The sequence below is a fragment of the Nomascus leucogenys genome, chromosome 7b (assembly GCF_006542625.1).
Source record: "Nomascus leucogenys isolate Asia chromosome 7b, Asia_NLE_v1, whole genome shotgun sequence".
NCBI lineage: Eukaryota > Metazoa > Chordata > Mammalia > Primates > Hylobatidae > Nomascus > Nomascus leucogenys.
In genome coordinates, this window is record NC_044387.1 from 94,940,769 (window position 1) to 95,229,126 (window position 288,358).

The following is a 288,358-nucleotide window of genomic DNA, read 5'->3' on the forward strand; positions in this document are numbered from 1 at the left end:
CTGTCCCCCCAGAAAAAAAAAGGAGAGACAGAAAATTTTATTTGTGGGTAATAACCCAGGAAATACAAGTAAAACTGTTTGAAACAAGTGGATAATTCACTAATGTAGTGGGTTACTAAACATGTCAAAATCATGAGCTTATCTTTTTCTTTTAAATAAATTTTATTGCATGTATTTGAGGTTTACAACATAATGTTAAGGAGTACAAATAGCAAGACGGTTATTACAGTGAAGCAGATGAGCAAATTAACATATCTGTCATCTCACATAGTTCTTATTTTTGTGATAAGAGCAGATAAAATCAACTTGTTTAACAAAAATTCCTAATACTATAGTTTTACTAACTTTAGAACTCATGATAAACATGAGATCTCTGAACTTGATCATCCTGTGTGTCTGCTATTTTGTATCCTTCAACCTAGATCTCCCTATTTCTTCTCCCTCCCTCCCTTCTGCCTGTGGTAACAACTGTTTCATTTTCTATTTCTGTATCTGAGCTCTTAAAAATAATCCACATATAAGTGAGATCATAAAATATTTTTCTTTCTGTGACTGGCTTATTTTACTTAGCATAATGTCCTCCGGGTTCATCTATGTTGTGGCAAATGACAAAATTCCTTCTTTTTAATGGCTGAGTAGTATTCCATTGTCTTATCCATTTGTCCATCAATGGACATTTAGTTTTTTTCCATATCTTGGCTATTGTGAATGATACTGCAATGAACACGGGAATGTAGACATTTTTATGAGGTGCTTATTTCATCTCCTTTGGGTATATGCCCAGAAGAGGTGGTGCTGGGTGGTATGGTGGTTGTATTTTTAATTTCTTTAGGAACATCCATTCTGTTTTCCATAATGGCCCTACCAACATACATTCCCACCAGTTGTGCATTTGGGTTCCCTTTTCTCAGCATCCTCACCAACATTTGTTATTGCTTCTCTTTTTGATAATAGCCATCTTATGAGTGTGAAGTGATATCTCATAATAGTTTTAATTTGCATTTCCCTTTGATTGGTATGAGCACCTTTTCATAGACCTGTTGGACATTTTTGTATCTTTGGAGAAATGTCTGTTCAGGTACTTTGTCCTTTTTTTTTTTTAAGCAGAATCTTGTTCTGCCACCCAGGCTGGAGTGCAGTGGCATGATCTCAGCTCACTGCAACCTCTGCCTCCCGGGTTCAAGAGATTCTCCTGCCTCAGCCTCCTGAGTAGCTGGGACTACAGTTACGTGCCACCATGCCCAGCTAATTTTTGTATTTTTAATACAGACGGGGTTTCACGGTATTAGCCAGGATGGTCTTGATATCCTGACCGGGTGATCTGCCTGCCTCGGCCTCCCAAAGTACTACGATTACAGGCATGAGCCATAGCACCTGGCCTTCTTTGCCCATTTTTAAATCGGGTTTTTTGTTTTTCTACTATTGAGTTGTAAGAGTTCTTTATAAATTTTGGATGCTAGGCCCTTGTCAGATATGTGGTTTATAAAAACTTTCCCAGTCCAGGCCGGGCGCGGTGGCTCACATCTGTAATCCCAGCACTTTGGGAGGCTGAGGCGGGAGGATCACCTGAGGTCAGGAGTTCGAGACCAGCCTCAACATGGAGAAACCCCATCTCTACTAAAAGTACAAAATTAGCTGGGCATGGTGGTGCATGCCTGTAATTCCAGCTACTCAGGAGGCTGAGGCAGAAGAATTGCTTGAACCTGTGAGGCGGAGGTTGTGGTGAGATGAGATCGCGCCATTGCACTCCGGCCTGGGCAACAAGAGCAAAACTCCATCTCAAAAAAAATAAAAAATAAAAAATAAATATAAATAAATTAAAAAATCTTTCCCAGTCCGTATGTTGTCTTTCAGATTCTCTTTAAATTATTTCTTATGAGGAAACAAAAATAGTCAATTTATAGTAATCAGGGCAAAGGTATCTTTTAAAAATACATGAACATTATTAGCTACTTTAAAACAAGTTGCAACTTTAGACTTTGGCTTTTTCATAATGTAATGCCAGGTTCTCATGAAATGATGATATGATAGGACTGTTCAAACTAGGATACTGGCTTCATTCTTTCCTTTTTAAATTAACTCAGGCAGTGTATCCAAACCTAAATGCTGTGGGCCCTTGTTTTGGGGGCTTTCTTAGTTTTCTCTGCCAATTATGGTTTGTTTTTTTTACTATGCAACATTGTTCATCAGGAACAAGTTTAAAGCATTTAGTATCCAACAAGTGCTAACCAAACAAAAGTGAATAATGGAATTCCAGGCTTTGTCCCAGCTCCTCCCATTCTCTCCTCATGGATGACAGATGCTTAAGTAATAAGAATCAATTTTGTGAGTAACTTTTGAGCTCCATCTGATTACTGTTAATAGTCACAACTTGAAAGCATGAGAATATATTTGAAGGCAAAAACTTTTGCTACAGCAAGTTTGGTGGTCTATGCTAACATTCCTTTAACTATTTCCACCAGCTTTACCATAATCATATGATAGAATGCGTGCTAGCACAAGAGCTTGCTGCATCTAAAACATGCTTGAGACTAGGCCAAATACATAATCCAAGCATTTCTATTCTATAGAAGATTTCTTTTCCTTTAAGTTTTAGTTATTTTTGGTGTTTTATAGTCACCATAGAAATTGTAGTATACACAAATTATATACTATAATACTAATTGCCAGTGTCCACCTATTTCTTTAAGGGGAAGAAACTCCCCAAACATAAAAGCATGCAGTTTCGTGAGTTTTGACAAATGCATACACTTATGAAACCATGATCCCATCAAGAATAGGATGTGATTATCTCTAGAAAATGCCCTCATACTCTCTTCTCCGATAATTACCACCCCTTCTCCCAGCCGTTAGAGACAGCCAATGTTATGATTTTTTCCCAAACCACAGATTTGCTTATTATAGAACTGTTTATAGTAATGGAGTTACAGAGTATGTACTCTTTTGTGCCTGGCTTTTACTACAGGTAATGTCTGAGTGATTCTTCTATGTCCTTGAATGTAATGGTATGTTCTTTTTTCTTTTCTTTTTTTCCTGAGAAGTTTTCCATTGAATGAATACACCAAAATTTGTTTATGCCTTGTCGTGTTGATGGACATTTGGGTTGCCTATAGTTTTCAGCTATTATAAATAAAGCTGCTATGGACATTTCTGTACAAGGTATTGTGGACATATGTTCTCTTGGCTAAATTAGTAGGGATGCAATTGCTCGACCATATTGTAAGTATATATTTAATCTTATAAGAAACTGCCAAACCTTTCCCCAAGTTTGTTGTACCATTTTACATTCCTACTAGCAACATATGAGTTTTCCAGTTGCTCCCCAAGCTAACATACTGTCAGGTATTTAATTTTAGCAATTCTCATCCATGTATTGTAGTATTTCATTGTGGCTTTGATTTCTGTTTCCCTGATAATTAATGAGGCTGAATAATTTTAAAAAGTGCCTTTTAGCCATTCATATAGCCTTTTGAAATAATTTTCAAATCATTTTAAAATTCAAATTTTAAAAAGTGCATGTTCATTTCAATAGTCTTTTGATGAGCAGAAGTTTTAAATTTTGATGAAGTCTATTAATTCTTTTCTTTTATGGTTATTGCATTCTATGTCATTCTTGAGAAATCTTTGTCTAACCTCAGGTCAGGGAGATATTATCCTATGATTTCTTCCAAAATATTTCTAGTTTTAGGCTTTGTGTTTGGTTTTATGATACACCTTGAATTAATTTTTGTGCATGGTATGAAGAAGGAGTTGAAGTTCATTTTTTTTCTCTCCTGGTGTATACCCAATTGTTTAAACACTATTTGTTGGTAAGAATGTGCTTGGATTTCAGGATAGCTAAAGACAATGGTAGCTGCTTAGGTTCCTGTCTCCCAACTTTTCCCCCCAAAATAACACAGAAAAACAAGAAGGTAAGAAAAGCAAAAACAAAATAAACCTACCCCAAAACAATGACCTCAGCATTATGTAAAGACAGAGAATGCTCATATCTCAAAATAACTTGAAATTTTAAGAATAAAATTACAAATGTCCAGTAAGCAATCTCTTGCTCTCCTATCCTACTGCAAGTCTTTGTGGCAAGAAAAAGCAGGTCATGAAAAACTGTGGAAGAGAGAAGAGAGAAAATGATGGCCATAAGATTAACCTTACTAACTGCCAAAAGTAAGTCTGTGGGAGAAAAAACCAGAGCATGGTCTGCAGGGAAGGGACTTAACAGCATGTATGATGTGAAGTGACAGTTTTTGAAACCTATAGCCTCTGTAGGAGAAAAAATCAAAACAGAAAGAAGTGACCCTTAGAAATTAGATGGTCAAAAAGAATGTAGCAAAGGGAGAAATTTTTGAGTAGTACATATATCACAAAAGACAAACAAAATACGAGGAAACACACAATCCCTTTTCCTCTGCAGAAATAACCCACTAAGGAATCTGGACTTTGTTATACTGAATGAAGGTAGTGCCACCGAAGCAGGAATCATGTAAAGTTCCTCAGTACTACAAACATATGAAACTGCCCCAGTAGTCCCATAGACTGTTCTTTTGGATAAACATAGAAATTAACCTTTCTGATCTTAAAGCTTGAAGCTTACATTTGTTTTCTTTGAAGAAAGGACCTTCTGGCCTCTTAAAAAAAAGCATCAAAAAACCGAATCTCACCAGATCACCACATCCTCACAATGAGATGACAGGCCCCTCCCTCATTCATGATGATTGCTTCCTAGTGCCTCCCTAGTTCTTGAACATTGTTATATTTCTTTCTTGCTATATAAACTCCTAGTTTTAGTCAGTCAGGGAGATGGATCTGAGACTGAGCTCCCATCTCCTGTAGCACCCAGTTAAAGCCTTCTTCCTTGGCAATATCTGTCATCTCAGTGATTCGCTTTCTGTGCAGTGAGCAGCAGGACCTAGATCAAACCCTGTGTGTTTTGGTAAAAAATGAAATAAACAATACAGAGTTATGAAAAAATTACAAGATGAACTCTGATATGCCTCAACTAGGGAAAATCCTTCCCTCAAAAACAGAATTCATGAGCCAGGAGAGATGATAATCTCTCAGAGTGATAATTTGTTGTAAGTTTGTGGACTTAAAGGAATTTACTATTTAGCACATTTTAAATTTTAATTTTTTTAATTTTTTTTTTTTTTTTTTTAGAAATAATGTCTCACTGTGTCACTCAGGCTGGAGTGCCATGGCACCATCATTGCTCAATGCAGTCTCAAACTCTTGCGCTCAAGCAGTTCTCCCACTTTGACCTCCTGAGTAGCTGGGACCACAGGCATGCACCATCATGACTGGCTAGTTATTTATTTATGTATTTGTTTTGTAGAGATGGGGGTCTTACTATGTTGCCCAGGCTGGTTGAACTCCTGGGCTCAAGCAATCCCCCCTGCTTCAGCTTCCCAAAGTTCTGGAATAAAGGCATGAGCCACCACATCTGGCCTATTTAGCATGTCTTAATATTGTCCTTAGTATTTAATCTTTTAAGGATTCTTTGCATATCTTAACCTCTAATATTCCATTCACTATTGTCTCGAGTTAATACAATACCTGTTCCATTCTATTTTCTAGGAAGATAATGAGGTTTGACCATTCTGGACTTCAAAGAAAGGGGAAAAGAATATATGTATTGTGACTTGGTACAAAATGCCAAATATTTTCTAACAGTAATGTCAATTTTCCCATGAAAATCTGGTCAAAAGATTGAATGAGTGGCCAGAAAAGACTCTGATGCTGGAATTAGAATTCCAGGACTATAAAGAGGAAGTCTCACATAGGTTGGGATATCACAATTTTACATAAAATAAACTGGGCAGATTTTCACCTCAGAGAACTTTGAAAATTATGCTAATGCTAAAATTTGAAAGCTATTTATACATTAAGGGGAACATACAAATCTAGGCTGTAAATGATTAACTACTGTAGACATGTATTGGAAATACAACATTGTTAGTTCCAAAGGGAAACCAAAGAAGTTTTTATATGGTGTGGGAGTACATGAATATTTACTGAGAATTTGTCAGCATTATATAATACTGACTAAATGATAGCCTCCTTCCTGTATTTGGAGGACACAGATGTTCAAATCACTAAGCAATGTGCTCTTTAAGGTGGATGGGCTACTTAACTTGACTGTCAGTTTGCCTAAGTAACCATTACGTAAGAACACTTATCTTCCTGTGCTGATTCAACATGTGTTAAACAACTGAGACTAAAAACCTACTAGGATGTGAGCACTTGAAGGCTGGGTTTCTCTTATTTACTATTACATCAGTGCCAGGACAGTGTCTGGAAACTAGTAGACACAAAAAATTAGTTCATGAAACGAAGGCTTATATACAGCTGCTATACTTTTCATCTTGTATTCCAATACTTGGCAAATACTAGCACTTGAGTTAATGTTTATTGAATTAAATTCCTAACTTGCATTCCTTGAAATAGTAGGCTAGGAACTATAAAATAAAAATAGACATGTACCAGCCGGGCGCAGTGGCTCATGCCTGTAATCCCAGCACTTTGGGAGGCTGAAGAGGGCGGATCATGAGGTCAAGAGAACGAGACCATCCTGGCCAACATGGTGAAACCCCGTGTCTATTAAAAATACAAAAATTAGCAAGGCGTGGTGGTGTGCACCTGTAGTCCCAGCTACTCCGGAGGCTGAGGCAGGAGAATTGCTTGAATCCAGGAGGCGGAGGTTGCAGTGAGCCGAGATCACACCACTGCACTCCAGCCTGCCAATAGAGCGAGACTCCATCTCAAAAAAAAAAAAAAAAAAAAAAAAAAAGACATGTACCATAAAATGTTAGAAGTCGCTGATAGAAAACTATGTGGTTTTGTGGGAATCCAAAGATATGACTTTAAATATTCATCTGAACTCATTTATTCTACTGGTGGTTTTCAGTAACTTTTGAATTTTATTTTTGATATTAAAGGCATACTTACTGGTGTTTCTGAAACTATTTTGGTATTTCCCAGCCCACAACTGTATACCTAGTAAAATTAATATTTTAAAATCTGATCTGCTCATATTATTTTAATGTAAAAAGGATTGTTGATTTTGAGCAATCTTTTCCACTCTTGTGGCTTTATAGGCCAGATGGTGTATAAAGCTTGTTATTCTATAAGCTTATTGTTGTTCAAATATATATCTTTAATTTACACTTCTCTCAAGCTCCAGACTCTTAAGTCCTACAGAAAAATCGACATATTAACTTTTTCTTCAGAAAACATATCATATGTGCCCTGTGTGGAATCGGCTATAACTTTCTCTTCAGGGCCTAGTGTCTCAGTGCTCATTCGGAGCTTCAACAGCCGGTTTCCCAAAGCTAGTACTTTTCAGTGACTTTTCAGTGTTTCCATCTTACTCTCCACTGGGCCTACAGTAAAATATATGAATAAAAAGTAATATGGTACTGAGAAAGTGAGACGGCCCAGGGGTTAGTGCAGGCTTTACCAGTCACTGCCACTGTAGCCTAGTGCATGCCCACAGTCTCACTGCTCCCCTCTTTAATTATGCTAAAAGTCAGATGTGCCAGTGGATAATTGCTAGGATTCTGTGAAAGGAAAATAAATCTTGGGGCCCCCAAATCACTAAGCTAAAGGGGAAAGTCAAGCTGGGAACTGCTTAGGGCAAACCTGCCTCCCATTCTATTCAAGTTATCCCTCTGCTCACTGAGATAAACGCATATCTGATTTCTTCGTTTGTAAAGGCTAATCAGGAACTCAAAAGAATGCCACCATTTGTCTCTCACCTACCTATGACATGGAAGCCCCTTCTCTGCTTGAGTTGTCCCACCTTTCCAGATGGAACCAATGTACATCTTACATATGTTGATTGATGTCTCATGTCTCCCTAAAATGTATAAAACCAAGCTGTGCCCTGACCACTTTGGACACAAGTCATCAGGACCTCCTGAGTCTGTGTCATGGGCATGCATCCTCAACCTTGGCAAAATAAACTTTCTAAATTAACTGAGACCTGTCTCAGATATTTGCAGTTCACATTTTGGTAACCATGAAGGGATTCTGAGTGAAGGTGCCCCTGACCTTTGACAAATCTATTGGTGCTTGGTACCAGCTTGAGCTATTTTTATGTGTCAAACCAATAGGACAATTTGCTGACTGGAGGCCCCTCCCTCCAGAGCATCCCTGATCTTCCAATATTTGGTCAAGATCTAAAGTTTATTGCTGTACAACTCTTTTTTTTTTTTGGAGTTTTACTTGTTTCCAACACAAGGAAGGCAAGTTTTTCCTGCTTCCATGACAATGGAAGGCAGGTAACTCCTGTATGGAGTTTGAACTTGCTTCCAAGAGGGAAGACAAATTTGAGATTTTCCTGCTTCTAGGATGGTAGAGAGCAGTCTTAAGTCTGAGACCTATCCCTAGGTGAGTAACTGAATTGGGGTTTGTCTTGGCTAAAGTTAAGATTTTAGCCAAGACAAACCAGCTGATCTTAATTTCATCTTACCATTAACACACTCCGTAATCTTGTAAGTTGCGCCATTGTTTGTTTTGCTTAATTTTTGTTGTTGTTGTTTGTTTCTGTTTTTGTTGTTATTTCCATATTTTCTCCATTGGGTTTGATCAACTCTGACTTGATCAAATACAAAGAAAAGTTCCAAATTTTGAGGAACAAGGCCTCTGAAGTGGCTAAATTCCCACAAGAAAACAATGACAACAAAAAGGTAGTGTGGTGGAGGGGAGAAAAACACACAGCAAAAGGAAAACAGAAAGGAGAGATTTTGATTTTGATTACTTGAGGGGCTTTATTTACATAACAATACCACCTTTTTGCTAGCCAGGCCAAACTGAAAGAGCAATGGCTGTTGCCCCACCCTGCAGTTCCATAGCTAAGAGTTCTGCCTTCTGTTTTTCCACCATGACAGCCTGGGTTTGGTCCCTAAATCAACCCCTTTCTGGTTTGATACTTGGCACTTCTGAAACAGCAGCAATTTGTCCTAGATGAAATATGGTAAATAGATTTAAAAAATTTTTCTGAAGGAGCTCAGTGGTTAAAAGTCAGCTTAATTAAAAACTAACATCCAAAATGTGTGTGTGTATGTCTGCATGTGTGTGTTTTTGTATTTAAAAGGCCTTCACCTTTTTTATTTTTTTGTGTTTTTGTTTTTTTTTTTTTTCTCTTAGGACCTTGTCTTTTTCATCTCAGTTGACTGAAGTATGTTTTCTTCATCTACTTCTGCTGTCTCTCCTTTCTCTTGCACCCTCTGCTGCATGAGGGACCTAAAATAGTTTATAATAGCCTGGGGTTCCTTAAGGAAAATGGAGAAGATGCCAGACTCTCTTTTGGGGAAAAACCACTGTTTTTACTTACGAAACTCCAAGAGTGTTTTCCAAACAGACAAGTTCATCTCAGCTCTTAAACTGTTTGCTTTTGTATTACGTTACCTGATTTTTTGACTAAAATATTTATTGCAATAGAGGTTACCCTTGGGTTTTTAAGGAAGTAAAGTTTAGATACTTGTGTTACTCGATTTTTTGACTAAAATAGTTATTGCAGCATAGGCTACTCTTAGGTCTTTAAGAAAGTGAAGTTTAAACAAATGTCTTTGTTTAAAAAAAAATTTTTTTAAGTACACTGTAAAAGCATCACGAGGTCTAGCTTCATAATAATTCTCCCTTTTTAGAGACCCAGGATTCAGTGTGGACTCTGCCCAGAGTTCAGAGATCCAGTTAGAAGATAGATAGTCCCTATCTAAATAAAATTGTTCTCCTCATGCAATCCTGTGATAGATTTCTACAATTTTATGTTTGATTTGGCATCTATCTTTAATCTCCCATCTAGCATCACCAGACCTTTTTTCTCTGTACCTTGAGCTGTAAATTTTGCTAATCTGATTTTTCATCTAAGAGTTGTTTCCTTCAATATACAAATTTAGGGCTGTTTACCTGACAACTGCCAGGGTAATGAATCAGTTTATCAAGAGTTTGCAATTCTAAGATAGGGAAACAAAAAAGGAGGTCATAGGAATTTATAAGATGTACTTTTATCATTATGCCTAATGCATCTATGTATTTGTGTGTTCTCTACACAATATTTCACCACTAAAATGTATAAAAGAGCTCTTATTAATTGGCTTCAAGAAAAATAAAAGTCCTTAAATCAAATACTTCATCAGAGAAAAAGGAAAGACTAGTCAAATGAGTTTTCAATTTTATGTGACTTAAGTAAAATCTTTAATAAATAAGGTAGCTTAAAATTATTGGTAAAGTAATATTAGAAATGTCTTAAAAATTATTGATCAAGCAGTTTCATACTTATCCCTGCCAAATACTATAAGGTGTCAAAATTTTGCATAGGGGTTACAAAACTATAAACACAGCCCAAAATGGAATGATCTTCCTTGTGTAATTTTTAATAGACAAGACATTGATATTGATTTAATGAAAATAGCTACATATTGAATTATTTAATAAAATTACCACAACTTGTAATCTTGTGGCTTTAGGCAGTCCAGACCACAGGCAATAAAGAGGTTTGTTTGGAACAGGACTGTTACCATCTTTTTTCAAAGCTAAACTATAAACTAAGTTCCTTCCAAAGTTAGTTCAGCCTATGTCCAAGAATGAACAAGGACAGCTTGGAGGTTAGCAGCAAGATGGAGTCAGTTAGGTCATATCTTTTTTATTGTCTCAGTTATAATTTTGCAATGGGGAGTTTCATAACTTTAAATGATGCCTATCACAGTTTTCATAAGTAATCTTGGTAAACGATTAAAATAAAATAATTAGGTAAATGTAATGGGATAAACACTTGTAAACAAACTTGTCATAATTTAGAATCAAAATTTATATTAAATTAAATAATATATATTTCATTATTTGGGTATTTTCCAATAAGAATATATTGTAGGAAAACATCCTTTCTAAAAAACAAACAAACAAACAAACAAAAAAAACAAAAAAATTTATATGATCAAGTTGTCTATAATTAAAGGGATTTATAATGGTCTTTCTAGAGATTAAATTTGATGATAAAAACACTTATACACAAAAGAATTGATTAGAACACTAAAATTTTCTTAAAGGATTGATTTACTCTTAAATGAATTATAAGAGATTTTAATTTGTTTTAAACCCAAAGTTCAACTTGTATTGTTTCTTGATGTTTTTGGTTTTCTCTTTTAGAAAGTGCGAAATAGTAATGCTCTTCTTCAACTCATTTTCAGATCATACAAGTTTTTATTCCTTCAAGTTCTATTTGTTGTGGCCTGATGCTAACAACGTTTTCTTTCTTTCTTTTTCTTTTTCTTTTTTTTTTTTGAGACTGAGTCTTGCTCTGTAGCCCAGGCTGGATGGAGTGCAGTGGTGAGATCTAGATTCACTGAAATCTCCAACTCCCAGATTCTAGCAATTCTACTCCTTAGCCTCCTAAGTAGCAGGGATTACAGGCATTTTGCACCACGCCCAGCTAATTTTTGTATTTTTAGTAGAGAGAGGGTTTTGTCATATTGGCATGCCTGGTTTCAAACTCTTACCTTTGATGATCCACCCGCCTCCATTTCCTAAAGTGCTGGGATTACAGGCGTCAGCCACTATGCATGGCCTAACAATGTTTTGTTAAAGGCCTAAAGGAAATGTTTTCTTTCAACGTAATATTCTGTGCACTGCAGAAGGTCTTTTCCTCTGTCTTTTGATAACTGGCCTAATAGATTTTACGTTTAATCAAAGTAATTCCTATGCCATTATTATTAAGTTTTAGTTTGCCTAAAAAAAAAGACTAAATTTTTTTTAAATTACGGTTATTATATCTATGTATCTTTCTGTATGTGCCTTTAAGGTTCTTGTGACATTGAGCTACGGGAATTTGACTCCTGGGTCTCAAAAGGACACCAAGTACTGCCAAATCTCAAACTCTGACAGCAATTAAAGCCTCATCTGCAGGCCCTGTAGAAGATGCCAATCAAAATAAACTGTGTTCCTGAGACACAGGGGCAGAAATTAAAGCTATTCAACTCCTCAAGGCCAAGGGATTATCATGGCAGAGGTGGGCAGGTGAGAATGTAAAGGCCAATTTTGAGAGATAAAGTAAATTCATTTTCTCTATAAGTTAACTGTTAACATCAAATGCACACTGATGCAAGACCAGCATATAGGCCCCTGTGTCAGAGTAACAAGGTTTTCTTGAAGCATGAATTTACTCCTTAATAAAAGTTATAAAGGCTATAAAAGGGAAGTTGTATCTTATGGGTCAAGAAGAAAATTTTATAGATTGTTTATAAAATATTGGAAAACAAATATAATTGAATTCATGCTGTTTTTATTGGGGCTTATTGGCTGAAAAATTAAGTCTCCTCTCTCAGAGAATGAAGGTTTTTGTCATTTTTTGAAATCCTTCAATTACCATTTTGGTTAAGTGAATGACTTATTTTACATTGACTTGTGATCCTATTCTGTGATATCAAGTGTTTTAAACCTTTGATATTTGACAGACTTTCCAAAATCAAATTATAAATTATGTATTTTTCTGACCTAATTAATCCTTTAAGATATTAGTTTCCCTAAATTCCAAAAATGATGTATTTGTCTTATTTGGTATAAAAATTATACAGGAAGCATTGTAAAATGTGAAATGGTGTTTGGTTTTCTTTGGGCTATATTTGTATAAATATGTTATTGGTATATGTCCCAAAATTATGAGAAGCTCCTTTAATTCTGATATGACTTAGTGTACATTATCAGTAATAATTATAATTGTTATATTAAATTACTGTACACCACAGAGGAAACAAATGTCCTAGTCAATTGTGTCTTTGACTATGTTTTCTCTAAAACATTTTGTCATCCATAGATGTATTAGTCAAGGTTCTCTAGTGGGACAGAACTAATGGAATATATATATGTATGTTAGTTAAGTATTAACTCACATCATCACAAGGTCCTACAATAGGGCATCTGCAGGCTAAGGAGCAAGGAGATATTCCTAGGATCAATACTTCGTATCCTTCAATTCAATGAAGTGGACATTCAGTATTAACCATCACAAGGGACAATTGCTTTTTTTTTTTTTTTTTGAGATGGAATTTTGCTCTTGTCACCCAGGCTGGAGTGCAATGGCACAATCTTGGCTCACTGCAACCTCCACTTCCTGAGCTCAAGTGATTCTTTTGCCTCAGCCTCCCAAGTAGCTGGGATTATAGGCACTTGCCATCATGCTCGGCTAATTTTTGTATTTATTGTAGAGATGGGGTTTCACCATGTTGGCCAGGCTGGTCTCAAACTCCTGAACTCAAGTGCTCTACCCACCTTGGCCTCCCAAAGGGCTAGGATTACAGGTGTGAGCCACTACACCCGGCCTTTGGTCCTCATTAGAAGCTGGTTTTATAATCACCTATAAAGCCCTAACAGGTTCTCTTGAATGCAGGTTTCTGATAACTACGGAGATTGTGACGTCAGAATAGAGGAAAAACTTTCAGGACTCACAGAGAGCTGAAATGTTCATGAATATCATGCAGAACAGGAATTATCTGCATGAACTGAACTAACAGAAGACTGAACCAATCTTTTTGACTTTTTTCTTAAAATGTTCTTGATCCTTTGTTTTGTTTTTCAGAGCCAAGGAAATTTTTTTGAGCTATTGATGGCTTTTAACAAGTTACTATACTCCTATGAACAAAATTTGGAGCATATTTGTTTCTCTCTACCTGATTTCTCCAGAATTTGGAAACTACTTGTGAGTATTCTTAATTTATGGCAATATAGTTATTTGCATAAGTGCAAGAAGAATCTGTTTTCAATTATAACAGGACACAATTATAGAAACTGGTTATTTTACCAAGGCTTTGACTGGAATGGTGTGCTTTCCTTTAAGGAATCAAACTGGACTTAAAGAGCAAATAAAAGTCCCTTGGGAAAACTGGCCTCATACCTTGTCTACACAGTTTCTGTACAGGGTTCCTGACTTGTGGTAAGTAAAGAATGCCACTTTCTGACAGGCTCAGGAGCCCCAAGTTATCTTGGGGCCTCAGGACCTGGGATGGGAGGGGCTGTAGTGAAAACCTCTGACATGCCTTGGAGACATTTTCTGCTTTGTCTTGGGGATTAGCATTCGGCTCTTCATTACTTAAGCGAATTTCTGCAGCTGGCTTGAATTTCTCGTCAGAAAATGGGATTTTCTTTTCTATCGAATTTTCAGGCCGCAAATTTTTTGAACTTTTATGCTCTGCTTCCCTTTTAAAACTGAATGCCTTTAACAGCATCCAAGTCATCTCTTGAATGCTTTGCTCCTTAGAAATTTCTTCCGCCAGATACCCTAAATCACCTCTTTCAAGTTCAAAGTTCCACAAATCTGAAGGGCAGGGGTAAAATGCTGCCAGTACCTTTGCTAAAACATAACAAGAGTCACTTTTGTTCCAGTTCCCAACATTTCCTCATTTCCATCTGAGACCACCTCAGCCTGGTCTTTAATGTCCCCATATCATTATCAGCATTTCTCTAGGAAATTATCAACATGTCTCTGTGAAATTCCAAACTTTCCCACATTTTCCTGTCTTCTTATGAGCCCTCCAAACTGTTCCAACCCCTGCCTATTACCCAGTTTCAAAGTCATTTCCACATTTTTGGGTATCTTTTCAGTAGTGCCCCACTTTACTGGTACCAGTCCATTACTGTACATTACCTGTCTATTACCAGTCTGTTTTCACACTGCTGATAAAGACATACCCAAGACTGGGCATTTTACAAAAGAAAGAGGTTTAATGGACTCACAGTTCCACATGGCTAGTGAGGCCTTACTATCATGACAGAAGGTGAAAGGCACATCTCACATGGTGGCAGACAGCAGAAGAGAATGAGAGCCAAGAGAAAGGAGTTTCCCCTCATAAAACCATCAGATCTTGTGAGACTTACTTAATACCATGAGAACAGTATGGGGAAACTGCTCCCATGATTCAAATATCTCCCACTTGGTCCCTTCCACAACACAAGGGAATTATGGGAGCTACAATTCAAGATGAGATTTGGGAGAGACACAGCCAACCCATATCACCATTCATAAGGGATCCACTCAAACACCTCCCACCAAACCCCACCTCCCACACTGAGGATCACATCACATCATGAGACTTGGAGTGGAAAAAAACGTCTAAACCACATTATCAGGTTTAACAAAGAGAAGCAATTCTGGAAAAGTAACTAAATTGTGTGGGGAGGCTAATGGAAGCTAAGAATTATTTTAACAAAGTCTGTTCGTACAGAATTCTCTTGGCCATGATTCCCTGTCAAATATTTTTTTTCTCCTGGTACAGAGAGGAGATAAAACTCACATGGGAGTTTTTATCTCCTGTTTTTAGGAAGAAAAGAGAAGATTTGAATGTCCTTTTGCTTCTGCTGTTTATCAAGTGCCTTTATATGAAAATAATCCTTATATCAAAGAGGTATATTGGGGTAGGGGAAGCATATTCTTCCACCCTTCATTGGTTTATAAATATCCGTGGCTTACTGAAATCTTAACAGTTTGACCGTATCTGTCCTTGTTATATTATTGGGCTCTTAAAGCATTTAGAACATCCTTCTTTTGACAAAGCTTTTTATTTAAGTCTGTAATCTTATTGTAGTCTCGAAAATCTCCTGTATCTGAAGCCTGAATATTCATTGTATTTACATTCACATTCTTTACTAGGAATCCTAAGCCACCTTGAGGCAAAGGAATGACTTCCATGGAATACAGATGAAGTTGGTAAAAGGAAATACAAAGGAGAAAAAGTACATTTGTACTGTTTTATGACTATTACTGTGATACACTGGTAATCCTATGATGATGGAAGGAACAAATAAATGTCTCAGGATCTTGATCTTCCGATAATGGAGAGGGAAGTTAACAGGGAAATACAGGTAGAATTTTAGCAGGGTAAACTTCAAAACCAGTAAAGGCTTGGGTGTTGCTACCATAAAAAAGAACAAGAAAGCCAACCACAAAATTAAACACTAAATTTAGCAAAGAAAGAAAGAAAATGCAATATTACTACTGAAGTATTTGAGAGCACTCACTACTTCCCTATTTTACCCGCATGTATAACCCATGCTGTTACTCATTTATTTCTCTGTATGTCATCTGAGAAGTGACTTATGGAGAAAGAATAGATAAAATAGTATTCTTTAATTAAATATGGTAGGATGCAAGGTATACATGACTAATTTGGGATATTTCTTGTGTGTGTGTGTGTGTGTGTGTGTGTGTGTGTGTTCGATAGCGTCTCGCACTGTCACCCAGGCTGGAGTGCAGTGGCACGATCTCGGCTCACTGCAACCTGCCCCTCCCAGGTTCAAGTGATTCTCCTGCCTCAGCCTCCTAAGCAGCTGGCATTACAGGTGCCTGCCACCAAGCCCAGCTAATTTTTTTTTGTATTTTTAGTAGAGACGGGGTTTCACTATGTTGGCCAGGCTGGCCTCAAACTCCTGACCTTGTGATCTGCCTGCCTCTTTGTGTGTGTGTGTGTGTGTGTGTTTCTTTTTTGTTTTTGAGACAGATTTTCACTCTTCTCACCTTTTTATATAAAGAAAATGCATCTAGAACATTTAGATCAGTTCTTAACCATGTTAAACAAATCATATAGAATTAACACAAACCATGTTATCTAAATCTTGGTTTTGAGCCTAAAAGCCTGTGCCTTAATTTATAATCAAAGGTCAAAAAGTCAGATCTATAAAGAGAAGGTACAATGATGAACGCCAGGTGATTGCTTTGAAAACTTTCTTGCAAACATAGCTTACTTGGGGATTTTTGTTAATATATCTAATTCTGTAAGCCTGGGTGAGGCCTTGGATTCTGTATGACTCAGGAGCCCTTGGGACACTCTAGTGCTCTTAGTGGTAGAGCACCCTTTGAGCAGGATACTAAAGAAGAGCTATTCGACTTGAATGGCCTGGCTGGGTTTCAAAATTTTCTGGGGTGTTCTTGGATTTCTATTTTTCTAATTCATTAATGTCGCATCGTGAAAAGTTTTCTGAATATTCTGATTGGAATCACGTTCAACTTCTAGGTAAATTTGGGAGGAAATAGAAATATTTACAACAGTGAATCTTCCTACTTATTAATTGTGCCTTTCTCAAGATATATTCACTTTGTTTTATGTCCATCTGTTAGATTCCGTAATTTTCTATATAGCAGTTTTGTACATCTTTTTGCATGTTTTGTTCCTAGGAACTCCGTGTTTATTGCTGGTGTCACAAATAGAATCTTTTATATTATTATATTCTCTAATAGCTTATTGATGTTGTGCAAAAGCATCATTGACTATATTGATCTCTCTGCAGAGCTCCTGCTAAACTCTAACAGGTTTTCTATACATATTTTTGAATTTGTTTATGTAGACAAATGTTTACATATAACAGTTATGTCTCTTCTTTTCTTACCCTGCTATGCTTAATTTCTTTTACTTTTTTCTTTTATTGGCAAGGAAATTTCAGTACAATGTTGATTTTTTAATAGTGGTAATGACCATTGTTTGTTGCCTTCTCTTAATGGATTATGCAGTTGTTTCTAGAACATATAATATTATTTCCCACCTTGAGAAATTTTCTGATGCCCATTTCTCTGCCAGGAATGTTATTTTGTCCATAGTCCTCATATAACTGTTTCCTTCACAGTATTCATACCAAAGCTTACATGCCAACTGTGAAAAATTTTTGATTCTTTCAGTATAGTGATACAAGAACCAAACACAAACTAACTAAAGAAATTTAAGGGAAATTTATTAGCCTCAAACTAAAATGTGTAGAAGTAGATTCTCGCTGTCATCACAATTGTATTTGATATTGATGGCTCCATTTCTTTCTAAATTCTTGAACAAATCCCCTCTAAGCTGCAAATTTGATAATAGCCCACTTCTTACAAGCTAAGCAACACTATTAAGATGGGAACTTCTTCCTACTTAAAGTTAAGCTTCCTCCCTGATTGGCCTTGCTTGGCTGTGTGCTCATCCTCAAACTAATCACCGTTTAGGAGAAAGGACTCATAATTCTCTCTCTGTGGTAGGCAGAGTAGGCCCCTTGACCAAGTCTTACCAAAATTTTCTGAGCACTGAGAACAAATAGTTCATGGATCCGTGAGATGCAGCTGGATAGAGCAAAGCATACGAAATCCACTAAATTTGCTTAAAGACATCTTTCCTGATATGCCCATTTTTTTATTCTGTATCTAAGCTCTTAGAAACTATTATGTCATGAATCCTGATTTGTAATTTATTAATTTATGCTTCCTGTACTAGAATATAAACTCCATGACAGAAGGGACACTGCTTTCCTTGTTTACTGTTGCATCTCCAGGATAGAGAGTGATGTATACTGTATGGGAGGAATTAAATAAATAAACTTAACTGAAAATATCAGGAATCCATAATTGGGAAAAATAACATTCTAGTTTGTACTAAGAAATGGTGATATTGAATATGAGAACCTTAACTTCCTTCTGAAATGAGTTGACAAGAAAAAGTTGAAAATTGTCTTCTTGCTTCTCTTTTTTAAGAAGTCAGTTGCCAATTAGATCCACTTGCAGCCTGGAAGATCTATGACTCACCGTGCACTTGAATGACTGAAGTCTTTAGGCTGATTTTTACACATAACGTCAAAGTTCTCTTTTTCTGGTCATTGCTACACCTTGCCTTTTATAAGTATTAATTATCAATACATTTTCATACATGTTGTTTATTTGGTTTAAATTCTATCTCTGCCATTTGGGAGGCCGAGGTGGGCCTGTCACTTGAGGTCAGGAGTTCGAGACAAGCCTTGCCAACATGGCGAAACTGTGACTATACTAAAAATACAAAAAATGGCTAGGCATGGTGGTACACACCTGTAATCCCAGCTACACAGCAGACTGAGGCAGGAGAAGCATTTGAACCCGGGAGGTGGAGGTTGCAGTGAGCTGAGATTGTGCCACTACACTCTAGCCTGGGTAACAGAGCAAGACTCTGTCTCAATAAATAAATAAATAAATAAATAAATAAACAAACAAACAAACAAATTCTATCTCTGCCACTTACCTGCTATGTTATCTCAGGCATTTTTTTCCCTCATTTCCAGTGGGGTTGACTATTTCAGGCATTTTACTCAACTTCTCTAAAAGCTTTCATTTTCTTGTCTGTAAAGTTGGAGCCTTAACCTCTACTCACATTGTATCATGAAGATTAAATGAAATAATGTATTTTGAAAAACCAGTACAATACTTTTCAATAGTAACAATTAAAAATCTTTATTATGATTTTATTTGTTTCTAGCTTTTTGGTATAGAATATCTGTTTTGGGCAGAATGTGTGCCAACCACAATAAAGCTGGCTGGATTTCCTTACCTGCCCTTCAAATAAAGTTACCTCTGACACGTGCAAAGTAAATATAGTACCTTCCTCTGCCTTTAAGTTAGCAGTATTTTACAGTTCCCTAAAGATCATATGGTAGAAGCCACAGTGACTAAGGAGAAAAGGGAAAAACAGGTTAGGACCATTTTCTCAAAAGATGATAGTGCCAATGGCAGGCACCCAGGCTTCTTGAACTCACCTATGTTCACATTGTTAGTAAAGCAGCAGAAGGAAGGCATGCTAGGAGTTGAACTTCATGTTTTCCACTAACTATCCTAAAGTCAATCTTTCTAATTGTGTGGAGTCCTAATTGAGAAAAAGAATCAGGCTGGCTCCTTTCCAAGAGAAAGCAAAAAAAAGGAAGCAGATAAGCTGTAAGTCTGCCTTTTTTTCATGGTCCAGGGCACATAGCTCCCCTGTGCAAATAACTCACAATCTGCCTGCACCCAGTTATCACCAGATCCTCGGCTGATAAAAATTGCATGTTAGCTCACTGCAACCTTGGCATTATCAATACTGCACAAAACCCTCATTAGCACAGAGCACAAGCACCCTATTCCCCAGCCAGCCTTTATCTCCTTGCAGTCAGCAACTCTCTTGCTAGCCTGCCTGTTGCTCCCTTGCAATATATTTTCTTATCTTCTCTAATAAATCTGCCCTCCTTTACCTACTACTGTTTTGGTAACTTCTTATCATCTGCACCATTGGCCCAGATAGTCACCACTCACCTGCGACAAACTGGCTTGTAAAATAATTTCTAGGGTTATTATATACCAATATATTAGATAGGTTTATCATTAAAGACAGTAGCTTACCTTTGTAGTAGTATAAAATATGCCAAGCAAAAAAAAAAAAGGTAGAAATAAATGCAGGTGTCTGAGTAGCAGGCATGGTCTGAGCTATCTAGATCTATGTGACTGAAACTTTCCTTTCTGCAGATCCACTCCTTCACCTGAACCAGATGCTCTCTTACATTCTTGCTCCCAGTATCATGGCCTTGATTTGTCCTTCTAGAACTTTCCATGTGAAAATATTCGAAGTACAGTGTGAGGGGAGCTCAAATATTAGGGTAATGCAGGACCCCACTTTTGCAGAGAGAACTTCATGAGATGTCAAAGCCCAGTAAGGTGAAAGGTAGCTGGAACTAAAGGGCTAGAGGGAGGCAAATATTGCTGAAAGCCTGCATTTAGAGACAGAGAATTGCAGGACAAAGGAGACAATTCATACAGGAGAGCTCTGGCTGGCATCTGGCTGGTGCCCTCTGCGACGAAGCTTCCAGAGGAAAGATCAGGCAGCAATCTTTGCTGTTCTGCAGCCTTCGCTGGTGATACCCAGGTAAACAGTGTTGGGAGTGGACCTCCAGCAAACTCCGGCAGACTGGCAGCAGAGGGGCCTGACTGTCAGAATGAAAACAAACAAACAGAAAGGAATAGCACGTCCACTCAAAGACCCCATCTGAAGGTCACCAACATCAAAGACCAAAGATAGATAAATCCACAAAGATGGGGAGAAGCCAGCACAAAAAGGGTGAAAATTCCAAAAAACAGAATGCCTCTTCTCCTCCAAAGGATTATGACTCCTTGCCAGGAAGGGAACAAAACTGGATGAAAAATGAGTTTGATGAATTGACAGAACTCAGCTTCAGAAGGTGGGTAATAACAAACTCCTCCGAGCTAGAGGAACAGGTTCTAACCCAATGCAAGGAAGCTAAGAACCTTGAAAAAAGGTTAGACAAATTGCTAGCTAGAATAATCAGTGTAGAGAAGAACATAAATGACCTGATGGAGCTGAAAAACACAGCATGAGAACTTCATGAAGCATGCATAAGTTTCAATAGCCGAATCGATCAAGTGGAAGAAAGGATATCAGTGAATGAAGATCAATTTAATGAAATAAAGAGAGAAGACAAGATTAGAGAAAAAAGACTAAAAAGGAATGGACAAAGCCTCCAAGAAACATGGGACTATGTGAAAAGACCAAATCAACGTTTGATTGGTGTACCTGAAAGTGACGAGGAGAATGCAATCAAGTTGGAAAACACTCCTCAGGATATTATCCAGGAGAACTTCCCCAACCTACCAAGACAGGCCAACATTCAACTTCAGGAAATACAGGAGCACCACAAAGATACTCCTCGAGAAGAGCAACCCCAAAACACATAATCATCAGATTCACCAAGGTTGAAATGAGGGAAAAAATGTTAAGGGCAGCCAAAGAGACAGGTCGGGTTACCCCCAAAGGGAAACCCATCAGACTAACAGCAGATCTCTCGGCAGAAATCCTACAAGCCAGAAGAGAGTGGGGACCAATACTCAACATTCCTAAAGAAAAGAATTTCAACCCAGAATTTCATATCCAGCCAAACTAAGCTTCTCCTTCATATGCGAAAGAGAAATAAAATCCTTTACAGACAAACAAATGCTGAGAGATTTTTGTCACCACCAGGCCTGCTTTACAAGAGCTCCTGAAGGAAGCCCTAAACATGGAAAGGAACAACTAGTACCAGCCACTCAAAAAACATACCAAATTGTAAAGGACATCAACTCTATGAAGAAACTGCATCAACTAACAAGCAAAACAACTAACAGGCTAGCATCATAATGACAGGATCAGATTCACACATAACAATATGAACCTTAAATGTAAACTGGCTAAATGCCCCAATTAAAAGACACAGACTGGCAAATTGGAATAAAGAGTCAAGACCATCGGTGTACTATATTCAGGAGACCCATCTCATGTGCAAAAACACACATAGGCTCAAAATAAAGAGATGGAGGAATATTTACAAGCAAATGGAAAGTAAAAAAAAGCAGGAGTTGCAATCCTAATCTCTGATGAAACAGACTTTAAACCAACAAAGATCAAAAGAGACAAAGAAGGACATTACATAATGGTAAAGGGATCAATGCAGCAAGAAGAGTTAGCTATCCCAAATATATATGCACCCAATACAGGAGCACCCAGATTCATAAATTAAGTTCATAGAGACCTACAAAGAGACTTAGACTCCCATACAATAATAGTGGGCGACTTTAACATCGTACTGTCAATATTAGACAGTTCAAGACAGAAAATTAACAAGGATATGCAGGACTTGAACTCAGCTCTGGACCAAGCGGACCTAATAGACATCTACAGAACGCTCCACCCCAAATTAACAGATTATACATTCTTCTCAGCACCACATCGCATTTATTCTAAAATTGACTATGTAATTGGAAATGAAACACTCCTCAGCAAATGCAAAAGAACGGAAATCATAACAGTCTCTCAGACCACAGTGCAATCAAAGTAGAACTCAGGATTAAGAAACTCACTCAAAACTGCACAACTACATGGAAACTGAACAACCTGCTCCTGAATGACTACTGGGTAAATAACCAAATGAAGGCAGAAATAAAGATGTTCTTTGAAACCTATCAGAACGAAGACACAATGTACCAGAATCTCTGGGACACATTTAAAACAGTGTGTAGAGGGAAATTTATAGCACTAAAAGCCCACAGGAGAAAGCAGGAAAGATCTAAAATGGACACCCTAACATCAAAATTAAAAGAACTACAGAAGCAACAGCAAACAAATTCAAAATCTAGCAGAAGACAAGAAATAAGGTCAGAGCAGAACTGAAGGAGATAGAGACATGAAAAACCCTTCAAAAAATCAATGAATCCAGGAGCTGGTTTTCTTAAAAGATCAACAAAATAGACTGCTAGCAAGACTAATAAAGAAGAAAAGAGAGAAGAATCAAATAGATGCAATAATAAATGATACAGGTGATATCACCACTGATCTCACAGAAATACAAACTTCCATTGGCGAATACTATAAACACCTCCATGCAAATAAACTAGAAAATCTAGAAGAAATGAATAAATTCCTGGACACATACACCCTCCCAAGTCTAAGCCAGGAAGAAGTGGAATCCCTGAATAAGCCAACAACAAGTTTTGAGATTGAGGCAGTAATTAATAGCCTACCAGCCAAAAAAAGTCCAGGACCAGACGGATTCACAGCTGAATTCTACCAGAGGTACAAAGAGGAGCTGGTACCCTTCCTTCTGAAACTATTCCAAAAAATAGAACAAGAAGGAATCCTCCCTAACTAATTTTATGAGGCTAACATCATCCTGATACCAAAACCTGGCAGAGATACAGCAAAAAGAGAAAACTTCAGGCCAATATCCCTGACGAACATCGATGAGAAAATTCTCAATAAAATACTGGCAAACTGAATCCCGCAGCACATCAAAAAGCTTATCCACCATGATAAAAAAAATTAAATTTTTAAAATTTAGAGATGGGGCTTGCTTTGTCACCTAGGCTGGAGTACAGTGGCACTTGGAACAGTGCTAGGAACACACAAGGTACTCGATGAGTATTTTTTAATCAATGATTAAATCATAATCTTCTATGTTAGACACCAAGCATGTGTATGTATTTTTACATGTGTAAGGAATACTAAAAGGAGTGGAGTTTATTGTTTGTTTATTTTTGTTGTTATTTTTATCACGTATGTATGTTAAAACTGAAATGGCCTATTGTTCACTGATGTGTTATGACTTCTATGAAAGAAAAGGTGCCCTACTTCAAAAAACAAGACAAAAAATATTCCCAAAAGTAGCATAAGGTGTTATAATACCAAACATGCACATTTAATTTTAAGTATTGGAAACACGAATATTTTGTAAGTTTTTTTAAGGTATATACCAGTTATTGTTTACACGAGACTTATTCAGATTGGTACGAAATGTTCCTAATTCAAATTTCAACCAGGATCACACTTAATTTTATAATCATGTGTCGGAATGCTTAAAGTAATGAGCTTCTGAAGGCTTACAGCCTTACACCCCATTGGCCATGTCTTAATGACAACACAGTGAGACTTAATGTTTCTTTTCATGAAACATCCATCTGAGAGCAATAATTGTGTTGAAAGCTTTAAATTAATTTATGCCATTCATTTTTTTTTCTGAAATTTTAGTCCCTTTGTGCCAAGCATGTCATCTTTAGTTGATTGTAGCATGTTGTTTTCATGTAAGCTTTTATTTTCTCATTCAATGTCCTATGCACTTAGAATTTTCCATCATTTCCTTGTTCTGTCCCTTCTGATTCTGGACATTATTTCTAAGCAGATACATGAAACGTATCACTCACAGAATTCTTGGTATTAACCGTATCATGGGTTACATAGCAAGAAAGGTCAAGGAGATTAGGAACAAATTAAAGTTTAAAAAACTTAGATTATAAACTTCATAAATACATGAAACCATAAATTAACCTGTAACTAAGTAATAAGGAGGCTTAATTAATAGGATTTTTATTAGATTTGCTTTCTTGGATTTAATATTCGATAGGAAAAGTAAATTAAGCATTTATATTTACTACTTGTTTACTCCTGTATATCCATAATCACACAATAAAAATTGTGCTTATATTGTCTTTTGTCATTTAAATTCTCATTTTTCAAAACATACAATTTTGCCAAGTTCTCAAAAATGTCCAATAGTAGGAATTTATATTCCAATGGCTGAGATTATTTTCATAATTTTCTCTGTATCTTTATAATAAACCTTTATCACCCGAATTAATCAAAGTGTGGCTTTGTTTCTTACAGTCCAAATCTAGCTAATAAAAATGCAATCTGGTTTTATTTCATTTTAACAGACACCATTTTATTTTTTTACAAAAATAGGTTCTTACATAATATTCAATTTTTAAAAATCAAGTAAAAATGCCCATTCTCCAAGCATATAGGTTGATAGAATTTTAACTATGTCATGTTTATAGAGTACTTGCTTACTAAATTACATAATAATTTTAATACATGACAATTATATGCTACTGCCTTAGAATGGCCATACCAAGTAACACTGGATATATTTACATCATGGACAATGTCTAGTACATTCCCTGGATCCAATAAATATGTTTTAAAATAGTTGAATATGCTATAATATTTTGACCAATTATACAGTTATGACTCAATCAAAAAGCATCTGAGGAGTATAATGACTGGGTTATTTTCATATGACAGAAGGAAAAACACATGAGATACACAGTATCTCAGATTGTCCTCTTATCAGCTAAATGGCCCTGTATAATAAGAAAAACAGGAGAGAACATAATTCTCAAAAATATGAGGAGAGCTGGCTGCAGTTGCACGTGCCTATAATCTCAGCTACTCTGAAAGCTGAGGTGGGAGAATCACTTCAGCCCAGGAATTTGAGGCTGCAGTGCACTGTGACCAGGCCTGTGAGCTTGGGAATGGCCACTGTGCTCCAGCCTGGGCAACAAAGTGAGATTCTGTCTCCAAAAGAAAAAAAAAAAAAAAAAAGAAACTGAGATTCAAATATCATTGAGGTTTGTTTCTTTTGAACACTTTATATCTATATTCAATTTTTTAAAAATTTATTTTCTGAGATGAGTGTCGAGTTACATCAAGTTTTGAGTCGCCATTTTTAGAGTCGTTAACAGAACTGATTGACCATTTTAGCCCAAACAGTTGAACCATGGTTGCTTGTAGATGGTGTTTCTACCTATTTATTCTGGCCCAGAAGAGTGCTCTGCACCATGTGGTCCCAACAATTCTTCTAATCATTGTATGTCTAAATGCTGTGACAAGAATGAACAAGAGCTGTTATGTTCATGCAATAGAATATTAGCCTACCATAAAAAAGAAATAAAATACTGATATACGCTGCAACAAGGATGAACTTTAAAAACATTATGCTAAGTGAAACAAGCCATACACAAAAGGCCATGTATTACATGAGTTCATTCAAATGAAATGTTCAGAAATAGATAGATCAGTGGTTACCAATGGGTAAGGGGAGGATGGGAGGGAATGGTGAATGACTGGAAATGCATATGAGATTTCTTTTTAGGGTGATGAAATATTTTGGACTTAGTGGTGATGTTTATGTAGCTCTGTGAATATACAAAGACCCAATGAATTGTACATTAAAAAAATGTGGCATCTGCATTATACCTCAATAAAAGTGTTATAAAAGTTATTTAGAGCTATGTTTTCATTTCTTGACTATTAAGCATTGATTGATTCAATATGTGTCTCTTTTGTGACACATATTGCGTTTTTTTTGTGACAATCATAGTATTAAAGTGGTTTGAATTAGAAACTCTTTAATCAGGCTATAATTGAAATAGTACTCTAGGAATAATACTGGTGACAGTTTTGAGTTAAGATAATCTGTTTCAATAAATGTTATTGAAGATATGATGTATGGCAAATAATTTATTTATGTGAATGAGCAAAATAAAATAGCGCTATATTTAAGTAAACATAAGAAGATTTTTTTTTACTATTATTATACTTTAAGTTCTGGGATACATGTGCAGAACGTGCAGGTTTGTTACATAGGTATACAAGTGCCATGGTGGTTTGCTGCATCCATCAACCTGTCATCTACATTAGGTATTTCTCCTAATGCTATCCCTCCCTCAGTCCCCTACCCCCCAACGGGCCCTGGTGTATGATGTTCCCCTCCATGTGTCCATGTGTTCTCATTGTTAAACTCTCACCTATGAGTGAGAACATGCGGTGTTTGGTTTTCTGTTCCTGTGTTAGTTTGCTGAGAATGATGGTTTCCATCTTCATCCATGTGCCTGTAATGAACCTTAACTCATCCTTTCTATGGCTGCATAGTATTCCATGGTGTATATGTGCCACATTTTCTTTATCCAGTCTATCACTGATGGGCATTTAGGTTGGTTCCAAGTCTTTGCTATTGTTAACAGTGCTGCAATAAACATACGTGTGCATGCATCTTTATAGTAGAATGATTTATAATCCTTTGGGTATATAACCAGTAATGGGACTGCTGGATCAAATGGTATTTCTGGTTCTAGATTCTTGAGGAATTGCCACACTTTCTTCCACAATGGTTGAACTAATTTACACTCCCACCAACAGTGTAAAAGCATTCCTATTTCTCCACATCCTCTCCAGCATCCGTTGTTTCCTAACTTTTTAATGATCACCATTCTAACTGGCATGAGATGGTATCTCACTGTGGTTTTGATTTGCATGTCTCTAATGACCACTGATGAGCTTTTTTTCATATGTTTGTTGGCTGCATAAATGTCTTCCTTTGAGAAATGTCTATTCATATCCATTGCCCACCTTTTGATGGGGTTGTTTATTTCTTGGAAATTTGTTTAAGTTCCTTGTAGATTCTGGATATTAGCCCTTTGTCAGATGGATAGTTTGCCAAAATTTTCTCAACATGTAAAGAGTTTTAATAGGCCAATATTTGCTATGGTGGAACTTAATTTGTGTTTCCTGTCTTCAGGAATACCAACTTTACACTCTGCAACTGGGTCTATTGAAGAATACTCATAATTACAAGAACAGATTAGCCCAGAGACACAGGCAACCCCTGACATTTGCTGCTAGTTCCATAAGTTTTAAACCAATTCCATTTTATTTTGGTGACACAACTGATAAATAAATTCCCCCTAAATGGACATTTCATCCCTCTTACAGTTACCCTCGTGGTTGAACTATTTATAAACTATACCTTTACATGCAAGTGGTTGCATCTTACTATTAATAATTATGTTGTTTATTATTTAGTGTACTTTAGGGTTTTCCCCCTTTCCCAAATGAAACCATTTTTTAATCAATTTGTCTTAGATAGAAGTAAACTTTTTCCTATTTTATACAGTTCCTTTCTAGGTAGCTTCCAAATGAATGCCATTCTTACAGTCTTCTTAAAGTTCTCTTACAAACAGATTGCATGCTATCTTTATACTATTTCTGTATGAGATTTCTTTTATCTTGGCCACAGCTAATGAAACCAGGAGTGGTTATCTAAACGAAACTAAGTCAACTTATAAAGTCACTAAAAGACTGAGAGGTAGCCTAGATGCAAAACTCTGACCAATAGAGGGAGGCTATATTGGAATGTGGCCAAAGCAATTAAATTCTTGTTTTTGGAGGGTCTGCATAGGGGATCTATTGAGGAGGTTAGCATTTGGTGGTGAGAGAAGAAGCTGAAAGAGACTGTAGAGAAACTACAAGTCAGGTAAGACTTTCTCGTACTCCTCTCAGTAGTTGCAGAGTAGGAAATAGTGTATGCTTGCTTTCAGGGTCTTATCAGGTAGTTAATTATTGCTAGTGTTTTATTGTATATTTTAAACGACTTTCCAGTATCTAGAAATACTGGCTTTCCCATGCTTCAATCACTATTATTTACACAAATACTTATCAAATGCCTATAGGCCAAGTGCATATTCCAAATCAGGATACATTAATGAACAGTAGTGCACTCACCTTCCTGGAGTTTATATCCCAATGGCCAAGATTATTTTCATCATTTTCTCGTATCTCAATAATTAACTTGTATTACCTGAATTAATCCAAGTGAGCATTTGTTCCTTGTAGTCTGAGTTTAACAAATAAAAATGTGATTTGTTTATTTCATTTTAACGGGCATTCTTGTATGTGTGTCTTTTACAAATATTGATTCATTGAATTTTCATGACAATTTTTAAAAGCATCTACATTTTAATAAGGGGAAATAAAGGCAAAAAGAGGTTTAAAAACTGCCTAAAGGAGATGCTGCTAGTAGTACTACCTATTACTAGTAGATGGTGCAACCAGCTTTTTAATTTAGGTAGTTTGGCTCCAACAATCTCTTAATCACTTTTCTATGCTACCTTTTAAAACAATTTTGGTAGAATTCCCTTTGTGTTCTCAGTAATTACATTTATATGGATATGATTTTATAATCCAGTACTCATCTTTTGTCTCCTAATTTCATTTTTCTTGAGGATAGGTGTCCTATTCAGTCTTTAATATATATCATCACAACTACCTACAACTGGAGGACTACAAATATTATAAGACGATGAGGTGATAATATTATTGGTTACCTTGTCACCAGTTACATCAACAGGTACTAATTGTTTTTTGAAACCTTTCTAGAATCATCAATCACTGTAGAAGCACATATTATCATATACAGTGACATCATGGTGAATCACAGTGATTCTCAAAGGGATATGTGCATATTAACATATCTTTTATATGCCATAAGTTCTGAATCATAGGGGTGAATTGACATAACACAGTTAGCCTCCAGATACTACAGTAATTCTTCTGAAAGATGACTTACATTGTTGTATAATATCATTGAGAAAGTTTTCAACGTCATTCTCACCTTTGCTATGTGTAAATCTCCACTGGTTTGGATACACTTTTTTTTCATTTTCTTTAGGTTGTTTTACTATATAAAATTGTGTGAAAAGGTTGAAAATATGTAGATACTTGAAACCCATATGCAACATTTGGTTGACCTCATTCTGCCTCCTCAATGTATAAAAGTGTGATAAACACCAAATACAAAGTATATTCACACTCATTACTGACAAACATATTTTGAATATGATTTATCTTCCCATCTTTGTTTCAATGATTGAATATTGATGTAATTTGCCAAGATGCCAGAATCTACTGCAGACGTTTTTGATATTTACCCACTAGCCCCACTGGGACAATGATTGTTAAAATTCAAAGTTGCACATATTCTATTGTAATTCATTAGTGTAAAAGGATTAAAATGTTCAAAATGTTGCAGGTGGCTTTCAAAGTTATCCCCTGAAGTGTGAACTCGTTACCAAGGAAACATATTGCAAATGTTAGTAAATCTCTCACTGACTTGCTTTTTACACGTCTCCATATTGGCGTGTATGCTGAGCCCATTTAGCACAGTGCTGCTGGCAGCTTCCATTCCTGTTATGTTTATAAATACACCCGAGCCTCACAAAAAAACTAAGCAGAATTGCTTGGAGAAAATTATTCTGGTTTTCCTTTGAGTGAGAGAGCAAAAAATCAGAGGATCACATTGATTCGAAATGGTTTCGCCCGCTTAAAAAATCTGGCGTGATAGAGTTGGAGGGAATTTGGGGGAACACCAAACTTAAAACAAACTCAGCAATTGTCATGATAATAATATTTAGACTAAATCATAATAAATCATCTGGATAATTGCAAATTTGAGTGGTGATAATTTTGGGAACATGTGATTAACATATTAGAGAGTAGAGTTAAAATTTGCCTTATAATAATGACACTTTCTGGGACAAATAAAAGACCATTTTGTATTTTTAAATAATCTTTTTAACCACATGAAATGTTTACTATAAAAAAATTGTGGTTATATTGTCATTCAGATTCTTTTTTAATCTCAACTTCCCAACTTCAAGGCACGCGTAAGTCCACAAATTCTGAATGTGAGAGATGTGTGGTGCACTGCAATACATTATTGAATCTGTTTTGAAAGGTAATATAGCTCCCTGTAATGGAAGGACATAGGCACAAGACAAAGTAATAAGCCATAAATAGAACTGATACTTATATCCAGTCAGAATACTTATATTTAATTTTCTTAAGAAAATGATTAAATAAGCTAGGCTATAGTCACCCTGACAATCCATTTTATGTCTCAATTTCCACTATAACCAACATTTGATAACTGGCTATATTTCATTGATTCATTTATTAGACGACCACATACTACTGACTACTTACTAGATAAGTGCTTGAGGTTTCAAAAATAAATAATAAATGGTCCTTACTCTAAGGATTGCAGTGTTAGTGGTGGCATGTATACAGGGCAATTACAGTCATGTGGTATTAGAGATATGAATTAGAACATGTGTAAGTCTTCTGTTGATCTTGATCCTCATTACTAAACTTTAACTCACCCCATTAATGGAAAGACTGTAAAAACTATCCGTCTTGTTGTATAAGGAACAGCTTACTCATGGTTTCAAGCATGGAGTCACATTCACTATGATTGGGTAAAGGTCTGGGTGACTAAACCAGGCTAATACTAGGCAAGAGGCTATGACTTCCAGCATTTCTAAGAAAGGAAAATCCATACCATTTTGGCCTCAAGCACTCTTTTTTCACTTCCATTTTTTGTTTTTGTTTTTTGCTTATTCCTCACTAGAGATGACTATAGAAAATTAACATGACTTCTAGGTAACTGGGCTATTATGCAGCCATCCCCAGTGTTTAGAATGCTTTTCAATGCACCGACTGTGTAATTTAATGTGGTATTGTTCTTCCCCTCACATGTGTCCCTCTGGCTCTACTGAACATACTGAGCAGGGACCTTGAACCTAATTAATCTCCTACATTTTTAAAACCTGTGATGACCTAGGGCAAGCATAAATTTGGAAGAAGCAAAGATGATATATTTATCTTGAAACATTTCAATTGAACTTCTGACTTGTTGACTTTATTGTAATAGTTTATTTTTGTTTATTTATTTTTTTGAGACAGAGTCTCACTTCATCTCCCAGGCCGGAGTGTGGTGGTGCAATCTTGGCTCACTGCAACCTCTGCCTCCTGGGTTCAAGGGTTCAAGTGATTCTTGTGCCTCAGGCTCCCAAGTAGCTGGGACTACAGGACTGCGCCACCCCGCCCAGCTAATCTTTGTATTTTTTGTAGAGACAAGGTTTCACCATGTTGGCCAGACTGGTCTTGAGCTTCTGACCTCACGTGGTCCGCCCGCTTCTGCCTCTCAAAGTGCTGGGATTACAGGTGTGAGTCATTGTGCCTGGTCTATTGTAATAGTTTCTAACTTGTCAGAAAGAGTCACACAAAAATTATTTTATTCATTGAAAACCCTTCTGATTATTTCAACCATGACTATCATTTGATTTATGTGTTTGTTTTTCAGGTTTTGAAAATGACTGCTAAAGAGTTTATAAGCTGCAACATTTTAAGTAAATTTTATTATTAATGAATACACAGAAATTGAAAGTAAACTCATGGTTTGAAACTTTATACCAAACCTCACGTAAGCAATAAAAATATCATAAATTTATTAAACAACAAACATATACTTAGGAAAAAACAAAGGGGAATAATGAAGAGCAAAGACGCACCCAAATTCACTTTTTAAAATTGTTATGTATTTATTTATGTATTATATTTATTTAATTAGAGACGGGTTTTGTCATGTTGCCCAAGGTGCTCTTGAACTCCAGGGATGACTCCATCCGCCTGCCTCAGCCTTACTAAGTGTTAAGATTACAGTCGTGTATCGCTTCTCGGCCTTTTGGCTAAGATCAAGTGTAGATTACAGGTGTGAGCCACTGTGCTGGCCAAATTAATTTTTAAAGGCTAGCCTAGTTCAAATAATTTCATGTTCCCTTTCTTTTTCCAAAATATGCTTTTCTAAGTCTTCTACAATTCTAGAAGACTTAGCATGGTTTTTAGGGATGCCAATTCCTATGTTTTTAGATTATTCCGAAATTGGAAGGTCATAATATTTATATTTTGTCTTCCTAAATTATAATTTTACCATGTGCGTAAGATGTTGATTTACAGTATATTTTATTTTTCTTCAGAAAGACATAAAGGAGAGATGAATCAAGGAATTTTATCCAAATGCTTTTCAAAATTAGTTTCAAGCATGAGATAAAAGTTTTTAATGTCTAATTGAAATATTTATATTTTTATTATAAGTAGAAATTATTAAGAATGAAATTTAGCCATATGTTGAAAGCCAGAAAGTAATAGTCAAAGAACACATCTAAATTAACAACTATTTGCTTTATGGTTTAAACATTGCAATTAAGACACTATTGTTACTTTGAAGGTATAGATTTTAAGTCACACATTGAAATAAGGCAAATAACATGACATATAATTGGAACTAAAATGTGGCCATCTTGACAATATATTTTGATATTCCATAGATTATTTCTCATATATATGTGATATCATGGTGCTAAATCTTTATACTATTAATGGCTGATTAACTCAATTAAATAAACCAGTTGTTTTAGTATTTTAAGGTAGTGGTTTCTTATATGCTATAATAATGGAGAACTAAGCGAGAATTCTCTTTGTCTCTTCTTTTTGCATGTAAGCTTGTGTCTACATTTAGCATATCCAACCTTTTGACATTCAGTCAACTGTGTGGAAGAGTACACTGACTTCAGATGAAGCACAGAGAAGTGGAACAGGAATTTCATGTTAGGGATCTAAATGCTGATGAGACCCTTGCACATGCTTTCTTGACTTCAAAATTAATATATATACTCATCAGTACCCTGTCTTTCTATTTCTTAAATTAGCTCAAGAGAGCAGTATGTTTCCCAGTGATGGTTAAACATTTCCACCAAGAATCCTTAGTGAAATTGGAAAGTAATTGGAAGACAAAACAGGTATCTATGGCATATTCTCTTCTGTAACACTGAATTTTTTTCTGTTTCTGTTTCAGATTTTATATTCATTCTACTTTTACATTTTTAGTATGTGTTTCTTTTAAACTTTATAGTAAAATTGTCTCCACAGGAAGATATTAGCATTTATCTCACAGTTTCTAAACCCTCTTACTACAATTTGAAGATCAAGAACAGAGACCGATGGAGAGTGTAGTTCTGGCTTCAACAGTGACTAAGATCAGTAGCACTGAGCAAAATTGCCTTATATCCTTAGGCTCCATTTCATTGCTTGTAAATAAAGGTTTTGAGAAGGTTCTGCCACAAAACTGTTTAATGAAGCTGTTAAAGTGTAAGGTTTATATTGACTTGTTGTATTAAAAAAATTTAAAACACCCTTTTATGCCAAAATCTTGCCCCCAATCATTAATGAAATTAGCTTCATGGTTTTTTTTGAATGACATCTACAATTCCCAAACCAATGAGAGGGAGCCCTCTTGTGGTTTGGGCATAGAGTGGCTTACGTTCTATCTGCATTTATAAGATACAAGAATGTATAATCTTTGAAAAGTGTAACAACCTTAGATACCTTCTGAATATGATCTAAAATTTATAGGAAATTTAAAAATTATAATTTTGGATATGTATAGTTGTTCTTTAAACAATTCAGGGGAGTTTTTGAAACTAAAAGTATGCAGCACATAGTATGTTGCTGTCTGTAATTATATTGTTATTTAGTAAAAATCTTTCAGTATATACTTGGTTAGTAGTTATAATGATCAGTAAAGATATCAAAGTGGTTCAGGTCACCTCACTTAGGAAGTAGAGGACAAAATAATGACATTAAAATAGATAACTGCGTATTAAATAGCTTTTACACTCTTTAATTGTATTTCTGAGTGATAAACATAAAACATTTTGATCACTTAGGGATTTACCATGCTTATAACAGCAGGTGAACTTGCTATATTTTGTTGCTTTAGAATACAATATATAACACATATTAAAAGGTAAAAAAATAAGTAAAAAATTTATGAAGCTAAGGTTAATTTATTATTAAAGACATTTCAAAACTTAAACTTAGTGTAGCCTAAGTGTACAGCCTTTAAAAACTCTACAGTAGTGTGGCTGGGCATGGTGGCTCATGCCTGTAATCCTAGCACATTAAAAGGCCAAGGCAGATGGATCACCTGAGGTCAGGAGTTCAAGACCAGCCTGGCCAATGTGGTGAAATCCCGTCTCTACTAAAAAATACAAAAATTAGCTGGGCATGGTCATGGGCACCTGTAATCTCAGCTACTCAGGAGGCTGAGGCATGGAGAATTGCTTGAACCCGGGAGGCAGAGGTTGCAGTGATCTGAGATCACGCCACTGTACTCTAGCCTGGGGTATAAAGTGAAACTCCATCTCAAAAAAAAAAAAAAGGTCAACTGTAGTGTAATAATATCCTAGGACTTCATACTCACTCACCACTTACTCAGGGCAACTTCCAGTCTGCAGGCTCCTTTCAAGTTAAATGCCCTATATAGGTGTACTGCATTTTACCTTTTATTCCATATTTTTATTGTACCTTTTCTATGCTTATATATGTTTAGAAACACAAATACTTACCATCGTATTACAGTTGTCTGCAGTATTCAGTATAGTAACATGTTGTACAGGTTTGTAGCCTAGAAGCAACAGACTATCCCATGTAGTCTAGCCTAGATGTAGTGGTCTATCCCATGTAGGTATGTAGAAATACGCCCTATGGTGTTTGCACAATGACAAATCATCTAATGACACATTTCTTAGAACATATTCCTGTCGTTAAGCAACTCATGACTTATACTAGCACGTTAATATTACTTTTTAAAGTTTCTTTTTAGAAATGAAATTATATATCCATTAGGTGAATAAGTCATATGAACATAATTTCCCTAGTTGTATCTTTGATGACTTGAAATACCATCTTTTTTCATTTAACCCAGTATTTTCATTAATGTTCACAGATAATATAAAAAAGATATTTCAAATATAACCAATTCACAACAGTAAATTGATTCTAATATATTTGATTTAAAGAAAATTGCAAATAACATACCGTGTCCATTTGTTTCTCGTATTCTTTTCCATTCAAGAAGGAAAAAACACAAATTAATCACCTAAGTTGGAAAGGTATTTCAATCTGCTATATGCAATGCATCAATACAAGTTCCATCACTTTAGAAACGACTGAGTCTTGCTTAGAGATTATTGATTACCTAGGAGAAGTACTAACCTAAAGTGAAAATAAAACTCTTGTCTATGACACACGGTTCCTGCAGATTATTTCCTGTTTTGCTTTGCTCCTGAAAGTGGAGGAAGCTTTTCTGTTTGTTACCCGTTGAAGTTTTCATGGCCTAATAATGTGGAGACTCAAAAAATTTGCTGATGATAAAGAGGAGAACAAAGGAAACACCCAGCTTCTATTCTGGTATTTATCAACTACAATGTGATAGAGTAAAGTTGTGTTTCTTAGAAAGGATCTAATAATTTATTATCAATCTTCTTTAACTTTCTGGCAATTAAAAATAAATTTTTGCTTTTGGATTTTCTCTTATCTGTCAAATAATTTGGCAGTTTGAATAAATTTATTGTTTTCGATTTATATTTCATTCCCATTTTCTGATTAGCCACTTAGGAAATTCAATATTATACCTGTAAGCTTGATTTTCCACAGAATAAGTATTTCAAACAAGGTCAATCTGTAGGAATTTGCTTTTTTGGGGAGAGAGAAGTTATTTAAGTAAGACTCTATAAACATAATTATTTCTGTAACAGATCATTTAGAAGAGTTATTTTTTTTCCCCCAGAAAGAAAAGGAAACTGACATCAAAATAGTGATTTTGTAATGGCTTAAGGACAGAGACTAGTTTGGAAGATCAAGAGCCATTAGGTTACAGAACTGCTAGTGAAGTCACATGAGTTTTAACTAGTATTCATTCACTGTTTGAAGAACAAGTGTTCAGACAATTCATTCCTCATGTCACAGAATGGACTATAGATGATGATAGGGTTCTCTCCTGGACCACACTCTGGTCACACTCCTCTGAGATCCCTTTTTGATTAGGCCCCAACTTGGGTTCTGTTCTTGGCCTAGTTAGTTCAATTAGGCAAGTATTCTGCTGGTTCAGTTTAACGAAAATCTCTTATCTTTGATATCTAATCAAATTTCTTATCCCCCCACATTCAGTATCTTATCACCCTGCCTGCATTCAGCAAGAATTTTGCTAAGTCAGTTTAGCCAGAATCCCTGTGAGGTTTCCTCTCTAGTAATTTTCCACCCACTGACCATCACTTACCCAAAATCCCCACTTATCCTGGTATTCAGAATGCAGCCCAGTTCTATACTGAGGTCTCTCTGTCCCCAGTGCAATAGTTCCTGAATAAAATTTGCCTTCACTGCTTTAACTTATGTCCAGCTCTGATTTTCTTTCACAGTGCCAGCTTCTGTTCACAACCCAGCTTCCAGTTAACAGTTTGCCCAAGTGAATTTTTAAATACTGTCAGAGCAGTACAATGTTGGATAAAGGGCATCCATAGAGATAACCTGATAAGACAACACATGGGGTCAAACATACAAATATAAAGAAACATAAAAACAAACTAAATATTTATAGTATACTGCAGTAAATATGGTCTCATTCAATTTAGGATTCCAATGAATGTGTAATTAAAAATGCAAATTATACAAAATTACAAAGAAGGAATATATTTAGAAAATCAGTTTATCAAGGCAGAAAGCAACTATCAGCAAGAGTATACTAAAATAAACTATGTAGAGAAAAATAACCAATGTAGTGATATGGAAAATGATGAATATCATGAGAGTAATGAAAATATTTTAAACCATAGTAGTACAAACTGACTTAATAAATCATAGTTTACCAATTAGCTTCTTTCCATTCTTAGTGTGGTCACATTACATTTATTCCTATACATTTTGTTTAGGGATCTATTACCTATAGACATCACTAGCATTTGTGCTTACAGATGACCTGGCCTGATTCTATGGCAGTATTTCAGTACAGAGTTTTTGCTGATATCATGATATGAACCATCTAAGCAATTAGTGAAGGCCAGCTTATTGAAGAAAATCATCATGCTGATTTAGCAAGGAATTTTCAATCTAAGATTTTTTCCTGAACTTTGTGCCAGTCAATATATAAAAGTGTCAAAGACTGTTACATATAAATTATAGGTACTTTAAAAATGATAGACTAATTATCACATACCAAATTGTAATATTTTCTTAAATTTCTTGGCCGGGTGTGGTGGCTCATGCCTCTAATTCCAGTATTTTGGGAGGCTGAGGCAGGCGGATCATGAGGTCAGGAGATCGAGACCATCCTGGCTAACACGGTGAAACCCCATTTCTACCAAAAATACAAAAAATTAGCCGGGCGTGGCGGCGGGTGCCTGTAGTCCCAGCTACTCGGGAGGCTGAGGCAGGAGAATCGCTTGAACCCGGGAGGCGGAGGTTGCAGTGAGCTGAGATCGCGCCACTACACTCCGGCCTGGGCGACAGAGCGAGCCTCCGTCTCAAAAAAAAAAAAAAAATTTCTTATTTGTTTACTAATATTTTATCACTAAACTCCAGTCTAACTCTGTGGAGGAAAAAAGAAAGACGAAATTATAGACTTAAAAAAACATCAGTATTGCATTTTGAAATAGTCTGTACGGGTAAGTCAAGTGAAAGTGGTTTATTCAATAAACAGATTTTAAGAAGTCTTTCAAACAAACAAACAAAAACTACAAATACACTAATGCCAAGTCATTTTTCTAGTTAGTAATACTTCTTCTCTCATTCTATCCTTAGTAGAAAATTTCCATTCACCATCCTTCTCACTGTGCTTTTCCTGTAATGAAATGCATATATTAAGACTTCTCTGAATGATATATCACTGACTTTGTAATCCTCGATGTAATAGTTTCCATGAGAACAGGAATGTAGCATGACTTTTGTCAGGAAGACAACATGATTCTTTGGTAAAATCTGGTCTTTAAAAAAATTAGACAAAAGAGGTATCCATATTCTTGAAAAGTGTTCATTTTTATTGTTTCGGATCAAATTATCTATAGTTACATGATAAATACTTTATACTGTTCACAGGTTAATGACTCTGATAGAGAGTCTGTTAGTTGCAAAATTGAACTAAATATAATGAAAAACAAGTTGATGAAATCGTGCATAAATTTTTAAATATATTTTCAGTATAATTTCCTGGAAAAATATGACAGCATCTGGACAAGGAAGACAGACTTAGACATAAGACTCAAGAAGACAGAAAAATAATTTACACCATAAAAACCATAAAATAGCAATACTTCTTTTAGTAGTCCTTCAAACAACTTGACTCACTAATAATGAAGTCACTGTATATCACATAAAGATGGTACATGGAAAATATATGGCACATTTTCTTTTTGTTTTGTTTTTCATAGCATATCATATTATATCTGTAGAATGTCAGGGTACTTCACTCTAATCCTCCCCCATATTATCATTTATCATACATTAAAATACAAATTTAAGTAATGACCATTGAATAATTCATAGAGAAAAAAGTGAAGAAGTGCAAAATTATTCAAGCATATTCAAGTACAATTTTACATCTGAATCCTTTCCTGGCATTTAAGTCACAGCTCTCTACTATTAACCAGCCAGGCTGGATACTGTGTATGTGAGCGGGGTTGCCCAAAGGCACCATTGCTAAAACCACCCCAGAGAAAAAGAAGCTATTAAAATAAAACAACTTAATCCATTGTAGTTTTATTATAGCTTTACTCTAAAAATGCATCATATGGTTAATATGGTTTGCTGCTAGTTTTTTTAAATTCATATTACTTTGTAGAGTTTTATATAATATCTTCATACCTGAAATAAATTTAAAAATATTTAATTTAAATTTATTGCTAAGTTATAGGAAGACATTAACAGTTAATGAAAATAATATACATAGAAATTTTCATCAATTTCTATTTATCTATGTAGATAATTAATTTTATATTTCATTATTTTATAAGCCTGAAAATATCTCATCATTGTTTAACACTTACAATGCTCTCATGAATTGTTTAAATAAGAATAAAGCTAGTGATAAGGGGTTGATTGAACTTAAACACAGACAGCAGAAATGTGAAAATACCTGCTGGTTGTCTTATGGGAGGGGAATAAATTTACTTGGTATTTTAGGAAGTAAAAGTCATTTCTTGATGAAGATTAACATTTTTATCATCTAGAGTTATGTCACAATGGAACAGAAGACTGCCCTCAGAGTAATGAGCTACCTGTTGCTATCTGGGTGCTCGAACAATGTGGATAATGTAATGGTGAAGATTCTGACACTGGGAGGAAAGCTGAATTGAAACACATCAAAGGTTTATTTTAAATTCTTTTTTTGTTTGTCTGTTTGTTTTTGAGACAGAGTCTCACTCTGTCACCCTGTTTGGAGTGCAGTGGTGCGATCTTGGCTCACTGCAACCTCCGTCTCCTGGGCTCAAGCGATTCTTCCACCTCAGCCTCCCTTGAGTAGCTGGGATTACAGGCACCCGCCATCATGCCTGGCTAATTTTTGTATTTTTAGTGGAGACGGGGTTTTATCATGTTGGCCAGGCTGGTGTCTTAACTCCTGACCTCAAGTGATTTGACCACCTCGGCCTCCCAAAGTGCCGGGATTACAGGCGTGAGCCACCGGGCCGGGCCTACTTTTAATTCTAAGAATATAAATGAGAGACAACTAAAATTAGTTGCTTGAAGAAAGAAAAAATGATAAAACTTAAAAAGTGTTAAATTGATCCTTATGAAGAGAATAAGCTTGTGTAAGTTCACATCAATTCTCTCACTTCTGGAATTTTTTCAGCCATCCAGAATTTCAGATCTTATTACAAAGATACTAAATTTAGCTCTTGGGACAGTGCCAGGCACACATAAGGTACTCGATGAATATTTGTTTAATCAATGATTAAATCATAATCTTCTATGTTGGACACAAGCATATGTATGTATTTTTAAAATGTGTAAGGAATTCGAATACATAGCCAGGGTTCAAAATCACTTTTTAAAAATAATACTCCATCACCTTAAATGTCTCTTTGTTTATGTGTTAACCACTAAAAGTATTAAGAAAACCACCTCTTCAGACACTACAAAGTCATCCAATGTTACTAGCTGTCTTTTGAAAAAGCTTTTTGACAATTATTTAGCTGTTCTTCAAAAATGGTTCAAATAGTGTTTTAGAATTCGATTGTTAAGGGTTAAAGACTTGATCCAGTTAGCTTTGTTTATGTGTTTTTGAGGCAAAAGATTGTTGCATAATTAAGAGCTGGCCAGATTGAATGACTGCATGGTTCATATTTTCCACCAGCAATCACGTAATATTGCAAAACATATCACAGGATTATGAACCTTTGTCTAGAAAAATTGACTGTCTTTGTATTTTTAATCTGAAGGAATTCATCTCATTACCAATATGTGTGTGTGTGTGTGTGTGTGAGAGAGAGAGAGAGACAGAGGGAAAGGGAAGAGATGAAGGCATTATTAAGATGTAAAATGTAGACCAAAAAAACAGGTAAGTGGGTCCTAGCTACTAACTTGGGATTATATCTCTTGGCCTCATATCTAGAAGAAGCTTCCCCAGGATATTTTTCCCTGCCCTAGTTCCGTTTAAATTGTAGGGAGTTATATTTTACACATGGCCTATAAGTATCTTTGTTATGGAAGAATATGCATCACTTTACTTTTTAAGTAATTGGAGTACCAAGTGTCTCCCTATGGAAGTTCACTTTTTAATATCACTATGTTTGTAAAGAGGAGTGGGGGCTGAGATAAAAGTTTAATTTTAAAGTTAATTAAATTAATGCAATTTACAGTGTACACTGCTTATTTATTCATGTAAGGTTTATATAACAATGAAAAAAATGCAGTGGCTATATTTACCACTGTAGTACACAAATAAGAAAATAAAAACCAGTGTATCTGCTGAGGAAGATGTCTCTTACACAGGCACAAGATGCAGTGGGTATTATGGGTATTTTTATTTACAAGAGGGAATCTGTGTGAACATATACACTATGTCTTCTAATATATTGTATTAACACCAGATTGTCTTATATTTGGAATGGCTTGCTTTTCTTTGCTAGTTCAATATTAACAAGATGAAAAATACGGGTCGTATATGCTGATAAATTTTGGGAGTTTATGCTATTATCTATGTTGCAAAGAGTGTGGAATTACTTTTGGAGTAGAAGATATCATGACCTCAAAGACTGTTAATGATGTCTGTCTAAGGATCATTAGATACATTTTTGTTCTCAGAGTTTTGTTCTCAGAGTGCTCTAAATTTTTAGGGGACACCTGTGAATCACGGTGTTGTCAGTTTCCTTCTTTTCCATTTACAAAATACTGGAAGTATTTTCCATTTCAATTTTGGCAAGTCTTTTGTATTCTCTCATGTCCATTACCTGGAATGTGTACTTTATAGATGAAAGAAAAATTTAGCTGCCAGTATAATATTCAGTCCTCCCAAGTAACCAGCAGGTTTAAGTATGTTGTGTTGAGAAAAATAGAAAAGCATATTTTAAAAAGTGGAATAAAAAGTGCTCAGAAAAAGGGATGTATAGTATGGAAGATACAACTAAATCTTTTTTCAAATATTATAACTACTTAAGTTGCGCTGAGTACTAAAGTACTGAACAGCTTGCTCTCTTCTGTTAGTTAAACATTTAGATTATTTCTTCATTTTTTTTTCTAAAATTTCCCTTACCTTCCACGAGATCCTGGATATTCATTAACTAATACATGAATTCATGTCTTAGGGATATATAAATATACAAGTACTTATAATTCCAAATTAAAATAAAAGTTATTAGAATATATCAACAGAATAAGAATTCATTCTAGAATAAGATGAGCAGCCCGGATGATGAGAGTTGGATGGGCTCTCCAGTGCCATGGAGAAACTTTTGGAAGGATTAGAGAAGTTTTAAACACCCTCAGCTTTCTTGCAAATACAGTGACTCTTGAATCTACTTAAAATTGTAAAGTAAGTTCTAGAGCCTTATTATGGTTTAACTCCAATTCTAATGGTTAGGAAAGAAAAAAAAGTTGGGCACATATATGCTAATGTATAAGATAGCCTAGAAATTCATATGCTGTGGAATCAAATATTTCAATGATTGAGATATAAATAATTCTTTTTAAGAAAATGATATAAACTGCATACAAAAAAATCCCATATTTTCTAATGTGGCCATTTTAAAATACTTCAGAATATGCGCATTGGAATTCCAATTTGTGTATATAGTAGTTAATGTATATGCACACATTTTTAATTTCTTGCCATTAATAATTTTGTGGTTGGTTTAATTTAAAATATTCTGGTTGGACACAGGGCTTATTGAAGCAAATATTATCTCAGGATGCTAATTGCTATGTAATTTTTCAGTTTTAAAAGGTCTATAAGAGTTCGTAGGAGGAGACGCATTCCTTTAAACATATTGGATTCAGTCACATGTGCCTTGTCACTGTTGCCTTGTGAGTGAAAGCTGTTAAAGTATTTTCTTAGTGCAGTAAGACAGTGACAAATATAATAGGAAAGGAAAACTATGCCTAAGGAAAGTGTAATACTTTTGAGATAGATTTCTCACGTACCAACGTCCTTGTTGACAATATGGTCTCATGTTTGGTATTTTCACTTTCTAAGTTTCAGATTTAACAAAGACACATTTTTAATATTCTCAAATATGGGAACAAGTGATGTCTGTGAATTTCTTTTGGAAGTAAGCATGTTTGCATTCATTATATTTCTGTTTGCTCCTGGCAGAATTCACTTAAGCAATGTTGGGAAACTTTTGAAATAAGATGTGGAAAGTATAGAAAAACGTATTCAGGTATTTCAGAGACACATCGAGATGATATAGTCTATAATTACCTCAAACTCTCCTGCTAATTCTCAAGGAATACAAATGACATATCTTGCTCTAATCTTTAGCACAAGAATATGTTTCCATGGTTTTCTTAAATACACACCAAATGAAGAAGCATATGTTTAATTTTCAGGTGCACAGTCCTCACCGTGGGTACATACACAGTAACAAATTCTTTTAGTTGTGGCATTTGCACATAATGCCAAACATGATATTATTTCCTTATAGTGTTCTTTTAAGTTACTTATAAAGGAGGGGAACTTGGTCTTTTACTAGCAAAAACTGCTTAACATTTACTATTTTTTAAAATGTTATTTTAAAAAATTACAGTTGTATAAGCTGATGTACAATAACATTGTAAAGGTTTTAGTTTTAAATGGTAGTTTTTGCTTTTAATTTGAGAGTGGTTGAAGGGTAGAAAATAGCATCTTGTTAAAGAACTGGCTTTTCTATTGTACGTCTGAGTTCATTGTTTTCTTAATGTTTAAAGTTTTCTCTGTGAATAGTTTGGTGGACTGAGTTTGTGCATCTGACCAATAATTAAAATACCTAAAAAGCATTCCAAAGCTTTTCCAAATACATTTATGGTAAAAATAGTTAAAAAAAATAGCAAAACTGAAAAAGAGTCAGAGTCTGGTTCTGTTTACCAAGAACTCTATCATGCATTTGCACCCAATTACACTGCAAAAAACAAGTTACTAATGCTCTGTTGTTGTTGAAGTAATCCCATAGGGTCATTGAAAAATTTTATGTAAACATTTCATTTAAAATTACTCACATCTTGTGAATGGCTTAGATTTTGAAATCATTAATTCAGAAATAGAAAAACAGTCCTCCCTTTATAGAAATGACTTACTTATATCATTTAAAAGTAAAACTTTCCCTCCTTATATTTGGAGATAGGAGTTGAGACCCATATAACATTGATGGGAAAATTGTTTTTATTAAAAAATCTTTCATGAATCCATTTTGTTTTCATTGTATTCATTTTTATCAAAATGTAAATACTTTAATCCCATTGAATTTTAAAGTCACATTCTCAACTAAAATATAAAAGTCTTACTGAATTTTGTTCAGTTATATCAAATTATTAAACACAATCACATAGAGTTAAGCAGCTATTAAAAGTCTAACAAAAACAAGGGCGCCGGCTTGAATTGTTCAATGTTTGGCAATAACTAAAAATACATAGCTATAACACTTATTTAAAAACAAAGTTGTTTTCCATATTTCCATCTTTGTTCCTAGAGATATAAAGTTTAAGAAAAGTAGATTGTGACTGTAACACGATCTCTTATTTGTTTTAAATTTGCACAGAGGAAAACTTAATATTCTAAACAATTAAATTTAGTATTCCAAACCATTAAAGTCTTTTAATGCTCTTATTTAAAAATTTTCAAAACTACGTATGTTGGTTAAATAGTATTTATATGTACAATCCTCCATTAATATGAGTGAATTTCCCACTGTAACTAATTATTTTCCCATTTTGTAACTATACTATAAGAAAATAGTTTTAAATCTCAAACTATTGGTTTTTATTATCTTTATAATTTTCCCCTTTTCCTTTCATAAAATTTACTGTGCAAAATTTGCTTTTGTATGATTTAATAGCATTGAATTACAAATCAAGGAATTTCAAAGTAGTTTTCATGTCTAGTATTATGAGATAATATATAACATATAAACACATTGGCAGTAAAGCTTCCACTTGCATGGTTTACTGTGAAAAAACAAATCACCTGGAATTAATATGAAATAGAATCCCCTAATAAATATTTTATATTCATTAAAAGAATCTTATCTTTCTCATGACTTTGCATAGCTAACCAAAATACAAACCTTTTCCATATGCCATCTTAATACAATGGTCATCATTTGTGTACCACACGCACACATATACACATACACACCAATGGCAGAGACACTTTCTTCTGAATTGACCATTTGCACTTGCACGCCCCCAGAGACTTAATCTTGCTGCTGATGAATATCCTCATGCCTAAGAATTTTATAGATAACCCAGTAGAAAATATTAAAAATCAAAAAAGCTAATGGGAAGCAGGCTCGGGAGATGGTGTCAATCTTCTTGGCCCGGTCGATAAAGACCTTCCTCATTTCATCAGGGCTTTTTGGCATTACCTGGGCAGGGTGGTTGGGGCCCTTTGGAGTCATGCCATCCTTTGCTTGTAGACATGGTCCCATTCCATAGGCTGTGAAGCTGAATCGGCTTTCCCTTACCTCATCATCCTGTCAAAGAAAAATGTGACAAGGCCCTTTAATAATAGAATAGAGCATGTATAACACGCATCTCAGAATCATAAACAATTTTATCATGGTTAATATTTACATTAATATAAGGAAAAGATAACCGAAGCGTATAAAGATGAATTGGTTTTTATTCCCTATTGAAGTTTTATTTATTCATCCTGCTGCATTGTAAAGATGTGCCCATTAATAAACGTGAAATCCCAAAGGGTATGTTTTAATGGGAAAACTAAATTCTGATATTTTCTACATATTGCTTGAATATCTAAATTTAAAAAAAAACAAGATAAAATCTATTGTGTTACATGTTCATAAACTAGATTTTTTTTGCATTATTTGTTTAAATGGATACATGTGTGATGTCGAAGGGGAACATACCAGGATCATTGACTGAATTTTTCTTTCTCATGGAGACAAACCTTTTAAAGCTTTTTCTTTCAATTCGAAGTCAATTCCTCAGAAAATACAGTCTAGTTCAATAATACTGCTTGGTTTATGTTATTCTCCCTTTATGCTACGTTTCTGTTTTACGCTAACCTTTTTGGAATACTTAGAAGATGGTCATGTATTCTAGTTTATATGCGACTACCTTTCAGGCACATTGGTTGGGTTGAAATTATGAATTATATCTGGCAGAAGTTTATTTCATGTTAAGAACATAAACTTTTCATAAATTTATTACTATGTTCTTCTAAAAAGTATCATTTCTTTTAAATGTGGCAAACTGAAGAGAATTTTCCATGTTTGTAAATGAAGGGACTTAAAGAAAAATTTAAATAAAAAATTATTTAATAATATATGATAAATGAAATATACTTGAGAGAAATATAGTATTTAATAACATAATGCAAATTATTAACAATTTACTTTAATACATTTATTTAGAATGTAATGGTAACTGGCTACCAATGAGTAAGGGTTTATTTGACTACTAAATTGAAGGTCTAAAAGATGAGGAGACATTTAATAAAGTTGTTATATCTCTCCTATGATAATGCTTTTTCATAATAATATAAAAGATCAAATAATTGGCTTGAACTCTTGAAAATTATGGGCCAGGCACAGTGGCTTATGCCTGTAACCCCAGCACTTTGGAAGGCTGAGGCAGGTGAATCACAAGGTCAGGAGATTGAGACCATCTTGGACAATATGCTGAAACACTGTCTCTACTAAAAATACAAAAATTAGCTGGGTGTGGTGGCACATGCCTGTAGTCCCAGCTACTCGGGAGGCTGAGGCAGGAGAATCGCTTGATCCCTGGAGGTGGAGATTGTAGCGTGCTGAGATCGCACCACTGCACTCCAGCCTGAGCGATAGAGTGAGACTCCGTCTCCAGAAAAAAAAAAGAAAATTATGTTGGTTCTTTGAAAGTAGCTCCTCAATGAATAATATATTATAAAATATGAAAGTGAAAAAATAGAAGTTATTATGTATTCTAAAAATGAGAAGATGACCAAAGTTGATGCAGTAGGGTATAAGATAGTTATTTTGGGAATCATGAAAGTAATGTGATTCCACCTGCAAAACAAAAGTATATGATTATTGGAAAATATTCCAACTGTAAGATGTATAAGCCATTGAGTTTTGAGGACGCAAGTTTGAAAGAAAAACTGACAGTCCAAACTACCTGAGACTACTGTTGTAAGCTTGCAAAAATTGAAAATCGATTTTCCACTATTCTTTAATAAGCATGTTCATTTAGCCTACCATTTCTTTGGCGTCCATGAAAATTTTAAGGCAAATTTATTATTTGCCTTAAAGTTTCCCATATCCTACAAATTAGAATTAAATTGTTCTTATGTAAGTGCTAAAATAGCATCCTTATAACTTAGAAAATCATGCTGGTGTTTGCATTTCTAAAGGAAAATGTAGGTTACCCAGGTAATTTGCACTATTTTGTGTAAAAATCACCTGAATATTGAAGTATAAAATAGGCTTTTAAACTATAGCAACCTATGTGTTAAAAAACATCTATCTCAAAGTAAGACAAAATATAACTTCTCAGTGAGCATTTCCAGTGAGGTGTTGACATGTTAATTGAAGCAGTTGAGAAATCCATTATCAAAATGCTCAGATATCAGGATTCTAGCTGATGTGCTTAGTAAAGCAGAATTCACTGACTACCTTTCTAATGATCTGTTCTGAATAACTTATTTTAAAATCTTTAGAGACCTTAGCTGCTCATCTCAAAACAAAAATAATCTATTTAAAATTAACATATTAGTGAGCGACCGAATTTTTCTCAATTGTATCTTTCCACATAGCTGAGTGTGAGTAAAGAGTTAACACCCAGCCTGGGCTGTTACAGTAGTGCTGAGAACGACCCCTGACCCCTGATTCCTAAAGCATCATTTCCTTGAAAACAATAGAGGTAAGCTACAGGGGGAATTGGACTCGGCCTTATTTACTGGGAGGGGCTGCACCTGCACTGGGGGAGCTGTGCATTGGCCTGAAGGCCTTTGGCCCATGTGACTAGATGGTATACGAGTGTGGTTTGGAACAAAGGCTGTGATTCCCTGTGTAAAGGCGACCATATACACCCTGACTTTTGTCCATGGCAGCTGTACCTATGTATCCTGTATGATGAGGGGCAAAAGAAGCTGTGCTCTTGAGAACCTGCTGAGCCTCCTGTGCGAGGCAGATGCTGGAGGCCTGATGGGTTTCCTGCCTCACATCCTCCTAGGAGGCTGAGTGAACATAAGGTTAGATTAAACCCTGTGGGTGTTCTGAGAGTCTGTATGACAACTGGAACCTCAAATATCAGCAGTGGTGGACAGAAGCTGCCCAGGCTTTCAGATCCTTTGAGACTCAATATGGCCAAATGTTCCAGGAGGGAGTTCTGAGGAGAATCTGATGCTGATCCAACCCGGTTTTGAGGTAGCCAAAGTGCTACAGAAAATAACATGCTGAATCTTACTGTTGGAACATGGATCGCACAGGTTTATCCCCCGCTGAATTAGCAGATGGATGGTCGGTGAGATAAAACTGAGGGGAAAGTGGCTCAAGAGACAGTTAATTCCTTGTTTCCTATTAATTAATAATTTCAGGGGCTGGGGGCGGAGGCTCACGCCCATAATCGCAGAACTTTGGGAGGCCGAGGCAGGTGGATTGCTTGAGTGCAGGAGTTGGGGACCAGCCTGGCCAACATGGTGAAACCCCATCTCTACCAAAATTATGAAAAATTAGCCAGGTGTGGTGGTGGGTGCCTGTGGGCCCAGCTACTCTGGAGGCTGAGGTGGGAGGATTGCCTGAACCGGGAAGCAGAGGCTGCAGTAAGCTAAGATTGTGCCACTGCACTCCAACCTGGGCGACAGAGTGAGAGATCCCATCTCAAGAAAACAACAACAACAAAAAAAAAACGGGTGGAACAAACTACTCGAGGGAAAGACACACAGCCAGTAAAGCAAGCAGCTTCATGACCTGAGCTCAAGGTGAAAACAAAAGCCCAGTTGGTACTTAGAATGACACTGCACTTAATTTTAATCTTCCCTTCTGCAACTGCAGGCAAGTGACCCTGCAATCTAGTGACTACAGTGCAGCCCTGTTCCATAAAAACATAATGTGAGCCACAAATAAAAGCCATGTGTATGATTTTAATTTTTACATTAACTACATTTAACAAGTTAAAGGAAACAGGTCAAAATAACTTCAGTTTGAAAAAAATTAACTCAGTATGTTCACAATATCTTTTCAACACTTATTGAAGTAAAAATTGAGATAGTTTTCATTCTTTATTTCATACAAAGTCCTTGAAACCTGGCGTGTGTTTTACATTCACAGCACGTCTCAATTCAGACTCTAAAGTTCTAGTGCTCAATAACCACGAGGCTAGTAGCCTCCAAATTGGACAAAGCATAAAGAAGCTGGGTCACTTTGCTAAGAAGTGGTAGCGGTTCTCTAGGGAATCCGTGCTTTCCTACATCTTTAGTGTAATTGACTAAGGAGCTAATAACATATTTTTGGATGCCGTAGTGTGAAAAGTAATGTTTGGTGTGAATGCTAATCCCCAATCTGCTGCAGTGTTACCATTCAGGAATTACTGGTAGGTGTAATGTCAATGACTCTTTTGGAGTAGGTGAAACCTGGGGTGGTATAAATCTATGTTGAGGGCTGGGTGTGGCAGCTCACGCCTGTAATCCCAGCACTTTGGGAGGGCAAGGCAGGCAGATCACCTGAGGTCAGTAATTCGAGACCAGCCTTGCCAAGATGGCGAAACCCTGTCTCTACTAAAAATACAAAAAAAATTAGCCAGGCATGGTGGTACATGCCTGTAATCCCAGCTACTCGAGAGGCTGAGACAGGAGAATCACTTGAACCCAGGACATAGAGGTTGCAGTGAGCCAAGATCACACCATTGCACTCCAGCCTGGGTGACAAGAGTGAAAACCCCATCTCAGAATCAATCAATCAATCAATCAATCTCTGCTGAGAAGGACTGACTGATGCTCTCACTGCTGTGAAATGTAACACCTCTACAGAAGAGTAGATATGTTAAATATAGCAGCAAATCTGGGGTGGCCATATGACAATCAGAAAGAAGCCTATCCAAACCATATTCCCCGACCAAAACTTGGGTAAGCACTGGGTTAGGAGAGTCCTTAGGCTTGTGGCCCTTATTCTGGGAAGGCAGGAGGGTATTTAGATTCATGGGTACATTAACTCTTGCAGCTGCTATACTGGGTTTTACCGATGAGAAGAAAATCTAGGCTGTTCAGAAGACAGATCATGACCAGAGGTACATCTATAAGCTCTCTTTAGGTGGCTGTTGAGACACAAAAAGAACACAGCAAAAATTGACAGGATTTCTGTGAACTATTTCCCGGCACATTATCGCCTGCTGGGAGGACGGAAATCTGTTCCAATTTTGGCAGCAGACTCCCCTAAGGAACCCTGTTAGATCTGTTCCTTTCAGCTCAGAAGTTAAATCCCACGGTGCCAATGGGGATGGAAACAAAAGGCACTGACATAGGTTGCTAAATTTACTCCATCAGTTAAGGCAGCTGAAACAAAACAGACTGACTCGAAGGCCAGGAACTCCTTGCCCAGTTCTTAATGGGGCTCTATGGCTGTGCTATGGTTAAAGATGAATTGTCATGGGGGTAGTGAACACAGCTGCTCGCAATTATCTGATGCCAGAGCAAAATATGTGGTAATATGCTGGGGAACAGGAAAGCAATATAAAGAGTCAAAGAGAAGCTGCTTGAGCAGGGAAGGAGGCAAAGGATCAGCTATAGTAGTAGGTATCATGGTCACACTAAAAACTGTAGGTAGGAGAAAACAGAGTAAGATATACTCAGTAGGTGGCACTGCCTTTAACCAAATGTAGGATTGGAAAGGATGTGATACATAGATGAAGGATCTTGGCATCTCTGGCTTGAGCCTAGTCCTGGCAAGTCATTCCTTAGCCCAGTTTTAATTGGATGTAATAAGATGGGAGCCCTTAGAATTGCCTAAATCTTCCTTTGTATGAAGATTACAGGAACTCTCAGCTCTGATTAAGGGAATGGCGCAGGGGTGGTAGTTTTCATTAATTCCCTCCAGAATAGCCTGTCTGGCCTATGATAAAGCTAGATGGATCCTACAGGCTGACTGCTGACTATTTGGGTTCAGTAAAGAAGTTTCTCAACAGCCTCCACCATGCTGGCTGGATGTGGTGAAAACTATTCAAGAGTTTTGGATGCAAAACTCTATCCAAGAGTTCAGGACAGCGATGGCTGGTTGGATTTGATAGACTTGACTGATGCTTTGTTTTTAGTCTCACTGGTAAAAAAAAAAAAATTCAAACACAGCATGTCTTCATGTGAGGTGGACACAATTATAATCTTACTGTCCATCCCTAAGGGAGCCTAAATTCTCCAGTATGTTGTCACAACCGGATAAGAAACAATTTGGTCCAGATCATTGTTAAAAGTAAGTTGTTTAATAAATGATAGTTTCCCTGACCAAGCAGAAAGTCAGGGAGAGTTTGGAAACTAGTGGCACCTGTGACTAGGTACGGGTGGCTAATTAATCCAGATAAGGTGTAAGGTCCAGCCCCATGAGTCCACTTACAAGGCATTACCTTGTCTGAGGACATTAGCTACAAGTCACAAACATTAAGGGACAAACTGCTATTTCTTTTGCGTTCTACTATTCAAAAAAATAAGAAAGAAAAAGCTTGTGGCACTGTTAAAATTTTGGCAGGTACATTTTGGATTTCTGTTAGCCCCACTGTGTAAAGTAACCAGACTGAATTTCAAAGGGAAACTAAAGCAGACTGTGAGAGATCTAAAGCACGCAGTAGCCAAGCTGGTCCCTCTGAGGTCTTAAAATTCACTGATTGTGCAAGTATCTGCTGCTAAAACACACATAGACTGGAGTTTCTGGAAAAAGCTCAATAGTGGCACTCTAAGGTGGCTGCTAGGATTCTAGACTAGAAAATCCTCTGACACTGTCAGCAGGTATAATCTACATGAATGACAGCTTCTGGCATTCTCTTGAGTTCTGGTTAGAAATAGTCCCCAAGACCAAAGGAATCTGAAGGGCATCAGTCTATATTTGGGCCTGAGATACCTACCCCATCATGGGTGATGTCAAAAAGGCATTCCAGTCTAAGTGCCCTGACAAAATTAAAATAGTATATTCAAGACCAACTCAAGGGGAGTGACTCTGCTGAAGCATATCATGTCTATGTAAAAAAACCCTATGTGACAATGGGCCAACGATGGACCCTGCAGTTGAGCACCCAGAATGGTCTGAACCTCTTGACTCTCTTCCAACAGAGGCAAAACAGGCCATCTAGTTCACCAATGGAAAGTCCCATATGTGGTGAGAGCTTGTCCTGAGTATGAACAAGAGAAAACCTGTATGAAAATTGCTTTTGGCTTGAATCTTCCATAGACAAGTGCTAACACATAGCTGTAGATCAAATACCTAGGGTTCTTGCCCTTGGCTTCTGGAGGATTCAGTGGCTTTTGCCTGAAATTGACAGATATTCCGTCTTGGGTTTTGTTTACATTGTAACAAAAGCCATGGCTGAATATACTATCAAGGGCTTGGAACAAGGTATTTTTATATCAGCTTGGGCTTCTCAAATAGATCTCACTGAACAAAGCAACACATTTTAGCCCAAAATGCACAACATGGCCCAAGGGCACAGCATAGGAAGAGTACCTCATATCCCATCTGCCCAGAGAGCAAAGGCTTAAACAGATATTGGAATGGCCAATTAAAACATTTAATTACTAGAGATGAGATGACAAGGACATGGAAAGTCTGCATAGCCTTAATTTAGCTACTTAACTCTATGATTCTTGGTTTCTTATTCCAGGAAAATATTTATTATACTACCTATCAGTTCTTTTAGGGTGAGAGAAAATATATAAAACACCAGACAAAGCACTCAAATTGCTGCTATTATATTATTCATATTTTGAGTGTAATATTGCATTATTCTACAAATTGCACGAAGCACAATAGGAAAGAATACTAACAACAACTTGAATCATTTTACTATTAGATGTTTTAAACTCAGAGTAACCAAACTAGCACTAAAATACTATGTAAAATAGGCCTACCCAGTCACCTGTTCTCCAGGTGGCCTTGCATTTGTGCACTATTACACTAAAAGGTTAACCAACAGCATAAAAGTAAAAAGATCATTCACCCCTCAAGTCCTCACTGTCTTATTGTTACAATACATGGGTTTTGCCATGTGACTGCTAGAATTCCTTGCAAATCTAATTTATGGAACCAAAGAGTCTTTGTGTTTTAAATGTGTTCCATGAAAGATTGCAGATCATTTTGAATGTGCCCATGAGATGAGGCATGTGGAGTCATATCAGAGCCCTTTCAGAAACAGGATCTCAGCTCTGTGGGAAGGAAAGGAACAGACTTCTGTATAGGGTCCTGTCTGCTCTCACAGTAAGACAGGGGATGAGAGAGACCATGAGCCCCTGGTCCTTAAAAACATCAAGGGAATTTTTTTAATGACCTAAACAATAATTTTAAGCATGGATGAAGCTTTTCTTTTTTTTTTTTGAGAAGGAGTCTCACTCTTTCACCCAGGCGGGAGTGCAGTGGCACGATCTTGGCTCACTGCAGTCTCCGCGTGGGTTCACGCCATTCTCCAGCCTCAGCCTCCCGCGTAGCTGGGACTACAGGCGCCCACCACCTCGCCCGGCTAATTTTTTGTATTTTTAATAGAGACGGGGTTTCACCGTGTTAGCCAGGATGGTCTCGATCTCCTGACCTCCTGATCCGCCCGCCTTGGCCTCCCAAAGTGCTGGGATTACAGGCGTCAGCCACCGCGCCCGGCCTGGATGAAGTTTTCTATCAGCTTATTATTATTATTATTAGATTACTAAATTAGAAGAAGTACTGAAATATTTTATTACTAATTTCTCTGCTTTGCATTACCCAGTCATAAATTATCCTGTGTTTATGTATGCTTACATGTGCAGTGATATTCCTTATTGTAATTAGCACTCAAATTTTTTTGAGATAATTTAATTTTCTGGAAATAGCTTTAGCTTACATTCTTATGGATTACATGTCAAAAAAGCAAGGAATAAAAATATATCTAGAACTTTTGACTCAGAGACATTATGTGTCAGCCAATATTTAGTGGTCATAAAATTAAGGCCCTTGACAACATAAAATATAGCAAGTGGGCAAAATCACTGATTAAAAAGTTAAAGAAGTAGTTTAGTTTACCCACAAGTAAACCTTCTTACTATATTTCAAACAAGTTAGAAGGTAGGCAGTGAAGAATGGAGACAACCATTTAGCTACTGCACAATTCTTTTTACAGAAATATCTTTTTTCTATAAATTTAAAACTGACAAAAAAAAATTTCAGTCATTATGCTTCTATATCATACTGTGAGACTTTGTAGGTCTCTTTTCACTTTATTTCAATTATTATGCCAAGCACTGATTCATATAAAATGCAAGTTATAACTAGAAATATTAGAGACAGACAGAAAATAGAAGGGTACATACAGTCTTTGAATAAAATTGCTTCATCTCTGTCACCCAACATGATACTGTATATTAACACATGTGTGAGGCAAGGACTAATTTTGTATCTTCTTCTTAATCCTCAAAATTGACCAGAAAAAAGAAAACTTATGTGGATGTGAGAGTGATGAGGGCATGAGTATTGCCGTTGAGTGTGAACAAAACATTAAGCATCTAGAACAGCATGAAGTATTGATGATGTGAATTGCTGTAAGATATAACAGCATTAAACACATTATTTGCATCTTAATGTTTCTCCCTTAGTAGGTACCTTTGGGGCAATCTTTATACAATTAAAGTATTAAATAGATTATTCCAAATGTCTTTTTGTTAAATACTTTTTTGTAACTTTATTACCAAATAGGAATGTAAAAAAGGAAGGAAAATTAAATTGTTATTAATTCCTATTTATATGGTTTTTAAATGTGCAGATTATTTTAAATTGCTAATAAACAATGACTTATTTTTTTGGGAAAAATCATTGTCCTTTGAGAATATTAAAAACAGATGAAAAATGTGAATGAATTAAAATTGTTTTTCTAAAATATCAGTCTAAGATAAAATATTCAGTTTCATATATCTACACACATTTTTATATCATTTATAAATGGAAGGTCTAAAATAATGCAATTATAGATGAGGTTTAAAAAACACTTTGTTGTTGTAAGTCAATTGTTAATATAAAATTATTTGAAATTTCACTCCAGGAGAATCCTGCATTTATTATAGATGACATCTGAATTAGCTATTAATTAGCCAAGTATACACTTGGCATATTGAACTTAGATTCGGAAACAGTTTGGAGATTGATAAATGGTAAAATGTAAATTTTAAAAGATGAATGTTTTAGATGAAATATTATAGAAGACAGATAAGAAATCAGTGGAATGATTTATTTAAAAATCTATATATCTATATCTAGCATAAGATGTTAGATTCACTTACTGCCAACTTATAATTATGGAGTGACATAGGATATTACAATAGACATCATATGTTAAAAAGCAGCATTTCTATTTTAATTAACATCGAGATGGAAGTCACCCAAATGCATGTAAATTTGAACAGAGATTACATTATTTTATTAAATATTATTTTCCTGAACAGATTTTCAGAGAATATAGCTATAAGAAATAGCTGTGTTTAACATAAACTAAATATCTAAATATTTGTTTACAGGGAATAATTAAAGTCTTACAATTTTTGTCTTATTTGAGAGGATGCAATTTCAACTCCTGATAGAAGAGTGATTCAAACAGAATTTTGTTTGAATCTAAGTTATTGGGAAATAACTTTTCTTTGGGTATGCATGAAAGACATTTGTAGGAAACATTTTATCTATTTAAAGAACATCTTAGCTCTAGAATAGCATAAGCTGACCTGGAATGGAAAGATTATTGAATAATAAGTGTATATGGATGCCATATGGCTTTCAACAGTGAATCCTTCTCACTTTCATCAAAATAGTATATATGTACATTTGTGTTTATCCTTAGACTGTAGACTTGACAAATGCACAGGGCAGAAAATCAATTATTTATTATCCTTAGAAGCTATCTTGAATTATTTTTAAAGTAAGACAGCATATAAAAACATAAGCAAATAAAATAAAGTTTGTGTACAGATGGTCAAAATGCAGTCAATGATATCTTTATTTTTTCAAAAGATAACCTAGCAAAACATAAACTTGGTCAGGATTTCTTAAATCTAGAACTAAAGATACATTCCTATTTCATTTGCATATATAAAAATAATAAATAATCATCAGTAGGGAAACAGGCACTAGAATACTGTGTGCATATGTTTTCTTGCAGCAAACCATTGCACTATTACATTGCATTGTGGAGGAAGCTACATGAAATGCATTAAAGCAATCCCATTTCATCCGTATCTCTCAACAAATAACATGTTCAGAAATACCTTGGCGTGTCTTTTTAAGCCTCCAGGACTAAAGTAATGATATCATACATGGGAATAGCGACTCTAACCAAAATACTTCCATATCATGCATACAGACACACACACGCACACACACACAGCACTGGAGATAGCATCCATGACATGGTGCAGTGCGTAATCAGCACACAGCAGGCTGGGACAGTGTGGGGTGGGGAAATTTGGATACAAGAGCAAACTTGTGTTCTTTCACAATGGACGCAGGATTCTCTGGTACCTTCATAGAGGAAAAAGTAAGTTTAAAAAAGCTGTATACAATGACTAAGCCAATGCTGAGCCTAGTTAAAACTTTCCTAGGAATAATAATTGCATTAATGTAAGGTCCCCTGTTGTGACAAACTTTCTACAGTGAGACTATTTTATTTACTTTGCCTGTTCTGCCAAATTCATGAGTACTGAAGAAAATTCATGTAAACCAGTACTCATGACAATAAAGGGCACAGTACCAACATTGAGACTCATTTTGATTCTGTTTATTTCAAAATTTAGATTACTCAGAGTGTTTCTAAGCAAAATACATAGTTTTAAATGACAAATTTGATCAGCCCAGAGCATTGTTAGTTTAGGGAAATAGTTTTCAAAAAGTCAAAGAAACCAACCACCCCCAAATTTGCCCAATGCCTGAAATATTTTAAAAACGAATGGGATGTATAAACTTTCTTATGAATATATTGGTGTTATATTATTGTTTCTTCTATAAAAATAAGAATTTATTGACTTTCCATAAGATAAGCCTGTTTTTTCATTGGAGTTTTCATAAAGTAATATTTAATTAAATAGATACCTTTCACTCTATAGTTTCTATAAACATTAACTGTTTAGCTACTGGAGATATAATTATGTTGCTCTCCCAAAGAAAGATCAGAGAGTCTGCTATATAGTCTAATACCTACTTGTATCTATAAATATATATTGCAAACACTATATCTAATTATGTAATTTCCATGCAATGAAAAATTTTCAGTTAAGATAATCAAGTAAAAGCAAGTGGATCATGTGAAATTATCTTTCAGGGATGAAAAACAAAGGGAGAAGTGGGATGCTGGGAAATAAGATGTAAATTTTAGTAGCAAAGGACAATTGCTGAGTGATTACATATTATAAGAGAACTTAGCAAGTGCTTTAAAATAATACCAGGTCTAGACAATCTGTTATGAGGTTGAGATTACTGCAAGAATTATTTAACATTATGTCTCTTGCAGAGATGCTTACCTGCAGTGTACAATAGAATCATATGGGGAGCTACTTTTAAATATAGTTTACCCCAGAAATTAAGTTTAGTAGACAGAACTATTTGTGTGTGACTTCTCAGGCTAAATTCTTGGCTTCAATAGATTTCTATTTAATTATTGCATACTATATTATGAACCCCCAAGTTATACCACGTATGGACCCAAACTGTCTATTTTAGATTGCTTTCCTAATATTTAGTCATTATACTTGGACATGTGTCTTTGTGACCTCTTTTTATTTGATAATTTCAAAGGATGCTGCTGTCAAAACTAAATTGTTCACTTTCTATAAGTAATCTCAACATATTTTAACGTTTAGAATGGATTCTAAAGATACACAGAAGGCACAAAGCATTTTGTTGCCTTATTTTGAGGTCTCTTGTGCAGCTGCTTTTAGAATTTGTTTGTATAAATAAATTTTCCATTTATTTTCAACTAATTTTGTACAAGTATCTGAGTGTTTCTTCTATGGTGATTATTACAAGATATATGTGATATTTCTCTCTAACATATATTTTTAGATCATTTTGACCAATCAAATAGCTCTGTTAATACAATGAAGGGTAATATTTAAATATCCTTTTATTGATGAGAGAAGACAAGAATAAAGTTTTTAGAAAAAGAAAATACCCTTCTTAGCTGAAGGGGGATGATATTTGCTCAGCTTTCAATACAAAAGGGGCTGTGTTTCCCCACCAAACACTGCCTTGGTAGTGCAGAATATGCTATCTGCTTTTTACTGATGACCACATTCCTCTATTTAGAGTTAAGAAAGTCAATTACCATATCTGAGAAACGGTAAAACTTCTCCAGTGCAAAAGCTTCTGTCTGTGGGAAGGTAAAGTGGACCAAGAGGAATTGAGAAACCAGAGAATCAATTCATATATGATTAAATATAATTACACAATTGGTTGTAATTATATATACCATTTGAACAGACATACGTAGCAATTAATAGATTTTCACATATGCAAAGTATCTACCCCAACATATAAACTGAACTTAAAAAAAACTTTTTTCTTCATTAAATCATAATTATGTTTAATTACATTTGCTCCCTGAATATATCAAGTAATTATCAGAAAATAATAAGATATGATTGTTTTTGCATTTCTGCATTTTCCCAGAGTACCAATTGCTGGAGAAAATGAATGTTTCCCTCTTTCTATGAGCTAAAGAGGAAGGAGCATCAAATATTTTAATTTCACTTTTATATAAGGTAAAACTGAGTGAAGAGGCACTTTGGTAAAAATAATTTTTTGTTTTTGTTTTTTTTTTTTTTTTGAGACGGAGTTTCACTCTTGTTGCCCAGGCTGGAGTGCAATGGCACGATCTCGGCTCACCGCAACCTCCACCTCCCAGGTTCAAGCGATTCTCCTGCCTCAGCCTCCCTAGTAGCTGGGATTATAGGCATGTGCCACCACGCCCGGCTAATTTTGTATTTTTAGTAGAGATGGTGTTTCTCCATGTTGGTCAGGCTGGTCTCGAACTCCTGACCTCAGGTGATCCGCCCGCCTCGGCCTCCCAAAGTGCTGGGATTACAGGCATGAGCCACTGCGCCCGGCCTGGTAAAAATAATTTTTTAAAAGAAGGAACAGAATTGAGCATCTAAACTTGTCATCTAATACTTTTTCTACTGGATATTATGATTACTGGATGCGTGGTGGATGTAGGATACGTCTGAGCTTTCACAGTTTACCCATTTGGCCACCGGATGCACAGTACTTCTCTTTTCTAGAATTTACAGGATATGCTTGATACATTCTAAATTGTATAAGGAGAAGGAAAAAGGTAAAGAAATGGAAAATCAAAATGACAAAAAGCAAATCATAATGATAGGGAACATGCGTATTGCTTTACTTCTAATTAATGATACTAGAAGGGAAAGTGGTCTTTATCAGTTACTAATAACAAAGAAAGACCAGAGCGTCATCCCTGTGATACAACATTTGTACTGTCATTGTTGTTCAACCGGTGCCAGTTGTCATGAAAGAAAAGATGAGAAAGTAGGAGGTGGAGAGGGAGAGAGAAGAGGAAGAAAAAGACATAAAGGCAGAATGAGGAGAAATGAGAAAATGTAACAGACCAGTAGACCAGGGTGAGGTGAGGGAAGAAGATAAAGTTAATCTCCCCATCACAACATGTTTCAGTGTACAAAAGATATGCTTCTGTTTTCATAAAAATTTAATTAAATGCAAGTCTTAGCCTGTTTTTTGTTCATGTATTACTGAATCTCCCGATGCTGAATGCTGATGCTCTTTCCATGCTGCTGTTAATTGTGTGTTTATTGGAGCAGTGATGCTTTTGGGAGGGCCAATCAGAAATGATAAGTAAAGTTACTGCTTTAGAATATGTTTAATACTAAGTAGACTCAAGCACTGAGAGGTCAAAGCTTAGTGCTTTTTAAAGAAGTTTAATAAACACATAAATTGAAGTATAATTTATAAACCATAAAGAATCCTTAAAAATCGAAACCTTTAAATACTTAAAAATGCATACTATGTGAACTAGACTATTATCATTAAGGTTTATCTTTTGACTTAAATATGCCAGGATATTGGATCCTTGCCACAATTACACAAAACTTCGACATTATTGTCCATTGCTTTAAAAGACCATTTGCTTTTAAAATGTCTGTTGGCACATTTACATTAGAAGTAAATGCGTGGATCTGCGGTTGATAGAGGCTCTCTCTTATAGAAAAAGAAAGGGGATTGGTCAAAACCACGTGCATGTCAAGGAAGATGCCATTACAGTTCTGCACAGAGGAAAAACTTCATTTAGGGCATCGAAATCCAATTAGGGGTTTACTTCTGCAACTTTCTATGGTCTCTTCATGATGTTCTAAGTTTCCTCCTGGTTTCATCACTTATCAGATAGTAGCCAGGCAACAAAAGCACTTTATTGTGTTTCCCACAGGGTTTCAAAAGAAATGTCTTTAGCTCATGAAAATATGCATCAAGAAGAGACCACAGAGATTTGCATGTATTTATCACCATGGTATTAGTAAATAAGTAATATTTGATGGAAATAATGAAATGAATTAGCTCTGACAAAGGAACTTTAATAATTACATTTGACGACTTACATCAAGTGAAAACATTAGAAATACTCTAACATTGCAAGTAAGAAATGATATAATTCATTAATTAAAATAAAAAAGTGTCATTCCAGGAAGCACATTAAAAAGAACTGGATATAGGTCTCATGTCATCAGATATGCTGTTTAAAGTAGAGCTAGGTGTCATCGTTTTCTCCCTAAAGCTATTTTTGACACTTTTAGTTTGGATTGGAAAAAAATGAAAGGAATATTATATCATTTCATCCCCAGTCCCAATTGCCTCTCTTTTCATCTCTATTAAATACAACAAATTCACTTTCCAGTGAAAACTGGATTCTGCCAAACCCAATACATGTAATCACTTACCTTATTCTTTCTCTTTCGTCGAAATCTCAGAAGTTCTTTGTGTTGTCTTGATACAAAATTTACAGCTGCATACTCCAGAAGTGCTGAAAACACAAAAAGGAGGCATACTGCCATCCAAATATCAATAGCTTTGACATATGAAACCTAGCCAAGAGAGAAAGAGAGAGCAAGCAAATTCACTTATATTGTTACTTCCTTTGAGAACAAAACTGAGTTTTTCTGATTCTAAATTATGTCATTTATATATGTTTTAAAAAATAAAGAAAATGACAGTTTTTTCTTGAATTTTTCAGATAGTCATTTTTGTACATTTTATGTAATAATTATGAGTATTTTGTTCATTTTTTTCAAATTTAGGCAATAGCCCAAATACGATGAAAGGAAACATAAGATGAAATATCATTTTACCTTCAGAATAGTACAGTGCTTGAAAAGTATGAACATTGAAATACAGATAATGCTGTTGGCTTTTTAGTTCCATATTTTCATCAATTTTAAAAAACCTTTAAAATTGTATTTATTAATTCTGTTATTTTTCTTTCATTGCATTTATAAATAATATATGGTTATTTGCTATCTATTTTGAAATATGTTTAACTTTTATAAAGACATGTTATAAGAATAGTACAAAGGGGCCAGGCTCGGTGGCTCACCCCTGTAATTTTAGAATTTTGGTATGCCAAGGCAGGTGGATCACCTGAGGTCAAGAGTTCGAGACCAGCCTAGCCAACACTGTGAAACTCCATCTGTTTTAAAAATACAAAAATTAGCCGGGTGTGGTGGCGGGCGCCTATAATCCCAGCTACTCGGGAGGCTGAGGCAGGAGAATTGCTTGAACCCAGGGAGCAGAGGTTGCAGTGAGCCGAGATCCCGCCACTTCACTCCAACCGAAGTGAAAGAGTAGAATTCCGTCTCAAAAAAAAAAAAAAAAAATAGTAATAAGGACTATCAGCTTCTCCAGTTGTTAATATTTAACTACATTTATTGTTGTGTGTGTATGTGAGTGTATATATATATATTATGTGTGTATATATATATATATAAACTCAAATAGTTTGAGGGAATATATATATATATATGTGCGTGTATGTATGTATATACATATATATACACGCACATATATATATATTCCCTCAAACTATTTGAGTGTAATTTGTAGACATAACACCATACACTTAACAAAATCAGAAATTTAACATTTACAACATTGATAAAATCCTACCACCTAATCCTTAAATCCCTCCCATTTCACCAGTTGTCTCAAGAATGCCCTTTTTAATTTAAAAAACAGACTTTTTTTGTTATTTGTTTTCCAGCCCAGGATTTAATGCAGGATCATGTGCTGCATTTTGTTGTCATATCTCTTTAGTTTTCAGTGTGGGACATTATCTGTCTCTCCTTGTTTTTTTGTGGCATTGTTACTTTTGATGAGTACAGGCCAGTTATTTTCTAAAGTTTGCCTGATGTTTCCTCATTTACATTCAGATGATGGATTTTTAGTAGGAATTCCTTACCAGTGATTCCCTGTCCTCCACAGTGCATCATATCAGGAGGCACACAATGATGATCAATTGATGAAAGTAATGTCTGCTAGGTTGGTCTATTATAAAATTGCTAATCTTCCCATGCATGGAATATTTTGAAGCTATATAAGTATTCTGTTACTCTTTAAATTTTCACACACTAGATTTAACATTCGTTGATGATTTTTGCCTGAAGCAATTATTACAACGATGGTTACTCAGTGGTGATTTTCTAATTTCCTTATTCATCTACATTTATCAATTAGCATTCTACTGTAAGAAAAATTCCTGTCTTCTACATTTATCTGTTTATTCATTTGTTTATTTATATGTGTATAAACTTATGGATAACTATTTTCTTCCAAGTGATGTAATACGTTAACATCATTATTTATTTTGATGCTCACATTATCCTGGATTGGGCCATTAGAAGCCCCTAGATGTTAGCACATATATCCGTTTGAAAAGTCGCCCTCATTATTTGAGCATTTCCTCACTTGCTGGCACAAGATACCCCAGATTCATCTTGTACTTTTCCTGTTCTTGTCTTTGAGTCAGCCCTTTCTCTCAAGAACTCTTCTGTAGTGAAGATTGGTTTTTAGAAACCAAGATCTGGGCACTGGGTGTACTCACATCTCCCTAAGTGGTATCGTTTCTAGGCTCTCATAGTGGACAGAGCTAGCAATCACACACACACACACATATATTCACACACACACACATAAAATGTAGCACCTGTGTAAATTTCTCTATCATCTCTATCTATCCATCTATCCATCAAACATGAGCTTACATTATATCTCTAAATCTAACTCAACACCACAGGGTTCCCTTTAGCCTATACCCTTTCTATATATGCAAAATTTTTCTCTAAAAGTGGAAAACTTGACTCCCATTACCCTCAACATGTACTTGATCATTCACCATATTTGTGACTAACATCTCAATTCTGCCAACCATCTTTTCAGCCTCAGCACCTTAATATAATGGTAGAACCGGATACTGTGATCATTCACCTCATTTTTGGTTCTTATGAAGGTGCTTTTTGTGTGCAGATAGTTGTTGCATTTGGCCTTCCTGTTGGGAGGATTATGGCTGGAGGCTTCTATTTGGCCACCATTGGCCCCATTTGGTTCCTTGCTCCTGGTCCCATCCCCCAGTGGTCCCACTGGCCTTGGTCCTAACTAACTATTTATCCTGTTCCATAGGATCTGGCAATCTGGTAGCATCCTTGACTTTGGTTCCACCAGCCCCAGCCAGCCTCCTTGATTCTGACACCTGCTCAGCTATAGCCCTACAGGTCTTGCTGTGTCTTGTCACCTCAGAGGTAGAGAAGGGAAGAGAAGGATAAGAAAAAGAGTGGAAAAAACTGACAACTTTTAAAAATGAACACAAAGGGAAGAGACAGGAAGAGAAGAGTAAAAAGAAAAGCTAGGTCCGTATTTTCTAGAAATAGACTTGTACAGACCTAAGTCCCTTGGAAAGAGTAATTCAGTAACCTTTAAGCAACTGTTTTAATATTCCTCTCAGTTTAATTGGGCAGTGATTTGAGGTTGTAGCTGAACCCATAGCTTTGTATATGTCCATTGCTCAAGGTTGAAAATTTGCTTGAGTACTAGTTTCCCCTCTTATTATATACAGGTGCATATATTCCAGAGTTAAGGAAGCATATCTTGCAAGCAGTGTCAGCAAAAACATACCTTTTGTGGAGTAAGCATGAGATAATTCATTTTGTTTCATATTTTATATAGCCAATTAGATGTGTAAAATGCTGTCATTTGCCAAGTATTAGAAATAAAAATGAGAGATACTTATGTTTATGAAAGGTAAGATGTTTTTCCATCTTTCACTGGAAATGGACAATTAGCTACAAGTCTGTTTCCTTGCTATAAAAATAAATATCCTTACTTCCAAGAAGATGTGGATCTGGGAAAACAGAATGCCAGGCTGGGTTCAAGCTAATTTGCCCTACTTCTTTGGACCCATTGCATAATTATCTTAAGGATCAACACCCTACATTTTGAGAACTTGCCTGTCTTTGTGCTGTTTATATCTTCTGTATTCTTTCCTCTTTCATCTTCAATATTTAGTGTAGCTATTTTTATGAAACGTTAGCCTGTGGGAATTTTGAACAGATTTAGATAGCAGTTTTAAAGGATAAGTGGCTCAACATTTGGGGGAAAGTTAGAGTGGCAGGAGTGGTAAATAAAGTAAGGAAAAAGCTCTTTCTCATTTTTCCCAGCAGGTTCTTCAGTTCTCAGGCCTCAGGCTAGACTTTGCCCAAATCTGGTTCAGAATCCCATGGTACCTGTGCTGACTTGCTGTGTTACCCTAACACATTGCACTGGAATTGTTATTCCTTGTTTTTTTTTTTTTTTTTTTCCTGTTTGTACTGTGAACTCTTTGAGGGCAGATGACATCTCTGTTTTGGTCACCATCACATCAGTGTTTGTCACATGTACATATTTGCTGAGTGAATGGACAGATAAATGAAGGCATTAAATGGTAAAATACAGGCGTAGGGGGAGAAATTGAATCATAGATGACATATGGAGCTTCACTTTCTGGAGGAACACTTTCTTAATGCCTTCAATTGGGTTGATTTTCTTTTTGAAAGAGTTTATTTCTTGACACTCGGAAGGGTGTCAACTTACATACAAAGCATTTCAACAAGGAAGCACTCTGCATCTCCTCCTGCATCTTAAGTGTGACTTCTACTGATCAGAATCATCTCCACTGGGCAAAGAGCAGTGCATCTCACTTTATTCCATTGCTGTATCAAATGTCCATCTGTTTGCAAGTATAGATTTAAATCTCATAAATTCTGTAATTTGGCCAGAAATTTCTGGCTGCTTCCAAATATATACAGTCCTGGAACAAGTAATATGGCTTTCAAAGATGCTGTCTCAAGCCACATTATTCCTGAACGAATATGACTCATAAAGTATATGTGCATTCTTGAGCATCCTGAATCCATAATGACATGAACCACAGAAATTACACCAGAAATATAATTTCCAAATTAATTCAATGAGTGTTTTCAGTGACAACAAATATATGGAAACATCATTTGTGCCTGCCAGGGTTCTGCTAATTGTGAACAGCTTAAGAGCATTGAGCCTAAAGGCCTACTTTCTTCATCATCTCTTCGACCCCCTTCACCAATTTCAAGTCTGTTTCTCCTCCTCCATTCTAGCTTCTCCGCCAAGTACAGCAAACACAGGGCGTGGGAAGTTTGGAACTTTGGGGCTAGTAACTTTAAAATAAAGACAGCAGTTCTTACTTCAATGCATTCACAACACACTCATGACACACAGCACACTCCCCATGGATTCAGAGTCATTACCTTCTTTGCTCCCCCTCCTGCATGTCGCCCTTTTGGGCAGTATCGTTCCAATCTTGACCACCTTCCCAAAAGACCCATTGTCCACTGGAACCCTAGTTGTATATTCCGGAAGAATCCCTCCTCGGTATAACTCTCTGAATACAAGTGTCTATGGAAATAAAACCTAAAGGTTTACTGATGAGGTGCACTGGTCAGGGGACCTTTGTCCCAGAAACCACTCCCAAGCCATCCTGCCAAAGAAAGCTTCCTTCTCAGGGGATGCCCTTTCCATGGCTTCTGCGACCTGTGTTCTCTGGGTTTCCCTCCCTCCACTCCACCCCGTCGGCTTTGTGGATTCTCTTTCTTTTCCTGAGCTGCTTAGGGAGATGGCCTGGGCCCTTTTCTATTCTCACTGGGACATGACTCACTAATCCATCGTATCTATCCCTATGGATTCAGTTCCTCTTCTGTGCTCATGATCCCCAAATCTCTATTTCCTGACTACAGCCCCCTTTATCCAGGTTCTTCCTTCACAGCACTCTGACTGTCTCCCACATCTCAAACTTAATTTGACTAAAAAGGAGTCAAGAATCTCTACCAGACTATCCCCTCCCCCACCAAAAAAAAAACAAACAAAAAAACAACAACAGCAAATATGCACAGCTCCCGTCTCTTCTCATTAAGAGACTCCACTCTGCAGTTGTTCATCCCCAAATCTAGGAGGCTTCTCACTCTCTCTTTTCAAAGATTCAGCCCCGTTAATTATGTTTTCTTTCCATTTCTCAAGATTATCCATTTCTGTTCTTCCCGATACTGCCATCACACTGACTGAAGCCACAGTGTGTCCTAGTCCCTCAGCTCTACCCTTGACACAACAGTTAGGGATTTTTAAATGCAAATGTGATTGCACTGCTTTAGGCTTACAATTCTTCATTTGCTTTCTGTTAATTTAACGTTCAAAATCTGTTTTATGGGGTATAAAGCCCTTCATAATTAGCCCTTCAGAATAATTCATATTAACCCTTCACGTAAAGCCTAGCTTTCGTTTTTGTTTTTTATTCAACATTTACTGAATGCCAGTGATGAACCCAAGTCCTGTTGTTAGGTGTTATAGGTATAGAGATGAGAAAGACAGACAAGCTCTGTTATTAATGGAGCTTATACTCAAGTTAGAAAAACATACAATAAAAGCAAACACATACATAAGATAATTTAAAAGAAGTGTTGTAAAGAAAATGTGGGAGGGTAATGACTGGGAGAAGTGGGCTATGTTAGATGGTGGTGGCCAGGGAAGACCTCCCTGTGGAAGGAATAATTACCACCTTATGCCAGTTTCTTACTTGCTTATTATGTAGTAGCTATATTTCCCTTCTTTTAGTTTTTGAAACCTGAAAGCAATTGACAAGCTCCACTCTGCCTCGGCTGCTTTGTATTTTTATTTATTTATTTATTTATTTTTTGCTATTAGTTTTGACTGGAACCCTCCTTCTTTGGGTAACTGCTGTTCATCCTGCAGGTCTCAGCTTGTAAGCTACTTCCTCAGGGAAACTATCCTCAAATGCCCAGGCCAGAATAATGCATCTCAGCATCCCACTTCCACTTTTTTCATAGGTCACTCATTACAACTATAATTATATTTATTTTTGTGGTAGATCCTGTAAGATGTCTGCTGGCTAGCACCACTTGAATGCCCCACCGTCAGTTAATTATTCTATCCTGAAATTTTTAAGTGCTTTCCACTTTCCAAAAACTTTGGTTAGAAGGATGCAAAAATTAGTATGTCCATGAAGATTTGAAGATGAGATGTCTATACTAATATGTTAACAAAATATGTATTGATAGCAAATACCAAATAACTGCATTGTATCATTGATTTTATCTCACTGTACTGACATTATCCACTTATATATCTTCTGCTTTTAGGCTATTACATTCCATGAGCTAAGACAAAGGCCAGACCTTATGCATTTTTGTATCTCTAGGATGCAGCACAGGGTTCTTTATGGCAAAGGCTCTCAGTTAGGTTGACTCCTGAGTACTGACTTGTAATCACTGGCCATTTATTATTAGAGAAATAATTATATTAACTAATATGCCAGGAAATGTTCTTAATACAGTAATGTCCATACGGTTAACACTTAATCCCCACAGCAATAGAGGGAATAATCCTTATTTTAAAGATGAGGAAACAGTTGCAGTGAAATAACTTGCTTAAGGCCACATGGCTACCAAGTTGCAAAACTAGGATTTGAATATAACTCATATGGTTCCAGAGCTCATGAACTTAACTACTATTCTATATCACCTAGTTATTAAGCTGCTTCCATTTAAGATACCACTGCAAATCAACAACTGTAAACAATGTAAATTGGAATTCCTCTCTGTGTCTTAAAATTTCAGGCTGTATAAATTTCATCTGATATTTAAGAGTAATGTCAGTGCACAAAATACATACTGTAAGATCCTCCATATTTGCTAGGTTTGATCCTAAAATCTGACAGTCAACTTCCTAGTAGACAACATATGAAAAGAAATGGTCATTATATTTACTAGATGAAAACAAACTAGTTGCTCAGGTGAAGCAAAACTATTAAGATAAGAGAAATATTTTATCCTTTGAAATACCATGTATGTCCCACAGCAGTATTAAATATACTAAAGTTGTTTATGAGCCAGGAGACAGGAGACTATTGTTTACTTGCCATGTAACAATCCAGGAAGAGACCAGCTTGATAAATGATCAGTTGAGTACACAAGCTAGGTTATTGCAAGGCCTAGTCTTTTTCATTCTAAAAAAAGTTTTATAATTTAGGAAAAGGAATATAAGTACCATATGTTCTGTAGATTTCTTATACTTTTTTTTCCCCAAGAAATTATGCAGTTTTTCTTTTTTGTAAAATTATCATTAGAAATAGAGAAGGCCTGCCTCTTGAATCTCAAATAAGAAAATATATATATATATACATATATATATACATATATATATATAAAATTGGATTTTATTGCTGTCAGTCATCTTGGTTATTAAACACGGAACCAAGTCACTTTGGCTCTGAGAAGCAGTCATGTTCAGGGAGCTTGCCTAACCATGAGATTTCTCTGTATCTACCCCTCCAATGACATGAGGGGCTTGGCATAGGGAGGATTCAAGCTAGGATACAATGCAAGTAGCAAACAACCACAAAATTTCACTGGCTTGAAGAAACAAAGGTTTATTTTGCTCTCATACTGCATGTCTACTTTGAGTCAAATGCTGACCCTGGAATGGTGTTGTCATTGCTATCCTCACTCGTAACACAGCAGCAGAGGAAAACCAAGTCTTTGGTGGTTCTCACATTTGGTCATAAAAGTACCAGACTGGTAGTGGCACAGGTTGCTTCTGCTCAAAGTTCATTAGCCAGAACTACTCACAGTCAACCCTGATCTCAAGAGCACTAGGAGATGTAATCCTACCACATGTCTAGAGGGGAAAGCGGCCTTCGTGGCACAGAGCATTATGATAACGCCAGAGAAAGTCAGGTGGGAGCGATTTCTATTTGTCCTTCTGAAACAAGAATCCTCATAAGCACAGAATTGAGGAACTTGTAGATTATGATTTGATCACTGTGATATCTTGAATAGCACATAAAGGCAGCTTTGTTAAAAAGAAAAACTCACTGCTTTATAGAAAAAAAGCTGTCAATTAATTAGGGTATGACAAAGAATAAGAAATGTCCCCTGATTTTCAGCCAAAAATTTCATAAAACAATAGTGTCAGGTCCAAATTCAGTAATATGAATTGTAAGGAGGTACAAAAAAGTAGACTACAGGTAGTGCTTTGAAGCACTAACTTAACCTAAGACAGATAATCAATTCTCTAGATGCAGAAAGACAGGCAGTTGGCAAGCCAAATTTGTATATGAGAATAAGTTTGGACTACACAATATCTGAAAAAAGAAAAAGAATATGCTTCTAAGCATGGAATGCTCATCATCAGTTAACCATACTGCTCATCCCTCTTCCCTTCATTAATTATACCAGACCACTTTGTTCATTTATTTGTGCATTTGACCCCTGAAGTCATTTGACTTTGTGCTCTTTGATCCTGATATGGTTTGGATCTGTGCCCCCACCCAAAACTCACGTTGAATTGTAATACCTAGTGTTGGAGGTGGGGCCTGGTGGGAGGTAATTCTATCATGGGGGTGGTTTCTAATGGTTTAGCACCATCCCTCTAGTGCTCTCTTGTGACAGAGTTCTCATGAGATCTGGTTGTTTAAAAGTGTGTGGCACCTTCCCTTTCAATCTTCTTCCTCCTGCTCCAGCCATGTAAGAAGTGCTTACTTCCCCTTCACCTTCCACTATGATTGTAAGTTTCCTGAGGCCCCCCAGAAGCAGAAGCCTGGATAGTCCATAGAATCATGAGCCAATTAATCCTCTTTTCTTTATAAATTACCCAGCCTCAGGTAGTTCTTTATAGCAATGTGAAAAATGGACTAAAACAAGTCCAGAGAAATAGATGGCTTGCATATATGTCAGGTAATACTTCATAAATAAGTTTACTTTTGCATGAAGTTTTGATAGGATTATTAAATAGCAATAATTTTGGATCATATTCCTTAACAAGTACATTGAGTGAGCTGTATTATAACTACAGCAGTATATGCTGTGGTTGAGAGGCCTGCCAAGATGTGTGCCTTTACTTCAGTCCACATGGAGATGGTCAAAAGGGTTTTCCTGTGACCAATAAATTCCTGTTACAGCTTATAGACAACAATGTATTAATGGGCAAAGATATATTTGATGTGGCTAGCTAAATTATAACCCAGATGACTATTAATCAATGGATTCTAGAAATAGAAATTTAAATGTATTTATAAACAGCATAGTTTAAACTTAAGAAAAAGAAATTGATTAAACCAGAACCTGGAGTTTGAATCACAAAATCTCATCTACACCTACATGTAGGAACTCTATAAGGTAAATTTCCAGGGATGCCTTAGGAGAGGTAGTTTGTCAATTCTTTTCTCAATCCAAACTTGCTTTTTATTGGAGGAAAAGGAGATAATAAAACATCACAGCGTATGCCTTTGATGAGTTAAAATAGCCCTTTAAATAGGGTAATTTGTTCTTCCTTTAATAACATTCAATCCTGGTGGATTGCCTTAGTTCCTCAGAAATGTCAAGTAAACGGTGATGAGTAATTTTGGCTGTGCAATGGGCAAGTGATTGAAGCCTACAGGTAACTGTTTTTTCTCTGAGATATGCCAAAAATGTCTTTGCTTGTGTTATGCCTTGTTTTCTGAGGTTTTAATTTCAGATGTCATTGACTATTCATTTAATCATTCGTTTTTAAAATACAAATTTGTAGTACCCTTAATCCTACATTTCTCCTTAGTGCAAGAACCTGTATAAGAATTTTACATTTTGTAACAGGAAGAAATAATATTAATCTCAAAAGCATTTCAAACTTCATTAAGACCTAAAGCCAGCAAGCAAGGAATCTGAACAAAAGAAAATATAAATAATGTTTTAAAAACAGGTATTGAAGTGGAACGAAGCTGATACTGAAAAGGCAAAAGGAGGTAACCCAAGGACTACTTTCTCGGAGCATGAATAACTAGGCAATGAAACATGCAGCCCAGGATATTGTGAGTTTCAACATTCTGACATTTATTATCCTGGAGGGTGACTCACAACAGTCCTGCTGGTGGAACATTCATGCTGATTATCATAGTCATAACCCTTAGGAAATGAATGATGCTTCTAACACAATATTTATTTTTCACATAAGGGATTTTTGTTTCGTTTTGTTTTTGTGAAAGGGTTTTGCTTGCTCACCCAGGCTGAAGTGCAGTGGTACAATCATAACTCACTGCAGCCTCGAGTTCCTGGGCTCAAGCAATTCTCCTGCCTCAGCCTCCCAAGCAGCTAGGACTATAGGTGTGTGTTATCACACTTTGCTAATTAAAAAAAAAATGTGGAGACAAGAGTCTCACTATGTTGCTCAGGCTAGCCTTGAACTCCTGGCCTCAAGCAATCCTCCCACCTCAGCCTCCCAAAGTGCTGGGATTACAGGTGTGAGCCACTCACGTAACGGTTTTTACTTCATGAGATAAAATACAACAGAGAACCACATAATAACAAAACTTCATTGTTTCCAAAGAGGTGAATTTAACCGATACTTTAGTCACCAGACAAGGAAAGTACAACCAAAAAGACTAAAGAATTTTGAAAAGTCGCAGTTATCTCTGACACCCACTTCAGTAACTGGAGTTTTACCATCATTTTTTCTGTAGGATGTGGCTCTTTTTCTTATGTTTAACACTGATGTGAAATTGTCAAATCTAGATGTCACTGAAAATGCTTCTTAGGTGCATGCTGTTAGACTTCCTGGCATTTCTTAATATATTAACTTTTTTTGATCTACTCAGGTTAAATTGTATTTGTGACCTCTCCGCATTTTTGTAGTGAAGGTTTTGTGTTTCTGTAGCATCATTTTTATTGTAATCATATAAATTCCTATTCCCTTTTCCTCTGGAGTTCAAGAGTTTCATTTAAAAATTCAAATAGGAATCAAGAAGACAGATAAAGCCTGTAAAGGTGTTTGTTTTACACTGATTTGGGGGCAAAGTGCTTTCTTTCACTGGCGAGGTGGTAGTTTTACATCCACTTTTATCTTTTGGGGACTCATAGTATTATTCTAGGATATATATGAATGTGGTGGATGACATTGTTTACGTAAAGTAGTCTCCCAATTGCATACATATCTTTGTTTTTAAACTTAGTTTGATGTCAAAGCTGTGGTATTATGCCATTTTAAAACAGTTTTAAAGTTCATGATTCGGCCATATACTTTTCCCTAGTTGTTCTATCAGATTTAAGGATTTATGCAGCAGTCCTGTCTCTATCTCAAGTACAGAGAAAATGCTTGATGATCATTAATTTTTCAGCTTGATGGAATCTAATATTTCTAGTAAAGTAGGTCCTAAGTAGGTCCTTGATGGAATCTAATAAGTCTAGTAAAGGAGGTCCTAAGATGAAATGTAGAACTAGAGATACCCATCAATTTCTATCCTTCTTATCATAGAATCCACCCATTTTTAGGACTTTTTTATTTACAAAACAGATAATTTTTTTTATTGGTAATAAAATTGGATGGTATTTATATACATTATATCTTGTGATAAGGGTATGAAAAAATAATTATTTACTTTTCTGGGTCTTTTTTCTTTTTTCCTTTTCCTAAATTAGTGTATATGGAATCATATTAGTTAGTATGATCCATGAACATTTAAAAAATTTAGTTGAATATATTGCTTATATCAAACATTGTATCATAAACTTAAATTTATTACACATTCTGTCAGTAATAAATTTAAAATGAACTCACTTGGATCATGTTTGTACTGAACTTGATTGAAGTAACATTAGTTATCTACATTTTCAGTAAATATTAAAATGTTATGTTTAAATGGTTTGGACCAAAACGTTACTGATAATAATAACTATTAATTGCTATATTAATAGGAAAACCTGATTACTATGTAGTTCTCCTGACCCCATTACATTATCACTAACACAATGTACTCTCCTTTAAAATTTAAGGGCATTTTTTTTAGAAGAATAAGAATGTGTATTTGCTAATTAGCTATGAACACAACAGTGAATATAAATCCTTCATTTTTCTTCCCATTTCCTATCTTTTTATTGTAATCAACCACACAAAGATATCTGTGTGCCAACACAATTGTGGTGTTCAAAAAATGTATCAATTCAGTTTACATTTTCTAATAGTTATAATCATTTTTAAAATTGGTGTTATGAAGAATGAAAACAATATAAAAGCTATCATCATTAGTTTTCTAATTTTTTATTTTTTTTTGAGACGGAGTCTCACTCTGTCACCCAGGCTGGAGTGCAGTGGTGCGATCTTGGCTCACTGCAACCTCTGCCTCCCTGGTTTAAGTGATTCTGGTGCCTCAGTCTCCAGAGTAGCTGGGATTACAGGTGCCCGCCACCACGCCCGGCTAATTTTTGTATTTTTTAGTAGAGATGGGGTTTTGCCATGTTGGCCAGGCTGTTCTAAAACTCCTAGCCTCAAGTGATCCACCCGCTTCTGCCTCCCAAAGTGCTGGGATTACAGAGGTGAGCCACCGTGCCCAGATGCTATCTCTCAAAATGAGGACAATTTCACAGAGAAATTGAAAGGGGAAAAATGAGTGGAATGAGAGAGGTAAAAGGTTCTAAGTAATCACTGACAATAAACAGCTTTTGGTGCAGAATTTGCAATTTCCACATGCTACCAGCTTCTGAGCTTCTGTAAAATATTTAATCAAAAAGCCATATTTGAAATTTCAAGCGCTCGTTATTTTTTAATGTTTAGTAGCTCTGTTTTCAATGAGATGGCCATAGTGATGGGAGCAGAGAAATCCACATAGAATCGCCCTGGGATACTTCCCTAATTCTTTCCTATACCTTCCTCCACTCTAGTTTTTCTGAACGTTTACTGACAAGCCAGAGTGTAGTCTAAGAAAGGAGACCGAAAACTTAAACAAATAATTGTCCCAAGGTAGATAAGATTATTTACAATTCCCTTTTTCTTTCTTCCTCTCCAAGTCTTCCCTGTGGGTGGAGCGCACTCTTCCACCCTATTGACTTTCGGTTTGGCCATGAGACTTGGTGTAAATTGTGGAATGAGAACAGAAGCGACTGTGTGCCAATTCTGAGCAAAAGCCTTGCATGTTTCTGCTTGCCTTCCTGCTCTGCAGCACTCCTCCGTGGAAAGAACATGTTACAGGTCCCCACAGCCCCAAAATGAGGAGACACAGGGAGCAGACCTGAAACCCACTCCACAGCCTAGATCCATGCCCACTCGAACAGCCAATCTCAGGGCAAGCCTAGAAGAGACACAGGCACCTCCCAGTCCTGTGAGCAAAAAGAAATGTAAACCACTGAGATTCAGGATTTGTTATGCAGAATAATTGTGATGTAACTGGACTATCAACCCCAAGTGCCAAGAATCTCATAATATTAATATATTGTGTTAAGAGCTAGGGTTTGGATAAACTTGAATCTGGAGATTTCCCCACCCTGCCAAGTTTCTATCTGCGTATGTGAATGTGTGCATTGTGTATAGTGTGTGTGCATGTGTGTGTGTGCATCTGTTTGACATGCTATGTTCAAAAGTCTCTGATATGATAATAAATTTAAAAGACTAAAATAAGGTATGCATAGTGACACTTGTGTACTTCTGCAGATGATATGAAACATAAAACACACACCAGACCTGGTCCTTAGCCAGTCTCTATGAAACAGGATGAAAAAAAATGATGAAGGTAGGTCTCTAATAGGAATTAATTGATTGTTGAAATCATAAAAGAAAGGGTAACGTGTATATAATATTGCTGTATAGCCAAGATTTCTCCAGAGTTCCCTAATGTGGATTCCTTCTAGTATTCAGAGTTTACAAATTAAAATTATATTTTGTCTCTTCTACTGATTTTCTCTATTCTTACCCATCCCCATACTTAATTCCTTCAGTGCCAAGGTCTTAACTGACTATTGAAATTAAGTTTATACTAAAAATAATTGAATTATTATTACTCTCCCCTCTTTCACCCCTGATGAAATGAATCCTCCTAAGAAGGACTAGTTTTCCATATCTAAAAAAAAAAGATTACAGAATGCTGAGATCTCAAAGAGTTTGGGAGTAAAGTTTTGGGGTGAGTGGGTCTTGCCTTTAACCAAACTGTCTAATATATTCTGTTTATGGGTAGGGATAGCCAGGGGGAGGGACAAAGAGAGAAGATTTTCAGCTGGAGGAAGAGGTCCAAGCACAAATGCATCTTCTTTCCCTGTCTTTCCAGGCTTTCTTCCACTAGAAAAATCACCTCTAGTCCACTTCCCAATTCATTTGTAGTTTACTCACTAAAGTCTGAGGGCTGGCTGTCTTTGGTCAGAACTTTGGAAGTTCTTAGTTTTTGACAATTCCATGTGATTGTCTTGTAAATGTCTCCAAGTTAACATGTTTTAGAAAAGAACCCACAATTAACCTTTCCCCCAACCTTCCCTATTAGTAACTGTCATCTCTACTTGCCTAGTTACTTACTTGAATGCTACCCTTGACTCCTGCATTTCCCTGAATCTTCCATGTTCAATTCATAAGCAAATCCTGTCTGTTTTACCTCCAAATATATTTTTTCAAAAACATTTACTTCTTTCTAGAGCCATCTGCTACTCTCTAGCTCTGTTGCTACCAATCTTGCCAGATCATCATCTGCTGTGGACTACAATAGCTTGCTTGGTAGACTCCTTGCTCCCACTCTGGCTCTTCTATCTGGTCTTCAAACAGAAGTCAGTGTAATTGCTCGCCTTATTAAAATTCACCAGTGGCCCATTGCTGCACCCAAATTAAACCCAATCTCCTTGATAGGCCCCATGATCATTGCCATCTTTTCTCACTCTGCCCCAAGCACATGGTGTAAGAAAGTGCTCCTAAAGTTACGCAACCTTGAAAATTTGCTGGGAATAGAATGCATATATCACCTTCTGATGGCCACCTGATACAGACACTGCAAAAATGTAAAAGAGTTCAAGTTTCAAGGAATCAATCACAGGAGGGTTCTTGCTTTGAGAGACTACATGCTTGATTTCTCATGACATTGTAGAGGCCGATGCAATAGAAAATATCAGAGAGGAATATCAGCTCTGTAGTTCTCTAGAAGCTGGCTAAAGTACATTCTTCGAGATTTCATTCTCTGAGTCTTACTTAAGCAATTTCTAAGCTCGTTCTTATCTTACAGGAGATGTATTGACACGGAGCCTAGACAAAACACTAGGCAAAGATCACAAAATTATGATCTATTGTTTCACTCTCCTATGTTTGATAGTCAATTTTCCTGAATGTAACTTTGTTTTCCTACTTCCTAGAAATTGTCAGTAGGTAAATTCTAGGTGTTTTAGTGGCAAGACTCTCAGACTTCTGAGGGTTCTTTTGTGAGATTGAGAACAGAAGATCTTAAGGTGCATGGTCTCACACATCTGTTTCTAAATGCAAGTTATAAAGCCCTCACCTCCTGTCTCTCTGGCCCAAAAAAGTCGCAGAATCAGAACTGTATTTTTAAAGAGATTTTTTACTCTTTTGAATGGTCTCATCCAATAGATTAATTCTTGTTGTTTATCCTGGGTCCTTTGGGTCTGCCCTACTAAAATTGAATGTAAGTAATTAATTATGCTAAACCTCCTATTCCTGACTTATCTTGAATTCTAAGATGATACAGTCAACTTCTTTTAAGGTATCACTTTCTCAATCAATTCCTTTTGTGGATCAGAGTCACACCTGTCATCACATTTTTAAATGTCATTGTCTCTGTGATCAGAGAGATAGACTTGGTACACATGTATGTGTATAGTTGAACTCATGGCTGAAAATTTGTTTCTTCTGTAAGGTCTTGTGGAAATTAAAGCTTTTTAAAAATGTCTCCTATTCTTGAGAAAAAAATATGAAGCAGTCCTAGACATTCTTCTTTTTTTTTAAGTTGTGCCTCCATTCTGTGTTTTTAATTTATTGCTTGCTTTATTTCTGCATCCTCTACTTACATTTCCATGCTCCCCCAATTCTACCTACTCTCTGTATCTAAACGTCTTTCTGTTGTGCCTTGTAGAAGCCATAGATTCTCCTTTTTCTGACTGACAGTATACAGACAAATGAGCTTTCATTTCTGTTTAGCTCATGAAGATCAGTGAGTAAACTGACGATTTCCTTTACAAATTAACTATGAAATTTCCACTGTTACCCAGAGCTCTTGCAACATTTATCCTTATGTAAATCAGCATTGAGTCTTGTTAGTTTACATTTATAAACAGGTTTACAATTTTCACATGAACAATATTTTAGAAAACACTAGTTGATGCGAACAATTTTGAAGATACAATTAATTGTTAATAAAAGTAGACATTATTAGGAAAGACAACCATTAAATTTTAGTGAGTCAGAGCATGTTAATATCATATTTTAATGATAAAATTCCTATTTTCAATTTTTATTTATATAGGCCTTTCAATCTAATAAACTGAATCATAGAATGAATTAATAGAAAGGACTAAGGGAGCCATGACAATAGATTTATAATTTACTTGGTGTGGCAAGAAGATAGCATCTAATGCACACAAAAAAAGTTAATATGATTTTATTGCATTGAAGTACTTCATTTCAATGAAAGTAATAGTAAAGCTTCTTGGAAGCTATGCAGAATTACTTAATTTAGATGATAGAAACTTCTTCTTAGACGTCATTTTGGGGAAGAAAATAGTTTTCTATTTCTATGCAGCTAAATAAATGAAAAGAGTTTTATTTCAGTATATCTTATGCAAAGCAATATTGGGTCTTTTACGAACCTCACAGAGGGAACAATTTTATTTTAATTCTGGCAGCTCAGCGTAGATGAAAATCATGGAATTAGATAAGGTCTCCTGTCTATTGACTTATGGTTACTTAAAAGCAAAAGAGAGAAAAAAACCCACAAAAATAATATACATCATATTTGGCTCAGGGTGCAGCACTGTGGGCACTCTGATGCAATACTTGTAACATAATTGATACATTTCTTCTGGAAATAAATTTGGCAATATATGTCAATACAGCTATCAGTGCAGCAATTCTGTTTATAAGAATATATGCTAAGAACATAATACAAAATATGTGTGAAGCTATGTGTGTGTGTATGTGTTGGTGTCTATATATATATATGTGTGTTTACATAAAATGTGTGTGCATATAAATATAGATGATATGTGTGATATGTATAGACACAGGCACACACACATATATACATATATACTCATATATATAACATTTATTATGTAAATATTTATTATAGTATCAGTCCTAAGAGTGACTAAGTGGATTATGGCATATCCATACAATGGAGTACTACGCCACCATTTAAAATTACCATGTAGATTCAACTTAAATGTTTAATATGTTTCTAAATATTTAAAAACCTATTGATACAAATAATTCCATAGTGTATAAGAGTATTATTGATATTTAAATAATTGGGAATAATAACACAAAATGTGAATAGCAGATATCACTGGTTTGCAGAATTTTTTTCATTTATTTCTGTTTTACATGTTTTCTGCTTTGGTTATATATTCCTTTAAAAACCAGTAATGCCATTGAAAAATATTTGACCAAAGCGGACAACGATATCTTTGCAAGATTTATAAGTGTGTGTGCAAAGATGTGCATGCTCATTCAGTGCACTTACTTTTGGCAGGGAAGCTCGTGATCCTGAACTCTGTGTAGTCATTGTCAGCACAGTGGTTATCCCCAGAGCTACCCTGGCTGGTGCTGCATCCATGTTGATCCAGAACGAAACCCAGGATAGAATAACGATCAGGAGACTGGGAATGTACATCTGGATCAGATAGTATCCCATTTGTCGCTCCAGATGGAATCGCACTTCTATACATGTAAACTTTCCTAATTGGTGGTAAGGTAAATACAGCAATTAGTACAAATAGGTCTTTGTTATGGCATCAAATATCACAATTTCTTTTTTTTTTTTTTGAGACAGGGTCACTCTGTCCCCCAGGCTGGAGTGAAGTGGCATGATCTCAGCTCACTGTAGCCTGCGCCTCCTGGGTTCAAGAGTTTCTCCTGCCTCAGCCTCCCCAGTAGCTGGGATTACAGGCATGCACCACCAAGCCTGGCTAATTTTTTTTTTTTTTGTAGAGATGTGGTTTCACCATGTTGGCCAGGCTGGTGTCGAATTCCTGACCTCAGGTAATCTGCCCACCTCAGCCTCCCAAAGTGTTGGGACTACAGGTGTGAGCCACTGCTCCTGGCCTCACAATTTCATTTTGATAAGGATTCTGTCATAAAACTTTCCATGACAATGAAAAGAGACTCATATTGATTCTTGAAAAAATATTTTTCACTGTTAGCATCAAGAAGCAATGTAGTAAGAGAGCGTACTCTTTTAGAAAATAGTAAGAAACTTTATTACTTCCGACTTGAAAAGTGTTTTACACTTGTCAAAATATCCAAAGATTTATTATTTCACTTGATTACAACAATTGCTTCTGAGGCAGACAGGAGAAATATATACTTATTATCTAAAGATCTTCTTTACTCATTGACTGTTTCTGGTGCTTTGAGTGCTTCTTTAGAGCCAGGTGCTATTAATTGCAGAAGCTTTCCATTTTCTTTAAAGTAAGTGCTAGAGGATAAATACAATTGAACACGAATGATTCCTTGAATAATAAAGCAAACAAATAGGAAAATATGTTTTTTCCATTAATAAATTTGAAAATAACTTAAAAACACACTAAAAACAATGGGATCCATTTGTACTATACACTTATGCTTTTGTGTCCCTATTATTTACCTCTATTTTGGTAAGCAATACATAGAGGAGTAATGATAGTTTAATAAACATTAAGTTGATATTTTTTGCTTGTGTCCTGGTTCTACTCCTTACTCTGTTGATACTGATTTATACTACTCTATGTTATCTCTCCTTTATAAAAATTGTTCTTCTAAATCACCCAGTCCTTGGTTTAATTGTTTTTATTTGAATTATTTTAAGAAGGATGAGGTCAGAAAGTTAACATTCTGCTCTTTAAGTAACATTCTGTTACTTATCGTGAAGAAAGATGTTGAAGAGCAATTGCTGTCCTATTGCTAGGTAGGGCTCAGTGCAAAACTTCTATTCATGTGACTTGGGCCATGCGTGATTGCACAGGTGATGCAAGGGCACTATACCTGGATGAACCCATGCATGTGTTTCCAGAGCTTAAGTCTCAACAAAAGTTCATAAAGTCCAGGAAATGTGGATTCCACTCTTAAATGAATAGTAATCAGAAATATATGTGCAAACCATACATGATCCTTTTATCAATTTATCAAATATATACAAAATGCCTAAAGATTCCTGAAATATATGAAAATACTTTAGATTTTAAAGTGCTATTAAATATAAAGATTTAAATTTTTCTATGAAAAATAATGAAATGGAATAAAACAAGAATAACTGAAACATATTTATAATATCAGTTAAATAACTCACTAAGTAATCCCATAGCATAATTAGTAACAAATACTAACCATTCAGATACTTTGTATAAATTCCCTAAATTTCAGGTGATTCTCAAGGAAAAAAATAAGCACCATTGTGTTTTTATTTAAAAAGAGTATTTTTCAAAGTTCAGAATCACTAATCATGAGAAAAATGCAAATCAAAACCACAATAAGTGCAATCCCAGCACGTTGGGAGGCTGAGGCAGGAGAATCGTGAGGTCAGGAGATGGAGACCAACTTGGCTAACCTGGTGTAACCCTGTCTCTACTAACAATACAAAAAATTAGCTGGGCGTGGTAGTGGGCGCCTGTAGTCCCAGCTACTCGGCGGGCTGAGGCAGGAGAATGGTGTGAACCCACTTGCAGTGAGTGGAGATCTTGCCACTACATTCCAGCCTGGGTGACAGTGCGAGACTCCAACTCAAAAAAGCAAAACAAAACGAAACAAAACAAAACGAAACGAAACAAAACAAAACAAAACAAAAATAAGATATTATCTCACCCCAATTAAATAACTATTGTCAAAAAGGCAGAAAATAACAAATGCTGATGAGGAAGCAGAGAAAGGGGAACACTTGTACACCATTGGTGGGAATATAGATTAGTCCAGCTACCGGAGAAAAGAGTATAGGAGTTCCTTTAAAAAGCAAAAATAAAGGTACCATATGGACTACTGGGTATATATCCAAAAGAAAGAAAATCAGTGTATTGAAGAGATACATGTTTGTTGAAGCCCTATTCACAATAGCTAAGATAAGGAACCAACCCAAGTGTCCCTCAGTGGAAGAATGGATAAACAAAATGTAGTGTATGTACACAACGAAATATTATTCAAACAAAAAAGAATGAAATTCTATCATTTGTAGCAACATGGATAGAACTAGATGAAATAAGCCAGGCATAGAAAGACAATATCATATATTCTTATTCATATGTGGGAGCTAAAATAATTGACCTCATGGTTGTAGCAAAGAGAATAGTGGTTTTGAGAGGCTGAGAAGAACTCAGGTGAAGAGGTTGGTGAGTGGGTTTAAAAATACACTTAGAATGAATAAGTTCTAGTGTTCAATAGCATAATGGGGACAACTACAGTTAACAATAATTTATCGTACATTTCAAAATAGAAAGAAGATTTGGAATGTTCCCAACACAAAGAATTGATGAATATATGAGGTGATAGATATCCCAATTACCCAGATTTGATCATTACTGATTTTATGTTTGTATCAAAATATCACACGTACCTCCAAAAACATGTACAGCTATTATGTATCTATAAAAATTAGAAAATGTTTTTATAATATTGCTGGGAAAGAAAATAAAGGGATACACACATGAACACAAATATACACCATTGCTTGTATATAAATAAGTATACTCAGTATATGTAGATCTGAAGAGATAAAAGAACAAGTTGGACAAAAAATTCCATCGCTTATGCATGGCAGCAGACCCCAGAAATATAGTGATCAACAGAATAAATATAATACAAACTCAGGGCAATGAGAGAAACATGCAATAAATAAGTAAACATAAAATTGAATGATATAATTTCAGATGGTGAAAGCAGAATTTGGGCATTTAACACATCTTGTTACATACGGATTTTTCAAGAGCTGGCATTTGAATAACCCTGAAGAAAGTGGGAGTATTAGGTTTGGAACAATTTCGGGAAGAACTTTACATGCAGATGGAAGAGCAAGAGTAAAGGCCCTGAGACAGACAGAGATGAGTTTGGTGTATCTAAGCAACCAAGTCATTGTGGCAGGGTATTACGGAGCAAGGGGAAGAGAGGTAAAAGATTTTGGAGAAATTATTAGAAGGAGACAGATCATAGGATGCTGTAGCACATAACTAATAAACACTTTGGGATAGTGAAAATAAAACTGAATAAATCCTCTAATTTTGTGCAAATAATTTGTGTATGAAAACATTTTTAACTTAAGTATATTTCATTTTCTGGGGGGAAAGGATATTTTATAAATGTGGTTCTTAGGTAACCTACTATTGTGTTTGTTTGTTGTATTTTCACAAGTAACATAAAAGACATATGTGGTATCTAGGCCTATTATTGGAAAACAAAAGGAGATTCTTGTGCATTGTAAAAGCAAATATGAAATGGAGTCTGGGATATGAAGCAAATTAACCACATACTTGAATGAGGACTCTATGAGATGCTTTTATTCTCTACATAATTTGGGCACATTATTCTGCTTCTGGACAGTACAGTGCTTCTAGAATGTAAAGTTGTAAGATCTATGATATCACCCAAGATGTCCCATTCCTTGCTTATAGTAGGCATTCATAAATGTAAGTTCTTTTCCTTTAAGCTGTAATAGCTCATTTGATAACTCAAGGAAGTATGCAAACTTACTTTATACTAAGGAAGTGTCTTGAGACCCTCTGTCGTAAAAATTCATCCCTAATTGATGTTTATAACTTCACCTCTTGTTCTGGGTTAAATGATATCTCCGTAAGATTCACGTCCACCCAGAACGTGTGAATGTGAACTGACTTGAAAATAAAGTATTTGCAGATACAATCAAGTTAAAATGAAATTGTCCTGGATAAGAGGGGGTCCCAAATCCAACATTACTGATGTCCTTACAGAAAGAGGGAAATTCGGACACAGAAACAGACACACAGGGGAATCCCATGTGACTCTGAAAGCAGAGACTGAAATGATGCATCTGCAAGCTGAGAAACAAGGTTTTCCAGAAATAAGTAGTCAGGAAGAGACAGGGAAAAACTCTTCCCTAGAGCTTTGAGGGAAAGCATGGCCCTGCTGACACCTTGAATTTTGGACTCCTGCCTTCCAGAACTGTGAGAGAACACATTTCTGTTGTTTTAAGTCACCGTTTGTGATAGGTTATTATGGCAGCCCTAGGAAACTAATATACCTCCCTAAGTTAACTCTAGGGGATTTTTAGCATCTGTCTAAGGGCACTGAGCAAGGACAGTGCCATTGACTTGCCTGCTCTTTATCTTTGTGTTGAGATGTTAAACTTGAACTCCCTAATAAGTTAGATATCAGCTTCATCTCTGAGTTAAAAGGAAAATGGTAGTGACTTTTTGATCAGATATTGTGAATTTGCTAAGGAGATAAGAGAGACTAGGGACTTTGTATAGCGAAAGGTCACAGCACAGTTCTGGAAAATGCTGAGTCCACAATGAATCAGTTACTGAAATGAAATGATAAGAACAGCAGCTGATGCTAGTGGGAGGCCATGTACTCACCACAATGGAGTGATGCCTCAATCATGGGCCGTTTAATGGCATTCAGAGAATTCCATTACTTTCTAACTGTATGTATACATTCTAACTGTATACATTCTAACTGTACAGTTAGAATACGTCTTATGGAAATAGCCCATGTTAGTTAAAGCAACTGAACAAAATTTGCCGATGTACAAATATCACATTGAGTCTCTCAATTCTTAGTGTTGATAACTATATCTGATATTTATCTCAAGTGTCTTAGTGTGAATAGTAGGTGCTTAGGTAAAAATACACTGAAATGCAAGAAAATATGACAAAGGGAAAAATTACGCAACAAAGCTTTTTTCTTTTTTAAAAAAAGCGATTTTAAAAAAAATTTTCTTAACAGATAGTGTTTACTGCCCAGGAAAGGTTAAAAACACACTTTTTTGCTCACAGAAATTAAAGGAATAGTTTTGGAAACATTATTACTATGTAATTATGAGCTTTTCATTAAAAATTATTTAAAGATAATTGAACACCAAGCATTACTTTGGTCTCATACAGACCAATTATTTAACAATATGCAATGAATCAAAGTATTCATAGTTTTCAAATGCATCCATTTTCTGGTACATATGAAAAACATTGATCTATGAAGAGTTAAATAACTTAGCATTATAGTGGAGAAACATCCGGATATCATAAAACCACAAGTAGTAAGTGTAAAAAACACTACTCAACCCCTACCTGTATTGTAATGTTTAGTGCAGTATCGTAAATCTTTTTCTTCTTTCAACAGAAACTGGGGCAAAGTGAGTCCTTCTGCCACTTGTACAGGTGCCTCATCTTGCCATTCAAAAATGAGATCATTCATTGTGTACCCAACTAGGCAAAACAGAATAAAAATATGAATAGTCTAAAAAGGGCATTCAAAGAAAAGAAATACAAATTACTTTATAGTCACATAGTATGAGAAGACCAAACAGTGTCAGTGTCATCTTATAGTAACTCTATGGATGGAGCTATTCATTGCTCAATTCCATTTCATACATGTCTATTGAAGTCTATTCATGTGGAACTCCCACCAAATAATATGAGAAAACAAAGTAGACTCATTAAAAGTATACCATGGCATGTCGAAACTTGAAGGGACATGCATATGCATTCTTTCCTTGGGATGGGTAGCTAGTGGATTAATTTTGTAATTTTCATTTTGATTTCATTCCATCTGGTTTCTCCTTATTTTCTTTCAAATTATTCAGGACTTTCTCAACAAAAACTGAAACTGTCACTTGTTAGAAAATGACTTTTTTTTTTTTTTTTTTTGAGACGGAGTATCACTCTGTCACCCAGGCTGGAGTGCAGTGGTGTGATCTCAGCTCACCGCAACCTCTGCCTCCTGGGTTCAAGTGATTCTTGTGCCTCAGCCTCCCTAGTAGCTGGGACGACAGGCACATGCCACCACGCCCTGCTAATTTTTGTATTTTTAGTAGAGGCAGGGTTTTACCATATTGGCCAGGCTGGTCTCAAACTCCTGACCCCGTGATCTGCCTGCCTTGGCCTCCCAAAGTGCTGGGATTACAGGCGTCAGCCACCGCGCCCAGACAGAAAAATGACTTAAACTTAGTGTAAGAATAAATGTCAGAAATCTCTTAATTATATACAGATTGCTCAAGGATTTAGGCATGTTAATTTTACTTCTGCTGTGTTTTGAATCTCTCCAGAGTTGCATGTAGATAGCATTTATTTCTGTGCATTTAAATCCATTTAGAAAATATCTACAAAGTAAAAATGGAGAGGAAATAGAAATTTATTTTTCATGAAGATTTTGATACACATTTCATCATTTAATGATTCACCAATTTCTTAGATTAATTTGAATTAAGCATTTAATTCAAAGAGAGGGTAGCATTCATTATTGATATATATAGGCTTTTAAAAATTCCATCCTTTATAAATAGTCAAGGTTTGGGCCAGACACATTATATTTTTGTCATGGAAAAATTTCAACTCCTTAAGCCATAATGTTGAATAGAATTGGAGTATTTTCTTTAGAATTTCTTGAACAGGCAAATGAAAGCTTTTTATAGAATTCATGTATTTTCTTTTCTCTTTGGAACATCTACACCAGTATATTGCTGGCAGCTATTGTATTAAAAAAAAGTATATTTTCACTACCATAAAGGATTCTCTTTTTCCCCCTCATGAAAATAAATAACAACTTGGGGTTACAAAAAAAAAGAAAATGACTTAAACTATAACATCTGTGGGGGAAAAGTACTACCACATAATGCCTCCTTGATTTAATCATTAAACATGGGACAGTTTGTGGAGGTGGAAACCCTTGCACATAATATCAGCGAATTCAGGATAGAATTGATTAATGGATTTTGTAATAGGTCAGCAGCCTTTAGTAAACTAAAATTTCATATTTCTATATGGGAGGTATATAAGAACTGCAGAATTTTATCTTTTCCTTCTCTCTGAGTGAGAAGCTATTGAAATGTATGTTTAAAGACTACTGCAGAAAATGAGTCAAAAGTGAATGGGACCTGTGAGGCAGAATTGCTGTTACTTTGATCAATGAGTTTCTTGATGAACAACTACTATGGAGGTAGAAAGAGAGAGGAGGCATGGTGTGGCCTCTGAACCAAGTCAAATGGCCAGTATGTTAAAAGCACTTGGACACGGTGGCTTACATCTGTAATACCAGCACTTTGGAAGGCCAAGGTGGGCCGATCACCTGAAGTCAGGAGTTTGAGACCAGCCTGGCCAACATGGTGAAAGCCCGTCTCTACTAAAAAACACAAAAATTAGCTGGGCGTGGTGGTGGGCACCTCTAATCCCAGCTCCTTGGGAGGCTGAGGCAGGAGAATCATTTGAACCTGGGAGGCAGAGGTTGTAGTGAGCTGAGATCAACCATTGCACTCCTGCCTGGGCAACAGAGTAAGACCCTGTCTCAAAAACAAAACAAAACAAAACAAAACAAAAACAGAAGCTCCAGGTCTGTGAAGCAGCACAGAAGGGAAATGGTCCCACACAAATTCTCCTGGAAACAAGCTTGTATTGTAGGGAAGAGGTTATGTGAGTGACTGGAAACAACTGGCATGGAGCAGGTTAAGCTGAATAGAACATTGAGTAGGGAAAGGAACTGATCACCTTCCACCCACCCCAATACCTGGGAAAAACTTTCCCAGACACAATGAAATCTGCTCCAGCTGTGGTGGTAGTGACTGGAGCCAGATGCCCTACCACACTTGACCCTGAGGTATACCTCACAGCATCCACCCTACAGGCAGTGGAGATGGTAGTAGCAAGAGCATCAGTAACCAAATCTCTTTAGACTGTATGGGATTCTGCTTCTGAAGTTTTCAGCAGAAGTATCATCAATGTGATGGCTCATTATGGAGCAAGCAAGTGCTATTTGGTAGAGTTTGTGAAAGTCATTGAGATTGAAGGACGCGCGCATCTACATCTGAATTTTGACTCCAGAACATATGTGGGAACCTGAAGGACTGTCCCCTAGGCTGATGGATTTAACACAGCAGGGACTTAATACCTGCTTATACTAGGATACATTTCATTGACCCCTGCAATTAATAATGATTTGATTGTTAATAATAGAAAGCTTTCACTTTCATTCATAAGTCCTTTAATATGTCCATCATAAAGACCATTTTACCGAGAAAGTAGATGCACATTTCTCAATGATTTAAGGATAGTAAAATAGGCACCAGTTCTACCTTCTGCCAGATAAGACATGTTTCTCATTCTTCCACACCTATAATCACTGAAGACAAAATATATGAGATTGTGTCCCAATTTAGACAGATGAATGGAAAAATGACCTGAAACTTCATTTCATTTTTATATTCAAAATTTTTCTCAAGGTATTCTGTGAAATGAAGCTAGCTTTATGAAATTTCTTCAAAGACAAGCTTTATTTAGTGGCTAATACAATTTATAGACAGTATATGTAACTCGCTTTTGTTTCAAACAGTCATCCACATTAGTTTAGGTATGTGTATTTCATAATCATACTATACTACTTCATTATGGTTCAAAAAATACTTAAGTTTGAAACCAGAAGGAAAATAGTAAGAGGCCACGGTTGGGGGGCAATTCCTTTATTTGAGTAACTTACTGGTTGTTAATGATAACAACTAAGTGGTAATATTGCCTCAATAAACTCTCAAACATAATTTTAAAAAATCAATACTTTTTTACACAATTCAAAATGTTTTAAGATCCTTATGCTTTTGGTTGGTAGATCTTTATACAAGTCTGAGAATGTTAAAGAGAACAGACCGGTTAATGAGATCAAGATTGTGAGCTGAATTACCTGATACCACAATAAGCTTCCCAATGAAAACTAATTTATTCAGGGAGCAGACATTAACCCTAACTTCAGTCAACAATCTCATATGGTAGCTACAATAAAACATGTAAACCAATGGCTCAGTGCAACCAAACGCTTGTTTTATCAAATAGTTATTTATTGAGTACCAACTGTATGGAAGGTGTCTTGCTAGGTTTCAGGCAATGTGAGATATTATTGCCGAGTAAAGAGTAAGTGGCATGAGAGAGGCAGAAACTGCTGTGTGCATTTAGCACGGGATTCTGTGATACCTACCTAGGCCTCATTTGAGCTGAATCTTGTAAACAAGGCAGGGGCTGCATATAAAGTATGCAAGAGAAGGTGAGCCACTTCAGGCCCAAGAAGCAGCAAAATCATTTGAAAGAAACTGCGAACTCCCAAGGTTTACGACAGCAGTGGGAGCAGCTTCATTTGTCTAGAGCCAGTTTGCATGAAGAAGCATAGAAAGTGACAAATAATGTAAGATGATGTAAAGTTTAAATTTCCAGTTTAAAATTTTGATCATTGGAATCTTTTGAGCAAGGGGTGAACCACAAAAATCGTGCTTGGGTAGCATTACTCTAGCAGGATCCTTTCATGGAATTCACAAGGTCAAAACTGCTTTCATAATCATAATAAGACATTTGCTTTTTTCACTGGGTCAACATTTGCCCTGATGTTGAAAAAACAATGTGGGTAAAACTTCTAGTTCTTTAGCACAAATAAAGGGGCTGGCACCAAACTGTGCTAAGAGTTACTATATTTTTACTGCCATATCTTGCAGTAAAAACAATCCCTTTTTTTATTTATGAATGTCTTTGATCCTTCATGAAACAGTAAATACCTTACAGTAAAATCAATGCCACTTTTATTTTGGAATGTTCTTGATCTTTGACGAAGCACTAACAATGATTAATTTTATTAAATTTGGACCCTATGTAAGTACCTTTTAATATTCTGTGTGTCAAAATGGGTAGTCTGCACAAAATACTCAGCTGCAGTCTGTAATATGATTCTTTCAAGGAAAATCACTGGTGTCTTTGAGGTGCAAGCTGAACTAGCTTGGGGTTTTTGTGAAATACTATTTTTTATGCGAAAAAAATGGGTGGAAGCTGTGGTTACTGTGTCTAGGTATTTGGCAGACCATTTTCTCAAAGATGAAGGAAGTGAACTTATCTGAACTTGTCATGTTAAGGGAAACAACAGACAGTATTTGCTGTCAATGATAAGTTTTGTACTTTGAAGTCAAAATTGGAATTTTGGAGAAATTGTTGTTACACCATGAGCTTGATAGCTTCCCAATACTTAAAGATTTTTTGATGGGCTTGATGGTGACATCAACAAATGTGATATTTTGATATGTACGATAAAGTGTGTCAGCTGTTTTGAAGATCTAATTAACTCATCAATCTGATATTTTCAAAATGACCAAAACATGTTTAAAAAGCATATATGAAAGACCCATTCAAAGTGCAAGATAGACAAGTTAGTTTTAATTTAAAACAGTAGGAAGAGTTCACTGATATGGTTTCCAATTCCACACTGCAATTAATCTTTAAGAGACTAAAAGTTTTTTGCCTTCATAAGAAGGCAAAACAAAACAAAACAAAACGAAAACCCTCTCTCATTCTTCTGCAATGGTCCACAAGGATTATATGTCAGAGGTAACATTTCAGTAGATCATTTAACCAAAATTGGCACATAATTAACTATGTGTTTACAGAAAAGAAAGGAAAATTTCCAAGTTTTCAGTCTAAGTCACTGACAAGTAGCTATGCAACAATATTTGCTTGTATTTCATACCTCATGACATTAGAGTAGCTTTCTTTGACCATCTAATAAAACGCCTTTCCTCCAGTTACTCCACCTTACCTATTTTCTGTTTATTTTTTCCATAGTACTTATCCTTACCTGACATTATATATATATTCATCAGGTTTTGACATTATGTATATTCATCAGGTTTTTTATTTTGTTTTCCTACTTTGTCTTCTAGAATTTACTCTTTATAGAAGCAGAGACTTATTCTGTTTTAGTCAGTGGCATATTTTCTATTACCTAAAATAGTATGTGGCCAGCATATAGCAGGTGCTTGAATATTTGAATTAGAAATAGAAAAGGGATAAAGGGGAAGGAGGAAGTGTGTGTGTGTGTGTGTGTGTGTGTGTGACTTTATTTTGGGTTGCCTTGAATTTAAGATGGTAGCAGGTGTTGAGCCTAAGAAGTCTCAACATTGACTTATAGGTTGAAGGTAGTTGAAATCATGGAACTAGATATTGGAAATGAGTTTAGGATTGGACATATAAGTTAAGAATCACTATCGACATATACTAATTAAAGTTATTGATTATTTGAAAACATCAGAGAGGGAATATATAAATGAAGAGGAAGAGCTATAAAGAATCTTAAATGCTTTGGAAGAGAAAAGTGATGATGGCAAAGTAATAATCAAAATAGAAAATCAAAAGAGGTACATTTCACTAAATAGAAATGAGAGTATCTAATGGAATTGTCTGATCATAGGATTTTAAGGTGATAAGTTACCCACAAGCAGAGGATGGGAAATCATTTTTCAGGAATGTTATAAGAGACATTCAATGTTTTAGTTAAAACTAACTGGTTTGTTTAAAGTAGATAAACTCTAAGGCTTTTCCAACTCTTTGGTTTTATAATACAATTAAATATAGCTTTACAAATCTGTCTAATTAAAATGTACTATAAAATAAAACAATAAGAAGCATTTGGTCCTGTTATTGAAATAGGAAGACTGATCAAAGGAATCAAAGATAAAATTTAGAAAGAAATCTAACTATGTATACACATTTAATAATTGTACTATTTGCAAGTATCACAGTAAGAATAGTGGAATATCAAATGGACCATAGCAATGTGAATATCTGTGTAGCAGCAAAGTAAGATGTAGATATAATCTTGAGAGATGCAGAAAAGGCTTCTGAAGCCTGACTTCTTTATATTTTGCATAAATCTATGGAGTACAAGTATAATTTTGTTACATGCATAGATTGCATAGCATTGAAGTCAGGGCTTTTAGAGTATCCATTATCCAAATAATGTACATTATATCCATTAAGTAAGTTCTCAGCCTCCCGGTCTTCCCACCCTGTCAACCTTCTGAGTTTCCTCTGTCTATCATTCTACAGTCTGTCCATGTGTTCTGCAGCACTATATACTTTATTTGTATATTTTGTTCTCTGTTAGAAGGGCCTGCTTCTTTATTATTTTCAAAACTACCTTTACCATGCATAGACTTTTATATTTCAGATTAATATCCAATTGAAAATCATGTTAGGATTTTCATTTACATTGCATTGAAATTATGGCTCAAGTCTGAGAGAATAACATTTTCACAATAATGTCTTTAAATAACCTCAGGAATGGACAATTTAGAGAAATCGTTCAAAACAGAGTCCAAAATCAGACCTATGTGTGGAAATTTAAGGTAAAAATGACACTTTTTGTTGTGTAGTTTTTATTTTTTATTATTGTATTTATTTATTCAGTTTTAAATTTTAGGTTTGAGGGTACATTTGAAAGTTTGTTACATACGTAAACACATGTCACAGGGCTTTGCTGTACCTATTATTTCATCACCTAGGTATTAAGTCCAGTATCCAATAGTTGTCTTTTCTGCTCCTCTCCCTTCTCTTCCTCTCCCACCTCAAGTAGATACCAAAGTCTGTTGTTCCCTTCTTTGTGTTCATAAGTTCTTATCATTTGGTTCCCACTTATAAGTGAGAACATGAGGTATTTGTTTTTTGCCTCCTACATTAGTTTGCTAAGGATAATAGCCTCCAGCTCCATTAATGTTCCCACAAAATACATGATCTTGTTCTTTTTTATGGCTGCATAGTATTCCCTGTCATATATGTACCACATTTTCTTTATCCCTTTATCCAGCCTGTCATGGATGGGCATTTAGGTTGATTTCAAGTCTTTGCTATTGTGAATAGTACTGTTGTGAACATTTGTGTGCATGTGCCTTTATGGTACAATGATTTATATTCTTCTGGGTACATATCCAGTAGTAGGATTGCTGGGTTGAATGGTAGTTCTGCTTTTAGCTCCTTGAGGAATGGCCATACTGCTTTCCACAATGGTTGAACTTACTTACACTCCCACTAACAGTGAATAAGTGTTCCCTTATCTCTGCAACCTCACCAGCATCTGTCATTTTTTGACTTTTTAGTAATAGCCATTTTGACTAGTGTAAGATGGTATCTCAATGTGGTTTTGACTTGCATTTCTCTAATGGGCAGTGATGTTGAACTTTTTTTCATATGAAAAAATGTGCTGGCCACTTGTCTTCTTTTGAAAAGTGTCTGTTTATGTCCTTTGCCCGCTTCTTAATGGGGTTGTATGTTCTCTTATTTTAAATTTGTTCAAATTCCTTATAGATGTTGGGTTTTAGGCCTTTGTCAGATGCATAGTTTGCAAATATTTTCTCCCATTCTGTGGGTTCTCTGTTTACTCTGTTGATAGTCTCTTTTACTGTGCAGAAATTCTTAAATATAATTAGATCCCACTTGTTGATTTTTGTTTTTGTTGCAATTGCTTTTGGTGTCTTTATCATGAAATCTTTGTCCATTGCTATGTCCAGGATGGTATTTCTTAAGTTATCTCCTATGGTTTTTACAATATTGGGTTTTACCTTTAAATAATTAATTCATCTTGAGTTGATTTTTGTATATGGTGTAAGGAAGGGGTCCAGCTTCAATCTTTTGTATATGACTAGCCAGTTATCCCAGAACCATTTATTGAATAGGCAATATATTCCCTTTGTCAGCTTTTTCAAAGATCAGATGGTCATAGATGTTTCATCTTCTTTCTGGGCTCTGTATTCTGTTCAGTTGTTCTATATGTCTGTTTTTGTACCAGCACCCTGCTCTTTTGGTTACTCTAGCCTTGTAGTATAGTTTAAAGTCGGGTAGCATGATGCCTCTATATTTTGCTTAGGATTGCCTTGGCTATTCATCCTCTTCTTTGGTTCCATATGAATTTTAAAATAGTTTTTTCTAGTTCTGTGAAGAATGTCATGGGTAATTTTATAGAAACAGCATTGAATCTGTAAATTGCTTTGGGCTAACCTTAAATGTAAATGGGATAAATGCCCCCACTTAAAAGGCACAGAGTGGCAAGCTGGATTAAAAAAAAAAATGACCTAGTAGTATACTGTCTTCAAGAGACCAATCTCACAGGTAATGACATTCATTGCTCAAAGTAAAGAGATGGAGGAAAGTCTACCAAGCAAATGGAAAACAGAAAAAGCAAGGGCTGCAATCCCAGTTCTAGACCAAACAGATTTAAAACCAAAAAAGATAAAAAATGACAAAGAAGGGCATTACATAATGGTAAAGGGTTCAATTCAACAAGAAGACCTAACTATCCTAAATATATATGCACCTACCACAGGGGCATCGAGATTCATAAAGCAAGTTCTTAGAGACCTACAAAGAGAAATAGACTCCCACACAATAATAGTGCAAGACTTCAACACTCCACTGACAGTATTAGTCAGATCATCAAGTCAAAAAAGTAAAAAACATATTCGGGATGTAAACTCGACATTGGACCAAAAGGATCTGATAGACCTTTACAGCACTTTCCACCCAAAACCAGCAGAATATACTTTCTTCTCTTCACTACATGACACATACCCTAAAATTGACCATGTAAGTGGACATGAAACAATCCTCAACACATTTAAAGCTAATGAAATCATACCAAACACACTCTTGAACCACAGTGCAATCAAAACAGAAGTCCACACTATGAAAATTGCTCCAAAGCATGCAAATACATGAAAATTAAACAACATACTCCTGAACGACTTTGGGGTAAATAATAAAATTAAGGCGGAAATCAAGTTATTTGAAAATAATGAGAACAAAGATACAACATACCAGAATCTCTGTTACACAGCTAAGGCAGTGTTAAGAAGGACATTGATAGCACTAAATGTTCACATCAAAAAGTTGGAAAGATCTCAAATTAACAACTTAACTTCACAACTGAAAGAATTAGAGAAGCAAAAACAAATCAACCCCAAAGCTAGCAGAAGACAAGAAATAACAAAAATCAGAGTGGCACAGAAGGAAATCAAGCCACAAAAAAGCCATTCAAAAGCCAGGAGTTTTTTTTTTTTGAAAATATTAATAAAACATAGGCCACTAGCTAGACTAATAAAGCAGAAAAGAGAGAATGTCCAAATAAATATAATTAGAAATGATGAAGAGAATGTTAGTACTGACTCCACAGAAATAAAAACAACCATCAGAAACTACAATGAACAACTCTATGCACACAAACTAGAAAATCTAGAAGGGATGCTTAAATTCCCGGACACATACAGTTTCCCAAGAATAAGCCAAGAAGAAATTGATTCCCTAAACAGATCAATAACAACCTCCAAAATTAAATCAGTAATAAATAGCCTACCAACCAAAAAAATGCCCGGGAGCTGAAAGATTCACAGAATGGTAGTTCTGAATTTTACCAGATGTACAAAGAAGAGCTGGTACCATTTTTACAGAAGCTATTCCGAAAAATTGAGGAGGAGGGACTCCTCCTCAACTTATTATATGAGGCCAGAATCATCTTGATACTAAAACCTGGCAAAGACGCAACAAAAAAAGAAAACTTCAGGCCAATATCCTTGAAGAACATTGGTGCAAAAATTCTCAACAAAATAATTTCAAACTGAAACCAGCAGCACATCAACAAGCTAATCCACCATGATCAACTAGGCTTCATTCCCAGGATGCAAGATTGGTTCAACATATGCAAATCAATAAATGTGATTCATCATGTAAACAGAACAAAAGACAAAAACCACATGATTATCTCAATAGACTCAGAGAAAGCTTCCAATAAAATTCAACACCCCTTCATGTTAAAAACTCTCAATAAACTAGGTATTGAAGGAAAATACCTCAAAGTAATAGGAGCCATCTCTGACAAACCTGCAGCCAACATTATACTGAATGGTCAAAAGCTGGAAGCATTCCGCTTGAAAACTGGCACAAGACGGGAATGTCCTCTTTCACCACTTTTATTCAACATAGTATTGAAAGGCCTAGCCAGAGCTATCAGGCAAGAGAAAGAAATAAAGGATATCCAAATAGGAAGAGGGGATGTCAAACGACCTCTGTTTGTAGATGACATTATTTTATATCTAGAAAACCCCATAGTCTAGGCTCAAAAGTTCCCCCAGCTGATAAACAACTTCAGCAAAGTTTCAGGATACAAAATCAATGTACAAAAATCACTATCATTCCTATACACCAGCAACAGCCAGACTGAGAGCCAAATCAGAAAGGCAATTCAATTTACAATTGGCACAAAATAATAAAATAATAAAATACCTAGGAATAACCAGGGAGGTGAAAGAAAGATTCTACAATGACAATTACAGAACACTCCTTAAAAAAAATCAGAGAAGACACAAACAAATGGAAAAATATCCCATGATAATGGATAGGAAGAATCAATATCATTAAAAAAATGACACTTTAAATTAACATGGCAAAATTTTAATAAATGATGATGAGAAAAAATTCTATCCACTTAGAAAAAGGAGTGATGCAAAAATAAAATGTAATTGTATTTAAAATGTAAACATAATTTGTGCTATACAAGTTCTGGATTAAAGTAAATGATAATATTTTGTAATATTGGCATGTATAAAGCATAATTTTTTAAGAAAAACAAATTCTATTATATGTATATTTAAAACTTTACTATAAAAGATATTGTAAAGTTAGAATGTGAATAACATGGAAAATGACATATGTAACAAATATAATACAATATAATATAATTTAATTTAATATAATAATATTATAAAAATGAAAAGATAATTCTATATTAAAGGTTTAAACAGGCAAGTTACAGAAAAGACAGCAATGGTTACTAAGCATGCAGGAAAAAAAGCTCAAACTAAAGGAAATGAAAATACAATATAATACAATTTTATATCCATGAGATTAGATTAAAAAAAACCTTAAATCTGACATAAAATGGCAATGTTAATATAAGCTTCGTACAAAAATGTTTTTAAATTTACTGTATTTTTGTTTGAAATATCTTTTGGATTTATAATCCTTCATATAGTATATGTAGATACACACATATGTATTCACAGAGACAAACACAAACGCATATGTATGACAGACAGAGAGAGAGGGAGAGAAAGTAAGGAAGAGAAAGTAAAAGGGAACTGGTAATAAGGCAAACAAAGTAGCTAAGGCTAGAAAGGAGGATTGTGAGTAGAGGCTCCTAATGAATCCATTTTTGTTTGTTTCTGTTTCTATTCAAATTTCCTAGCACAAACATACCAATTTTGAAGAAATCATTCAAATTTATCACATTATCACTTTTTAAAAAACTATAAAATCTTTGGTGGTTTAAAAATAGCTTAAAAGACTACACACGAGAAAAGAGGTTATATATAACTTTACACAACGGGTAAATATATAAAAGGAGCACTTATTCAAAGGGAGAATGTGGGCTGTGAATACACTTAAGTTGAAAATGAGTTTAAAGATTTACTAATAAATTATAGATTCATATTTTGTTTTAAAAGTAAACCAGAATCATATTTGGTCCAGCTATCTCAAAAGTTAGTCAGGGTTAGGGTGGAGACAGAGAGATTTCTAGTTTGACCCAGTTTGCAAATGCTTATGTTCTTAATTAGCAGCTGGAATTCAAAAAGCAGAAGGAAGAAAATGCTCACTCTTGGCACATGCTGACTATTGCTAGGAGAAATATTGCTCAAGTAAATTTTATTGACCTGACAAGGAACAACTGCTGTGTCAAAACGTATTTAACTAAAACATTTTTATTTATAATTTGTGCATTTCATTTGAATACTCTTACCATAAATCAGGTCATTACATGTGGTTTCGTTTAAATTATTGGTCTGGTAAATTAAGTATCTTCTTAGTAATTACATTTTCTCTAAAACTTCTGGTATAGCTGACCTGTCACCATTATCTTATGAGACATTTTAACGTATATCACAGACTTAAAGTTTCCCCCTTTCTCTTGGGAAAAGTGCGGATATATAATTTGTGACTCCTAACTGCTCTTCTTAAATGACAAACACAACAATAACTTTGTTCATATTTCTGAAAACTTCACAAAATTGCCACACTTTGAACACACAGAATGTTTAAAGTTTTTGCGAGAAATTTCAATTAAAATCAGAAAACGACCCCACCCTGAGCCCATTTTAATGAGGAAAGGCATGGTGGTTGGTTGGATTTCACTGTAGGAGAGGTTATAAGAGGGTCTTGCCTGATTACCTTTTTGGAATAAACTTCAGGTTGTGAGAAAACATTCTGTGTCTGCCTCCCAGGATGTTGGAGGTTCAGATCTGCTCAAATTTGTGAAATAATCAATTCACTAAATAGGCCCCAAATCATAACTGACACTGTGAGCCAAACCACTTTAGCAATATCTGAAAGTTGTGTAATGTTTTGAATAGAGAATAGTAAGGCAATAATGCTTTGACTGGTCTTGGGTTTTTTATTTTTGATATATTTATATATTTTTCAGAGATAGGGTCTCACTCTATTGCCCAGGCTGGAGTGCAGTGAAGCAATTATAGCTCACTGCAGCATCAAAGTGATCCTTCCAAGTAGCTGGGACTACAGGCAGGTGTCACAATGCCCAGCTACTTTTTTGGGTTTTTAATTTTTTTGTAGAGATGGAGGTCTTGTTATGTTCCCCAGGGTGATCTCAAACTCCTGGACTCAAGCAATCCTCCCACTTCAGCCTCCCAAATTGGTGGGATTACAAGTGTGAGCCACCATGCCCTGCCTGGCCTTGGGATTTTTGAAGCTTGATTTTTATTTGTAAGAATCAAAACCTATATTAATCCAACATTAGCAGGAGTTTGGAAGAAGTTGATTTCAACCCTCATGGATGACTCTGAGGGGTTTAAGACTTCAGTGGAGGAAGTAATTGCAGATGTGGCAGAAACAGCAAGAGAACTAAAATTGGAAGAGGAGCCTCAAGATGTCACCAAGTTGCTACAATCTCACGATCAAACTTGAACAGACAAGGAGTTGCTTCTTAAGCACGAGCAAAGAAAGTGGTCTCTGGAGATGAAATCTACTGGTGAAGACACCGTGAACATTGTTGAAATGACAACAAAGGATTTAGAATATTACATGCACTTAGTTAATAAAGCGGTGGCAGAGTTTCAGAGGATTGATTCCAATTAGGAAAGTTCTACTGTTGGTAAAACGCTATCAAACAGAATCACATACTACAGACAAATGTTTAATGAAAGGAAGGGTCACTGAATGAAGCAAACTACATTCTTGTCTAATTTTAAGTAATTTCCGCAGCCATGCCAACCTTCGGCAACCAGCATCCCATCAGTCAGCAACCGTCAACGCCGAGCAAGACCCTCCCCCAAGAAGATGATTATGACTCACTGAAGGCTCCGATTGTCAGCATTTTTAGCAATAAAGTATTTAAAAATTAAGATATGTGCATTATTTTTAGACATAAAATGCTATTGCACACTTATAGACTACAGTACAGTATAAATATAACTTTTATATACACTGGGAAACCAAAAAATTAATGTAACTACTTTACTGTCATAGTCTGGAACTGAACCAGCAATAGCTCTAAGGTATCCCTGTATTCACATATATTCCCTCAGTTTTAAAACAGCTGTGTTGGGAAAATTTGTGATACTATTGGTGAGTTAGAAAAAAAAATCACCATTCCTAGAAATATTTTTAATTTTATTTTTTGAGACAGAGGCTTGCTCTGTTGCCCAGGCTGGGGTGCAGTGCCGTGATCATAGCTCACTGCAACCTTGAAGTCCTGGGCTCAAGTGGTCCTTTCACCTCAGCCTCCTGAATAGCTAGGACTGCAGACATGCATCATCACACCTAGAAAATTTTTAAATTTTTTGTAGAGACATGCTCTCACTATGTTTCCCAGACTAGTCTGAAACTCCTGGCCTCAAGTGAGCCTCATGCTTCTTCCCTAGAAAATATTTTAAATTCTATTGATGGTATATTTGAATCATATTCATATATAAAGGACATACTATAGTGAACCCTCACATTTAATGAGTTACACATTATAATTACGATTTCTAATCAACAGTTCTTTAGCAGGCCTGGTGACTGGAAGTGGTATGAATCTGCCTTACTCACGCCAAGTGCTAACACTTGAGCAAGGTTTTGCTTTTTGCAAATCTGCATGTAGATTTTCCTGATAGCAGAACTCAGAGAAATCAACAGATTGCCAGGAACTGGGGACTATAAGTGGGCTATGTTGTGAAGAAACAGGCTACTTAGAACTTCTGAGAGCTCAGAAATTTGACTTGGCATTCTTTAAATGCCTTAGATACTTCAAATCCTCTGGATTGCAAGTGGAACATTTGTCATACAAACAATGAGGAATCCACTGGTGAGGATCTATGAACATGGCTGCCCTAGAGGTAAAGGTATAAAGGAAGCAGCGGAGCCATTGCCTTCATGATTCACAGCTCCTGGGTTTTGATTGCAGTGTGGTATCAAAACACTCCTAAAGTCCACCTCACTCATTTATTAATGTAAATGCTTGAATCACACTCTGTGTACCTTTTCAAAAAATAGATTATTTTCTCTAAATTGTTATTGACAAACTATTATTTATTATTTTCATTTTCCTGTTTTCTAGTTTGGCTGGCTTCCCTCTTGATCCTCACTACATATAATTCACATTGTTTTTGTTTACTTATTTGGTTTTGTTTTCCTCTTGATCCTTTTTACAGATATTCCATGGTTTCCCAACGCTATGTTCCTACAGATTTGTGGTCTTCTATGTTTAAAGAATTTATGGAATCCTAGAGTTGAGATGACTTTTGCTGTCGTCTAATGCAGCTCACTTATCTTATAAAATAGAAAACTGACCCTCTGAAAATGAGTGGATTTATATAACTTACATAGTTTCTCAGTGAAAGACTGAAGGGTATGTTTTCTGAATTCCTCCTTTTATGCAGGTAGCAGCCAATGCACTGCATAATTTAAGGGACTGTTGAGATTGAACACCAGGGTCCTGTTTGGGGATATGCTACCAAAGTTTTGAAAGAGCATTATCTGGAAAGGCCATTTGGTTTAGGGGAATTGAAGGGATATGAGGGTTGAAGGAACAGATTATTTTGAGAATTAATTAAGGATGAAAGAGGCTGGGCACGGTGGCTCAGGCATGTAATCCCATTTTTGGCGGGGGCTGAGGTGGTTGGATCGCTTGACACCAAGTGTTTGAGACCAGCCTGGGCAACATGGCAAAACCCCATCTCTATGTAGTGGTGTATGTCTGTAGTCTCAGCTACTTGGGAAGCTGAGGTGGGAGGATCGCTTGAGCCTGGAGGTGGAGGTTGCAGTGAGCTGAGGTCACACCACTGCACTCCAGCACGGGCAACAGAGTGAGACCCTATATACAAAAAATGGTGACAGCTCTGAGTAGTAAAGAATAGCAGCAAATGGCAGGATCACAGAAATAAAATGCTTTAAATTACAGGTGATCTAGGGTGTTCTAAAAAGTCTACTGATTCTCACACACAAAAGATGGCTACTATCTGAATCACACATCCTAACAAGTGTTGGCAAGGATGTAAAGAAATTGGAACTCTAGTGTACTGTTGGTGGAGTATAAGATGGTGCAGCTGCTATAAGAAATATGGCTGCTTCTTAAATAATTAAAAATGAATGACCATATTATCTAGCAATTTTACCTCTGGATGTATGTCCGAAAGAATTCAAAGCAGGGTCTCAAAAAGGTATTTGACATTTGCGTTCATAGCAGCATTACTCACTATAGCCAAAATATGAAAGTAACCCATTTCCATCAATGGATGAATGGAGAAACAAAATATTATATACATACAATGGAATATTATTCAAACTTAAAAAGGAAGAAAATCCTGACATATACTATTACATAGATAAACTTTGAGAACTTTGTTAAGTGAAATAAACCAGTCACACAAAGACAAATACTGTATGAATCTACTTACATATGAATTTAGAATAGCTGAAGTCATATAAGCAAAATGTAGAATGGTGGTTCTCAGTGGCAAGAGGAAGGGGAAAATGGAGAGTTCTCTAATGAATGTAGAGTTCAGTTTTGCAAGATGAAATAGTTTGGGAGATTGCTTGTACAACATTGTGAAGATACCAAATACGACTGAACTGAATGCTTAAAAATGTTAAGGTGGTACATTTTATATTTGTATATTGTTATACTTTGAATGTTTGTCCCTTCATAACTCATGTTTAAATTCGGTTGCAATTGTAGCAGAGTTAAGAGGTGACACCTTTAAGAGGAGACTGAGTCATGAGGTCTCTGCCCTCATAGGTGGAATTATTGCCATTATAAAAGGGTGGTTTCAGCCCCTTTTTGTCTCCGGGCCCTTCTGTCTTCCGTGGAGTGATGCAGCAAAAAGGCCCTAGCAGATGCTGGCAGCTTTATTTTGGATTTTCCAGCCTCCAGAACTGTGAGCCAATGCATTTCTATCCATTAAAAATCACCTAATCTGTGGTACTGTGTCATAGCAGCACAATACAGACTAAGACATGGATTTTACCACAATTAAAAAACAAAAGAAGAAAAGACTGATGAAATTTTGGGGGAGGAAATAAACGAGGGATGCACAGCGTGCAGAAGACCTTGTGGTATCATGACATGAGTTGAAAGTAGAACCTGGGTAAATACAATGAATTAGCCTCCAATAGTCTTTTCAGTTATGTAAGAGAAGAGTGGAGTCATTCCAGACAACCAACTTGATGTTTTCTTTAATGGATCTTTGGGTGAAATATGGCTACAGGTGGGCTATATTAACTGCACTGTAAAATATATGATCGTATTATTGACTGTCATTAAGAGAAACAAAGAGATCACTGTCTTAATTTTTGCTAGAATTTCTAGTGATAACAAGTGAGAAATGAGAGACATTTTCCCTGTCTACATGGAACTTGCATGTAGTGGGTGGGGGTGGGGTGGGCAATAAAAATGTTATCAGAAATAAAATAATCATTTCAGATGGTGATATGTATTTTGAAATAAATTTATAATTTAATGGGATAGGAAGCAACTGGGGAGAAGGGAGCTAACTTAACAAAAGATTATCACACTTTGGGAGGCCAAGGCGGGTGGATCACGAGGTCAGGAATCGAGACCATCCTGTGTAACATGCTGAAACCTCGTCTCTACTAAAAATACAAAAAAATTAGCCAGGCGTGGTGGCGGGTGCCTGTAGTCCCAGCTACTCGGGAGGCTGAGGCAGGAGAATGGCGTGAACCCGGGAGGCGGAGCTTGCAGTGAGCCAAGATCGCACCACTGCACTCCAGCCTGGGAGACAGGGCGAGACTCTGTCTCAGAAAACAAATAAACAAACAAAAATGTTCAGAAATGGCCTGGCGGAATGATCCAATGGGTCAAGCTATGGATAAATATTCAGGAAACACATTTTAGGCAGAGAGAAGAGCACAGTTTTATCTGACTGACATAAGGATTATGGTAACCCCATCATTAATAACCACAAAAACACAATGTTGAAATAAATAGATAAGCATTTCATTTGACATCAAACATCTTTGTAACAACTTGTCTGTAAAAGTATACAAAAGCGAAGTAAGGGAGGTAAATGATAAGCCAAACACAACATTGAAACCAAATATAACAATAAATATTTTCTTGATGTATTCAGGCTATACATTTAATGTCATCCATATTGAAGTTGAAAATGCAAACAAGAAAGGGATCCTCGGGTTCTATAAGAATAGAAAGAAATAGGAATGCTGCTTGAGGAGGACAAGAGAAAGATAAACTTTTTATCTATATCTTCCCTCTGAAGGAAAATAAAATTCCAGAGCATGAAGATGTTTGCAGATGAGATTGCTGATGCTATATGGAATCTCAGAGGGGTGATAAAGAATTTTACAAAGCTGCTAAGAGATTAATGTTGAGAATATTTTCAAGTTTATTAACAGGTAGATTCTGTGAATTTTAAAGGAGCATAACACCAAATCCATACAATTCTAGAATAGTTAAGATTACATCTGTGAGCAGGTAGAGCAGGAAGCTGTGGTCAGTAGGAGCCAGAATTAGGGTCATAAAGGAAAAGCCATGCTACATTGATATACTATAATCTTATTACCCACTATGCTAGAATATTAAGGGATACTATAGTGTTCTCAGCAAGATGTCTCATGAATTCTAATGTTATTCTTATACACAAGGATTTCAAAATTTTGAAATTGATATCCATGTAAGTAATTTATAGCTGATTGAAAAAGCAATTGTTGATTTTTTCAGTAGTAGTAAATCAAGACGAATACCTCTAGTGCACTGTTGCAAGGTTTTCAGTCCTTTCCTTCTGGGAGTGTGTAATGATACATTGTTCAATTCTCTGGATGATTAACCAGGAGAGACATGGATCATCAAAGTAGAATTATGGACTAAACCTAGGAAGATGATCTTTAACTAGAAAAAAGGTAAAATACTTTGTATTTATTCCAGTGAACCAATTTAGTAAACATGGAATGGGGGACAAAGAACTTAGTTGTAGTACTCAGCTGTCTGTAGATGTGTTCTGAGTCAAGACTGTTTTGCAGCTATCTCTAATGTATGTGTGATCTGAAACTGCAATAGTAACAGAATGATTGGCACTGTCACGGGGGCGGGGAAGCCCAACTCTGCAGTCTTGGTCTAGGCCAATTTTAATACATTGGAAAGACGTCTAGGGGAAGGGAAATAGGCAAAAGAGGGAACTCTAATCTTTTCATATGAGAAAACAAACGAAATTACTGGGTATGTTTAACTTGCAGAGATTATTTAAGGATACTACAGTTACAATTTATAAATATTTGTAAATCATCAGATAGATTTTAAAATGACCAATGGTTGTATGAAAAATTTGTGAGCTATTAAATCATCTCGTTTTCTCTGTCCACTTCACAGTTGTGTGACCTTGGGAAAGTCACTTAACTTCTCGAAGCATAATTTGACCATATGATTGACTGTGGTAGATATGCTTAGAATACCTGATGATCAGTAAAAATTCAACCTGGAAAGATGTGGACAGATTAGAAGAGAATGGCCATTGGTGTTACATAGGATGGAATATTTAATAATTAAGTGGGGATTTATTTTATAAGTAGCAAGTTCGTTAGTGTATCGTTTTGTCTTGGGAGGACTTCTGTTTTCTAGCTAACACTGTAACTGCAGAAGTTTAAGCAACAAATACTCAGAAAACAAGAACCATCTGTATTTCTCACTAGGCAAACAAAAAACATAATATTATTTTGAACAGTATCCAAACTTTTAAATTATGAAAGAGCTTGGACAAGAGTAGAGACTATTATAAAATAATTGTGAAAAATCATCACCAAATCTTATCTTTTGCCTTAGCTAATTTAGCATAAATTCCAGAGTAAGCAGTTTGAGTAATGTCAAACCTGGTTTTTAATTGAATCTGAGAAATTAAATCATAAAATCCTCTCACTTCTCTTTAGAAATTTCTATCCCAAAACCCCATTAAAGTGTATTCTATCTTTATATATTTCTATCCAACAATACTATTAAAGTATATATCAAGTTTCTTAAAGCTTTTGTTAATTTGTTTTTCAAATTGGCCCTTAAAAATTACCCTGTAATTTTAGAGATTTAGGCTGTTCTTTTTGGCAAACAATACTTCTTCACTTAGTTATTTTCTCATATTTTCTTTTCAAATCTAATTTTTTTTTAACTTTTACTCCTTTTTTTTTTTTTTTTTTTTTGAGATGGAGTTTAGCTCTTGTTGCCTGGGCTGCAGTACAATACACTCCTTTTTAGATATGAACTACAGAATTAGACCCTTCATGGAAGTAGTAACAGTTTATGCATCATGTGTCATCAATGGCTCTTAATTTTTATTCTGATCCTAAGAAATTATTATGGAGTATTTTTCCATGATTAAAAAAATCCTTCATGGCTTTTTTAACTAGCAAATTAAAAAAAACAGGAATTTTCCTTTTAATGTAAATAAAAAACTGAAAATTAAGTCTTAAGTTTTTTTCCTGCCTCTAGTCCTGTACATCCAACTTCCACCAAGCATTCCTTAGGGGCATAGTCTAGGTCTTAATATAGTTAGTTGTGCCTCCTTCTCTTCTATATTTGTTATTTGTTTTGTGTCAAATAAAATAATTTATAATTGCATTTATGTAAAAATTTATTTATAAATTGTGATATAAATGAAAATGTACCTGTTGAAAATTACCTCATGTTGCTAGCACTTCATACAGCTTTAAAAAATTCAGGTAATGGCATCTGATAAGTAATCAGCAAACTAACGCAATCGAATCCTGAGAAGGAAGGTTAGTGATCACTTTAGTAGTTTATCTTCACTAGGAACGTTCCTCAGTTTCATTTATTACAATCAAGAACTGCAGATAAAAATTGGGGCTCAAATTTAAAACAGTTAGTGAAAAACAAGTCTTCACTGCAGAATTCTCTGTGTGGTATGTATGGTTTGATATTTTTATTGTTATTTTCTTAGGTTTCTCCTAATAAAATATGAATTTTGAGAATAAAATGTGAATATTGGAGAGGAATATTGTCATGAGAACTGGCCTGTGTCTTCTTACTGACTTTGAGAGTGAAAAATGAGTATTAAAAAGAGAGAGAAATGAATGAAAGTAACACATTTTCTTCATACCTAAAAGCAAACATTTATAGTACTTATCCCAGAATGAAGTTGAATTACGTATGTTCTAGATCAGAGGAATAAATAGTATGTTGAACTTCTGGCTTTTATACAAGCAGTTACATGAAACTCTGTTGAGATTTGAGGAATAAGCACATTCCCAGAGAGGCCTTTATAATTTGATAAGGGAAACATCCGAACTTGGAACATATAAATGGGGCCACATTCTTTCCTTTGACTTCAGTGGAATTCTCAGTGATGAGTTAGCATTCTAAATTACCGTAACAGTAAAGATTCAACTTTAGTGCAGTTATTTTATTTTGATTTTAAATGGCAGCAGAGTGAAACACTATGATAAATACCACTTGTGTTGCAGCTAATACATTTTTATACCTAAATATTGAAGAAAACATAATATTGATTTTCTATTTTTTTTTTTACCTTTAATGACTCTACCCTCCATGAATAAACTAGATTAATCATATTTTCCAAATAGCCTCTAGGAAATATATTGTTAAAATATCACAAAGAGTTCCTTACTGTCTTTCTCTGTTTCACTTCTTCCTCTATCCCCAATTTTCTAAAATTTGATGATGCTGTCTTTCTCTGGCTCTCTTTTGGTTGTTGTTTTCTATGCTATCTGCAGAAACCTCGTTGATTTTCATGTCTTCATGCTGATTCATGTCTCAATAAGCAGTATTTCTCAGGTTATGTCTCTATATTTGTGTAAACATTCCTAATTCAAGCTCTATCCTAAAATTTCCCATAACCGAAAGTAAACTTTTAGTTGAACATGTATTTTCACAAAAAACACAGCACAGTTAAGCAGACATCAGCTCTGATCTACTTTTTCCATGAATCACCTTCTTTTTTCAGATTAATGTAAACAAAGCAATATTCAATTCTCCCGATTGAGATGAAACTTGAGGAAATCATTTTTATGCATAATTCTTCTTTTTATATGGCAAATATTTGAACAGGTTTTCAAAATGTTTGCTGTTGTTCTCATCATTAATGTCTCCGCTCTTGGAAATTCTCATTAATTTATAACAAAGTTAGCTATTTACGCGAACGTTTTTCCCCCAGGCTTCCTTCTTGTTTTCAAATAAAGGTTTTGGCTGAGTTTCCTTTCCATAACTATGACTGAAAAAGATAGAATTGCTCAGGATTTTCTTTCATTGTTTTTAAGCTGGCCTACTATGATTATTTCTATTTCTTCATTCTGTATTTTTGATATTCAATCAACCTAATTTTTTTTTCTTTAAATAATTTCTCCAGGGATGTGTCTGGGTTCTAAGATTTTTCAAAGCACCAATTTTAGGGGTTTTTGTGATTCTTTGGATACTCTATTGTGTCTTTTTGGTCTTTTTGAATAGAATGCTTAGTGAAATCGTTTTTACTAAAAAAATCTGGCTTATTTGTATCTACAAATTTTGATATATTGTGCTTGCATTGTAACTTAACATCAAGTTTTTCTTAATTTTCACCTTTAAACAAATAGTCATTTAGTATATGTTTTTCATTCCAGTTATACAAGTGTATATTAATATATAATAATGTATGGGAATTTGTAGCAACTTATAGTAATTCTATATTGTTATTGGTTTCTAATTTTATTGCATTTTAGTTAGAAATCACATTTTATAACATGTTGATTCATAGGAGGTTACTGAAACTTCCTTGGTGGTGTATAACATAATCAATTTTTGTAAATGTTTCCACATGCTAAAAACAAAATTAAACAAAGAATAAGAATTCTCTCTCTATGATTTGTTTCGTTCAAATATACTGTGCTTGTACAATCCAGTAAATTGTTGATTTATCTATTTTTTATGCAGTTCATCCTGCTTTTGCTTATTATATTTAGAAGTTATATGGTTACATACTTATATTTGCCTAATTATATATTGATTTTTTTTTTTAGAAAGAGTCTCACTCTGTCGCCCAGGCTGAGTGCAGTGGCACCATCTTGGCTCACTGCAACCTCTGCCTCCCGGGTTCAAGCAATTATCCAGCCTCAGCCACCTGAGTAGCTGGGACTACAGGCAAGTGCCACCACGCCTGGCTAATTTTTGTATTTTTAGTAGCGATGGGGTTTCACCATGTTGGCTAGGCTGGTCTCAAACACCTGACTTCAAGTGATCCACCAGCTTCGACCTCCCAAAATGCTGGGATTAAAGTTGTGAGCCACTGTATATTGATTTTTTACCAGCATGCTACTCAAGTGTTTGTGCCTCATAATTTTTTTCCGCCATTAATTTTTTTCTGGTTAAAATTATTCTGGACTTTTTCAAGGTACATTTCTCAGATATACATTTTTTCATTTTTCTTTATCAAATTTTTTTTGTGTGGTATTCTTAGAAAGTGTCTAGTTGTCAACATATTGTTGGGTCTTAATATTTGTTAATATCTAGTTTGAGAATCTCTTATTTTCCTAAGTGAATTTAACCCTTTTATTCTATTTTTATTCTTTGATATTATCCTTAACTCATATTTTTTTTTCTCATCAATTTCTAATGCAAGTCTTCTCTTACCCTGGATTTTCCTTGCATAAGCCTCTTTCCCAATAATTTCTTTTCCTCTAACTAGGAATTTTGTATCATCTATGGTTTCAATTATAAGTCGTAAATGTATACTTTTGAATGCATGGGATCATTGATAGTTTAGACAAAATAGTCCTTTCTAAGTTAGTTATTCATTGTTAATTTTGTTCTTCTCTTATTCACTTTCTCCTTTGTTTTAACAGTATACCATTAAGATTTGCTTATCTTTAATTGAATTATTATATTGGCATAAATATAATTTATATCATTATATTTCAGGTAGCCTCTGAAATTCTTGAAAGCAGAGACTTTTTTGCTTTATTTATTGTTATACCACCCAACATAATATGTGGAATGTATTAGGTATTTGATAAATATTTCTCAATTGATGCCTAAATGAAAGAATATTTCCCAGGCCACTTGGAACAGTCTTGACCATTGACATATATTTATTGAATTTTACTGAATTTAAGGAAGTTGTACCATTACAAGTGTTTGCTTTTAAATTATGTTTCCTTTTTGCCTGCCTCCCATGTCTTAATATTATTGAACATTTTCTTTTCTTCCTTTTTGCAGTCAGATTTCATTCAAAAGTGGACCCTGGGATTCTTACAACTCTTGCTTTCCAGTAGGTTAAACTCTTTTTGCCTACTTTCCAGTGGGTTCCACTGATTTACAATCTTTTATCTTGTCATTTTAAACCACTATTTAAGGAGAAAAGAAAAAATAGATATAATTTTTCTTAAAACATATACATATATACACATATATATGTAGATTGGTATGCATGCATATATATACACAGAAATGTAGGCATTTCTTAATATATGTATATATTATATATTATATATGTGTGTGTGTGTGTATATATATGTAATTGTCCTAAAAAAGTTTTAGGAAAAAAACGCCTTGAAGAACTTGACTTCAGAAGCTTCTACTTTGACTGACATTAGCATCTGCTACAGGAGTTTAATAAACAAAGTCTCTATGGTAAGCTAAATTTAAATTAATTCCTAATAAGAGTGCAGGAAGTGCTTAATGACTGAAATATTAAAGAACCCCTTGAACAACCCACTCATATTTCTTATAGAGGAATTAAGAAACAAAGGGGAAAGAAAAGAGGCTCTCTTTTCTCATGTTGAGAAATGTTCTGAGAAAGGCAGACACATGAGAGGTCTTACTATGTCAGCTTTTGTGTCCTGCAAAATAGCCCCAGTAAGCTTTCCTTATTCAAAACAGAAGCCCAGTGATCTAACCAACCCTCAGGCACTGTACTTTTTCTCATCTTTCTTTAATAACTAACAATCGTGGAATAAACAATTTCACTCACTGCTCCCACTTCCTCATCACTCACCTAAAAAAAAAAACCAAACTTTTTAGATTCCAGCTTTGACCATCATTATTCTAATCACATTTGTCTTTGTTAACAATAACAATTGCTTTTTTCAAGTACCTTACAAAGCTTTCTCTGCAGCATTTGATTTTGTTACACAGAACTCCTTCACAGTCCTTTCTCTTTGGAGGTTTGAATCGTGTTGATTTTAATTTGCCATCTTTGCCTTTGTCTGGATTTTTTTCCAACAACTTCTAAATGTAGGCATTTCTTAAGCGTCTGTTCTTGTTGTGTTTTATTTCCTCTCTACATTCGCCTCTTCAGCTATTTCATCTGATTCCTTGAACCACTCTTTATATGGCTTTTAATAGTTGATCTTCACTTTTCACTCTCTCTTTGGCTTTAGACCTAAATTTCCCAGACCTCAAACATATTAAGATGGATTTTATCAATTGTCCCATCAACATTTGTTTCTCATCCCCTGTTCCCTTTCTTCATCAATGCTTCTAATCTGATCCCATTTATCTAAGCTTTTTTGCTCTGACACACAGGCATTCAGTGACTTCACATCTACTGTGAATCAACCTCTCCTGTTTCTGCCTTCCACTTAATTGCTCTTTGTCCTACTTTCTGTTCTTTTTCTGGAAAATTATGAAAACTTCTTAAACAATCTTGGTTCATTTAACTAAAATAATCTTTAAGAGGTACAGCAAGGACCAAACAATTTTCTTGCCCCTTGTATGTTGAACCATTTCTGACACCTATTGAATAACATCCACGCCCCGCCCCCGGGCTTAGTAATTAGGGTGCCACTTAGAGGGTCCTGCACATTTTTAAACTCTTTGCCCTAAATGTACTTAATTTTTCAACCAAGATATGCAATCAGCCTGTCCTCAAATTGCCCTTCTTCATTTTCAAAATCGGGTCTGCTGCTTCTCCCCACGTAGATTGATTGCTAAATAACTCCCCAAATTTTAATTTATTTTATTTCCTCTCATTTACGTTAGTACTTTATCCATATGTATGCTAATTATTTAAGACCTACTTATAAAAATAATCAATTTAAATTTTCTAAGGAGGAGTTATCAGAGAAATTGATATTTCCACTTCTTAAGAAAAACCAAACGGGAGAGGGAGGGGGATAGTCATGTTGCCCCACAAAGTTGGTCCGCCATCTAGTGACAACTCCATCACACTACAAGCCTTGTCTTTGACACCTGGAGTCTGAGAATGGGCCTTCAAATTTTCCTCAAGGAATGTGTCAAACAGTCCTTTTATTCCCCCTCGGATAACATGCTGTCATAAGATAAAATATTGCATATTGCTTAATTTTTATATGAGATTAAACACTGTAAACAATTAATTTAGGGTTAATTATATAGATCAGAGAAAGGGTAGGATGTGAAATGTTCATCTGTGTTAACATTAATCAGTGAGGCATATGGGTCTACTTTGAAAGAAGAAATGTAGAGGAATACCTGAAAGCTTACATAAATCTGTGAGAAAGTGTGAGAAATTTTTTCTTCTGAGCTAACATACATAACATACCCAGCAGAGTGATATTAAAATAATAAACATTGGTTATAAGAAGCAGCATAGGTTTGGAGGCAGTTTGTCATTGTCACCTTTGTGAATTGGAGCCAAATACTCAATCATTCAACATGACCATTTTCACATTTGAAAACATAGGGATAACAATATCTTTGTTGTTAGTGTAAGAAAAAATATATATAGACACTTGGTTGATAAGAGGCTCCCAATAAATAAGTGATTGTTTTCAATGATTACCATCCTTTTCACTTCTGATGATGTGTATGGAAACGTATATCTAAATTTCAAGCTTTAAAAATCTGTTATTTCTAGATTCCCAATTTGTTTCTTTCTCATAGTGTAGAGTGCATGTGTTGACAGGTATCATTATTTTCAGTACCTGGTGAAAGGTTACATGCCTATTCAGTAAATATGTGACCAAAATGATTACTAAACAAATTATCCATATTAGGCATTAAAAGCTCGTATCTACTATACTGTAAAAGTATTTTAAAAAGTAAGTGGTTCATACTTACAGCTTTCCAGTTGCATTATACATGTTTGTACATCCATGGGAAAATTCTTGAGATCCATTGGACAGGAAAGTGTTAATGTTAATCTGAAAGTCAAAGTAATTATTTTTAAAGGAAATGTATGACATTATATTAATATTCTATTGTACAGGAGAAACAATGTTGCTTTGGTGGTGACTAACTCAGATTTAAGTAAAAATTTCTCCAGCTTATGTATCCTACTTACTATAAAATAGCTATGCCCTTATATACAAATCTGGCTTTGGTGGGCTGGGGATTGGATAATTGCACATCTTAGGCTGGTGCAAAAGTAATCGTGGGTTTTGCCATTAAAAGTGCTGGCAAAACAGCAATTACTTTTGCACCAACCTAAATATAAGCATGCCATCATATTCCTATATCTATGTGTTTATTTATTCAGTTGGGCTATGGATGTCTAGAAAATGTCTGTATTCCAAGACGCCATCCTCAAAAGAGAAATTCGAGAGTGGATCCAATAAAATTAATGCCAAACATCAAAAGGTATCCTTCCTTGCAAATCACATACTATATTCGAGAGGCATTAGAGTTCTAAACGTGGAAAAGCAGGGCGGAGAGGAGCAATCATATGTAACATTCACTCATCATTCTAACGACTCTGACGTTGTCAATGAACATTCAGCAGTGTATTTAGTAAAGTGAATCTGGAGGACTTGAAAAGTTCGGCCTCATGTTCCCTGGTGTGGGATAAGGGAATCATCAGGGTCAGGAAATAGCCCTCTAGAATATTCATGATCTGATTCTATGCTCATCAAACAAACTTCTGATTTGGCTTCACACAAAGGATAACCTAGATGCCGTATACCAGTATTCTGCTCATTGGAAAGGCTCTCCTCCAACTTCCAGAGAGAATTAGTATGTTGATATTCCAGAAAATTCATCACCTTTGAATAGTTTTTGCTGGAAAAGCATTCTACCCAGATTTCTTCAGGGTAGTTTTTGTAGTTCCTAGACCTGAGGAAGAGATGGTGAGATCCACTCGTTTATTCAAATGAAGTTCTTTTCTGAGAACTCTTTAGCAAGCCTCTTATATTGAGAATATTCCCATTGAAATTCAGTGTATTCATGAGCACCCTAGGTGGATTAGTTTACTTAAACTTCGTGACCCTAGGCAGATTAATTCAAATCCCCTATATCGCAGTTTTCTCATCTTTAAAATGAAGATAACAATAGTACATACTCGAGAGTTGCTATGAGCAGTACATGAGTTAACACACATAAGTGCTTAGACAAGTGCTTAAGCCATAGCAAACACTCAACAAACAGTGGTTATTAGTGATTATTAGTATATTCAACCACTCCTAGACTCCTTCATTTACTCATCCGCCAAACTCTATAGTGTGGGCACAAAGATGACTAAATTAAATTACATATTAAGAACTATTTAGCCAGGTGTGGTGCCTTATGCCTGTAATTCCAGCGCTTTGGGAGGCTAAGACGAGAGGTTCGCTTGAGCCCAGTAGTTTGTGATCATCTTGGGCAACATAAAAATACTCTGTCTCTACAAAAAAATATATATATATATTTTAAATTAGCCAGGTATGGCGTGTGCACCTGTAATCCTGGCTACTCAGGAAGCTGAGGCAAGAGCCCAGGAGGTTGAGGCTGCAGTGAGCTAGGATCACACTGCTGAACTCTAGCCTGGGTGACAGAGCAAGACCTTGTCTCTTAAAAAAAAAAAAAAAAAAAAAAAGGAAGGAAGGGAGGAAGGGAGGGAGGGTGGGAAGGAGGGAGGGAGCGAGGGAGAAAGAGAGAGAGAGAAAGAAAGAAAAAGAAAAAGAAAGGAAGGGAGGAAAGAAAGAAGGAAAGGAAGGAAGGAAGGAAGGAAGGAAGGAAGGAAGGAAGGAAGGAAGGAAGGGAGGGAGGGAGGAAAGAAAGAAGGAAAGGAAGGAAGGAAGGAAAAAGAAAGAAGAAAGGAATAAAAAAGAACTGTTTAAGCTTTAACAAAAAATAGTCCGCAGCTCTACTAAATATAACCACATTCTTCGAGCTGACATTTTTATGTAGACAATAGACATAAAGTTAGAATGATGTATATTCTACAGAGAGTATGCTTGGTGAGTTAGGTCCAATTAACATAATTTGGGACACATAAATGGACAGACAGTGAAGCTGCTGAATTTTTAAGAGTCTTAGGAGGATAATCTGGTAATTCATTCGAGTCAGAATCCATAACACACTAGAATAATTCATAGAGTTCAATATTCAAAAGGAATTTTTCTCCTGGCTCAGCTACGTTAAGTATGATTGTGTAAATTTACAAAGTTCTCTCTTAAAAAGGCAATTTTAAAATTAGGTAGACACAATGTTTTTTGCCTTGTGAAAGGGCTTATTAGAACTGTATGTACACATACATTTTGAATGTACACACATAAATTTTCCAAATATCCAAGGCTCTCAGACAGCCAGTTTCAAATGTTGACTTGCAGAATTAATTCTGTGACCTTTTGTTTGGAAGTAAATAGCATTCTCAGAATCTTTTCCATGCTCTCACCATGCATGTGATGTCAAATTCATATCCTGGCTATTTTTCTGGCATAAAAAAAGAGACATTACATAATTCTAAAAAAATAGCACTTGAAAGGAATTATTTGGCAAAGAAAAACACAGTTTGTAGGACTTCTCTCATAAATCATATCCTGAAAAAATCTATTCGTTGACTTTTCTTTCTTTTTGTTTAAGGTACAATACAATTGCTCCTTTCACAGCATACTGAAAAATATGTGCCAACTTGGTGGGTTTGATACTGAATTTCTTTATCAAAACACTACATATAAATTAAAGATATGTCTTGACCACATCAAAAGAAAACTAAATCAAGAGGCAATTAATCACATTCTACTGTTTTGGAAATAAATGTTTACTTGTGTAAGAGGGACACTAAGTTCTCTTTCTGAGACAAGATACATAAACAGGATATGGCGTTTCTTCTTTTCCTTTAAGAAGTCTTGGGAAAGACTTTTAACATTAGTACTTAGTGAAACAGTAATGTTTAAAAAGCTGATGATAATTTGTGACAAACAATTGACCTCATTAAAATTCAATTATTGCCCATTTTTGAACAAGCATTGTTTAATGTGTCTATCTCAACCACTAGTTGAATTAAAAAATGTTTGCTGACTCTATTATAGACTTTGTATATAAATGAGTATTTTTATTAGATCCTAATATTTCTCTATTTTGTGTCATAAAAACAATGGCCTCAATTAGTAATTTAATCAGTTTTAATCTATATTATCTGTAATATCACATTAGATAACACATCTATTAGACAATGTTTACTGTGCAGTAGGCAGTATTTTAAACACTTTATGTATGCTAACTCATTTACTCTGTACTACAAATTTACAAGAATAGGTAAATGATATTACCCTATTTTAGAGATGAGGAAACTTAGAGGTTAATAACTCACCTGACATTACACAGCAAAAATTGCTACAGCTGAATTTGCAGCCCTAGGGTTCTAGTTCTAGATTTCATGCTTTTAACCTTTAAGTATACTGCCTCTCAAAAGCATTGAAGCATTTTTTCATGAAAATGGGTTCTGTAATTAATAGGACATTTTAAATTATGTATTTCTTATAATACAAGAAATGATACATTGCATGCACATATCAGTTATTTATAGTGAAATTATAGTTGCAGTGAAATTTAAAGTAAAATATGCATAAATAATTTTTATAAAAACCTACATAAATAATTCTTCCAAAAGAAATCAGAGAAATGTAGTTAAACTATAGAAAATATAAGGAATTTTCCCAGAGATTTGATATATTTGAATGATTTGGTATATCGTTATGAATGATTTTCTAAGGGGTAAATCACTCTTAGGAGGGATTAGATTGCTGGAGCCCTAGAAGGGAGATTAGAATGAGCTTCTATAACCTACTTCTGGAGTTTAATTGTCATCTGATCATAGAGACAATCATTAACAACCCATTACCAAAGCAATCTCAGTATTGTTGATGGTTTCTTTATGAAGCTATGGACCGCTTCAGAAAAACATACACAATTACATGTATGCCAAATTCTTCTTATGACATGTATTTTATAGCATTGTAAATTGATTACCCCTGAATAAACAGCACTTAAAAAAGCAACTGTCGAAATAAGTTTGCTTTCTTATTTAAAAATTAATGGTTATCAATGTTAAAAATACATATTATCATACGAGTAAACTTTATTTTCACAAATTTCACAGAGTGATATTTAGCTTAAATAAAAATTAAAATTATATCATGATCTTTGTCGAGTTGCTGTGCATAGCATCTTTAACATAAAATTTCTTCCCGTGATTTGATTTTTAATGCAAGAATGCCTCTGTACTATGAGTATAAAAGTTGGGTTTGTTAGTAATATTAGTAAAGTAAGAAAGTATATCATATTTAACTGCCTATGATGGGATTCCATTATTCTGTGGTGAAGATATTACCATCCTCTTTTTACAAGTGACAAAACTGAGGCTGAGACATGTTAATAACTTAAGAGTCCATGCGGTAGAGGTTTATGATTCTGGAAAAAAACAGAACGTATACTTTTCTTAAAAGGTAAAAATAACAACTTTAGTGCCTATTGTATGTCTGGCACTATGCTGCGTGCTTTATTTAATGTATTTTAATACATTATTTCAGGCTCAAGGTAATTAGTATTGTCACTGCCACGTATCTAAGAAAAAATAAGCCTTAAATAAAGAGACTTAACCCAAATCACCCCTAGTCAATAGCAGAGTGTCGATCTGGGCTGGGAGATATATTTCTCCTTGATCCTCTTGTGCTCCTATACCTCCTCTAGCTGGTATACCGAGACTGCAAAGCTCTCATCATTCTTTTATCTGAGCCATTTTCCAGGGTTGTTTATGCAGCTGATAATTTTGAGAGACGAGAACATCTTTCAAAGAGAAGGCTTGCTTACAGCTTGCTATAAAAGTAATGGATTCCCAAAGTCAGTGGTAGAGAGTTAAACGTACATGGAGTATCATATCAGGGAAACAAACTCTTGTTTTTCCTTTATAAGAATTAATAGGCAATTTCAAATATTTTAAAAATCAAGCATGATATTACAGCAACTTAAGTATATGAATGTGAGTGGTAGACAGATAGCTAAACAAAGGCTAGCTCTCTGACAAGCCAGAACTGGGGGTAAGGATGGGCAGGGCAAAAGTACAACTGTTTTTTATATGTTTTACAGAACTGTGTGAACTTTTTTTTTTTTTTTTTTGAGGTGGAGTCTTGCTCTGTCACCAGGGCTGGAGTGCAGTGGTGTGATCTGCAACCTCCACCTCCCTGGTTCAAGCGATTCTCCTGCCTCAGCCTCCTGAGTAGCTGGGATTACAGGCATGCACCACCACGCCTAGCTAACTTTTGTATTTTTAGCAGAGATGGGGTTTCACCATGTTGGCCAGGATGGTCTCCATCTCCTGACCTCGTGATCTTCCCGCTTCAGCTTCCCAAAGTGAGAACTGTGTGAACTTTTAAGTGACATTCATGAATTATATAAACATTTGTGGTTAAATTAATATTCAGTATTTACATGTTATAAATATGTAATTCTTGTTCATGATTAAGCTTGATAGTTTGTTATAGCTCTTGCATAACTTTTTGTTATATATAACATATATATACACACATATATAAACACATAAATATAAGTAATAATTATGTTATAAATTTCATAAACTTTTAAATATATTTAAGAATGAGGTACTAAAAACTATCTGGAGCTCAGTTAGTAGCAGATGGCTCATTGAGTAATGGTCTTAACTGTAGGATAGTAATACGGTGGCTCAGAGATTCTCCAAATGCCAGAATGTGTAGATCTTTTCTCTTAGGCAAGTTAGTTTTCCAGATACATATATATCTATATATCTAAGACAGATATAAATGCCATATAACTAAGAGGAAAAAAAAATATGTGTATATATGTGTGTGTGTGTATATATACATATATATGTATATGAAAAATATGTGTGTGTATATATGTGTATGTGTATTATATATGTATATATGCATATACATACATATATACATATGTATATATCTATATATGTGTATATATGGGTATATATGTGTGTGTGTGTATATATATATATATATAAATAGGAAACTAACTTGCCGAAGAGAAAAGATCTACAGATTCTGGCATTTGGAGAACCTCTGGACAGTCATATTACCTATACGTGTATCTATAGGTATAATTTATCTGTATATCTATCTATATTTATATCCATATCTATATCTATATCTATATCATCTGTATTCTTGTCTACTGCTCAGTGGAAGAAGTTTAAGTCTGTCTTTCAGCATTTTAGGGCCAGCAAGGGGTCCTGTCATTCTTATTTTCTTGGTCTGATGCCTCATGACAGGTACCAGTTGTGCCTGGAACCCCTGTGCCTAAAGCTCTTGAAAGAGCCTCTCCAGCATTTTCTGTCCTCTTGCTTCCTGCTTAGTTCAAAAGGTAAAAAGGGCAATCTCTAACCTGAGTGCATGGGAAGGAAATCAGGAATAGAGGGTCCACTTTTCCTACAAAGCTTAAATAAATTATACTCCTTTTAGATCTCTTCTGGCTTCTACTTTCTGAAGTCCCAGGTGCCTTACATTTCTAAAAATTTGAAAATATTAATTATTCTCTTCCTTTTGAATTCCCCTACATTGAATTAGGTTTCCACTATCTCTGTCTAATTCAGTTTTCACAAGTGCATTCATTTTTAAGTTTCCTAAATATGTTATCGCTCATCTGTTGCTGTTTTTTCCCATTACTTTCATTCTCCTGTGTGTTAACGACATTTTTATTCTTTATTCCGTTTATTTCCTTTTTTTAATGGGGTTTCAGAGGAAATACAGATAAATATGTAAGATCAATTAGTCGTCTTTGCAAGGACCTGCTGCTTCTTTATTTAAAAAAGCAGGAAAGCCAGATCTCTCATGAAACATAACAGATGCTCCATTTGTAAATTCAACAAGATTTTTTTCTTTTTCTGGCACAATTTTTGTTAACAAAAGAAACTGAAGATATGAAGCATTTGAAGATTTCAAAGTCCTGTGAGATTTCCAAAAACAACTCAGAAAAAATGAATTTTTTGATTGTGCGAGCCAGGATATAGCAAACAAAAACTAGGAGCCGAGAGACCATCTGTTTCATTTGAATTCATACTGAAAGACAAAAGATGCATTTCTAAATTATTTCATACCTTTCTTCAAAATATTAGAAGAAATGTGAGCAATTCATAATGGATGATGTCATTTATAAGAGACGTAATTCCAGTTTTATTCCAATACTTTAAGACAGAAAATACTTGAGCATTTCCAGGGGACATAGTAGCAAGGTCTCATTAATTGTATTTAAATTATTTAGCTTTTCAATATAATAAATTTAGTATTCTTTAATATAATGCATTTGAATGGGCACAGTTAAGGGTTTTAGTACAACTATCATCTTGAAATCTTCTTAATAACAAGATCTATCCTATTTGACAAATGTTTAGGATGGACAGAATTAAGCGCTTTTGGCTTTATGACATATTGTTAGCAAGAAGCCCCTCACACAAAAAGTAGTCTAGCTTTGCCGGGCGCGGTGGCTCACGCTTGTAATCGCAGCACTTTGGGAGGCCGAGGCGGGTGGATCACGAGGTCAAGAGATCGAGACCACGGTGAAACCCCGTCTCTACTAAAAAAAAAATACAAAAAATTAGCCGGGCGTGGTGGCGGGCGCCTGTAGTCCCAGCTACTCGGTGAGGCTGAGGCAGGAGAATGGCGTGAACCCGGGAGGCGGAGCTTGCAGTGAGTGGAGATCACGCCACTGCACTCCAGCCTGGGAGACAGAGCGAGACTCCGTCTCCAAAAAAAAAAAAAAAAAAAAAAAAAAAAGTAGTCTAGCTTTTATATTCTATTTTGTTCAATGATCAGGGAAATACTAAAAGCTCAGTAGTGTGTTCTTTATGTTGACATTGTCCAACTCCAATAAGACTTAAAATAAACAAATAAATATTTATAATCATGTAAGATACGTTACATACAAACACACAAAGCTACAATAAATAATCTAGACATTCTATCTTTGCAAAATGACTATTCCATGCTACCTGGTGATATATTTTTGTAACCTGTGCAACCCCAAATCTGTCTGAAGTGAAACAGTACTTCAATATATAATTAAAAATAAAATGACACCTTTTACAAAAATAATTTTTAACTTAGCAGGAAGGAATGAAATTTATTTTATTTATACCCTGTCGTGGGTCCCCTGATAACATTCATGAGCCCACAGGACAGAAGAGTGAAGAATCATAACCTCATGTTAAGAGACTTTATAACTTAAAATATATGTATTTAATTCATAAGTGATACATAACTTGTTATGAAAAATTCAAACAATATAAAATTACATATGGCAAAATGTACAGTTCCCCTTTATTCCTGCCCAAATTCCACTATTCCTATTCCTTTCTAAATTGTTTGGGGGTTCATCTAAACTTCTATAGACTTATATATATGTATATTTTTACATACATAGTTATGCATATATATATTTGTGTGTGTGTATATGTATATATATATGCCTTAAATAAAAATATACAAAACATTTTTCTTGAACTGAAATATATCATGTAGGCTTACACTCAGGTCTATCTCATGCAAGTTATTTCATAATATGGGGTTATCACTGTGTTCAGTCATGTTCTTATTGGTGAACATATATAGGCCCTTTTTTGTTGCTATTTCAGTGTTTCAGTGGGTCTCTTTGTAAAAGATATCTTATGTACACATACGTATGTAATTTAGATTCCTAGAAATAGAAATGCTGAATTGAAGGATAAATGAACTTCATATTTTTATATATCTTGACAAATCATCTTCCCAGTTAACATCAAGTCATGTGACCACAGAAGGGATACTAGACAACTCGAGATCTTACTGGTCTTGTTAACTTCTGTCAAGGCATTTATAAAAAAAGTTTTCTCATTTGTTTCTTTCATTTTCCCCTTACATCTGTCTTATAATTTTTGCTTGAACTGTCAAATATAATTTAGGAAACTAAAAATGAGAAGGAAAGTCTATTGTATTCACTCATATTTTTGCTTCCTGTGTCCTTTTTTCCTTCTTGATATTCGTATGCTTCTTCTTTTATCATTTTCTTTTTTTTAGAAAGCTTCTTTGACCACACTTTCCAGGTAGATTTACTTGTGATTAATTCTCTATTTTCCTTTATCCAAGAAAGTTTTGATTTCCTCTTTATTCCGGAAGGATATCTTCCCTGGGTACAAGATTCTCAGATGAGAGTTCCTTCCTTTCAGCACCTAAAAAAATATTTGTAGCTTCTTTCTGGCTTCAATGACGTCTAGAAAAATCTACTCTCATTCTAATTGTTTTTCCTGCCTAAGACATCATTATTTTCTGGATGCTTTCAGGATTTGTATTTAGTTTTCAGAAGTTTATGCATCATGTGTCTTCATATGGACATCTTCAGATTTATCCTGTTTGGGAACTCAACTTCTTGAATCTGCAGGCTCACGCCGTTTGCAAAATTTATTAACATTTCAGCCATTATTTTCTCTAGTTTTTTTTAGCTTCATACCCCTTCCCCCCTCTATCTGACACTCTGATGACATGAATGTTAGATCATTTGTTGTAATCTCACAGATCCCTGAGGCTGTTTCCCAGGCCCCACGGCCAATCTATTCATCTCTGTTGCTCAGATTGAGTAATTTTTGTTATTCTGTTTTATGGTTCACTGATTCTCTTTTCTATCTTCTCTATTTTTTTTTTGTTCCACCCATACACTGAGTTTTCATTTTGATTATTGTATTTTTACATCTGAAATTTTGATTTGGTTTCACTTTGTAGCTTCTATTTCTTTGCGGAGGCTATTTTTCTCATTTGTTTCAAGCATATTTGTAATTGCTCACTGAAGCAAATTATCATGGCTACTTTAAAGTCTTTGCCAGATATCTAACATTTTTGTCTTCTCTTTTGAGATAGGGACTTGCTTTGTTTGTTACCCAGGTTGGAGTGCGCTGGTGTGATCGGGGCTCACTGCAACCTCTGCCTCTTAGGCTCAAGAGTTCCTCCCACCTTAGTCTTCCTAGTCACTGGGAACACAGGTGAACACCATCTTGCCCAGCGAATTTTTGTATTTGTTTGTAGAGACAGGGTTTTATCATGTTGCCTGGGCTGGTCTCAAACTCCTCGGCTCAAGCGATCTGCCTGCCTCAGCCTCCCAAAGTGCTGAGATTACAGGGTATGAGCCATCACTCCTGGTCTCATCTTTGTCATTTGGATGTTGCCATCAGTTGATTGTCTTTTTCCAGAATTACTGAACATTTATGGTTCTTTGTATGATTTCTGGTTCTTTGTATGATGAATGTTTCTTGTTTGAAGCCTAGACATATAAATATTATTTTATTAGACTCTGGCTCTTATTTAAACTTTTTTGGTTTTCTCTGACATTGCTCTGCTTAGGCAAGGGAAGGTGTTATCTTGTGTCTGTTTCCTAACCACTCTCTATACAGGCCTGTGAGGGGAGACGCTCTGCCTTATTGCTGGATGTCCCAGGTGTAAGCATGATGTCCACTGACACTACGGTGGGAGTGGCCTCATAACTGCTAGGTGATGTTGAAAATATTGACTGTTCACTAAGTCTTCTCTAAAACCACCTCGGCAGAGAGGGAGGGTATGCCTTGTCTCTGCAGGGAAAGGGCGGAATTCCTGGCTTTCTATGTGGTCTTCCTGGCACTGTGAGGTATAAAGCTCACTATAGGATGGTGGGGCATGAAAATCCAGTTCATTATTTGTCGTTTCCTGACACCATCTTGAGTTAGGTGTGATGGTACCTCAATGCCACCTCATAAGACTGGAAGTCTGGACTCTTCATTTGGGCTTTGCTGTCTTAAGTAGGACTGCATTTCTTCCTGTGGTGTTGGGCTGGAGTAAAGCAGTTGTCTAAAGCTTTTCTGTCTTGTTAGGCTTCCCCTTTCCTAACATCTAGAGAATGTTAGATTTGCTAGAGAAATTAGGCTTTTGTTGGGACTTTGATTTTTGTCTGTACCCGCTGATGTTGCCATGTTGCCAGTTTCTTCATCTTCAAGTCTAGGATGTATGAAGCAAAAGGAAAATTCTGGGAATTCACCTCCACGTCGTTCCTCAGGTTCCAAGGTATGTAGCCAGCCTGTGCTTATATCCACCACTGGGCATCTCCTTAAGTTTGTTCTATGTACTGTGTCCAGGTTTTTTAGTTGTACTTAGCAGGTAGAATAGAAAAAAAGTATGTCTGTTCCATCTTCCCAGAAGTGAGATTCTTACTATCTTTTGATATTTAGTGGTGGGGCGGGGTTGGGGGGGTGAATTTTTGGTAGGTGCAAAATTTTCTTGCATAGACCTGGAATTCACCATTAATTTATTCATCCATATGGGAATATAGGGCTTATTAGTGGTGGAACCTGAAATCTTCCTTTGTGTCATACGTAGCAGTTAATCACTCAAGATTATATTAGTACATATTAGTTGTTTCTCAGAATTCTGATGAAAGGGTCAATTCACAATAGAGTGATGTCACCCTGTCATTTTTAGAAATCAATAAATGTATGGAAAAGAAATCTGTTCACATGAAATAGGTAAATGTGAAAAGCAGGCGTAATATATTGGGATGCAGAGATGAAGAGCAGACATGGGATCAAGCATTATTTATAAAACCACTTTGCAGAAAAAAACATTTTCAAAATCACTAAGCTATTAAGATTACATTTTAGAATCCTACTATTTTATCCCTGATATTGGGCATATATGAACTCCAAATCAAATACCCCCATTCCTGATGAGAAGGAAAGTTTACAAAAGAGAAGATAAGAGAGAGATAAAATAGAGTGAATTAATTTTAAGCCTAAGACCTCAATATTAAGCCTACCTTGATACCTTTTAAAACATGATACTGGTGATAAAAGTATTTAAATATTTGGCTCTTGCTAGAAGTATAACATATTCTCCCCCTTCTAAGAAACATGACATGAATTCTGTTCTTATGTCCTGTTCTTCACAATTAACCTAAATTAGAAAAACAATTATGGAAAATTTTTAAATAATCACTTAATTTTAGAAGATTTTTTCAGATGTGACAAAGATCATCAAGCATATCATGTAAGTAGCTATTTACTGACTCTGCATTTGTTTCATATTTAATGAACTGCCAAAGTTAAGTGAATCCTAGAGTTCAACTGTCAAAAATTTTTTATTAGTGTTTATTGTTTGGTATTAATTATTATTCAATATGGGTTTTTTTTAATGCTATACACTCTTCTGATAAGTCAATAATGAGGAACATAAATGTAAATAAGATCTTTTCCAGGGATCGTGATTAAGGTTTTGTCATCCATTTTCACATAATACAGTGATTTTTTTTCTTCCCTGCCTTGTTCAAAGTTTATCAACAAATCATCACTTTGCAGCATGTTAGAAAGAATGAAACTTGAACAGTTAGGGCAAAAATGCAAAAGAATGACCAGAGAAGCTCAAGGAGATTTTAATAAACAACACATATACCCGAAAAATAATCTATGTAAAATGTATCTCAGATGAGAAACCTAAACATTTCTTAACCTATAAATATTTAAAGAAGACACATATACATAGAAGTATTATCACAATGTATGATTCAGCTGCCTTTCACTTTGCCTTTAAGATTCCTGACAACCTGGCTGATGTTAAGAATCACCAGGGCCATTTGTTTAAAAAGTGGATTTCCAAGAATTACTTATATAGTTCCTGAATCTGGAACTTGGATCTGTTATTATTGATCAGACATATTTGGGAAACAATCTATTAGAGGAACTGAAGTGTAACAATGATAGCACTTTTTCAAAAATTTCAAAACTCTCACCAAACAAACCAACAAGGCACTATATTCTATTTCACTGAAATCGGCAACTTAAGTCCACAACTCACCTTATTGAATAAAGAACATTTCCATTTTTGAAAATTCTTAGCAATTTGTTGTCTGTAGTGACTTCATGAAAGTTGGCACCCTTTTCATTGGCAAAGAACAAATCAGGTTTCCAAATGGAGTCCAACATGGAGGGGTCAAGGTCTAAAGAGTCATCAGGATATTCACTGTATGCAAGGCGGGGATCATTCCATTTCTGACGAAGAAAGATATTCACTCTGTAATCCTATGATAAACGAAAGAAAGAAAGAAAAAAAAAAACCCTGCTTTAAAAAGTTTAGAATCCATAGTGTCAGTGTGGTGCCGAGGCAGGCTCATCAACTGTAGAAAATGTACCCGTCTTGGGGATGGGTTGTATAGTTAATGGAGGAGGCTATACAAGTGTTGGGACAGAGGGAGGATGGAAATCTCTGTACCTTCTTCTCAATTTTGCTGTAAACCTAAAACTCCTCTAAAAAATAAAGTCTTATAAAAAAGAGTTTTGGATCTTATGTACTGTTCTTCGGGTTTTTCTGAATTATAACAGGAACCAATGCCATCCTCGGGTACTCCCATCCCCCAGGATCCTCACTGATTACCACCTAAAAGAGTCATCCTAGTTTTGAGGTTTTGGCCATGTCTTCAGTGACCTATATGCCTCCAAAGAAAAGACCACAATTCATCATGTTTAAAACTTGCTCTTCCATTCAAATTTTACTTTCCTGCTTTGTCAGAATAAAATGCTGGAATGCTGTTAGACACTTAGAGAAAGATATTTTCATCTTTGCATTTATTTTTAGAATAATTTATTTTAGTAGATATCCAGTAACATCCAGAATATATTTAGTGAACTTTTCTTAGAAGCTCTCTGCGTTACAAAAATGACCATATACGCTTTTTCACAATGAAAGCCCATTTTCTCATGTTTAAGATAGCATGTAAGTTCTACGAAATAAGTAATTTGAGAAAAATAAAAGCTAATTTTATAATAATCAAAGAATAATAAAGGATGATTATTGTCAATAATACTTCAAGAAGGTTTGGCTAAAGAGATTTCCCAATTAGATCTTTCATAGTTAATTTTAAAAGGAGTCAATGATTTCAACTAAATTCTTGCTCACAATTTTGGACTAATGCACAGAATGACAAATGTTGACAGCTGAGTATATGTGTAGTGTTTGTATATACACAGTATATGAAAATAAGTACCACATATGTCTTTATAAATAATTTTTTCTAGATTTTTGAAATGAGCCAATAAATTAAATATAGACCTCATTGTAAGCATGATTAAAGCAAACATTATGAGACCACTTCATTTGCATGCAAAATAGCCAAGGCTGAAGACACTCACAAGAACTGAAAACCAGTTTTCATCTATTTTTCTATTTCTTGAATACCAAATTATGTGACATCAGAATATAGTAACCAGCCAATCACAACGGATGCTTTAATAATATCAGAGCAGGTAGATTGCTTATGTTATTGGTAGGTCAAAGTCAGAGTTTGTACTGAATGTTACAAATCTGTACATCCTCTTGATCAATATTTGTGCCCTGAGACTATCTTCTAACCGCAACTAAGGTTACATACCAGAAAATATTTTTTCTGCTTGCTAGCTGCCCTATGTATCTCCCAAAGTGACAATGGAGTGGAGTTCACTTCAGCTTTTTGACAGAAAGCTCACGATATTGTGGAAATCTCACTTGCCACAAGGATCTACAGAACCTGTAAATGGGGATATGTGAACAAGCTTCTACCAGCCTAGAACAGGTCATCTTCTCTTAGCCTGTAGTCCAGGGCACCAGGAAGTACAGCTCCGTGGTTGGTGGCCAGTTCTTGTTTCCTTTGCCATTCTCCAGTGTGTGCCCTCAATACCACTACAGGAATCAATGATTGACCAAATCAGTCTCTCTCTGCTTTATAGGCAGGAGAAGACTGAACAAGGTCAAGTTATAATCATACCTGCCAGGAAAGATAACTGACTAGTAAAGAATGTACATTTGTACTGATTTATAAGATACATAATCAAGTTGTTTGAAGCATTTTTTGCTGTGACATTTCTTGATTTAGAACTCTGCAGCTGTTCACCACACTTAGGCTAAAATAAAAGTACTCTTTAAGTTGCAGTATGTGTAATGAAATTTGGTAGAATCTCTTTACCCTTATGTTATTAGTACTAGTGATAAACTTTACAGATACATTTTCATTTCTTCCGGGAACACTTTTTGCTCCAAATGTGCACTAGAAAAGATGTTAAGTATCTTTCAGTTTCTGTTCCTAAGTAAATACAAGGAAAAAGCAACAGTCACCTGTCACCAAGGCCAAATGTTATCATATAACCATTGTAATGCTCTTTCTTAAATATCTCTGCCTCTTAATACATTTAGTTTAGGGAAGTAAGAACCATATGAGGCCACTGGATGGCAATAATCCTGTCATTCATGACAGCATGGAAAATATGATTTTGTGATCTATTGTACTGCATGGTAAGTACAGTTAATAATAATGTATTGTATATTTCAAAATCGCTAAAAGAATGAATTTTTGACATTCTCACTCCTAAACTATATTAAGTTAGTGAGATGATGAATATGTTAATTAGCTTGATTAAATCTTTCTATGCTTTGGTTCAGGGCCAGGGTTCAAAGCAAAACAAAAATAACGATGTCCTGAAAACCTTAGAAACTAAGATTTTACTACTCCTTACAGTTTTGGTTTTGCTTTGTCTGCAAATGAACATTGAGATGGAAAGCTATTAAATAACCAAATTCAGCATTTCAAAAATGGTTTTTTAAGGCTGATTCTTCATAGCCACAGTATCCCATTATACCCAGCAACCAATTATATTAATTATTTTTGAATTTTGGCCATTTGTGAAAATGTGTAAAGAAAGGGGCAAGTAAACTGACAGTCAAAATAGTACCACCCTAAGAGAAGTCCTAATAACTAGACTTGAAATAACTTGCCTGTAATAAAATTCCCTTGAGTGAAGAAGAAAAGGGCCTTGTACAACACATTTTGTATATGGCAAAAGGTTAAATTACATCTCAATATGATACTACTCAAGAAGGCAACTTGGAGTGAATTAAAAATTCAAATATGATGGATAAAATTTTTTAAAAGAAAATTTAGCAGAGTATGTGGACTTAAGGTAGGGCAAATTATTTAAAAAGCACAATAATATTGATCATAAAATAAAGGTTAATAAATTCTATGATGTCAGAATTAAGAAATTCTGTTCATCCAAAGGTCACTTAAGGATAATGAAAACATAAATTATACTGCAAGAAGGTATTTGCCACATATACAACTGACAGTTGATTATTAACATGCTTTAAAATATTTCATACTAATAATTGAGAAAAAGAGAAACAACTGAGTAGGAAAATGGCCAAAACAATCACAACATTTTACAAGGCAGGCATTGCAAATACTCAATAAGTATCTGAAAAAATGTTCAACCACATTAGTAAACAAAGAAGTGCAAATTAAGATATTAATGAGATACCATTTTATATTTACTGGGCTGTTAAAAATTAGACTTTTGATGATATCAGAATTTGTCAAAAATACAGGGAAAAATAATCCTTTATACATTGCCACAAAAAGTATTAAAAGATGGAAAAAACTGGCCAGGTGCAGTGGCTCACGCCTTTAATCCTAGCACTTCGGGAGGCCGAGGTGGGTGGATCACGAGGTCAAGAGATAGAGACCATCCTGGCCAACATGGTGAAACCTCATCTCTACTAAAAATACAAAAATTAGCTGGGCGTGGTGGCATGTGCCTGTAGTCCCAACTACTTGGGAGGCTGAAGCAGGAGAGTCGCTTGAACCCAGGAGGTGGAGGTTGCAGTGAGCCGAGATCACGCCTCTGCACTCCAGCCTGGTGAAAGAGCGAGACTCCAACTCAAAAATAAAAAAAAAAAAATGGAAAAATTAACATTGCGACATAAATTTGATATATGCATACTCAGGATACAAACATTTTAGTTCAAAATACAAAACTTAAAGAAATCCTCGTGCTTATGCAACAGAAGACATCTACAAAAGTATTTATAGCAACACTGTTAGCGCTAATGAAAAACCAAGCCAAACCAAACCAAAACCTGGAACCAATTCAAATATCCATTGGCAGAAAAATGCGTAATAAACTGTGCCATGTCAATGAAATCAAATATCTAGTAGTAAAAATAAATTACCACTATTTCCAATGATGAGGATGAATCTTATAAATGTAAAACAGTAAAAAGAAAAAAAGCAAATGCTGGGGATATAATGTAGGGCACCATTTTTGTAAAATTCAAAACCAAGCAATTTCTCTCTCTCTCTCTCTCTCTCTATATATATATATGTATATATATATCTCTTTATGTGTATGTATGTGTGTGTATATACACACATATTCATCAATATAGAATTATAACTACCAACTTTATGATAGTGATTACCTAGGGAAATCCTGGGGAATGAGATAGTGAATTATACAGATATCTTTAATATTGGTAATGTTTTAGCTCTAAGTCTAGGTAAAGGATTCAATAGTGTTTATGTTATTAAATTATACTTCATCACATATATATTATGTATGTAATTATATACCAAAATAAATCTTGTTATCATAAGAATTCTTATAGCTGAAAGAGGAGGAAGGGAGTCAGTGCCAAAATGAGGTGATGTTAAACTGACTGGGTCTCTGCTGGAGGAAAAGGGCCAAGGAAGAGCGAAAGAATGTGGGCAGCCTCTAGAAGCTGTAAAAGCAAAGGAATGGATTTTCTACTAGAGCCTCCAGAAAGAACACTGCCCTGTAGACACCTTGAATTTTGTCTGGCGAAACACACTGGACCTCTGACCTTGAGAAGTGTAAGGTAATACATTTGTGTTGTTTAAGCCACTTGCAGTATAAATATTTTTAAAGTTTTCTGTATGTTGTGTTTTTTTGACATCTTAAAAAACCCTTCTGGCTGTGGAGAGACTACCTCTCCCAGTGCCAGTCAAATTTCAGGGACAGCAAAGGGCCCGGCCTGGAGCATGTCTTGAGTAAACAAACTAATAACCTCAGAACCTTCCCTCCTCTATCAGCCAGTGCACCTGGAAGACAGTGTTCCTGTGCCTTAGTCATCTCAGGGCTAGGTACCAGGCAACTAGAAACCATCTCTATAGCCCAAAGCCTGGCAAAATTATTCAAACGAGGCAACCCTAAATAAACAGTTCACCTTGCCCTGCCTGCCTTTGCAGAAGAAACTCCAATAAAGGCTGTGGCTTAAACTTTCATGCTCCTACCTTCTGCTTCCTGACCACCATGATGTCTTTCCCACATGGCCCTGCATTGGGATGCTGCGTCTCTTGTCTCTAGGACCTGTGAGTATAATAAACTGTGTTTTTTCCTGAGTCTCCCCGTTTCTTCTGTGGCCACACCTGACTGACCATCTCATAAAAGAATAGAAACACCACTCAATTTGTGGCAATGTGTTACAGTAGCAATAGGAAACTATTATATCGTTTTGAACTGATTTGAATACAATATTATTACCAGTTTTTGACGACATCTCTAAAACAACAGATTTTTTTTTTTTTGGCCAGTAATTGGAGAGGGTAGAGGCAAATATCACTGGATTCATAGCCAGATGGAAAAAATAATCCAGAATTCTTTCTGTTTTAAAAAATCCTAATCAGAGATATTGGCAAATTTCAAAATGATCAGAAAATAACTCACCTTTGTCAAATAAACAAGAATGAAGTTCAAACTCCCTACCAATGTCTCACTGGTTTAGCTGTATAAGCTTTACAGTTCTGAAGTCCTGTACAATATAGGTTCCCATGCGTCAGGAAGCACAGAATACCGACATCCAATGGTGCAATAATTGCTTCTAACATCATCTCTATAATATCCCCCATGTTGCCTATACCATCTGCTATATGAACTCCACCACAGAAAGGGTGATCGTCTGGGGCCACTGATTCTGCAGTAATGGCCCATTGGGAAAGTGCCTTTCAATTCTCTGTTACTAAAGCAACAGGGAAGAAAGTCATTTTATAAGAACTATTTAGAGGCTTAAAAGGTTATCTTAAATCTCCCTCTGACTTCTCCATTATCCATATGTACAATTATTCTCTCAGAAAAAAGAAGATTTTAAAATTCCAAAATTTTTTTTAAAAAGCAATCTAATTGTGTACCAATTCTGGAAACATGCAATTAAGAGGGATTGATTAGAACATAAAATGTGCTGGATCAATTAAATAACACTCTTCATATCTCATTTAGTAACCTATGGGTAAATATAGGATTGAAAATTAAAATACTAGCAAAAACAATACAAAGCTGTATTCCATTAAGAATATTACCCATTCTGTACACTCGAATGCAATAATTTCTGGAGAGGTAAACTTAGTTGATGGGAATACTCTTTCAGAAGTTGAAAGAAATTGATTTCAATTAATATAGTTCATTCCGTTTGTGGGTGCCTCGATGTAGGTGTAAACATCTACAGAGGGCCAGTACTCCTAGTAGCTGCTTGCTGTCAATGAAAAATAGTAATTTTTGTTGCTCTTGGATTGCAAGGTAACAAATTAATCTCCCACTAAGGTGCTGCACAGCTGTGCTCCACAAGCCCCATTCATCCACCAGCCCCTTCTGTCTCTGATGCTCGCTTAATATTTCTACTCAATTCTCCTTTGTCTGCTAATTGTATGACTAATTTTCAGCCCTAAAAAAATAGGCTAGATAACCAGGTGGACTGCACTCTGTCCTTCACAGCAAGTTGTGTCAACAAGCCTGTGGGTAGGAGAAAAAAATGGCAGAAGTTTCTACATCATTTTTCTGCCCACTTCTCAGCTCCTAAACTCCAATTCACTCCATTTTGCGTTATACCCACTAGGAAGAGGAAGCTCATCTATTTCTCCTGGTTTAGACAACATGGACATGGAAGTCCACTAATACTTTTGTTCATGACCTGAAATTTGCATCACAAATCCACTCATTCCAACAGAATATTCTCTCTGGATTGCTTTTATTGCTGCTTCATGTTAATTACACAAGTTGCATGTTAAAATAAACATAACATTTACATATAAGACATTATTTTGCATTTTGTATATTTATTTTATTTATTTATTTATTTATTTTTTGAGATGGAGCATGGCTGTGTCTCCCAGGCTGGAATGCAGTGGTGCCAACTCTGCTCAAGGCAACCTCCACCTCCCTGGTTCAAGTGATTCTCCTGCCTCAGCCTCCTGAGTAGCTGGGATTACAGGCACCTGCCACTGCGTCCATCTGATTTTTGGATTTTTTAGTAGAGATGGGGTTCCGTCATGTTCGCCAGGCTGGTCTGGAACTCCTGACCTCAGGTGATATGCCCACCTCGGCCTCCCAAAGCATTGGGATTCCACCACACCTGGCTTCATTTTGTATATTTAATACGTGGGCATCTTCTTACTATTATTTTTGGACCTTCACTAAACAATTGTTCTACTACTGAAACATATGACTTGGCTCCTAAAACAGTGAAAGTCTCTGGGGAAATGAAGTATCATTTGGTCTTTGGAACATTCTATTATCAATCAACACTACAAATGCTCTTCAAATCAGAATTCTAAGAATTTCTTCCCACTAATGGGAAGAAAATCTTTTGAGAAAACTTGAGAGATACTTCAAAATTTTGAGGTGGATAATAGTGTGGTAGAATAACAATGTTTTTGAAGACATTCCAACTAGTGTGTTTCCTTAAATGTCTGATATAAACTGTATTCTATTTTATTAATGTGTTTTTAAAATTTAAAAAATCATGGTCAAATATACATAACATTTATCATCAGAGACATTTTATGCATTAATAGTATTACGCAGTCATCACCACCACCACCTAGTTTCACAACAGTTTTTTCACCCCACAAGGAAATCCTGTATCCAGTTAGTGATCTCCTTTCTTCCTCCTCTAGTCTCTGGCAACCACTCATCTGCTTCCCGTCCCCATAGATTTACCTACTCTGGATATTTAAATAAATAGAATCACACTATATATGACCTTTTGCATCTGGCTTCTTTCACTTAGCATAAGTTTCTACAAGGTTTTATGGTACATTTAAGAACACAGAGGTCATTTGTTTATAGAAGCGTGAAGGGCCTTATTGAGAGAATTATATATGTAAGGTGATATGCAATATGTAATAGTTTCAGAGATATATTTTTGGAAGTGAGTGCTCTATACATAATGATGTACATGCACATGTATAAGCCATCACAATGCCTGTATATATGTATTATACACAAAACCCATGGGAATCCACAGTCATCATAAAATATGAAAACGATAGCTACTATTAATAAAATGATACTAACTTTCCAGGCATAAAACTAGATGCTTTAAAAATAATTTGGAATTGAAGAAATAATAAGTAAAATTGCCCTGTATATAAAGTTTCAGGATCATACTGATGCTTGTAAAGGCCTAACAGCCTCATCTTGCATACAAGTACTTTTCACAATAGCGACATCTGACACTGTCAGGGTTTATCTATTTACTTCACACTAATCAGTGTTTTTTTTTTTAATATAATATGTAATTCGGGACTAATGTTATAGAACTAACAAAGAAAAAAAGATTTATTTTGGGCCTGCATAAGATCAAATTTTATCAGAATAAACAAATAATGTGAACCAAGTTTGTTTACCTCAAGTGTTTCCAGTTTAAAGATATCTAGATTTTTAGTTATACACACACATATTTAAAAATTTCATCTATTTAAAAGTTCTCACTTCCCTTCACACTTTTAATAAACTATTAACATGTAGTAGCTTGGCATTTGATAAAAGATATGGTTTAGTAAATAAGAACAAAGGAATAGACATTATTGGCAAAAAACTTTGTTGTATTTGACATTTGTCCTCAGTAAGAAAACTGAACATAAATATAATTATTCCAATAATTATTTTCAAATTTTTCTGAATGCTAAGCCTTTTTTTTTTTTTTTTTTTTTTGAGACAGAGTCTCTCTCTGTCGCCCAGGCTGGAGTTCAGTGGCTCAGTCTTAGCTCACTGTGACCTTTGCCTCCTGGGTTCAAGCAATTTTGGTGCCTCAGCTCTAAGTAGCCAGGATTATAGGCGCCCACCAGCATGTCTGGTGAATTTTTGTATTTTTAGTAGAGATGGGGTTTCTCCATGTTGGCCAGGCTGGTCTCGAACTCCTGACCTCATCAGATCCGCATGCCTCGACCTCTCAAAATGCTGGGATTACAGGTGTGAGCCACCGTGCCTAGCCAGTGCTCACGCTTGTTATCACAGTTATACATTTTAACTGATATTTAAATTTTCAGAAATTTAAACCACTTATTTTCTTTGGGAATTTTTTTAATTCATGAGGGCTTTTATGGCATATAACTATGAAATGTGAGAGGTTAAAAATTAAAGGAAAAATGTTCCACTTTGGAAGAATTTTAGTTAATGAAATATTATGTCAAAGAAAAAAATTAAATTGCATTTGTTTTCTTTCTGAGCAATCCAGATAATGCTTAACTAGTTGTTTATTGATTTGGAGATTGGCCAAGGAGCTCTGTGGAGGCTAAGCATACTGTAAAGTTGGAGAGGAATTAACTTCTTTTAGAAACTATCATTGAATATTGCTGCCTCATTTAGGACAGCTCTTGACAGTAACAGATGAAATGTTTGCTGCTTCTGCAACAAATAAAATTTTAAAGTCCACAATTCACTCTTAACTAAACAGGACATATATAACCTATTAAAATCAGAATTAAAAGAAAAATGTAGTCTCTACTTGGGTAGAGAACACCACTCATTTTAATATTTCTACATTTACAGGTATTTGGGCTTATGCATACGTATTTAAAAGTATTTGAATGTAGGGTGTCATAGGCAAAAGATAGGTCACAAAATTTTGGTGTGTTCTTGCATTGGATACAAATATTTGGCAACCTGTATTACCTTCTATTTGAGCATGTAAACTTGAGGAAATTCATATTTTGTTGAATGTAAATCCTAGTGTAGGTTTAGCATAATGTCGCAGCTGAAACTTTTAGAAATACTTCAGTATGATTATTTCATTTCCACATTATAGTTTTGATCTGTTCTGAATCTATTGATATTTCTTTTCTCTGTAAAATTAGTTTGCTATTTATACTCGAATACTTTCATGACAGAAAAATTATTTGAAGTGATGAGAACACATGGACTAAATTAAGCATCTTTGCCAATGGTGTATTGTAGGACAAGAAGAACAACTGAGATCTCACTGCTTTTCATTCAGGCCTTTTGCTATCAAAATAACTCAGCATGACACATAATATACTGCTTACTGCAAGTGACACCATCTCATAGGCAAGGTCTCTTTTATGGTAGCAGATTATTTTCTCTCAGGGACTATGCCCATATACAAGCTGAATTCCACTGAGCAACTTCTGTTCAGACCACGTAGAAAAGGCTCAGTAAAGCCCTGCTCAGATCTCTGGCTTACAAAATCATGGCATATAATAAAATGTTTGTTTTATATAAACCACAAAGTTTTGGGATAGTTTGCTATGCAGCAACAACTGGAATAGAACTAGGAAACTAGAAGTGGGTGCTGCTCTAAGAAGAAAACTTAAAACATGTTCCCTTGACTCTGGGAGCAGGTAGCAAGAAGTAGGTTGCAAGGATTTGAAGAGATTGTTGTGATGGCTAAAGGAACGAGAAGGAAATTCTTATTAGAGGAGAGAAAAGAAAATCCACCCCTACATTGTGGGGCAGAAAGCTTGACAACTCATTTCAGTAATGTAGAACAGAATATGCAACTAATGAACTGTTGCATTTGGCTAAGAATATTTTCTGGTAAATTCCCGAAAAATTCCACTTCACTTTTTTGTGGGCTCAAGGTAAAGATCTTCTCAAGGATGTGACTACGACCCCTTGCCTATACTTCAGAAATATTAAAAATGTGCCTCATAAATGTTCTCAATTAGATTAAAAAGTTTCTAAGAATCATAAGAGCATTATCTCAAAGAATCTTGATTCCCAGCCCAAGGTAGAGAATCATAGGAAGCCCACAAAAATATTAAGAGAATTAGACTAGCAGAAGCACCATTGGCTTCATTTGAAATGGACAGGGACAGTTCAAAATGCAAAGAGCTTGCAAGGTTCCCACATTTCTATGAGCAGGAAGCAGTATGAAAAGGCTACTTTGTAGCAAACATGGCTCATTTTTACAGAAAAGGAAAGATAACTCAGAAGGCAGAAACAAGAGCCAAAATGGTAAAGTCAAGATCCACATTTTCTGGGAGCAGGACTGGGCCTTAATAATGTAACTGGAAGGATATGCTTTCCCAGGCTTCAGAATTGCTGTGAACCAGTGACTACAATGTACTTCCCATCACCCCTTCCCTATTGAATGGGAACATGTTATCCCTATTGCAGTTTTCCTATTCTGTATCACCTCTGTAGGCCGACTTCATGTGGTATAGAAAACCTGTTCTTAAATTCACAGGTCTTTTGATCAAGAGGAATCATAAGATCCACCTTTTGGGAACCTCATTTGCACTTGCATCTAATTTAGTTGACACAATTCGAGACTTCAAAACAATGCTATAGTGGGACAAAACAGCTGGGGTCTTTAGGAAGGGGTGTTTATGTTTTGCATATTGGAAGAATGTAAATAATGTCACTAGAAGGCCGACTGTGTCAGAATAAAGATGTCCTATGGGTTGCAAGAATCCTCAAAGCTTTTACCCTGTCTCTTGAAGCGCTCTGAGACACAGCTGGCTGCCATGTCAGAAGTTAGAAACCCCTGAGAAGCTACACTGGAGGAGCCACATGTAAGAACTCTGGTCAACAGTCCCAGCTAGGTCCAGATTTCCAGGCTTCCTCACCAAGGCACTAGGCATATGAATGAAACCATTTTGAATGCTTAAGGCAAGCTGATCCTCCAGCTGAAACCAGAGAGTTTATAACAATGACAAGAGGAGCAGAAAAGTTACCCAGCAAATCCCTGCCCAAATTCCTGATCCACATACATGTGAGACCTAATAAAATTGGTGTTGTTTTAAGCCATTTTATTGTTAATGTTCCTGCTTTAATTTGTTTTAAAATTCAGATAGAGCTTACATTCAGAGCTGTACCAAATGCATAGAGATGTGTAACCACCATCACAGGCAGGTTACAGAATAGAGCTCTCACCCACAAATATTCCCTGTGTTGTCTTGAAACCATCCTTACACCTATTCCCTCAAAGCCAGTGATGCCTTCTTCAACCTCATTGTTTTGCCTTTTCTAGAATGTTGTATAAATGGAATCACACAATATTTAACTTTTTGAGTCTGGCTCCTTCTTGACTTAAGTTATTATGTGTATCAGTTTATCCCTCTTAACTGCTGAGTTGCATTCAATTGTACGGGCATGCCACACGGCTTATTCATCCATTGATGGACTTCTGGTGTTTTTCCAGTATTTTGTGATTGTGGATAATGCTGATGTATACACTTATGTACGGGATTTTATGTAAGCAAACTTGTTTGTTTCTCGTAAGTAAATATCTAGGAGTGAGATTACCGGGTCATATTAAGTGTATGTTTACCTTTAGAAAAAAAGTGCTAAGCTGTTTTCTAGAATGGCTGTACTATTTGCACTTCCATCAATTATATATGAGAGTTACAGATTTTTTGCACTCTTATCAGTAATCAGTAAATTCAGATTTGTTTAAAAAATTAATTTCACCTTTTCTAATATGTGTGTAGTTGTACTCATTGTGGTTTTAATTTGCATTTTGCTAATGGCTAATGATGTCAAGTAGCATTTTCTGCCTATTTGCAATTCGTGTATCTTCTTAGTCAATGTAACAAACATTTAAATTGCTCATTAAAAGTATTGTTTTTATTTTACTATTAAGTTTTTAGAGTTCTCTATAAATATTCTGGATACATATCCTTTGCCAGACATGAGATTGGCAAACTTGTTTTTTCACAGCATGTAGCTTTTTTTCCCTTCTATTAACAGCATTTTTCACAGAAATAAAGGTGCTTAATTATGATAAAGATCCCTTTATCAATTATTTATATTTTTTAAATTGTGCTTTTGGTGTTATATCTAAGAGCTCTCTACCTAACCCAAGGTCACAAAGATTTTCTATGTTTTTGTTTTCTTCTAATGATTTTATAATTTTAAATTTCATATTAAGGTTTGCGGTCAACTATGAGTTAATTTTTGTATGAGGTATGAGTATGTATTGCAGTTTATTTTTTTTTTCTGCATAGTTGACAAATTATTCCAACACTATTTGTTGAAAAGATTAGAATGCTATTTTCTTATGGTGCAGAACCTAGGAAGAGCAGATTTAAAACTGTGTGAGGCAAGAGGATATTTGTTCACACCTGAGTTTTGCTCATCTTTGAATCCAAATATATAAAATGTTTTTTCTTTTGCTCAGACACACAGAATAATTGGCATTAGCTAGAAATTCCCTAGCATGGCTTTTGTGAGAGTAATGATTAAAAAACAACAAAAAAGTCAGGTATGACAAAACACAATATATCACAACAATTTTCTTGTTAAAAGAAAGTAGTTTTAAAGATAATAGTTAAAATTTTAAGAAATGTTATTTGTTAGAAAGCTGACAAGCAAGCTAAAATTGAATCTGTAGTTCAATATTTAACATCAGTAGAAGCTGTGTGAATGGATATTGACCAGGGACTCACCTGATTAATTTAAGGGTAAGAAAATATATTATTCGATGTTTTTAATAAGCTATTTTAAGACACACAATTTGAAGAGTAGGAACACTAAAGCTTGCTTTGAGTATTGTTCAGAATGAAATAGTTGTATAACATGTTCTGCAATAACTCTGGTACTAAAATTGTCAAGAGCAAGCAATTTAGTCCTAATATAAGTAATAAGAAAGAGAAGCCCCAGAAAGGAAAGAGAATTGCAAAAATATATTGCATTCTGAATCAAATAGCCACTGGCAGGGCAAGACACTGCTAAACTCATGGGGAAATTTAAGAAGGAAAAAATGTCTCTCTCCTTTGTTTCTGATGTTTGCTTTTTCTTCAGTGTTTTGAGAGTAAAAAGAAGATAGATGGAAATTCAGACTTGCAATATGTGCCATTAACAAGTTATAAAGCTCTTGTGATCTCAGCAGAAAAAATGACAGCTTTTAAAGCCTGTTCCCTGGTGTTTCATCACCTTTCCCAGAAGGATATAAATTACTGGAAGATAATTGCTGTGAATACATCATTCTTTTTCTTGAGATTCCCTGGTCCTTGTGAAACTCAATCTATGTCCCTAGGAGCAGAGTTGGTGGAGAAGGATGATACCATAGAAAAGACAGATGCAAAATTATGGAAGATCCATTCTGTTGGCTTGTTTTGTTTTACTTTACCCTTCCCATTTAAAAGCATCAAGAAAGGACAACCTATTTGATTACATAAAACTCTGTATCTGTTGTGGAATATCCATAGCTGTTGTAGAATAAAAATTATTTCATAAGGAAATTCAGAATTAAGCTATTTCCTCTCTTTTAAATTTAGTCTCACAGAAAAGTTGCAGAAAACAAGAGTTTCTGTAAACCTTTTACACAGCTTCTGCTAATGTTAATATTTTATATATTCATAGTAGTTTTTGAAACCTGAAAATTAACATCGATACAATACTATTAACTTACCTGCAGACCTATTTTGAATTTCATGAGATTATGAAAAAAGAATTCAAGATTATAAAATTAAAGAATCTAATATCCTCTAATATCCCTTTTTTTCTGGTTTAGGATCTAATCTAGGATCCCACATTGCATTTAGCTTTTAACTTAGTCTCTTCTAATCTGTGACAGCCCCGTAGTCTTTTTTTTCTTTTTTCATTTTTTTCTGTCTTTCATATCCCTAACACTTTTTGAGAATACCAGCCAGCTATTTTGTTGGATGTCCCTCAGTTTGGGTTTGTCTGATGTTTTCTCATAATTAGATTGGTATTATTCCTTTTTAACAAAAATGCTGCAGAAAGGATACTGTGCCCTTCTCATTGCATGATTTCAATAGCACATGATGTTGACCTGTTTCATGGGTGATGTTTAGCTTGGTCACTTGATTAAAGAAGTACCTGCCAGGATGATTCATGGTAGAGCTATAGTGAGGCTTATTTGGTACTATTTGCACGATATTTTATTTGGTACTATTTGCATGATATTTTAGGTTTCCTTATAACCCTTGCATCTTGGTGGATTTCAACAATTCTTATATTTAGTGCATTTTTGAAACATTTTGTAATTTCTAAAATTGAGATATTACATACAATAGGCGTTTAAGTTGAAAAAAACCACAAATAATGTATCTTAGAAGTGACAGCTCTGTGCCTGGGTTTGTGAGTACAGAACATGACCCCCTCTCTTGATCCATACACCACTGCAGCTGCAGCTGTTGCTGCTGTCACTGTCGGCTGGGGCAGGCAAGCAAGAGGGCTGCCGGTCTGCGGCTGTGAGTGTTGACTATGTCCCCACTAGTAGCATGGCCTTTGTGCCTGGGCTCACAAGGGAAGGAGAGGGTTCTTCCCCTACTCTGTATGGTGCTGTGGTGCTGCTGCCATTAAAAGTAGGCAGGCCTGAGAGCTATGTGTCTGGGGCTATGGTTGGCAACCCAGCATTGCAGCCACTGGCAACACCAGCGTGCGGTGCTTGGGACCCAGAGAGTTGTAGTGCCACTGCCACTGCCATTGCCCACACCACACTGGCTGCTCAGGGACCTGAGAACCCAGTCACCTATGTGGCCTGTGACTGCCATTACTGGCATCAGAGCAAGCCACTTGGAGGACCAAGAAGAGGCGTGCCTTGTCTTACTGACACTGGTGCTAGTGTATGTTGCCCTGGGAGCCTAAGAACAGGCACATTCAGCACCCTGCTACCACCACTGGGACCAGAACCTAATGACTGGCCCACCTGGCATCCCTGTCCCCAGCAAAATTTAACCATACCTTCCACTAGTACCTGCACCCTAAACCACTGAGGAAATCACAAATACCACCAATGCTGTTTGTAGTCAAGTAAATCATACAAAGATTGCATGACTGCCTGCACCCAGAATCAAAGCCAAAGGGTTCTAATCAATTGAAACCATTGATACATATTCAGGAAAAAGTCATTCCTTGTGAATTCAAAGAATTGTAAGAAATGACTATTACACCAGATACGTAGATATCAACATAAGGACACCAGAAACATGATAAAGCAAGGAAATACGACACCTTCGAGGGAACACAATAATTCCTCAGCAACAGATCCCAACTGCAAAGAAATTAACAAAATTATGAAAAAGGAATTCAAAATTATGATATTAAAGAAGCTTAGTGAGATAAAGAGACTTTGAAAATACAATACACAGAAATCAGACAAACAATTCAGGATATGAATGAGAAATTTACAAAACGGATAGCTATCTTAATAAAGAACCAAACACAAATTCTGTAACTGAAGAACTCCCAGAATAAAATGCAAAATACACTCAAAAGCTTCAACAGTAGACTGAATCTAGCAGAAGAAAGAACCACAGAACTTGAAGACAGGTCTTTTGAAATAACCCAGTCAGACAAAAATAAAGAAAAAAGAATGAACAAAATCTTTATGATATGTGAGATAGCATAAAGCAACCAAACATACAAATTATTGGTATTCCTGAAGGTGGAGAAACGTTAAAAGGGTTTGAAAGCCTATTTAATAAAATAATACATGAATACTTCCCAAGTCTAGCAGGATATTTAGACATCCATATACAGGAGGCCGAGTGTCCCCCAAAGAGATACAATGCAAAGTGGTCTCCGTGACACTTTATAGGCACACTGTCTGAATGGAGATTTCTCAAAAAACTAAAAGTAGACCTACCATACAATCCAGCCATCTTACTACTGGGTATCTATCCAAAGGAAAAGAATTCAGTACATCAAGGGGATACCTGCACTTGTACATTTATCACAGCAGTATTCGCAATAGCAAAGATATGGAATCAACCTAAGTGTCTATTAACAGGCGAATGAATAAAGAAAATGTGTTATATATACACCATGGGATACTGTTCAGCCTAAAAAAAGTATGAAATAGTTTCATTCTCAGCAACATGGAAAGAACTGCAGGTTCTTTCACTGTTATGTGAAATAAATCAGGTATGGAAAGACAAATATTGCACCTTCACACTCATATATGGGAGCTAGAAAAACTTATGACTTCATGGATATAGAGAATAGAATGATAGATACCAGACTGGGGAGACCAGGTAGTGGGAAAAGAGGGATTAAGAGAGGTTGGTTATGGTTATAAATATACAATTAGATAGAAGAAATAAATTCTAGTATTTGATAGTAGATGAGAATGGCTATACTTAGCAATAATATCATGTATATTTCACAGTAACCAGAAGAGTTACCAAGACAGTTACCAGTTACCAATACAATTCCTGAGTTGCCAATACCAATATCTGATACCAGTATTTCTGATACCAATACATAAAAATGATAAACCCACGTAAAAATGATGTATGCCCCAGGTACGCTGACTTGAACACTACACATTCTATGCATGAAACAAATACACACATGTACCCAATAAATATGTAAATCATTATATTAGGTTGGTGCAAAATAATGGTCATTACTTTTAATGGTGAAAACTGCAATTATTTTTGCACCAACCTAATATATCAACAAAAGAGGGAAAAACAGTGACAGAATCTTAGGTTGAGAAGTACTCACAGGAAGAATGAAGTCTTACAATTAAAGAATATGGGCTTGTTTGTGTTACACTCAGAATTTTTTTTTACATAATTATAACCAAACTACATATACTGTGGATCCTTCTATGATGTGTTCTATTATTGGTCACCAATTATTCTGGCTTCTGCCTTTGTGGTTCTTTCCTTGAAGAGGAATTATATATCCCTGCTTTGCTGTACTCAGGAGTGGCCATGTAACCTAAGAGGTGAATATCAAAGAATTAGACAGTGAGGACGTAAGGGTGGTGGTGGAAAGAGTAGTCGATGAAGGAACAGCAAATGCAAGGAACAGATGTGAGATAAAATATTGCCTACTCTAAAAAGTAAGAGTTCAAAGGGCATGTCTGAAATGCACAGTGGGTTAGGAGATGGGGTGGTGAGAGAATTCAGTCTGATTACTTAAGGTGAGACAGATTATATAGGGCTAGTATAAGCCATGGAAATTTGAATTTTGCTCCAATAAGAATTATTTTAGAGCCACTGAAAGAGCAGAAAAATGACAAGATCTTATTTGAGTTTAAGAAAGATCCAGGGTAGTGACTGGGTGGGCAGTAAGGTTGGAGCAGAGTTAGATTTTGTGATGGTTCCTGTTACAACAGTGAGAGGTGATCCACAGAGTGGTGAAAAAGTGACGTATCTGGGAAATATTTGGGTGGTAGAATTGCTGTGCCTTTGTGATTCATTAGGTATTGGGCTTAAGAGAGGAAGAAATAGGTCCTCAATTTTCTGGCCGACTCAATGAGATAGCAAACAGGTGAAGAAGATTTGGATATGATGAGCTCCAGGAATTTGTACAATTGAGGGAGATAATCAGTTCAGATATTTAAGAAACTGATTAGACTATTGTGTCAGTGTACAGTTAATCTTGCCTTTAACATTATAGCATATATATATGCTGTTCCAAATACTATGTTTTAATGTTATTTTGGTTTGTTTTGTACTTCCCCATGCCTTTCACATGGAGACACTTGGGCTATAGCTACTGACTGGACAATTACCACTATACATGTGGATGGCCATAAAGCCAAGGGCAAGGATAAATGTACATAGAGAGCATATGTGTAGCAAAGGCAGCGCCTCTGATTGAACCTTAATAATGGCTGCCATTCAAGAAATAGAAAGAAGATGCAAATAGGTTTGGGAAGGAGTGGCCAGAGAGTTAGAAAACCAGAGATGGTTGAATCAGAAAAGCCAAAGTAAGGCAGTTTTCCAGAGCACAATCAACAGTGGCAGATTCTGCAAAGATGTCAAGAAAGTTAAAGCTTAAGTGGTTCATTGTTGTTGTTGAATACTTTGGAAATAACAATTTTAGTGAAGCAATTGGTGAAAAAACAGGCCTAAATAAGAGTATTCAGTAAGGAATTGAGGAATAGCATCAGGTACAACCACTTAAAGTAATTTGGCTATGAATAGAAAGAGAAATATGGGAAGAACTGGAAATAAACAAATCCAGGGAAAGCTTTCATTTTAGGAGGGCAGTTATCAAATCAAAACATTAAAGGGAGAAGACACATAAAGAAGAGTTGGAATACATTGAGTGTGGTCCTGGAGTAAAAACGACTTCAGGATTGATCTAGAAAAAATTGGGAACTAATCTTACGTAAAAGGAGGGAAATATGCCTCAATGTATCAGCAGGAACATTACACCCAGGTTAAATTTTAGGTTTGGTGGCAGGTAGCTAAAAGGTTTCTTGTGTTCTGGTCTCTATGTTTTCTGTGAAGACAAAGGTAAGGTCATCTGTTGAGAATCAGAAGACAGGTCTGGAGGTTAAGGGTAGGTTTGTGTGGAAGACTAGCACTCACCCTCCATTTGACCTGTCTTGTAACCTGTCAGCCAGTATTGCAGAAATTAGAAAGATAGAAAGATATTAAAGCTAGGGACATTGATGTGATTTCTGTCTAGTCAATTCCATGCACTTGTGGGAGATTGAGAAAAAGCCATGATCTGCTCATTCTGAGTTTCTGCTTGCAAGTGGAATTATGGGATTATAGTATCATTGAGTTTTTCCACAGTAGTGTCAATGGAGATTCCCTGTCATGTCACTAGTTTCATGATTGTTGAAAGAACAAATGTAAATTATCTAGTAATAATTATAATTGCGGCTCAGTGACTGTAATTGTTTCTTGATTCGTAGATTTCAGCAGTGTGTTCCTGGAGCCAACTGCTCCAGTAGCAGCCTTCCCACTTCCTGATTCAGGCAAGGGTAGCAGCTTTGCTTACAAGCCAAATCTGTGGTATAATCCTCCTCCCCCAGCTTTCCAGTATTTTTATAAACATCTGATTCCCAGAAATAAATTCCTTTCTGTGAGGTGGCTGGCATGGTTTCTGTTACAACCACTGAACGCAACTGGAGCAATCTTTGCCACCAGAGGAGTTGTGGGAATAGGCACTTTGTACTGTTCAGTTGGCCTGTTTGTGTTTGAAGGCCAGGCATATCTGAATCCATTAAATGACAGGATACTAGAAGTACATAGAAACCTATGGCAAAATCAGTTAAATTTTTTACCTATGGCCACCTGAATTGAAGTACATGATTTTGCAAACCAAGTATTGAAAGCCATGGCAAAGAACAATGTCACACGCATGAGGGAGTCAGGGACTGAGAAATGGGTTGCCTGCTTCTGATTGCATTGGGGAGCTCAAAGAAAAAATAAAATCTGGTGCAGAAAATTAAATTCTCATATAATGGCATGGTCAGAGAACCAGGGATTTTTCATGACTCTCCTGAATGTGTATCTTATCTCTTGGTACCTTCATGGATGAAGATGGTAGGGCTGAAAACTAAACACAAATGATTAATTTGTGGACTACTAAACTAAAAGGTACATTATATTCACTCTCTTGCAGAGTGACATATATGAGTGTTAGCTCCTTGGTTAGGAAAGAGTAAAAGTTCAAATATTAGAATAATAAAATTGGGAAGATTTAGAAAATTCTAACAAAATCTAAGGCTCTTGTGTTAGCAGAAGCAGCTCCTCCTCCCATGTATGATGAAGGAAGGGTATACCTATTTTTCTTATATCTCACCTCAACCTTCCATAACTGCCCTCATGGAGTAGATCTCTGAAAGCAGCTAGAAAGCCAATTATACTCAATCCATGGAAGAGAAGTCTTGTATCCTAAGGAAATGCTAGATTTTACCATTTTTTGTGCATAAATTGTTATATGTGGAATAGATTCTGAGAGTGCTAGACCATGGATTATGAAACAAAATTTTAGAATTGGCTAAACTGATTGCTACAGGTGTGTTTACAGAGATTCTAGATGCTGTGTATTAGCTCAGATAGCCAGGAATGGCTCCTGTGGGTTATTCGGCTGCCTGAAAGCTGGGCCTAGCAGGGGACTATGCTGAATGATGTTTATGTATTACAAATTTCTTAGTCTGTCATATATGAGATATCCAAAGACATAGAAAATAAGAGACATAGAAATGGATTTAATATGTATCCTCATTTAATTCTCTTTTCCCAGCTATGTACCCTAAGAGGGCCCATTTACCAAGGGATTAAAATTATATTAGTAAATGAAAGGCCAGCATCTTTAAAAAAAATGCATTGTGATGGCTCTCCTCTGTAAGCTGAACATATTGCTCCTGAAATGAGCTCCCAGATTTCAATAGTGATAATTGCCAGGGTGACAGATAAATCTTAGCAGTACTTAATCCAAGTAGCAAAATGGATCCTGTTATCATAAATGGAGCAGCTTTGGAGTGGTATTCATAACATGTAAATCTTAGTGATCTTTTACTGCAGATGGTTCCTCATGAGGTTAATAGACTTGAAATAAATGGGTGGCTTACTAAGGAAGATCCCACTTGTTTTGAATAATCAAAATAACACTGGGAAATAAAGGGCCCAGGACATCTCTAGGCTGGAAGCTTTACTGATAGATGCATTAACGATCTTCAAGTTCTTAGGGGAAGTTTTTCAGGCAAAACTTAAGAGTGTCTCATGAAGAACTTTTACATAGGGATCCATCTAGGACATAGTTTCAAAACAAAGTTTACCCCTATAGCAGCTAACCCAGAAAAAAGAGAAGCCTGTCTATCATTTATCTATCTATCTATCATCTATCTATCTATCTATCTATCTATCTATCTATCTATCATCGTCTATCTACCTACGTACCTTCCTGCTACCTACCTATCTACATTTTTTAGTAAGTCACACCTTTATAGAAACTTTTTCTGGTTAAAGTATGATAGAAACATCATAAGTGTGGTGCAAATTTCACAAAGAATTTGTTGCCATTGAAGGAGACATAAAGAATGAACTCCATGTAAATATTTTGAGAACAATTTTATCAAATAATGAAAGACAGGATGCAACAATGATTTCATGAGTGAAATAAATAGATTAATAACAGCAGAAAAAGAAAGTAATATGGCCCTTGTGTCAGATGTGGAAGATAAATGTGAAACAAGTCTGAATGGTTTTATAATTAGTATATGTGTTTGTGTGCAGGCATACATACAAAGTTTAAAAAATAACATCAAAGAATAAATTCATACAAAAATAAAAGAGAATATAGTTTGATCTCCAGTTTATAAGTATTACTAATTTTGCAAATAGGTAGGGGCATAATCATGAATCCCTTCCTCGTCAGAATACCCAGTGCTCTTCCCATTATATGACAGCATTGCTGTTACTTAGCCCACTGAGCAATGAGTACAGAAATATTACTCTTGGGCAAGTTTACTCATTAGTACCCTTATAAATATATACTTTAGAGCACACATTATTTTCAAAGAGGACAGTATGGTTCCTGAGGGAGCAAAAATTGGTTCTTGGTGGGTGAAAGAATGCTTACCCTTTTTATGTATAATTCAGAGATATGTACAGAGTATATAAATAAATTTACAGTTCATCTGAAGTACTAAAATTTCATGGGGAGGGCAATTAGGGAAAAGATGTCTAAAAAGTGTCTTTAGGGAGGCATAATGAAAAAAAGTGGTTGAGAAACACTGCTTTAGGAGAAACTAAACAGAAAAGGGATGCAAAGCATAGTCATTTCTTTTTATGTCTGCTGTCAAATTTTGATTAATCATCTTAATCTTATAGTGCATGGATGAGGAATAGCAATTATCTTTACAGCTAGTTGTAATATGAAAAGAAGTAAAGTATATTTAGAATCAGAATTTTTAGCCTTTTTAGTAGCTGCTTCTTGGGATGCATATATAACAAGCATACGATGTAGGGTGTATTAGCACATTGAGTGATCATTGAAAGACGGAGTGAGCAGAAAAACACAAGAGAAGCTGATGCAATGTATGAAACGATGCCCATAGGGAGAAACAGCGAAATAACAAACTAAAGCAAGCAAAGTGACTTCCATCAGGGAAAGAGGTTAAATTCCATCTCATAAGCTCAAAGAGGAACATGGTTATTCTCTTATTACCTCTGGTAGAAAGTCTTGTGCCAGTTCCGAAGCTTCCTGAGAGACTGGAAGTGAAACAATGTCACAGCCTAGCATCATTAAGGGGTGGAGGCAACTCCATTGGAGAGAGAGAGAGAATGAGAGAAAGGGGTGGGTATGAGTCCTTATAGGAAAAGGTAGAGAGCAATTCTTCAGTATTCCAAAAGTCTGATGATAGAAAACGTCCCAGAAGCGCTGGAAGACTTAATGGAGAAGGAAGCACTCCCAAATGTCTTCCTTACCTTCGGAGGAAATTAATACTTCATTAATGTCCATAGTAAAGTGAATGGGTTTCGCAGGTGAAGGTTGCCCAGTATTTATCAGTGAATATTTTCAGTTTATCTTCTTAATGTTAATATATGTTATAAGCTCATTTTTGTTAATTATACCTCCTAATATAACCTTGTGACAAGATTATTTGTCTTATGCTTTATCTAGCCTGTGGAGTGTTGGCAATATTCCAAGAAACTACTAAAATTTTTGAAAAGATGCTGCAGATTATAGTGCTACCTTTGTGCCAGTAAATCCATGTTTCTTCATGCTCTCCATAGAAGAAATAGCTTATGTTATTAAGCCTCCTTGATGAGATTGAGAATAACTTCTCTTTTGTTTTAAAACCAAATTTTTAAGAACTAAATTCATTTTGATATACATATGTCATTGTTGAGAAGGAATCTTTCAGTTTCTAATTGACTTCCTAAGTAACAAGGAAGGCTTAACTCTGTTCTACTTGACAGGACACTTGTGGCACAGCCCCAGGTTCTTGTCAGTCTGGAGTGTTTGAATCCTTCTGAAGCAGTTAGTTGACTTGTTGTTTTGTTGGTAACCTGCAAGTCTCATCACAGCAACAGAAATATGCCTTTTGACTGGTCCAGAGAACGACAGTGTTAATATTAACTCACACATCTGTCAGAGATTCAGCCTAAGAGCTGAAGAGCTATCTGCAACTTAAAGTGATTGCCAAGAACTTAACACTAATTGACATGCTAGATTCATAACTAAGTAACACATTATGACTAGTGCCAGTCATCTTAGAGAACACAATTCCCAATCTTGCTGCCCATTTTATCTTTAGAGGCTGAAATGACATTTTGGAGAAGATTCTTTCAGAAAATCAAATTCTCTTAGAAAAATGTGATGATGATGAATATCATGAAGATGAATAGCATTGCTGTGATCTGTTCATGATAATCTGATCATTTCTATGTTATGACAGGTGGCCAAGAGAAGTGTTTAATTGAGCTCTATGATGCCTTCCTCTAGAGAGATCCTTGACCAAGTAATGGTCATTTTCCACTGCAAATTAAGAGGAGGCAGAAAAGAGAAGAGTTGAATATGACACATATCTTTGCCATTACGTTTAACTCTATAATCTTTATTTCTCTTTCCCAGCCCAGATATTTCAAATGCCTTAAAAATGCAATTAACTTTTTAATTTACTTATCAAAAGGAAACTCTGCAACGATATACAGTCTAATAAAGGAGATAGCTTATAGAGGTGTGTGCCTGACGACTCTCTCTCAGGATACAGATTTTTTTTTCTGTTGTCATTAGCAGTTTCTCCTTGGCATTTCCCTCCATAGAATTGGAAATGTGCCTTTTAACATTGTTTTAACAACATGATAGCACTAATAAACAATTGTATTCTCTATGATATTCTGTATGAGATTTTTACCTTTGTGAACAGGATCTGTAGACAGTCCCTTTTTGAGCATGATGATTATAAGGATGATCTGCTGGATGAATTCATTAAGCAGAGATTTATTCATATGTCTGATGGGGTCACCAAAGTGTATAATATTCATGCATACTTATCTTTTGGAAGCATCCCCATAAATAAGCCCATTTCTGATTGATGCTTATACGTGATAGATCAGAGCACAATCATGCTGCCAATCACTGGTTACTCATGCATGGAATTAAAAATCTTCCAGATCCATGTCATTTCTATATTTGGTTTGGCTTTACCTATTACTCAAAGTAAGAAAAAAAAAGAGAAGGAGGATAAGATGTAAACAGATATAATTTTAACGTTAAAAGGATAGCAGGATACTTTCAGGCTGTTCCAAAAGAACTGAAATAGCATCAGTCTAATAATATCCTACATGAACATTGTTGAATTTATAAATATGAATGACATAGGAATAGTCACTGAATGCTATTATGGTACTTAAAAATAGTGAATAAATGTACCTTTGTAAGAATTTAACTCATTGGCATTAGATAAAAAGGACCAATGGCACATTTTAGGGAAAGTTTAAAAAAGAACAGAAAAAAATGGACTTTCCTTCAAATTACACACATTTTATTTCAATTGTGATAAAAATTACTGTAAAGCCTAGTCTATTTATGAAATAGTTGCACCCTAATATTTTTGATTTTTGAAAATTATTCTTGGATCACTATATAAATAGGAACTCTAATTTCTTATCATGGAGAACTCCCCATAAAAATTTCAGCATTTTTCACAAAATCATCTTTCTATAAACATGCATGAAAGAGCAAATGCTTTTAGAGGAAAGATTATAGAATTGTATTGAAAGATTTGAATAAAAAAGCCAAGTTCATTAAGGCTATATTATCCAAAATTAACTTGATTGCACAATTAGCTTCTTAATTCATATTTTAGAGACTGTAGCATTGATTTATGACAATGATCAGGACTCAGAATTCAGAAACAGATCATATTGCAAAGCAGTAAAAATAGCAGTTTATCCACTTGTGTCAAGGACACAATAATGAAGTTATCTTTTTGGAAAAAAATAGTCTTTTTTGGCCAGAATAAATACATGCTTAAATATATTCGACAATATAAACTTAAGAGCTACTTTAAGCTGAGCATGTTGTTAGCTGTTAATGATAAAATGATGAGCATATCAGAGAGAACTGCTGCCCTATGGACACTGTATTACAAAATTTTAAATAAATATTCATGGCTTTAAACAAAATATTAAAAAAGGAAAAAGGATACTTAAAAGTAAATTGGATGAAATAGTAGTATGTCATTGAAGTATGATAAATTAGCACAAGGAGAAAAGGCAATTCCAACAATGCCAAGTAAAGTAGCATAGGCAAATATCATCATAGACTGTGAATAAATTGCCTTTATGTAAGTCATTAAATTATTTTCAGTGAAGGAATCTAAAATGGATTGATATGAATTATAAGTTATTGGGGATGTTTATGAATTTCCAATAAGTTATTTACCAATAGCAATTCTTAAACATAGAAATATAAGAGATAGAAACAGAAATATAAAGAGATATGATAGAAACTCTGACAGAGAGATTAAGATATAGAGAAAGCAATCAGAATATACAGTATAGTAGTTTCTGCAGAAAGAACAAATGAAGAGACAAAAATGAACTATTATTATTCATAGAAGATAAATATTAATTATAAAGTCAGAAAGCAGCAAAAATATCTAGCAGAACAAATAAAAATACACCCATATATAAACTAATTTAAAAAATGAGCGAAAACCAAATTACCAGTAAGAATAATAAAAATGGAAACATTACAAAGACTTCTCATCTTGCAAGATAAGATGTGGTAAGTGTATGTAAATAATTTGACAAGGAATGGAAAAATTCATTGAAAACCAAAACTGTTACAAAACTGACGCTATGAAAAACCGAATAGTCTTATATCTAAGGAATGGAACTTGGAACTTAAAACCTTTACACAAATAAAATGACTGGCTTGGATGGCATTACTGGGGAATTTTCATAAATACTCATGGAAGAAATAACAGTTCATCAATTTTACATGAACTATTTTAAAGAGTAGAGGAAAAAGGAACACTTTCAACATAGTTTTAGGAAACCAGCATAATACTGATACCACACGCCACTCTTTTTTTTTTTTTTTTTGAGACGGAGTCTCGCTCTGTCGCCCAGGCTGGAGTGCAGTGGCGCAATCTCGGCTCACTGCAAGCTCCGCCTCCCGGGTTCACGCCATTCTCCTGCCTCAGCCTCTCCGAGTAGCTGGGACTACAGGCGCCCGCCACCACGCCCGGCTAATTTTTTTGTATTTTTAGTAGAGACGGGGTTTCACCGTGGTCTCGATCTCCTGACCTCATGATCCGCCCGCCTCGGCCTCCCAAAGTGCTGGGATTACAAGCCTGAGCCACTGCGCCCGGCCTTTTTTTTTTTTTTTGAGACGGAGTCTTGCTCTGTCGACCAGGCTGGAGTGCAGTGGCGCAATCTCGGCTCACTGCAAGCTCTGCCTCCCGGGTTCACGCCATTCTCCTGCCTCAGCCTCTGGAGTAGCTGGGACTACAGGCGCCCGCCACCACGCCCGGCTAATTTTTTGTATTTTTAGTAGAGACGGGGTTTCACCATGTTAGGCAGGGTGGTCTCGATCTCCTGACCTCATGATCCGCCTGCCTCGGCCTCCCAAAGTGCTGGGATTACAGGCGTGAGCCACCGCGCCCGGCCACACGCCACTCTTGACATTGTAAGAAAATAATAGTTCAACATCCAAAGTTAACACAGCAGCAAATATCCTAAACCAAATACTAGAAATTTAAATCTAGCAATATATAAAAAGAATAATAAATTATGGTCAAATGAGATTTATACAAAGAATGCAAGAAGGATTTACTACTTGGAAATAAATCAATATAATCAATAACATTAACAGAGTGAAGGAGAAAAACATAATCATTTAAATGAATGTTGAGACAGCATTGAATAAAATTGAATTCCTTTTCATAATAAAACATCTCAGCAAACAACAGTGGAAGTAAAGTCAATCTAATAAGGAGGATTTATGGGAAACCTACAGTTAATGCCATTCTTTTTATTTGAGACAGAGTCTCGCTGTTTCGCCCAGGCTGGGGTGCAGTGGCGCGATCTCCGCTCACTGCAAGCTCCGCCTCCCGGGTTCACGCCATTCTCCTGCCTCAGCCTCCCCAGTAGCTGGGACTACAGGCGCCCGCCACCTCGCCCGGCTAATTTTTTGTATTTTTTAGTAGAGACGGGGTTTCCCCATGTTAGCCGGGATGGTCTGGATCTCCTGACCTCGTGATCCACTCGCCACGGCCTCCCAAAGTGCTGGGATTACAGGCGTGAGCCGCCGCGCCCGGCCAAATGCCATTCTTAATTGTGAAATGCTGCGTGCTTTTCAACTGATACCAAAAAACAAAAAGACAAAGGTAGCCATTCTCCATTGTTATTTAGCATTGTACAGGAGTTCTGAACCAGTGCAATAAGGTAAGAGGGATTGGAAAGGAAAAAGTACAACTGTCTTAACAGTTTGCATTAACATATTCACAGAAAATACAAAAAACTGGAAAAGTACCAGAACTATTGAATTAAGTTATGAAGTTGAGAATATGTCAATATTGCAAAATTTATTGTTTGCCCATATATTAATTAGAAACAATTGGTAAATAAAATTTAAAATACAACATTTACACACACACACAGACACACACACACACGGACTCACACAAACTTCCAAGCTCTGTCTGCTGGGAAGCCTAGACGCAATGAAACCTCTGTAGCAATGAACACATCTGGTGATCAGATCTGTGTTTCTAGTACCATTCTCCAATTAAAGGAAAAAGAATTCTTGGAGAAATGACTGATCTATGTATGGCTGGGGTGGGAAAAATACAAGATGAGTCTGAAACATCTTATATTTACAGAACACAAGTGCTCAAAAACCGAAGTGGTAGGAATGTGTCAGAGACACAGAAGCTAAGGGAATAAACTCCCAGTGGCCAAACTGGAACAATTTGAGCAGCAAATTAAATGACATAGCTTAGAATTTTACCTCAAAGCATAAAATAAATGTGCAAGAGTCTATATTGATATGAATAAATTATTGTATAAATAAATAAATTGGAAGGAATAAATCTCTATCAACGAATCTCAAATAATATGCAGAAATGGTTCCCTCAAGTAGGTGGAACATAATCTCTTTATCCCCTTAAGTTGGGCTACATACAGTGACTTACTTTCAAAGAGCGCTGATACGGTTTGGATATTTGCCCCTTCCAAATCTCGTGTTGATTTGATCCCCAGTGTTGCAGGTGGGGCATCGTATTCATGGACAGAAAGACTCAATATTTTGAGACGACAATTTCCCCAGTGCTCATCTTTATATTCAACTCAAGTTTATTTTGTGGAATTTGACAAGATAGTTCTAAACTTTATGAAAAGCCAATCTCCCAAGAATACTAATTAATACTTTAAACAGAATTTTTAAACTGTGTGTTTGGTAAGTTGTCCTATTAAATATCAAGTCTAATATAAACTGTATTAAACAAGACAACGTGATATCAGTGCAGGCATAGACAAATAGATCATTAGCATAGAACTTGAAACTGACTCATTAAATTTAATTACAAATTATTGGAAGTAATTATTCAATTGTGAAATAAAAATAAATGCCTACCTTACCTATTACATATATGTATACATATACAACTGTACAAAACTCCAAGGGGACTAAAACCTAAACAAGAAACCAAAACTCTTTTATCAGCTAGTACAAGAAAATATCTTTATGCACTTGGGTGAGAGAAGAATTTCTTATGGCAAAGAAGCATAGACTATTAAGTAAAACAAGGTTGAATTTTGTGAATTAAAATTATTTATACATCAAGAAGAATGCCTTGAAGAGTAGAATAAATGTTTAAAATGCATATAGCTGACAAAATATTCATCTTCAGAATATTGTGTGTGTGTGTTGTGTGTATAATAAAAACAAGCAACCTTAAATGGAGAAAATACATTAAGAAGCATTTTGTATAAAGAACATCTGAATCATTTATTAAAATTTATTAAAATGCTTAACCTCACTGTTTATCAAGGAAGTACATGATAAATCCAACTTTACAACCATTATGTAAGTTAAAAAATTAAAAGTGGGTAAATACTAAGTGTTGGAGAACATGTAAAATAATAGGAAATCTCATAAAATTGCTAATAGGTGCTTCAAACAGAATGACCACATTGGAGAGCAATTTAGTAATTTGAATGGGGAGCAATTTAGTAATTTCCAAGTAATTACCAAGTAATCTCACTCCTAGGAATATACCCTATAGAATAGCTTGCATATATGTATTATATTAGAAGGCAATACACAATGATTTTTTTTTTTTTTTTGAGATGGAGTCTGGCTCTGTAGCCCAGGCTGGAGAGCAGTGGCACCATCTCAGCTCGCTGCAAACTCCGCCTCCTGGGTTCAAGCGATTCTCCTGCCTCAGCCTCCTGAGTAGCTGGAATTATCGGCGCCTGCCACCGTGCCGGCTAATTCTTGTTTTTTTTTAGTAGAAATGGGGTTTTGTTTTTTTTAGTAGAAATGGGGTTTTGCCATGTTGGCCAGGCTGGTCTCGAACTCCTGACCTCAGGTGATCCGCCCTATGCAATGATTTTCAATGCAGAGATGATCTGTAGTATTGAAAACATTAGAAACAACCTACATGTCTAGCAAAAGTAGAATGGATAAATATATATTATAGAAACTCTGACAGAGAGATTAAGATATAGAGAAAGCAATCAGAATACACAGTATAGAGTTTCTGCAGAAAGAACAAATGAAGAGACAAAAATGAACTATAAATATATTATGAAATACTGAAATGAAAATGATAAAAACTTTGTCTATATATACAAGCATGGAGTATCTAAAAAAAAAAACATAAATTTATACCTGAAAAATAAAGCCAAACTAAGTTACATATGGATACTTCAATATGGTCATTTTGATTATATTTTCGTACATATGGAATGAACATTTATTTCTTAATATCAAACTCAGGAATAAAGCTTACCTTAAGAAAGGAAGTTTCATGTATTTGTACTGTTTAACTTCTTAAGATGGTGATAGTTTTTTTTTTAATTTTATTATTATTATACTTTAAGTTTTAGGGTACATGTACACAACGTGCAGGTTTGTTACATATGTATACATGTGCCATGTTGGTGTGCTGCACCCATTAACTTGTCATTTAGCATTAGGTATATCTCCTAATGCTATCCCTCCCCCTCCCCCCACCCCACAACAGTCCCTGGTGTGTGACGTTCCCCTTCCTGTGTCCATGTGTTCTCATTGTTCAACTCCCACCTATGAGTGAGAACATGTGGTGTTTGGTTTTTTGTTCTTGTAGTAGTTTGCTGAGAATGATGGTTTCTAGCTTCATCCATGTCCCTACAAAGGACATGAACTCATCATTTTTTACGGCTGCATAGTATTCCATGGTGTATATGTGCCACATTTTCTTAATCCAGTCCATCACTGTTGGACATCTGGGTTGGTTCCAACTCTTTGCTATTGTGAATAGTGCCGCAATAAACATACGTGTGCATGTGTCCTTACAGCGGCATGATTTATAATCCTTTGGGTATATACCCAATAATGGGATGGCTGGGTCAAATGGTATTTCTAGTTCTAGATCCCTGAGGAATCGCCACACTGACTTCTACAATGGTTGAACTAGGTTACAGTCCCACCAACAGTGTAAAAGTGTTCCTATTTCTCCACATCCCCTCCAGCGATCATTAAAAAGTCAGGAAACAACAAGATGGTGATAGTTTTTTAAGTGTTACTTGTAATCCATGCATCTTGGTATGCCTGTAACTTTTTTTAATGAAAAATAATACTTTAAAAAGAATGTCTAGTAGTTTAAAGATTCCATTAACATATATATATATAGATATATAGAGAGATAGATAGGTAATATCATTTTTTATGCTGTATTGGCTTAGGTATCTCTTGAGAATTTAATGACTCAATAATTCAAAGTAGCATTTATATATATGTGCTTATTATTGCAAGTAAAATGTGAGCCTATCATTTGTATGGAAAATTGAAAAACTGTACATTTGGACAATTCTGTGAGATCACACTGGACCCTCAGATCCTCCCTTCCAACGTGCCATACAGCTATGTACACCGACACCTGAAAAACTATTAACCCAAAATGTCTCATCTTTTTTGTTCTCATTTTATAAAAATGGTTTATTTTATGGGCACTGGTGAAGAGTAATGGTTCAATGTATAAATATTGATTTAAATCACAGAGCAGCGCAATTCTCTAACTTTCTAACATATGTTTAACAAGATGGAGAGTCATCTGTTTTTTGAAGATAGGCAGATAAAACCAATATGTTCATTTAAAAATACTGTACTACTATATATACATGCCCAAACTACTTTGGAGACTGTGAGGGGTAGGATTTAAAAGAGATATAAGCAGGCTCTGGGATGCTACTTTTGACTTGAGTGTGGTTACATGAATGTGTGCACTTTGTATTAATTCACTGTACTTCACTCCTATAATTTGTGCATTTTTTTGCATGTGTATTGAATAAAAAGTTAGGAAAAGGAAGCTCATTATTTTATCTTTATAATGGAAAAAAGTTTATGATTCACTAATAAGTAAAAAAGTGATTTGTCAGAATAAAATGATTACATCATCCTTTGTGCATAGCAAAATGTTTGATTAATTATATGCTCCCACAAAAAGATTCACTGAATGAATGAATGAATGCATAAACCATGTAAAAAATATGTGCAGTCAAAACATTTAGAAGTAAATATAAATGCAGCTAAATGCTAATAGTGCTGGGTTTGTGTGGGGGTGTTATGGGTGATTGTTTTCTCTCTTTTTCAAATTTTAAAATAAATAATGGACTTTTAATGTCATCATGGGTGTAGCCAGTCCCATAAGGTGCTTCTATGATGGAAATTTCTTACTTGCTTCTGTCATAGTTATGCTTCATAGTGTGTGTGTATATATATACATATTTCTATTTTGGAGTTTTTCTTAAAAGTTTGACAGTTAGCTGAGAACATTTGGGCTACCTATAGCCAGCCCCCATCCCCAGACCAGATCAAATGGAATTCCCTTTTATCTATATCATGGAAGCTGCTTATCATCTCAGTGATTTTTTTCTTCAAGATTACTCATTTTTGGTTCTTATAACTAGGTATTTTAAGTACTGGAAGGCATAGGGTTAGAGAAATCACATATTAATGCTGTAGACATTCATAGTCCTGCAGACCGTTTCTGATGAAGAATAAAAGCTTTCATTTAAAGCTTTTTCTCTAACTTCTAACTTTCTCACCTGTGATCACTGAATAGATATGCTCTGCATGACACACTTGGTGTGTTAAATTTTAAATTTGTGAAGGTTTTTGTTTACTTTTAAATAATCTTTTGAATTAAGATATAACAGCCATTCATAACATACACAAGTCTGCAGTGTCCATTAAATGATTCTGACATATGTATATACCTGTGTTACTACTACCCAGATTAAAATATAGAACAATTTTGTACCCAGAAGGCTCCGTGGCACCTCCTCACAATCAGTTACCAACCACCTCCCACCCCCAACCAAAGATAATCTTTCAGGATTCAGAAGTCTTTTATCAACAGAATTGATTTTTTCATGTTATTGAACTTCATACAAATGGAAGTAAATGGTACATATTCTACTGTGTCTGTTTTCTTTAGCTCATAATTATGTTTATGAAAAATATCCATGTTGTTGCTATGTAATACTCCATTGTCTCAATTGTGACAACTAATGATAGGACTTGGGGTTATTATGGTCATACCTAACTAGATGGGAGTTAAGGACCGCGGGGAAAAAGCACTCAGGTCACAACGCTCCTGCTCCAGGAACTGTCTGGCAAGCCCAGCTGCAGAAATAACTTGCTATAATCTTAAAACTCATTTTACCTAGTAACTGCTGAAACTACCTTCCATGCCTCTAAGATTAGTTTACCTTCCACCAAGATTAGTTTTACCTACCCCCATCACTCAACAATTACAGCTTGCCAAAGCTGGAAAAAATTCTCTAGGCCAATGAACTATCTTTCAAAACATTTTACAAAACATTTCTCTTACCAATAAAACCCCAATCTTTTCTTTCATTCTGTGGACACCCTGAAGACCAACCAGGTCTGTGTGTATGCACCAAATTACAATTTGGTTTTTGTGTATATTTGCAAAGAAAACCTTTGCTTAAGGGTTTTCTTTGTATTTGCATTTCTTTGCATTGTTAAGCCCAACTTAACAAATGCTTTCATCCTGGCACATAAGCCTTATCCACAACTCATCATAGGTTTGCAGGAGCACACTTCGTATAAGAGCCACTTAATGTGGAGATATTAAGCTTCCCTTGATTGAAATAGTCATGTGCTTCTTTTATCATCACAGTTTAAAAGGCAGGACAGATGTGCCTCTCTCACCAAGACCATGTTCCCAAACAGTAATGATGGTAAACTAGTTTTATTTTTAATTTAATATTTTTGAAAACTGGAATTTCCAGTAGTTGTTAAATCATTATCTCTTTAAGAAGAATGTGAACTTGAAATAATTGAGGCTGAACAAGTCCTTAAAGAATCTCATTATATGACTCAAATATGAGGGAAATAGGGAAGTTAAAATTCTCATATTTGTAGAAAAAAGTTTGGTGACTATGTGTGAAATAATGAAACTGTACTCAAGTGAGAATGGTTGGCACTACATGAAATTAATCAGATGAACAATATTGGGAAAGGAGTTTAACAGCTAAAAAGAGATTTGAGTTTATATTGTTAAACTGCACACGCATTTTTTTAAATTTGTGCAAGAAAAATATGAAAAATACATTGTTTGACTTAACTTAATTAACAAAAAGTGGCCTAAAAAGTAGACTATCTACTAGAGAAATTTTCCCAAGGATTAAATAATAACCTCAAACGGGAGCGCTGTATTTAAAAGTGAGACATACCAGTTATAGACTAGACCAGCAGAGGGAGCTCAATATATTTAGCCAGTAAAGACATTGAAGACAGTTAAGATTCTTGTTAGGCAGACCCATACGGATGAGGATAATTACGTAGTTTTATTTTAAATATGAATTCTCAGACATAAATATATTCATTAATGATTACAGATAATTTGAGATTCCATCCTCTCAGTTTTAATTGACTGCCTTAGTTGAATTCAATTATTTGTATTATAAGAACAGAAGTCAGCCTGTGCGACAGAGTGAGACTCCGTCTCAAAAAAAAAAAGGACAGAAGTAAACTATATTCAGTGTAAGAAGTGTGAATAAATTTAAAAAATACACTAACACATATATTAGCATTTTTACTGAATTAAAAAATACAGCAATAGAATAATGAGATAAAGTTTTGTTGTAGAGTCGTGATAGTGGACCCTGTGAATAAAATACAGCAACTTAACCAAGTGGGAGCAAAACATTTTATGATTCTTATGATAGAAATATACTAACAAGTTCTAATTTTCTTTGTGCCTATATAGATGAACATCAAAATCACAGCTATTTTAGCTGATACCATTAAAAATTAATAAATATTGAATCTGCTCATTTTAATGGAAATAATATGTTTAGAAATTTGGAAGAATAAAAAGAAAAATACCAAGGTGGGCATGATTAGGTTTGTAATACTTAACTTCTGAGATATTTGAACAATGTTCATTGACACTGCTTGAGACTGTGAAGAAGTGAGTGATAGATGCTTAAAGTGATTTCAAAAGGAATACATAATGATGGAGTATGTACATAAGGAAAGGCTTGCATGCTGAAGGAGAGAAATAAAACTGTTATGGTGAGAGTGTGTTTGCAATATTCTGCAAGCTTTTTCAGAATGCTATTCTATAAAGTCTGGCTAAAATTGTTAAGGTAAGAAATTTAACTGGTGTAACCATCTTATAGATTGTGTTATAACCGTTTTAGTGGTAGACTGATGAATTATGTCATAAAAAGGCACTTTCAGAAAACTGGCAATGTTTAAGTCTTAATGGGAAGGAAATCTGCCTATGCCTCTCTTTTTTCCAAGTCCCTTCCCTCCCTACCCCATAAAGATGGGTAAGACTTTAAATCTTTCCAACTATTGCTGTGGGAAGTATTTCATGGAAGCAATCATGTAAAAGAAAAATATAGAGAAGTATATTTCCAGGTTTTTAGGATTATACATGTATAGAAACAAAATGAGAAAATTGCCAGGGCTAGAAATACAATTTGAGAAGCCTAAATAGAACGAAGCCAATAGTGATTCCTTCAACTGTGGATTTTATGGACTGAATATGTACAAATGTTGGGTATAAATCAGGGCCAAATTTTCCACAAGAATCTAGAATATATCAAAGTCTAAAACAGGATGATAGCCACTTTAGAGAAGAAACTGAGCCAGAACCACACTGTTTCTAACCAAATGACATGCATCTTCTCTGTGTTTACATTCCTGTACACACATTCATGTTAACTTATATTGTATCATATTGAAGATAATTCTATATAATGCCTCCAAATTTAAATTCAGTTATTCTCCACAAATGCTTATTGTAGTTAAGCTATACTAACTTTGAATAGAACCACAGAGATGCTGGTAAACGACTTATGTTGCATACATGAGGGAAACAGCTTTTTTTTTTAAAATGATGCCTGTATAAAGCCTCTTCCTGTTGAGATGGATTCCAACACACACTCACACACACCTCTACACACACTTACACCCTCATATGTAAAAATTTGCATATTAGATTGTTTTTCCTTAGAAAATTTACTATCTATTTACTATTCTAAGATAAGTAAATAGAACATAATTCTCTAATATTGGTTTTTTAAACTAATAAATCCTTAAGTATTTTATACCATATTTTAGTTAATATTGACTTTGAGAAGTATCGCAAACTATACTTACTAAATTTACAAAGATAATTCTAGATAATTTAAGAATCATCATCTATGCAGTTTCAAAAAAAAGAAAATTGGCTGCTAGACAATTTTATAGATGTTCAGTGGTTCGTGTGTCTATTTCTGCATTTTATTACAGTTAAATTGCCCAATAAAAGCTAAAGGGCAAAGTAGAGATATCATGTGCTCTTTAGAAAAAAACTATAAAATTTAAGACGGAAGAAATTTGGTCTGTAATGACAATTTTTATGTTTTTCTGGCTTTAATAACTTAATTATATAAAATGTTTTCAAATACAGTTGATAAAATCTCTAAGTATAATGGTTTGGCAAATACCATATTCATTTGAAAAAGTAATCAAATTTAATATTTAAAATAACATTATAAACAAATTTGTAAGTGGGGTACAGAGTAAACATGTAAGTATTTACTACTCTGCTTATGTCTGATATTAAAGATTATTGGAAAAAAATAATTGCTATGGTGACATTTTAGCTTTAATTTCAAGTTTAATATTAGATTGTTGAATTGAGAAAATCAATGTTGTTTTCACTTAATTTATATACTTCTAATATCTCTAATTGAAATGTTATTACCTGCAGGTGACTGTAATTTAATTATACTATTAATTTTATCTTTTAAAATCTTGTTATATTAATTTGGGTTTTAAATTACATAAAATGTTGCCATTAATGTAATTATAGATTACTCTAGTGTGAAACTTGTTGCAAAGTAAAATGCCTACCATGGTCGTCTCTGCGATAGAGCCGAAGCTGTTGATGAATATGTTGCATGTGACATTGACTGGAGGGCCTGAAAAAGAGATTAAAACATAAGAGCTGTTTAGAGACTTATCTAAATCATTTTCAAATAATTCCTTGCATTCCATTATTATTATTCTATTATATATACATATATATATATATATACACACACACACACACACAGAGATGCTTAAAAGTGAAGCAATAATTCCACACAACATGTATTGAGAATCACAAGGTTCACATGGAACACTGATACTGATCATTTTTTACCTCTCTTGGTCTTAGTTTTTAAAATCTAGATGTCTCTAATGGCTCTGTAATGCCTGATGCTGTAAGTCCAATATCTAAGCTCCTTCAGGGATAGTTTCTATTGATCTTTTCCCCACTGCATGGGCTATACTTTTCTATTTCTTTGCATGTCTCATATTTTTGTTGTTGAAAATTGAATACTTTAGATAACATAACGTGGCAACTCTGGAAACCAGGCCTTTCCACCTCCAATACACAGTTTGTTGTTGCTGGTTTTTCTTGCAGTTGTTGTTCTTTAGTGACTTACCTGGACCAATATGGTAAAGTTTTCATTTCCCTAGAGTGCACAGCCACTGAAATCTCTGTTTAGTGAGCTTAGTGGTAAACTAATATTTGGTTAGAGATTTCTTTAAAGCCTTGAGCCAATAAATCTTCCACTCTTGCCAAGGGTCTTCCATGGGTTTGGGGACATCTCTTCAGTGCTCAGGCAGTTTACAACTCTACCTTACCCTTCACTTCCTGCTTGCACAGAGCCTGAGGTCCACCAGAGGTGAGATACTGGGACTCTCTGAGGACTTCCCTGGACATGCACACAGCCCTGTATGCATATGTAAACTCCAGATTGCAAGGATATGTTAGAGCTTTTCAGAGCTGCCTAAGAACATTGAATTTTCCAGGTCCTTTATAATTTTTGTTCAGGCTCTTACTTGTCCCAACTAGTGTCACAGCCTTAGGCAGCTACAATGTTAAACAATCTTCTGATTATTTTCCACAAATGCCCTAGAGATAGAAATTTTTCCCACCAAGTGAATTCTTAGTCAAATCAAATAGTGGAAAGCCCTTTGAGTGAGGCTCTTCCAGGGAGCTACCAGACAGGCAGAATAGTGACAAGGCTCTGGAGATGGACCTTCTGAGGAATTCCAAACTTGGTCAGCCAGCTCTGGTAGTTTTACAACTTCTATTGTTTAGAGGCAGCTGGATTGCAAGGCTGCTGCGGAACTGGGAATGTCGGCCAAATTAATATCCCTTCTGTTCTTACAGACATTCATCAGTTTTTCTCGAATAAACACTCTTCAGGTTGTTGCAAGCTTTTTATCAATTTTAAAAGTTCTAATGGTAAATCTTGACAATTTTGCCGGCTTTTGTTGCTTTTTTTGGAGAAGTGAACTTATTGAATTTCTCACGCCTCCATTCTGGAAATTTCTTATTAATGCCCGATTTAGTATTCATCATAAATCCAAGGATTTTTATTTTTATGAGGCCCACTTATTCATTCCTTTACTAAATATCCAAAACCTTTGCACACAAAACTGAAGAAGACATAAAAAGATTATCATCTAGCAGAGAAGGAGGAGCAGAAATCGGTAAGTTGTTTTACATTTCTTGCTGCCAGGCACTACATTAGCTGATTCATAGATATTTAATCCATAGTAACTCTGAGAGAGGGTAATATTCCATCATTTACGTTTTCAGGAATTAAAGCACAGTGAGCCTACGTAAGATGCCAGTAGGTAGCACATTTAGAATGTGAACCAGTGCTCTGATTCTAAAAATCATTCTTTTCCCACCGTCTTGTTTACACGACATTCAAAACATTTCATTATCTGGCTACAAACTTTGTTATTAGGCAGATAACTATATAAATAGAAACATAAAAATACTTTGTGCTAGGGGCTAAAATAGCTCTGAGTTACACTTTATGTAAGTTAGTCAAGGAACACCACATACAGAAACTAATATCTAAGACTAATTTCTTTGTTTTTTTTTTTTAACCTGAGCATAATTTTTGAGTAAATTGATTTTACAAGGTTTGCTACAAAAATGCCTAGTAACCCCTTGACTTATTTCTGTTTCCCTCTTTTTCGGAGATAATTACCTCAATTCATTTAATCCATTCTTCGGATATTTACCTCAATTTCTCTACATAATATGTTTTTTTCTTTTAGTCACATCTTCTGATGCCCACAAAGAAGATAAAGATTTAGGCTTTTTTCATACATCATCCTTATCTCTACTAATATAAGCCTTTTTTCTGTCTTCCTGCTATCCAATATCTCTGTATGAAAAAAGGCTTTGTCTTTCTTGTTAGATCAATATTCACTTTTTACATTAATATGACAAGGTAGGTATTCACCCCAGCCAAACAATAGAATATATTATACTTTCTTTTTCCTTCCCTGCAGGACATTTTCCTGAGATTGGCAATTGCTTCATATATAATATTTCACATAACTTTCTCCACATTAATTGTTAACTTATGGACAAGCTCTGAAATGTCTAAGTTTTGATTCAATATGTACAGATCCATCAGGTTCTCTATGAACTTTACCTTCCTCTGGATTTACAGAGGAATGTAATGAGAATGTTTTGCTCTGGTTCAAAGCAATCGTTCTATGACCTCCCAATCATCCTAGGAATTACTTCCATAACTTTCTGTTCTGGGATCCTCTTTCATGGTCCCATACTTCTTTCTTGGTTTATTTCTTCATTTTAGTGGAACATATGCTTCAGTAATGTTTTGACAAATGCTGCATAAGGCTATGAAGCTTTTGAGAGAGTCCTTGTTCATAAATGTCTTTTTTTTTTTGCATTCACACTTAATGTATAGCTAGAGTTGGTAGAAACTTTTAGGCTGGAAATGTTTTTTTCTTATGAATTTTGAAGATACTTTTTCATTATTTTATATTTTTCAGCATTGCCATTGAAAAGCCCAAAGCCATTTTGTAGATGACCTGTTTTTCTTTCTGAAAATAAATAGGATGTTTCATTTGTTCCAATATTTTTTAAAAACTATTTCATTAGTTACAATGGTCTAAAATATCATTTGAGGTTGCAATTTACGTTTATTTGATTACTGGTTCATGATTTTCATCTTAATTTGCTTTTCAATCTGTTCTCTAGATGGCTATTTATCTTGCTGAATTAAGATAGAGGAAAAATCAATAAAATTATTTAAAAATAAAGTTTAGGTTTCAAAGGCCTTTAAATCCTATGCTGCACATTGAAATCACCTGGCAATCTTTACAAACTATAGATGCCTGATTCTCACCTACGTTATTTGGTATGGCATGCAACTAAGGCATCAGTATTTTTTAAAGCTTCCTGGGTCATTATAATGTGCAAGAATGTTTGGAAACCACTATCCTAAGGAATTACAGACTAGAAAATATCTGGGGCCATTATACTACAGGGCTATCAGAGATTTTCTTAAAAATAGAAAAGTACAGAGAGAGGAGTCAGGGCTTGGGAGCATTGAAAATTCCAGGCTATTAATTTCAGTAAAAGAGTTGCCTATTATAAATTTGGTGAGCACTGTTAATAAAACAGAGTAGATGCTATGTACTTTGAAAGGGCCTAAAGTTTACTGAACATAGGAATGTCTAGAACACATACTTCAAACATATATAGAAGTTAAATTGTTTAAATATGAAGGATGAACATGTAATAATGAGAACCTTATAAAAGACCTGAATGCTAGAGGTGCTGTATTTAGTTACTAATGAACATTTTAAAATATCTTCATTGCTTATTTCTAAACATTTACAAATTTCTAAAATTTGTAAGATGAGAGCAGTGTCTTATGTGCCACTGTGTGAGAGAAGAGTAAACATAGTTTACTCCATGATTAAAACAAAATTGCGTCCTAAAAAAGTATGAGGTTACAACTGTCAGAAGATAATTTTTTCTTAATGTGAGTCTAATAAGAACTCTGAAAAGTATCTGTAGGCTGACTGGCATCCTTGAAAAGCTAAAACCAATCTTTCATGTTTTCTAGGTTATCCTCTTGTTCCCCCAGATAATACTAGACTCCTACTACTTTCTTTTTTTTTTTTTCTTGGAATAGCAATATGAATCTGAGGAACATTATTTGGCTTGAGATAAATTCTGTCATGCTCTATTGACTCATATCCTCTGGAAAAAGGAAAACATAAGAACATCAGTATTGGGTTAATTCACCTGTAAATAAAATGCTGATAGGGTACACTCATATCGGGGGAACATGGCCCAGGAGGAAGCTACTACTAGAACACTGCTAGCCCCATCTGATTGGGATCTTTTTGGCTGAAACGGAAACAAATAAAAGAGTGGGGAGATAATTTTTCTTATTTTACTTTAGAAAGGGAAAGGGTCTTTATTTCTTGGATTTTAGTTTGCCACAGGCATTGAATAAAAGATGAGGCATTCTCTATAATATATTTTGTCTTGTTTTGTTCATCTCCTTGTGTAGATGCCTGTTCAGACTCCAACTCTGCAAGCCAGGATGGCCCCATGGAGACACACGCCTTGCCCATCTATGGTTCTAACACCCAACACCAGGCTTCCCTATCATGGGCACGTCTTCCTCTCTCACTGGGCCTCCAACATTTCCTGCATGTGGAGCTTCTCCGCAATGTCCTTCTCCCTGCCCTACGTTACTACAACCCCCTCAGCCATCCCAGCACTTAAGCCTATTTTTCACTGCTCAAACAAATGACTTTAGTGCAGCATTTGGAGGAAGGAAAGAGAAGGGAAGGGAAAGAGAAACAGGAAGAACAAACAGGATTCTGCTTCTATGCCATAATTTACAAATCTTGTTAAAGCACCTAACAAACAATTTAAAATCTGGATTTTAAGTCATCAAATATGCTTTGTGAATAAAAAATGAAATAACATCTCTCCTTGTGACGTGTGTGCATTTATCTAAAATAAAACAAGTCTCTAGTTGGAATTATTTTGAAATTTAATCTTTCAGTTGCATTCTGTGTCTTTAAAAAGGATAAAACTTTAATACAACATTGCCTGAAAACTTCCTTAGTCATTTTTATGAACATATGAGTTGTTTGTTTTCTTACTTGCTCTAGGTCTGCCTAGTGAACAATTTTTCCCCAATATGAATAACAATAATATCGTTGCCAAGATTTTGCATTGTACTTTGCTATTCTGCCATCGCCTCATTTCTTAAACTTAAGGGCCATCTTCTATTTCTTTAAAAACAAACATCTAAAAGAAAACTTACTGCTGAAAACATCTGCAACTACTGTCATTTGCTTTTAAGGACTATGCCTAAAGTCGTGAACAATTTAAAAGCACAATTTGCCATATGGATGCTATAGCAGTTATTTGCTCTGTTGCTTAACATAGGAGTGTATTGGATAGATATAACAGCTTTTGCATTGGCACAGAGAAGTAGCAGATTGGCCAAGAGCTACTAAGCAGGTCCTCTCTGTAATGGCAATAGAAGATTCATAATCTTCTCTGAGCTTCGTTCTCTACACAATTTTTGAATGTCTATGTCAAAGCTAGGATAGAAAGACTACTCCAAGACTGCTGCACTAATCTCACATGGACCAGAAACCCAAGGGGTAGAGCGTGGTACTTTTAAAACATTATGATGCTGTATCCATTTCATTCTTTGTAATCTATCTCCAAGGGCTGTCATTGTCCTTGGGGGTCAGGTCCATTCTGTCCCCATCCCAGACTATTATCATAAATTTCTGTTTTTTCTGTCTCTATGCTTTTGCCTATTCATGCAAACATTCACGAGTCATGTAAGTTCCCACACTTCCAAGGTCAAGAATCTGTTATGGCTCCAAAGCTTTTCTAAAGTATATCCCAAATACCTTGTTATTACATTGAAGAGACTCCATGATCTGAAATGATTTTTATTTCCAAACTGTTTTTTATTTGAATATTTTAAAATTTTAAGTTATTCCTATTTGTGCACGTGTATCTATCTATCTGCCTTTCAAGTAAGTGTCTACTATAGTTTTGAAATTTGGAATTAGGATTTGATGTCCAAATTCATTCACCCTTCTGTCTGCTGAAGAAGAAAATATATACACAATAGTCAAATTGGAACCAAATCACACTTTTTTATGTTCTAATGTCCAAGCAAGGAACATGTTATAACCAGATGGAGAATAAAGTTTAGGCCTGAGACCATTGTGAGTTACTTTACTTGCACATGAAATTTACGTTATGAAACCAGATTACTTTTCACCTTTAGGAAGAGCTTTCTGCTTCTTATTGGAGGAATGTTATGGAGGCTGAGGCTGGAGTCTGTTTCAAATACAATGAGGCATTATGATCCCAATTATTAGTGAAAGCTAAATTAGTCAATTCTTTGACCATTATTCTTCTGTGGAAACACGTTATTTTCTGTATTTCGTCCATCGGCCTTACTATTTGAGCCTCTGGTCAACTAGGGATGCCAGCACCATATTTTAGAAAGGAAACAATATATCAGAGGTTTCCTCCTCCAAAGATGGTACCTAACACTGCTCCTTTCAGAATCTTAATGGAGTCATTAGGATGTTCCACATAACACTTGTTCCCAAGGGACACTGAAATGTGTCCGAACAGATTTCACTAACTTCAGAACCTTGAAGCCTATGCTGAATTTTTGCCTCCATTTGCTCTTTCACCACTATTATCCATAAGCATATAGAAACTAATTAAATTTTTTTAAAGTTTTCTTTTAGGTGTTTGTTTTTAAAGAAATAGAAGATGGCCCTTAAGTTTAAGAAATGAAGTGATGGCAGAATAGCAAAGTACAATGCAAAATCTTGGCAACGATATTATTGTTATTCATATTGGGGGGAAATTGTTCACTAGGCAGACCTAGAGCAAGTAAGAAAACAAACAACTCATATGTTCATAAAAATGACTAAGGAAGTTTTCAGGTAATGTTGTATTAAAGTTTTATCCTTTTTAAAGACACAGAATGCAACTGAAAGATTAAATTTCAAAATAATTCCAACTAGAGACTTGTTTTATTTTAGATAAATGCACACACGTCACAAGGAGAGATGTTATTTCATTTTTTATTCACAAAGCATATTTGATGACTTAAAATCCAGATTTTAAATTGTTTGTTAGGTGCTTTAACAAGATTTGTAAATTATGGCATAGAAGCAGAATCCTGTTTGTTCTTCCTGTTTCTCTTTCCCTTCCCTTCTCTTTCCTTCCTCCAAATGCTGCACTAAAGTCATTTGTTTGAGCAGTGAAAAATAGGCTTAAGTGCTGGGATGGCTGAGGGGGTTGTAGTAACGTAGGGCAGGGAGAAGGACATTGTGGAGAAGCTCCACATGCAGGAAATGTTGGAGGCCCAGTGAGAGAGGAAGACGTGCCCATGATAGGGAAGCCTGGTGTGGGGTGTTAGAACCATAGATGGGCAAGGCGTGTGTCTCCATGGGGCCATCCTGGCTTGCAGAGTTGGAGTCTGAACAGGCATCTACACAAGGAGATGAACCTGAGGAAGGCTTCAGAGTCCCACCAGGCCGAGGAAGGTATTTGTGTAAAAGAAGAAGTAGCAGCAAACAAGGGAGATTCATTACATATTGATTAAATAAGTAATTATATTGAGGATAATGGGAGCCTGGTTTCTTGCTGTTAGAGGAGGAAGTTAAAATTAGAAAACTTAGAAACTAGACTAAACATATGGTATTGAGATAATCAGTGTGAATTCACGATTTTCAATAGATACAGAAGTATAGATGAAAATTGATGTGTAAATGTATGTGTGTGTGTATGTGTGTGTGTGTGCGTGCATATGTGTGTGTTTATTTATGCTTATATGTGTGGGTATATATAGATATGTCCTGGCAGGCACCAATTTAATCAGCTAATCAAAGTAAACATAACCAGTAATGGCAAAATCTGACATGGTCCACCATCAAATAGAATGCAGTGAAAACATATCATCATTCCTGTAATATCCCTGCTAATTGCACTACCTAATTTGAATCATGAGGAAGAAATAGACAAACACAAAGTGATGTATATTCTTCTAAATAACTGAATAAGAATATTTTTTAAATGTCAACATCATGATAGTCACAGAAAGAATAAAGTGCTGGTTCAGACTGAAAAAGACAATGAGAAATGACAAATAAAATATGATGTGATTCTAAACTGAATCCTTTTATAATAAATTATCAGGTAGTGGATGAAATTTGAATAAAGATCAGCAAATCAGATGGTAGCAATATATTCAACTACTTTTCTTGTTATAATGGTTAGATTGTGATCATCGAGGAGAATGTCTTTATTTGTAGTAAATACTCAAGTATTGGGGCATCCGGTCAACAACTTACATTGAAGTGGTTCAGAAAAAAAGCTTTTGTACTTGTAACTAACACTTCTGTTAGTTTAAAATTATTGTAAAATACAAAAAAGAGAAATAATTACTACAGAAATAATTAATTAAAAACAAAAAGCAAATACGAACAAAAATACAGGGTTTAGAATCTAACTCCATCAACATTTCAAATGAGTATGTATAGTTTTAGAAGAGCTTATTATTCAAGAGATACTTCTTGTTAAAATGACTTTGTACTAAGTAAAAATGCAAATAGAAATGTACCTTTTTCAAACATAATTGTAAATGTTATTCAGGAACAATAGTGTTTTGGTGGATAGGAACAGTAAAAATGGGTAAAGGAGACCTTTAAAATACTAACATTTACCCTAATAAAAATGCATGTAGAAAATGAGTTTGGGTACACATGCCACCCTTGGCATGGATGTTGTTGTAGAACAGAGTACTGGAAAGAGTAAATTTGTGATGAAGGGAGAAAAGGATTAGTGAAATATTTAAGGGTAAAAGACAGAAACCACAAATACATTGTGAAGGCAAACAAAAGTTATATCTACATAAAAAGAGAGTGGCCATTGGAGATAACATAAGAAAACTTAACAAAAATGCAATAAATACAGATAGAATTGGATGATTACTGAGAGAATACTTTCTGAAGTTGCACTTACGAGTCATAAGAGACCAATGGAGGGACCCCAAGATTAGGATCAAAAGAAAGAAGTAAAATCCACCAGTGGTTGGTAAAATATTCTAGTGAAATAATGTTTTGTTGTCTTATAAATGTACTTTTACTTGCAATTCAATTGTTTTATGTTAAACATGCTTCTAGTTTCAGATGACACCTAGAAGCTTCTATTTCAAGACAGATAATTGAACATCATTCTCTTTCTGAAGACATAAAATGATATTACCTAATAACATTTTAATGAGAATAAATGTATCATACCAAAAATAATGGGAGAAAAATTATAATTAATTTAATGACATAAAATATAGAGGCAGATAAAAATGGTTGACAAATGAAACAGAGGGAAGCCTAAAATAAAAGCAAGCAGGGAATGCATGGAGAGGGGAAGGAGGTGGAGAGTGAGAAGGGGACCCCAGGGAGAGGGCCTGACATCTGTCTTGAAAACTTCCTGCTTCCCCTCAGTATTTCTGTTGAGCAACGGTGGCCTGGTATTTAGCCCTATGGAATTTTTGAGGAAATGTAAATAACTTCGTTGATGATTAGGGCAAACAGTACCTGACAATACCTCAAACCTGAAGCCTGCTGTATTTCACCATCTGCAGGACCCAAGAATAAAGCCTAGTCGAAGCTCAACACTTACCTAAAGCAAAGCTCTGGCCAGGGCAATGCAGCCTGTGTCAGAGTTCCCTTTCGAGGTAGAGAAATAGCAGAAAAATGGCCCTCCTATACCACCCAAGCTAATCACCTCTCAATTCTACCTGAATCACAGACATTCTGTCACACATAAGGAAACTAGTGGTTTAAAGAGAATGAACAATATAAATAAACATAATTTATCCTGCAGGAAGAAACAACAAATCATTGGGCAGAGAAGAAAAACAAAAGGGGCAGAATGCAATAAAAGAGGCATTAAATTAGCAATCTAGTTAGTGCAAAGGAATCTCGTAATGCCCGCGTTGTGAAAGGCCTAGAAAGCAATCAAACAAATTAGAACAGATAATCAACAGAAATAACCAATTTTTTTTGGAGCGTTTGCCTCAAAGAAGTGGAACTGTGCATCGTGAGTGTTGAGGGTGAACTGCTGCTTTTCATCACTGACACTTGTAGACATTTTTTTAGCAACTTCAGGGACATGATTGTTACTATTGTCATAAATAAAACTGACAAGCAAATAAACATACAAAATAGCACCTGCATAGCAGCTTGTAACACAACGTCCACAACTTCGCATTCAAGGAAAATGGTTTAGGATAAAGAGGATTGTGAAGAGACCAAAACACAATTACAGAGTTAAAATCTCCCTAAACATTCAAAAATTGGATAAATGGCACCATGTAATATCAAATCAGTGATTCTGAGGACAAGTCTGAACAATTCTCTTTAAATGTAGAGGGAAAGGAGAAAGGAGAGAAGGGGATGAGGGAAATGTGTTAGACACAGATGACAGGGGAAGATAGCAGATTTTTTAAAAATAAAAAAGTATTGTTTTACAGAAATAACACAAAACAGTGCCAGCATAAGCAAAAATCCTCCTACTGAAAAATGTCCAGAGATAGGCAGAAAAAAATAGCCTATATGTAAAGCAGCAGAAATCAAAATGAGATTTGACTTCTTTATGATATTAAATGTCAGTAGGCAGTGAATCAACATCTGCAAACTTCTGAGCTAGAATTCTGGAGCTCGATAATCGTATAAAGTTTCTTTAATGTCAAATGCATACAAAAGAGATTATCCTGGAATATTATTCAGTGATAAAAAGAAATGAGATATCAAGCCACGAAAAGACACAGAGGAACCTGAAAAGCATATTGCTACCTGAAATAAGCCAATTTGAAAAAGTCTACATACTCTATGATTCTAATTATATGACATCCTGGAAAAGGCAAAACTCAAGAGACAGTGAAAAGATCATTGATTGCCAGAGACTGGGGGTAGATGAGGGGAAGTGGGAGAGAGAGATATTCATAGCACAAGCACAGGAGATTTTAGGGCAGTGAAATTAATGCGTATGACAGTAATGATAAACACACGTTGTTACGAATTTGTCAAAACCCATAAAAAATGTACAGCACAGGCCGGGCGCGGTGGCTCACGCTTGTAATCCCAGCACTTTGGGAGGCCGAGGCGGGCGGATCACGAGGTCAGGAGATCGAGACCACGGTGAAACCCCGTCACTACTAAAAAAAATACAAAAAAATTAGCCGGGCATGGTGGCGGGCGCCTTTAGTCTCAGCTACTCGGAGAGGCTGAGGCAGGAGAATGGCGTGAACCTGGGAGGCGGAGCTTGCGGTGAGCCGAGATTGCGCCACTGCACTCCAGCCTGGGCGACAGAGCGAGACTCCGTCTCAAAAAAAAAAAAAATGTACAGCACAAAAGATGAACTCTAATATAAATTATGGACTTCAGTTAATAATAGTGTAGTAATCTTGGTTCATCAATAATAATAAATATACCACATGAATATGAAGATGCCAATAACAGGGTACACTGTTGGGGAGGAAAGGGCAAATATGCACATTCCAATCAATTATTCTGTAAACCTAAAACTGCTTTTTAAAACAGGTCTATTAATTTTAAAAAGTCAGAAAAACCAGAACTCAGAAAATATATAGGCATTACTCCTGTCTTGAAAATGAAAACCTATTTTATTTTATTTTGTTTTGTTTTTCAGTGAATGGAGACAAAGCTAGAATATCCTACTCTTTAGTTTTCAAGTTTTAATTTTTATGTGTGTGTGTGTATGTATATATATATATATAAACTACCAGTTTCAACGATTATTAAGTCTTCCCTTAATTCTTAACCTGGCCCTCCAACTCTGTAACATCGTTAGGCAGTGCCGCCCAGTGAGCGCCACGACCTGTGGTCTGTGCCTGGGGACATGGTGTTTCCTCTCACTGGACCAGTTCTGTTTCTGCTCTTTTCCCTAACCAAAAAGGCTTCTAAAGAGACAAGATCTCAAATTCTGAGAAAGAAATGGTGGAATCTACCTATTATTTTCATTTTCAAAATAAAAAATAACTATTTCTTTTCTTTTTTTGCTTTTACCATGTCTCATAATATTTTTCTCAGCCACATCATGGGATAAAACAATAACAAGCTAACCAGATCTGACATGAGGTTGGTAAAAGAAAAAAACACAAAGAACCCCTGATAGCATCAAAACTTAGATGCAAATTCACTGTCCTTACCAATGACCTTTGCCTAAGTGAACATAAAAATAACCATTTCTATACATAACATTTCTCCTCCTCAAGACCAAATTTTTGAAATAATGACTTGGACAAAATTCTAATTTCTATTGCATGATCAACTAGTTGAGTGATATTTGCAGCTTTACTTTCTAATTCTTTTTAGCAGCTCTCATAACATTTCTAAACCCATATATCGTTATTAAATGCCTTTTAAATAATAGTTTTTAAATCATTATATTTAATAGGACTAAGATATAATAGAAATTTGAAGTAGTTTTTATACTTATGTCAAATTATCCTAAAGGCACAGGATCATTATCGGAGAAATCTGATTACCAAAAATGTTTCAGATAAATTAATACTATTTTGGAGGGGAAGAGAACAGATTAATCAGTGAAAAGGAAGGATAATGTTAATGAGTTAAGCACCTAATTATTTTAACTTATTTCAGTATTGATTTAAATAATGTTCGATGGAAGAGGCTGTCTCATCCATGGTCAATACCAATTTAAAGTGCTTTAAGAGAATTATTTATTTATACTTTTCTGTGGTACATTTTAATAACATTAAACTACTTAGTCTTCAAGAGGTCAGTTTTTTTAAAGTGTACTTTTTAAAGAGAAATGACAAAGCAATAAAAACACCATAATTTTGGTTAAATAAAAAATATCTACTTCTAGATTTTTGTAAATGTTAGAAGTAGAACGGAGCAAAATCAAAGTTGCATTTTTACAAAATCATTTGTATTTTTCAATAGTTGTTTTCCCACTATGGACTTCAAAATAAATTTTCTTTCAATATAAAGATACTTGTGAAAACAATCACAAATTTTATACTATTACTCCAGAAATAAATTAATAATAATGTATATAATGCTGGAACATTTCTTATTTTTAAATATTTGAAAGGCAAAAATGTAATATTATTGTTATACACTTTGCTTTTGGCTAATGAGATTAAACATTTCCATTTCTTTTCTGTTAATTGTCTGATAATGTCCATACTGAAATTTTATGTTTGCCTTTTACAAAACTTATGAATTCCAGAGAGGGCAAACATACAGGTATTTTCCAATGCTTTCACATTTTATAAGTACCTTTCTATCAACTGATTACTTATCTAGGTAAGTTATGTTTCTGTGTGTTTAGGAAGAAGTGAGGATCAAATGATTTAGGTTATTGTAATATATTTTTACATGTATCACAATTCCCATTCTTCTTCTTTTTTAAGAGATAGAGTCTTGCTCTGTTGCCCAGGATGGAGTGCAGTGGCACAACCATAGCTCACTGTAACCTCAAACAACTGGGCTCAAGCAATCCTCTTGCCTCAGCCTCCCAAGAAGCCAGGACTAAAGGTGTGTGCCACCATGCCTGGCTAGTTTTTTTTTTTTTTTTTGGATAGATGGGTGTCTCAGAGATGGTCTCAAACTTCTAGCCTCAATCAATCCTCTCGCCTCAGCCTCCCAAAGTCCTGGGATTAGAGGCATGAGCCCCCATTCTTCTTTTAAAATTCTTTTAGCTAACTATGCTCATTTTTAAAACTTTAATATCGTATTACTAATATTCTGTCTCTAAACTCACTTACTATTAATTCATTATCTTTGACAATTAGATGGGAAAGCATACATAACACCAATTTTAAATTCATTTGATGAGCTAACTAGATTCCTTCCAAAAACACTGATGTGGGGAAAGGCACAAAATCAACAAGGCGAGGGATTGTATTTTTAGTCATGTGAACTACTACAGAGAAAAAATGAGTGAAATATTATCAGGAGAACAGGTTCTTCATTTTCTACTTCTATGTTTGATGAGCTTATTTTTGCCTGAGGTGACGTGGACCCCTAGGTACATGACAACACAGGGCTGATCATTCTCATTCCTTTTGTGTAAATATCTTCTGTTAGGTATTGGATTCAGTTTGTTAGCACCTAAATATCCTCCTGATAGCCATAAGGAAGAAATAGCATATAAATACTATTTTATTTATATTTCAATATTGGGCAATGAAATGATGGTCAAAAGATTATGATGTTATTTTATCCAATGAAATGACACAGTGTTGAATATGCTTAATTAGGGAGTGGAGTTATAAGTATGTTTGTTGAAGTCAATAATGTTTGACCCTTGCAAAAGATGACAAAGCAAAAGTGTTAGCTAAAAACTAATCCATTAAATTATTATTTTTTATAATTGATATTATTTTTGGCTCTCAAATGCAGCCTGTGGTTTTTTTTAATGTTCAGAGCAAAAGATATTTTGAAAAACAATGAGAGAAAATCTTCCTTTTTCTTTTTCTTCCTTTAGTGACACTGGGGTGTAAGAATGAATTTTAGTCTCCCCCAAAATCTAATCAACTCTGAACTGGCTTGGTAATCAGCTTGGTTTTAGGAATACATTTTTACTTAGAAAAGAATCAGTATTTGTTTTAAGCAACACCAAATCCCTGGGGTCCTTTCCTGATCTTACATATAAATAGTAATAATCACATTTTTAAACAGTTTAATGTTTCTGTTGTCTTTTAAACTATTAAAATAATAAACTAACACTAAACTTTCCAAGAGAACGGCAAAAGCACTGAGGCCACTCTCGTGTGGTTGGTAACTTATCTGCAGTTTTATTAAATTATCTGCTGAGACTGTTTATATGTTTTTTAAATATTCACAGACATTTAAAAACAGAATGCATTTTCTTCTTTAATTTTCAGTGAAAAGAAAGCAATACTTCTGGATCACTGAATATGGACTTACCGTAATGAATCTGCCAATTCCCGATTATGTTTCTTGTGGTTTAGTTAAATGACAACTGCATATTTTTCAAGATCAATTACTAATTACTTCTCAGCAGATTCACAGGAATACTGCTTTCCCTCAATTTGGAAAAGATAATTATAATACTGAAATTTCTCATTTTCATTTGTATATTGTACCCTGTAAGCTGTACTATTTTTGTTTCTCATTTTCATTTGTATATTGTACCCCGTAAGCTGTACTATTTTTGCACAGCTTGTGCTCAGTGTTTTCCTCCTGAAGTTAAAAATATTTATGGTTGAAAGCTTAAAAACAAATCAAGAAGTGTGATCCACAATTTAAATATTAAACTCATTTTAAAATTGAAGCCTTTCGGCCGGGCGCGGTGGCTCACGCTTGTAATCCCAGCACTTTGGGAGGCCGAGGCGGGCGGATCACGAGGTCAGGAGATCGAGACCACGGTGAAACCCCGTCTCTACTAAAAATACAAAAATTAGTCAGGCGTGGTGGCGGGCGCCTGTAGTCCCAGCTACTCGGAGAGGCTGAGGCAGGAGAATGGCGTGAACCAGGGAGGCGGAGCTTGCAGTGAGCCCAGACTGCGCCACTGCACTCCAGCCTGGGTGACAGAGCGAGACTTCGTCTCAAAAAAAAAAAAAAAAAAATTGAAGCCTTTCATAATTTTCTACTCAGATATTATCAGTGAGTTTTACTTCTTTTGTTCCTGCTACCCAATCTTGATATTTTTTACTCCATTCTAGTTAACTATTTCACCCACTGCTAAGGATTTCTTTTTTTCTTCCATAAGGACAAATTCAAGGAAAAATGGTAATTATAGGCAACACATTTTTAAACTTTAGCAATGAAACTGCTTAACTGAATCCCATGAAAAAAGTGTATGTTCTTTAACTTTGTTTATTTTCTTTATTGGGTAAAGTAATATTCAAGAACATGTTAAATAAGTTGGGATCTGGAAGCAGCTTTCTAATATTTTACCATTAAAGTGAAATTACAGGATATATTGTGGTTCTGGATAAGTTACAGATCCTTATATAAACATGTTACTTACAACTATATTAAACAGAAGAATAAAAAATGGTACTCTTAAATAATTGACTATTACATTCTTTCCTAGAAATTCGGGTAAAACATTTGGTAGGTGGAATAATGTCTTATACATTTCAAAGGCTGTCAGTTAGCAATCCAGCCTATTTCTCAATAGTTAAATTCAACAGTGGTTAGATTCCCCACAATATAGAGAGTTGTAAAGTGGCAGATTAAAAAGATGGGAAAGTTTATCACTAGCAATTAAAGAAGCTTTCATTCCAGTTAGATGACTGATAGAATAATGAAATAAAAGATACGTACATTCTTGTATATTCCTAAAATCAATGGTCAAGACAAGAAGTATTATAACAGTTAGAGAAAGAAAAAAAAACATAGCTGGGCCAAAGATGGCAAATTATGATAACTGAGAACATGGGAATGGATTTCTTTTTCAAGACACCTCTGTGACTAATACAGTATTTGGAAGATTGTTGAAGATAAGCATTAGAATTTCTGGCGGAATCAATTTAAAATTGTACCTTGTTGAAGTATATTCAAAACACAAATATAAAGTAGCAAACAGAACAATTACCTTTAAAATTGGGTCTGATTCTTGCATCATATCCTGATGTCCTGCCCATTAATTTATCCAGAAAATCAGAAGGTGACATTGGAGCACTTCGAGATCTTGCACTATCTGTTTCCTTTGTGGCAACCAAACTACAAATAAGAACAAAAATACAGACTTTACAAAGAGAAGTATTTCTAATAATCGTTACCTAAAAATATAAAGTAGAAATGCTGAGCTAAATATCTTTGGCAACAAAACATAAAACTTTAGATATCATACAGTGAAGATTATAATAAGATAGACATTTATAGATTTATAGTCAATACTTGTAAGGGTTCATATTTATTCAGTCCAATTGTCAGAGGTGGCATTCTTTTGTATTAAACCTGAAAACAAAGGCCACTTCCAAAATATTAAGCTTTCAAATCTGTGTTTACAAAAGCCTTATTTCTGATAGCAATTTTTAACCAAATGTATCCTTATTGCCTTAGGTGTAAGAAAATATGAAAATTCAACTGTGAACTACAATCTTATTGCTTTTATTGAGGGAAAACATCACCTTTCAGGTTTTGTGAATTTTTCTTAGCAGTAAAAACTTCTGTCTAATAAGTTAAACAATGTTTTTTTCCTTCAATTAGAGTACTTCCTGAATTAGTAACACACCAAGTTGAATTTATTCTGCTTTCACCTACATGTCATTAGTCTACAATACCTTTTGTTCAGATCTAAAATTTGTGTGTCAAGATTGAGAAATTGCCATAAATGTACCATGTGCACCTGGATATTATATTAGTAGAACCTGTGTCCAGGAAAGATAGTGTGTTCCTCTGTTCTTTTCATCCAGTTTTTTTCCTTTGTGTCCAGCCACTTATCCTAGAAACTCAGTGTAGGCTGCTTCCCTGTCCAGCTCTTCACTTACCTAGCCTTCCCCAACAGAAGCTGGGGCCTGCTTGTTAAGATCAAATGATTCTTTTTATCCACAGAGTTTTGCTCAGGAAAGTGAAACTGCAACTGATGTGTTCAAGCTGATGTCACTTCCTGAAGATCATCAGTCATCACATGCTCCTAGCTCTGTCATTCAACTCAGGACATTGCCAAATCAAACCATTTGGGTCACCATATGATCATAACAAGATCAATTAGTAAATTCCTTAGATTTCTCCTGCCAGGATTTTAGTGAGAAGTAAAATTGGGGCTTAGAGCCATCACCATTAAGTTGTTTACCACAGGGATATATGCAGTGATTCATGGGCACAGTTTTAAAATCTCATCAATCTTGGTGATAATATGAGAATGAGATTTCTGTAAGCACAGAATCACAAATAACAGTATCTATTAGCGATTGCCATGTTCTAGAGGTTCTGTCTGGTTCTGGGCACTCTGAGTCACTTGTTTCCCCAGTGACTCTCATTCTGTCATTCTTGCTTTCTTCCAGAATGGAAGCGTTTTTTCTCCCTATTCTGTTGGCTCCATATGACTTCATGATCCTTTATCTCTGATTATTATTGCTCAACCAAACTGTCATTGTGATCACTGGGAAGTTTATTCTAATACAAAAATCATTATAATAATAAAGAATATGTTTTTTAAAACCTATCTTCTCAATGACTCTAGAGCTTTCTTCTACCATCTGGTTTTAAGTAACTTTTTCCTGTCCTATTAAGAAGCATTTGTTTATATTCCATGGTTCAAGAATAGTGTGGAAAAGCATCGTTGGAGATTTTGTAGCTACATGCTGCTGCTTCTAAACCATTCTCTTTATTTCCCTTGCAAAATCTCTCCTTTCAATTATCAGAAAATAAACTTCTACCTCTTCCTACCAACAAATGTACCAATTTATCTTGATCTGAACCAATAATACTCTGCCTCCTTCTCTTTTAAAAATACCAGATGACGGCCGGGTGCGGTGGCTCATGCCTGTAATCCCAGCACTTTGGGAGGCCGAGGCGGGTGGATCACGAGGTAAGGAGATCGAGACCATTCTCGCTAACACGGTGAAACCCGGTCTCTACTAAAAAATACAAAAAAAAAAAAAAAAAAAAAAAAATTAGCCGGGCGTGGTGGCGGGCTCCTGTAGTCCCAGCTACTGGGAAGGCTGAGGCAGGAGAATGGCGTGAACCTGGGAGGCGGGGCGTGCAGTGAGCGGAGATCACGAGACTGCACTCCAGCCTGGGCGACAGAGCGAGACTCCGTCTCAAAAAAAAATACTAGATGACTATGTATACTGAACCACAATCCTTCACATTGTGCACTGAATGTGGGAAAATTATCCTAGATTATCATGGGCAGTTCTATATGCAACAACATATAAGGATATATGTATGTATAAAGATACATACAACAGCATCCTTATAAGGATATTTATCCTTATAAAAAGGAGGCAGAATTATATTTGATGAGAGACAGAAGAGGGAAGGCAATGTGACCATGGAGACAGGAATTGGGGTGACGTGGCCACAGCAAAGGAATGCTGGCAGCCACCAGAAGCTGGAAGAGAAAAGGAATGGAATCTTGCCCAGAGTTTCTGGAGGTAGCACGGACCTACTCATACCTTGATTTTGACTCAGTGGACTGATTCCAGACTTCTGGCCAGCAGAACTGTTAAAGAATAGATTTCTGTTCTTTGTGGTAATTTGCTACAGTTGCCATAGGAAACTAATACTAACATTCTATTGAATTTTTCATTTCTGTCATGCTGCTTTTCAACCCCAGAATTACTCTTTGGTTCTTTTTTTTATAATCTCTATCACCTTATTATTTCCTTTTTGGTGGGACACTATCATACTTTCTTTTTAGCTCTTTGTACATGGTTTCCTTTAATTCTTTAAATGTGCATAAAATAGTTCAAGTCTTTGTCTCGTAATTGCAATGTCTTTGCTTCCCTAAGCATGCTTCTATTGACTGTATTTTTCCTGTGTTTGGTCCATATATTTTTGTTTCTTTGAGAAACTTATAAATTTTATTGAAAACTGGACATTTTAAGTAATATACTGTGGTGACTATGGAAATCATATTGTCTTTTCTCCCCAGAGTTTGGTGTTGTTGCTGTTTTTTAAATGGACTTTTCTGAACTAATTCTGTAAAGTCTACTTTCTTTATAATATGTGACCATTAGAATATCTACTTGGTTAGCTTAGAGATCAGCTACTAATTGAACATGGATTTTATTAATTTCTAGAACCAATAAGTCACTCAGTATTTGCTGGGGGTTCTGTGTCATGGGGTCATACTTTCAACACTATGGCAGGTAGCTGATTACTCTAGACTTGACTTTCACTTGTGTGAGGCCTAAAAGTCAGCCAGAGTTGAGCGCTAAGGGTCTTTTCAGGTCTTTCCTGAGCATGCGCACAACCCTGGGTGTATTACTTTGCTAGGGCTGCCATGACATAGTATCACGAACAGGTGGCTAATGCAACAGAAATTAACTTTCCCACAATTCTAAAGTCCAAGATCAAGTTGTCAGCAGGGTTGGTTTCCTCTGAGGCCCTCCCTTGTTGGCTTGTTTTTTTGTATGATCTTTTCTTTATGTATGTCCGCTCTAGCTTCTTATAAGCACACGAGGTATATTGGATTAGGGCATATTGTTTTACCTTAATTACCTCTTGGTAAGGTAACAAACCTTACCTCCAAATAAAGTCATGTCTGGAGGTACTGGCAGGTAGGACTTCAACATAGGCGTGTTGGGAGAAAAATATTCAGCCCATATGTGTGGCCTTCCAGATAACCAGGAATATATGCAGTTTTTCCAAACCCATATGGATATATCATTCCAATGCTTTTCCATTTAAAATTTTTGTTAAGTATATTGTGTGCCCACACTATTACTGATTGCCTTAGGCACCTGTGAGGTTAAAAAAATGACTCTAAATGTTTTAAATAAACTTCTTCAGGAGAAAGGCTTTTGGCGGTGGGTGAACTCCAAGTTAGGTCACAGAAAAATAGATTTGCAAATGGGGTCTTCCAGAAAACCTGCAGACAAGTTAAATAATGATCATTCTTAAAGAATAAGGCCTTAAAGGAGTTCAGACTCCACGGTGTCCCCTCTGGTGGCTGCCAGATTGTGGACTTTTCCTGTAATTTGGGGCTATTGGTTTACATTGTCACCACGGAGCTGAAGAGAGGGGGTGGGAAATTGAGGAAATTATAATGCCACAAATCCCACTGTTTTTACTAAGAGAAAAATGTTTTTCTTCAATATACAACTTCAGGAATCACTACAAGCCTCTGACTAATTGTCAGACTTTTGAAAAAGTTGATTCTCACAATTTTTTTTTGCCAGTTTTCTTGTTGCTTTCATAAAGAAGAGAATTTATGGAGGTCCTTACTCTACTATGTGTTTCTTACTCTACTATTTTTGCTGATGTCACTCTGTAATAATGCCTTCCTAGACTTCTTTTTATATTGTTTTACTATATCTTTGCTTTAAATAACCATGTCCCTCACAGCTCCATTCTGGAGCTCTTCCATTGCTCTCTTTGTGAATAATTTTATTTACTCCCATGGTATCAACTGCATATCATGATATTATTTTGTAGGTCTTTCAAAAAATATCTTTTTTCATAAGTGATGTCAAAATTTACATTTATTTATTTATATTTAGAGACAGGGTCTTGCTCTGTTGCCTAGGCTGGAGTGCAGCAGCATGATCACAGCTCCCTGCAACGTTGAACTTCTGGGCTTAAGTGATACTCCTGTGTCAGCCTCCTAATGGGGTCTCACTATGTTGTCCAGGCTGGTCTCCAGCTCCTGGACTCAAACAATCCTCCTACCTTGGCCTGCCAAAGCACTGGAATTACAGGCATGAGCCACTGCACCTGGCCAAGATTTGCTTTTAAAAGAAAGGATGCAAAGTCTGTCTTTAGGATTTTCCTATAATACACGTCCAAACACTGTAGAGTAAATATTCTAAGTGACTGTTATTCTTGTGGCAGTAATAAATAATTCTATCTATCTATCATCTATTTATCTATCATCTATCTTTTCATATATATTTTCAGATATAGCAAGTATTAGCACAATAAAGAAAAAATAAAAGACTAAGATTTAATTAAGATTAAATCTTCATTAATTTTAGATTTAAGATTTTCACTATCTACCAACAACTTTGACAAAAAAGTAATTTTATTTATCTAGGCAGACCAATGCTAAATTGGTCATTCATACAAATCATATCTTGCAAAAGTCTGTCTTTTTCTAGTTTTCATTAACTCATTTCTAAAATATTTTTCCAAATGTTACAATTGAACGTTAATATTAAAATAGAATAAGAAAATCAAAAAATCACATTTTTCTCATCTCATACTAAGCAATCACTTATCCATTGAAACCACCTATTATAATAGTTTGATATTTGAACCAATATGAGAAATAAGGTATTAAAAATTCTCCAGTAGTGGATGTAGAGATGTCATCTCTGTATACTTTTTAAAAAAATATTACTCCAAATACAAGTAGTGGTAGGGACTGGCATGTTAAGTGCCATGTGATGCTTGCATTTTCTGTAGTATATGATCATGTTGCTTAAGAACTCCTAGAATTCTGGACATTTATAGGAAGGTAACAGCGTTAATCAAAATACAACACAATTTTATGCACACACACACACACACACACATACACACCACATACTATGCTCACTATAATTGTATTGTCCCAAATTCCTGGTTGAATATTTCAAACCCTATTAGCAAGCACTCTCAGCACCCAATTATCCATTTTGAATAACTAAATTTAAAAAGCAATATAGTTTTTTTAAAATATGACAAACTCATTCTTAATGTTTTTGAAGGTTAAAAATTGTTATTAATATTTTAAATCTTATTTCATTTCTTTTGATGTATTCAAAAAACAATAATTGAGCTACTGCAATAACTGCTTTCCTGAAATTTGATCTGATATTAGTTGTGTAAAAATTCTATTTGAAATATACTTTCATTGCCAAAAATATTTGCTTCCAAGTATATTATGTAAAAATCATGACTAATTCACCAGGGGTGGGAATATATACAAATCCATTTAATAGAGGACAAGAGTTTTATGAGTAGTAGCTCATTCATTTATTTATTTAACAGCCATTATTGACATGTTGCAAAGAGCCTGGCATCATGCCTAGAATAGTCTCAAAGAGAAAAAAATTATAAATAAATAAATAATCATATATATTTATATTGTATATATACATAACCTCAGTGTTTAACTTTTTAAAGATCAACATGTTGTTAAAATAGTTTCTGCTAATGTATAAATTTTCCTTGTTTATGCAATTAATAATTAAATTAAGCTGGAGGAAGGAAAACATACTACCTTTTATCACTAACATAGACCAAGATGGAAGATATATCTTTGGTAAATACCTGTAGAAAGATGTGAAGTATTTCATCTGGTTGCAGAAAATCTACTAAAATTATCTGCTTTCTCTAAAAACAGTTATATATTTTATAGTCAAATGTCCCATTATTTTTTTCTATTCTTTAATACTGGAAATTAAAAATATATTTTACCATAAATGTGAATTAAACACGAAATTATGGTTCTTTTGACATGGCACTTAAAATTAATAAAAGCACAGATATAATTTGATAAATGTATTGAGAACTATACATGAAATATACATTGGGCTGGGATGGAGGAAGAATATGTAAGAGATGATAAACTGTTTTTAAAGTACGATACACAAACTTTTATAAGCCTTTTATAAATGGAGAAAAGTTTACTACTAATAAAATTATAGTGTATTTATTTATTATGTAAAAGTATCCTTTCTTATACCATAATATAATCAAATATATGGTATATATTGCAAAAATGATTTTTGAGTTCTTATGTAATTTGTTAGATGCAAAGCACTGTGCTACAAACAGTAAAGTATATAAAACACAAATCTGAATCTTTAAAGTGTTCACAGTTCAGCCGATTACTCTGTGTGGTCTCCTTATGAAGTGACCAGGAGCAGAAAAATGAGAAGATAATGAAGTGAATGATCCGTTGGTTCCCTTCTTAATATGGTGTGAGCAAAATCCTTATGTTTTGTAACAGGAATCAAAACCAAACTCTACAGACTGACGCCTATAAAATGAGAAAATTCTGAAAAGATTAATATTTCCATTTTCTTTATGAGTTGCTATGGTCTCAATGCCATGAATTTTGGACTCCCCAAAAGTCATATGTTAAAATTCTAAACCCTAAGTTGATGGTAACAGGAGTGGGGACCCTTGGGAGGAGATTAGGTGATAAGGGCTCCAAATGAGATTAGTGCATTTATGAAAGAGGCCCCAGAGATTTTCCTTGCCCCTTCCACCATGTGAGGTTACAGTGAAAAGAGAGTGGTCAATGTACCAGGAAGCAGGCCCAAAACCAGACAATTTGCTGGTGCTCTGATCTTAGACTTCCCAGCCTCAAGAACCAGGAGAAATAAATTGTGTTGTGTATAAGCCATCCAGTTTATAGTATTTTGTTTTTGCAGCCTGAAAGGACTGAAGTACTACTGATGTTTCCTTCAATGATACAGACTCATTCCATTGCTTATGGGCAATTGATTTTACTTTTAAAGATTCATATTTTTTACACAAAAGAATTTATTGTTGGCAAATTTACAATGAGTTATTGGCTAAAAAGCATTTTTACATAGTCTATCCCTTTCTTTTCTTTTCTTTTCTTTTTTTTTTTTTTAGACAGAGTCTCGCTTTGTCACCAGGCTGGAGGGCAGAGGCGTGATCTTGGCTGACTGCAACCTCCACCTCCTGGGTTCAAGCGATTCTCCTGCCTCACCCCCCAGAGTAGCTGGGACTATAGGCATATGCCACCACGCCCAGCTAATTTTTGTACTTTCAGTAGAGACGGGGTTTCTCCACATTGGCCAGGATGGTCTCGATCTCTTGATTTCGTGATCCACCCTTCTCAGCCTCCCAAATTGCTGGGATTACAAGCATAAGCCACTGCACCCGGCCCCTTCCTTTTCTGAAAGGGGTGGAGGCTTTGCTTACAGAAAGACTTCCTATCAGCTAAATTCTTACTCTAATATATTTCTCCTAAAACTTTCTTCTTATTACAGTAATATCTGAGCCTTGTACCATGTGAACATTAGCAGACAGCCCTTAGAAAACTAGTCATTTAAGGGAACTCACAGTAATAAATACATAGTATGAGGCTCCATATAACCAATTTGGCATCCTACTCTAAGTTTTAAATATCCCACATCATTTGTACACACGTATTCGAAAACTTTTTTTAAGTTTTTTAAAACTCAGGGTAGGAAGAGACAGTGAAAAGAAACCCAATATTAATTTAGAATGAATTTTGGATAAGAAACTTTACCATCAAAGCCATTTCTATTTTGTCTAAACCTCCTAGTTTCAACAGAGCTGACGTATTTATAGCAAGTTACTAAGATTGTTAGCAAATTAGCTATGATCAGTACTTTGGAAGGAAGCAGCTTTAACTTTTTCGAATAGTCTTTTATTTATGAATCTCCTCAAAATCTGTGGTAATTAGCTTGCCTCCCACACTTCACTCTTCTTTTCTGTGCTGCACCAAGTATTTCATTTACTATTAACTTTTCTTGGAAACTCTGTGTGGGCTCATACACATTCCCTTCAATGAATTTTTTTAACTCAGGTATTTTATATATTCTTATTTATATAAAGACATGCTACTTGAAAGTTCAGAAACTTTAATTTCATAAATGTTGGCAGAAACCAATTCATTCAAGTATTGAAACAGAACATCGAAATTTAACAACAATATCCAATAAGATAAGAGAGTAATAGCTGGGCGCATTGGCTCACACCTGTAATCCCAGCACTGGGAGGCCAAGGTGGGAGGATGACCTGAGTCCAGGAGTTTGAGACCAGCCTGAGCAACATAGCGAGATCTCTTCTCTACAAAAAAAATCAAAAATTAGCTGAAGAGATAGAAAACGCCTCTAGTCCCAGCTACTCTGAGGCAGGAGAATTGCCTGATCCCTGGTGGACAAAGCTGCAGTGAGCCATGACTGTGTCGCTGCACTCCATCTTGGGCAACAGAGTGAGATCCTATCTCAAAAAAAAAAAAAAAAATGATAGGGGAGTAAAATATATTCACTCACTTTTGGAGGATGAAAATAGCCAATAAACACAGATGCTTTTATGATGACTTTTAATATAATTGCCAATAAGTATCCCTGCTAAATACACCTTGAAATTTTGAGAGAAAATACGAAAGTTGAAGGTGAGAAACATAACGTGGGTTTGAGACAGACCTTGAGACATGGGGCCACAATGTTCCATGTATCTATTTTCAAAAGTTATTTGCGCAGAGGGAAGAATGACCCTTGGGGAACAAATCAGTGCCTAGGCTCCTGAAGCAAGGAAGGTTTGGGGGATGATGGAGAAAGAGAGTTTACTATGTATTCACTACCTCCATGAGCCAGTCCTGTAGAGTTATGGGCCCTTGTGAAACAAAATTTAGTATTTGGGCTTTTCTAATTTGTAAGTAACATAAGCAATTGATATTTCTAGCCACAGTTTGAGAAATACGATACAGAATGAAAGACATGAGCGTTTTACCCATCTCCCTATGCTTCAGCATAGGGAGAACTAAAGAGAAACTTGGTCATCTGGGAATATGTGATGTTTCGAGTATTTCAAACTAAATCATAGTGGCTAAGAAAAAGAATCATTGCAGTGAAGACACTGCCAGTGAAGTAGGCCTTAAGTTAATGTTTGGACATTAATAATTTAAAAAGAAGGCCAGCATGGAAGAATATTTAAAAGACTTTTAAGGCTGGGTGCAGTGGCTCATGCCTGTAATCCCAGCACTTTGGGAGGCCAAGGCGGGTGGATCACAAGCTCAGTAGATGGAGACCATCCTGGCTAACACGGTGAAACCCCGTCTCTACTAAAAATACAAAAAATTAGCCGGGTGTGGTGGCGGGTGCCTGTAGTCCCAGCTACTGGGGAGGCTGAGGCAGAATGGCGTGAACCCAGGGGGTGGAGCTTGCAGTGAGCCAAGATAGTACCACTGCACTCCAGCCTGGGCGACAGAGTGAGACACTGTCTGAAAAAAGAAAAAAAAAAAAAAGACTTTTAAAACACCTCTGGAGACAAAGAAATAGCTAAAACTCAATGGGCTACTAGGATCTTGATTCTTGTCACTGTCAGCAATGTGCCAGTGAAATATGATTATTATTTTGAAGTGACCTCATTTCTACCTGCAGTTGAATAAGGACTTAGGAATTTTAATTTTTCGAAGATAAATGATAGCTGCTTCCTGATATCTTAGGCACAGGATTAATATACATATCATTTAATTATCATAATAATGTTATTAGTCATAATTACCTATAGATTACGGATGAAGAAACAAAGGTATATAGAAAAGTTAGCAATTTTTCTAGGCCACTCAAATATTGAAAGTAAAAGCCTACATTTTAAAACAAACCAAAGCTTCTGCTTAAAGCAACTAGAAAAGGTTTTTTAAAAAGTGCCATGGCAGTGCTAAAAACACCAATGAAAAACGACATGATTAAGACCTAGGTAAAAAGAAATTCGAAGGCAATCCCTATATTTGGAGATGCATGTCCCTTTGGGGTGGCAATAAATTCCGTAAGTCGTAACTGAGAGGCTAACAACCTGAACACCAGTTTTGAAAACTTTATGGATTTAGTAAGACAAAAATTGCATTCTAGGATTCACCAAAATGGCGAACTCACATGAGTTAGAGATCTCAAAGAATTACAACTTTTAAGCATTCAACTTTAGTAAGAATGACCCAGAAATACAGAACCTTAGAAGGAAGATAAGTATTACTCGAAATCCTCTCAATTTTGAAAGCTGGAATGCAATAATAACCCCAGGTTGCTAGCAACTTACCTCTCTAAATAAATGCAAACATATTAAATACATCATTTTGGGAGGAAGAATGTATCACTCTAAACCTCAAATTTTATCTGATTCACATGTACAACATCTGGGATGTAATATAAATAAGCAGGAAAAAAAGTAAAAGAGAATTAACTTTAAGATCTTAAACTCAAGACAAATGTGAAATAGAAATAGATAAACCAAAGATTCAGATGATGAATTTGTCACAGTGATTAAGCTTTATAGGTTTAAGTAGATAAAAAATAAAACAACTGAGAATTTCAGCATGGAAATCTATTATAATTAATAACTAAATGGCAATTCCATAATTTAAAAATGAAATAAAATTAAGAACTCAATTATCTTAACAGCAGATTAGGCATAGCTAAAAAGAGAATTACTTGTTTGGAAAGCAAACCAGAAGAAAATGTATAGAAGGCAGTATGGAAAGATGATAAAATGAAAAATAGAGAATAGACTTGATACATCATAGTAAACATGCAAAAAGAAAAATTATAAGTGCAATTGATAGTAATTTAAAATTTTTCATAGATTTTATATGGACTTTAAGAAGATTAATTTTAGCTACTTTTTTATAATTAATTTTTGTAATTAATAGACATAACTCAATGTAGTGCACTGGCTAATTAATTCAGGAAAGTGAGGTTTTGCTGATTTCTACACCAGACATTCTGTCTCCTTTTCAGTTTGTGTAGCACACTTTCAAATGGATTTAACACTTCCTTTCAATCACACTGCCTCTCCTGATTTCATTTATTTTCCAATAAACACCACCCTCTCTACAGAGTCATTCCTATAAGCATTCAAACCATGCTTTTATTTGTATTATTAAAACCAACCCCCCCCAAAAAAAACTTTCTTTACTCTATCACTTGTCTCAGCCACCTGCCCCTTTCTCTTAAAAGCACAACTTTAATTACACATACTCACAATGTCTAATTCCTCTCTGTATATAGACAGTGCTTGGCTTATGATGATTTGACTTACTATTTTTTGACTTTCCGTTGTGGAATCTGATGCTTATGCCTGCCTTATGATGATCAACTTACTATTTTTTGACTTTCTGATGGCTTGGGCTGCCATTTGTTTGTTGTTGTTGTTGTTGTTAAAAAACTGGCAATGGCTGGCTTAAAATAATACAGATTACACTGTTTTTTACTCTCAGTACAGTTTTCAGTACATTACATGAGAAATTCAACATTTCATTATAAAATAGACGTTGTATTAGATGATTTTGTCCAACTGTAGGCTAATAATGTAAGTGTACTGAGCATGTTTAAGGTAGAGTCGGCTAAACTATGATGTGCAGTAGCTTAGGTATACTAAATATATTTTCAACTCAGGATATTTTCAACTTATGATGAGTTTATCAAGATGTAACCCCATCATAAGTTGAGCAACATCTGTATTTACTCTTGAATCCACACCAGCCTCTTTCACCACTCCATCAATAAAATGCTCTTGTCAAGATCCTAATATCCTCCACAGAGCTAAATCCAATTAATTCATATTGAGACTTTTTTTCTCTAATGACACATCCCTTGGTGATATTATCCAGTCTAATAGTTTCAGACATAGTATAGAGTACATTGAGAAATTTCAGTTTATATCTCGAGCTATGAATTCCCCTGCACTACAAACTACTGGGTCCAACTGCCTACTTGTCATCTCCACTTGGATATCTGACATTACATCCAAATCAAACTCTTGTCATTTCCACACAAGTTTGCTCTTTCTGCATTCCTTTCAAAGTTGGTTAATAGCAACTCTATTCTTCCAATTCTCAAGATGAAAATCTTTGCTAATTACTGACTCCACTTTTAACTTTTAAGTATCATATCCATCCTGTTGGCCTTACCATCTAATTTTATCCATAATTCAACCACACCTTACCATGTTCTCTTTGACTGGTCTATTCCAACTTACTACTAGTGATTACCTTTGCCTAAAGTGCTCATTGGTCCTGTATTCATCTCATTAACTCTTACTTATCATTATGATCCAGATTTAAGCATAATTTCCCCAGGAAGCCTTAAGTATTCTCTCTGATTTTAGAAAATACTGCTAAAATGTGTCTCAAGTCTGTCTTTCCTTGGTAGCACTTGTGCAATTGTAACTGTCAATTTTTACAGGATTGATATATGTCTATCTGCCTCCTTTGTAGGGTCTACTATTTAAGCAAAAATTGTCACTGTTTCATTTGTTTAAATAGCCCTAAAAGTAATCCAAAGTATCTAGAGTAACTCAATAAATATTTTTGAAATGAATCAACTGAATATAATGAGGGGGAAGTCAAGCCTCAGAATTTGATCCTCCAAACCAACCAGTAGTCATGCTTTGAGTACATGTTAGACACTAGAGAAGGTCTAACCTTTCTCATTTCTCATCCTTGTGCCCAAGTTAGGAGTGATGCTGATGAATAATAAAAAAAAAATATTGAAATTGGCCCAATTCTCCCATAGAGCTGATGTTTACATTTTTTTGAATAAGCATAGAAATTGTTCCTCCTGGTCTTAAAACTTGAAACTCACGTTTGTCTCATCTGCGTTCCTTTCTCAGAAAACCTGCCATCAGTTCTCCCAGATAGTATCAAGGAACTGAAATGTACCAGATCACTACATCCAGATAATGAGACAACAAAATCTTCCTCTATCATGATTGTCCAACTGACTACATGCTTTCTGTTGATCAACTCCTCTTCTTTACCCCTCCCTAATTCTTGTTTTTTTTTTTTTTTTTTTTTTTTGTGCATAGTTACATTCCTTCCCTATTATATAGACCTCCAATGTTAGTCAACTGCAGAGGAGTTGAAACTAATCTCCTGTCTCCTGGCTAACATCACCCAAATAAAGACTTCCTTTCCTGGCAATACTCATTGTCTCAGTGATTGGCTTTCTGTGAGGTGAGCAATGGGACCTAAACTGAACCCCTGGCGTTTGGTAATGGGATTATAGAACAAAGATTTAGAAGTAGATAAAAATCAAGATGTAGAAATCTAAAAGAGAAACTTGAGTCATCAAAACCATAGTCTGAAAATTGTCATTTAAAGATGAAACCAAAGTTGTGAATTGAAATGCTGTTGGTATCTTTTCAACCAGGCTTGATATTGCAGTAGTGTTACATTCAGGACATACATAAATTAGTGCTTATTAGGGGTATCTATATTCAGTGCTTGCCAGTTGCCACCGATAAATTATATATCATTTGTACATGAACATAGGATATTTGAGTGTGAAGAGTTAACATGGGTTATGGTGGGGATGGGGTGAAGAAGGAGGACTCCATTCAATAGTGAAATATATGACAAAAATTAGTGTAATTATTTGAGATTTCTCAAATCTAATCTTTATACAATTCGTTGGTTTTATATATAAGATTTATTTTCATCATGCACTCATTCATTTTGACTAAGCTTTGAAATTGCTAAACTTGAAATTCATGGTAATTGTTATAACTTCCTGAAAACTGTCTCTTCTCGTGGGTAATAGTTTATTTCTTTATAGATTTGGCATCAGCTTATTTCAAATGAAAGGGCTAAAAGACCATAATGCAGCTAATTAACTCACTGATTTGTAGCTTCTTAATGACTTATTTTAAAGGAAACTAATTAAGTGCTTCAGAATACATTGAAAATTACTTAGAGAAGACTTAATAGCTCCTATTGTGCCATGCTCAAGATAATAAAATGGAAGGTATCATGATACAATGGATGAGGCTCCAGATGGATAGCCAGGAAGCTTGTATGTTATTCTTTTCTGTCATTAACTAGTTGTTTGGCCTTGGGCAAGCCAGATATTTTACCAGTACACATTTTTCACAGATAAGTTTAGTAAAACAGGTGATGTGACATACACATATGTTTAGAAAACTGCCAAGATCTTATGCTGAAATTTGGCTCTTTCATTGGATACCGTGACTCTTTTGGTCAGGGATATTTTTAATTGAAATGAAGAGAAATCCACTCAACCTAGTTTATGTAAAAGAGCCTTGAATGGTGACAGTAGTATCTTATGAGACTCAAATGTAGAAAAAACAGACAAACTTCAGCAAAGACTGAGCACCATAAAATTAAGAATCTGATTGATTCATCCCAGTTCATGAATTCAACTCCTGGTTGAAATTGCTTTAGCAAGAGAGGTTCAAAATCACTTTGCAAACGTGTAGTTGTAGGACACTTGACTGACAGACTTGTCTACTAGTTTTCCTTAAATAATTTCTCATTCATGACATTTGGTTTTTTATAGCCCAACCACTGAATGGATATTGAAAGTAGTCTGGGGTTTATATTGTTTTGTATTTAATAGTTTGGTTTTGGTTTTGGTATTCTAAGCAAGATTTTGAATAATTCAAAAGAAATATATCAGTTTATGTAAAACTCAGTGAAAATTTATAGGATGAAGGACTTCTGAAATAGTGCTCCAGAGTTTCAGGCAGGAAAATGTTAAACAGACAGGTAAAAAGAGAAAGTTTCCTAGAACCTGTGGTGGGAAAGAGTATAGAAAATACAAGAGACTAGAAGAATATCAGCATGGCTGGAAGAGAGAAAGAGAGCATCAACCTAATAACAAATGAGGCTGGAGAGCCCTACAAGTACCTGATCATGTAGTGCCTTACAGATCATATTATGGACATGTATCTTCATAGCCCCATTAAGAGACAATTCTAGTGGTCAGGAAGAGAGTTGAGGGTAGTCTTGGTAATTTTAATAGCAGTAGGGGTGGAGAAGAGTGGAACAACCTAAGAGATATATAATTAATAAAATCCACAGAATTCGGTGGTGGTTTGGTACTGGATGTGAAGGAGAAGAATGTCCTCAGGATTGAAGTAGTGTCATTCATCTGGGATAACACTCACGGTTTGTTGTCCCATGGCCACAGAAAACTAGGACATGGATACACCACAGTGATGTTAAGACTGGAAATTTAATAGGCGAAAGAAAGAGAATAGCTCTCTGCACAGAACGTGTGGTCCTGGAGAAAATGTGTTACTTCTTCTACAGTGAAATTCAGAAGGTTTTATAAATGAGCTTGATGGGGTGGTGTTTGATTTACATAGGGCATGAAAGATTGGTCAGACCAGGTGTGCCATTTGCATAGGGTGTGAAGAAGCTGGCCACCCCACCCTAATCTTTATTATGCAGATGGATTCTCTACTTGGCTGGTGCCATGTTGCCTGGTTCTTTACTGTACACGTAGTGACAAAGAAAAGTGAAGATGGAGCCTCCGTGTTGAACATACCTGGCTTCCAGATAGGCTTTTCTATTGGCACAGCTGTCGGCATTCCCCTGTGCAAGCTTCCAGCTTGCTTATCTATGTTTGCAGTTCGATTTTTCAGGCTGCTCTTTGTTAAAAAAGAAATGATTTGGGAGCTGCTTTTTGCTAAAAGGGAAGCCGTGCTGAGGACTCCTTTACCCTCTCTATTTGCCTAAATAATTTCTTTCTAGCTCCTGTGTTAGGATGAGTGTGGTGGCTTTAAAATTGTTTCTGAAATTTTTTTGCACTCCTCTCTTCAAAGAGTGCTGTTCAGTTTCCCTCCTCTTGAAATTTGGCTGGGTAAAGTGACTTGATTGTGCATGAATTTTGTGGTTAGGTCATAAAATGCATTGCAACTTCCATCTTGCACTCTTTTGGATCACTCACTCTGGGAAGCTAATCATCATGTTGTGAGAACACTCAAGAAGCTACAAGGGAGAAACCAAGGGCTTCTACCAGTAGGCTTCATCAACTTCCTGCCCATTTCACTGAGCCATCTTGGAATCAGCTTCTCTATCCCAGTCAAGCCTTCCTCTGACTTGACTGAGATCTTGACATAAACCTCATGAAAGATTCGGAGCTAGGACACCTACTTAAGCAGCTCCTGAATTCCTGACTCACAGAAACTTTGAGGCTAATAGGTATTTATTGTTGTTTTAAGCCACTTAAATATCAGGGTAATAAAAAGTATTTTTTACCAAGAAGTTTCTGCATAATAATAAAACAGGTTGATATGGAAGTCAGTAAATTTTCAATAAACCATAACATTTATTATTTTTATGGATATTATAGAAGTCGGGTCTTCAAGAGGATAGTTTAAATGAGGAAATGTTTCAATGATGCTATCTGACAAAGGTGGTGATTCTTCAACTCTTCAAACTTTTGTGTAATTCCAGAGAGCAATGAAATCACCCTTGATTTTATTTAGGGTATCACTGTCTCTTTGGGATGGGATCATGTGGAGCCTTTGTCTGGATATTACTTCAATTTCCTCTCAGAGAAAAGAGGTCTTCCTTGAAAAGATCAGGTGAAAGGTATAGCAAAGACTTTTCCTGAAGCTTATAACTCCTGTTCTTATTCCATGTAAACATTTTTGATAAATCACCTTTTTAAATCTGGGATGTTCAATATTGTTAATTAGCATTTAAAATAATTAACCTTAAAATTATAAACTTAAATCTGCAGCTTTACACACACATCTCATTATACTAATAGCTGCATGCGTAAGCCTTTCAAAAAAACAAGGTTTAATTCCCCAAAACAACTAAAAAAGCAAGTTTTGAAAATCTAAGAGGAAACCAAACAACAAATTTTTTTCAACATTCTTATAGAAGCAGAAAACGTGCAGATTGTTAAGATAAGACAAAGCAGAATATTTGTTCCCCCATATTGTATTTCATAAACATAAAAGTTAGCCCTCTGTATCTGTGTCAAGTTCTGCATCTGTGGATTCAAAAAACCAGACATTGAAAATATTCAGAAAAAGAGGATGGTTGTGTCTGTACTGAATATGTAAAGGCTTTATTTCCTTGTCGTTATTTCCTAAACAATAGAGTATAACAACTATTTAAATGGCATTTACCTTGTGTTAGGTATTACCAGTAATCTAGAGATTATTTAAGGTATGTGAGAAGATATGGGTAGGTTATATGGAAATACGACTTTATTTTATATAAGGGATTTGAACATCAGTGAATTTTGGTATCCTCGGGAGTCCTGGAATCAATCCCTTGTGAATACAAAGGGACGACTGTATATGTATCTGTATATATTTCTATAGATACCCATATACATACAAAACACATATTCTTATATTCATTTAGTTGTATATATGTGGTAAAATAAAGTTATGGAAGACTCTACATGCAATAGATGAAATACCAATAAAGTCTCTGTAACCAAGGAATGTACTTTATGTTGGAAGAAACAGAAAACAAACAAAATAAACATATACGTAATCAAGACAGTTAGAGACTGCTCTACGTTCTCAGAAGAAAATAGCCAGTATGATGAAATAGAAAAGACAGTCTATCTTGAATAGGATGCTTGAATAGACTTAGAAAGTCTTTACTGAGCTGAGTGTGAAGCAGACAAATGAAGATACAGAGAACAACTACTTCAAACTCACGGTGTTGTAGCAATAATCAATCTACTGGAAAATAATAACATAAACTTGGTCTCTTATACCATGAAAATAAGTTACAGATAAATTAAATCTCTAAATATATGTAAATTTTTAAATAAAATATTCAAAAATAGTTCAAGAGTAAGCACATTTCTATTTTCTTTCCCTTGCAGTGTTCACTAAAAGACTACTAAATGACTGAACACAGATTCACTTTCAAAGACAACAGGAAGGAGATAACAGCAAACGAGAAATTCCTACAAGTTTTACAAGTTTCTGGGAGATGAAAAAGAAAGAAATAATCTATAAAGAGATTTGTATGTATCTATCCAGAAAATTTTCGGACATGATAAAAACAGGTATTGTCAAAGTTAAATGAGCCTATTTGAGATCAAAGGAGGTTGAGCTTAAATAGAGAATTGTCTAGATCTATTTTTGTAGAACTGCCAAACACTATGAAGAGAAGATTCTGAAAGATTTCCTGGATGAATATTCTGAAAGAAAAAGTAAAACACAAAACAATGAGACCGCTTTTAAATTTTCATTTATGGAGGCTACAAGATAAAAAGCTAAAGCCTTTGAAAATTCTGGGTGAGCATTATTTTCATTCAGTATTTTCAATCCGGTTTTCCAGCCAATCTATGCATCAGAAGTAACTAAGCAGCCATAATACATGGAATCAAATATTCTACCTGTATAAATGCTCTCCTGGAAAAATCTTTGAGAAAATACTATAGCAAAATGAGGAAACAGACAAGAAATAGACCAAGAATCCTAGGAGCTGATCCAACTTAGAAAAGTAGTGATGTGATTTCCTCAAATGAAATCCGTGCAGAAGGTCTTAGAAAAACACAGATGTAGTTTTGATCAGAAGAAGAGAGAACTCTAGATGGCCGCTGTGCTGTGGAGTGCAGTGAAGTATGGAATGTATTGCAAAGAGGACATCATAGGACTGAGAGTGGGAGGAAGAAAATAAATATTTGAAAAAACACTTAAAGCCAGAAGAAAACAAGTATGGAATTAAGGAAAAACAAAAGGTGAACCAAAAATAATATAAGGGTATTATTCAGATGTATGGATATACAGTCATGCATCACGTAACGACATTTTGGCCAATGTCAGACTGCATGCAGAATTGTGATCCCAGAGGATTATAATGAAGCTGAAAAATTCCTATTGCCTAGTGACGTCATACCCATGGTAACATCATAGGGCAATAGATTACTCATGTGCTTGTTGTGATGCTGGTATAAACAAACCTACAGCATCGCCAGTCATATAAAAGTATACCACATACAATTATGTATAGTACATAATACTTGGATAATGATAATAAATGTTACTGGTTTATATATTTACCCTACTATAATTTTAATCTTTATTTTAGACTGCATGACTTCTAGTTAGATTTTTCAAAGTTAGCTGTAAAACATCCTCAGGCAGGTCCTTCAGGAGGTATTCCAGAAGAAGGCATTGTTACTGTAGGAGATAACGGCTCCACATGTTATCGCCCTGAAGACTTTCCATGGGACAAGATGTGGAGGAGGAAGATGGTGATAGCGATAATCCTGATTCTGTGTAGGCACAGGCTAATGTGTGTGCTTGTGTCTTAGTTTTTAACAAAAAAAAATTTAAATGTGAAAAAAATTTAAACATAGACAAAAACTTATAGAATAAAGATATAAACAAAATATTTTATAAGCTGTAAAATGTCCTTTAAGCTAAGCATTGTTACAAAAGAGTCAAAAAGTTAAAAAAAATTAAAAGTTTATAAAGTAAGAGTTACTGTAAGCTAAGGATGATTCATTATTGAAGAAAGAAAATATTTTTTTAATTTAGTGTAGCCTAAGGATACAGTGTTTAAAAATTCTACACTAGTGTACACTAATGTCCTAGGCCTTCACATTCACTCACCACTCACTCACTGACTCAGTACTGCAAGCGCCATTCATAGTAAGTGCTCTATACAGGCGAATCATTTGTTTTTACCTTTAGCAAATGTAGTTTTACTGTATCATTTCTGTTTAGATATGTTTAGACATATGTATACAATTGTGTTACAGTTGCCTACAGTATTTAATACTGTACATGCTGTACAGGTTTGCAGCCTAGGAGCCATAGGCTATACCACATGGCCTCGGTGTGCAGTAGGCTATTCCATCTAGGTTTGTGTAAATACACTCTATGATGTTGATACAATAACTGTATCGCCTAACGATGTATTTCTCAAAACGTTTCCCTGCTGTTAAGCAACAAATGGCTGTAGTCATAATAGTAAGAAAAACGTGAACATTAAAAATGATTGCTCAGCTGGGTGCTGTGACTCACACCTATAATCTCAGCACTTTGGGAAGCCAAGGCAGGTGGATCACTGAAGGTCGGGAGTTTGAGACCAGCCTGGACAACATGGCAAAGCCCCATCTCTACTAAAAATACAAAAATGAGCCAGGTGTGGTGGCACATGCCTCTAAATCCCAGCTACTTGGGAGGCTGAGGTAAGAGAATAGTTTGAACCCAGGAGGCAGAGGTTGCAATGAGCCAAGATTGTGCCACTGCACTCCAGCCTGGGTGACAGAGTGACGCTCTGTCTCAAAATTAATTAATTAATTAAAAAATAAAATAAAAATGATTGCTTTTAGGAAGCATAACTCAGTATAAGGGAGGTAGGACTAAAGAATGCTATGAACAGCATTAGAGCGCTATCCTCACCATTTGATTTTTTAATCCATATGCAAATTTTCCTTTAAAAAATAATTCAAAGTAAAGGATTAGAGATATAGAAGAAATTAAGACTTTTATAGAAGAGAATTTTATAAATAAGACAAGATAAAAAGCCTTAAAGAAAAGGCTAATTTATTTAGTCCCCACACTTACTCATTTTCATCTTCAAATAGGTTTTGAAAATATACAATGTGTTGAGCACTGTCTGAGGACTCTGGATTCTGCAATAAATAAAATGGAACAGAATCTTTGGTCTCATGGAGTTTACATTCTAGCAGAATGGAACATTATAAACCAGAAATATGAGAAATTAGTAAATTACATGCTATTTTGGAAGAAAGGAGCAGTTAGAGAAGAATGGAGCAAAGGACAATCAGAAGTGAGAGGAAAGGAAACAAAAGAGGCTGAACTAGAAACCCCCCAAATAGAATATTCACTTCTCTATTCTGTGGCAGAATGGATTAGCCGCGGGGAGAGGCAAGAACAAATTCTCAAGGCAACTCTCTCCCCTTGAAAGTAAAGGAAACACATGGAATTGATACGTAGTATTAATCCCCTAATTATAACATTTTTCTTAAACATATATATATATTATATACAAGTTTATTTATTTGTGGTCACATATACTTGTAGAAATATATAAAATATAATCTGGAAAGAAACATATTAAATGATTTCAGTCATTATCTCCAAGAAGGGAACTAAGACAGTGTTGGCAACCAAGGGAAAATTTCATTTATCCAAAATATTTGGATTTTTATATTGAAGACATAATTATGTATTAACTAAGTAATTGTAAGTGAAATTAAATCCACATAAAGACTTTGAAATCCATTTTAATTAAATGGCTATAATGATTAGAGTTAAAATTATAAATGCAAGTTTGTGGTTATATATCAATTACCACAGTAGCAGCTTCATATACAAGCTTTAAAAAAAATTGCCAGTTACATTCTAAATCCCTATAGCAGCATTTCAGGGAAATAGTTTGTCAATATTACCTTTCCTTTGTCAAATCTGTGAAATAGCAGTTGATTTCTTAAAATAAATCTGAAGCTATAAAATGTTTCTCATAGGTATTGTTGCTCCTAGCTTCCTTCTGAGAAGGGATAGTCTTTCTTTTCTCTCTCATTCTTTTCATATTCAAAAAGACTTCCTCCCTAAGCCTGATTCTAGACAATTAGTCTTCACAGTTTTATTCTAGTTGTGTTCATTCACCATACACATAACACACACACACACACAGATGCACGCACTCACACAGACACAGACACACACAACAGACAGCATGCACAAGGTACTTCCCCACCTCTGTTTTTTTTTCTTTCAAATGAAAAATAAACAGAGAATTTGCTCTGACTCTAGCCTAGAGTGTTCTGTTGGATAACAAACTTAATAAAAACATTCGGTTACCAATAAAATCAAAATTTGGAAGGTAAAATTTTCTTGGAATAGCAGATGTTACCGTTTCTTTAGTCAGAAAAAGGTCAGGGCACCCCCAGAGTCACAAGAGTAATTATTCAAAATCCAGGATGTGGCCTGATCTCTATGAATTTGAGTGTGTATTTTTGCCAAAGGGAATTTTACCAATTCTCTTGCTTAAATGTCATGTCCTCCACATTGCCTTTCTTGGCTTAGCTGAGCCAGAAATGATCCCTCCTCCACTGGATTCTTATAGGCCATAGGTTATGTCACAAATATGGTTCTCATTCACTGGTTTTCAATGTTGATATGTAATACTTACAAGTCGTAATCCTCTTTACTAGCCTGGAAACTTCAGGGCTAAGGGCAGTGATCGTGTCATATGACCCATTTGATGGTGAATTAGAAAAACAAATAACACAACTATGTTGCTTTGCTATAATTTCTAGAGTCCTTCTAGAACTCAGTTTGATAAAGGGTGGATCATTAGAAATTCAATTCAAGAACATTTTCTTCCTTATATTCTAAATATACCTCGAGCAGTTTAACTTACCAAAAGGTCACTGAGCATGATTTCAGGTACATTTTTCTAGTCATAATTTCAAAATGATTACATAAAATCAACGTGGAAAAAGTTGATCAAGAATTGAGATTATCTTCTAAATCTTATTCGGTAAAACACTTCCCAGAACTTTAAAATAAGCACAAAGCATGTTTAAAATAAAAACACTATATACATTTTATTTTAATCTATGTGTATTATCAGAAAAATGCTGCAAAAATACTGGGAAAAAGTTCTTTCACCAATCAGAAATAAGCAATACTGATAGAAATTACCATTTTACTTGGGATATTTTAAGTTATAGATTTACAAAGGAAAAGATACAGCAATAGTACTAATGAAATGCATTTTTATAAATTTTCAAATCAGTAAGACTCAGGACATAAAAGCATGATATTTTGAAGCACCAATCTCTAGAATCTCCAGAGTTAAAAACAGATGTACACAGATATTGCAGTGAAGTCATTCTAAATTTATTTTTATAAATAGTGTTGAACCAGCAGAGTAGGGACTCATTCAGATTATGGTAGATATTCATGCTTGTATAACTACAGATGTTTATGTTAATATCCCCTTTAAATGGAAGGCATTCTATCTTAAGTATATTCAACACCCCTTTTTATTCCTGTGGTGCAAGAAGCCCTACCTCTGCCTGACATTCCTTTATGGAGAGAGAAAATGGCATAGAACAAAGGAGAAAATTAAACAATAAAGCAGAAAAAAAGAGTCTATAATTAAAAGTGGTAAGGACAGGTAAATATAGCACTGGGAATGGTGTCATTCAATTTCACTCTACTGAATATTACACTATACCTCAAGGTTTTTACAGAATTATATTTTTTTTAAAAAGTAAGAGAGAGAAAAGGTTAGTAAGATGCCATCACTGATGTTAACATTATTCTTAAGACTAATACTCAGTTTATACTGAAAGCTAATATTCTAGGTTACCCACTCTCTCACCTTCTCTCCTTTTCTCACCCTTCCTCCATCCTTTTTTCCTACCTTTCTTCTATCTATATGCCTAAACTATTATAGGCAAAACATTAACAGTTTCCCAGGAAACAAAAGGGTTCAGACAGCCTCTAAATTATAGAAGTTTTTTCCTGTGGCAGTAACAGCACATGCATCCCTTTAATCAGGCATAAAAAAACCCCTAGAGACTGTGCTTTGTACAAAAAGGCTAGCTATTTTCAACATGTAAAGAAAATGGTTCAGAAATGTAAGTGAAAAATATAAGCCAACACTGCCAACCTTCGTGCTCATATATAGAATTTTTAAAGAGTCAAATGTCTGAATTTGTTTCAGTCTCATATGTTCCAATGAAATCAAGATTAAAGATTGTCCTATAATTCTAATTAAATGAGTCATATTTTACCTTTTACAGAGTGATGAGATGATTATTTTTTCTCTAGAAAAGTCTAATACAGTGCTCCTTTGGAAAAATAAACAGAGAATTTTAATTAGGTGATGTGGGTCATATCTCTGACTTTGCCACCAAAATTAGTGCAGCCTTAATAAATAAAGATCATTCCTTGGCTTCATTCACTTCCTCTTCAGAGCAATAGAAATGTCTGCTGCAATGAGGCTGGACTGAATCCTCTATGAAAACTACAGCGTGGCCACACCACAGTACCAGAAATAACACAGACTTGGCTCTATTCTGTGTTGCCTCGTAACCAGTTGCATCAGCCTACACTGGTCTGTTTCATTGTTCATCTTTATCATACTTGAGACTTCCCACTTCAAAGATATAATTGTGCATTCAACTGATGAATTATGCTGAATTATGAAATTACAACCTCCAAATCTATAGCCTAATATATTCTGCCTCTATTCTAACCTCTTTCTATTTAGTTCCAAAGACTTAGCCCTTTTCTGATTTAAAATCTATCCTTCAACTATTGCTATTAAAACTCTTCTTTGTCATCTTTATTTAGTGACTTTGCCCTATCTCTTCTGTATCCCTCTTGTCTCTTTCTAAGTATTTCCAAATCCGTTGATGTCTTTTCTCCAGAATATAAACAAGCTCACATCTTCTGAAACAGATGCCTTGGTGGGACTCACAAAGGGCTTAGCTCATTTACTCAGCTCACAGCTCTCAAACCCTCATGGGATGGGGAGCACGCAGGTGAGATGCTGCAGGAATCAGGACAAAGGCTTCTGGGCGCTGGCAGGAGTAGAACTCTGTGTGGCTCTGCAGCAGCATCAAGGGGAGTATCCATGACCCCCAGAGCTCCGGAGAGCATGTATTACAGTGTGCTCTTTTAGCTTTGCTGTCCATGGATGGCTTAAGTGTTTTACAGCTCAATAGGGGGTCAGGGTGACAGCCTTTTGCACTTGCCCTCTTAGTACCTGAGTTCTTGATGGCATCCAGGAAGAATCAGGTTGCATGAATGAATTGAAGGGTGGTGAATGTGGAGGATTACATTGATTAGTGGAAGTGGCTCTCAGCAGGATGCAGAGCTAGAAAGGGGATGAAGTGGGAAGGCAGTCTTCCCCTGGAGTTTGGCCATCCCTGAGTGAAATTTTCTCCAAAGTTCCACTGTCCAAGCAGTCCCTCTGAAGTCAAGCTGCTTCTCTCTGATGTCCAGCTGCTTATTCTTCTCTCTCTTTTTCTGCCGCTCTGCCACTCTGCCAGTGGAGCTTGGAAAGCTTAATGTATTAGTTCATTTTCATGCTGATCATAAAGACATAACTGAGACTGGGTAATTTACAAAAGAAAGAGTTTAAATAGACTTACAGTTGCATGTGGCTGAGGAGGCCTCACAATCATGGCAAAGGAGAAAGTCATGTCTTACATAGATTGCAGCAGGCAAAGAGAGAGAGCTTGTGCAGGGAAATTCCCCTTTTAAAGCCATCAGATCTCATGAGATTTATTCACTGTCACAAGAACAGCATGGGAACGACCTGCCCCCATGATTCAATTACCTCCCACCATGTCCCTCCCACAACATGTGGGAATTCAAGATGTGATTTGGGTGGGGACACAGACAAACCATATGATTCCATCCCCAACCTCATCCAAATCTCATGTCCTCAGATTTCAAAACCAATCATGCCTTCCCAAGAGTCCCCCCAAAGTCTTAACTCATTTCAGCATTAGCTCAAAAGTCCACAGTCTAAAGTCTCAATAAGCGACAAGGCATGTCCCTTCTGCCCAGGAGCCTGTAAAATCAAAAGCAAGCTAGTTACTTTCTAGACACAATGGGGGTATAGGCACTGTGTAAATACAGCCATTCCAAATGGAAGAAATTGAACAAAACAAAAAGGCTAGAGGCCCCATACAAGTCCAAATGCAGCAGGGCAATCAAATCTCAAAGCTCCAAAATGATCTCCTTTGACTCCATGTCTCACATCCAGGTCATGCTTATGCAAGAGGTGGGCTCCCATGGCCTTGAGCAGCTCCACATTTTGGCTTTGTGGGTATAGCCCCACTCCTGGCTGCTTTCATGGGCTGGCATTGAGCATCTCTGGCTTTTCCAGGTGCTCAGTGCAAGCTGTCAGTGGATCTACTATTCTGAGGTCTGGAAGATGGTAGCCCTCTTCTCATAGCTCCACTAGGTGATGCTTCAGTAGGAACTGTGTGTGGGGGCTCCCACTTCACATTTCCCTTCTGCGCTGCCCTAGCAGATGTTCTCCATGAGGGCTCCACACCTGCAGCAAACTTCTGCCTCAGCATCCAGGCATTTCCATACATCCTCTGAAATCTGGGTGGAGGTTCCCAAACATCAATTCTTGACTTGTGTGCACCCACATGCTCAACACCACATGGAAGTTGCCAAGGCTTGTGGCTTCCACCCTCTGAAACAACAGCCTGAGCTGTACTTTGGCCCATTTTAGTAATGGCTGGAGTGTTTGGGATGCAGGGCACCAAGTATCTAGGTTGCACACAGCAAAGGGATCCTGGGCTGGACCACAAAACCATTTTTTCCTCCTAAACCTCCAGACCAAAGGTCTCTGACTTGCCCTGGAGACATTTTCCCCATTATCTTGGTGACTAACATTTGACTTCCCATTACTTATATAAATTTCTGCAGCCAGCTTGAATTTCTCCTCAGAAAATGGAAGTTGCTTTTCTATGGCATCATCAGGCTGCAAATTTTCTGAACTTTCATGTTGTCTCCCTTTTAAAACTGAATGCACGTGGGAATTCAAGATGAGATTTGGGTAGGGACACTGCCAAACCATATCACTTGATAAAATGCACATTCTGATTCAGTGAGTATGTGGTGGAAGACAGTGTTTGTAGTTCTAATAAGCTTCCAGGTTGATGATTTACCTGCTAGTTAAAGGTCCACACATTGAATAGCTAGGTCCATTATGGGGAAGGACTTCTCCTCATCTTCATGCCCCAGTGGGTTATAGGTTTGCTGTATTTTCCATAACTCAGTCTTCAGTGTGTGAGCTGGGGACTGGCACAGCCAGAGCCCACAGGTCAGGGATCTCTGTGAGTCACCAGGTTTATTTACCCCAACTGGATGAAACATCCAAGTGTGCTTCTCAACAATAAAAAATATTGGAAAGCCCTGCCCCAGAATTCTAGCCTTCAAATCTCACCTATTTCCAGTTCTTATACTCCCACCTGTATATTCATTAAATGGATATCTCACAGACATCCCGTTCACTATATATATCTAGAACTTAACTCACGATACTTGTCCACAGGACTGTTCCTTTCCTTGTATATTCTATTTTTGTCATGGCACTATAATTCTCCAAGTTACTAAAGGAATACATATGATTATCTTACATTACTCTCTCTTTTTCTCACATCCAATCAATGGACAAGTGGTTTTTTTTTTTTTTTTTGGTCATTTCTAATCGTGTTTCCTTCTCTCTGTTTTTGAAATGTGCTATAGCATTGATCACATACTGTGCTCTCTGAAGCCAGTTTTGCCCCTCCTCACTGATCAACACATTTTCTTCACAGTTATCCATGTTATTTCTCTCTTTCTTTATTTGTGTTCCCAAATTCTTGGCATGCTTTATTTTTTTAATTTTTAATTTTAATTCTTGTGGGTACATAGCAGGTATGTATATATTTATGGTGTACATGAGATTTTTTTGACACAGGCATGTGATGTGTAATAATCACATCACGTAAAATGGGGTATCCACCCCTCAACTATTTCCATATTACTTCCTTAGTGATATTTCTGAGACGATCTGACCATGCTCCTTTCCTACCTGTCACAGTCCTTTTCGCTTCAGTGAAGGTCTGAGTTCCACATGGCAGAATGCATCTGGAGCCTCTGGACATCCTTTAGAGATGCTTCCAAGAAGTTCAGCATGCCACTTCTATTTACAACTTCTTGGCCAGAACTTGGCCACAGAGGCAAACAAGCCTGCCAGGAAAACTGCAAAATCTTTAACATCTTGGAAGTGTCTTTAAAGAGAAGCCTCTTCTTTCTGATGGCTAAAAAGAAGCCAGAATGAACGAAAGCAGAGCATCTATCTTCGATCTCAAAGAAGCAATCCCACGTTAAGGGTGGCAAAACAAGAGAGAAGGATTGGCAACCCCCTATTCCAGCCTTGAGCTGTTCCCTTGCATAATTTTTCTTTTCCTTTCTTTCTTTCACTCTTGAGAGGAAGAAAAATCTTTCTTAAACCAATGTTATTGTGCACTTTTTGTCACTCATAAATGAAGCTAATCTGTACTGAAACAACAGTAAGAAGCTGGTCTGTTCATCCTTTATTTACTTTCTCGCCATTCAACAGCCCTCACTTGTACTATACAATGAATTTTAGAAACAAAGATAGATAATCTGGCATTAAGGTTACTAATATATATACTTTTTTGAGATGGAGTCTCGCTCTGTTGCCCAGGCTGGAGTGCAGTGTGATGATGTCGGCTCACTGCAACATCCGCCTCCCGGTTCAAGCAATTCTCCTGCCTCAGCCTCCCTAGTAGCTGGGATTACAGGTGTGCATCAAAACACCCAGCTAATTTTTGTATTTTTAGTAGAAATGGGGTTTCGTCATGTTGGCCAGGCTGGTCTTGAACACCTGACCTCTAATGATCCACTCACCTCAGCCTCCCAAAGTGCTGGGATTACAGGCGTGAGCCAGTGCACCTGACCAAAGTTACCAATATTTAATTAAATAGGAAATTATAGCTATAATGCTAAGTATATATTTTCTGCTAAAGAGAGATTATCAGATTTTGACCACGGTAGTTTTAAAAAATCGTAGTTGGCTAGAACAGCTCTACACTTTACATTTTAAAAGTAGCATATTATATATAATCACTCAGTCTATAGAAAGGTCACTCAGTTCTTCAAAGAAAGAACCAAGATCTAATCCTGAGTCTTATTTCTCCAAATTTATTCTTATTTTCACATGGCACACAAGTGAATGAGGAGAGGCAATAGAATTCAAGGACAGTTAATTTAGAAAACATTGCAATCTACTCATCTGACAAAGGGCTAATATCCAGAATCTACAATGAACTCAAACAAATTTACAAGAAAAAAACAAACAACCCCATCAAAAAGTGGACAAAGGACATGAACAAACACTTCTCAAAAGAAGACATTTATGCAGCCAAAAAACACATGAAGAAATGTTCATCATCACTGGCCATCAGAGAAATGCAAATCAAAACCACAGTGAGATACCATCTCACACCAGTTAGAATGGCCATCATTAAAAAATCAGGAAACAACAGGTGCTGGAGAGGATGTGGAGAAATAGGAACACTTTTACACTGTTGGTGGGACCGTAAACTAGTTCAACCATTGTGGAAGTCAGTGTGGCGATTCCTCAGGGATCTAGAACTAGAAATACCATTTGACCCAGCCATCCCATTACTGGGTATATACCCAAAGGACTATAAATCATGCTGCTATACAGACACATGCACACGTATGTTTATTGCGGCATTATTCACAATAGCAAAGACTTGGAACCAACCCAAATGTCCAACAACGATAGACTGGATTAAGAAAATGTGGCACATATACACCATGGAATACTATGCAGCCATAAAAAATGATGAGTTCATGTCCTTTGTAGGGACATGGATGAAACTGGAAAACATCATTCTCAGTAAACTATCGCAAGGACAAAAAAACCAAACACCGCATGTTCTCACTCATAGGTGGGAATTGAACAATGAGAACTCATGGACACAGGAAGGGGAACATCACACTCCGGGGACTGTTGTGGGGTTGGGGGAGCGGGGAGGGACAGCATTAGGAGATATACCTAATGCTAAATGACGAGTTAATGGGTGCAGGAAATCAACATGGCACATGGATACATGTGTAACAAACCTGCACATTGTGCACATGTACCCTAAAACCTAAAGTATAATTAAAAAAAAAAAAGAAAACATTTAAAATAAACGAGCTATTTCTTATAGAGGCATATATCTCGTCTTTTTACTACTATGTTTTTGAAATTTAATTCTGATTTTTCTCTAGGAATTTGAATTTTTTTCTTATCAATTAAGCTTTTCCAGTGTAATATTTGATGTGAGATTATATTTATGATAACTACACATATACCCACATGGAATGATATGTACTTTGCCCTTTTGAAATAGAGCAAAATTTTAGATTTACAGTTATCACTTAGGGGGAAATACTTAGGCTACACATAAAATCTAATTCTCCACTATAGTCTCAGGAGGCACCAGCAAAGGTCTGCAGCAGAGTCACTGACTTTGATGATTCTCACCCTATTTAAGATTTGCAGGAAGAGATACCCTAAATTTCAGAGATATAAGGGGAAAAATATTTTAGAATCTTTTCAAGTGTTTTAAGATTTTTACAAAGAAACAGCATAAAGCAGAAGGATGATTTCTAATAGTTCTATCTTTATAATCCTCTGCTGCTTCTATTCTTACCAATAAATAAAACAGGAGGCAAGTTAAGGACGCAGAGGTCCATTTATTTGTAGTAGACAGTAGGATATACAAAAAAAGAAAAGTATTTTGGTATTTTAATAGACTAAATGTAAGTCACTTCTTATAAAGGAATGCTTTAATAACACGGAAAATATTTAATGCATATTAGATTGTTTTGTTATTAATAAGAAAGTAATTTATAAAGGCAGATTGTCTCTAAGTTCTTTGGGTTAGGATTTCATTACACACTTCCATCTTTATCACTTATCAGAAATGTAATCACTTGTTTATAAAATCAAGAAAACTTATATGTCTCTTTTTTATTGGATGTTTGTCTTGTTTAACCTACTAGTAATTAAGTTTCCATCTTTAAACTTCTGATAAGTAGAACAAACTGATTTTAAATGACGGAAATTAACAAAAACATGTGTATGTCGACACCAATTGGACAAGTGAATATAGAGTAGCTTATTAGAATATGTTCTTCCCTTACAATCAAGTGCTGACAATGAAAAATTTTGTAGCAGAGAAAATTATTATTTGAATAAACATTTGCTGTTATTTTATAACTCCCTTGAAGAGTCATACAGATTTTCCCCAGCAGCTAGTCCTAACACAACAATACAGTGTGGATTTATTTGAAAAGGAAACTTGAGGGCCCATGTGGAAATATCTCCATGAAGTTTGCCATATTCTCTATTCCACATGGAAACTGTGGCCTGTGCCAACAGTGCTTTCCCTGCCCATTCAAATTCCATCCTCTTTTCTGCCCAAATTCCATCACCTGCTCAAGATTCATTTAATATTTCCTCCTTCTTTATAAAGAATCTATACTCCTTTCCATTCCGGAAAAAAATGTTTTTTCTCAATATTTATCATTATTACTATTTTGGGTAGTTATTCATAATTATATTTTCAGTTATTGTCAGCAAAGAATCATCACTCATCTACTTTTTACAGAGACTCACAGAATTAATACATAAATGTATGTAAACAAAGAGACAAATGTTCTGTGATACCAATGGTTCTACATCTATCTAGAGAATTGAAAACTTATTAGAGATTCTGATCCCAGAACTCTGATAGGTGCAATAGTAGAAATTCAAGTATGATACCTTGAGAATATGCATCATTTATTTGATTAATATTTAGCATTGTCATTTAGTTATGCTTTCTCTTTTCAGTGCAAATATCTTTTTTAAACTAGATGATTACATCATACATTGATTTAAAGATACACCTTATATATGAAATAGCAATTTTCTACAACTATTATGGTATGAAGCGTTATTTTAGTTGAAAATATTTAAAAGACAAACCATCACACATGAAAGCTGACTACTGTTGAAAAGAGTAGAGTTGGGAATTGTTTCCAAATAAGAACAAGTAAGGCATAGGTGAGTAAGAAAATGAACATTTTTAGAATATTTTTTTCTAGACATTTTTCCGTGAAAAGGAGAGATAGAGGAAAGTGGAAAATATATTACCACAGACACATAAAATTAGGAATAAAGAAAAATAAGCTGCACCAAATTCCTCATCAAATGTTCCCCTGAATGTTAGAAGCGCAGAATGATAGCATAGTAATTTTGGTTATGCCTCAAGTTATTTATCTGAAATTGTTAATTTGCTTTTGAAAAGAAGAAATAGTGCTTCATGCCAGAAATTAGTGAGCCCTTTCAGCATGCTAGACACTCTTTTAAGCCCTGCAGATAGAACTGGGAATGTATTTTGGTCCCTGCCCTCAAAAACTTCACAGTTTGAGCTAGACAGAGAACTCAGACAGTGGCAACAGCCCTGGGATATGTGGCACTGGCACACAGAGGAAGCATCCTCACCTAGACTTTAGGGAGACCAGAGGCTTCTTAGAGATTGTGAAATGAGTTAAACAGGAATTAGCCAGGGAAAGAGATGGGATTCACATTTTTCTCCCAGTCATTTGATGGAGGACATTTGGGTAGTCATTTCACTGAGTCTCAAATCACTTATCTTCTTCAGGCTTCCACCTAAAGTATTAGATGACCAATCCGACACACTCCCCCCACCACCCACAGAGAAGGCAAACATTATTTGCTGGTGATTTCCTCACACCCTACTGCTATAGTAATTACATGTATCTTATTTTCATTAGTAGTATTTTACTTGTTGCCACAATTAGCTGCCAATCATTTTTTTAAAATTTCACAGTAACATTATTGTCAGATTTTTGTACATATTTCCTAACTCCTGAACTGGAGAACATCCAGAGCTAATATCAGGACCAACTGTTGAAATCTTGCTTCATAACTAAAAGTTAACTTTAAGAAGGAATGTAAACCTTTTACATGTATTCGACATTAAAAACAAAGTCAACAGAGTCTAAACCTAGTCAACAGTGTATAGAAAAACAAATGACATAGAAATGAAAATATATCCAATATTATTTTTAAAGTTATTTGAATAAAATTATGATATGACATTAGTAAGAGCAGCAGTGTCTATGGAGAAAGTCCAGTGGCTTCTTGGAACTATATGCATTTATGGAAAAATATACTGCTAAAGTTCTCTAATGCTTTTAAGACTAACTTATTTTACAGAGTGTTTTACTTGTTTATTATAAAAAGCTGCAAAGCCCTAGTAAAATTCAAAATAAATAAATAGTTTTTATGGTTTTATTTTTTTTATTTTTTTATTTTTTATTTTTTTTTGAGACGGAGTCTCGCTCTGTCACCCAGGCTGGAGTGCAGTGGCGTGATCTCGGCTCACTGCAAGCTCCGCCTCCCAGGTTCACACCATTCTCCTGCCTCAGCCTCTCCGAGTAGCTGGGACTACAGGCGCTCACCACCACGCCCGGCTAATTTTTTGTATTTTTAGTAGAGACAGGGTTTCACCGTGGTCTCGATCTCCTGACCTGTGATCCGCCCGCGTCGGCCTCCCAAAGTGCTGGGATTACAAGCGTGAGCCACCGCGCCCGGCCTTTATGGTTTTATTTTTATGTCATGACCCAAAATTGTAAATTATATGACCCTAGTCAAAGTAGCATCATAAAAGCATAGCAACCATTATAACAAGCGGTGGTATCATCCCAAGGTGGGTGGGCAGAAGTTTTTTCTCGGGGGGATAAAAAGCCTTATTATTTTTATTTTTAAAATAAATATATATAGAGAGTACATAAGAAAATACATGATGTATCTGTGGTATTACAATTTCATGGAAGTCAGTTACAAAAAATGTCTACAAAAGGTGCTTTAAGAGGCAATAATGAAAAAAGTTGAGAAATATACATTACATTACACAATACAAATGCATTACACAATACAAATTCAGTTTTTCATGGGGCAAAGAACCAAACCCTTCTCTTTTCCACTAGATGCTGCCAATTTGTATCTGTTTTACAACCTCTCCTTGAAGTAGGTAATATTTTCTAAGGAGATTGTTTGATCCTATAATCTTTATGAGATTTTGAACACAATACTTCCTTTTTCTCCACACGATAACACAACTAAATAGAATTTAAATCTAAAATCTTAGAAAGATGTGACAGACAGGCAGATGTCATCTCAGTGCTTATATATTATTTGTTGAGCATGCATGACATTGAAATAAACATTATAGAGGTAAAACAAAGACCAGAAATGATTCTATCCCCATGGGAGTTAAAATTTAGATACACAGAGAAAACTTGCGTGAAAATCTAAAACACAAATTGGAAATGGATATCACAGGTTCTCCTCTCCACAGTGATACATTGTTAAAAGTTGGGGTTTTGTTTCCCCAGTACTTAACACACTGCTTTGGATGTAGCCATTGCTCCATACATTATTATGGAAGTTATAGAGATATTCAGGTAGAATGCCACGGGCTCTCTGAAACTAGAGAATCCCAATTTCATGCATGGAGCACCTCCATGGAAAACATTATAATTTAAAATCATGGCTCAAATATAGGCACAATTTTTATGAACAGGAAGGTCATCATAAGTGGAGAAAATCCCCAAGGAACACAGAAACAAACATTTATGGAAGCACATATAGGAAAAAATAGTTCATTTTGTCTAGGAGAAAACAGAGGACATTTTAGTTTTTACTAATTAAAAACAATAAATATTTTCCTTCTGAGTAAACAAATCCTTATCACTGGTAATTTTAAAGATTAAGGGATGACCACCTGTTGAAGATGTTGTTCAGAGATTCTAAAATTTAGGTAGGATATTGGATGGACCAGTTACCTCCATTGTAAACCCAATCATTCTATGTTGGCAATGATTGTATAATATTATCAGAGATATATCAGGGTTTGGCCATAATTCCTGATTGGTTATGGCAAATATTTGTATATACTCATGGAGAATTCTTCATTGCTTGTATCGGAAATGCTTCCATTCAGTAAGGTTTTCCAGAGACCTTTAAATTGTATGCTATTCCTAATTGTACCACTGAGGTGATTGCTTCTGTGCATCACGTTGCCTACGAGGTACTAGTAATACTTCCTCCTAAAAGCAGCTCTAGTAAGGAGATTCTGAAAAAATTTCAGAAATACATTATGATGGAGCTGCATTGTTTTACCACTGTTTCCTCTTCTGATAACATCTCAGGATTTAAAACTCCATTTATTGAAAATGTGTGTTGTTGCCATGCAGTTGTTAGAATAGCTTCATTTACTGTCACTGAACAGCTCATTCCATTTATACACTGTTGCTAAACAGTTGGTTCTGTCTTTGAATTTCTGCCTTCACTCCAGAACCAGTTCTCTGGAGTTACTCGTCTCTTTTGGCCATTTCCCCAAGCAAAATAAAGCCACAGGCTGTACCATCCACCTAATAAAAAAACAAAAAACTAAAACTCAAAAAACAAAAACATTATATTTCCACATATACATGTACATACATATGAATTTGAGGTCGGTGGATCATGAGGTCAGGAGATAGAGACCATCCTGGCTAACATAGTGAAAACCTCTCTCTACCAAAAATACAAAAAATTTAGCTGGGTGTGGTGACACGTTCCTGTAGTCCCAGCTACTCAGGAGGCTGAGGCAGGAGAATTGCTTGAACCTGGGAGGCGGAAGTTGCAGTGAGCTGAGATTGCACCACTGCACTCCAGCCTGGGCAAGAGAGCGAGACTCTGTCTCAAAAAAAAAAAAAAAAAAAGAATTTATTTTCTGTAAGTACTATTAATGCAAGTATATAAATAATCCTATGGAAAAGGGTAGGAGACAAGTTTGGTGGGCAAATTAAGGAGATTTTACTAGATATGTTTCATGATATAAGGAAAAGTAGATGATCTACCTTCTCCAAAATAATTCCCTGAAAATGTCCTGAGAAAACTTGAGTAAAGTATGTCATCTGTAAATATGGACTAGTTTATTAGATTAGCTGAAATTAGAGAAATGCTAATGTTAAGGTCCTCTTGAAAAGTGATCAAAAAATATTAATATATGCTATTAATAATAACTGGTCCTTGAGATAAATAGCATAAAACTATGATAAATCTGCAACTTCATCACTTGGTTCTAATAAGCCTCATCTCTACAGCTGAGCTCAGAGATCTCTGAGTACTTTTCCATGTTCTGCTCCAAGTGTTCTATCCCCATCGTTGACAAATGTATTTTCCACTCTTTCTTTGCACCAGAGTATACTCATCACCTTTATAACCTTTTGTAAATCTATCATCTGGCAATTAAATCTATGCAAATACCTGAATTCCTAGCTGATGCCAGGAAACCTAGCTCTTCTGCAAGCATCTTAACCTCAAAATACCCCAAACCAAATTCAGTGTCCTCTTTTCCTCCTACTATCCAAATCCTTTACTATATTTCACTATTTCTTTTAAGAAACTACATTTTGAAGAAAAATTCTCGCATGGTTTCCAACTTCTAAAACAATCAGATTAAACTTTTATTCTAGTAGTGTGTCATTGTTTCTTTACATAGCTCTTAAATAATTACTATAACCAATCCTATGACTAATTGTAATTTTGAGGTAAACACTACCTCCGAAGAAGAACTGATAGGGATATTTTGAGTCAAGTTATAAAACTATTCCTGTAATGATGACTACTCAGTTATAATTAAATTACTTCTTTCTAAATTTTAGCCATATTCCATCGTGAAGCAGTGCTGTGACTCCTCCATATTCTTGTAGTTTTATTAATGTAACTAGCTTAATAGTTGTTGCTAGTAGAATATAGTTTTAAATCATGAACTGTAATTTCTTCAACTGAATTTGACTGTCACTGAACAGCTCATTCCATTTATACACTGAATTTGACAGTCACCTTTTCCCAATCACATACTATATATCTGTATCATTCCTTTTGCATAGAATATTCTCTTTATATATCATTTTGTCCCTTAAACAAATATCTTACAAGGCCCACCACAAACACCAAGGCTTCTTGATAGTTTTGCTTCCTTATATTCCCTAAAATATTGCTATCTGTACTTTTTTCTTTTGTTGTTTGACCCTTTTCAGTTTATTCTAGACTCTAAGTTGCTAAATGGAAAAGGTGACATTCAATCATCCAAAGCTAAATTGTGCTTAGCACAATTTGTGCACAGAATTTCGTGAATAAATCTTGTTGAATTGCTTAATCTTACACAGTAAACACATAATTGCTGATTGACTTGCCTCAGTACACAGTTGTGTGCTTAAGGGAAGAAAAACTATATAGAAGAGGAAATATTTTTCAAGATGTTCTTTCAATTGGCAGGGCAAATTTCTTGAGGCATTGACTGGACTATGATTCTTCTACACATGGGACAATTTATTGTTATTTTCAGGGAAAAAGGGAAGAATCATGTTATATATAGCAAAGATTTTTTTTAAACTATATAGAATCTTGCTACACCTGCATGTAGTAAATCATAATAATAGTAAAATTGTATCCCTAGAAATATAGTTTTCTTCAATATCTTACATAGAAAAATAGGGACAACATTTAAAAGGATTCCTCTCATCCTCCAGAACATACCAAAAGCAAAACCAGTAAGCTCTATGCTATGTATTTTACTAAGGCTTTGAAGTAAACCAAGAAAATATTACATTTTTTATTATTATGACATCTGAAATTCACACATTCAGGTTTTGACACAATGTGCCCTAATTTATTCAAGTAGCAATCCTGTGTTGATATCAACTTGTAAAGATTAAAAATTAAATGATATGGCAAGAAAGTAATCAACTTAAATGAAATATTTTCTGCTGCTTCCCTGCTTTTGGAAGTTGTCCTGCAAGCTCTTCATAATCATCACTTATCTGCATTTCAAAGAAAGCTGAACACTGATGTTTTGTTCTTTATTTTATTAACATGGTAACTAAAATCCAAAAGCCATAGAAAAATTATTACATAAAATAGCAATATCCAAAACAAGTATGAAAGTTTTAAAAACTTTTTTGTAAATATTTTGTAAATTTTTTTCTGCTGCTTTTGCCTTAATAATGCTTATTTACTAAAGTATAGATGATACTTTAGTGCTTTTATGATTTTGAAAGCACCAAAGTTTCATCTGTAGGTTTGTAAAACTATGCTAGAAATACTAAAAATTTCTATAGTATGATAACATTGCACTGATCAAATTGTGTACTAGTAAGCAACAGAAACTCTTATACATTACTGATATAAGTGTAAAACATAAAACTACGTAGGAATACTGGCAGTATCTACTAAAGTTAAACACACCCATGCCTGTGCTATGCTTAGCAATTCCCCTTCTAGAGAAAGTCTTGGACCTCAACTTCATGATCCCAAAATGCATACATGTATTCACCACAAAAGATGTTCAAAGATATTCATAACAATACTAACAAACCCTAAGAAATACCCAAATACCCATCAACAGGACAATGGATAAGTTAATTTTGATGTATTCATATAATGGCATACGATACAACAATGAGAATGAATAAGCTATTGCTACATGTAACAATATGGATAAATCATATAAACATAATGCTTATAAAAATAAAGTGGACTCAGAGTAATTATATAAAGTTCTAAAATGGAAACCATATGCTTATTATGTAAGTCAGGAGAGTGATTACCTTTGGCCAAGGTAGTGCCTTGGAAAGGATTATGGTGGAGGAAGAGGGTGGGGTGAGTCCTTCTGTGACAGTCACACTTCTACTTGTTGAACTGTAGTCTCTTCACTTGGGTGTGTTCCCTTTGTAAAACTTTATTTGGAGGGAAATGTATTATTTGTGCACTTTTCTTTGTGTATGTTGTATCTCAATAAAATTTTTTTAAAAAATCTTCAAAGCCTATGACATAAAAAGTCTGTACTAGTGAATTATTTACTAAGCTGTTTTGAAATTAAAAAATATGTTAGGAATTAATGCCAATACTTTCTTTTGTCTTTATCTTTTTTCTTGTTTCCTTTGTGCTCAATACATCAGGGCTAGAATTAGAGAATAAAGAATCATTTCCAGGAAGACATTTATTTTACAAAATATTTCCAGTAGAGGGAGCTTCCTTTTTTTTTTTTCTATAGGAAATCCTCTTTTGGGGGTCATCACTAAAAGTGAAAATGCTTAATTTTTTACATGTAATTAAAGTTCTTCATAGAGTGATAACCTACTCTCATCTAAGACTAGTCATGGATAGAGAAAAATTTATTTGATTTATGAATGGAGAAAGAAAAACTTGATGAAGAATATAAGTTACAAAGTAAACTTTTGTATGTTGTATGTCTTTTCAAAGAATTACATTTTTGGGCTACTCATAAAATTTATTTCTAACTAAAATTATTTAACATTAAAAAAGATAAATTCTTATAATCACAATCATCCATTTGAAATACTTTTTCATAACTTTTAACAAAATTGGACAAAAGTCAGAGAATCTAGTGATGAAGATTATTTATCTCAGAACATGTTTTAACAAATATCATAGTGAATTGCCATTACACAAATTTAACCTCATTGACCAAAACATTTTAGTCTGACTTTAGCTTCCTAAATCTAAGTATCTATCACCTAAGCTAATCTGATTTCTTTGAAAAAAAAATGCATTTTACCATCTAAGCCATTAAGAAATATAGAGAAATAATCAATTTATATTTTAACATGAAGTTTGTACTCCTTTACATAATAATTTCAGAAATATAAAAACTCCATATACTTGGCTTTAATTATTACAAATAAAATTTCTGACAATAATAAAGTCACAAAAATTACTAGATCATATCAAAATGATTTTCATTGAAAATACTTTGGTTAAAAATAGTTCAACTTCTTATTTTGGGAAAAAATCAATAATTTCAGAAATAATAACCATCACAATCAGTTTCTATTACATATAGGCAAATCAAAATAATATAACTTCCTATAAGGTAGTTTGAGATACAGTATTGGTTTTTATGAGGGAGCCCAAAGATGAAAAATCGACATAGCAATAAAGAATATTTAAATACTTCAAGTATAAATCAGTATGCATATAACTTAGTTACTCTAGTTATTTGACTTCAATCCCCCTTTGAAAACCTTGCAAGCCATAAAAATGGAAATCCTATGGTAATTAATTGTAACAGTAAAATAAAATTTATATTGGTGGATCAAAATTCTATATGAGCAGTACCTTATTTTTATACATTCATTAAGGATGGGGTAAAATTATCTGATCCCTTGTTTAGTTCTCTTATACTCTTTAAATTATTTTTTTAAGCCTGCCAAGTGTGACAGGATCATGATAAGAAAATGACATGTCATAGAACAATTTCATAGTTTAATGGCTTTGTTATAATATTATTTTCCTCAAGAAAATATTCCTGACATAGAACATATCTAATAATCAATTTATGACTTTGCCTTCATGTATTACCTGAGCTAGGTCATTAGAAAATAGTACTTGCAAGGCCCTTATTTGATTCATTTAACTTAACCTCTGAATATAGCAACAATATTTGGAGTTTCTCTCACCAGTAAATGACTATGGTATGTATTTCTGCGTTAAAAAAAAGTAATGTCTCGTTTCTAAATACTAAATGTTTTGTAACTTTCAAAAAAAGAGTAACTCCCAAATTATATAATTCACTTAGAAAAGGGGAACTTTAAAAGCAATTTGACAAGGAAAACGTAGGCTTTTGAAATAATTTTTTTTCTCAGCTGCAAATAACACAAGATGCCAGTTACTAAAATGCACTAATCAATGAAAAAGCAAATGAGTAGGTCTCAGTAGATAGACTGCTAAATAATTTAGACAGAAAACAATACGATTAAATTGATTGTTTCAACAAGTCAATATAGAATTGCAAATTTCCCGGTCTCATCAATAACAAGTGGTTGCAACTTAATGCATAGGCTTAATGAGTTCTCCAACTGTTAAATCCAAGCAAACTCACCTGAGTAACAGTGCTGCTTCCCAGAAGTAAAATCCAGAAACTAATGTCCGAAAGTGTCTCACGTGTGCCATGATACGGAGAGATATTCACGATCCTGAAAATAGTCTTATCCAAGGCATGGGGAACCAGAAAGACAGAATGAAAATGTACAATCTAACCCCGCATGGTGTTGGTGTAGACTGATGCTTGGGAAGCTTCAGCACCTTAGACAGCTCCCCGCAGCATGCGGACCCCTTCTCAGCATTGAGCAGAAGGGGAGAGTCACAGGGTTATAAATGTGCAGGTGATTTTTACAGTGAAATTACAAAAATGAGTGAGATGAAATGTCTGAAGTGCCTAGGTGCTGGGCAACAGTTCTTTAAAGCTCCAGCAGCAAAGGAAGAATGTTCGTCCTTCCCTGACTGAGAGACACAGGATTGGAGGAGAAGAGCAGCAACAGCCTTCTTGGAGGATGCCTCTCCACCTGCTCCAAGCGCCGTCCGCCGGAATCCAGCTCTCCACCTTGGGCTAAAACCCGAGACCCAGAGCGCGGCAAAGGGAAGCGGGGGTGGGGCCGGACAACCCCGTCCTGTCGACCAATCACGACCGCACAGCGGGACGGAGTGACAGGCCACTTACGACGGTAGGCGGGGCTTAGCGCTTCACCCTTTAACAAAACCCAAACAAACCAAACGGCGACTAGAGCGAGGTGGGCGGAAAAAGCCACCTGGGAAAGTCAGCGGTTTTGTGGATTAGGTAGTGTAACCCCGCGGGAGGGACCCTTTAGTATTCCCTTACGGGAAAAGGCACACTTTAGGTCTTTTCAGCTGTGACACTGTCTCTTAGACTCTACACCGAAATGCAAGAGTCAACAGTAAACCCAGACCCTGGCGGAGGGCTGGGGAAGAGAAGACAATGAGGTGCGTGAACGCCCGTGGGACGGAAGAACCAGCTGCTTCTAGAATCCTCTCAAGCCTGGCCAGCTTCTGGCCAGGAAGCGTTGTTGACTGGATTTAAGTTGGGTTTCCTTAAGTAATAGTAAGGGTTCTAAAAGGATGAAGGTGTGAAGTCTAAAGAGATGGCTGCTAGAGACGCAAGCCTTCCCACCATTTTTTTTTTGTCTTTCCCGTTTTACATCTTCACAGTAAGTTTAAGTGAGAAGAACAGCTAGATCACATGGTACCATAAGGACCATCTTTTCTCCGTCATATCAGCCTTTCTGTCCTTCTCTTTCTCTATTCTTTTCCCCCTCTCCTTCTCTGTCCCTGTTTTCCTCCCCTCCCACATTTATTTACTTTGGGTTTTGGATGGAAGACTGGAAAAGAAAAGTGTGTGTGTGTGTGTGTGTGTGTTGTGTTGTTTATGTATTTCAAAGTAATAGAATTTTTTTTAAAATTAAAACTTCTTTGATCTTTATAGTGGCTCTTATTTACTATCAGCCATGATCAAATGTTCACTCCTTGAATCTTAGATTTTCCCCAAAACTTCCTCAGATATTTATTCTGAAATCCCTACTTTCATCTCTTAACTTAGTCTAATGACATGTCAAAAATGATTCCTCATCTTGACACATTGGTTATTCCTGAAATTCTCTGTTTCACTAGAAAGCATAAGTCACCACCTTCCAACCCTCTCATATGAAAAATCTCTCTCTCTACACTTTAGTAAAAAAGTTTTATTTACATTCAGTGACAATAAAGAGTTTCCTGGATTTATTTCTAGATGTTTTTATTATACTTGTCTCTTTTCACATAGTGGTTTTCTGATTTAAATCATAAACTGCCAGAAGTTTCATAAGAAACACCATTGATTCTGCCCAGGAATATTTGTACCTGGAGAAGATTCATACCATTTTTTATCAACTTAAGTATTCACGATGAATCTTTTGAAATCTCACTAAGCACAAAAGCTTTTTAGTTGGTCATTCTTTGAATAGCAGTAATAATTGTTTAAAAAGGTATGCATTAAAAAACTTCAAAACTTTATTTCAAGAATACGTGGATTTCTTGCTCTGCTTAACCACTGACTGGGTACTTTTAGAAAAGCTATGCTCTTTAAAAAATATCTTTATATATATATTTTTAAAATATATTTATTGAGAAAATTAGATTAAATGATCTTGCAGATTTATTCTCTGGCTTGAAGGAGACAATGTATGTTTAAGTCAGTAAATTAATAGATAATATTAAAACTCTCTTTAGAGTAATCTAGAAAATTAAATTACACAATAGCTTAAAAGGCAGGATAATTTTAACTATTTCATCTTGTAGTTAACATAAAACAGAAATATACTTTATAAAATTAGTATGGATATGAAATTAGTATGGATCTAATCCTTTTTTGATATAAAGTTCATATAAAAGAATGGCTGAAATCCTCATAATACTCATTTTCCCTAACACCATAATTATTGTCTTCAAATTACTTCAAATACACTAGAAAATTAAACGTCAAATGTTAACTGAAAGAAACAGAGCACCACAATCACTCAATTTTTAATATACCTAATTAGTCTAGTTCCCAATGCACTGTAACAACTTCATTCATTTACTAATAGAAAAAATACATATTGTGTTTCCAATGTGATAATTAATGCGTCCAACAAATACTGAGTTCGAATTACTTATCACTCTTTGTTATCATCCTCCTCATTTATTTGTTTGACTTTTTCGCTGGAGTGAGGACAATGGCCACTATATAGCACAACACTTAGCATATAATAGATACTCAATATTTGTGTATCTATTACCATGAGTCATGGTGTCACAATTTATTTCTTTATCCATTCATCCATCAATGGACACACAGGTTGTTTCCATATCTTGACTACTGTGAATAATGTTGCAGTGAACATGGAGGTGCAGATATCTCTTCAACAAACTAATCTCAATTCCTTTAGATATGCACCCAGAAGTAGGATTTCTGGATCAAATGGTAATTTTAGTTTTAATGTTTGAGTAACCTTCATCTTGTTTTCCATAGTGGCTCTACCAATTTACATTCCCATCAACAGTGTAAAGTGTTCTCTTTTCTCTACATCCTAGCCAACACATGCCCTGTGTTTTTTGATAATAGCCAGCTTAACAAATATGAGCTGATATCTCATTGTGGTTTTAATTTGTATTTTCCTGAAGACTGGTAAAAGCCATTTTTCATATACCCATTGGCTATTTTATGTCTTCTTTTGAGAAATGTCTATTCAGTTCCCTTGTCCATTTTTTGTTTGGGTTCTTTTATTGCTATTGAGTTGTTTGAGTTTATTATACATTTTAGATATTAACCACTTTTCAGATACGTGGTCTGCAAATATTTACTCTCATTCTGTAATTTACCTTTTCATTTTGCTGTTTCCTTTGCTGTGCAGAAGCTTTTTCATTAGATGTAATCCCACTTGTTTATCCTTGCTTTTTTTTTCCTGTGCTTTAGTCATATCCAAGAAATCACTGCCCAGTCTAATTTGCAGAAGCTTTTATCCAATGTTTTCTTCCAGAACTTGTATTGTTTTATGTTTTACAGTTAAGCCTTTAATCCATATTGAGTTGATTTTTGCATATAGTGGGAGATCAAGTCAAATTTCATTTTTTACGTTGAATTTTGATTTTTCCAAAACCATTCATTGAAGAGACTATCTTTCCCTCATTGTGTATTCTTGGCACCCTTGTGGAAGATCAGTTGACCCTATATGCATCGGTTTATTTATGGGCTCTCTGTTCTACTCAATTGGTCTGTATGTGTGTTTTTATGCCAGTGCCTTGTTTCAATAACTGTAGTTTCGTAATACATGTTCAAATCAGGGAGTGTGATACCATCAGCTTTGTTCTTCTTGCTCAAAATTGCTTAGACTTTTTTTTTCTTTACTGGTTTCCCTTTTCCCCACTATGTATCAGTCATATGAGCTGTTTCTTTTCTCAGAATTTGTCTACTTTAAACACCTGTCCTCTTGGGCTTTCTATCTTTGGTCACCCTTCAGCCTTTAACTCACAGTACGGCTATCAGTTTCTTTCTTGAGCACAATATATAACAAAATTTCCCCTTTACTTTTAATTCAGGATGTTTTTTTCTTCACAGATGAAATATAATTTGATGTTTGCCCTTGTCTGAATACCCCATGAAGATGAGGAAAATATATGTTTGTGTCTAACAATGTCTGGCATGTGGTAAGTGGTCGGTAAATATACGTTAAATCAATGATTGAGTGCATAAATATTCTTTGTTCTTTGGTTATCCCTTTTTTAAATTCCATGCTTACTAACCTCTTTAACACATTCTCTCTTCATAAAATTATTTAAGATCTCTAGGTTGTAGTGTGTTTTCTTTGGCCATCAAAAAGTAACTTTGGAGTTTTTATGTGTGCCCTCAGCTCACTCTGAGAGTACTTTATTTATTTATTTATTTATTTTTGAGACAGAGTCTTACTGTGTTGCCCAGGCTGGAGTGCAGTGGCACGATCTCAGCTCACTGCAACATGTGCCTCCCAGGTCCAGGCAATTCTCCTGCCTCAGGAGAGTGCCTTGCTTATGAAAAATAAGTTAATATTATCCATTATATTAGAATTTTTACAATTTTAACACTTGTTAAAAATATTCAAGACATGTTTTAGAGACAATATGGAAGAGCTTATTCAAGGGAGAATATTGTGATAGGTATAGAGATTGCTGCTATAGGTCTTAGAGTGTGGTAGAGACATGGGTCTTGACTCTGATTACAAGAGGAGCAAGTGCGAATTTATGGTCAAGGAGTAGGGGTCGGTGAATGAAAAGTTACTAAGAGATAACATCACAGTTAGGGGGATTCTTCTTACACTGACTTGACAGAATTTTTATTGAAGGTAAACCAGCATGACAAGATATTGAGGGTAAGGAATAAGGAATTTGATCAGATATCAAGTGTGTTTATGTAAGGGCAGGGGATTTTCACTAGACTAGCCCAGCAAGATTCTTGCTAAAAGTGCGCTAAACAGGCAGAGCCACTGGAACTAAGGACAAAGCTCAAGGTCAGGGCCTAGTCAGAAAGAAGACTCAGAGGAGCCTGACTCAGGCTTGGGCAATAGCTTAGACTTTTTTGAAGTCTAAATATGGCAATTTTATTACATTGTAGGATAACATGTTAATGATGCATCTATTCATGTCCACAGCTTTGGTCAGAAACACACTAAAAAGAAACGTTAAGAACTTACCTATTATAGCATTTTACCTGGATAACAAGTAGGCTGCATATGGAATCATCACAATATCTAACGATATGCTACAGAATTAATAATTTACCTCTATAGAAAAAAATATAATTGGTTAATTTGTACAGCTAATACATTTTCTGAGTTTTGACTATTAATTTCTAACATAACAACTATCACATATGTAAGTGTTTTATAAGACCATTATCACTTCCAGCTTCTTCCAAAATCTCGTTTTCTTAACTAATGTTTATAGTATTTTTGCCAGAGTAGATATCCTAAAAAAAAGTGCCCATAATCAAAATATTTAAAGTACTGGAAATATATTTCTTTAAAAAAAAAACTAAATACCTAGCTGAGATTTCACAGATAAATAATAAAAAATACCCACAGGACCAAACTATTGAAAAGGAATGAAGCAAAAAAAGCAAGTGAGGACTGAAGCTGAAGGGTGCCCAATGGGAAACAACTGATCTCTCTTCGACTAGAGCTTCCGTTTTAACTCGAGGCCCAGAGAATTGGAGCAATGACTACAGCCCAAACAAAGACCTAAACACTATGTCTTTTAAAGCCAGCAATCCCTGGAGTGAATAACCACAGGACACAATCTAGAAAAACTATTTATATCCTAAAGGAAAGAAGGAAACTTGTCTGTCTCAGCTTTAGCTCTGAATGAGGCCAGCAAAATCTCACTAAAAAGTCATTTACCAAAAACATATACAGTTTTTGAGCCAGAATTAACACCACCTATGGCCACAGAAACCCCAAGTTACAAATATGTATTTAACTGGTGCTGTGATTTTAATGTCCCAAAAATCTGGTAGAAACAACCATAATTCTCCCTGGAGGACTATATCTTAAATTCAAGTCTGAAGGGAAGAATTCCCACAGATAAAGTTCCAAAGAACATATGCTCAGTATCAAAAACAGGACACATGAAGAAACAAGCTGCTACAAATTCGAGTCAACAAAGCAGGTAAAACAGAATTTGAAGTATAAAGATTGTAGATATTGGAATAAGTGGCTGGAGAATATAAAGTAAGTGTGTTTGTTAGAAGAATAAAAATATGGCTGGCACTATAAATTGGTCAGTTAGATTTTTTAAATAACCAGGAGACTATGTAGAAGTGAAAATTATTGTAGCTAGAATTTAAAAATTATGGATATTTTTAACAGCAGATTAAGCATGCTGGAAGATAATAAGTGGGTTAAAAGATACATCTGGGGCTGGGTGCGGTGGCTCACGCCTGTAATCCCAGCACTTTGGGAGGCGAAGGTGGGTGGATCACAAGGTCAGGCGTTCAACACCAGCCTGGCCAATGTGGTGAAACCCCGTCTCTACTAAAAACACACATGAAAAAATTAGCCAGGCGTGGTGGCAGACACCTTTAGTCCCAGCTACTCAGGAGGCTGAGGCAGTAGAATCGCTTGAACCAGGGAGGCAGAGGTTGCAGTGAGCTGAGATAGTGCCACTGCACTCCAGCTTGGGTGACAGAGCGAGACTCTATCTCAAAAAAAAAAAAAAAAAGAAAAAAAGGAAAAAGAAAAAGATACATCTGAAAATTATACAATATTAACCATACAGAGTCAAAGATATTTACAAAAACAGGCTTAAAGACATGGAGAAGACATTTAAAGACATGGAGAAGAGATTCATGATTTCTAGCAAAAATTAGATGCATATTAAGAAAAAATATAAATTAAATGGTGATAAGTAAAATATGAAGAGACAATAACTGAAAATTTTATCAAAATGATTAGATATGAATTTTCATATTATGGAAGTGAAAATTATCCCAGCAGGACAATGGAGAAAACCTACAGCTAGACTGCATAATACTAAACTGTGTATGCAGTCTAGCCTAGACTGATAGTATGTCTTGTAAAATACTTAATATATGTGATAGTTTTTAATGTTAGAAATTAATAGTCAAAACCTACAGACTGACTAGGCTAGACTACATAATGCTAATGACAAAGACATCTCAAAAGCTGCTACAGAGGAGAGCGGCTTTTATTATTTTAAAAGAATTAAAAATAATGAATAACAGCTATATACAGTTTATAAGGGTCAAGTGTAAACCAAAGGACGTTTAGAAGCATAAAAGTAAAAAGAGAGGAAAACACATCAGGTAAATGCCGACCCCTGCAAAAGTAAAATCAAGTATTAGGCAAAGTAAAGAAATTAACATATTTACACACAAACCCACAAAAAGCATCTTTATATAATGAATAAAGTTTTACCAAATGGATAGGAAATTTCTAAATTTGCATACATCTAATAATATAGCCTCGAAACATGTAAAGCCAAAAAATCAAAAGGATAAATCTAGCACTACAGCAGGGCATTTTAATATGCTATTCCACAGCTTTTATGATATGAATTAGGATATTAATTTTGAAAATATATAATATGATTAACAAATTTGATTAATGAGAATAGTTAAACAACAATACAACCACAATTTTGTAATAAGCATTTTTTTTTTTGAGACAAGGGTCTCTGTGTCACCCAGGCTTGAATGCAGTGGAATGACAATAGTTCGCAGCAGCCTTGAACTTCTGGGCTCAAGAGATCCTCCCACCTCAGACTCCTGACTAGCTAGGACTACAGACATGTGCCACCATGCCAGATTAATGTTTTTTGTTTTATTTTTTGTAGAGATGGGGCTCTTGCTATGTTGCACAGGCTGATCTTGAACTCCTGGCCTCAAGCTATCCACCTTGGCCTCCCAAAGTGTTGGGATTACAGGCCTGGGCCACCGGACTCAGCCTGTAATAAGCATTCTTTTTAAGCACACATTAAGCATATAGATGCTCAAATTATAGAATTTGAACATATAGACTATAAACAAATTTCAGCTAATTTTAAAATGTGCTATCTTCTCAGAGAATGAATTTAAAATTGAAATTGAATAAAGTTAAAATGAATAATTATATAATGCAAATTAGGAAATATTTATAACTTAAGGTAATAAGAATACTACATACTGAAAGCCTCTAAAACTGTGATTAAAAAGACATGGGTATCCCTAAATTGCCATAAAGGCTGAAAATTAATGATGCACACATAGAAATTAAGATGCTATCATGAACAGCTCAATAAATCTCATAAATATACAAGGAAGTAAATACACATAAGAGAATAAGTAATTAATAAAGTAGAAAACAAAGATAAAATAGATCATTATAAAAGCTAAACATTTTTCAATAGGGTTTAAATTAGCAAAATTTCTCACAATAATAAAAAAGCAGAAAAAGAGAGAAGCAGCAAATAAATAGTATTGAATACTCAAGTTTGGAAAATAATATGATAGTCAATTATTGATAGCCAGGGCATTTCCTAAAAAATAAAAAAAGAAGAGTGACAATCTAATAAAAGACAAATATGGAAATATTGCATTAACAGGAATTTAAAAATACAAAATAGGTGTTTGTATAATTAAAGATGTTAAACTTTGGCCAGGCACAGTGGCCCATGCCTGTAATCCCAGCACTTTGGGAGGCTGAGGCAGGCAGATCACTTGAGGTCAGGAGTTTGTTACCAGCCTGGCCAACAGAGTGAAACCCTGTCTCTACTAAAAATACAAAAATAAAAATTAGCTGGGTGTGGTAGTGTGCACCTGTAACTCCAGCAACTCCAAAGGCTGAGGCACAATAATTGTTTGAACCCAGGAGGTGGAGGTTGAATTGAGCTCAGATTGCACCACTGCACTCCAGCCTGGGTGACAGAGTGAGACTTTGTCTCAGAAAAATAAAAAAAAAAGACGTTAAACTTAATTTGTAATTAAGGAATACAAATTAAATTATGGGCACAATTTTAGAGCTGACATATTGACAAATGTGTAATTGTAATACCAATTGTTGCATGAGTCCACACTCATGCAAGTTTCAACAGAAACTTATATAGGGCTAATGAAAATGTACACCCATTTTAAAAAAACAAGTTTTCTCTACATTAACTATAATCAAGAATGCTAATCTTAATTACATATCCTAGAAAATAATCTGGCATTGGTACAACAGGAAGAATGTACAAGAATGTTCATAGTTTTTAATGGGAAGTTGGCTTGAAATAAATGAAATGTCTATCAATAAACAAAGAAACAATAAGTAAGTAAATGAGTGAAGTATGTCCATGTAGAAGAATATTATACAACCATGAAAATGGGGGTAATTCAGCTACTTATTTCAACATGAGTGAATCATAACAACACAATGAAATACACTGTAGAAAATAGAGAATTCCACATATAGAAAGTGTCATTGTTCGTGTCAATTGATTGATAAGTAGCTGTATTGAATACTTTACTGTATAATAATCCCTATATTATCTGTTGACTTGTGATTCCAAACTTTAAAAATATTGTTTCTAGAGTTTAAAATATTATTGGAGAAATCATACTTACATACCCAAATAGTAAAGACCAAAACAAAACAAACAAAAACATTCCAGGCAATATCTAACCAACAGCTAATATGCTTGGTTCAGATAATATGGATTTTAGGAATTTAGAAAAATGTGAAGCCAGAATAATAGAGTGCACTCTATGAGGAGGTAAGTGATAATACAGTGTAAAAGTTAGGTAAGTTGTTGGAAGGCATATCAAAGACACCAGACCCAGTTTATGTGCCATACAATTTGAGATTCTGCCCCGGTACTTCAGCTAGTAAATTGCTCCCCTGGTGGAGTGATGTACACTTTCAATCCTGAAGGATGTGAAACCTTGGTTACTTTGTCCTTGTTCAGTCATGTTTGGTGGATTTGCCAACTTATCTCTAATCTCTAGGCATGAAACAACCAAGATACAATGCATTGGATCTCCTGGATTCCCAAATAGATACTGTAAATTGTATTGTATAGCAGAAATCTTAGCTTCTCATTTTAATCAAGGCTGATTACCATGGCTACATGGCTAATGAAGTGAAGTGACTCTTTTTTTTTTTTTTTTGGCTGCAGATCCACTGGCATGATAAAAGCATGGTAGTTGGTCAGATGGTACATGCAGTTTCTAGTTCAATGGAACTCTTCCTGTATCTCTAACAGATGAGTTTTCCCTTGACACCAGGAACTATTGCCAATTATTAGAGACAAAGGTTGTGAAGCTAGGAAGCACAAACTCTCTAAATAAGTGGAGGTTGAAATGAGAAAGTTTGATCCTACTTGTACTCCTAGGTTCCTGAACTCATATGTTCTCAGCATTGATGTCTGTAGTCATTTGCTAGGACTGCCAAAACAAAATACCACAGTCTGGGTGGCTTCAACAACTGAAATTTATTTTCCCTAAGTTCTGGAGGTTAGAAGTCCAAGATCAAGGTGCCGGCAGGTTTGGTTTCTTCTGAGGCCTTTCTCCTTGGCTTGCAGATGGCCACCTTCTCACCTCGCCTCACTGTGGTCTTTCCTCTGTGCATCTACATCTCTGCTTTCTCCCTGTGGGTCCTAATCTCCTCTTCTTATAAGGACGCCAATCAGATTGGATGAGGGCCTATCCTAAGGGCTTCATTTTAACTTTATTACCTCTTTAAAAACCCTATCTCCAAATACAGTAGCATTCTGAGGTCCTGAAGGTTAAGGCTTCAGCATATGAATGTTTGGGGAAACACAATTCAGCCCCATACATTGGCAGTTGATTTCGGGAGTGTACTGCATGGTGGAGAACACTACTGCACAGCCACAGGGTGTTGTCCTAAAGCAAGGATATTTGCTGAACCTTCAACGGGGTACTCAGCCATTCTATTAGACCAAATATGTATAATATGTATGATATAAGACCAATTAATCTAATAGTGGTGAGACCATTATTCTGTATTTTGCTGGCAATAGAAAATGTTGACAGAAAGAGTCAAACTCTGTGAAATATTTTAAGAGATTTATTCTGAGCCAAATATGAGTGACCACGGCCTGTGACACAGCCCTCGGGAGGTCCTGAGAACATGTGCCCAAGGTGGTTGGAGTACAGCTTGGTTTTATATATTTTAAGAAGGCATGAGACATCAATCAAACACATTTAAGAAATATATTGGTTTGGTTCAGAAAAGTGGGACAAATCAAAGCAGGGGCTTCCAGGCTATAGGTACATTTAAACATTTTCTGGTTGACAATTGGTTGAGTTTGTCTAAAGACCTGGGATTGATATAAAGGAATGTTCAGGTTAAAGATAAAGGATTGTGGAGACCAAGTTTTATTGTGCAGAGGAAGCTCCCAGATAGCGGACTTCAGAGAGAGCAGGTTGTAAATTGTTTCTTAATGGGACTTAGAAGGGTGCCTGGCTCTTAGTTGATTATCTCCTGGATCTGGAAAGAAAGGAAGGAAAACGAAGGGGGAAGGGGATTCTCTATAGAATGTGGATTTTCCCGCAAGAGACCTTGAAGGGCAATGAAGGTGGGGTAAGGAAATCTATTTTGGGGTTATTTTTTCTTTGTCTCATAATGTTATGCCAGAGTCAGATTGAGAAGTAAGTCACAATATATAGGGTCGAATAAAACCCATCTGATGAAAGTGATTTGTAGGGCATAACTCCTTAGACCCCTTAGGTAAGAATTTGCATAAGATAAAAAATCAGAGCTCAGTCCTCAAAAATTAACTATTTTCTTTTAAATTGAAAACATTTAGAAATCCTTTTGAGGGGTATATTTCAGAATATTTCTTTTTAAAAGTCTGTTTAACTGTTTCATATGCACATATTCACAAACACTGAGAAATTATTTCTGTCCGTGAAATGAAAAATGGCATTGTTTAAAATGATTTACTAAATCATATAAGCCTTCAAACTAAAACATATTATTCTTCTCTCTGTAGTTTCTTTTTTCTATTGCTAAATGTATTTGGAATGCTATGTGTTGTTTTCCTGGAGAGTGTCCCATGTGATTCTTAAGTGATTAGACAATGACTAGCCATTAAGCCACTTTTTTTGCTTTATTATTATTTTAAATTTTAAAATGGGAATATTATGTGATTATTTTTCACTAAAGTGAAAATGCAAATAAATTACCCAAGAGGTGGTTTATAGAGGAGATACTTCTGTTGTAGGTATAATACCTTTTAGTGTTTTATGAAAATCTTCATTTTTTTCTCAGCTGGTAATGTGTCAATACGATGTATGTGTGAAATTCTACGGTTGCTTGTGATAATGTTCTCTTTGTTCCCATGACCCCAGCAGTTCCTCCTGCATAGCCCTTCAGGCTAGAGTCCCTTTATTATTCCGTCTACCTCCAGAATGTTGTTCTGCAATTTACCCACTTTTATAGCATATAGGACCATGACCAAACAATCTAGAACTTATTTAATACATTCAATAGGGTATTCAGGGTAGACAGTTTACCTAAATATGGCCATTATAGGTTGAATTTTGTCCTCCCAAAAGAGATGTGTTGGAGCCCTAACCAGGGGTATCTCATGTGATGTTATTTGGAGCTAGGTTCTCTATAGATGTAATCAAGTTAAAACGAGGTCATTATGGTGGGCCCTAATCCATTATGACTGATGTCCTTATATAAAGAGGAAATTTGGACACAGAGATAGACAAGCATAAAGGGAAGGTGATAAAAAGACAGAGTAGATGATGGCCATCTGCAAGCCAAGGCAAGAGGACTGGAACAGATACTCCCTTCACAGTCCTCAGAGGTAACCAACTCTGCCATTGCCTTGACTTTGGACTTTTAACCGCCAGAAATGTGAGGCAGTAAATTTCTGTTGTTTAAGCCACCCAGTCTGTCATACTTTGTCACAGCAGCTCTAGAAAACTAATAAATTCAGCTCTCTACACCATCTATTCAAATTCATGACAATCTGTCTGTCTTTTCTAAATCAAATTGCCACTGGCATCAGTGAGAAAATACGCTTGAGGATCTTTATGGAAAGAACAGATAAGGACTCTTTCCTCCTTGGGCTGAAGGAGAGTTTCCAGATTCTTGGAAGAACCTATCATACAGAGACTCTTAGGTTCTTAGAAGGAAATTTGACATTGGTAAAAATTTCTCCAGTCAGTATGACCTTAGGGACTAGGGAGGAGCTGGACTAGGTCCTCTGGCCCTGAGGTTGAGTATATGCCTGGAGACCTGGGAACAGGAAGGCTTCATCCTGCTCCTCCGCAGTGGGTGCTGGCAGCCCTTCTGCTCCTGCACCACTAGCTCAGTGTTGTAGAGAGTAGTCTGCCTGCTTCCACGTGTTTACCCCCACCACCAGATCTAAGGGCTAATAAAGAAAATAACAAATAACAAATAGGGGTTCTAACAGCCAGAGAGAGGATCAGTCAGCACAAACAGACCTCATGACAGCAAAATAGAGTTGCTGCAGGAGACAGAACATACTTGAACAAACAAATAATAAGAACTCTTAAGAAAATTCAAGTGCATCCCAATCACACATACTTTCTGGAACTAAAATCACATGATTTCCCAACTAAATATTTCAGTAGGTGAACTGAAGGATGCTTTAACATGAACCCATTCAGAGGTATAGAAGATCTTATAGAATAAATGTGTCAAAGCACAGAGGTACAAGTTATAATAAACAAGCAAACAACTAGCCATTTGGAGAGTAGAAGAAATAAAAATAACCTGCAAAACTTGGACTTACATAAGAAAAAACATGACAGAAGCTTAAGTAAACAAATACAAGAAGCGATATCTTGAAATGAGACAAAATTATCAGAAGAATGAGTCTTAGTAAATTTTAGGCAATTTTAAAGTGAAATAAGCAAAGCTAGCCATACCCTGCTATAATTAAGCTTTTTAAAAAGAAAAAAAAGGTTATAATATTTCACACACAGATTCTAACAGAAAAATCTAAACAAACAATTAGAAAAAAAGAACCTAGCCAATTTATCAAAGAAAACACATACTCTACAACCAAGGAGGGTTGATAGCAAGAAGACAAGACTCTTTCAATATAAAAAAATTGCCAACATAATTACCAACAAATTTAAGAAATAAAGCATATGATCATTTATGAATTTTGACAAGCACTGGGTAAAATGTTTAAGTTTCCAAATAAAACAGGTATGTTTGTAAAATACTTGAATTTAATAAATATTGTCAAAAATGCTGCATAGGTTGGGCATGGTGGCTCATGCCTCTAATCCCAGTGCTTTGAGAACCCCAGGTGGGAGGATCCCTTGAGGTCAGGAGTTGGAGGCCAGCCTGGGCAACAGAGTAGAGACCCTGTCTCTACAAAAAGAAAAAAAAGAGAAAACAAGAAAACAACCAAGCGTGGTGCTGCATGCCTTTAGTTCCAGCTGTTTGCAGGCTGAGGAGGGATAATTGCTTGTGCCCAGGACTTTGATGCTGCAGTGAGCCTATGATAGCACAACTGCACTCCAGTCTGGGTGACAAAGTGAGACCCTATCTTTCCCCCCAGTCCCCAAAAAGGTGTGTAGACTATAATGTTAAAAGTTAAGGCACTAAACCATTTCAATCAAACCAATTATTATTCTACGATGCCTTGGAGATTCAGTGAATGTAGTGAAGTAATGACATATAAAACTCAAAAGAAGGTGACTAGTAAAAAACACTCACATAGCCAATAAATATAAGATAAAATATTTAGGTGTAGGTAGATAGAGGGAATGGAAAACCATGTACAAATGGGAAAAAATGCACAGAATCCCTCAATGTTATGTCTAATATCATACTTCTGAATTTTTAGAAAATGATATATGGTGTGTATATATACAAAGAAAAGAAATTGGCAAATTTTTCAATAACTACTAAGATTAGCAAATCTTATTACCCACTGTTCAGGAGCTATAACTGAAGAAACATTTTTAGACAAATGTTCTTATTTGGTATTAACAGATTGTTTTACTTATATTCTTCAAATTATGTAAGAATTGTGGAAGCCAGCCATTCCAATTCGATTTGTCACATGCAGTTTTGCCAGAGCTTTTTGTCTCATGATTATTGGTGTTCAAAAGTTTAATACTTACTGTATTATTTACCATAGATAATATTCATGATAGGAATCCTATGGCTAATAAGCACAACTTGACTTTGTATTTATTTTATGCATTACTAAAAAAAATTCCAGTCACAAATATTGGCTGAGCCTCATTCTATGTAGTGTTAAAGAATATCAATGAGAGTTTTATTTTTTTAAAAAAACGTATTATGTCCTGGCATGTGTCCTTTACATTTTTGAAGTTAAAAAATATGTTACGCAGTTCATTCCTCTTTTTCAAAACATTTGAATTGTACTCAGAATATTATGCTTTTTGCCTTTATAACATTAATTTAAAACATACAGATAATTTTATTTGAATAGGTTACAAAATGCTTACCTTAAAATTATATATATTTTGTATTTCTTTTTTTAATTGATTTTTTTCTGTCACTATGTTATTTATGCTTTATTTTGACATTGTATTTTTTAAAATTAAATTTAATTTTTTTTAAACTTCCAGGTTACATGTGCAGGATGTGCAGGTTTGTTGCATAGGTAAACATGTGCCATGGTGGTATGCTGCACCTGTCAACCATCACCTAGATATTAAGCCCAGTATGCATTAGCTCTTTTACCCAATGCTCTCCCCTATTGCCCTTCCCTGACAGGCCCCACTGTGTTTTGTTCCCCTCCCTGTGTCCATGTATTCTCATTGTTCAGTGCCCACTTATAAATGAGAACATGTGGTGTTTGGTGTTCTGTTCCTGCATCAGTTTTTTGGGGATAATGGCTTCCAGCTTATCCATGTCTCTACAAAGGACATGATGTCATTCCTTTTCATGGCTGCATAGTATTCCATGGTGTATATATACCACATGTTCTTTATCCAGTCTATCACTGATGGGCATTTGGGTTGATTCCATGTCTTTGCTATTGTGAATAATGCTGCAGTCATTGCATATTTTTAATGTTTTTCCTTTTAGGTAAACATTTGATACATTTTCATTGCAAAAATTTTCTCCCCTCAGATTATTACAATGATTTTCCTGCTAATTATTTATCCTTTCTTTCTTTATTATGACATAATTTTCCTATATGCTACTTTAAGAACATTTACAAGTGTATTAGTTGAAAAGTACTGTAATATCAGAAGAATTGTGATAATTTATATTACAGATCTTCAAATGATACCCAAACTCTTAAGTGTTTTGTTTTATAGATGATACATTATCTGTTGGGGGGATAATGTTTCATTAAACTTATGCCTAATTTTGTGTTTATACTTGTCTGAAACTATACACTGAATTCTTTTTTGTAAGTAGAATAGTTTGGTTGTAGCTGGGAGTTGCTTTTTACTTGATGTCTGGAATTGTTATACTCTCAATAACTGTCACAAAGTTTTTACTTTGCGAAATAAAGTTTTAATTTCTCAATTGAGAAACTTTATTTTAACACCTCCATTTATTAACACCCTTAACAAATTTAGGCAGCCCTTTTCTATACTGTGTGATTATTTCAGTTACAGAGTTTGTCTAAGTATTGACATTTTTATTTACATTCTTGTTTCTTCATTAGACTGAGAACACATTTTTTTAAGGGCAATGTCTTGTTTTAGTTTACATCACAACCTTAAAACTTACGTCTTTTTTGGTAAGTTGGAATTTCTCTCCAGTGCGATTGATTTGCCTTCATGTAATAGTTAACAGAACTGATAAATGGCATAACAATTCAGCCTGTTTTCCTAGTGAAGAATATTTTTCATATTAAACAGATACCATTGAAACAGATGTTCCTGCATTAGGTTCTCAAAACAAATGAAGCATGGCTTTGATTCCACACGTACAAAAACAAGTGATTCGCAATGGCAGTTTCAAATTTGTGATCACAATGATTAGTGTTCTACTTGTTACAAAGGATTTGATTAGTCATTTTCTAGACATTTTGAAATTTTAATTATCTGGAATATTTAATATGTATTTTCTTTTTTTATGCCCTGTAAATGTTTTAAGAGGATGAATTTTTAAAACCTTGTAGAAATTTTGTGTTCTAGAAATATGATTTAGTGTGAGAAAGATCTTTATTTGCTGAGATAGCAAAATGTTTAAGAAAACCTCAAGACCAATAAAAATATTTTTAACATTGGCTTAACTGACCTGAATTCAACTCCCAGCATTGGCACCTACTCTCTCATTACCTTGCACAAAGTCATTCTAACTAAGCTTTAGTTTGTTATCTATAAAATAAAAGTTGCAATCTGTTTCATATTCATATTTCATTTCATACATTTTTCTTTGCTCTCAATTCCTTCCAAAACGTTTGACTTTTTTAGAATTCCTTTTGAAACTTCCAATGTTATTTATGGGAACATTTCTTAACTGTAATACCATTTTATTTTTTCCACAGAAAACCCCAACAATTTAAAGGTTAAAGGTAATATTTTTATTTTATTATTAATATAACTTTGGAATAACAGCTTTATTGAGATATAATTTACATTCACACCATAAAATTCACTCTTTGAAAGTGTACAATTCGGTAGTTTTTAAGTATATTCATATAATTATGCAACCATTACCACTCTCTGATTTTAGAACATATAACCACTCCAAAAATAGACCCCACACCATTAACAGTCACTACTCATTTCCCTCTGCCTCTAATTCTTGGCAACCCCACTAACCTATTTTCTCTCCATGGACTGACCTATTCTGAACATTTCATATAAATCAAATCACATATATGTGGGCTTTTGTGACAAGTTTCTTTCACATAGCTTAATGTTTCTCAGATTTGTGTAATACCCTTATGTTTAGAATTAGTTTTATGTCTAGCAAATATATGTGTTTATGGTTCTATTTTTAATTTAGTATATTTTATTTTTCTAGAGCAGTTTTAAGTTCACAGCGAAACTGAGTGGAATGTACAGAGGTTTCCCAACTGTATGAAATTATAGAACCCTACTTCCACAAAAGTGTAGCCTGTGTCATAATCAACATCCCCTACCACATAAATACCCCAACTTCCACAAATCTATAGCCTATGTCATAATCAGCATCCCTTACCACAGTGGTACTTTTTTAATTTTTACAAATGATGAACCTACATTGATAGATCACTGTCACCCAAAGTCCATAGTTGACATTAAGGTTCATTCTTAGTTTTGTACATTCTATAGGTTTAGACAAATGTACAGTGGAATTTATCAACCATTGTAGTACCATACAGAGTAGTTTCACTGCCCTAAAAATCCCTTGTGTTCTGCCTCTTCAGCCTTCCCTCCCTCCACCCGTGCTATCCACTGATCTTGTTATATTCTCCACAGGTTTGCCTTTTCCAGATGTCATATAGTTGGAACCATAAAGCATGTAGCCTTTTCAGATAGGCTTCTTTTACTTAGTAATAAGCATTTAAGTTTCCTCCATTCTTTTGATGACTTCATAGTTCATTTCATATTAGTGCCGAACAATATTCCACTATTCTGGGTAGAGCACACTCTATCCATTTGCCTACTTTTGCAAATCTTGATTATTTCCAAACATTGGAAATTATGAATAATGCTTCCATAAACATATTTGTGTAGGTCATTTTGTGGACATAAATTTTCCTTTAAGTAAATATGAATGAGTATGGTTGCTAAATCATATGGTAAGAATATATTTAGTTTTTAAAGAAACTGCCTTCTAAAGTGTCTGTCCCATTTCACATTCCCACCAGCAATGAATGAGAGTTTCTGTTGCTCTACATTCTCCCAACTTTGGTGTTGCCAGTGTTCTGGATTTTGGCATTTCTCATGGGTGTGTAGTGTTACCCCATTGTCATTTTAATTCCCATTTCCCTGCACATGACGTGATGTGCAGCATCTTTTCATATGTTCACTTGCTATCTGTATATCTTTGGTGAGGTGTCCGTGAAGACCTTTGGCTCATTTTAAAATTAGGTTGTTTTCTTCCTGTTGAGTTTTAAGAGTTCTTTGTATATTTTGGATATCAGCACTTTATCAGATAGGTGTTTTGCAAATAATTTCTCCCAGTCTCTGGCTTGTCTTTTTATTCTCTTTGCATAGCAGGCTTTTAAAAGTTTTAATAAAGTCCAGCTTATTAATTCTTTCTTTCATATATTGTTCCTTTGGTGTTGTAACTAAAAAGTTACCACCAAACCTGAGATCATTTATATTTTCTTCTAGGCTATCTTCTAGGAGTTTTATAGTTTTATATTTTACATTTAGGTCTGTGATTTATTTTGCATCAACTTTTGTGAAGGATGTAAGGTCTGTGTCTAGTTTCAACATTTTTTTTGTATATGGATGTCCAGTTGTTCCAGCAACATTTGTTGACAGGACTGTATTTTCTACATTTTTTATTGCTTTTGCTCCATTGTCAAAGATAATTTTACCATATTTGTGGGTTATGGGCTCTGAATGCTGTTCCATTGATCTATTTATCTATTTTTTTAATACCTCTCTCTTGATTACTGTAGTTTTACAGTAGTTTTGAATTTGGGTAGTATTAGACATTTGACTTTTATTTCTTCAGTATTGTATTGGCTATTCTGGGTCTTTTGATACTACATATAAACTTTAGAATCATTTTATCAATATACACAAAATAACTTACTGGGATTTTCATTGAGATTATGTTGAATCTATACAGCTGACATCTTGACAATATTGAATCTTCCTATTCATGAACATGGAATATCTCTCCATTTATTTAGTTCTTTAATTTCTTTCATTAGCATTTTGTGATTTCCTTCATGTAAATCTTATATAAGTATTATTCGATTTCTACCTAAGTATTTCATTTTTGGGTGATACTAATGTAAATGGTATTGTGTTTTTAATTTCAAATTCCACTTGTTCATTATTGGTATATAGGAAAGTGATGAATTTTTGTATATCAACCTTGCATACTACAATCTTGCTATAATCTTACTAGCTCCAGGACCTTTTTCATTGATTATTTTGGATTTTCTACATGGACAATCATGTCATTGACAAACAAAGATAGATTTTTAATTTTTATCTTCTTAATCTATTTACCTATTATTTCCTTTTTCTTATTCAATTAGCTATGACATCCAGTATGATGTTGAAAAACAGTAAAGAGAACATCTTTGACTTGTGTTTTAATGGGAAAGCTTGAAGTTTCCCACTGTTGAGTATCATGTTAGCTGTAGGCTATTTGTAGATATTCTTTGTTAAGTTGAGGAAGTTTTTCTCTAGTTCTAGTTTACTGACAGTTTGTATAATAAGTGGGGCTTAGATTTTGTCAAATGCTTTTTCTGCAATGATTAATATTATCTTGGAAAATTTATTTTTTAGTCTGTTGACATGATGGATTTATATTAATTGATTTTTAAATGTTGAACCAGCCTTACATAACTGGGATGAATCCATTTGGGTCATGGTGTATAATTCTTTTATACATTGTTTGATTTGATTTGTTAATATTTTTAAAGATTTTATAATCTATATTCATGAGTGATATTGGTCAGTAGTTTTCTTTTCTTGTAATGCCTGTGGTTTGATATCAGTATAATGCTGGCCTCTTATGAGTGAGGAAGTATTCTATTTGATTTTATCTTCTGAAAGAGTTTCTAGATAATTGATACTATTTCTTCCTTAAATGTTTGGTAGAATACACCAGTGAACCCATTTGGGCCTGACACTTTCAGTTATCCAGTTATCAATATTGATTCAGTTTTTAATAGTTATGGGCCTATTCAGATTGTCTACTTCTTGTATGCGTTTTGGAAGATATGCCTTTAAATAATTGATATATCTCATCTAGGTCATCAAATTTGTGTGCATAGAGTTGTTTATAATATTTTATTTTATCCTTTTAGTGACTATGGATCTGTAGTAATATCTCTTCTTTCATTTCTGATATTAATATTTTGTATTCTCTCTCTTTTTTTCTTAGCTGATCTAGAAAATTATAGATTTTATTGATCTTTTTAAAGAACCAGCCTTTGGTTTCATTGATTTTCTTTAGTGAGTTTCTATTTTCAATTTCATTGATTTCTGCTCTGATTTTTATTTCTTTTCTCCTGTTTACTTTGGATTTATTTGCTCTTCTTTTCCTAGTTTCAGGAGGTAAAATTTTAGATTCTTGATTTTAAATATTGCTTCTGTTCTCATATAAGCATTCAATGCCATAAATTTCCCTTTGAGAACTGCCTTTTCTGCATCCACAAATTTTGGTAAGTTGTTTTTTCATTTTTATTTACTTTGAAATGCTTTTAAATTTCTCCTAAGATTTCCTTTTTAGGCCCATGTGTTATTTACAAGTGTGATTTTTAATCTCCAAGTAATTTGGGATTTTAAAACTACCTTTTTAAAATTGATTTCTAGTTAAACTCCATTCTGGTCTAATAGCAGCCACTGTATAATTTCTTTTCTTTTAAATTTGGTAACTGTGTTTTATAACTCAGAATGTGGTCTCTCTTTGTGAAACTTCCATACAATCTTGAGAAGAATGCTATTGTTGAAAGAATTAGTCTATAGATGTTCATTATATCCAGTTGATGATGTCACTGGTGTGTTCAGTTATGCCTTAATGAATTCTAGCTGCTGGAACTTCCCATTTGTGAGAGAGGGGAGCTGAAGTCTTTAATTGTGATAGTGGATTCATCTATTTTTTCTTGCAGTTCTATCAGTTGTAGACTCATATATTTTGATGCCCTATTGTTAGACTCATATATATTAATAATTATTATGTCTTCTTGGAGAATTGACCTCCTTATCATTGTGCAGTGCCCCTTGTTATCCTTGATAATTTCCTTCCTCTGAAATCTGCTCTGTCTGCAATTAATCTCGCTACTCCCACTTTCTTTTGATTAGTGTTAGCATGGTACAGTAATCCCCCCTTATCCACAAGGGATATGTTCCAAGACTCCCAGTGGACACCTGAAACAGTGGATAGCATCAAACCTTATATATGCTATGTCTCTTCCTATGTATACATATCTATGATAAAGTTTAATTTATAAATTGGACACAGTAAGAGATTACCAACAATAACTAAAAATATAACAATTATGACAATATACTGTAATAAAAGTTATATGAATGTGATTTCTCTGTCTCTCTAAAAATATTTTATTGTACAGTATTCACCCTTCTAGTGATGATGTGAAATGATACAATGCCTACATGGTAAGACAAAGTGACATGAATCACATAAGCCTTGTGATGTAGCAGTAGACTAATGATGACCTTTTGTATTCTTAAATCTGTGTAATCATCTTTTAACTTTCCATTAATGACTTGGTGTCACTCATATCAGGAGAGTTCTTGATAGAGTCTTTGCATAGGTTCAACACTTTTTGGCACAAGATATTGCTATAATTGAACATTTTTTCAGTTCATGTCTTCCATCCATGAATTAACTGCTTTTTCTATCTTAACTAAGTACTTATCATACAAGGTGGCTAGAGCTTTTGCAGTTTAAGGTGTTGACAGAAAACTACCATAAATTTCTTTTGCTTCTTCATAAGTTTATGGATAGAATATTCATTCTTACTGTAGATCTTAACAACATCAATATATGCTTTTTTTCCCTTCTTTATTAAATTGAGAACTTTTACCTCTTCACCTAAAAGAATCATTTATGTCCTTTCTTTGGCATGTTTGAATTTTCAGCATCACTATTATTGCATTTTGGAACCATTATTATGTAAAATACAAATTAACCTGAACACAAACACTGAGATATCATGACAGTCAATCTGATAACTGAGATGGTTACTAAGCAACTAATGGGCAAGTAGCATATACAGTGTGGGTATGCTGGACAAAAGGATTATTCAAATCCCACACAAGATAATGCAGGATTGATGGTGTGAGATTTTATCATGCTACCAAGAATGATGCACAATTTAAAATGTATGAATTGTTTACTTCTGGAACTTTCCATTTAATGTTTTTGGACTGTTTGTGGCTGCTGTTAATGAAAACCACAGGAACTAAAAACAAAAACAAAAGCAAAAACAAAGGTAAGGGGGGCCTACTGTATATCTTTCCTCATCCATTTACCTGTAATCTATATGTGTCCTTACATTTAAAGTGGGATTTTTGTAGACAACATATAATGGGGTATTTTTAAAAATCTGTTGCTTAATTGGTGCATTTAAATCATTGATTCAAAGTGATTAGTGATATAGTTGGGTTAATACCTAACATATTTGTTAGTTTCTGTTTGTTCACCTTGTTCTTTATTCCTATTTTTGTCTTACACTATTTTTCTGTCTTTTGTGGTTTTAATTGAGCATTTTATATTATTTCATTTGCTCTCCATTCTTAGAGACTTTTTAATGTTTGCACAGAGTTTGCAATATAAATTTACAACTAATCCAAGTCCACTTTCAAATAACACTATGCCACTTCATGTGTATCTTATAATAACAAAATAATTCATATTTGTCTCTCCCATCCTTATTGTCATTCATTTCATTCATGCATAAGCATAGATAAGTCTATGTACGTACATAAGCATACATAATTGAATATATTATTGCTATTGTTTTTTAACAAACATCTATCAGATCAATTAAGAATAAGGAAAATATAAGTTTTTATTTTACTTTCACTTGTTTCTTAAGTAATGCTTTATGTAGATGTGAGTTTCTGAACTATATCATTTTGTTTTTCTTTGAAGAACTTCTTTTAAAATTTCTTGCAAGTCAGGTCTACTGGCAACAAATTTATTAAATTTTTATTTACCTAAAAAAAATATTTTCCTTTACATTTGAAGAGTAATTTCTCAGGGTACAGAACTCTACGTTATTTTTTTTTTTTCTCTCTCAACACTTTAAATATTTCACTCCACTCTCTTCTTGCTTGCATGGTTTCTGAAGGGAAGTCAGATGTAACTCTTATCTCTGTTCCTCTACAAGTGTGGTAGGAGTTATTAAGAAATTATTTTAGGCAGATAGAGAGGAAAAGAGGTCCTTGGAAGGTTTTTCGCGGCTCCAAAAAAACGTTTCTTATATAGCATGAAAGCCCTGGCTCTTAAACCTGGGCTGACAACCTTTAATATGCAAATGCCAGCATTTAGAAACTGGTTCCACCCAACATAGCAATTCCCACTGTTGTCCTCTTGCCCTTGCCCCGACAGGTGCCTGACAGCATGGCCACCCCCATATATCCCCATGTGTGTAGAACATCATGGCGCCCTGCATTTGCATATTAAAGGGCTGGGGTGGGAGGGCCAGTTTTCTCGCTGGCTAAGTGAATAACATGCCTGGTCAAACCAATTCCCTGAGCCCTGTGCAAATCAAACATCGCCTCCTCCAGCCATGGCATAGAACTGGCTGGTATCCTCCAAATGTGGGGTCTCCTCTTCCAGCTTTGGAGCCCCCCTCCCTCTGTCTCTGTACGTGTAAGGACTAAACTCTGTGTAAGGACTGTGTAAGAACTAACCTCTGACCTTTTTCCCCCTTCCTGCCCACATTCTTATCTAAGGTTGGAAAGTAAGCAACTTATACACCATAAAATCTCTTTAGATGAGTTTTTATTAACCCTATATAAGTTGCTTACTTTCCAACCTGACTATGGTATAGCACCACATGACATAGAGCAGACTGAAGGAAATAAAAATATTTTACCCCTAAATATACTTCTTTGACATATTTTGAAATGGCTGTCACAGGCCAGCAGACTGAAGTAGGAGAAATTTGTATCTGTAGAGAGTGGAGATTAATGCAGCCATATCTCCCCTTCCTATCCCTGTCCTGGATCTAGGAGAAATTGAGAGTCTGACACCTTTGAAAGTGAGAAGACGCACATTTACCATCTATTTCCTCTGACAGTTTCCACCTTTGAGGGTCTATCTACACAATAAGAAGCCTGGTCTCCACAATCCCATTAATCTTAACTCAGTCATTCTTTTGTACTGGTTTTAAATCTTTAGTTTCTTAATTCTCTCAACCAATTATCAACTAAAGAATCCCTAAAACTCACCTATGACTTGTAAGCCCTCATTTGGGGATGTCCCACATTTTCAGGACAAACCCATGTATACCTTCTGCATATTGATTTATGATTTTACCTGCAATGTCTGTCTCCCTGAAATGTATAAAACCGATGTGTAACCCAATCATCTTGGGTACACTTTCTCTCAGGACTTGTTGAGATTGTGTAACCTCGGCTGCAGTTACTCCTATTAGCTCAGATTAACATCTATTCGTATATTTTGGCAGATTTTTTTCTCCATCATCATGTGGTTTGGTGTCTGACTTGATTTGGGGAAAATCTTTGTTATTATTATTTCAAATGTTCTTCTGTTCCTTTATCTCTTCTCCTTCTGATAGTGTCCTTACACATATATTATAGCTTTTGTAGTGTCTCACAGTTCTTAAATATTGCGTTCTGACTTTTTGGTTTTCATTCTCTTTTCTCTTTGCTTTTAAATTTCAGTGATTTCTATTGAGATGGACTCAATCTCAGAGATTCTTTTCTCATCTGTGTCCAGCCTACTGAGAGGCCCATCAAAGGTGCTCTTCATTTTTGTTACAGTTTTTTGATTTCTAGCATTTGGAGGGAAGTCTTTCTTATAATTTCCACCTCTTTGTTCACACTGACCACCTGTTCTTACATGTTGTCTACTTTATCCACTAGAGCCCTTAGCATATTAATCACAGTTCTTTTAAATTCCCCATCTGTTACTTCCAACACACTGCCATCGCTGAGTCTGATTTTAATGCATTTTCTGTCTCTTCACACTGTGTTTTACCTATTTGTATGTCGTGTCATTTTCTTCTTGACAGGTGGACATTATTATGTACTGGATAAAATGAGCTGATGTAAATAGGCTTTTAGTAATGAGCTGGTACAGTGTTGGGGGAGGGGAAATGTTCTATAGTCCTATGATTAGGTCTCAGTCTTTTAGTGAGCTTGTGTTCTGGACTGTGAACTTCTGAAGCGCTTCTCAGTTTTCTCCACTTAGATGTGACAGGATGACTAGAGGGATCTGAAACTGGGTATTTCCTTTCCTCCACAGGGGATGCTAGAGCCAGCTGTGGTTGGATATTTCACTTCCCCCAGGTCTATTAGGCTCTGATAAAACCAACAGGTTAGGCTTTGATTAGATAATCTCCCCTGAGGGCAGACCTTGTTAAGAATAAATGAACTCTCTTGCACATTCAAATGGGTTATTTTCCTCTTACCCTGCCAAAACATGATGGGATTTTTTATCTGTTATTTATTGTGAGGGCCTGGAGAGCTCCAGGAGGTAACATGCATGCAAGTGTGTTGGGGATGGGGGGTTGCACCATAACTGGGTTCCCCTGCTTTTAACTCTCAAGAATTGTCCTCACTGAGCCTCCACTGACTCGCAGTTACACTTTTGGTTTTCTTATCCTCGCACTGGTTCCAATGATGGTTTAAACTCACAACTCTCTGTTCCAATATGCCCTGACTGCCTGTATTCACCTGTTTGTCTCTCCAATTTGGGGGGCATTGGTTTGTCTGTTATGGTACTAAGAAGAATTTTCAGTTTGTTCAGGATTTTTCTTATTGTTAGGCTGAAGTGGTGATTTACAAGCTTCTTACATGCTGGACCAGAAACTGGTTCTTATGGTTCTCTTTTAAACTATTTTAAAAACTTTAACTGATATTAGATTTGGGGGGTTTTTTGTCATTGTTTGTTTGTTTGTTTTGTAGCTTTGGTGAATATTTGGCCTTTTAAACTTCTGCATATTTTGTCTTGTAAAGGGAACTTTGCTAGAGTGTGAAACACATTCATTTTAAAAATTAGGCATGTTTAAAGCATTCCTAGAAGACAATGTGGTAGATGTAGATGATGTACAAATGAATACTAGGGAAAAAATCTTATTCTAAAATACAGTCAAGTCACACAGGTTAAATGATAAATAAGCTTTATTTCAGTTCCTCAAAATACTTCCCTCTCTCTTCTCTAAAGCATTTATATTTACTCTTGCCTCTAACTGGGATGTTCAACTCTCTGCATGGTTAACTTCTCTAGTCCTCCATGTCTCAGCCTGAATACTTCCCAGAGAAAGCCTCTCCCATCTTGTGTAAAGCAGCACCATACCTGTTACTCTATCACATCATCTACTTTGTTTAATTACCAGGTCATGATAATCTATTTTATGGATTTACTTATTTATTTTGACTCTTGTCTTATAAGATATGCTTCATGAGGTAAGTACCCCCTTTGCCTTTTTTTCTTTATATTTTCATTACTTAGAATGATCACTGGCACAGGATAGAGCCTTAAATAATATTTGAATTCAAATAATGAAAGGACTACAAATGAGCTTCAGAGAGGAGAAGTTGCAGGATGCAAAATGGCATTTATAATTGAGATCAATCTTCTCTTCCCCTTACCCACTTGCATTCTTGTATCTTAGGATAAAAGAAAAAAATGTGAGAGTGAAAAATACAAGGTGGTGGGAGAGAGAGAAAATAGATGTTTTTTACATAATGTGGAATATTGAAAATTTGAGAACACAGACCAGGAAGAACATTTGCACTGATTGATGGAGTCAGGCTGGAAAATTTGGCACCATTCCTGGCTTAGTCTGTGGGGTCCTTAACATTAATAGTCAACAATAATTGGGGTAGACTTAGCACCAAGGTCAGCCTCAGGGGCAGACATTTGAATCTGAGGCAGCTGCAGATGCAGTTGTGTCTCTAGTGAGTGTTAGTAGCACGGTTGACATTTGGAGGAAGGATATTTACTAAGAAAAAGAAGAAAGAGAAAGTGCTAAAACATAATGCAGTAGCCATGGAGACCAGCAGCTTCATGGAGCATTGGGCATGACACTTCTAGGAACCTCTCAAGATTATCTAGGAGGAGATTAAGGGAGGTTGGCTTTGTTGAAAAATTAATAGGAACATGCAGTACCAGAGAAGTTTTACATTGTGAACTTGTTTTTAATCTTTTCTTATTACCAGATTGCTGAGGCCTAAGAAACAAAGGTTTGCTTCTAAAAATAATTATCTTCTTTTATTCGCCCCTTTGATAGAGAAATCACAAGACAAAACAAAAAAAAAGCCAAAAATCCCCCAAGTACATCCAAACATTTTCTGTACCCAAAATGTTACAAACATCTGAAACAAGTAAATGTTTCTTTCTTCTAGCCATATAAATTAAGAAGAAGAATATAGACATTTAGGATAATTAAATTCTTTTCCCAAGTTCCTTGTGTTCAAAGCAAAGTTCTCTGGGTTTTAAGGTAGCAAAAAATCGTGAAAATTTTCTCCCACGTGTGGGAGAAAATTATTATTCCCACACACTTCCATATATTCTCATATCTTAATTATGATATATGAGTTTTTTACCAATATAAACCACACTTGACTTGAGTGTTTTAATTATGTTTTGCTGAATAAAGGGAAATTTATGACAATTCAGACTCACTCTTGGCTGAATGAATGTTGGTAGTGTCCTTGCAGTCTCTTCTTTTAGACAAAGGACTGGTGGTGGTCACTTATGTTCTCTACACCACTCTCCCATACTTATGAGAGACAGGTCCCAGCCTAGTTGGTCAAAATCTTACAAAAATAAACGCTGAGAATGTCCGTCTTGGCCATTGACCTGTTTTCTGTTCCATACTTTGTGTAAACCCCTGTGGTGATGCATTAGTCCATTTTCACATCGCTGTAAAGAGCTGCCCAAGACCGGGAAATTTGTAAAGGAAAGAGGTGTAATTGACTCACAGTTCAGCATGACTGCGGAGGCCTCAGGAAACTTACAATCATGGCAGAAGGCAAAGGGGAAGCAAGGACCTTCTTCACAGGGTGGCAGAAGAGAATGGAGCCGGCAGACGAAATGCCAGGCACTTATAAAAACATCAGATCTCGTGAGAACTCACGATCACAAGAATAGCACGGGGGAAACCGTCCCCATGATTCAATTATCTCCACCTCGTGTGTCCTTTGAAAGGTGGGGATTATGGGAATTACGGGAATTGCAATTCAAGATGAGATTTTGGGTGGGGATACAGCCAAACCATATCAGGTGACTAATCATGTGAGGAATTTTCCTATGTCTTTCTCTAACTTGTAGCACATAGAAGATATTCCACCTCACAATGACTTCTATGGTAGTATGCTCCACTACTTTTTTCTATAGATAATTACTTCAACAGTACTAGAAATTTATGTACTACCGTTAACATTTAGGGTCCCATGACACAGAGCATAAATTTTTCATCCAAGTCTTATACCTGTACCTAAGTTGTATTAAAATGGAATCTTTCCTTAGAGCATTCAGAGCCTGACAAAACCTTGAAATAATTTCAAGTAAAATTATATTTATGTTTATAGATGTACATTAAAAATCAGATTCATTGTTGAATCGGCATTTATTCAAGAGGACATTGACTGTAGAAATAGCTCAAGGGCATTTCTGAAATTAGATATGAAGTTTGAAGGTCAATAAAAAGATGATGCTTTACTTTTTAGCCATTTTCTTTGCCTCGGTGTTGCTCTAGGCATGCATGTGTGTGTGTGTGTGTGTGTATGTGTGTGAGCATATTTGAGTTGTTATTAGATTCTCTCCAATTTATGATATATTTTATATTCTTGTAAAACTGTCTACATATAACAGAATAGTTCTTAGAATAGTTCTACTATATCTAAGAAATAAGAATGACTTTTTTAAACTTAGAAAGAATAATATGTAAACTGATATTTCTTATTCAAAAATATCTCATAAATTATATAAATAGCAGATATTTAAGCACTTATTATCTTTCCTTTCAGCTATACTCATATTACGGAATCTTTAAGCTGCTTTAACTTTTTTCTCATACTATTTGGTATAAAATTTTCCTATATAAATGTTTTCAGCTTTTAGATCAAATATAGCTGCATAATATTACAATACGAGGACATCACATAAAAGTCACAGCAATAAGTGAATTAATATTTATATGCATAGCAATTTTTTTAGTATAATACACACAGTCACAATTGAAGTATAAATAAATGATCATATGCTGTTTAAATCATAGGTTGTTTTAGCTTGAGGACTGCCATATATTGCCATCTACAGTAACAGCTACTTCTTTAACAAACTGAAAGACTGCTATATGTTTCCCCCTCAATTAACTGAGTGATGAGTCTGAACAGATAAAGGAAACGAATTGGCAAACGTGATCTGTATTGCCTGCCCCTGGCATTAGAAGTTTGGACAGATTATATTTCCATAATAAGAATACTGTCTGCTTGAGAGTACCTAGATGAAGTGGAGTTTTTAACATACCAAACCCTCAAACCAATTAGAACACTGCATGGTGGCAACCAGAGTCTCCTTCCCTTTAATGAGCCCTTGGTAATGAAAGTCTACCACTGCTATGATCTGTATTGGAGATAAATTTAGCACCAAAATATTTTCATATAAGCAATGGGCTTTAGTTGTTGTACCTAAACTACATAATAGGTGCCCTTCCTACTTAATAGACTTCCTTCCTGAACCTCTTCATCTTGACTCCCAATGCTGTTTCTGAAGCAGAATGCATGGATGATTATTGCCTTATACCAAAGACTCTTGTTCTGTGAGCTCAAAGATCCTCTAATGTAATGCAGTTCACTGTGCGTTCGGGTATCATCTGGCCTCCTTCACATTGCACTGTAGGAACTGTGACTTGGAAAACTGGCACAAACAAAAAAGCTGATACTCCAGCTAGTTGAATTGCTGTAGTAATTCACTATTTTTTTGTCTCTGACCTGGGAGTCTAGTGCCTTCTGCAAGCACTCATGAGGTTCTGGTATGTTAGTTGGTAAGTGGCATGAATCTTTAATCCTTCAGAATTCTTGGTGGTTTTGGCTATGAAATTGGGACGCTGAAAGAGATACAAAATTTTGGAAAGAAAGAACAAGGCCTAATGTTCTTGGATCAGTGATATGAGAAAGCTTCCTGGAATTTGGTGGTGAATTCTGTCACCTAAGTGTTAGATAGCGGGGAGGAAGTAAGGAATAGCACAATCCTGCCTGTAAATGGAAGTCTGGAGGGTGAGTGGTGAGAAGTAAGATTGAAATAAACTACACAAATGGTGTCTTGGTCATTCTCACTCTTGTGAGGGCAAGCAAAGGAAGCAGCAGTATCAGAAAGAGGGGGCAGCAAACTTCAAGGTCCAATCTGAAAGGCCATGTAGTTGTGGCTACTGAGTCAGAGTTCTGAAGATGAAGCAGTGTTGGCAACAAAGACCTTGCTATCAGTATAAAGCTTGGTGGTGCTGAAAGCATTAGAAGTTCATTTGCTTGTGCCATGAGTGACTGACAACTGAAACTGAATGTGCCTTGCTTACGAACATGGAACCACTCTCTTCCTCTTCACCTACAGTTCCCTTATTTATCCTCTATTCTAACTTAATATGCTTTAAGGATAAACAAGATTAATGGTAAAGCCAAGATTTCTTTAGTTCCAAGGAAGACCAAAAGTCATATACATACTGAACTTTGGAATAAAGAGGTATTCTAACTTTTTGACCGTTGGATCAGGCACACAAGTCACCAATGTACCCACTCCCATGAGGAGACCAGATGCTTATAAACAGTTAATGCAGTTTAGCTAGGGTTTATAAGGTTCACAGTAGGAGAACAAGGCTAATGTGACCTTGTGTGTGAGCCTGTTAGACCAACTCAATGTACTTTTTTGGTTGCTTTTACAATTAAATGTAGTGTAAAACTTAATGTGTTATATACTTGCAATTCCCATCCCAATAATGTCAGAGCGCATGATTTCAGGAATTGGTATAGAGAAGTCCTTCTACCGTTGGGGGTAGTGAAACCCTAATGACATTATTAAATCTCAATGACTGATAATTTTGCTGATTGGAGCCCTGTCATGAGTTGAAATGTTTCCCCCCCAAAAAATGTATGTTGAAGCCTGACTGCCACCCCACTTCTAAATGTGACATTGTTTGGAAATAGGATCTTTGCAGGTGTATTCAAGTTAAGATGAAATCATAGAATTAGAGTGGACCTTAATCCAATATCTTGTGTCCTTATAGGAAGAAAGAAATTTGGACATTCATAGGGAGATCCCCATGTGAAGACACAGAGACACACAAGGAGAAAGGACTTGTGATGATTGAGGCTGAGATTGGAGTAATATAGTTGCAAGCAAAGGAAAGCCAAGTATTTTTTGGCAATTACTAGAAGGTAGGAAGAGGCAAGGAAGGATCCTTCCCTAAGTCTTCAGAGGGAACATGGCCCTGCCAACACTTTGATTTCAGACTTTGACCATCCAGAGCTGTGAGGACACAAATTGCTGTTGTTGCAAGCCTCTCAGTTTCTGGTACTTTGTTATGGAAATCCTAGAGAACTAATACAGAATTCTTGGTGGTTTTGGCTATGAAACTGGGACAGAGCCTCTGATTTTCACAAAGAGTTGCCACTTGGAGTTTCGTATTCATGACTTCTCTGACATGACTCTCAGGAAAAGCAGCTATTAGCTTGTAACTGGATTCTTGTCAAAACTAGACACCTCATTTATGGAGTCATTGTGACTACAACCTGATATTTCCATTTTAGGGTAGTTCAACTCGGACTCAATGACTAACAATGTGAGAATGACCTAACAAGTCTCACTTGTTAAATATAAATGGTATATTCAAGAATGCAGTCAGCCTTGTCCCATTGGAATCTTTGTTTAGATGAAAAAATGGCAGCTGTTCCTTTGGGGGAAGGATTCCACTGCTTAAAGCAAAACTGCTAGCTCAATGGGGCCTACAATGCACAGAGGGTTTCTTCAATGCCTGGTCCTGGATCACTAAGGGTATTCATTGGGATTCTGTGGCTGTTCAAGCTCTGCACTGACTATACAGAACCAAAAGCACAGGTGGTCGTGCCACCCAGTAGGCAGAACTAAAGCCTCTTCTCATCTCTCTTTCTGGTCAATACCCCCACTTAGTAGAACATTTTATTTTATGGATTCACGAAAGTTGCAAATAACATAGCTATTTGGAATGCCATTTTAAACATTACAGACTGTCAGATTAAAGACGTCCTTCTTTGGAACTGTGGCCTATGGAAAGAAATTGCAGCTACTGTTCAAACTGCCTGGTTCATTCATGTAGTTATTCATGGTAAGGGCCTGTTTTCTGATGATACCAATTGGAATCGACACTGCAATCATAGACAAAGGTATTTGACAGACTTTTCACACTCCCTACTATTCACAACCATCTAACATTGCTGGACATTGGAATGACCACTTCAAAAATTGACTTAAAAATATTTCCAACCATACATCCTTTGTGTCACCCTGATCAACGTACCTTAGAAAGAAGGGCACTCTAGTCAATTAATGTGGCTATCTCCAGAAAGGGATTTCCTTTCATGTGCTTCCTGGGTAGTGATTGGGAGAAGAGTGATGGGAGCTATGTAGACAGATTTTGAAAATTCGGGATACTGTTATAATCATTCCCAAGTATGATGTTCCTTTCTTTCCTCTAGCAACAACTCCAGTCTGTTCTTGATGGTATACCCTACTAGTGGCAGTCCACTGAAAGCAGGATCTAGCCGATTCAAAATTAATTCTGATTTAGACACTTGAATTCTCTTATTAGATATGCATGGTCATATATTGAAATGACCACTTGGTTGAGTTCACTGCTTGTTAAGTCCCACAGAAGTGGCCCATGTGAGCCAAACTGGATCCTGTAGAAGGTTTTTGTAAGTTTTATAAAAATTCCTTTGTCTGTCTCAGACTTGAGCTTTCCAGATCAAAGGTCTGAATGTGAGTAGGGAATGATTTGAAAAAAAAAAAAAAAATGCAGTGATAGCTACTGGAAGAGACTTTAAGGTTGTAGCAGACAGACCATAGAGTGGTCCCTGGGGACCCCCACTTGTTTATTACATAGTGCTAGAAAGCCTGGAAAAATTGTCTCTTAATGTTTGTGGGAAGCAGAACTTCTAATGATAGACTTATTTATTTAGCTAAAGATATTTCCAAACAAAGTGTTGAAGGTATCATCTGGTTTCTTCCTCCTGCTTATAGTAAAATGTGTGTGTGTGTGTGTGTGTGTGTGTGTGTGTGTGTGTGTGTGTGTGAAAGAGAGAGAGAGAGAGAGAGAGAGAGACTTGAGGAGAAAACTATGAAGCAAAAAGGAACCAGGAACCAGGATTTGATGAATTTGAAAATTCTCATCATATTAAAATGGCAAAAGATGCTAAAATTCAGACATCACTTCTGAAATCTTTATATAGAGAAAAAGCCAAAGATGTGGCTGTGTTAATTCTTGCTAAAACTTAAGAAAAAAACAAAAAGTTAAAATTTTCAGTTACACAAAGACCCTTTGAAGAGTTTAAAGGTGTGTCTCATAGCTCCTTTTAATCAAACCATAAGGCCTACAGGAGGCTTAAGGGCATTGACCCTTACCCATCTCAGCAGGAGGTTAAAAGAGAGAATGGATTAACTTGAAAAGATCTGTGGAGGTAGATTTTCTCAAATGGAGTAAACTCTACTTAAAATCCATGGGAGACCTACAAAGTTTTTGCAAAATTTATTTCATTAAAAACACTGCTCCACAGACTGAAAGGGACAGAGAGAGTGTAAAATGAAAGAAAGTTGTTAGATCTCTAAAATTGTACTTATAGGAAGCAGGCTGATAAAACCATTTAGCAGCAAATGTTCTACCTTCCCTGAAAAAGGAAGAATCCATAGGGTAGATCTTCATGCCATGGAGGGCAATTCCAGGTTTTAAAAAGTAATTAAGAAATGACAAACACTTACCTATTTGTATTTAAGTTCTACCGAACCACTGTTTCTGCCTTCCATTTTACCTTCTTTTTGACTGGGACTGTCTACGGCTGTTATTCTATTTTAGTCTTACCACTTTATATTAGTGTTCTAGGGGTTGAGAACTTGTCTCTTTAGTTTTTTAGATCCACAGTTAGAGAGGAATTGTCCCCTGGGAACCGTACTTAAAAGATTACCACCAGAAGCCTCATCTGCACCTGGACCTGGTTTAGATGATGAAATTTTGAACTTTGAGCTTGATGCTATAATGAATGATACTCTTGAGAACTTTGGAAGGTAGTGAATGTGTGTTGCAGGTAGAAGGGACATGAGTCACTGGGGGCCAAAGGGCAGACTATGGACTATGGTAGGTAGATCATGGGATGGCTCTCCCTGATTCCTCTCTCCTGGTGTATAGTCCCTCATATAATCTCTTTCCATTGATCACAGGCTGGACATTTGACTTATAACCAATATAATTCAGTGAAGGTGATGGGATGTGACTCCTGAGATTACATTATGATGTGTAACATTCCAGCAAACTTAGTTTAGGGAACTTCTCTGTGTTGCGGCCTTAAAGCAAGATGCTATGTGGTGAGATACAATAGTTGCAATAACTATGGATGGAGGGTCTAGTTCCTGACATAGTCCCTCCTAAGAAACTGAAGCCTCAGTCTTTCAGCCATAAAGAAAGAAATTCTGCCAACAACTTGAGGGACCCTTGGGAGCATATTTTCCCCCAGTCAAACCTCTGATGAGACCACAACCCTGCCAACACCTTGATTGTAGCCTGGTGAAACCCTTAGCAGAGGACCCAGTTAAGCCATGCACAGATTCCTGACCTATCGTAACAGTGAAATAATAAATGATAGTTGTTTTAGGATGCTAAGTTTTTAATAATTTGTTACACAACATAGAAACCTAATGCAGGAATGATGAAGGGAGAACAGCCTCATCACCTGAGAAAGGAATACCTCAAAATCCAGGATGTAGGGAGAAGGAAGGATAGTGATTTTTTTTGTCTTTCAGATTACCCAAGGAGCCTTCTCATGTAGAAAACTGCCTTCATAGGCTCTCACACACTGTTGCAAGCACCTCAAATTTTATTGACTCCTGGGTCTACAATTCCTCACCGGATGGCTTTGAACACAGTTTGATCATCAATCTCATTGATGCTACCGATAATTCTATTGGAACAGCAGGAGATGGCTCTAGCTCCTAAACCTGCCACTCAAAACACCTGTCATCACCTCCAAAGATCTTTCCAATCCCCATTGGCACAGTTGTAACTCAATCACTTCACAAGACAGATAATTGTGTGTGGCCAAAGATGTACCTGGTCAACAGGACAGGTTAGACTACCTGCTCTCAGGTAGTCCCTCCAATCAATGGCTAGACTCGGTTATTCAAAATGAATAGGAAATCCTAAGGCTTATCAGCAAATTGGAAAGTTATGTTGGAGGTCCTATCAAGCTAGGCTCCTAAAAGATATAGTCCCCACCTGGAGGAGGGGAATCGAAGAATTTTAAACAGCTTTTTCATTTTAGGGCCACTATTTGTGCCCTAAGACTATACTTCTTGTACAGAAGCTAGCTATTAATTTGCCTACCACTCAAACATGTTTGCTTAAAAACTTTAATTGTGGTTATTAGGGAAGTTCAGAGGGTTTTGGGTCACATTACAATAGATCATGTATCCAAAACACAACTGTAGAGATCTCTCCCAAATGTGTCTACCCTTGTTTACTCATGGGAACTTCCTGGGAATGTAACTGACTCATTACATTGTCACAACTGTGGGCAGTTTCCCTAAAATGGGAATCATCCAGTTAGAAAGGGCAGTAAAAAATATGTGTCCAACTTTATCTAAAGTCATCAGTGATGCCATCTGACCCTTGAAAGGTATTCAGGTCGGCCAGGTGTGGTGGCTCACACCTGTAATCCCAGCAGTTTGGGAGGCCAAGTTGGGCAGACCACCTGAGGTCAGGAGTTCGAGACCAGCCTGACCGATATGATGAATTTTTAGTCTCTACTAAAAATACAAAAGTTAGCCAGGCATGGTGGCATGAGCCTGTAATCCCAGCTACTCAGGAGCTGAGACAGGACAATCACTTGAACACGGGAGGTGGAGGTTGCAGTGAGCCGAGATTGCACCATTGTACTCCAGCCTGGGCAACAAGAGCAAAAATCTGTCTTAAAAAAAAAAAAGAAAGAAAGAAAGAAGAAAGAAAGAAAGAAAGAAAGAAAGAAAGAAAGAAAGCAAAAAGAAAGGTATTCAGGTCAGTCTCAACTCACTGGTAAGGATTGCCTTAGATTTTTATCCTTGAGGGCCAAGGATTAGTCTGTGTAATTGAAAATATATCCTGCTGGATTAATGCCATGGACCATTTCAATGCAGAAACTTGTGAAAGACACTTCCTGGTTTTCTAAAGTAGACCTTATTGATGTATAGGAATTATTCTATAAATACCTTGAAGGACACGGTTGAGCATAATACTGCAGATTGACCAGATCTACTTGTTTAGAGTACTAGAGATAGTAGCCTTATAGTCAGGTTATTCAGGGTAGCTGTTGAGATTATTCAGGGTAGCTGTTGACATGGCATAATCTAATGGGAAAATTTGCCAGAAACCAAGATGATATTGATTAGAGGGACTGCTGTTTTGAGGAAACAATTCTCTATGGATCTCTGATGTCTCCATGTCTTACAAGCAGAAGCACTGATTGCTGTTTGTCCTGGACTATCTTTTAAGGCATATTTGCATAGAGATAGTGTCTTCACGGGAGCAAAGAGCACACATGCTTACTGCCCAGACAATGTTTCTCTGAGAGCAAAAAGCAGGCATGCTTCCTGCTCATTACTAAAGATTCATGTTTCTTAAGCTCAGTGTCTCTTTCCTGTGGACTACAACCCACTAAATGTGCATGTATCATCTGTCCCTCCTAGTGTCTCCTTATAGAAATGGGGACCTGGGAACAGGTGCAAAATATATGCTGATACTCTGGCTACTGGAATTAGCTTAAGTAATAAACTCTCCTTTGTCTGGGACTCAGAAATCTCATGTCTTCTGCCACCAACCTTGAAGTTGGGTCAGTCTAACTTGTTAAGTTACAAATAGGGTAGAACCTCAGACCTTTTGCAATTCTTAATAAGGTGATGTATGCCACATTTGGGCCAAGGCAGAGAAAAAATGTGTATGGTTCCCCTCACCTCCCAACCCCCTTTTAAACTGCTATTGGGTGGAAGCCTGCAATGAAAAGAATTGTTTCTCTGACAGCCCCCTGCATAACAGGAAAAACTGGTTGTTCTATTAGGTAAGACAGCAATCATTTTTTAGAAAGCTGACTTACTGAAGTGGGGTTTATTTGCTACCATGGTGGGAGGTTTGTGCATTAATTTGACCAAGAATAACAGACTAACAAATGTGAGTAGCTAGAAATGACACACATCGCACCTTCTGAAAATGTCTGTGGAACCAACTGTAGATGAACACTTAGGGCAGTAGGTCTTAGTAGGCAGCATGGGTGGTGATTCCATTACTCATCTGCTGTGGTATATAAACTTCAACTTCAAGGCCTAAAAGCCTCACAACCCCATAATTGGAGGTGTTCTGAGTTTGTCTTGCTCTGCTAGGTCTCTGAGCATTACTCTGGTATGTGATGACCAATGGAAGACTTGTCCAGCTACCATTGGTTTTGAGTCTTTTCTAGTAAATGTTGTTCCTGTTGGTCTAGTATATCTGCTGTCTGAGAATTCACCTTTGTTCACTTATTATTTCATACATTTCTAGAATTACGGTATCAACATAGAAATAGTATTGGATGATGGATGCCACTCCAACTACTTATGAACAAATGTGGCACTTTATCAGTAGTTGAGCAACAGGCTAAGAAACAGTAAACACTTCAGGACAGGGCCAGGAGCGAGTCCATTTCTGGCTGTGTCTACGAGAGTATTTAAGGAGGAAATCAAAACCTAACTTGATAGACTGAGTAAAGATCACCCTTCACTAGTGCAGGTGGGCGTCATTCAATCCATGGAGACCCTGAACAGAACAAAAAGCTGGAGGAAGGAAGAATTCACACTTTCTTTTTCAGCCAGGACATCTATCTTCTGCTCTTGGACATCGGTGCTCCTAATTCCCAGGCCTTAGGACTTGAGCCAGGACTTTTATCATTGGCCCTCTATTCAGTTCTTGGATTGCAAGTATACCAGCAGCTTTTCTGAGCCTCTAGCTTGCAGACCATGTGACTTCTCAGCCTCCAGAATAATGTGAGCCAATCCCTCATAAAAAAATATTTTTGTATATATCGCTCTATATATTTCCTAATGATTCTGTTTCTCTGGAGAACCATAGCACCAAAAAAAAAAAAAAAATCAAAATCCCTCAAGTAGAAAGCCTTTGATATTTGTTCTTGAACTGCTGTCAAATCCCAAAACACACACAAGCACAAAGCATGCTAGTAAAGCCCCACAGCCATCACAGAGGGAATAACGCCAACATCCACCTCACCTATGACTCTAACAGGAACATGAACTAGGAAATCTATGCAGAGTTCAATGAAGGCTCACAGAGAACAATGATCCTTTCAGAGAGCAGAATTACTGTCTAATCAGGAACTTCCACCACTGCCAGAGCAGGGCTTCATGATGTCCTCCTATAGGATTGCCCCTTTGCCTTGAACTGGAGTTGGTGTGTTTTCTTATTCTTCCCTTCTCTGAATATTCAGGTGGCATATTTGTTTTGCTTTTTATCATGGATGTCTTGTCCCTGCGCTGTAGCTATATAATGGATGGGGGAGGGGATAAGGGCATATAGTTGTCTGCTAGTTGCTGAAACACAGGGTCATGACAGCGTAGGATGTGTTGGAGTTGCTAGAATACAGGATCAGGGAGTGAGATCCCAGATTTTGAGCTGGGAACAGAAGTCCCTGAATCTTTGGGAACTACTTGCACAAAAATTTAGAAACAGTCCGAGTGCCTGAATCATCAAGTAGGAGAAAGTAATATCCACAAGTTATGTAGTGTAAAATTCTGTTGTGTTAAGCCACTGAAATTTGCAGGTTTGTTTCTTAAAGGACTAGTGTTATCCTTAGTTGGTGATTCTCAAATTAGTATTCATTTTCAGCCCCTAAAGAGCCTTTTCAGACTTTTTATTGATAATCACCTCTTATTAAATTTTACTATGTTTTATATGTGTATCTTTGCATTATACATAAAAAGAGAACTATTCTCCTTCCACACCAGAATCATTTTTTTTTTGCCCCTTGAGGGCGCAATTGCCTGACTTGAGAACAGGTGCCCAGAATGATGCTAAGATGTGTTCCCTCTCCTGCCCACCACCCTTTCCTCCCTTAAGGCTCCCATCTATCACTGCACACTAATCATTTTCACCTTCTTTCAATTTCTTGAACATGAAAAGCTCTTTCTAAGCTGAAGGCCTTCTTTGTTTACTTTTTTCTTTGAAAACTTTTCAGTCTTTGTACTGCTGACTTCCTCTAATTTTTTGTGATATTTCTTAACATTTTCTTAAATGTTACCTTTTCAGAGAAAGCTGTTTCTAAGGTGATCTACTCTTGTTATTCTTAGTATTCTGTTTTCTTTCATACCACTCAGGATAATTTTAATAATATATTTGACTGTTTTGAAATGTACTTATCCTTATGCCTGTCATGACAAGACACTCCATATATACTTGGAATTAATATACTTGCTAATTAATATTGAAGAGCAGACATAAAAAGGATAAGTTAATGAAGAAAGAAAGAAAGAAAATAAAAGAAAGAAAGAAAGAGAAAGAAAGAAAGAAAGAAAGAAAGAAAGAAAGAAAGAAAGAAAGAAAGAAAGAAAGAAAGAAATCAATAGCAGGTCAATTCCATTATTTTTAAATTAACCTTCTTTTCACTCCATTTCCTCTTTTGCTGTCTAGAGTTCAAAGTTCATATTTGGTTTTGCTAAACTTTAGAGAAATTTCTCATTAATCTGTGAAAGAAATGTTAAGTATAAAATTTTACTAAAGCTGAGCAAGTTCATGCTACTTCAGGTCCATCTGGTAGCTTCTTGCCCAGATTTCTTTCTCCTGAACTTCTCATCTAGAACTTTCAAGATGTTTTCCAGAGGACCACGATAATACTTACTAATAAATATGTTACAAAAGTTAGTGACCACATGTACTACCTGAAGGTATTTCCAAGGGGAAGATTTCCCCTCTCCACTGTCTTTCAAGGCCACCCCTCAGTGAAGTTGGAGTGTTCAGCCAACCCTTCTGTGAACCAGGCTTTAGTTTCCTTCTTCTTTTTTCATTCTTCTATTAGCTGGTCACTGGGGCTTCACACAAGGGCACAGGTGTAGGTGGAGATCGGTATGTTGATGTAGAGCAGGTAACAGTGGTGGTGGACGGGGTGGTTCCTACTTGTTTATGTAATTTACCTGTGCCATCCAGATCTGCTTGGGCTTAATCCCACATATACCACTTTCAATTTATACTGGTTTGTTGCTAGGTGGCCTACATTTATGACATGATGGGTCTGACAATGATTAGTGTATGATGGGCAGCTTTAATCATATGGTCATTTGATGCCTTACAATCAAACATTCAGTTTCCAGTAAGGCCCCCAACGCAGAAATTGCTGCAAGTGGTTTACAATTCCCTGCTGAAGAGGAAGGTCTTATTCCAAAGCCTAGTGGCCTGTGCTGTAACTTTCTTATTAGAGTATTCTGAGGACTCCACACAATGTTCTTTTCTACAGCAGAGCTCAGAATATTACAGCCTATGGGACAAAAATGACTCAGGGCCTGGTTTTGTAATTAAGGTTTTATTGGAACATAGACACACTTATTTGTTTACATATTGTCTGTGGTTCCATTTGCACTACCAAGGCAGAGTTGAATAATTTTGGGATAATGGTAGTGTTGAATAGTTGTACTACATCAGCAGAGTGTAGTCATTGTAGCAAAGACCCTAAGGCCTTCAAAGCCTAAAATATTTACTACCTGGCCATTTACAGAAACATTCTGCTGACTCTTGCTCTATAACTTGTTGGATCTGCCAGATCACATCACCCAAGTGGCAAGGCTGTTTCTACAACAGTGTACAACTGCTGCTAAGATGACTTCTGCTCTAGACCCCACTCAAAATTGGCAGTATTCTAAGTCACCTGATAAATGAATCAAAGCAGTACGCCCTAGTACAGTATGTGTTATTTCAAAAATCTGCAAATGTCTGCCAAGCATTGCAACCTATTAGTAGCAGGAAGTTCTGATGTCCTGGCATGCACCATAACATTGGATCCTTAAAAGTTTTATTAATATGGCAGGTCCCTTGCTCTAGCAAGCAGTCAACTTAAAAAGGCATACATGGCCAGGCGCAATTGCTCACACCTGTGATCCCAGCACTTTGGAAAACCGAGGTGTGTTGGATCACCTGAGGTCAGGGGTTCAAGACCAGCCTGGCCAACATGGTGAATACTCATCTCTACTAAAAATACAAAAATTAGCTAGGCATGGTGGCAGATGCCTGTAATCCCAGTTACTCGGGAGGCTGAGGCAGGAGAATCACTTGAACTCGGAAGGCGAGGTTGCAGTGAGCCAAGATCGCGCCACTGCACTCCAGCCTGGGCGACAGAGAGAGATGTTGTTTCAACAGCAAAAACAACAACAACAAAAACAAAGGCATACAGAGCATCTGTTACTTTCTGCTTCCCAAAATCTTGAAAAAGAATCAGAGAGATTGTCCATAGAATGTCCAGATAATCAAGATCTTTTCAGACTACAGTGTGACGATGTAGCAGTTAATACCATCCTGAGGCGAGGTCATGTACTATTTACTTTCCATCCCAATGAATGCTTCTGATTCTTTTTCTGACAGGGAATAAAATTAAATTCATTCACTAAATTACTAGCTACTATGTGAATTTTCTGCTGCTGCTGTGACTATGGCAAACAGTAGCTTAAAACAACACAGATTTCTCATCTCCTGATTCTGTAGATCAGACGTCTGATGTAGATCTCTCTGAGCTAAGATCAAAGAGTTGGCAAGGTGCATTCTTTGCTGGAGTCTCTAGGGGAGACTGCTTTACTATGCCTTTTCCACCCACTTTCCTTGGCACATGGCCTCTTTCTCCATCATTACAGCCAGCAATGTTTGGCCAGTTCTCACAATGCCGTCTCTTTGGTTCTCTCTCCCTATTCACTCTCCTGCATTTAGGGACCCTTGAGATTGTATTAGGCACACACAGATAATCCAAGATAATCTTCCTATTTTAAGGTCTGATGTTTAGTAACTTTAATTCCATCTACATCGTTAATTTTCCTTTGCCATGTAACCTAACATATCCACAGGTTTCAGAGAGCAGGACGTAGACATCTTTGTAGTGCTATTACTTTGTAGTGCTATTACTGTGTCTGCCACAACTACATATCAAGTATAGAGTCTGTGTCGCCCTCTTGTAGGAAATATGCTACGGCAGCTGTGAAAATGGGTGTACCACTTGGTTAAAGATATGAAACTTCACTTTCAATTGCCATGACTTATCTAATTTGTTATAGGCCAGTATTGGTGAATTAAATGAGGATAAGAATTCGGATCACAAAACTTAATTTTTAAAAGTCTTTGACCTTGGCATCAATTTCTACCATTTGGCATGTAATGCAGTAGTGTTTCTGATTTTCTATCCTGGATAGGATGAAGAGGCAGTATCAGAGAGCTCTGCTTATTTTTTTCTATAATAATGTTTCTTATACCACACAGCCGGGAACCAATGTGAGGGTTCTGCTAAGTATATCAATGTTAGCACAGGCAGGGATTATGAAAACAATAGAGGGAACTGCTCCTATGTATACTTGTGGTGGCATCAGGATCCTTCAATATAAGGATCTGATTTAGCTTCCAATCTTTGTTAATAAAATTTCTGAAAGGGAGATACACCTACTTTGTCATGAAAGATATTTCTCTATGGAGATGTGAGTAATACCGAACACACTGTTAACTATGTACATTGTGGGAGGCAGGATTCTAAGATGGCCCCCAAGATTTCTTCCCCCTGGTGTATATACCCTTGTATGTTTCCCTCCTCTTTAATGTGGGCAGAACCTGTAAATATGATAGGATTTCATGCTTGTGAATAGGTCACTAATCAGTCAACTTTGAATTAATCAAAAGGGAGATTATCTGAGTGGGCTTAATCTAGCGGTGACCCCTTAAAAGGGATTGGAACCTTCCTGCAGTCTAAGAGATTGGAAATGTGGGAGGCCCTATGGAGGGGACCAGGTTAGCTAGGTCCTGAGGGCAGCCTTGCGAACTAGGAGCAACCCCTGACTGAGCAGTCAAGAAAATAGGATGTCAGTCCTACAATTACAGGGAACTAAATTCTGCCAACACCTTGCGTGAGTTTCGATGAGGACCTCTAGATGCTATTGAGTCCTAGTAAACACCTTGAGTTTGGTCCGGTGAGGCCCTGAGCAGTGGGCCCAGGGAATCCATGCCTGGACTCCTAACAGATAGAAACTGGGAGATGAGAAATTTGTGTTATGATATTAAGTTTGTAGTAGTTTGTTATGCAGAAATAGAAAGCGAATACACATTTATACATTTAGCAAGTATTTATAATATTCCTGCCAATGAACTAAACAAAGTATTATAAAAAGTTCCGCTAAAATTAACCAAAATAAATCTGATATTTTGTGTATGACTCCATGTGGACAAAATCAATTAGAAGACAGTTTGCTTGTCTGTCTGGGGTTAAGCATGTGTGTATAGCATTTTATTTTCTATTTATGAGAAATCTAATTACAATTATCATAATCGATTCAATCATGGCACTTCTTTGTGGTGGTCTTTATGAGCATGTGAAATAGTTGCTTTCTATTTTCATATACTTCATTCTGATGCATATTTACTAAAGTAATAATATCTGAAGATCTATTTTGTATTTTAATTACCAGCATTTTCTTGCATAATGAGTGTAATCTTTTATACTTATGCTCAATTACGATTTTGAGATAAAAATGTCTATTTACTTCTTGCTTCAAGGAAAATATTTTTCCTTCTCAATTAGTACAGGCATAGTTCAAAGAAAACCTGGTATCATTTTATTGGTTCTAAGTTTATAAATAAATATATGATATTCTATTTATATCGATTTATGGATATAGTTTTCATTCTATATCCTACTTAGATGTATTTGTTGTTTTATTTTGCTTGCTTTTACATAAAACTTTACTTTTAAACTGTTTTTCTTACCTATTTAAAAATTTTTAGCCAACAATTGATATGAAATTTACAGCCTTCCACTGCAATTGTTGGCTTCACCCCCTAATATCCTGCCAGGTGACGATAGGAGTAATAACTAATGCAGGTGACCTGCCAAGGTAGCACAATAAGTGGGAGAAGCAGGTTGTCTGAAACATAGCTCACTCATTTTATGCCACATTGGCAGCTATTTTTTCAGATATTTATAAAAATGTGTAGATATTTACAGAAAGCAAATGAATGCCAGAGAAAATTCACTGATCTGTTCTTGAAAGCTAACATGCTACATAAAAGAAAATGTCCTTTGGAAATTGCAATGCTGATGTAAAACATAGCAAAACAAAACAAGACAAAAACAAAATTTAGAGTTTCCAAGTAAAGTCTGTCAATCAGACCACATCATGTGAAATATCTGAGGTGTTCTGGAAACTCAGAAATATTAAATATTGATTATATGGAGTGTCCTTCATATCCTCTCATTCATCATCCTGCTCACTCATTGTATATAGACGTTTCTTACTTCATCTGAATTGGTGTCCTTTATTCTCCAGAATGTACTTAGATGGAAATACAGATGTAAGCAAATGTGTGTGTGTGTGTGTGTGTGTGTGTGTTGATGTGTCTCAGGAAAGAATTCATGTGACTGAGCTTTTCTATATATACCATGTTGGTAAGGAATAGAATTGAGCTGGAAGTGACTGAAAGAGAAGACATTCAAAGTGGAAAAGATGCCATTTATGAAGGCACAGATGGGTTAATAACTAAAAGTTCAGAGAAAATAAACAGCTTATTAACTTCTGTGAAAAAAGAGGACAAATTGGGGACAAACAAGAGATAAAATCATTTAAGAGTATGTATTGGAATATATGTTTAGTGAGGGACTTGACTCATTTGGCATTTAAAGTAATCCCCAAATGAATAAGATGGAGATTAACACACTAATTCTCAAACATGTAGCTGCAAATGGGAATGTAGGAGGGAATTTTTTTAAGTTACTAAGCAATCTTTCCAAAAAAAATCACACATTTCCCCTCATTGTTTATTCCAAGTCCTCATCTCAGCTTTGGATTTTTCTGCATGGCTCAGACCTAACGAAGGTAAATGTGGCCTGGATGATGGGAGTGGGTTTTGTGGGCTGCTCTGGCTCCCACATGGTGCTCTGAGAGCGGCACGGCGTGCTGTTACAGAGCGTGGCCCGAGAGCCAGTCTCACGCTTCTGATCTCTGTTTAAGCACCTATTAATGTCTGATCCTGGGAAAATTATTTAACCTATCATTCTTCATCTATAAAATGTGGATTATAGGATCCCTCACAGGGCTACTACAGGGATCAAATGAGATAATACTTTCAAAGCAGTTAAAACAGTGCCTAGTACACATTAAGATTCACATAAGCATGGATTAACTTAAAAGAAGTAGTTTTGCTCCTTTTATGTTTAACGTGTTCCATAGTATAGCAATCAACATATCAGTTTCCCAGAAAGGAAAAGACATGAAAATTTTAGGAAGGTAATATAATTTGAAATAGTACAGCATGAAATTATCCAAAGAAGTATGTAAGGTGTGTCATAGTAACTATATAGACAATAGTACCTTTTCATTCAGATACTTTAAAGCAAGGAAAGTGACAATTACCACCTAATCTGGTCCTGCTAATAAGGTTTTTCATTATTTTATCTTCTCTTAAAAGTGACACCTATATGCATAGACAGAAACAGTGACCTCAGTCACATTGTCAGAATAATTTATAAACACTGTACTAAGTTACGTGTTTTTTAAGAACCTGAAAAACACAAATGAGGGTGCTATGTGCTTCGTTCTTCTACCAAACCTGCAAATACTATTAATATCTTTGCATGTGTATATATTTAAAATTTATCTCACGTTTTTGACAGTATACAGACAAACATTGAAAACTTTGCAAGTTTACAGCATTTGGGAGTTACGGTAATTTCTGAAAGTCTTCCTATTATGTAACAATTGTTTAGCATCAACACTAAACTATATTCAGTACAAACCAAAGATTTAATCATAGTCCAAGACTATTATGTTCATTAAAATTCCACTAATGAGGAACTGCTAAGGCAATATTTCATTGTGAAAAAAGGGAAAGTTCCAATTTCAAATTTAAATGAATTTAAATTAGCATTTAAATATATTCTATAAACATGTGTTAGAATGAGTTATGATCAGTATGATCATTACTGTAGTGATTATTATGTGCCCCTTAGTGAGCACTCACTGTGTATTGAAAGCCTTGCAAAATACAGTGTGTTTAATTCTGCAGATTTCTGATGACTTTTTTCTCACGAGAACACAGAATACATTATAATATCCTTCCTCAGGCCTAACACATAGTAATAAAAAATTAAGGGAATTTTATTTTTGTTCCTAACAGTTTTGTCTATTCACTGAAATTTAAGAAACCAGGTAAATTTAATTTTCTAAAATTACATCTAATGGTTGGTTGGTTTGCTGTTTGTCTTGTGAATTTTATGGGTTTCATTTTGACACTATATCTTTAAAAACCTGAAAACATCTAAAATATTGATTTTTAATCTGGTTATTTGATTAGTGTTCTTTCTAAACTATGTCACTTTTTTCTGCTATTTATTATGTATATTTCATAATTTTAATTCAAACATATTTCTATTAATTTTGAAAAGACACAAACCAAATGCTGTAATTATATAATGTAATTCTGCAAAAACAATATTAAATATCATAATTGAAATATTATTTTGTGTATTCAAAATTGTTTTTTACTTTGGTAAGATTGACAAATATTTTTGTTGGTAATCTTTCAGTGCTTTCCCTTGGTTACATGCTTTGGATATCAATGCATTTTTTTCCACAAAACCTTATTGAAGAGCTGAAACAACCACATTCAAGAACCACTTCCCTTGTTCCTGTGAAAGGCTATAAAAAACAAATTGAGAAATAAACAGATACATCACAGAATTAATATTATTAAACACCAAACACTTTTCAGTATTAAATACTGTAGTTGGAAGTTTGTTAACTTGGATATTTCTTCAAAGTGAGGAACTTTTGCTAACGTGAGATCACTTGATCACAATCACTGTCTTTCAAAGGGCTTTGTTTTCTAAATCTTGCTATTGTAAATCATTTTAATGAAATAGTGATCACAAGTTTTATGAATAAAATACTTCGTGGTACAAGATGTTAGGCTACAACTCCACAAATTCAACATATAACAGTTCAATAAAATATTGAATTGTGTTAATGCTATTCGTTATTTTGTGTCTATCATTGCTAATTACTGCATTATAGTGCATCCTTTTTAATATATTAATGAAAATAAGTAACATAAAGGTACAGGCAATGGACATTATATGAAGTGTCTGCAAAAAGTTTATGGAAAATATATATGAGGAGAAAACTATGCATAGATTTCAAAAATGGGTTTGTACCCAAATAAACTTGTTCTAACTTGTTATAACATGTCTGAGTAGAATCTAGTTTGAGACACTAAGAAGGATAAGGCATCAGTGTGAAAAGTGCCCCTAGAGCTCCTATCTTAGCAACATGAATTCTGGTAGCATTGAGGCAAGAACCAACATCCAATTATGGTGAGGCTTGAGTGGAAGAAGGGAGAACTTACTGATGCTTTATGAAAAGTTTAGGGGGACAATGCCTCAAAGATATCAGCAGCTTATATATAGACAACTCATTTTAAGAAGGGACGAGATGATGTTGAAGATGATGCCTGCAGCAGCAGACCATCCGTATCAACTCGTGAGGAAACAAATTCGTCTTGTGTGTGCCCTACTTGAAAAGGACTGACGATTAATAACAGAAACAATAGGTGACATCGTAGACATCTCAAATGGTTCAGCTTACAAAATTCTTTTTTTTTTTTTGGGGACGGAGTTTCATGCTCATCACCCAGGCTGGAGTGCAATGGCACGATCTTGGTTCACTGCAACCTCTGCCTCCTGGATTTGAGCGATTCTCCTGCCTCAGCCTCCCAAGTAGTTGGGATTACAGGTGCCCGCCACCACACCCCAGCTTACATTATGTAGTGAAATTTGTGTTTGCCAAAAGTTAAGCTTTAAACCTTAGTAACTTAAAAAATGTGAATGCTACAATTCAAACTTTTTAAAAATTATATTTTATAAACATAATTAATTTTGTAAACTTTAAATAATAGTGTTTATTTTCAAACAACTGTCATCTTTGATTTAAAGGGCTGAAAAAATAAGGGTAAAATTTCTTTTAATTTACAAAATCAAATAAGTGAAAAATAAATATATATAATTAAGTTTTAAGTGAATTTTGTGTAAATCTGTAACATTGATACTTTGGGAGATGCTACAGCTGAAAATAGCATAAGATTTTGGAGACAGCCTCTACATTTCTAAAACATATTTTTCCTTTTAGTAGAAATTTTACCTCAAACTAGATAGATGTCTACCAAATTGCTCATATTATCAGATACGTCTTAAATCTTATTTGGATAACTTCAACAGATATTTGAAGTTTAACTTTTTATTGAGATAATGGTAGATTCACATGCAATGGTAGAAAAATAATAGAGAATAAAATAATAATAATGTCTCAGTCTTCCCCCATCCCCAATGATAATATTTTGCAAGACTACACTATAATATCACAACCTGAATATTGTCATTGATTTAATCCACCTGTCTTATTCAGATTTCTCAAGTTTTACTGTGTCATCTGTGGGTGTATATATTTAAGTCAATATAATTTTCTCATGAATTGTTTCATATATGATTACTGTAGTCAAGATACTTAACAGTTCTAGCGTTACAAGGATTCTATGTGTTGCCCTTTTATAACCACACTACGTCCCCTCTGCCTCCACACACTGCTGCCCAATTCATTTCAAAAACGTTACATAAATGGAGTCATCCGTATGTAAATGTTGTGGATCGGCTCTTTTTTGTTGTTCTTAATTGATTATTCTATTGGTAAGACTTCTGGTCAACAGAAGGCAATTATTAGTAGTTAAGTTTTGGAGGAGCCAAAAGTTATATGTGGATTTTTGACTGTGTGGAGGGTTGGTGCCCATAACCCCCATGCTTTTTTTTTTCTTTTTCAACTTCTATTTTAGAATCAGGGGGTGCATGTGCAAGTTTGTTACTTGGGTTTGCTGCATGATGCTGCGGTTTGGAGCACAAATGATCCCATTAACCAAGTACTGCGTATAGTACCCAACACTTTTTCAACTCTTGTGCCCCTCCACACCTCTCCTCTCAAGCAGTCCCCAGTGTCTACTGTTAGCATTGTGGATCGGCTTTTTCAATCAGCATAATTCCCTGGAGAGTCATGCAAGTTGTGTGTATACTTTTTGTGACTGAGTAGTATTCCCTAGAATGTATGTACCAGAGTTTTTTAACCACTCTCTAGTTGAAGGGCATCTAAGTTGATTTCAGTGTTTGGCTATTACAAATAAAGCAGCTATTAAATGTATGGACAGGTTTTCATGTAAATAGACATTTTTCATTTCTGGGGAAAAAGCCCAAGAGAACAACTGCTGGATCATATGGTAATTGCTTGTTTAGTTTTATTTTATAGCCCTGCCCTACTCTCTTCCAGAGTGGTTATATCATTTTACATTTCTCTCAGCAGTGTGTGAGTAATACAGTTTCTCAGCCTTACCAGCTTGTGTTATCACTGTTTTTTGATTCATTCAGTGATAAATAGATAATTGGATAGGTGTGTTGCAATATTTCATTGTGGTTTTCATTTGCAGTTCTCTAATGGCAAACAACGTCAAAACAATGATCATCTTTTCATGTGCTTATTTTCCACCTGTATGTCCTCTTCAGTGAAATATCTGCTCATATTTGAAGCCCATTGTCTTTTTAAGGTAGATTGTTCATGTTTTCACCATCGGGTTTTGAGAGGTCTTTCCATATTCTAAATAACAGGTTTTTTGTCAGATATGTGATTTGTAAATATTATCTCCTGGACTGAAGTCGTTTTCTTTTCATCTTCAGATGGGCTTTCAAGAACAAAAGTCTTTAAGTTTGATGAAGTCCAATTTATTTGCTTTTATTTTACGAATCATACTTTTGGTGTCAAGTGTAACAATTCTTTGCCTAGCTCTAGATCTCAATTACTTTCTTTAATTTTTTCAAAAAAAGCTTATCGTTTTATGTTTTACATTTAAGACTGTAATCCATTTTGTTAGTTTTGAATAATAGATGAAATTTCAGTCAAATTTCCTTTTTAAAAAAAATTTTGCCTATGTATGTCAAATTTCTCCAGCACTATTTATTAAAAGAGCTATTCTTTCTTCACTGAATTGCTATTGCTCCTTTGTGACAAATCACTTAGGCATTTCTGTATGACTCTATTTTTTTTCATTCTCTTTTCTCTTCTATTGTTCAATAGGTCTCTTTCTTCCCACTCCACACTATCTTGCTTACTGTAGCTATAGAGGAAGCTTTAATATTGGGGAGAGTTATTCTTCCCATTTCATTCTTCTTTGTCAAAATTGCATTTGAGGGCCTATGACTTTCCAAATAAATTTTAGAATAAGCTTTTCTATGTCTTAAAAAAGAAAACCTTGCTGGGACTTTGTTAAGAATTGCATTATACCTATAAATCAATTTGAGAAGTATTGACATCCTTATTATGTTGAGTCTTCCAATCCATAAACACGGCTCCTCCTGGTTCTCAGGCCTATGGGTTTGGGTTGCAATGACAGCACTGGCTTTCCTGGGCCTCCACCTTGCAGAGAGAGGATGGTGGGACTTCTCAGCCTCCATAATTGTGTGAGCCAATACCTCATAGTAAATGTCTTTTTGTATTGATTCTGTTTCTTTGGAAATCCCTAAGTAATACACTTACATTAGAACAGAGATCTCATAACTATAATCTATTTTTGCCTCAGGAAACGAGTTAAAAAGAGTAACATAAACCCAAGCAGACAAAAGTACGGAAATAATAAAGATAAAAGATGAAATAAATGACATTGAAATAGAAGAACAATAAAGAAGATGATACAAAAAGCTCATTCTTCAAATAAAATCAATCAATACAACTGACAAATCTTCAGCAAGACTGATAAAAATAAAAAGAGAGAAAATACATTATTAGTATCAGGCACTAAGCAGGGATATTATAAAATATCTGGCAACTATTAAAGAGATAAGGGAGGCCGGGTGTGGTGGCTCACGCCTGTAATCCCAGCACTTTGGGAGGCCGAGGCGGACGGATCACGAGGTCAGGAGATCGAGACCATCCTGGCTAACACAGTGAAACCCCGTCTCTACCAAAAATACAAAAAAATTAGCCCAGCGTGGTTGCAGGCGCCTGTAGTCCCAGCTACTCAGGCGGCTGAGGGAGGAGAATGGCCTGAACCCTGGAGGCGGAGCTTGCGGTGAGCCGAGATTGCGCCACTACACGCCAGCCTGGGCGACAGAGCAAGACTCCGTCTCAAAAAAAAAAAAAAAAAAGATAAAAGAATACCATGAACAACTTTACACTCATCAACTTAACTCTTTAGAAGAAATGAACAAATTATTCAAAAACTAAATACTAGCAGAAATCAGCCAGGTGAAAGAGATAAAAGAAAGAGTCCTATAACCATTAAATAAACTGAATTCATAATTAGAATATCTCCATCCCCCAACATTCAGGCCCAGATGTTTTGGAGAATTTTATCAAACATTTAAGAATTTACCCCAATTTTACGTAATCTCTTAAAGACAAAAATGTTAGGAGGTAATACTTCCCGAGTTATTTTATGGGGTCAATACTATCCTGATACTAAAAGCAAGTAAAGATAGCACAAAAGTATAAAACCACAGGCCAATATCTCTCAGGAACATAGACACAACAATCCTCAACAAAACATTAGAAATCACATCCAAGAATGGATGCTTAAAAGTATATATTATGATCAAATGAGATTATTGCAGTTATTCAAGCCTGAATCAACATTTGAAAATGGATGAATGTAATCTACCATATCAATATGCTAAAGAAGAATAATCATAGGATCATAAATTGACACAGAAAAACCATTTTTAACAAATTCAACAACCATTCATGCAAAAACAAACAAGGAACAGATGAATTTCTTAAACCTCATAATTTCAAAAACCCTACAGCCAACATCATAGCTAATGACGAAAAACTGCACATTTTCCTGTAAGATTGTGAATAAGGCAAAAATACGTACTCTCAGCATGCCTATTGAACATAGTACTGAAAGTTCTAACCTCTGCAATAGGCAGGAAAATAATTTAAAAACATGCAGATTGAAAAGGCAGAAATAAAACTGTCTATTTGCAAATATCAAAATTATCAACATTAAAAACCCTAAGAAATCTACCAAAAATCTCATAAATATTGAGTTCAGCGAATCACAGGACACATACAAATCAACAACTGAAATGAATCACATTTCTTTAATTTCTAAAATTAAAAACACAATACAGTAGTATTTATAACCACTCCAAAGATAATGAAATATATAGGTATACACTTGGCAAAACATGTCCCAGGACTGTGTGCTGAAAATTCCAGAATGCTGTTGGAAGAAAAGAAAAAGACCTAAATAAATAGAATACACAGCATTTATGAAAGAGAAAACTCAACATATTAATCATGCCAGTTGTCTACAAATTGATCTATGTATTTAATGATATTCCTATCAAAACCTCAGCAAGAATAGTATAGATGTAGATAAGCTTATTCTAAAATATATATGGAAAGGAAAGATCTATAAATAGCCAAAACAGTTTGAAAAAGAACAAAATGAATGATTAACTCTTCCCAGTGTTAAAGGGAAATTATACCAATTTTACATAACATTCCCTTTAACATTGGGAAGAGTTAATCATTTGTTTTTGTCTTTTTCAAATTGTTTTGGCTATTTATAACTCTTCCTAATGAGGAGAGTATATTACTGGAATAGGTATAAACATAGATAAATTGGAGCAAATTACAGAATCTAAAAATATACTCAAATCAAGATGCCCAGTTAAATTGTGACTAAGGAGCAAAAGTTATTTAATGAAGGAAGAATAGCATTTTTAATAAGTGGTACTGAAACAATTGAACACTGATAGGAAAATAAAATGAACTTCGGTTTAAACCTTCTATCTTAAAATTATCTCAAAGCGGACCAAACACTTAAATGTTAAATTTAAAAGTATAAAAAATTTAGGATAAAATGGGAAAATCTTTTGGATCTAGGATTGGGCAGAGTTTTTAGATTTAACATTAAAAGTGTAATCAATTAAAAGAAACTTTCATAAATGGCACCTCAAAATAGAAAAAGAAAAGAAAACTATTTTACAAAAGATCCAGTTAAAAGTTTAGGGCATTGCCCTACTGGCTTTTACCTGTGTTATTCATAATTAGAGATACAATTTGTTTAGGTAACACAGCCCTTTTTTCGTAGAATTTCCCCAGCATATATTTCTAATGTTTGAACCAATAAATGCTATCACTTGGGTATTTTCAGTGCATAAATTTTACACAAGGTTATTTAGAGCAGCATGAAATACCATAAGACAGTTTGAGATAGCCAATATGTTTTAGTTTCATCAGGAGAGTTTGTTGTTTTAAATAAATGATTTCTACTCAGAATCAATGTGAACAAATTTTAATAATATTGTGTTACAACAACTAATAACTTCTTTTTGTTTAATAGTCAGGTAGAATATAGAATTTATTATAGACGTACCAAAATAACTGAATTTCTTGGATATTACTTTATACCCTGTAAGTAGATATTCATTTATTTTTGTTTTAAATTATTGCAGTGTACATGGAATACTGTGCAGCCATAAAGAAGAATAGGACCATGTATTTTGCAGGGACATGAATGGAGCTGGAGGCCATTATCCTTAGCAAACTAACACAGGAACAGAAAACCAAATACCTTATGCTGTCACTTAAAAGTGGGAACTAAATGGGAACACATGGGCACATAGAGGGGAACAACACACACTGGGGCCTACTGGAGGGTAGAAGGTGGAGGGGGATCGGGATAAATAACTAAGGAGTAGTAGGTTTAATACCTGGGTAATGAAATAATTTGTACAACAAACCAATATTTATTGGCAGTAAATAGATAATTATATGGCCATATTTTAAAAATTTCTTAGCAACTTTATTAAATATTCCATTTAATGTTCAGAAACATGCTACAAATTTGTGACACTGTCTTTTTGGTTTGCATCCAAAATCTAACGCATTCACACATTCTTATCAGTGTGTGATGGACTGAATGTTCCTGTACCACAAAATTCATATGCTGAAACCCTAATCTTGCTGAAACCCTAATCTTCAATGTGATGTTATTTGGAGATGGAGCTTTGGGGAAGTAATGATGTCATTAGGGTGGAGTCCCCGTGATGGGATTAGTGACCTGATAGGAAGAGAGGGGAAGAGAACTTGCTTCCTCTTTCTACTGTTGGCCAGGTGAGGATATATGGAGAAGAGGACTGTCTGCAAACCAGGAAGAGGGGCCTCCCCAAGTATGGAATCTGTGGGCTGCTTGGTCTTAGACTTCCCAACTTTCAGAAGTGTGAGAAACAAATGTTTGTTATTTAAGCTACGCAGTCTGTGGTAATTTGTTATAGCAGCCCAAGCAGACTATAACATAGTGTGATATTTTAAAAACATGTTTTATGGAACATATAAGCAAATCTTTGGTAATAACTATAATGATTTTTCAATGTCTGTCTTATATTAAAATTTTCAACTTTCATGTATATCAAATTCTGAAGATTTAAATAAATAGAAATGAGCATTAAATATAAAATTGCATGTAATTCTCTCTATTTGGGATCACAGACACACAGACACTTAAAATGTTACTTCTAATAGCATTAGCTTCCAGATCTATATGAATTTAGGACTATTTTTAGACTTACAGTAAACTTAAAATTATCCTACATGAAAGTGATTGGCATAGGATAAATACTTCAACATGTAAGTTGCCTTCCCCTTAGAAAATAGAGAGAGATATATATTCACCCTCACACAGACAAACACACATCAGCAAAGAAAACCAATGTCTCCATATAGATGTTTTTGCTTCCCAGACCCAAAACATCTGGAGGTGAAATGATTGACATTGAAATGTAACAATTCCTTTAAGGGAGAAAAAGCTTTGGGAATGGTGTTTTTTCACACTAAAAGAGTTATTATATACATTTTCTGTAATCAGGGTTGCAAAATGAAGAATATGATTATATTAGTTTCCTATTTCTGCTGTAACAAGTTAGCACACAGCAGTTTAAAACAACACAACTGTTTACTTTCCTACAGTTCTGGAGTTAAGTCTGAAGTAAGTGTTACAAGGCTAAAATCAAGATCTTAGCAGGAGTGATTGCTTCTGGAAGCTCCAGAGGATGGCACCTGTCCTCACCTTGTCCAGCTTCTAGAGGCAGATTGTGGCCCCTTCCTATATCTTCAAGCCAGCTAGGTAGCATTATTTTTCTCTTTAACCAACTGCTTTGTTTTATAAATACCTTGTGATTATATTGCAGACATCTGGGAAGCCAAGATGATCTCCCAATTCCAAGACCCTTAAGATAATCACATCAGCAAATCCCTTTTGCCATACAGAGAGCATATTCACCGGTTTTAGAGATTGGAATGTGGGCATATTTGGGGACACATTATTTAGTCTTTCACAGTTATAACAGAGCTTTTTTTTTTTTTTATGAAGTCTTGCTCTGTTGCCCAGGCTGGAGTGCAGTGGCGTGATCTCGGCTCACGGCAACCTCTGCCTCCCGGGTTCAAACAATTCTCCTGCCTCAGCCTCCTGAGTAGCTGGGATTACAGGCACACGCCACCATGCCTGGCTAATTTTTGTATTTTTAGTAGAGACAGGGTTTCACCCTGTTGGTCAGGCTGGTCTTGAACTCCCGACCTCGTGATCTCCCCCACCCCCCCAGGCCACCCAAAGTGCCGGGATTACAGGCATGAGCCTGCCCAGCCAATAACAGAGCTTTTTTTCTTCTTCACTATATAATTTGAAGCAAAATGCCTCAGTAATACATGAAGAAACTGCAAGCATTCAGTGTTCTTTCAGTGTCCTTTAAGAAAGATGAATAGTCTTTTCCCTACATATACTGACTTCACAACAAAATTATTCATTTTTTGAGATGCAAATTACTTCAATGTTTCATATTGATCTAAATTAGCTCCCTCCTTGTTTCTAATTTTTGATTAGCAGCTGGTAGCAATGAAAGCAGAGTAGAGCAGGGGTGTGTAAGGGTGTGTGTGTGTGTGTCTGTGTGTGTGTAAAAGCAAACGCTGTGACTTACAGCAATGATAGAAGATACCCTTGTGGAATTCAAGAATCTGTGCATCTTCATTAATGCTTTCTGTGTCAGCCTAAACGTGTTCGCCACCAACTTTAAAGCAGCCTATTTTAGGATGTCATCTGTTGGCTTCATAGGGAAGTTTTGGCCAAACTCCCCACTTTAATGATTTTTCGCTTCCCAGGTCATCTTACTGATATTGTGATACATCACAAAAATTATAGCATTTCTGGATATAATTCAATATAATAGGATCACTATAATGCTACAAAGCCCAGGCATTTTCATTTCTCATGCTTTCCCCTTGGAATCATGTTAAGAGGCTAGATTATAGGCTTTTGAAATTGCAATTTTGCCATCTGGGAGGTAAAAATAATGAGATGAACTATAGCATGAGATAACATATTAAAAATTTCATTACCATACTGTTTCAACTAATCTCTCTTCTGAATAAAAGAGCATACATCTCTTTCTGATTCTTTGTAGGTCCCTAAATGTGGAGGTCAAATATCAAGTTTAAAGAAAGTGAAAAACAGCATTATATATATTATAAATAATAATATTATAAATAAAAATAGCATTATATATTTTCCTAGTCTATATAAAATAACAGACTAATTTTTTCTTCACTGCCATCAAATATATTTTATAGACAATCTTTTAATAAACCTCAAATATCAAATAAAATGTTTTCACATCATAATTTAAATAATAAAATTGTATTAATAGATGTGTTTGTAAGTGCTTCTGACTTCTGATCATTATTCTTCATCAGGCATTTAGGCATTCAATTTATGAGGTTTCCTTTAATCTCAGATAAAACTAACTCCGTTTTTCTTGTCTCTATCTTTATTGTTGATTTGTCACATTTGAGCTCATCACTGAAGCTCCTTGTTTTCTGTATCCTCTCTGAGGGTTCATTGTTGCTTTTTTCCCCCACAGAATACCCGCTGATATTCATTCATTTTTTTTTCAGTTTTTGTAACCACTTATTTAGCAATTGAAATTGCTTGTTTACTGTTCTTTCAATATCAACCTCATTTATCTGATTATTCCACTGAAACTTGAAGAGGTTGTGAGGGTCTGGTGTGACATGTTACAAGGAGCTTGATCTGGGTGTATGTAGCTCTTCATGCTGTTCCTCAGAATAAGTAGCATAGAGGCCCAAACTAGCTTCAATTCCCAATGAGGAATTATGAGTCAGTCACGGCCTGGAGTCCTGGGCCAGGCTAACCAGTCCAAGTAAAAAGGGCCAAGAACCAAATTTAAAAAGATTCTGAGTTGTTAAAGCCAGTGTGCAGGAAAGTGCAGCACAAATAACCAGAATGCTCAAAAATTCCTTAGATTAAAAGTGTAAAGCTGCAGACATTTGGGAACCACCATTAAGCCCTCTATGATGCGGGAAATTCATTAATAAAAATAATTTATTAATACAAAAGAAGGGAAGAAATGAGAGGATGTGGAACATAAAACAGTTTAGACAAATAGAAAATTATAGTAAAATGACAGATACAAAGAGATCAGTAATCCATCAAATATTAGTGGAACTAATAGTAGAACTAACACATTAAAGGTAAATGTGGTGATGCTGGTTTAAAAATATTTTTAGTTATGAAACCACTTTAATTAAAATGAAAGCTAAAATGCTAGAAAGGTTATATAAATTTCACCAGTATATAAATGGTTTCACCATTTAACATGCCTCTGCAGCTTTACCCTTTTAATGTGTATTAAGTGAGTTTCAGGGTAGGTTCAGGAAGGAAGGAGGTCCATAGGAGTGCAGTCTCCTGAGTATGTGCTACACAGTACAACCCTAGACCCAGGGCCATTTTTTTCAAAGCACTACTTCATCATTTAATGCTATTGCATTGTTCAGAAATCTTACTTGGAGAATTAAATTTAATGCTAGTCTTGCACTTGAAAATCTTTACAACATGGCTACAAACCATTTCCCAAAATGATGTCACTATGCTCACCAGTGTAAACCTGTGACAGCAAACTCTTCAATCACCTTTTTTTCAAAGCAGTCCTTACACTTTCTTACTTGTTTTAAACTAATCCTCTACCACATTTTCTTCTCTCAGTCCTCTTCTGCCAATTTATCTCTGATTCATTCATCCTGACGGTTCAAATCTCACCTTTATAAAGCATTTCTGGATATAATTCAATATAATAGGATCACTGTATATCGAATATATCCATTCCTTGGTGATGTCTGTTTCTTAGGAAACAGGCGTTCCTTAATCATTCATTTTTTCAATAGAAAATATTTATTGAATGCCCACAGTGTCCCAGGTAACTCCATCAATTACTGGGGGTCCACTGGTGCTTTGATAGAAAATAAAGTCATATATCCTAATAGATTAAAGGAAGATATCTTTCTTAAGTCGTGGAATTTATATAACTTTTCTAACATTTTAGCTTCTGTTTTAATTAAAGTGGTTTCACAACTAGAAATATTTTTAAACCAGCATCATCACATTTATGTTTAATTTTACTATTAGCTCCTCTAATATTTGATGAATTACTGCTCTATTTGCATCTGTCATTTTACTATGTATTTTCTATTTGTCTGAACTGTTTGATGCTCCACATCCTCTCATTTCTTCTCTTCTTTTGTATTAATAAATTATTTTTATTAATGTATTTCTCCCATTGTAGACGGCTTACTGTGGGTTCCCAAAAAGATACGTCTGCCTGCTAATCCCTAAAAACTGTGAATAGTTCCTTATCTGGAAAAGGTTTTTTGCAGATCTAATTAAGTTATGGAACTTGAGATGAGGAGATTATCCTAATAATCACGTAGGTCCTGAATGTCATCTCAAGTGTCCTTATAAAAGAGAGACACATGGAGATTAGACATGCATGTACAAAGGAGAAAGTAACGTGAAGACAGAGCAGAAGAGATGTGGCCACAAGACAAGGAGTGTTGACAGCTGCCAGCAGATGAACAAGACAAGGAACAGGTTCTTCCTCAGAGTTTCCAGAGAGGATATGGCCCTTTCAACTCCTGGATTTCAGACTTCTGGCCTTTAGGACTGTGAAAGAATAAATCTTTGCTGTTTTAAGACATCAAATTTGCCATAATTTGTTATAGCAGCCATAAAAACTTATATACCCATAAATTGACTTTTAATTGTATATTCTTTCATTTCATAGTTATTCTAGAATTTGCAACACCAATTTTAAACTCTTTAACTTACTAAAATCTAATATTTCTGTAGCTTTGTGATTTTCTTGGAAATGCTCTGACCTAGAAATATTTTTCTACTGTGTTCTATTTTTATGTTATTTTGTCAGGCTTTTTGAATTCTACATGGTTTTGACTCCACAAACTACTATTAATATTATTTTTGTTTTAGTGAAAAAGCTCTTCAAAAAAAGCAGATCATTTATTTGATGTTATCTTCTTTCTGGAATCTTTGTACCTGATTTAGAAGCATTTTGTAAGTATAGTTGATATTTTTATCTCCTAAAAATGAATTTATTTTACAGTGTTTTATTAACCCATAAAGAATCTGAGGTCAAGGAAAAATAGCTTGGTTATATTGTAGTCTACTAAGATTTGGTTATATTGTAGTCTACTAATATTCAGTTATATTCATAACTGAAAAATAGATTGAAATTATGTAATCTCCTGATTTTAATTTTTAAGGAGCAAAACAAAACAATTCAACAGCTACATAAACCAATATAATTTTTAGGAGTCTACTGTGTTCCACAACCTATGCTTGGTACTGGTTGGCAAACATTATAGGAATAACTAGCTAAGTGAGCAACAGTTCTTCCTTAAGGTAGATATTAATAAAAGTGGTCCAATTCTAACTCACCAAGTATTATAACCGTGATTCATTATATTTGTAGTAAGAATTCATTCAATGTTAGAATCAAAAGCCTTAGTAGCTTTTTGTATTATCAGAATGTTTTTATTCCTTTATCTTTTAGTGGTCTACATAGTTTTAGTTATAGTTTAGTAGCTATGGGATTTCTTAAAACCCTAACTAAAGATCAAAGTCTAGCTCTAGCAACCCACTATTAAATTATCTACAATCATCACACATATATAAACTAATTTACTTGTTATGTTTTTATGCTCTCATTTGAAAATATGGCCAACTCTCTTATTGTTTAAAGGTATATTTTTTATGTGGTTGAATTTCTTCTATATACAATTAACACATTATATGGTGGTAATTATGTAGAATAGAGTGAAAAACTGGACCTAGAAGGAATTCCTTATTGAATCACATTTTAATTCAAAACTCAGCTCTGCCTCTGCCCCTCAGTTTGATTTTGACTTACATATTGGAATGCTCTAAGACTCAGTTTCTTCACAGGTCAAAATGAAGACAGCAGATAACATAAGATTGTTGCAGGGATGGAAGATGATGGATATATAAAGTGACTCATATAGTATGTGGTTGCAGTAAAGCATTTAAAGATAATATTTGTGTTTCAATAATTTAAGGAAAGTGATATCACACACACACACACACACACACACACAAACATTCCTTCTGTTTCTCTTAGGCTTATTTTGCCTACAAATTCCAAGTATTACATATGAATTTTCTTATTGTTATATAATAATTGTACATATTTATGGGGCACACGTGGTATTTTGATACACATACATTGCATAATAATCAAACTAAAGCAATTCAGATATCCATCATCTCAAACATTTATCCTTTACTTCTCTTCTAGCTATTTAAAAATATATAATAAATTATTAAGAACTACATATTACTGTGCTATTGAACACTAGAAATTATTCCTTCTATCTAAGTGTATTTTTGTGTCCATTAACCAATCTCTCTCTATTCCCCTTCCCCCATAGTTCCAAGCCTGTGGTAACCATCATTCTATTCTCTAACTCCATGAGTCAATGTTTTTCTAAGCCTTCATATATGTGTGAATGATATATGTGTTTATGTTCCTAGCTTATTTTACTTAACATATTGTCATCCAGCCACATATATGTTGCCAAAATGAAAAGATTTCATTATTTTTTATGGCTGAATAATGTTTTATTGTGTGTATATATACCACACTTTATTTATCTGTTCATTGACCCAAACCCATAGGCCTGAGAACCAGGAGGAGCCAATGGTATAAGATCCAATTGGAGTTGAAAGAGCTTAAAAACCACAAAGGCTGATGGTGTAGGTTCCTGTCCAAGTGCAAAGGCTTGAGAACCAACAGCACCAGGAGTCCAAAGGCAGGAGAAGAAGATGATTTGAACAATTTGTCCCTGTGGATCAAATTCCTCAATCGTGGTGCATCAAATTACTCAATTGTGATCAACCTTGTGGGTCAAATTCAAAACTTTTTAGTGTTTTTAATTTGTTATATGTGGCTCCTGAATGTCCTTTTTGTCACTAACCTTTATGGTAGATGGTATGATATCAGTGCAAAGACAGCTATTTAGGAAATGTACTCTCTGAAATTGACAATTGTCGTGGGTCTCTCTTTGAAAGGAATCTTTTTCACAAAAGTCAATGTCTCCCTGAAAATGTGGCTTCATCATCTATTCTTATGGTGAATGAAAGTCACACACAAAATAGCTATTGCTATTACTGGAATTTCAGCCCATACTATAATTGACATCTACAATTTCTATAGCAAAGTATGCAAGTATTATTTTGAACTACATCTGATACAAATTGGTGGTCCAGGTCCTTACTTACAAATTGACAAGTATTGTTTTAGCCACAGACACAACTATTATCATGGACATGTTCTGGAGAGGGAAATATGGGGTTTTGGTATCATAAATACTACCCATCAACTAGCTGTTGGTTATTTGACCATTCTGCCCAACTTTGCTGCTTATTTTGTGATGCATAGTTCAACCTGGCTCTCCCATTTAATCTGATTTATGAGTTTCCCATAGTAACATTCAGTCTCTCATTTGTTTCTAACATGATCAGTCTATACATAATGATCCCAGCTTCCATTTAATTTCACCTCTTGGTGTGCATACCCCAAATATCAAGTCCTACTGGAACAAATATAAAAGCAATTGCATGACCATCAGAGTTCATCATAATAGATAGACTCATATTTGATCGAATTTATGTTGTGTGATTGATTTGAAAATAATGCTTTCCATTTCCTTTTACTATATATATCAGAAAAATTTCCTGTTAACTAATATGATGTGTAGACTCTTGGTTTTAACATGTTTTAGTACAAATATCCAGGGATAAATTATTCAATTGAATGCATCTGAGAGATAAATTGTTCAACTGATCAAGAGAAGATAGATGTTTTAGCTCAAGTGAAGAGAGTGAATTCACTCTTTCTCCACCTTGTTGTACTACTCTTCAGGCCATCAATGGACTGCGTGATGACCATCCACATTAGTAAAGATGGCATTCTGTCTCAATTTGCTGATACAATTGGTAATCTCTTCTGGAAACACGCTCACAAACATGCCCAGAAATAATATTTTACGAGCTATCTGGCATCCCTTATCCTAGTCAAGTTGACACAAAAAATAAAACATCACAGTAAAAATTTAGTGTTTCAAATTTGTTTCTTAGCATTGCTCTAACTGTATCCCACAAATTTTGATATTTTGTATTTAATTTTATTTTAATATGTATAAAGACTTCTTTATCCATGAGATATTAAATATTGTGTTATTTAATTTCCACGTTTATAAAGATTTTTCTGACATCTCTCTAATATTGGTTTCTAATTGATTCCATTATAGTAAGAGAACTTATCTCAAATATTTTAATTCTTCTAAATTGATTGAGGTTTTATGAACCAAGGTATGCTTACTTTGGGTAATGTGCTGTGGGCACTGGAGAAGAATGAACATTCAGCTGTTGCTATGTGGAGTGTTCTATAAATGTTAATTCATTGGTAGTGTTAGTTGGTAGTGGTAGCGTTCTTTTTTTTTTTTTTGAGACGGAGTTTAGCTGTCACTGAGGCTAGAGTACAGTGGCACCATGTCAGCTCACAGCAATCTCCATCTGGGCTCAAGCAATTCTCCTGCCTCAGCTTCCCGAGTAGCTGGGATTACAGGCGCCCAGCACCACACCCAGCTAGTTTTTATATTTTTAGTTGAGATGGGGTTTCACCATGTTGGCCAGGCTGATCTTGAACTCCTGACCTCAGGTGATCCACCCACCTCGGCCTCCCAAAATGTTGGGATTACAGGCATGAGCCACTGCGCCTGCATGCAGTTCTTAACTATAAGTAGGTTTGTCTAGTCCTCCTTTAACCTCTATTAGTTTTTGCTTCTTGTGTGTTTAAGCCTTGTCTTTTTCTATTTTTCTTAGTCTGTTTGAACTGCTGTAACAAAATGTAATAGACTGTGTGACTAAAAAATATGTATTTTCTCACAATTCTAGAGGCTGGTAAGTCCAAGATCAAGGTGCTAGCCAATTTGGTTTGTGATGAGGGCTCTCTTACTGGCTTGTAGATAGCAACCTTCTCACTATTTCTTCATATGGGAGAGAGAGAGCGAGAGCTCTCTGGTTTCTCCTCTTGTGAGGACACTCATCCTATCAAATCAGAGCCCTACACTTATGATTTCATTTAACTTTGTTTACTTACTTATTCCAAATACCACCACATTGAGGATGGGTCTTTAACACCACCGTTTCTGGCAACACAATTTGGTCAATAACAGTATTGATACACTTAAGATTTCTATATGTATTTGGTGAATTGATCATTTTATCATCTTGTGATGTCTCTTTTTCCTAGTAATTTCCTTATGTCTGAAATTTGATTTATCTGATGTTATATATTTATTCATTCCTTTTTAGTTAATATTTGCATTTGCATGATGAATCATTTTTCATCCCTTATTTTCTGCCTACATTTGTCAGTATGTTTGTAAGTGAGTTTTTTAAATAAAGTATGTAGTTGGGTCAAAACAGTTTTTATCTGTTCTGCCAGTTTCTGCTTTTGCTATATTTAAGTTCAAGTTAATATATTGACCAGTTAAATAAGTACTTATCAAGTAGTTATTAATAACTAGGGATTCAGTCTTTCATTTTATTATTTGTTTTCTTTTTGTTCTTTCTTTTGTCTTGCCTCAGTGTTGATGGCTGCTGACAGAATAGGGTGGTAGTTACTGAAGTTTGGGGTGGCTGTAGCAATTTGTTAAAAAACAAGACAACAATACACTTTGCCACATTGATTTACTCTTGATTTCATGAAAGATTTCTCTGTGGTGCATGATGCTGTTTGATAACATTTTACCCACAGTAGAACTTCTTTCCAAACTGGAGTCAATCATCTCAAATCCTGCTGCTGCTTTATCAATTAAGTTTATGCAATATTCTAAATCATTGCTTGTCATTTCAATGATGTTCACAGCATCTTCACAGGGAGAAGATTTCATCTCAAGAAATCACTTTCTTTGTTCATCCAGAAGAAGAAATTTCTTCTCCGTTCAAGGTTTATTATGAGATTTCAGCAATTCAGTCACATCTTCAGGCTCCACTTCTTTTTTTTTTCTTTTTAATTTCTTTCAAATATCTCTTTTCTTTTTATTTATTTATTTATTTATTTATTTTTTATTATTATACTTTAGGTTTTAGGGTACATGTGCACAATGTACAGGTTTGTTACATATGTATCCATGTGCCATGTTGTTTTGCTGCACCCATTAACTCGTCATTTAGCATTAGGTATATCTCCTAATGCTGTCCCTCCCCGCTCCCCCAACCCCACAACAGTCCCCGGAGTGTGATGTTCCCCTTCCTGTGTCCATGAGTTCTCACTGTTCAGTTCCCACCTATGAGTGAGAACATGCGGTGTTTGGTTTTTTGTCCTTGCGATAGTTTACTGAGAATGATGATTTCCAGTTTCATCCATGTCCCTAAAAAGGACATGAACTCATCATTTTTTATGGCTGCATAGTATTCCATGGTGTATATGTGCCACATTTTCTTAATCCAGTCTATCGTTGTTGGACATTTGGGTTGGTTCCAAGTCTTTGCTATTGTGAATAGTGCCGCAATAAACATACGTGTGCATGTGTCTTTATAGCAGCATGATTTATAGTCCTTTGGGTATATACCCAGTAATGGGATGGCTGGGTCAAATGGTATTTCTAGTTCTAGATCCCTGAGGAATCGCCACACTGACTTCCACAATGGTTGAACTACTTTACAGTCCCACCAACAGTGTAAAAGTGTTCCTATTTCTCCACATCCTCTCCAGCACCTGTTGTTTCCTGACTTTTTAATGATGGCCATTCTAACTGGTGTGAGATGGTATCTCATTGTGGTTTTGATTTGCATTTCTCTGATGGCCAGTGATGATGAGCATTTCTTCATGTGTTTTTTGGCTGCATAAATGTCTTCTTTTGAGAAGTGTCTGTTCATGTCCTTTGCCCACTTTTTGATGGAGTTGTTTGTTTTTTTCTTGTAAATTTGTTTGAGTTCATTGTAGATCCTGGATATTAGCCCTTTGTCAGATGAGTAGGTTGCAAAAATTTTCTCCCATTCTGTAGGTTGTCTGTTCACTCTGATGGTAGTTTCTTTTGCTGTGCAGAAGCTCTTTAGTTTAATTAGATCCCATTTGTCAATTTTGGCTTTTGTTGCCATTGCTTTTGGGGTTTTAGACATGAAGTCCTTGCCCACGCCTATGTCCTGAATGGTATTGCCTAGGTTTTCTTGTAGGATTTTAATGGTTTTAGGTCTAACATTTAAGTCTTTAATCCATCTTGAATTAATTTTTGTATAAGGTGTAAGGAAGGGATCCAGGTTCAGCTTTCTACATATGGCTAGCCAGTTTTCCCAGCACTATTTATTAAATAGGGAATCCTTTCCCCATTTCTTGTTTTTGTCAGGTTTGTCAAAGATCAGATAGTTGTAGATATGCGGCATTATTTCTGAGGGCTCTGTTCTGTTCCATTGATCTATGTCTCTATTGTTCTTGTTGTCTTGCTATTTCCACCACATCTGTAGTTACTTCTTCCACTGAAGTCTTAAACTCTTCAACGTCACCCATGAAGGTTGGAATCAACTTCTAAACTCTGGTTAGCATTGATATTTTGACAAATGTTCTTAATGACATCTAAAAGCTGAATCTTTTCCAGAAGATTTTCAAATGACTTTGAAAGAAATACATTTCATTAGGCTACAGCCATCCATTGTGATCAGAGGAATCACAGATCACAATGGATGGCTGTAGCCTAATGAAATGTATTTCTTACATAACAGGAATTCAAAGTCAAAATTCCTCATTGATCCATGGGCTGCAGAGTGGATATTGTGTTAACACGCTAAAAAACAAAATTAATCTTGTACATCTCCATCGCAGCTCTTGGGGGACTAAGTGCATTGTCAATGAACACTAATGTTTTGATGGAATTTTTTTTCTGAGCAGTAGGTTTCAACAGTGGGCTTGCAATATTAAGTAAAACATGCTATAAAT

At 35.5% G+C, this 288,358-nt stretch overlaps 1 protein-coding gene, 1 long non-coding RNA gene and 1 pseudogene across 3 annotated transcripts; 2 read left to right on the forward strand and 1 right to left on the reverse strand.

The window, feature by feature from the left end:
• The first annotated feature begins 13,598 nt into the window (after positions 1 to 13,598).
• On the forward strand, positions 13,599 to 15,818 carry LOC115835920. The gene is made up of 3 exons (XR_004030877.1): positions 13,599 to 13,687; positions 13,826 to 13,921; positions 15,635 to 15,818. It is a non-coding gene; the product is annotated as an uncharacterized LOC115835920 (long non-coding RNA).
• A 16,566-nt stretch (positions 15,819 to 32,384) lies between these two features.
• LOC115836205 lies at positions 32,385 to 32,557 on the forward strand (annotated as a pseudogene).
• Positions 32,558 to 44,426: 11,869 nt separating this feature from the next.
• On the reverse strand, positions 44,427 to 221,153 carry GLRA3 (glycine receptor alpha 3). 2 transcript variants are annotated; one of them, XM_003257993.4, is made up of 10 exons: positions 220,667 to 221,153; positions 179,584 to 179,711; positions 162,969 to 163,036; positions 125,437 to 125,660; positions 112,472 to 112,554; positions 85,204 to 85,341; positions 79,443 to 79,657; positions 61,342 to 61,485; positions 58,698 to 58,742; positions 44,427 to 45,709 (listed from the first exon to the last, which is right to left on the reverse strand). In XM_003257993.4, exons 1-10 carry the CDS (start codon positions 220,735 to 220,737, stop codon positions 45,431 to 45,433), a joined length of 1,395 nt encoding a protein of 464 aa, XP_003258041.1. In that variant the 5' UTR covers positions 220,738 to 221,153; the 3' UTR covers positions 44,427 to 45,430. The 2 variants fall into 2 exon arrangements, with proteins under 2 accessions (XP_003258041.1, XP_004088614.1); XM_004088566.3 differs by lacking the exon at positions 58,698 to 58,742.
• Positions 221,154 to 288,358: the final 67,205 nt, after the last annotated feature.

Bases quoted from the DNA above. Each gene is read 5' to 3' on its own strand.
- GLRA3 (XM_003257993.4), bottom strand. From the start codon at position 220,737: ATGGCACACGTGAGACACTTTCGGACATTAGTTTCTGGATTTTACTTC. The intron at 85,342-112,471 runs GTAAGTATGAAC...TGTTTTGCCTAG, and splicing joins TATAATGCAACTGGAAAGCT to TTGGGTACACAATGAATGAT. The intron at 79,658-85,203 runs GTAGGGGTTGAG...ACCACCAATTAG, and splicing joins CACTAAACATTACAATACAG to GAAAGTTTACATGTATAGAA.